The sequence below is a fragment of the Perognathus longimembris genome, chromosome 2 (genome assembly GCF_023159225.1).
Source record: "Perognathus longimembris pacificus isolate PPM17 chromosome 2, ASM2315922v1, whole genome shotgun sequence".
Taxonomy (NCBI): domain Eukaryota; kingdom Metazoa; phylum Chordata; class Mammalia; order Rodentia; family Heteromyidae; genus Perognathus; species Perognathus longimembris.
In genome coordinates, this window is record NC_063162.1 from 47,757,311 (window position 1) to 48,001,103 (window position 243,793).

General features: G+C 39.4%; 3 protein-coding genes and 1 long non-coding RNA gene across 8 annotated transcripts; 3 read left to right on the forward strand and 1 right to left on the reverse strand.

Moving 5' to 3' along the window:
• Window positions 1-14,830: 14,830 nt before the first annotated feature.
• On the forward strand, window positions 14,831-194,372 carry Mcu (mitochondrial calcium uniporter). 4 transcript variants are annotated; one of them, XM_048338992.1, is made up of 10 exons: window positions 15,235-15,372; window positions 32,876-32,978; window positions 33,583-33,631; window positions 157,243-157,312; window positions 172,937-173,107; window positions 174,190-174,294; window positions 183,269-183,429; window positions 185,831-186,034; window positions 191,113-191,229; window positions 192,526-194,372. In XM_048338992.1, exons 3-10 carry the CDS (start codon window positions 33,605-33,607, stop codon window positions 192,601-192,603), a joined length of 933 nt encoding a protein of 310 aa, XP_048194949.1. In that variant the 5' UTR covers window positions 15,235-15,372; window positions 32,876-32,978; window positions 33,583-33,604; the 3' UTR covers window positions 192,604-194,372. The 4 variants fall into 4 exon arrangements, with proteins under 4 accessions (XP_048194947.1, XP_048194949.1, XP_048194948.1 ...); XM_048338991.1 differs by lacking the exon at window positions 15,235-15,372 and having other exon boundaries at window positions 32,554-32,978; XM_048338990.1 differs by lacking the exons at window positions 32,876-32,978; window positions 33,583-33,631 and having other exon boundaries at window positions 14,831-15,372.
• Window positions 24,259-25,687, forward strand: LOC125346444. Its single transcript, XR_007209933.1, has 2 exons — window positions 24,259-24,360; window positions 24,576-25,687. It is a non-coding gene; the product is annotated as an uncharacterized LOC125346444 (long non-coding RNA).
• Window positions 194,373-206,315: 11,943 nt separating the features above from the next.
• On the forward strand, window positions 206,316-227,534 carry Oit3 (oncoprotein induced transcript 3). The gene is made up of 8 exons (XM_048336772.1): window positions 206,316-206,730; window positions 207,811-207,918; window positions 211,936-212,058; window positions 217,538-217,660; window positions 219,204-219,364; window positions 221,724-222,139; window positions 225,410-225,509; window positions 226,997-227,534. Exons 1-8 carry the CDS (start codon window positions 206,316-206,318, stop codon window positions 227,168-227,170), a joined length of 1,620 nt encoding a protein of 539 aa, XP_048192729.1. The 3' UTR covers window positions 227,171-227,534.
• Window positions 227,535-229,268: 1,734 nt separating this feature from the next.
• Pla2g12b (phospholipase A2 group XIIB) lies at window positions 229,269-243,436 on the reverse strand. Of its 2 annotated transcripts, none has more exons than XM_048338995.1 (4): window positions 243,111-243,436; window positions 236,231-236,319; window positions 234,540-234,705; window positions 229,269-229,714 (listed from the first exon to the last, which is right to left on the reverse strand). In XM_048338995.1, exons 1-4 carry the CDS (start codon window positions 243,322-243,324, stop codon window positions 229,596-229,598), a joined length of 588 nt encoding a protein of 195 aa, XP_048194952.1. In that variant the 5' UTR covers window positions 243,325-243,436; the 3' UTR covers window positions 229,269-229,595. The 2 variants fall into 2 exon arrangements, with proteins under 2 accessions (XP_048194952.1, XP_048194951.1); XM_048338994.1 differs by having other exon boundaries at window positions 229,269-229,717.
• Window positions 243,437-243,793: the final 357 nt, after the last annotated feature.

The following is a 243,793-nucleotide window of genomic DNA, read 5'->3' on the forward strand; positions in this document are numbered from 1 at the left end:
TATGATACAGTGGGAAGAGTTCTTGTTATACATGCTGGTTCTTGATACTCTTACCAGGCACACATACAAAAATAAAAACACCCACATTGACTACTCATGGAGAAATTCTCATATAACATTTCTGGTTTTTAATTCAATTGACTTTTTTAAGGATGACACATAATTTTATGTACATTATCACTTTTTTCTTTTCTTTACTCTTTTTTTTTTACTCTCACAACAATCTAGAGAGTTGAATATTCTCATTTTACATATGAGAAGGCAGAGCTTGATTGACTGGCCCAAGTTCTCAAAGATTGCATAGCAGTAGGTCTGGCTTTAGAATCTAAGTCAGAGGTAGGCAGGACAAGACAGCCTGGGCAGGGAAGTCCAAGAAACTTTATACTACAATTAAAAGCAAAAGGCTAGAAATGGAGGCATGGCTTAAGTGGTAGAATGCTAACTGTAAACAAAAAAGCTGAAAGAGAATGTACAGCTCTGATTTCAAGCCCAGATTTACACACACATCACACACACACACACACACACACACACACACACACACACACACACACTGTCAGCCTCCAAAACCACCTCCAGTATACCTTTTTATGTTCACAGAATATCACAGAAGGCTGTGATAGTATTTGGATTTTTATCTTTGGAACATTTTTTTAAGTAAACTTAAGGTTTCCTGGTAGCTTTTTAGGAAATGGATGTGGGGATATTTGTTTTGTGTCCCTATATTCTTCATTGTGTTGTTCTTCTGCAATGGAGAGGCATCAGACATTGGATTATGAGTCCTATTGTTGCTATATGGTAGAAATGTCTGGGCACCAATGCTTGTTTGTTTGGGATTTGTCATGGGTGCAATAATCAAGCATGAGACTTGTAAGTAGAATCCTGAAGTGACAAATGTGAGCTGACCTACTATAAATACAGGATTTCTTATTCTTTCTAAAACAAGGGAAGAGGACACACAAGAGAGCTACAAATTCTTCAGGTAAGTGCAACCTATAGCTTTCAGTAGAGAGAACCTTTAAAACTTTATGAAAAAGAAGAACCAAATAATTATTTTCAACTTACTCCTTCAAAAGCTTACAGTTACTGAACATTTACTTCATACCAACAGTTGACAAGTTGTGACACCAAACATACATTCTAACCTAGACCAAACCTAATGATAAAATCATCAAGTACATTAGCAATTAAGTTTTGTGGAACTTTCAGTAAAGCTTCTGCCCTCCCCAACTAACCATTCAATGAATGGCTCATGAATATTTCCATGTCCTTCATTCCACACCAAGCTTAGCAGTAGTCAGTGTTCTGCATTCTCCAATATCATCCATTCAGTATCATCTGTTCAATAACAATTGAGCAAGTGAAGGAAATGTAGTTGGTGATAAACTCCATGAATCCTTGTAACAAAAATAATTACCTTGAAATACCTCCAACTTGTTGCAGGATTTAGATTTGAATGCAGGACTTTTTACTTTCTTGGTTTGCTTGCTCACATCTGGCTCTCCACCACTTGGGCCATGCCTCTAGCCCTGCTTTTTGCTAGTTATTCTGGCAATGGAATCTAGTGTACTTTTCTGTCCTTCTTGTTTCAGGCCTTGAGCTTCCAGATCTCAGTCTTCTATAGACTTAAGCCATCAGCTTCCAGCTTTTTTATTTCTATATTTATCATGAAGCTATACTCCATAGGCTCATCATGGTTATATTTCAGCTAATGAAAGTAATTACTTGCAGGTTAGAGTTCTACAGGATTTATCTAAGATCTTTCTCATGTCCTGAAGAGTTCCATAGCAGGGAAAGTTTATGCAGGAGTGAGCAATTCACCATGTGGACTCTGATATCAGATAGCCTGTGTACATACATTTCCCCTACTACTTACTGGCTAAGAGATCTCTAACAAGTTGCTTTGCATTGTCACCTTTTCCTCATTTGACAAAGGAGAATAAGAATAAGTATATTACTATCTGTGTAGAGATATTGTGAGGACTAAACAAGATATTATAATGTAATGTCATATAATATCCATCATAAACTTTGCTAATCACTAGTGACACTAATTTTTTTTTCAGAGTTTAGAAAGATTATTTATTTAGCTGTGTTGGTGACCAAACCCAGGGCCTCCAGCATGCTGGGTAAGTGCTCTACCATGAGCTACATTCCTCAGTAGAGAGAATCCTTTGAAATCTAGACTTAATTAACTTTCTTATGACCTTGTCAAAAGGTTGTATTCCATATGCTGTCTGCCATATGGCCTGCTTACAAACGAGACGCCAACAGCTTACCTGTGATAAATTAGACCACAGAAGTCTATGTGTGTAAAAAAGAAAAAAAAGGTTGGCATAATGAAAATGTATTGGGGGAAAACAGGAGGAGAATATGCAAGCGTATGAACTCTAGGGAGAAGTTCTCTGTGAAGGGGTGTGGTGTCATGAAATAGAATAAGCATGAGTCAGAGCTTTCAGTTCAACTCAGCTTTGTACTCAGCCTTTTAAAACGATTTCTTAATTATGTGTTCAGGGAAATTATTTAAGATTTTGGCCCACTATTTTTCTCACCTGTAAAGTTGGGATGATTATATCTAATTCAATGAGTTTTGTGTGATGTCAATAATTGTCCTAAAGAGGTACTCACCAAGTTCAGGGAGTACTATAGCTGGTCCTGTGAATACTATTCATTTTCTTCTCTCTTTCTAGGACTGGATTGGGAAGACAGAAGCAATAGCCAGGGTAGTAACTGGGGCAGACCTTTCACAGCATGATGATGCTTGTGTTTGCTACATCTGTCACAACTGGTCTTTGGTTGTGGAGGGGATGAGTGGGGATAGAAATGTATTCTGTGTTCACGTTCCCAGAATAGAAGAAAAAGGGCTTTATTTTCAAATTTTCCCAAAGGTACATTTTTCCAGCTCTGTTTCTGTACCACTTTATTACCTCACTCACGTTCCTTTCTACTCTCTGACCACTGCTCTGGTCTCTCATTGCAGTTCCCACCCTACCAGGTGATCCTGCCACCAAAATCCCAATCTCTCCAGTTTTAACTTTTTTTTTTTTCTCCTGGTCCTAGGTTTTAAACTTAGGGCCTGGTGATATCCAATACCCTTTTTTTTCCTCACAAGGCTATCACTTGAGTCACAGCTCCACTACCAGCTTTTTGGTAGTTCATTGGAGATAAAGATTCTCACAGCCTTTCCTTCTCCAGACTAGCTTAGATCCAAGATCCTCAGATACCAGCTTCCTGAGTAGCTAGGATTACCGGTGTGAGCCTTTTGCCTCTGGCTGAGTTTCAACCCTTGGAGAACTCCTCTTACGAGACAGAATGGTGATTATATAAACGGATTCCAGCAAAGGTCTTGATAAGACCTTTCTTTAGATTGTCTATTGGCATTTTAACTGATTCCCAGTGTTCCAACCCAAAGGAGCAAATAGTGCTTGAGGGTTTGAGATCAAGGCAAAGTTCATGTAGAGAAGCAGCAGGAAAACAAAGGGACTTTTCAGGCCAGCACATTGTACTTCCTGTGTGAAGTTGGAGGTGGCCCTGAATACAGATGAGGAAGTCTAAGCTGTCTACATTTAGTGACCAGTCCTTGAGGTGCCCTATCAGCCTGTCCATTTACAGTCAACAAGAACTCTGAACCCCATACTAATGCACCCACCCTGGAATAGAATGTAGAGTAGGCAGATTTTGTGGTAGATGAAAAGAGAACCGCCTTGAGAACTAGGAAACTTGGCTTACAGTCCTGTCTCCACCACTAAGTAGCTTTGTGGCATTGGGAAAATTGGTTATATGCTCAGATCTTAATGAGTTCACTGTGGCCAGAGAGACTGAATGAGGGAAACTTTTTCAGCTTTAACTTTCTATGTTGGGTTTTTTTCTCCCTTCACTGCAAATTGAGTGGCCTGGGCAGGTAAACAAAACAAACAACAACAAAAATATTTGAAAAAAGAAAAAACAGAGGAAGATACCTCAGTGGTAGTATGTGTTACATATACACAATTCTCAGCAGCACCAAAAGCAAAAAAGTGCTGGTAGAAGTATTCAGCAAATGAGACTGGCCTTTCTATCAGGCACATGGCTTACATGTCTTAGCAAATACAAGGCCTGAAGTGCAAAGCTTAGCATCACCAAAGGAGCAGGGGGTGCGGTGGGAGAACGGACAGACATGATATTAGAGGAAAGGGAAGGGAGCAAAAGAGGGTAATGAGTTTGGGGAAGGGGGTGAATGGAATAGGGTCAAAGTATTATATTATTAGTAGTAATAAATATCATATATATGTATCTTTTTTTTTTTTTTGCCAGTCCTGGGGCTTGGACTCAGGGTCTGAGCACTGTCCCTGGCTTCTTTTTGCTCAAGGCTAGCACTCTGCCGCTTGAGCCACAGCGCCACTTCTGGCCGTTTCCTGTATATGTGGTGCTGGGGAATTGAACCCAGGGCCTCATGTATACAAGGCAAGCACTCTTGCCACTAGGTCATATCCCCAGCCCCCTATGTATCTTATATACTAATAAGTATCTTATACATGTATGAACATAAGACCCAATGTTTTGTACAGTTAAAGTATCACTAATTAAAGGAGAAGGATCTCTTCTCCTCTACCCTCCACAAAAGAATATGGCTTCCAAAGAGGCAGATTACATTAATGTAGGAGTTAGCATCTTTCATTCCTGATTTTTGGGGTATTGAATTTAGACAAATTTCTTTGATTTTTTTTTTAATCTGGAAAGAGTAGTACTGAAACCTATGTTGTGATGTTGGTGGGAAGATTAAATGAGCTAAGCCATATAAAAGCCATATAAGCACTCAGCACAGTGCCTGGTAGCTAGTAAGTTCTCAGTACTTGGTAATGCTGTTATTTATAGCAGTTCTGTTTTCCCTCTTTTCTTTGTCTCCTCCTTCTTTCTGTGATGGGATTTTACTACATAGCTAAGGGTCAAACTCCTGATTCTTCTGCCTCAACCTCACAAGTACTGGGAATACATATATGTACCACTATGCCTAGCTCATGTTTGTCTTCCAACCCAACTTTTTATGTTGTATTAGAAGCTTTTTAAATTTTCATTTTATTTTATTTTTTGCCAGTCCTGGGGCTTGAACTCCAGTCCGAGGCGCTATCCCTTAGCTTCTTTTGCTCAAAGCTAGCTAGCCTTCTCCTACTTGAGCCACAGTGCCACTTCTGGCCTTTTCTGTTTATGAGATACTGAGGAATGGAACCCAGGGCTTCATGCATGCTAGGCAAGCACCCTGCAACTAAGCTACATCCCCAGCCCAGAAACTTTTTTTTTAAAGAATGTTTTGACTGGGCACCAGTGGCTCATGACTGTAAACCCAACTACTCAGGAGGCAAAATGTGGGAGGATCACAGCTCAAGATCAGCTAGAGGAAAAGATAGCAAGACCCCATTTCAACAATGAAAAGCTTGGTCCTGTGGTATACTCTTGTCATTCCACTTAGGAGAGAAACGTAAATGGAAAGGATCGCCATCCTGGCCAGACAGGACAATAAGAGAGACCCTATTCAAAACATGACAAAAATATAGAGAGCTAAGAGGAGGAGCTCAAATGATAGAGTAATTGCCTGGCAAGCACAAGGCCCTGAATTCAAACCCTAGTACATAAGAATAAAAACAAAAAGGAATGTGGCCATTGCTGGCTATCAGGATATAAAAGTAAAACAGTTTTAATCTTAAAACCCAGGTTCCCCACTTGAGATCCTACATTTCTAGGTGTCTGGGTCCCAGGCTACTGAATAGTCTTAGAAGTCAACATGATTGTATATTAATAACAGTACAGCAGCTACTTGGGCCCCAGTAGGTAATTAGTCACGTTTACCCTCAGGTGATAATAAATTACATGTGCAGTGTACTACATGATATAGATGACTAGCATTGAGTTCCTTATTGCCAAGGAGCTCAGCACTTCCTTGAAGCCCAGATTGGATCACAACTGTCCTTAAACCCCATACTTGAAAGTCTATTTTCTGGAGAACTTGTGGAACTCATTCTGTATCAGTTAGGAGACTAAAATCTATACTGTTCTTTATTTCATTTGTTTCATTTTGTTGAGACAGGTTCTCACTAGTTAGTCTCAAATTGGAGAGCCTCCTGAGAGCTGGGATTATAGGAGTCTGCTATCATGCCCAGCTCATACTATTTGAACAGAGAAAAATTAACCCAAACAATTGTTAACAAGCTCAAAATGTTAACTAAATAATGTAAGTGTATAAACATAACTCTAATAAATCATGAAGTAACAACTGTTGGAAGCAGTTGTAACCTCTATGGCTGAGAAAACATGAGAAAAGAAAAGACTTAGAAACTGAGAGAAGAATGCTCTCATGAATAATTCTGTATGTTAAATTGTCTCTAGTCAAGTTATCTGTGTGATTTCTGTCTCCTGACTGTGCCAGTTTATAGTCCCATCAGCAACCTCAGTGAGCTATGATTATTCCCTATTTTTTTTTTATCAAAACATATTATTTTTCACCTGTCCATTTGAATCATTCTGGTGTATTTTGGTTTTAGTTTGTATTTCACTGATCAGTAATGCTGACAGGAACCTTTCCACTGAGTTGACTGTATACCATATTTTATAAAGTATCTGATTAAGACTGATTTTAGGAGTTCTTTGTACATTTTGGACATGAGCTCTTTGTTGAGTCTATCATGCCAGATCTTTGTCAATAATGCCTATTGCAAATGTATTTCCTTTGATTAAATGACCCTAGGGACTGAATTACTATGGTATATTTATTATAATACTTCAAGAAATGTAAGCATGATGTAGCAGAGATCTTGTAACTTTTCTTGTTGTGAGATGGAGTGTGTGTGTGTGTGTGTGTGTGTGTGTGTGTGTGTGTGTGTGTTGCGGTCCTACAGCTTGAACTCAATGCCTGGGCACTTTCCCTGAGCCTTTTTGCTCAGAGTTAGTACTCTACAACTTGTGCTCCACTTCAAGCTTTTTTGGTGGTTAATTTGAGATAAAAGTCTCATGGACTTTTCTGCCTGGGCTAGCTTTGAACTTCAATGCCAGAGAGCTAGTCAGCTTCCTGACTAGGTAGGACAATAGACATAAGCCACTAGTGCCTGACCAATTTGTGTTTTATTTATGAATGTATTTATCTATTCCACAAGTCTCTGAGCAAGTATTTACTCAGCATTAACTATTTGCAAGGTTGGGCTAGGTTTATCAGTTTGTTACTTCCTAAAGTATTAGAACTGAGCTTTAAGGCTTTACATATATTGTCATTGTAATAAAATAAGAATTTTGTAGATTCAGAACATTTTGAAAACTGAATAATACACAATAAACTATCTGAGACAAGTGAATATCTGTATCTGAGACACTCCTGTGTAAACATTAAAAATGTCTTGTAAATATGAAGACTCACGTTTTATTCATTTATGCATTATATATATTTGCTTGTTTATAGACAGGGTCTCCCTATGTAACCCACACTGGCCTTAAACTTGAAATCCTACTGTCTCGGCTTCCCAAGTGCTGGAATTACAAGTGATCATTACGATGCCTAGATACAAATCAAATATTTATTAAGTACATTATATGGAAATTAGAATCTTAGGATTTCTTCTGCCTATTCATGCTGAGTGATATTATTGGCTCTTATGGCTCTAATTACCAATAATATTTATGCTAATTACTCTTGTATTTATTTCTAGATCTCTGTTGTCCTTCAGAGTCTTAGACTCAAACTTCTACCTGTCTGATTGGACATTGTCGCTTGGATATCTTAGGACACTTGACATGCAATGTATGTTTCCAAACTTAACTCATCTTCTTTTTCCAACCTCCTCCACCACCCACCTTATTTCCTTTTTCAGTATTTGGCATTGACTTACATCCTGTTGCCCAAGAAAAACACCTTGAAATCTTCTCCATACCTTACTTTCTTCCATGTACTCCCCTGCCATATCCAAGTAATCACCTATACCTTTTATTAATCAACAGATAAAATGTGTGTTTATCATTATATTGTGATATGACTTTATTTAGCTAACTATCATGTGCATTACCTCAGTCATTTTGGAGGTAAGAACACTAATATCCACTCTCAGTATTTTTCAAAAGTGCACTATATTATCTGGTGGCATATATATATGTATATATATATACACACACACACGATTACAGGTATGAGCCACTGGTGCCTGGCAGTAAAAACCAGTTTTAAAGGGCCATCAACCTGAGTAAAGTGGTACACACATTTGGGAAGCTGATACAGAAGAAATCCTGAGTGGGCTGCAGAGTGAAACTGAGGCCCTGTCTCAAAAAAAAAATGTACAAGATATAAATGAGGTGAGATAAGGTGGGGAAAGAGAGTTTAGCAGAAGCTTTTGTTTGTATGTTTGAGACAGGAGTCTATGCTCTGTTGTCCACATTGGCCTCAAACTTCTGGACTCAAAAGATCTTGCCTCAGCCTCCTGAATAGCTGGGACTATAGACATATGCTACCATGTTCAGATTCGAATCTTTGTAATCATTTAAAAATCCTCTTGTTTGTTCTATATTATGGGAAGTAACAATAATGGTGTTTCCCAAATTAACTCCAAATCATAAATTAGAATAGTGTTGGGCTGGGAATATGGCCTAGTGGCAAGAGTGTTTGCTTTGTATACACAAAGCCCTGGGTTCGATTCCCCAGCACCACATATATAGAAAATGGCCAGAGGTGGCACTGTGGCTCAAGTGGCAGAGTGCTAGCCTTGAGCAAAAAAGAAGCCAGGGACAGTGCTCAGGCCCTGAGTTCAAGGCCCAGTACTGGCCAAAAAAAAAAAAAAAGAATAGTGTTATATTGATATCTTGGGTTAAGAATCTAGTGGTATAAAGACTGGGAAAGAGTCTCACAGACTGAGACAATTCTGCCTGGGCTGGCTTCAAACTATGATCCTCAGATCACAGCTTCCTTAGTCCCAAGAAGTACAGGTGTGAGCTGCTAGTGTCTGGCTCTACAATTAAAAAATAATAATTTTCTGATACTGAAATTTATTTTAGGTGGTGAAAAGAAGCTATTTAAATAGAGTTGCACTCTAGTTTGCATTGAAAGAAAAAAATCTCCAATTTCTTCATGTCTTCATAGTAATGCTGGAGGCAGGATAGTTAAATTGGTAGTGTGTTTTAAATTTATATTATGTGAACTCTCAGAGATTACTCAAGGGATCTTTCATTCTTTTGAATGGCATAAAAATATTGATCCATAAAATTATAGGAAAAATTGATTCCATGTCAAGGTTAGGGTTAACATGGTTAAATGCAGATTTCAGAAAAAGAAACAAGAAAAGGAGTATAAATTTCCGAAAGGTTCTCTTATTATGTATGGCCTCTTGTGTATTGCCTGTTTCTTCTATCATGTCTGTAGTTACTAGGTATTCAGTGTTTTCTTGACTGACTGAATGACTGAAGGAATAAATGAATGAGTTATACCCATCTAAGCCTTGTTCTGGTACTGGATATCGAACTCAGGGCCTCTTTACTTGCTAAGTAGGTACTCTACTAGTGGAGCCATGCCTTCAGCCCCCTTTCCACCAGTTATTTTGAGGCACAGGTTCACTTTATGTTTTTCTTAGCCTAGGCTGCAATCTTCCTATTTATGCTTCTCCGTGTTGCTGAAGATGACAGGCATGTGCCACTGAGTCCAGTTCTTGTGCTCCTCCAGTGATGGGATAACAGGAATGTGCCACCACACCCAGCCACTTTAATCTGGCAAGCCCTTTTGTCTAGGCTGGCCTTGAACTGAAATCCCCCAATCTCTACCTAACAAGTAGAGAGGATTCTGAATTCTGTCTGAATCCTGTTCTTCCTCAGTTTCTGAATTTATAGTAATTGCTTTTGGAGCCTCCAGCCCAATTTTAGATGATTTTGCTGCCATAATTTTGGCAGCTGGAATGGCTTTTAAAGTGCTTAATTAAGAGTGATTTGTTAATGATTATTATCTCTTTGAATAATTTCCTTCCCTTTTGATTCTTTTAAGTTGTCTTTACACATTCCAAGACTCATACTGCCTTTTCATTCCTTAGGACAGGTTTTATTTTTAAGAGAAGAAATTTTGTTCCCCCCCCTCCCCACCTTTTAATAAACATGACCCTAGCTGTCATCTTTTCCTTGATCATTTCTAAACCAGCAGTGGTTGCTGTAAGTGACGGCCGGGAGACAAGATGCCAAGTGCAATGGCTATATTTAAAGCACAGCATTTGCACCTGTTGTTAACTGGCAATGACCAATCTCCCGCCCACGGCTTCCTCCATTCCCTGCTGCCCACCAACTGCAATCCATAGTCCAGAAGCCTTATGTACTCTTGTGTAAATAAGTCTTGATAAAGATTGTACTCATTATGCCCAAACTAAGAAGTATAACATGTTCAGTGCCAATTAGTTTCTTCCTAGAGGAGTTAAAATTTGAGCCAAGTCCAACCTAATATAAAGATCTGACCTTGAAATAGGCAGACTCATATGGCTAGGTATGACTGTCCTGCTTTGTGAAATTCTTTTAAATATTATTAATTGAACTCTCCTTAAGTGTGTTGTGCAAAAGACACAATACAAGCAGTAATGGACATCTTCTATAGTTACCTTCAATTAATAATCCATATTGGCAACTGTAGCCTGGAAGAGCTTTGTGGGAGAAAGAAAATAATGAATGATTTTGATGCTGAAGCTTCCTGAAACTGAGAGCTAAGGGTTCTATGGCCCTCTCAGTCAAATCAGCCTGATGAAACAGGCCTAACAACTATGGCATATGGTAGACCACACAGTTAGACCAGCTCAAGTCCAGTACCGATCAACATAGTGGAAAGCTAAACAACAGATTAGGAGAGCATGCAAGAAGGAGTATTTAGTTTAATCTGGACATTTACAATTAGAGAAGACCAAGCTGGCATTCACAAGAAGAGTACATTAAGTGGCAACTCTTTTGTACAACTACTTAAAAGATAATTTAGGGGAAAAAAGTGAAAAAAGAGCACAGATAAAGTAGTATTCAAAAGAGTACATGGTTATAGGCATAACAAGAGCAAGAAGTTGGAGGCAGGTAGTTTTTTTTGTGGGGAGGGAGTGTTTAAGGTTGGGAAATAAATATCTCCTGACTGAGGGAGAGCAACTTTCCCATTTGGAAATCTGTTATAGATGGGAAAAGCCCAGTCAGGCAAGGTTCTCAGAATCTTTTGGCACTTTTGAATAATCTGGAATGGATAGTTTCTTAGGAGTGTAAACAGAACTATGCACTTTAGGTGGTAAGGCTTCTTTGAGCACAAAACTAGTATCTTCCCCTTTGAATCACTTCAGATAGAGGCAAAAGGATTCCTAGATCCCAAAGTCTGGTAAATAGCAAAGGCTAAAGGATACCACCAGCCGATTCAACAAAAAGGGCAGCTTTTAAAGTTTGCTGCCAACACCTCACATCCTGAGAAAGAGCAACAAAGATAATCCTATTTGAACAAGCCTTGCCCTTCTCAACTCAGTGTTTTAGGGTTTTGCTCTTGACAGTAAAATCCAACAGATTGGATGTTCTTGACCTAATATAAAAACATCAAGTTATAAAGTGTGGAGTCAGTTGTCTTGTGGAGACTATGACACAAATCTTCTGCCACACCAACAGTTAGAGAGAATATGTAATTATATCTCTGATGTATCTCTGGCTGGCTTTGTATTAGAGTACACTGAGTGAAAGTTGTTGGAGAAAGAAAGGAAGAGAAAAATGAGGAAGAAAAGTGAGTGCATGTTTATGTGTTTAATGAAGTGAGAATAGGAAGGAAAAGATGAGAGAGAGGGAGAGAGGGGAGGGGAGAAAGAGAGAAAGAGAGAGAGAGAGGAAGAGAGAGAGAGAGACCTTCTCAGCTGTCCTGACTATAAATATTTATAATCCAGTGAGGCTGGCAGAAAAAGGACAGAAACTAGGAAGTCATAGAAATGTGAGTGATGGGGGTTGGAGAGATGACTTCAAATGGGTAGCTGCAGAGAAGGAATCATGGCCTCTGGAAAGAGTGAAGCAAAAATAGCTAGCAAACAGGTCTAGGCTGTGGTTCAGGATAAAATATTTGAAAACTGCACTCTTTCTCTCTAACCTCATCTTCCATACACCTTTTCCCATTCTTTCAAAACTGTTAATCTCACTCGAATAATAATTCCCATTACCAGTGAACCAGACCTCTGAGTAGTTTCTTTGCATGTTTTCTTTCTCATGCTAGTGATCTGTGTGCATTACCTACCCACCTTAGCTGCTTTGGAATACTTAGGCAAATACTCCATTGAGCTGAGTCATACTTGGGAGGTGATTTCAGTTTAGTGGGGAAACTAGTTAGGATTTCATGCTCCAGGAAATCTGTTCTGATTAGTTTTAGCTTAAAAAAAAAAAAAACCCCAGCAGATTAACCTGTTTTTAAGGATTGGCACAGACATAATTTGGCAAACATGGAGTTGTTTCATTATTTTTGTTGATGTTTGTCAGTCATGGGGATTGAACTCTGAGCCTGGGCTCTGTCGGAGCTCTTCAGCTCAAGGCTAGCGCTCTACCACTTGAGCCACAGAATCACTTCTGGTTTTCTGGTGGTTAATTGGAGATAAGAGTCTCACGGCCTTTCCTGCTGGGGCTGGCTTTGAACCATGACCCTTAGATCTCAGCCTCCTGAGCAGCTAGGATTACAGGCGTGAGCCACCGGTGCCCAGCAACATGGAGGTTTTGGTAGCCATGTTTTTATAATTATAAAAATAATACATAAAGTGGGAACCATTCAAATCTCTGAAAAGAGTACTTATTCCTTACTAGCAGGGGTGAGGAAGCTTTTTTTTTTTTTAAATTCCATGGGCCATTTGGGTGTTTAGAACATTATTCATTTGCCACAAAATACTGTCTATTGGCAGACAGTCTTGGGCTGCTAACAAGAAGCATATGTGATATGACCAGTGATGTGTTGTTCCATTGTGTATCGAACAATTCCATATGCCTTATATGGCCCTCAAGCCAAAACACCTTTGCTCTCAGAAATAATACTTTCTTATTTATTCTTCCAGAAATTACATATTTTACTTTTAGAAGAATAATGTATGCTATACTATTTATATTCTTTTTCTTTATTTGTTTTTTTTTTCTTTTTGATACAGAGTCCAGTCAATGTGCATCATTCTGCTTCTACCTCCTAAGTGCTGGGATTACAGGTATGAGTCACATGTCTTAGGCCCTTTAAAATAATAATAATATAAAGACAATATGAAAGTAGAGCCACTTAAACCCTTCACAAAAGCAGCTGCCCTTTACTTTCAGGGTTTAAGAAAGGGATATTCATGGGCAATTCATTTTTTAAAATGATTGAGTAATATTCTGGTATACAGTTGATATAATGTGTAATCAATTTAACTGATTCTTTATTGGAAAATATTGAAGTTTTCTTTTACTTCTTATGAAACCTTCTTTTGAAGATTTTTTTCTTCTTTTTTTATCCTTTATAAATGTATTGTTTCCAGAATGATTAGCATGGTCCTTGTCACATAGGAGTTATTCAATGATGTTAATTTTTTAAGGCATTAAGATTAGTTTCTGTTGAGTTATTTATACTTTCTCCTTGTCAGACTTGGCCAACCAATTCATAAATGCTCTTTGCAGCTGTGCAAATTGTTTTCATTTTTTTCAAGTATTTGCTAAACTATCATTATTAGAACTTTGTATAGTTGGTAGATCCTCAAATTACTCAGCCTATTTTAAGTGTATTAGTGGTTCCATTTTGGTAGATAAATGGTGATATATTTTGGTTAATAGCGAGAAAGCTACAGTGTCAGATTTGTGCACTAAAAAAGATTTAGTGTAGTACTTTTGTGAATGCGCAGTTCTAAAGCTCAGTACTGCAGGACGCACATTTAACTTCCATACTTGGAAATATAGGGAAAAAGAATTCCAGGAAATTTTATTAAAGGGAAATTTTAGGGCTGAAGGGAAAAATCTTGGCGCATATGTAGATTTGGCAAAAGCTTAGAAACAAAAACAAATTAAAAATCCATGGTGATGTGAATTAGGAAATGTGAAGGGGTGAGAGTGAAGGGAGAAATGGCAAAGTGTCACTATGCATAAAATGCAGTTGGGATTAATATAGATGGGGTAGAAAGTGATTCAAAGTTGGAGTCATTCCAGCTATGTCATGGACTTCCAAGTTGAGGGATTGTTTTGTGCAGCTGTTGAATAGGGAGTTCATTCCTGAGTGCTCATGTTCCATTTATAAGGTAATAAAGCTTTTATTTTGGGGAAGTGGGGGGTGAGTGGCATGAGAGTCTTGCCTAGAGAAGCCAATTAATCATCTTACTGTTTGGGGCTGAAGTGTACCAATTAAACCCAAAGTTCTATTTCATTTAGCTTTTTATTTTTCCTTTTTTTCTAAGAAGAATATCATTAAAGCAAGAGGTAACAATTTCTGAGTGCTTTTTCTTTTTTAGCTTTACCTAAAGCTATACTATACCTGTCGCCTAAGGCTACACAGCAAAGTTATTTTCCAAAATTTAGGATAATTATTGTATTTGATTTCAAATTTTTACTCCAGATTTTAAAAAAGATATAAGAATTAACCAACTCATAATTTATAATAAACAGCATGGAAGTCCTCCTCTAAGGAAATTCAAAAACCCCCATATTCTTTCTTACACAGTATTTAATGAGCCCTAAAGTGAATATTTGAATATCTGAAATGGGCACAGTCCTGTTAATAATTCACTGTGACTGCATGCACTCGTTTTAGGACTTGAATATTGCAATTCTATAGTCCTATCACTTTATGATGTAGATTTACATTCAGCATATCCAAATACTATTGATTATGAATGCGAACTCTGGGCACGTCGTTTAGGAATATAGCATACCCAGTTAACGTGATCGATTTGGAACTCAACTTAGAATAAAGCTCTGCATACATAGCTATTTCTCTTATCACAGCTTTCTCCTTGGTGATGGTCTAATCGAACAAGTTATCTTTAGTTGCTCTATTAAGAGGGGCTCGGGTACCAATTACAGTTCCCTGGAATTTGCCCGTAATTGACTATGTCCCACCATAGGTAACTCCGCAAGTGACAGGAGGCTTCCAGTGGGGTTCTCCCGCCCGTCGATTGGGTTTTGCAGGAAGCCCCGCCTCAGCCACTCATTCCCGCACGGCTATTGGTTCTTCGCAGATGAGTGGCAGCTCTGTGCTCCTCCCCAGCCGTCCGCTGCGCTGCCTCGGTCGGCGCCGTTTCCAGTTGAGAGATGGCGGCCGCCGCTGGTAGATCGCTTCTGCTGCTTCTCTCCTCACGGGGCGGCGGCGGGGGCGTCGGCGGCTGCGGAGCGCTGACTGTCGGCTGCTTCCCGGGGCTGAGCGTCAGCCGACACCGACAGCAGCAGCAGCACCACCGAACGGTGAGCGAGCGGGCGGACGGGCGGGCGGGCAGGCGAGCCAGGCAGCGAGCGCGCCGGGCGGCTCCGAGGAGGGCGGGGCGGCGCTGGCGTGCGGGAGCCGCGGGCGGGCGGGCAGGCCGCCGGGCAGCGGGCGAGTTCCCTCAACTCCCCGCGGCGGCCGACGTGGCCCGGCAACGGGGAGCCGCCGTGCCCTTCAGGCGCCTGCGGCGGCGACCGAGAAGGGCGGGCGGGCGGGAGGGTGGAAGCCCGGCGGAGGAGGAGGGGCGATGGCCGGGATGTGCCCGCAGGACTGGGGACACCGGGGCGGGGAAGGGACGGGACTTGAACCCCTCCCGGACCCGCCTCCGCGCTCAGTCCCTCCCTTCTTCCCAAACAGCTCTGCTCCAAATGTTCCCCAACTGACCCCGTGCGAGTTGTCCCCTTACCTCCTCCTTCGCTGGGCGGGTTGGGGTGTCCCCGAGTTGCCGCGCTGCCTGGCTGTCTGTCTGGTGTGTGACAGGAGAGAGTGGCACTGCCACGCTGCCGGGCACGGTCCCCCTGAGAGCATGCCCGGACCCCCGGCGGGGCTGCTTACCCGCGCTCCCTCGGCCCCGAGGGGATGGACAAGAAGGAAAAATCAAACTTTATCCCTATAGTCTCTGACTTCCTGAGGTGTGTGTGTGTGTGTGTGTGTGTGTGGGTGTGAGTGTGTGTGTTGAGAATCAGCTCCCTCGAGATGGATGCTGCATTGCTTCAGGAGGCAAGCTCCAGCCCCTCGAGCCCTTCAAGGCTCACCGTGGTCTTTACGGAGGGCTAATGTATCGGCCTGAACCAGGAAGGGTGCGCAGCTGGCACAGGAGAAGCGAATATGACAAGTTGTGCACCGAGGCAGAGATTTGGTGGTTGTATTAACCAGTTGTTGCTGGGTTTCATTTGCTGGCAGTGAAGGGAGTTTCTATTTGAACAGCCTTGGAGTGGGTGCGGGGATGATGATGGTTGGGGCCGGAAGGAGGAGAGAGGACAGATTTTTCTTTTTTTCTTTTTCTCCAGTTGCAAGACACCAACTTGGCATGGAGTTCTTGACCTAACAAGTCAGCAGGTTCCCTTCCTTTGGACTTGTGAGACCCATATGTGTTGGTCTCTGGCCAACTCTTGAGGGAATGAGTGTAGGTTTTATGTCTTAGAGCCAAGTTGGGTGGTATGGTAATAAGTGGATCACTGCGGGCAGTCTGATAGGAGAAACTAGTGCTTTCAGTTCTCGGCACACACATCACCTATCTTGTTCGGATGACAGAGCTTTTAAGAGGAATGGAGGGTTTCAGAGAGGATACTGTGAAGCCTGTGATAACATGCAGGAGCTGTGAGATGAAGAGGATGCTTTGCAAATGCGAGATAGTATTGCTATTATTAGTCGTTGTTATGGACGCGTTGTTATATCCTCAGTTTTGTGAGAAAAATGGTACTTTTTCACATTTGACATACAGACATATTGCTTTGTGGAAGCTTTTGGGTGAGAGCCGAGCTTTTCTATAGTTCAATTCAGATCTGCATGTTTCATAGCCTCAGTTGATGTGTGTTGTTCTCTTAAAAATATAAGGCTACCCTAAAGTCTTATGGCATTCTTCTATTCCCCAACTATTTACAGACCTCACAAGTTGTCTCTCTTGAGTCGTCTTCTGACTTCACAGTTGTTGTTTTTTTAAAATAGTATCTGGGTGTGGTATTTATGTAGAATTGAAACATTTGTGTGCTCAATGTATTTCCACTCTGAATTTGTGTTTGTGAGTGTCTTCCTTGTGAGGATGCTTCATGCAAGTGTTTCTTCTGTGCTATTCTATGGTGGGTAAGAGTGCTGTGCTGAATTTGTAACTGAAAACAATTAAAATAAAATGTTATTTCTGAAGGACAGAAGTGTTGTCATGGGAATGGTGACTTGAAAATGAACTTAGCATTCTAAATTTTGGAAAAAGTTGAATTATTTAAAATATGCAGATTTAAAATTTTTTCTTTAATTTCTTTGAAGCTACCATGTATTATAGGTGTCTCCATCTGATATTCCATGATTCCTCTCATGATGCTTAGTTTGAAAGGTATCTTTTAGAGATTTAGCTTGATATTTCATTTGAGGCCCAGACAGGGGAGAGATGTGACCAATATTTCATAGCTATATGTAAGTTTAGAATTCCTATGCTCCTCAAATATTATTACCCCCACCTTTTTATTTTTTAATTGTAAACTGCAGCTGCTCCTTTACATCTGTCTTTTCCCTTATAAAACTAATTATCTGTTAGGAAATTATTTTTATTTCAAAACCCCTGGATGGGAATTCTGTAAATATGTGTGATTTGAGGCACATACATTAGGTGCATATGGAACAAATAACTTGCCAAAAAGAATAGCTGTTCTTCTAAAGGTCTAGGAAAGGCACTGGAGTTGCATCTTACATTGGGGACATCCTGTGTATGTGCAGCAGATGGCAGTCTGCTGTGGACTGGCTCACTAGTCAGACTTTTGTTCAGCTGTAGTAGATATGACAAATTAGAGTGCCGCTTTTTTTTTTTTTGCTTGAGTCATCTTTTATTTGTTGTTATTGTTATTTTTGTTTGTTTGTTTGTGGTGTAGCCCAGGCTGATCTGGAACTCAGGTCTTCTACCGCCCAGGTGTTTGGTTTTCAGGTGTGTGAGACCACCCTCGGCTAAGAGTTATCTTTTTGTTGAAATATATCATTTCCAAGTTTGGAGATTAAATTCAAAGTAGTACAGTAATTCAGACAACTGATAATTATGCAGTTGTACAGTTGCAGTTATAAACATAACTTCCCTCCTTAAACATTTTTCACATCTTTTTTTTTTTTTTTTGGCTGACCTCTAACTCCTGGGTTCAAGAGATCCTTCTGCTCTCCTGCTTCAGCCTCTCGAGTAGCTGAAACTACTGGTGTGCACCAATGCACCTGCTATAAAACAGCTGTCAACTGGATAGGAATAAATGTACAAGTGCTTTTTCAGTATTTTTAGCACCATATCATATAATGTTTCCTTCTCTGTGTAATGAGCCAGCTACTCTTTCTAGCTTGTGACTGTAATTAAAACTAATGTAAAATATTTGTGGCCTGACTTTCTGTATGTGTTGTACAGGTGGCTGCTATTATCAAGGATGTTTTAGGAGAAACTGGCTTTCCTTGTGTGCTGTGTAATTCCTTTGCTAAATCAAACTGCCTCATCTTGGTTATGACAGCCTAAGTGTTGGCCATTTCCTCATGGTCAACGGCTGTGCTGAATTACTAAATCTCACTTAAGTCTGTCATTGTACTGTTAAGTTTTGTGGCTGTTTTTCCTTATACGTTGCATTTCTTTGGTATGAGTGATAGTGTTTCAGTTTAGCTTAACCTGAAAAATTTAACACAAATTAACATTTTAAGCCCCCATTTTTTTTTAATGGACAGAGTCTCATTGTTTAGTCCAGACTGGACAGGAACTCACCATTCTCCTGCCTCTGTCTTCCTAATGGTTGAGATTACAGACTTGTGCTATAATGCTGGTCCTGGGCTGCTGCTGCCTCCTCCTCCTCCTTCTTCTTTCTTCTTTCTTCTTCTTTGCTTTTTGCCAGTCCTGGGGCTTGAACTCAGGTCCTGGGCACTGTTCCTGAGCTTCTTTAACTCAAGGTGAGCACTCTACCACTTGAACCACAGTGCCATTTCTGGCTTTATGTGGTACTGAGGAATTGAACCCAGGGCTTCATGCTTGCTAGGCAAGCTCTCTGCCACCAAGCCACATTCCCAGCCCTAGGCCTTGCTCTTTAATTCACCTTTGCATAGCTTGGCCTGTTTTTCCTCTACTAGATTTCCCCCAGCACACGTACTCTATTGTACTCGTCAGTCTTTATACTGTCCTGGAATGTCATACACATATGTATGTATTAAACTTCTGTACTGTTTTGTAGCTGAATTTCAGCTCTAATCATACCTAGTCACACCTCTGATGTCTAAGGTCTATCTCTAAGTGTAGAGATTTTGACCTATCAAAAGTCCTTACTTCATCGACCTTATGGAAACTGAGGGAAGTGACTTGTTATGTTTGTGGCAAATAATAGGCCTGGCATTAAAATTTCTTTAAATGGAGGTGGGTTCAAGAAGTCATGATTTGTATTTTCAGGACACAGAGCAATGACTGGTCTTATACTCTAAACCTTTCATTTGAGGGCACCTTATCTTACTGGGGAGATAAGGTAAAGAGATTTATATCTTATCATCCCTGTTCCCCTTCTTTAATTGCTTATTGCTTAGGTAGACAAATTTGAGTAATTATTTTAAGTTTAGTATCTACCAGTGATACCCTTTGTTTACAGTCTATCTCTTTATTGATACAAAGAGTTGTACACCATCTGTGTGGATTGATAAAAGGAATTGGCACCACTGGATTAGCTCTTATGGTTACTAGCTTTCTCTCCATAGTCATCAAGTATGTGATAATTACACAGATTACTATGAATATATGCTTGAATCAGAATCTGTTGTTTTATTCTAATAGGATTTTGAGGATCTTGGATAAATACGTTTAGAACCAAGCTCTCTTGTTTTTAAGGAAATAGTAATCCTTTTCTTCATAACAAAATCTTGCTGATTTTCAAATCTATAAAGTATTTTAGTGAATGAACTTGGATTTACCTAATGAATTCTGATTATTTGAACTTTCCTAAGTCCCCAGAGACACTGTGCTTTTTGCAAATTCTAAGTTCCAGTAGGAAATCTGAAGAGAAAATGCAGCACCAAGAATGGTATAGTCAAAGACAGTAGTATAACAGCCATACATGTTTTGTTTTGAGATGTCCCATCAGAAATCAAGATCTTCTGCAATAACTGCTGGAATGTTTCTACTTCTTTTTAGAGCCTGGCTTTGTACTCAAAAGACTTTATTAAAAATTACACCTTGCTTTTCTGTGATAACGATCAAAAATTCCTTTTAATATTGCAGGCTGTCTTCTCAACATAAAGTGTCAGCTTCATTTTTTTTTCTTAATTCAACTGATTAATGCCAAACCAAGGCTCATGGATATATTGGAATTACCATAATACCATGTTATTAGGAAAGCTAAGATATTAATATAGAAGACAGTCCTGACTTAAAGATCAAAAATACCTATTGATGAGGCAGGAGTGCTAAAGTGATGAAACAAATGGCTTTTTTTCATAGTGGCCTAGCAAGTTTATGCAGAGCTTGAAAATAGATTGTATATCTTCTGCTTTACTTGCCTAGTTCTTTTCCTACCAAACTAAGCAATTCTATGTTTCATTTTAAACAATGAGGGTTGGTTTAAAATTTATGGAAATAGGTTAAAATTCTTAAAGGAAGTAGCTAAACTCAACCTTGAAAAGGTATTCCCCAATATAGATCAAACTTGATGATGTGTTAAAAATCTGTCCTCTGAAAGTTGCAAACAAATGGGAAGTAATTCATTTATTTTATTGCATTTTGTTAAATGCTTGCAGAGGCAGTGTGAAAATGGACGCTAACATCAAGCAAAATAATTTTAATCTTTAGTGAATTATTGACCCATGAACAGTACATAGGTTTAAATACCTTATGTTGATAAAAATATAACTTGGTAAATTATGTCAGTAAATTACATCACCAACTGGAACTAATAGCATGCTCAAGCTAAACTTTTTCTAAAGCATCTGGAATGACTGGATACTGTAACATCACATTTTGTTTGGCCTCTCTTAAAAAATACAAGCCTTTTCCAAAGGTTTTAAAAATAACAATGATTATATAATAACCCCAAATGAGGTATTTACCTTTTCATGTGTTGTCACTAAAGTTTTGCTTTTATGTATTGTTTTCTTGCTTTCTATTTATTGTCCATTATATCATTTGGAGGGTACTTGTAATAATCACTAGAGAATTGTAGAGGAGCCCCTTAAGCATGAGACTACCCAGAGGACATATCAGAAATATACAGTTCTGTCTTATAGGTAATAAGAACCTCTAAAACTTATTTTCTTGTTTTATAAGTGGTGTTATAGAATGTTTAATAAGAATATTGATGTCTTTTTTTAAACTGTAGTTTGGAGAAAGTTAATATGACTGATAATTTGTCAGCTAACAAGAGAACAAGTAGATTAGCTTGAATTGCCTGCCCTCCAGAAGCAGAGAAGTAGATCTAGAAGAAAGCATCTAAAATCTGAGGGTATTTATTACTTTCATTCTCACCATTTACCATAGGAGAAGTATTATTATCCCAGTTTTATAGATGAGGAAATTGAGGGTGAGATAGATTCATTTGTTCCTAAGTGTCATGAACTATTTTAGTGCTAAGGATGCAAAGATGGGCAGGACAGATGTTTTGGATTTAAGCCTAGAACTAAAGCTATGCCGTGCTGAGCGTGTGTCAGTGAGTCCCCCTTCCTTCTGAGCCCTGTTCCTTTCTAAGCATCTACTTCAGTTTTCTTACAAGAGATTTCTAAGTTTTTCTGCTGACTACATTTCCTAAATCATCCCCTTCCCCTCCGGAATTACCTTAGGTCTAAAGTATTTACCTCCTGGGGATGTAGGTAATTCAATTTGACCATTAGACATTCCAGTAAAACTGATAATGAGTATTGCTTCTATATAGGATAGTTTGTATTATTTTTAGTGTGCTCCTTAACATATTTTTAGGCAAAGATAACTACCATTGTATAGATAGAAAATGAAGACCTAAAAAGTTTCACATAACCTGGAGCCATTCAGAAAAATTTATGGAACTCATTCTTTTGTGAGACACAGTGCTAGGCACTGGGTAGAGAGAGATGCCTTTGGTAGTCCTAAGAGCTCATGGTCTGGCTGGATATTTGACAAACTGTATAGTTGGTGGTTGCATTGCACGTCTTAAATTTTTTTTTTGTTTTTCTTAAGGAAGCTCAGTAGGACCACTTAGAACTCCTTGATAGTGCAGGAGGTCTCCCCTGAGCTAAAACATGAGACTGTACATTGCATGGGGACTAGAAGAGTCTGATTGGCATTTCAGGTAGAACCAAGATTTGCTATGATAACACGAGGGAGTAAAAAGTATTTTGAGAAGCAAATACATCCAGAGTACAGACAAGAATAGTTGGAGATAAATATTTATCAGGTATACCATGTGCCAAGCACTTTATGTTGGCTATTTAACTTTTGTGTTATAGTACATTGTGAATACTGCTATTCTCATTTTGCATATAATAGAACTGAGTTACCTCATCTTGGTTTAGTGATTTGCCTAAGATCCTAGATGTTAAGTGATGCGGTGTGTAAGGATCTCCCAGGAACACATAGCACAGTTGGCATATCAATCCAAACGATCTGCTTCCAGAGCCTGCCTCTTAACTCTTTTACTGTGTGGGAGGGCTAGACTGCAAGATGGTGAAGGGACTTTTGCAGGAATTTATTATCTTAAGCAATAGAAATACGCTTTATATTATTATCTATTATGTATGCACATTGTGCACAGGAAAAACTAAGGAAAAATTTTATGAAACAGTATTTATTTTTTCCTATGTATGACACATACATTGTTTCTATTCAGTTTTGTTTAAGAAATACTGGTGGGGACCCCCTCAAAATTTGTAATTTCAACTAAAAGTTTGAACAAATACTGTTCATAAGTAGATAAGCTGCTAAGAATTTGAATCACTTGATCAAATCTGTACTGTTTGGTAGCTTATACTGGCAGCAGTGTGTGGAGGATGAAGGGGTAGAGAAGACAGGAGAGGCCAGAGCAGAAGAGAAGGCTGAAGGAGGATATTAGCAGAGGTCATAGAGGAAAGGGACCAGGAAGAGGTCAGAAGTATAAATCATAGTCCACATCTACTCAACAAGCTCTTATCTCTTAGCTAGTGGCATATAGAAGGAAGGGCAGTTCAGCTCAAAGTCTAACTTCATTACTCAGATTCTGAAACTTTATTTCTTGACCTTCTTGGATGTGTTTTTTAAATAAAAATATAATTTCATTATTATTAAGGTGTTGACAGGGGTTACCACTTCCTAAGTCAGGTAATGAGTACGTTTCCTTTTTTGGACAGTGTCACCCTTCCTTTGCTTTCCTCTAGTGTCCCCTCCTTTCCCTGCCTACAACTTGTATAGTTCATTTTCCATATAGTGTATACTGAATAGCATGATTGCATTTGTTCACTCTTTCTCACTCCCTTTCTGTCCCATGTGTTCCTTTTTCATAGTCATGTTGAATATGCTTGTTTTGTTTTTCTGTGCCTGTAATTTTGTTTTAAAAATGTGCTGTTGCGCTTTATTTTTAAGTGATTTAAAATTTATATATAAAATCAAATGCCCACTTTATTCTTATGTACTCACCTCCTCCTCCCTTCCCCATAGAATCTGGGAGATTTGCACAGCAGTTTTGGAAGGTACACACAGTGTGAAAGGTATTCAGCACATATTGTGTTCTATATATGACACTTTTCCAAAGCTTTCTGCAGAAGCTTTTAGTATTACAGATCTTTTCCTTGGAGTCATTCTCTTTAACTTACCATTTTTGTAATAAAATTTTGTAAAGAGCTCTTAATGACCTTAACTTTTAAAAAATTTTCCTTAGGACAATTGAACATTATATGATAATGGTCTTATCTTTTTTTTTGAATTGACACATAAAAATGCTACCAATTTATAAGGTATCATGTGATGCTTTGATACATATATACATTGTGTAGTGTTCAAATCAGGGCAAACATACCTATCTAAAGCATTTGGTATTTTTATTTTTATTTTATTTTTTTCCAGTCCTGGGACTTGAACTCAGGGCCTGGGCACTGTTCCTGAGCTTCTTTTACTCAAGGCTAGGACTCTACCACTTGAGCCATAGCATCTCTTCTGGCTTTTCCTGGGTATGTGGTACTGAGGAACCCAGGGCTTCATGCATGCTAGGCAAGCACTCTACCACTAAGCCACATTCCCAGTCCACATTTATTATTTTTATGTGGCAAAAACATTCAAATATATTATGATTATCTACAATTACTGTACTATGTAATAGAACACTGTCTTTTTTTTTTTTTTTTTTGGCCAGTCCTGGGCCTTGGACTCAGGTCCTGAGCACTGTCCCTGGCTTCTTCCCGCTCAAGGCTAGCACTCTGCCACTTGAGCCACAGCGCCGCTTCTGGCCGTTTTCTGTGTATGTCGTGCTGAGGAATCGAACCTAGGGCCTCGTGTATCCGAGGCAGGCACTCTTGCCACTAGGCTATATCCCCAGCCCAGAACACTGTCTTTTTAAGTAGGGATTCCTAAGCATTTTCTTAGTAAAATTTTAGTAGCCTTCCTTTCCATATTAGAAATTTAAATATATGAGATTCCTACTGCTTCTGCTACTGTGGTTTCTGAAGAGGTATAAACATAAAATAATTATCTGGAATGACTTTCTAGCGTTGTAGTTGACTTAGGTACCTTGATGGATTCCTTTTTTAGAAAGCATACATTCTACATTCTTCTAGGTATTCAAACACACAGGTAGCTATCTGTGCTTTGCTACCTAATTTTTAGAGGCACTGCAAAATCTGCTCTACCAGATGAGGTTATATTTACAATCTTGTTTGTTAGCCTTTTAAAACTTGGTGAGCAAAGGATTGCCACAGAATATTTTTATTCATTTATGAGAGTTAAATTAATGAAGATGTTCTGAGTGGGATGTCTGTATGTGTATGTGTGTTTCCACCAAAATAAAGTAGGTAACTGAAGAGGATTAGGTGCCATGTGATATAATAGAGTCAAGAATCTGAGTTCTGTTCTCTCTTGCATTAACTTGCTACTTGATCTTGTCAAGCTACTTAGCTCTTTTGATGGCAAAATATTTATATGTTGAACATATTGAATATATGTTAAATAAAATTAAGGCACTTTAAATTTTAAGTCATGTTGGTTGTTTGTTTTTGGTTATGGGGTTTGAACTTGGCCCTGGCTTGCTTCCTCAACTGATGCCATTAATATTTGAGCCACCCCTCCAAGCCCTGTTTTTTGTTATTTTGGAGATGGCATCTAGCAGACTTTGATGTTCAGGCTGGCTTTGGATTGTTATCCTTCATATCTCAACCTCCTGAGCCAGGATTATGCACATGAATGACCAGCACCAGGCTTTAATTTTTATATACCATTCTACAAGTAACTTATTTGTGGATGGCTTGTATAAAATCATAAACCTGGTATCATATTATTCTCACAAGGGTCAAGAGCTTGAAGTGAAGATAACAGCCTTCAGTCCCTTTACAGGGCAGTTTTGAAAGTACTTTTTGGCATCATGAACCATTTGTCCTGTATTAATTCAATAGTTTATCACTTTAGTATGTCTGTCTCTTTCGTTTTTTGTTTGTTTTTTTTAAATCCAAAACAATTGAGGGAGTGATGGACAAGGTAGGGATGTGGGGAGCCCAGAGTTGAAAAGTTGGGAGAAGGGACAAACATTTAAGTGTTGAAATAAGATGGGATTGTATTGTAAGTTCATTCTAAATTGTGGCCTGCCAGGCTGAAACAGAGACTGCTTCCATTTGCCCTTATAGTTCCACTTTTGGATTCCTCAGTGTGATAACCTTAGTAAGTCATTAATCTCCCATGGTATTCATGTATTCATAGTACTTAGTGCCCATAAGTTCATCTACTTCTGTGATTGAAGCCCCGTAGGGTGTTAAAAACAGACATTCAGTCACTGTTGAATGGATGGGAGTCAGTGAATTAAACCATAAACCATTGTCTACATCCTTCAAAACCCAGGGAAATATAGCCATAGACATCTTTTTTTTTTTCTTCTTTATTGTCAAAGTGAAGTACAGAGGGGTTACAGCTTCATATGTATGGCAAGTACATTTCTTATCCAACTTGTTACCTCCTCCCTCAATCCCCCCCCCACCGTCTGCTCCCTCCCCAGTTCCCTCCCCCCCATGAGTTGTAGAGTTGGTTTACACCAGTTGGTTTCGCAAGCATCGCTATTACAGTGGTTTGTCTTTTTATCCTTTGTCTCTTGATTTTGGTATTCCCTTTCTCTTCCCTAGTTCCAATACACATATATACAGTATCTGGGGTACTAAGATCAGTTACAGTAATAGCAGAAGTAAAACCACAGGAAGGGAATACAAGAGAGAAAAAAAGGTACAGTTTCACATGGCGTGTTGGAACTACAACAATGATATACCACTTATTTCCATAACATGGAGTTCATTTCCCTTAGCATTATCTTATGTGTTCATATGGGCATAGCTATTGAGCTATTGTGATCTTCTGCTGTGTCTGCTCTAGAGATGTGTTAATTATTCCCTATGAGGGAAACCATAGAGTTCATGTTTCTTTGGGTCTGGCTCACTTCACTTAGTATGATTTTTTTTCCTTCCACTTCCTTACGAACAGGGCAGTATCATTCTTTCTGATAAAGGCATAGAATTCCATTGTGTATATGTACTACATTTTCTTGATCCAGTCATCTACTGAGGGGCATCTGGGTTGGTTCCATATTTTAGCGATGACAAATTGTGCTGCAACAAACATAGTTTGGCTGGTGGCTTTAGTGTGGTCTTGCTTGTAATCTTTTGGGTAGATGTCCAAAAGTGAGACTTCTGGGTCGTAGGGGAGCTCTATGTTTAGCCTTCTGAGGAACCTCCACACTGCTTTCTAGTGTGGTTGAACAAGTTTACATTCCCACCAACAATGTAGTAGGGTTCCCTTTTGGCCACATCCCCTCCAGCATTTGTTATCTATGCTGAGATACTACAGAGATGGAGATTACAGATAAGTGAGGGGAGGATGGCTTCTGATTTATGTAATGCTAACAATATTAAAGCACTCACACAATGCAGAAACAAACAGGACTGTGTGTGTGTATATATATATATATATGGCTAAGTGAGAATAGTAGTGGGAAAACATTGTAGAATTGTTATGTTAAAAAAACACCCTAAGGCTGGGGATATGGCCTAGTGGCAAGAGTGCCTGCCTCATATACATGAGGCCCTGGGTTCGATTCCCCAGCACCACATATACAGAAAATGGCCAGAAGTGGCGCTGTGGCTCAAGTGGAGAGTGCTAGCCTTGAGCAAAATGAAGCCAGGGACAGTGCTCAGGCCCTGAGTCCGAGCTCCAGGACTTGCCAAAAAAAACAAAACAAACAAACAAAAAAACACCCTAAGAAATAATTTAGTAGGTTTGGGGGCTGTAGCTCAGATGCGGAGCTCTTGCCCAGCCTGTATGAGGCTCTGGGTTCTATTACCAGCACTCCTGCCCCCATAAATTGGTACAGTGATACCTATTCAGTATGTGTTGGTGGGGATTGGGCAGTGTGTTGGTCACTGTGGAAGCGAGAAAGGAACTGTTTGAAGAAGTGCTGCCAACTCTAAATCATACACATTCCTAAAGATGACAGAATTTTGGAGATGTTTGTTTTGGAGCTGACCTGAATTTGCATTCTGCCCTACTGTATCCTGCATCTTTGCTCAGCCAGAATTCTGCTAGCTGCCATGAAGCAAGGCTGTGGCAAGTGGCCAAATGTGATATTAAAAAAACACCTATTTTTCATTTTGAAAAAGAATACAAGTATCAGAACATTTTAAAGGAAATATTTAAAGATAGATTGGAAGTAGGAAAAACATAATGAAAAGATTTGGGTGAAATTCTTGTTTTTGTTTGTGTATTTTTTTTTAAAGGAAGAATACTATGTCTTGATCTGTCCATTTTCTCTTGCTCTCTTTTCCCTGAAGCTACTGAATAGAGAACAGAAATTAATTTTCTGGTCACAAACTGCTATTGTTGCTTTTGTTTTTTTTTGAGACTCTAGTGATATACATTGACACACTTGTGTGTGTGCATACTTGTATGTATGTGTGTGTATATTTGTTGTTACTTTGGCTTCTTATCTCCATTTTAGTCTCCTTTTAACCCCAAAGAAAACAAAATCTGTAAAAAAAAAAAAAAAAGGTTCAGCTCCTACCTATCTATGAAAGCATAATTTTGTCTAAGTATATTAGTTGGTAGCAAAACAGAACTTCAGTATAATATGGTAAAAGATTTTGGAATATTGATCTATTTAATGGAGAGCTGAACTCTAGTCAGTGCTTTAATTTTATTTATTTATTTATTTTGGCCAGTCCTGGGCCTTGGACTCAGGGCCTGAGCACTGTCCCTGGCTTCTTTTTGTTCAAGGCTAGCACTCTACCACTTGAGCCACAGCACCACTTCTGGCCATTTTCTGTATATGTGGTGCTGAGGAATTGAACCCAGGGCTTCATGTATACCAGGCAAGCACTCTTGCCACAAGGCCATATTCCCAGCCCAGTGCTTTAATTTTAGTATCTCATTTTACATTGGTCTTTGATTCAAGACGAATTCAAGTTCTTAGCATGACTATGAACCACAGAGTTGGGTAAGCTTTAAATATAATGACTTTCTTTTTAATGATTGCTAGAGCTTTTAGCAGTAAGAATGAAAGAGAACTAGAATAGATTTCTTGTCAAAAATGAGTATTCTGGTAAGATTTAAAGTAGAGACAAGCTGAAGCCTTGAGTTATGGATCTGAAGGTCACATCACAGCCAGTGTTAGAAATTCACAGTACTGGTGAAAAGAAGACAGAAGAGACTACTGCTGAGCCTGTTCCCAAAGGAGCCCATTCAGAAGGCCACTCTTCTACCCTCTAGAGGGACTTTCAGGGACAGGAAATTACATTGTATTAGTCAAATATACCAGGGGAAAGCCTTTTCTTTTCTTTTCTTTTTTTTTTTTTTTTGACCAGTCCTGGGCCTTGAACTCAGGGCCTGAGCACTGTCCCTGGCTTCTTTTTTGCTCAAGGCTAACACTCTGCCACTTGAGCCACAGCGTCACTTCTGGCCATTTTCTGTATATGTGGTGCTGAGGAATCGAACCCAGGGCCTCATGTATATGAGGCAAGCACTCTTGCCACTAGGCCATATTCCCAGCCCAAGCCTTTTTTTTTTTTTTGGCCAGTCCTGGGCCTTGGACTCAGGGCCTGAGCACTGTCCCTGGCTTCTTCCCGCTCAAGGCTAGCACTCTGCCACTTGAGCCACAGCGCCTCTTCTGGCCGTTTTCTGTATATGTGGTGCTGGGGAATCGAACCTAGGGCCTCGTGTATCCGAGGCAGGCACTCTTGCCACTAGGCTATATCCCCAGCCCCCCAAGCCTTTTCTTTTTAAGTTACAAAGTATCTCATGTTCATAAAAAAACAAGTGGAGTAATATGATACATTTCTTTTAGCTTGAAAAATTAAGCACTATAATTGCTACCTCCAAGTGTCCTTCCTTAGTCCTACTTACTATTGTCTTTCCCCAAAGTAACATCATGTGAAATTTGGTGTTTAAACCTCCATATATGCATATATCCATATATGCATGTATGTGTTCATTTTTTTCCTGCATGACTATGTCTGTATCTGTGACTTTTTTTTTTCTGATCCTGGGGTGTGAACTCAGGAGTTGGGTACTGTCCCTGTGCATTTTTGCTCAAGGTTGGTGCTCTACCTCTTGAACCACCGCTCAACTTCTGGCTTTTTGATTGCTTATAGGAATTTGCTTGCCTGAGCTAGTTTTGAACCTCAACCCTTAGATCTCAACCTCTTGAGTAGCTCCTTTGTGACTCATATAATATTATAAGCATGTTTTAAATGCTTATTTACAATGTATTATACTGTATCCTTTGGCAGTTTATTCTTCTTATATAATGCTTTAAAATATTGATATATGTAGTTCTGGTTCATTTCTTTTTGGCTATATTGTGGCATTTATGACCATTCCATTTATTTAATTATTCTCCTGGTGACTGAATTTCTTTTAGCTGAGTATTTTGAAGGACAGCAAGAAGAATCTTAACTATTTTTAAAGTTAGACTAGGAATGTTGTTTTGACTTTCAAAAACCAATTTCCTTTTTTGGTGTGCAGTGGTCTCACTTATCATTCCTGGGAAAACCCTTTGTACTTCACTAAGGAAGGCAGAGAAGGGTAATGTTTCACTGTACAGATGAACATGTCTTGTGCAAATGCAGAACAACATCTGCTGTAATACGAGAGATTAAGGTGCTGCAGCAAAAGGGATTAAGCTGCTGCAACAAAGGCATGCTCAGTCTATTGAGAGGTTTGGATTTTTCTCGGTGGAAACTTGTTGGTATTAATTCATTGTGTTTTTTTTCTGTGTATATTGAATTAACTTTAATTTGGAGGCTGCTTTAATTTGTAAGAATATATGGTTCCTTTTATGGATAAAAAGAAAAAAAGACTGCCCTTGAATGGTCATGGTTGTATGGAGGAAGCCAAAGAAAAATAATGCCTATAAAACAAATGAAGATACTTCTTTTTGAAGTTGGTATGAAATGAATATTTGTTTTAATAATAAATTTTATGTGTTAGATCATGTATGTTCTCACTTTGTAATCATTGTTTATTCATTTTGTTGTATTGGGATTTGAACTCGAGTCTTTGTGCTTGTTAGGTTAGTGCTCTTCTACTTGAACCATACTCCCACACCTCTTTGTTTTTATTATTTTTTTCATAGGCTCTTGTACTTCTGGCTAGGGGCAGGCACATACTGTTATCCTCCATTGTATGCCTCCCAAGTGGCTCAGAGTGCAGATGTGTGCCCACTATGCCTAGCTTATTTCTGGAGATGAGATCTCACTTACTTTTTGCCTGGATGGCCTCAAAATGCAGTCCTCTCAATCTCCACCTATTGAATAGTATAGTCATTATTTTAAAAACCAAATGTCAAATTTTTTATCTTTTTACTTCTGTGCTTTTTTGTCTTTTATTTGCAGCAGCCTTGATAATGGTTTGAGTATTTTTACAGTAGACACAGTGCAGAACTTCATTCAAATTATCCCTCCAAATGACTTGGTATTTAGTGCGTTAACTAGAAATGCTGAGGCAGCAAGGGAAGCACTAATAAATGGGATGCTTACCAGGGATGATAGCTAAATCCAGGGAAGCCCAAGCCAAAACTGAGAAGAAAATGTTATAAGCATTCAAGATATAGTTGGCCAATATACTCAGATAAGATTACAGAGATAGTGTAGGTACAACCACAGGAGTATATTGGAAACCGTGTATACTGGTATTGGAAGTAGGAAATTGAAAGGGAATACCAAATTTGACAGACACAGGGTAAAAAAAGACAAACAACTACAAAAGCAATACTTGCAAAACTGTTTGGTGTAAGTGAACTGAACACCTCCGGTGGGGGGGGGAAGGAAGGGAAAGGGGGAGGTATGAGGGACAAGATAACAAACAGTACAAGAAATGTATCCAATGCCTAACGTATGAAACTGTAACCTCTCTGTACATCAGTTTGATAATAAAAAAAAAAAGATATAGTTGGCCAGATTTGCTATTAACAGTGAATATCTCAATCTAATTAAATTAATTGGGATTAGGGATTTTCTGTTAAAAAGTGACTAATTTTAAGCATATCAAAATTAAGGATTATACAATAATAGTCATTTGGCTAAAATTTATTATCTTTTTCTTTTTTTATTTTTATTTGATAGATTCCAGAGCCTCAAGAGTGATTAAACTCATTTGCCTGTTTGTTTCTTCCATGGTTCTAGGGAATGGGTGCTGAATGGACTTCCAGTAAAGGAAGAGGTTCCCCACCCAGCATTGATTAGATGGAAAGGACAAAATGAATAAGACAGTGAATAATGAGTTTCTCTCCTATTACTCTTTTTCTGCTAACAACAAAAATTTTTATTTGCTCATGTGCAGTACAGCTGTGGGAAGAAGAGGTGGAGGTATGTGAAAAACCTCTTTTACTCTTATTCGTGATTTCTAGTAACTCCCAGCCATAGTCAGATAGACCCCTAGTCCAGAGAATTGTGTGGCTAGGCAAATTAATTGGAATTTTTTTCCTTCAGTTCATCAAGATTTCTAAGCTACATAAATGAACCTGGGTAGCCTGAAATTTCTGTTGTCAGAATCCCCTTTAATTAAAAATAAGTTCATATTTTCTCAGCATTAAAAATAAATTCTGGAAATATAGAGATAGGGTGAAGGATTTTTCTCCCTTCTATAAAAATATTTTAGGGCTGGGAATATGGCTTAGCGGTAGAGTGCTTGCCTTGCATGCATGAAGCCCTGGGTTTGATCCCTCAGCACTCCATAAACAGAAAAAGCCAGAAGTAGAGCTGAGGCTTAAGTGGAAGAGTGCTAGCCTTGAGCAAAAAAGAAGTCAGGGACAGTGGTCAGGCTCTGAGTCCAAGCCCCAGGACTGGCATTTTTTTTTTTTAAAGTATTAAAATGTGTTGGTTTATGAGCTGTTGTTTTATACTCCCAGTTTGTACTTCTGTTTGAGTTTACCATCTTCAGAGACATAAATAAAATATTTCAAAGTTTTTCATTGTCAATCTGCATTTGTTTTCACTTAAACAGCTAATATTCTTTTTAAAAGTTTCTTCTTGTCCTAAGAGTCACTAGTAAATGGTAGCCAAGACTGTCTTGCTGAGGTCTTGTCAGCTTCGGCCAATACCTATATTAGGCTCGGGGGACTTTACCTTTGACATTGACTTTACTTTTTTCTGTTCCTTTAGGTCTTTCACTACCTTTCCTACAGTGCTTGTCAAGATATCGTTTCTACTTCCCCTCCATGCCAGTGACAGCTGCCAGAGTGTGGAGCTGGCCTGTGGGAGTCAAGTAAGTGCCTTTTTTACTATTTGGCATGGTTTTTGCTTACTTTGCAAAGCCATGTAGAAAAACTTCTTAAGGTTAGTTTTAAAAAGGCACTTGTTTGATTCTTGTGGGCCAGCTCTTTGCTCCAGCCTGCTGTTGAACACCTGGTAGCTAACCTGGGGCTGAATTCAATGAGGTGACCATTACAGAATGGCTCATTGGTGCTAAGTAGACCTGAAGGATGATAGGCTTGATCTTGGCCCGAGCATTCATATTGTCATACTGGTGCTGTCCATTGAAGATCAGTATGTTACCCTCATCTCCTGGAAATTAGCAGTATTAGCAGACCTAGGGTCTGCAAATCTAAACAACTGTGTTGTACTAAATTAGAATTGCTCTTCTGGGAACCAGTAACCTCAGCATTTGTCTTAACTGTTAGGTTTCAGTATGGAAGACATCATATCTGACATTAATCAGGTTTAGGTTTTTATGTTTTCTGCTAAAGTTGCTAAAACCTGATATTTTACTTTTGCAGGTCATCTTTTAAATGTTGCCTATGTAAATTAACACGTCCCCTGTTATGTCATAACAACCATGTAAGGGAGAGTGTTTTCCTGCTCTGTCTTAGGTATTGGTGATGTGACCTGTTCATGCAGGGGAAACTTGAACATTCACAGGTATGTGAAGATCATAATTCACAAACATCTTCTCCCTGAAAACAAAACAACTTATTTTAGTGTGAACTTGTGATATGGTTTTATAAAATTTATTTTCCAGTTATTTTTCTGTCCCCTATTCTAGTAGAACAGGATTGGCCATATGTAGCCTGGTCTGCTGCTTATTTATATAAATGAAGTTTTATTTAAATACAGAGCTCTTCATATGTTGTCTATAGCCACCCTTGTACTACATCAACAGGGTGGAGTTGTTGCCAATGAGACCATATGATCCATAAGGCCTAAAATATTTCTTATTTGTCTCTTGAAATGAAAATGTGAACTGCTCCTGTAAAGGAGCTATACTTCAAATTATATATAGATATAAACTTGCTGGAACCACAGTTGATTTTAAATAGGGTTCTGAGAAGAAAACTAGACCTGTGTCAAAATGCTGCAGACTAGCAAGCAAATATTTGCAACAGATGTAGTGTTATAATTACTAATACAGGCTTAATGAAATGGAAAGCTATGATAGCAATCCAGCTTTCTCTGTTCTTTCATTCATTGTATTTTCTAACTCTCTCTCTCTCGACATTTATTTAGTGGCAGGATGCTACATTTTAGATCCTCTAAAGGTTTTATTGGAAGAGATAAAGATAAAAAAAATCTCTTGATCCATGGAATAATTACCATAATTAACATGGACTTGAAATCATGAGTTGTGTGGACCAGAGATGTTTGTGGATTACAGAGCAGATTAGTGGTAGGGCTGAAACTACAGGCTAAGTCTCCTACCTCATCTCCCAGTGGTCCTTGTACTAGATCCCACATCTTATTAATGACTGCTTTTCTTTATCTGTGCTTTAAGGCAGTCTATTTTCTTTTATTCTCCCTGAAATATAAGCAAGGACTTGATGATTTAAATCACAAAGATAAGATTTTTGGAATGTTAGCCTTACTTGGAATTTGAGGGTTTTTTTCTTTTCTTTTTTTCATAGTTGGGAAATTTCTGAAAGATTGCTGCTTCTGATTTTTTTTTTTTTTTTGGTGCCTGTGCTGGGCTTGAACTCAGGACCTGGATTCTGTTACTTAACTTTGTTACTCAAGTCTGGCACTCTTCCATTTGAGCCACAGCTTTACTTTTGGCTTTCTGCCAGTTAATAAGAATCTCATGGGCTTTCCTGACTGGTTTAACTTTGAACCATGATCTTCAGATCTCAGCTTCTTGAGTACCTAGGATTACAGGCATGAGCCACTGTAACCAAGCAAAAGGACTGCTTCTTAATTCAGAAATATTAGATGGAATAAGAAAGGAAGTCTGAGCCTGGTTCATAATTTTATAGGCAAGTGTAAAACCAAAATTGGCATTAATATCTATGTATGTGGGGGGGAGAGAGAGAAAGAGAGAGGGGGGTATTTGTATCTAATAGTTTTTAAAGTGCACCTGGATTGCATTCTGAAAGAAGTTTGGCGTAAATCAGTTGATTTATAACCTGCAGATAATGTTGCGTAGTTTTTTTGTTTTGGTTTTGTCTTTTCTTTTTTGATATTGGGGATCGAACCCAGGACATTGGACTTGCTAGGCAAGCACTTTGCCACTGAGCTACATCCTAGCCCTGTTGCAAACTTCCAAGAGGATATTTAAAAGTTTTGGTTTAGCCTGGCACTGGTGGCACATGTCTGTAATCCTAGCTACCCAGGAGGCAGAGATCTGAGCCAACCCATGTAGGAAAGTCTGTGAGGCTTTTACCTCCAGTTAACCACCAGAAAACTGGAAGTGGTGCTATAGTTCAAAGTGGTAGAGCACTAGACTTGAGCAAAAAAGAGCTCAGGGACAGTGCCCAGGCCTAGAGTTCAAGAAGGCAAAAAAAAAAAAAAAAAAAAAAAGTTTTGTCTTAGCAAAGTTTTCAACTTGTGGATAAGTGGGGAAGGTTAGTATACTGAGTTTTCACATATCTCTCATCCTACTATCTCACCAATTATTAATATCTTATGTTACTATGACACATTTGTTGCAATTATAAGCAATCTTGATCTGTTGCTGTTAACCAAAGTCCATCTTTTATTTAAATTCCTTGTATTTCCCCTTTTTCCTGTCCTAGAGTGACTTTTTTTTTCTTTCTGGGGATTAATAAATGAATTTTTGTTAGCATGTTTATTGAAGTACAAGGCCTCAACTCTCTTGTGGTAGGTGGTATTACAGGTGTACCATATGTGCCCAGTTTTTCCCATGTTCTCGAGTACCTTGGCCAGTGTACTCCCTAGCTACTAAATGCCTTCCTACCTTATTTTTCACTTTGCAGATCAGTTGCCCACTAGGCCCTTACATGTTCCTTTCTTTCCTATACAATCATGCTCTTCTCCATCTCTCATAGGGACACAGTTCAAGTCCTATCTGGTCAATATTTTTTATTCTCTGATCTCTAGTTTACAGAATACTCATCAGTCCTACCAAATGTTTTTTACTTTTACTCTCTTGAATTTCTATTTTTTCTTTTTAATGCAGATGGTTTAGGTTAAATTGTAGATTGTCACCTTCTTTAGGACAGGGTTGAATTAATAGCTTTTTTGTATCCCCTGTAGCATTTTATGTAATAAGTACTCATAAACGTATATGTGAATCAGTTCATATGGTAATAGAACTATTAACTCAAGATACATGATATGCATCTGTGAGGGTTAATTCTTCACTGTCAACTCCATTGGACTGAGAGATGATTAGATTAATTATTAATTTTCTTTTGTTTTCTCTGTGTGTGTATATCTATATACATATATAGATATATATACATATATCTATATATGTATCTATCTATCTATCTATCTATATGACAGTTCTGGGGCTTTAACTCAGGGCCTGGGTGCTAGAGTTCTACCACTTGAGCCACAGCTCCACTTCTGGCTTTTTTTTTTTTTTTTTTTGGCCAGTCCTGGGCCTTGGACTCAGGGCCTGAGCACTGTCCCTGGCTTCTTCCCGCTCAAGGCTAGCACTCTGCCACTTGAGCCACAGCGCCGCTTCTGGCCGTTTTCTGTATATGTGGTGCTGGGGAATCGAACCTAGGGCCTCGTGTATATGAGGCAGGCACTCTTGCCACTAGGCTATATCCCCAGCCCCTGGCTTTTTTTGAGTAGTTTATTGGAGTCTCTGCTTGGGCTGGCTTTGAACTGTGATCCTCAGAACCCAGCCTCAGGAGTATCTAGGATTATAGGCATGAGCCACCAGGGCCTGGCAGATGATTAGATTAATACAGCACCTCTGAGTGTGTCTGTAAGGGCTTTTCTAGAGACTTTTGACATCTGAACAACAACCTGAGCAGAATGTAAGTGGCACTTGCCAATAGGGTGGAGTCCAGATGGAATAAGAGAGTAAAAAAAAGGAGGAAGACTGCTAGCACAGGCTTGCTTTCTACCCACCATAAGGAGAGCAGCTCCATCCTGTTCTCCCTTTTCCTCCCAGCCTTGCTGCCATGATGTTGTCCCTCACCAGGAGCCCATAGAAATGAAGTAGGTGAACCATGGACTGAAACCTCTAAACTGGAAGCCAAAATACAGTATTCCTCCTTTAAGCTTTATTCCTTGGGTATTGGTCATAGTCTCAAGGGGTCTGACTAACACATCATTTAAGACCCTTTGTTAGTTTTTTGAGCTTCTTGAAGTACTTTAAAAGACCAGTAGTCTTATTTTAGATTCAGGAATGAGATGTTGATATTAGAATCATATATTTTATCATTGTTATTTTAAGACAGGGTCTCTCTATGCTGTTCAAGTTGGCCTTAAACTTCTAGACTCAAGCAGTACCCCTTGATTTCTCTAGAAGCCTAGACTATGGGCTTATACCCACAGCTTGGGAACTGCTGCCACATACATATTCAAATCCGAACAGTCTTTATATCCAAAATGTTGTACTGCTCCCTGCCTCACCACTGGCACTTTGGTTCTGGCTGCCAATATATTTCACCTATATTATGTTAACAGTTTCCAAATTAGTCTCCCTGCATTTGTCCCTTCTTCCTGATAGTCAGGACTCAGCAGTAGGATTGATGACAAGAAGCAGGAGATTCTTCAGTGTTTTCTGATCTCGCTCGGAGTGAAAGACAAAGTTCTTCAGTGGCCACAGGTAGTGAAGATAAATTGGATCCCCAGAGGGGGAAGTCTCTGATTTGTAGCATTTTTCCTGGTATAATTACTTCCACACTGGCAAATTCAAAGTTCTAGAATATAACAACTTATATATATATATAAAACTCTATAACAACTTGCTCTTTAGCCATTATTGGCTTCAGCACACCACTGCTGAACATTTGGCTCTGCTGTTGACTCCCATCTGCTGCCATTCCCCCTCTTGCTCACCCTCTTCCTGAGATACTGACCTCATTGCTGTTCTTAAAACATGCACCTGCTTTCCAGGGCTTTTCATTTGCAGTTTTCTGTGATTAGGATGCCCTTCGCTTGAACACAGCTGATTATCTCCCTTAATTCTCTTCTGCTCAAATACTGAGTAAGGTCTTCCATAATCTTCCTGTCTAAAGTTCTTATTTTGTTGGATGTTCTGAGATGATTTCTATTAAATACTATAGTGTTTTTGTGCCTTCCCGTTGCCTTGCTATAGGGATGCATTACTATTTCTAAGCAGCATTGTCTGTGGTAGGGATAATGGGTATTTTTGCTGCTGAAAAAGAGCCATTCCATTTTTGTTCCGATGAAATTATCTGTGACACATATAAATGAATCAGTTTCAGAGCTTGTTATCATTACTTGCAATTTTAAACTTGTATTATTTTTAATTAAATACAAATCATGCTAGAGGTCCAACCCCGGGCTTTTGTTTAGGCTTGGCAAGTACTTTATCACTGAACTACATCTCCAGCCTACACTTCAAATTTCTGTTGACTTGAGTTCTTCATGAGCAACTCAACAATACTTGTAGTTAAATGTATATTTGGTAGTATATAGTAATGAAAAAAGGGAAATTTATGTTTTATCAAAATGAGTTTATGGGGGCTGGGAATATGGCCTAGTGGTAAAGTGCTTGCCTCTTATACATGAAGCCCTGGGTTCGATTCCTCAGCACCACATATATAGAAAAAAGCCGGAAGTGGCGCTGTGGCTCAAGAGGTAGAGTGCTAGCCTTGAGCAAAAAGAAGATAGGGACAGTGCTCAGGCCCTGAGTCCACACCCCAGGACTGGCAACAAAAACAAAACAAACAAAATGAGCTTATGTGGAAGTTTTTTCTATAAATAAAAAATATGTAGACTGATTTATTGTAATTAAAAAGGTATATGTTGTACCATGAACTAGTTGCTGCCTTTTTTTCCCCTTAACTTTAGTGGCTGCCGTATTGTTTTCCTTTTTGTTTTTTACATTATTAGGAATATTTAAACTTCTACCTGTTTTGTTCTAGGCCTAGCCCACATTACAACAAGGTAGCAAGATTCAGTATACTTACAGCCAGAGTGTTTTCTTTCTTCTCTCTCTTTTTTAATACTTGCTCTATTGGTAAATGCTAATCAAAGTTGAAAACATGCTAGTAAGCAAGAGGCCCTGTTTCAATTCTTAGTACCAATTCTCTGTGATTTGACATGCAGTTTTTAAAATTAAAATTTCTTTCTTTCCCTTTTCTTTTCCTCCCTCCCTCCCTCCCTCCCTCCTTTCCTTCCTTCCTTCCTTCCTTCCTTCCTTCCTTCCTTCCTTCCTTCCTTCCTCTACTCTCTTTCTCTCTGTTTCTTTCTTTCTCTCTCTCTCCCCCTCCCTCTCTCCCTTTCTTCCTTCCTTTCTTCTTCCCCTCCCCCCATCCCCTCATTCTTTCCTAATTTAAGTCCCTCAAGTCTGAATCTCCATTCAGTCTTTAGGTACATATAAGGTCTATGTCAGGTATGAAAGTGGTACTACCTGTAAGTGTTCTAAGTAAATACTATGATATTAGTTCTGAAAATATCTGGAGGCAACTACATGGATGAAGATTAGATTTGATTTATTCCTTCTCCTTAAGGAGAAGTAAATTTCAGTTAAACATATGGCAGAATTTTCTCTCATTAGATCACTTTTAGAGTATAATGGGCATAATTGGGAATCAGATGCTTTTGCTAGATCTGTTAGTGGAATGGAGATACCACCTCTTTTCCAAGCCCATTGAAAAATATAAGCTACTATTTAGTATTATTCTGAATAGATCTCTGGATTATCTATATAGCTAGATTACCTGTTTTCCAAGAACCTTCTTTTTTTATGGCTTGTCCATTCATCACCCCTCCCCATTTTACATTCAAATTTTACTTAAAAATATCTGTTTCTGCCTGGGCAATGGTAACTCATGCCTCTTAGCTACTCAGGAATAGAGATTAGGAAGATCCTGGTTTGAGGTAAGCCTGGGAAAAAGTTTTTGCAAGGCCCCATTTCAGCTAATAGCCATGCTTGCCATTCCAGCTGCGACAAGAAGTAAATAGGATTGTGGTCCTAGGCCAGTACAGCCCAAGTTAAAAACCTGAAATGGTAACTCCTCTGTATAACACCTTAATAATAACAATACAATTATATTTGGGAGGTCTCATCCCAATAGAAAAAGCTGAGTGTGGTGGAATGCCCCAGTCATTCCAGTTACAGTGGGAAGTATAAACAGGGGGATTATCCAGGCTGTCTAGGACAGAAAGCTAGATCCTATCTCAAGTGTGGCTCGAGTCCTAGAGCTCCTGCTTAGCAAGACTAAAGCCCAGACTTCAAACCGTGAAAAAAAGAGTCAATTTCTATATTAACAGTGACTTTTTAAAATTTGCTTTGGTGCCAGTCCTGGGGCTTGAGCTCTGTGCCTAGGCCTGGGCCCAAGGCAAGTGCTCTATCCCTTGAGCCACAGCTCTGCTTTGGGCTTTTTTTTTTAGTAGTTTCTTAAGAGATAGGAGTTTCATGGGCTGGGAATATGGCCTAGTGGCAAGAGTGCTTGCCTCCTACACATGAAGCTCTCGGTTCAATTCCCCAGCACCACATATATGGAAAACAGCCAGAAGGGGCGCTGTGGCTCAGGTGGCAGAGTGCTAGCCTTGAGCGGGAAGAAGCCAGGGATGGTGCTCAGGCCTTGAGTCCAAGGCCCAGGACTGGCAAAAAAAAAAAAAAAAAAAAAAAAAAAAAGAGGAGTTTCAGGACTTTCCTGCCCCTGCTGGCTTTGAACTGAGATCCTCAGATCTCAGCCTTCTGAGTAGCTAGGATTACAGGCATTAGCTACAAGTGCCCTGCTCAACTTCTAGCTTTTTTTCTTTAAGGGAAATTAATTGGAGACAAGAATCTCACAGATTTTTCTTGTTAAAGTGGGCTTTGGACCATGATCCTTAGAGCTCAGCCGCCTGAGTAGCTAGTGTTACAGGTGTAAGCCACTGGAGCCTAGTTACTGACTTTTAAAAAATTATAACTGAATTAATTTTTCTCCTTTCTGTCTTGTCCCTTTCCTCCTATTTTGCTTCCAGGTAACCAACCATATATTCTGCCATATTTTTCCTCATACTTGAGTAATCATCATCTTACCTATTTATTATAAATTTTATTGGCATACACTAGTTGTACAAAGAGGGATTCACTGTATTACCTTTAAGAAATCTGCCTATCAACATCTGTCTCTTCGGGCATAAGTTAAATAGTTGTGTAGATGTTTGAAATTGGATTATTGTACAAATTATTCTTTTCTCTGTCTTATTTATCTCAAGCAGTGATAAACTGTAGATAAATGGTATAGTTCTGAGTCATTATTCAGTGGTTGGTTTTACCTTTATTTAACTGGTCTGTAACTGATTCACTTTGTTTCCCATTTTGGTCACCATGATCATTGTAGTAAGCATCTTGTACATATTTTTTTCTTATAGGTACATTTTAAAAATCAGATAAGTAAGAATGGGATTGCTGTATGTTTTCAAAGGATAAAAGCATACTAATATTTAATATTATTTCTAGATTGATTTCCAAAGCCAACCTAAGAGTATTTCTAAGGTTCTCTTCTGGTTCATATTAAACTAGAACATATATTTCTAAAGCCTTTAAATAATTATTAGTTACAGGATTTTTTTTTATTTTTAAAAGAATTTTATCTGAAGAGTCCTGCTATAAAAAAAATTAACCATCTTTCTGTATCTGGAGTATCAGTGTTACTTTGGCACAGAGTAAAACAAATTTCATTTGCCTCAGCTCTGATTTACATACTTGAAACCAAGGTAATATTCTAATGGACTAGAAGGTAAATGGAGTTGATAGAAATTTTGAAATCTGACTTTGAGGATAGGGTTTGGGAAATAAAGACCATTTTGGTAGTAGATTTTTATTTTTAATTGGGTAGTCACTTGATTACAAGAGGATTAATTATAAGAATCTCTTCTCTAGTGGTGTCTCAGCTTGAACAGATAAATATAGAGCACCAATGTTCAGAGAGAGAATGCTGTAGAAAAATGTGTGGGTAGCTCTTGTAGTTTCACACAGCAGATAACATCTAGAATAAAGAACAGATGAAAATACTCATTGAGGATTAGTGAAACATCATCAAATACAACATTGCCCAAGCCTAGCACTCACAGCCATTCATAATCTTGCTCATCTTGCAGGTCCGATGATATTTCCCACTGAGCTCAACTCACTTTTCTTTAGTCTCATCTATCTGTGTGCTTCCACACTCATTTCAGTGCCATTCTTTTGTTCTAGTCCTTTAGTTGTTTTTTTTTTTTAATTTTTGGTTTTGTTTTGTTTTGTTTTTGCCAGTCCTGGGGCTTGAACTCAAGGCATAAGCACTGCCCCTGGCTTCTTTTTGCACAAGGCTAGCACTCTACCACTTGAGCTACAGCGCCACTTCTGGCTTTTTCTATATATGTGGTGCTGAGGAATCGAACCCAGGGCTTCATGTATATGAGGCAAGCACTTTACTACTAGCCCATATTCCCCACCCTGTTCTAATCCTTTGGAAGACATATCTTGCCCTTTCTACATTTGATTGTAGTCAGTCCATTTTTAGTATTCAATATGGGTGTTTTCTCTTCATAAGACTTCTGGCTTTTCTAGTTTACATGATCTTTTTAGTCCTTGACTCCTGTCAAGGCACTGATACCTTGAGTTTTCTCCAGTGGTTTCCTGAATGTATATTTACACAGCAATAAATAGCTGCCCGCCTCCCTTGAGTGGTACTTGTATGTGAAGTGCTATTCTAAATACTGGATTTACTAAGTGATAAAGATAAATAATGTTTCTGCCCTCATGGAGAGTATATTTTTATGAGGAGAGACAGTCAGTAAATAAAACAATTAACAAGGAAATACTACAAAGTAAGGATCTTATGAAAAAGCCATGAAGAATGAGTCAGAGCTCTTAGAGTGGGCGGACCAACTCTACTAGTTAGTGTAAGCAGAAAAAGAATGAAAAGATATTAGGTAGCTCATGAATCTTCAGAGAAGGCAGAGAATCAGTCTTGGTGTCTGCTTAGCCAGAAACAAGGCTCAAGCTCTATGGGTTTTTGCCATAGGAACAGGAATTAGAATTTGCCCTATCCTTGCTGATAGGAGATGCATTGGTGAGGATTACTTCTATCACTCTGAAATGTTCAGAACAGGTCCCACTTTGTGTCTCCATGATATACTTTCCAATTGAAATGGTGTGTGGATGTGTTTAATTGGCAGAACCTAGACCATATACCTACCTCTTGTTTGCAAAAGAGGCTGGTAAAATGAAATTTCGGTTTCTATCTTAGGAGACAGGTTTTATAAGATGAGAAATTCTCCTAAGCAAAAAAAGTACTACATATGAGAAACCATGGGAAATTTAATATGGTGGAAAGAGATTGGAAGATAATTTAGAGTTGAATAGTCAGAGATAGCCTCACTTGGGGCATGATAGGTTGACACATGACAAAGAAATCCATGGAAGAAGAGTTTGTCAGTAGACAAAATAAATGAAAAGCCCCTGGTTTGAGGATGGTGAGGTATGGGTGTTATTTGAGGCTGGCTTTTTGGTGGAACAGCAGATTGGCTAATGCTCATGGAGTATATAAGTAAGAGAAAGAATAGCAGAAGAAACACAGGTAGTGAAGGTTTTAATAGAAGTTTGAGGACACTCAGCTTCCTTCTTCTTTCCTTCTGTGAGGTACCCTGTGGAGAATAGGAAAACAGATAGAGATGTGGAGACAATAAAGACATTTCTGTGTTATTAAATCCCATGAACTGTTGGAGATCATGGAGTGACTGAAATTATTTATATATTGTTCAGAAAGAGAACAACATGAGGGAATCTAGCAAAGATCAGAAATGCTACAAAGACTATGTATCCAGTGAATAGAGGGATGAGCCTTTCTGTTTTTATTCTAGTGTCTTATCTTGGTGGGCCCTGAAAGAAATTGCTTCTTGTTTATTCTTACCTTGTTGGGCAGGAGCAGTATATTGTAGTTGCAATTACTTGTACTGTGATAACCTCTTCAGACTGCTGCTGAATAACAAAAGCTGTAGCCCCAAATGTAGGTTGGGAGTTCTTTCCCATTGAAGAATTGCTTTATAAGCTGAGTGTTGTGGTTTAAACCCGTAATCCCAGCACTTAGGAATTGGAGGAGGAAGGATTGTGAGTTTGAGGGCAGGCTGGGCTACATAAATGAGATGCTGTCTCAAAAAATTAATTAATTAAAAAATGTAGCTCAGTGGTAGCACACTTAGCTAACATGCTAACATATATAAGGCCTTGAGTTCACTTATCAGCACCACAACCACAAAAAAAGAATTATGTACTGAAATGATACATAACTGTTTTTATACTCTCTTTTCAAAAGAAATCAGTCCCAAAACAAGTGAGATAAAATTTCCCTTTCTCTGTCCTTTCGTTCCTCCCTCCCTCTCCCTCTCTTTTTCTCCTTTCCTCCCTCTTTCTCTTTCTCTCCCTCCACCCCTCTTTCTTTTCTCTTTCTCGGTCTCTCTCTCTCTTTCTTTGTTGTTCTTTTGTTTGTGTGGCAGGAACTCACTAGCCCAGGATGGCCTTGAAATCTTGAGCTCAAGTGATCCTCTAGCCTTGGCCTTCTGCATAGCTGAGTCTACAGGTGTAGATCACTATACTTGGCTCCAGAAAGTTTGAACATAGTCTTGAAGTGTCAAAACTCCATTTTTGTTGTGTTTATATCATTTAAGCTACTCCAACACTACTACTGTAAAATTAAGTAAGATAATACAAGCCTGAAACTGGGCTCTTGTGGCTCAGGCCTGTAACCCTAGCTACTTAGGAGGCTGAGACCTGGAGGTTTATGGTTTGAAGCCAGCTAGCTAGAAAAGTCTTTGAGATACTCATTTTTATTTCTCTCAAGTATTGTTTACCTAGGAGTGGAGTTGCTGAGTCACAGGGTAATTTGTTCTTGTAACTTTGTAATGTCTGAACTGTTTTCTCAAGTGTTTGTACCATTTTTGAATCCCACCAACAATGCATCAGAGTTCCAGTTTTCCCATGTCCTCATCAACACTTCTTGCCTTTTTATTATTGCCTTCTGGTAGATATGAGATGCTAGCTCATTTTTTTTCCTGTTTGCTAGAGACTGATCCTAGTTCTCCACAAGGCTAATCACCATGTTCTTTACCACTTAGCTACATTCCTAGATCCTTGCTGTGGTTTGATATTTTAGACATTCCCTAATATGTAATGAGGTTGAAAATGCTTCTTACTATGTGCTTATTAGCCATTTGTGGCTAATAAAAATACTTACTTAAAACATTAGCTCATTTTAAAATTGAGTTGTCTCTGTTGTTGAGTTATGAGAGTAAGGATAAAAAGCTTTTTTTTACTTCCGTATGATTCTAACATCTGTTCATTTATTTAAACCAACAACTTAAAATCATTTTTTGAAAGAAGGCAGTCATGTGTCCTTTTCATGTTATTCAGAGCTTTTGAATGTCATCACTAAGAAATGGTCAATATGTTTTAAAAATGAAATGAACATTATTGATGTACAAAGACAGATGTGAGAAAGCATTGCTAATGTAGATGAAACATGGTAGAATCTTTTGGACTGCATTAAATCCCTGGAATTCCTCAGGATTACATGACTACTGAATTAAACAACTATTGTTGGGTTCTGACTTAGTCCCTGAGCATATGCTTTCACCAGGAATATAAGAAGAAAAAACCTGGGAGATTTGTATATAATGCTTAGATTATTTGACTTACCCTTCTCATCAGGATTACATATATTTAAAGAATTTATAACTGGTTTAACTCACTCTTGGAAATGGCTCATAGAGCTTTCATATGCTCCACATTTTTGTAGATGCAAATCTAGGCTGTTGATTAACTTGATTAAATTATATGAGAGAGCATCCTGAAACCATAATGACCCTTTCAAGAATTGCTTTTTCTTCATTTAATGACATTAATATGGGTATAATCTTTCAGTAAGAGCATTTATGCCTGATTAGTATTAAATTGAAAAATATAACAAATACAATATCTGAAAAAAGTGCTGGAGGGAGGGTAGGGATGGTTGGAAAGAGCCCAGACTTTGGTCCTAGGCTGGATTTCAAATCCTACCTCTGGGAACCTTAGGCAACCATATCATCTCCCTAAGGTCCAAACTTCTCTTCTGTGAAATGAGGTTTTGTGAAATGATGAGCATAAAGCAATATGATGTGTGAACACTATTCAGGCTAGCACTTGGCACATAGCACTCACCACTTCATGCCACCTTCTACGTCAGGTGCTTCATTGTATATGTTTTGGGGAAGAAGTTACAAATTAAAAGAAATTTAAATTGGGCTCTCTACTCAAGGTATTTCCATTTCACAAAAGTATATAAAGCAAAGCTGGGCCTTCTTTTTTCTTAAAGATTTAAAAAAATCTTTAAGAAAATTTGGGGGGCTGGGAATATGGCCTAGTGGCAAGAGTGCTTGCCTCGTATACATGAAGCCCTGGGTTCGATTCCCAGCACCACATAATATAGAAAATGGCCAGAAGTGGCGCTGTGGCTCAAGTGGTAGAGTGCTAGCCTTGAGCAAAAAGAAGCCAGGGACAGTGCTCAGGCCCTGAGTTCAAGGCCCAGGACTGGCAAAAAAAAAAAAAAATTTGGAAAGCTCTTTTAAAAGTCACATTTTATAAAATCCAGAAGAAGTTTGTGAATGGAAGCTGTAAGTGGGAATGTGGTCAAGTAGGGAAGTAAAGAATCCCAGAAACAATTAATGGTAGAGCCATACATTAGTGACTCCCACCTGTAACCCTAACTACTCAGAAGGCTGATTTAAGGCCAGCCTGGACAGAAAAGCCCTTGAGAATTCTTCTCCAAAATAATCAGCAAGAAGCAGAACTGGAGATATGGCTCAAATGATAGAGTTGCCAGCCTAGTAAGCAAAGTTAAACAAGCCTAAGGTCATGAGTTCAAATACCAGTACTGATAACAAAGAAAATAATATTAGCATTAATTTGAAAGAGTTTATAAAGACTGATGAATAGTAGGCTGCAGATGTTAGCTCAAAAGTAGAGCACTTGGCTAACCTGAATGATACCCTGGGTTCACTTCCCAGTAAGGACGCTGGGGATAGTGGTAGGATGAGGCAGAGGAAAACTACAAAAGAGATGTCTTGCTTTACTCAGTTCTAAAATAGATTTTCAAAAGATTAATTGGGAGAATATACAATCAGGAGTTACTTTAGAGTATTAGAAAAGGTGCAAAATGAGGTGAGGTTCCTGAAGAATATTCTGACACAAAAACATTTTTGAGAGGCTGGGAATATGGCCTAGTGGCAAGAGTGCTTGCCTCGTATACATGAGGCCCTGGGTTCGATTCCCAGCACCACATATGTAGAAAATGCCCAGAAGTGGCACTGTGGCTCAAGTGGCAGAGTGCTAGCCTTGAACAAAAAGAAGCCAGGGACGGTGCTCAGGCCCTGAGTCCAAGGCCCAGGACTGGCCAAAAAAAAAAAAAATGAAAACTAGAGTATAGGAATAGGTAAGAATAAGCTTTTATTGATAGCCAATGATATTAACAAAGGTAACAATGAAAACATGTTTCCTTCTTATTCGCATTGCTGACAAAGATCTTTCTTTCTTCCTTTCTGTTTTTTGTCTGTCCTGGGGCTTGAACTCAGGGCCTATGTACTGTCCCTGAACTAAAGATCTTTCTACTTGAAAGTAAGGTAATGTGTGTTTTTAGTCCCAGCTATATGGGAACATGTAAAAGCAAAACTGTTGAGGCTGTGGTTCAAGTAGAGCACTTACTTAGCAAGCACAAGGCTCAGAGCTCAAACCTCAGTGCCACTTGTGCCTCAAAAATTAAAGAAAAAAAGTATTGGGTTGGAATTGTAGCTTGATAGTAGAACTCTTGCTTACCATAGTTATAGGCTTAATCTCTAGCACAATAAGTAAATAAATGGTAAGGGTATTTTTGAGGAAGTGATAGTTGCAGAATACCTTTCCCTTCTTTCTGAATATGATTGTGAAAATAGTAGTAAGGTCAAATGTTATAATTATTCCATCAATATGTCAGCAGCTAGCCATGAGTCCGGTTAGAATTGAGATGCCTTCTAAGTATAAAGTGAGCATTGCATTGTTTACATGATAACTTTCTTTTATTAAATAAAATATGCTGTTTTATCTTTTTTGGTAATGGGACTACTAGATTATGTATGTGCTTCCTATATTTCTGTTGGGTTGTGCATAGTAATACTTACTAAGTTACTTTAGAAAATTAGAAAAATTTAAAGTTACCAGGTACTGAACCATGGTGTCAGTATTTCCCCTATAAGCAAGTACTATGCATCCTTATACCTAAATGGTTAAAAAACACATAAAGAGGGCTGGGAATATGGCCTAGTGGCAAGAGTGCTTGCCTCGTATACATGAGGCCCTGGGTTCGATTCCCCAGCACCACATATACAGAAAACGGCCAGAAGTGGCGCTGTGGCTCAAGTGGCAGAGTGCTAGCCTTGAGCAAAAAAGAAGCCAGGGACAGTGCTCAGGCCCTGAGTCCAAGCCCCAGGACTGGCAAAAAAAAAAACAAAATAAACACATAAAGAACTCTAGTATAAAGGTGTCTAATGCTAGAATGTGATAGGTGAGTGTCCCTGGCCATCTGTTCACTATTTTAGAAAATACATATTAAAAAATAAATTTTTGAGAGATTTATAGATTCACATATAACTGCAAGAAATACTCTAGAGACATCCATTGTATCCTTAACAGTTTTTTTAATAGTGGCAACATTGTACCAAACTGTGGTATAATATTGTAACCAGATTAGTGACATTAATATAATCCATAGGTCTTTTGAATGTTTGCAGTTTTATCTGTATTCATTTGGATACGTGGATGTGTATTTAGATCTAAGCACGTGCATCTTGTCGTGTGTAGGTACTTGTATCCAGGTTCCAGTTATCATCCAGTTATCACCACTAAAAAAAAACAACAATCCCCACCCCCCTCAACTCCCAGATGGGTAACCAGTTTTTCACCAGAAGGATCTAACTTCATGTCCATACTGAATTTTCTTCCTCTACATCTAACCCTTGGCAACTGTTGTTCTAGTCTCCATTAAAGAAAAAAACAAAAAACCAATCCCAAGGCATTTATTGTCACCTGATGATAACACAAGGTCATCAGAACTGTGCACACTACATCTTAACAAAAGGGCTCATCAGGGCTGGGAATATGCCTTAGTGGCAAGAGTGCTTGCCTCATATACATGAAGCCCCGGGTTCGATTCCCCAGCACCACATATATATGGAAAACAGCCAGAAATGGCGCTGTGGTTCAAGTGGCAGAGTGCTAGCCTTGAGCAAAAAGAAGCCAGGGACAGTGCTCAGGCCCTGAGTTCAAGCCCCAGGACTGGAAAACCCCCCTAAAAAATCCCAAAAGGGCTCATCAAACAATATGAATGGATGTTTTCTTAGATTCCCAGAAAAGAACTCTAGTCTCCATTTTTATAGATTTGTCATTTCAGGAATGTCATATAAATAGAATCATGTACTATATAACTTTGTGTAATTAGCTTTTTCCATTCAGCATGGTAGCTTTGTGATTCATCCAAGTTGCCATTGTGTTTTTGTGTGTATATAATTATATTTAACTCTTTATAAGTATATAATTTATTGATGTTAAATGCAATGTTGAGTAACTATCACCACTATCTGTACCTAGCATTTTTTTATCCTTCCCAACAAAAAAATTATTTTAAGCAATAGCTCCCTTTTCTTATACCTCCTGAAAACCTCTGCTTTCTGTTTTTGTGAATTTGCCTATTCCATACGTCTGATGAAAGAAGAATCATGCAATATTTGTCTTTCTGTGTTTGACTTATTTCACTAAACATAATATTTTCTTTTTAAAACTATTTTCAAGGTACATACATGTTGTAGTATACATACACATACATAATTTGATTACTTATATAGGTCCTTTTGCTCCACACATGTTATCCTAACTACCTAGGAGGCTGAGATCTAGAAGAACTGCTGCTGCTTTGAATCTTATATGGCATTAAGGCTGTTAGTTCAGAAAGAAAGAGTGGAAAAAATGATTCTATTCTCTTAGGGAAGTATTTCCTTCTTACCCAGGCAACTTTTGTTTTCCTTCAGATGGTTCTATTATGTACCCCAGAGACTGAGGATTGGGTCTTCATGCATATTGAAAAAGCAGGACTTCAACCCACACTTGCCTTTTGGAGATATTTGCTAGAGAAACGTTGCTAAGCTGCTTTAGTAAATAGGTCAAAAAGAAACTGCAAACCATAACTCCTCTTTTCATTATTAACTTCATAGACATTAGTTTAAGATTTTGATTATTTAGTGGTGTAGTTCTGCCATACACTTTTTTTGGAGGTACATATTTACTTGACTTGGGATTTGGAAATGGAAATGATAAGGATGACAACAGTTGATTGGAGTGAGCATCCCCAGAATTCTACAGTCTGACCAAGATGCTTGAGAACAGATACTTTTTAAAAGTTATGAGATTTCCATGTTTATTAGATTCAGTGGTTAAGATTTTAGTCTAACTACACAAAATGGGTCAATAAGCTGATGAATTAGTAAAAAAAGAAAAGATAATTTAAAAATATAACTCTTCACTTGTTTTCTGTAAACTTCAGAAATGTCTCGGCTGATACTACAGTTGTTGTGTCATAGCAGTTCTATGGCCTAGACTGTTCCAACAATCACTTTGCATTCTCAGATAAGTGGGTTTTTGTTGTTGTTTTGTGGGTTTTATTTTTAAGTGCTCAGGATTGAACCCAGAGGTGTGTGCATTCTAAGAAACACTATGTTCTACCACTAAATTACATCCCAGTTGTTGTTAAAATCAGCTGGTTTTGAGCTTTAATTTATGTTTCATACCATTCACTCCTTTACATACTCTTTGGCCAAATGTTAACGGAACAGTTTATCCAGACAACTTTATGTTAACAATTAAACAACAGTGTTCAAGATCGTCTACTATATGCAGGTCACTCAAGTGTGTTCTTAGTATGATCATAGAGTTGTGATCACAATTAGGCTAAAAAACATTATCACATAAGGAAGAAACTTTATATTAATTAGTAATTATTACCCACTGCCTCTGACACCTGCCTCCTACTTTCTGTCTCAGTGCCTGGTCTGAACATATTAGAAAGATATTCCTCCAGTAATTATATAATTATATGATCTTAGTCTCACTGTTTGTATTATCCTCTCAAGTCTCTGGTATCCAGTATTCATCTTTCTACATCTATTTAGATCCACTTGTGACTGTGGTCATGCAGTATTGTCTTTCTGTGTCTGGGTTATTTTAACATATTGTCCAGATTCATCCATGTTGAAAGAAATGACAGAAATGACTGAATAGTATTCTATTGTGTATACACAGCACATTTTTAACTATTCATCTGTTGATAGGCATCTAGGTTAATTCTTTGTCTTAGCTATTAAGAATAATGCTGAAATAAACATGAGAGTGCAGATGTCTCAGGAATATATTGACTTCATTTCCTTTGGATGTGGCAGATATGTTAGTATCTAAAGTAAGAAAACAAATAAGGATAATCACTAATGTAATAGAAACTCTGATAGGAACTAAAGTTGTAATGTAGATGAGTAGGAGCCTTAAGTCAACAAGTACTTACTCTTAAGAGTTAATTTCAAATAACTATTCTGTGCCTTCTGTGTAAAAGGCTTATTTGTTCACTCTTGGTCCCAGACTTCAAACAATGTATAGTATAGTTGTTAGGGATTTATAATTTAAAAGTTAAGGGAGAAAATAGGGAAGCAACCTTTACCCATATAATATCCATTTAAGTTCCTCAGGAGGAAAGTTGGTAGTATTTCTCTATTTTCTGCTTCTTATCCTTTGACTTGAATGTCAACAGTAGGCTATCCTTAGAAATGGGCCCCCAGGCACCAAGCTATTTATGACATCTATAAATACTGTGTGCTATACTTGTCCTCTAACATGGCAGCAGGGGTTAGGACAGGTATACATTGGTGTTCTCTGTAGGTTCTGTTTCTGTGTTACTAGTTTATAGGAATTACAGGCATCTGGAGGTTAGTGTGGCTAAAGAAACATTTTGAAAGAATGAGAAAACAGACTAGAAATGGGGACAGAATTACAGTGTATTATAGATAAAAACTAGAAAAGCTCTGTTTATGGAATAAAGCTTATAATTACAATATTGAAAAGAATTTAATTGAGGAGAGTGGAAGGGGAACTGAAATAAAGTACATGAGTGAATGCCCTAGGGACATGGGAAATTTCTTCCACATTTTTTCCTTCTGTACATATACAACATATAAAAAATAGCCTTTATGGGGAAAAAAAAAACACAACAATGCCCCTGGGGGCTGAAGGATGTAGCTTAGTGGCAGAGGGGTTGCCTGGCATGCTTGATACTGGATTCAATCCCCAGACTGGGAAAGCAACAAAGACATAGCCTGAAGAGTAGAGACAGTTATTATGTTCAGGAGTGGCCAACCTGCTGGACTTAGAATTTAGACTGAGCAAATGTTAGAAATGTTGCTTTATACTACTTGTCTTAAGTAAAATGAGGCAGAAAAACAATCTTTCTAGAAAGTTCATGGTAAGCAAAAAAATGTGAGTGCTTTTTATTTGTTTTGAAAAAGGAAATGTGCGCAGATAGCCATCATTTTGACCTCTTATTTCAGCAGCTAAGGAATATAAATACCAGAACATAAGGAAATGCATATGAAATTTCTTCTGGTTTCTTATATGTAAAAATTCTTTTTGGCACAGTTCATAATGGCCATCTCTCTGCTTAATATCTTCTACCACTTGGAGAATAAGCTTAAAATCTACAAACTTGTGTATTACTGTTAGGAAAATAGAAAAGGAACAGGCCAGACTAGATCCTCAACAGGCAAGGACTGTTTATTGAGGAACAGCGAGGGCATAGACCTTCTTCACACAGGTTTGGAGACTGTGGTAGGGACTGGGTTTGGGGGTGGGCTTATCTAGGTCTTAACAAGGAAGCAGAAAATAGAAAATGGGTTATGGTCTCTTGGAGGCCCAGGTCGATGTCCTTGGCCAGGTCCACAGTGGAATACTCCACCTGGTTTGAGGGGCTATTGTCCCCTGGGGACCAGGCCCACATTGAAATAACCTGACTGTGGACAGGCATGTGGCCAAGCCTGTTTGCATGCACCTATTGTCTTGCTTGACCTGGGAGAATAAGGCAGGAATCCATCCTTCAATTAAGAGCCCTGGAGAATTGAACCTAGTTTAACCTTTCCTCCTGCCCATTTTCTGTAGATGTATCCTGCAAGTCTCCAATGCTTTGTTTGAACCACTGTTAGGGCTCACTTCTCATTATTATCTTGTTTGGCTATGGGCTGGAAGGCAAATACCAAGTATAAATATAATGGCTTAAGTGTCATTCCACAGGGATGAATATGGAGTAGATGTACAGTGAGTTATAACTAAATTACTGAAGTAGAAATTGTAGATTGAGGAATCTATGAATAATTTATCTTAATTATTTTTTTTGACTACTAGTGACTAGTTAGCTGGTTCTAAAAATACAAAAGGTTGAACGGCCATTATATATTGTCATGAAGTCCATAGGAAATTTAAGTAGACCATTTCTTCTTATACCCTCTATAATTAACATTTAGAATTATACTCAGCACAATTTGCATATTGCTAAACTATATTGCATAAACTCCTGTATTTGGAATTGTAAAGGCGGTCAAGTCAGACTATATGTCCATAGACACTTCAGTTCTTTGAATTATAACTTGAAAGTATTTCTTTCTGGTCTAGGTGAATTTAGCATTCTGATAGCCTTCTTTGGAGCCGTCTTCTTTATTTATGAAAGAGAAAAACATTTTCCATTTTAAAGAATGATACTTTTTACTCTCTCACAATCTGACCTTTTGCAAGAATCAAGTTTTGGTGGGGTCTATAGTCAATCATCCTCTCTTCTCTGAAAATAGGCTTGTATATGAAGTTGGCTGTAAAAGAAAATGCCGCTTATTCTGGTCCTCTGTTTTGATCCCACAAGAAAGTGAATCTTTCCCTTGATGGAGTAACTAATAGCTTTCTTGTTTGTCATTTTGGTCAGCTGGAAGAGTGTTGTCTTCCTCATCTTCTTTTGTGAAATTTTCTCTTCCCTTATCTTAAAATAGGATGCTCCATATTTTTGTGTGCAAGCAGAGCAGCAAAATGATAGAATACCTTGTGTGAAATGGGCTTCCCACAGCTCACTTATTTGCCAGTTTTGTTGGGATGTCTTCAGCAATAGCTTGAAATTTGTAATTTCCTATTCTGGGTTTCTTTCTATTCCCTGGTGTCATTTGCATGATGTGTGTTGTCTGGATTTCTACCTTCCATTTCAGCGATGTCATAAAAAACTAATGTAGTACAAGGGTTAGTTCAACCACAAGGTACTATGAGTCATTTGCTCCTCTGCTAGGGCAGCCAATGTGCTGCTATGAGGTGTGGTTGTGTCTCTTAATAAGCTCTCTGTCAGGACAGATCCTTTCCATCCAGTTGTGTCAGTGGGGAAATGAGAGCATGTTTCTGAGATAAAGGGTTTTAAGGTCTAATAGTAATATTCTTTTTTTTTTTTTTTGGTCAGTCCTGGGACTTGAACTCAGGACCTGAACACTCTCCCTGACTTCTTTTTGCTCAAGGCTGGCACTCTACCACTTGAGCCACAGTGCCACTTCCAGCTTTTTTCTGCCTGATATGTATATGTATCAGTAATTATTAATAAAATAGCAGTGTATATGTTCATACATTTAATTATAAACACAATTAACAATAGTTTTTCCCCTTTGGACACAGCATTTCATGACTTCAGTAACTGAGCTCCTGAGAGGGCAGAATTTAGATGCCCATGATTAAATACAGGTTTCAGTTTACATAACAAATTATATTTTAAAATGTTCCTGTGTTTTATAGGTGTTTGCCAGAAAGAGTAAACATACAGAAAGTTTTCTTTGAGAGTAGAAGGTATTTTCATGCCAGGTGGAACAAGAGGCATCTGTACTGTGAGAAGACTCCCTGTTCCCTGTGGTCAGTGGTCACCACTGTTGACATTTCCTGTTGTTTTTTTGCTTCCAATGTGACTGTGGCTTATGAATTATTTGTATCCAAAACTTTTATTTCATTCCTCTTACCCCAACCTCCTGACAAAAATGGGAGTATAGATGTGCACCACCATGCCTGACTACCATAGGCTTTTTTTTTTTATTTGTAATACCATTCAACCATTTTTATCTTTATCTTTGGACTTATAGGCTGTTGTTTAAGAATGTTCAGATGAATACATTTTTGTGTGTGTGTGCCAGTTCTGGGGATTGAACTCAGAGTGTGAGCACTATCCCTGAATTTCTTTTTGTTCAAGGCTAGTGCCCTACCACTTGAGCCACTTCTCCCTACTTCCAGCTTTCTTTTGTTAATTGGAAATAGAGTCACAGACTTTTTTGCATGGGATGTTTTCAAACTATGATTCTCAGATCTTAGCTTCATGAGTAGCTGGGAGTAGAGGCATGAGCCACTGGTGACTTGAAAACAATTCTTTTTTTCTTTTTTCCTTTTTTTCCAGTTGTGGGACTTGAACTCAGGGCCTGGGTACTGTCCCTGAGCTATTTTGCTCAAAGCTAGCATTCTACCACTTTAAGTCACAGCTCCATTTCCAGTTTTCTAGTGATTAATTGGAGATAAGAGTCTTACAGATTTTCCTGCCCAGGCTGACTTTGAACCAGGACCTTCAGATCTCAGCCTCCTGAGTAGCTAGGATTACAGGCATGAACCACCAGCATCCATCTTGGATACAGTTTTTATAGCTACAACCCCTGGTCACAACTGGTCAATCTCTTAATTTAAAAATTAATAGCTATAATGTATGATCATATAAAATGATGCTTATCGAAATGAACACCAAGGAATAGAAACAAGAGGTTTTTGTTTTTTTGTTGTTTTGTTTTTTTAAATTGATTTGGGGACAGTAAGAGAAAATGGTGGTACAAAGGGTGAACTATTCCAGCAGCAATACTCAGATACTATGTTGAAAATGAACTCTACAACTTGTAGGGGAGCCAGGTCAGGAGGGAAAAAAACTGGGAGTAAACAAGGGAAGAGGTGACACTATTCAAAAAGAAATGTACTCATACCTGACTTATGTAACTCGTAACCCCTCTGTACATCACCTTTACAATAAAAATAAACATTAAAAAATTTAATAGCTATAAATAACTTGTGTTCATTGAGGACTAAGTTAACTAAGTTAATTTTTTTGAAGAATTTTAGCAATAATAGAATGTTTCTTCTGACAGACTGAACATTCCTTGATCAATGGGCTGTTTTCATTTCTCCAGCTAAGTTTAAACATACAAGAGTTTAGAGGAGAGGAGAAAATGGTAGCATTTTTGGCTTACTGGTCATTTTTGGAACAGAACAGAACAGAACAGAATAGCACAGATGGACTGATTTCCTTTTGTCGGCTAGTTCCTTAAATTCAAAAGAGGTTGGTGAGAGGATAAATGCTATTATATCTAACTGATTATAGCTTTGGGATAGAACATAGAATGACAAATCTAATGATTATTTACAGATAAGCCTACCTTCTTTTCTTAAAAACAACTGGTCTATCAGCTTCATTTCAGCTACCATGCAGACAGACTTGTTACTCCAAGACCTGTTTGAGTTTTGTTGGAAAACATCTAGACCTCTCAGTGCACAGTCTCTAGAGCTTTCTTTTCTTAAAGTAATCTGCTATTCATCTTCTCTTTTGAGTTTGTATAATAAGATCTGTAGGTTAATATTTCATTTAACTGTATAAAATTGAAAGGCTTATGAACAACTTAGATTAAAAAAAGTTAGGTTTTTTAAGCAAGCAATTTTATTTCTTGAAACTTAAATTGTATGTATCTTTAGAAGTAAAGTTAGTTGCAAAACTACAGTTAGTTTTCTTTGGATGGAAAGCTATTCAGTGCTTCATGTATAGGAAGTTACTGTAGCATGGTGGTTTCATCCCACAAACATAACAAATGTGAATATTTTGTTAAACAGAGTATCCTCACAGTACAACTTCTTCAGGGGGAAGTCTTTCCTTTACCATGTGTCATATTTCATGGGTAGACCTTCTCACCACAACCTATGATCTTCCTACGAAAGTCTCTAGTCACAGTTGACCAAGTAGCTCTTTAAAAAATCATTTTATTGTGGTATAACATATGTAACACAAAATTTATTGTTTTAACATTTTAAAGTTTATATTTCAGTGATGTTAAGTACACTCATATGGAATGTAAACCACTATCTTTTATCTGTTTCTAGAATGATTTCATTACCTGACATTGATGGCTGTTTTAATGTTTCTTGGTGTAAGGACATCCTACCTGGTTCTACTAGTTTTTACTTCCTTAAATCCAGCTTTTTCTTGGTAGTCTGATGGTATTAGACATACTCCTCTAATCTGTTTACTCAATAAATGTATGTACATAGTAGAGTATAGAACTTAAGGTGATAAAATTATTTACTTACAGTCTTGAAATACAGGATTGTCTGTATCTAGCCATATTGGCCTTACTGTAGTATTTCAGAAAGCCAAAAAGGAAAAACCTTAATAAAATATTTGAAATATAGTCAGGATTATATCTTCTTCTGCTACCTTAAACCTTGGGTCAGATTTCCTGACCAATTTTTTGCACATAAGTAGGGCTCATCTGAAGAAGATAATCATCCTCCTTCAAGGTTGAGGCACCAGGAAAAGAGTAACAGATATTGGCTGAGCCATGATAATCAACAGGATGTCAGCCGTCTTGTTCCAGATCATAAGAATGGCATCTAGAAGTCGCCAGTCACACAGCACTGCCTTAACTCTAAAGGCCTGACTCCCATCTTTACTCTGAGTCATACTCTCCTGCAGTTGCCTTGGATTCCAAGAACAACAGTCTGAATCAATAAAGATCCTGTAACAGTAGTCAGAACTACACCCAGGCTGCATAAATTTAGGCCTTACCTCAAAAATAACCAATGCCAGAAGGGGCTAGAGTAGTAGATAGAGTGCCTGCCTAACAAGAAAGAGGTCCTGAGTTCTATCTCTGGATGGGCAAAAATTTAAAAATAATATTAATACAAAAATGAACACTTTTGAGTTTTTGCTTCAGTTTTCTTATTTTTTATCTGTTAAGGAGGTTGAGGCTGGAACTAAGTGATAGAGCACTTGTCTAGTGTTCATGTGGCCCCAGAGCTAGGAAAAAAAAGAAAAAAAAAGGAAGAGAAAAAATTTGTGAGGAATATAAGGTGATTGTTATTACAAGTACCAAAAATTGTTCTTTTTATAGATAATTTTGTTGTTGTGGAATTTTGATGAACTATGAAGGTCTATAAGTAACTCATTATGCCTGCTGTTGTTACAGAAATGATTATAGCAAAACATCAAAACATAATCTAGAGTGGGAGTGTTTAATAGAAATTTAATGTGACCAAAAACATAATTAAAACATATTTAAGTCTGGGGTTGTAGCTCATGGGCGAGTTGCCTGCCTAGCATACTGGGGGCCTTGTGTTCTTTCCAGCACTTCCCAAGAGAAAAAATAAGAGAGCAGTTAAATGAAATAGGTGAAATTAATTGGAATAATTTGTTTATCAAAGTTTGGCATGTATTTAGTATAAAATTACTAGTTATTATTTTTTGTACTAAATTTTCAAAAACATACCACATAGCTCAGTTAGGACAAAATATATTTCAAATGCTCCGATGGGTGGCTGACATGGTGTCCAATGTAGGCCTATTATTTTGTTTTATTTTTTTTCCCATCACATCTATCACCATTAACAAATAACAGGTATTAATTTTTCCTTGTCCAATGAATTATTGAAAGGATAAATGATAAAAAAGGAGACAGTTCCACTGGTTTAAAGGAGATAAACTATATGGGAAAGATCCTGGTCCTTGTTTCAGTCTCAAGAAAGAATTGTAATTGGAACTTGTTCTTTATTTGACAATGATAGCACATTAAGAACAGAGGTGAGCCTCCCATCTGGAGACCTAACTTGTTAGGATCATTTAGCTTCCTTAGAATTTGCTAAACAGCATCTTAAATTGAGATGAAATGCACAGAAGATTTCTCACCATTAACTAGCTTTCAAATGTGAGAATACAGATTTGTTTTTTGGATGATTTATTTTTCTTCAGCGTAACTGATAGGAACTTTTCTCCTGATAGTTTTGAATGGATTTCATAGAGTATGCATTTATTTATATGTAATTTCAAAATCCAAAGAAGAGAATTTTATACTTATAGTTTATATAATTTATAAAATTAATACAATATGTTAGGTTAAAGCCTAATGTGTTAAGACCTATAGGGTTTTCTCTTCTACTTTGGGTATTTTGGTGATAGCTTGTGATTGTGAATTCATTTCTAAAGGAGGATAACCATAGAATTCATCATCCAAACTGCAGCACCTTTTAAATCAGAGAATGCTGATAATAATTGTTTCAGTAGCAGGTGTTAAACCTGCCAGTCCTGGTCAGATTGAGACACATGGTTATCTGGTTATAGGGCACTATTGTATCACTGATACCTTTTCTTTTGGAAATTCCAGTTGTGAAAAATGAAGGCATAGAAAACTTCACTGTTCATTTCCTCATCTGTCAGTGGAGTCCCCTTCATCTGTCAATGTAGCTTAGATAACATGTTATTCATGGACCACAGACCTTTAACTCACTCAAGGTTGACTAAGCAGGAAAAGGTTAAAATCAATTAATTTAATATACTGAATATTTCCCTGGAAGAACATTTTACCTACATAAAGACAGTATGACAAAAGATTGCTTGGGGGGCTGGGGATATAGCCTAGTGGCAAGAGTGCCTGCCTCGGATACACGAGGCCCTAGGTTCGATTCCCCAGCACCACATATACGGAAAACGGCCAGAAGCGGCGCTGTGGCTCAAGTGGCAGAGTGCTAGCCTTGAGCGGTAAGAAGCCAGGGACAGTGCTCAGGCCCTGAGTCCAAGACCCAGGACTGGCCAAAAAAAAAAAAAAAAAAAGATTGCTTGGCTTTTTTGTTTTTTTTTTTGCCATTCCTGGGGCTTGAACTCAGGGACTGAGCACTGCTCCTGGCCTTTCTTTTTGCTCAGTGCCACTTGAGCCACAGCTCCACTTCTGGCCATTTTTCTATATATGTGGTGCCGGGGAATTGAACCTAGGGCTTCATATACACAAGGCAAGCACTCTTGCCACTAGGCCATATTCCCAGCCCAAGATTGCTTGTTTTTAATTATTCAACATTATTGATTTAAAAATAGGTATAAAAAACTGGAGCACTTTTTTCCCAAGAAAACTGTGTTATAAGACATTGAGACATTGATTACACATTTGAATTTTAAATAATTGTTTTGCTGAGTGCCAGTGCTCATTCCTGTAATCCTAGCTACTCAGAAGACTGAGCTCTGAGGATGGAGATTAAAAGCCAGCCCACCCAGGAAAGTCTGTGAGTCTTTTCATCTCCAGTCAAGTACTTAAAAAGCCAGAAGTGGAGCTATGGTCTAACTGGTAGAGTCATAGTATTTATGTGTATGGTCATCTGACTGTGTGATGTGGTAGGCGTTTATATTTTCACATCACAGGTAGATAAGTGGTGGATATGATGTCATACATCTTAGATAGACATCACTTTGAAGAAGATACTGGGTTTTTTTTTTTCAAGACTTAAGACATTTAAGCTGGGTGCTGGTGGCTCTTGCATATAACCCTGGTTACTTAGGAGGCTGAGATCTGATGATTGTGGTTGGAAGCCAGCCCAGGGAGAAAAGTTCATGCGATTCTTATCCAATAATCACAGAAAAAGCCAGAAGTGGCTCAAGTGGTAGTAGAGTGCTAGCCTTAAGCAAAAGGAACTCAAGAATAGCTCTTAGGCCTAGAGTTCAAGCCCCAGGGTCAGCAAAATGAAAAATAAAATAAATAAAATAAAAAATTTGCATAGGACTAGGGTAGAATGCTTGTCTAGCAAGTGTGAGATCCTGAAGTCAAACCTCAGGATAGAAAAAAACAAAACCCTCAAACCACTATATATAAATATTCTTCCAACGAATATTAATGTGAATCTTAACCTGTGTATAGATGTCTGTAATTAGCTACACAATCAGAACATAGAACAATTCTATCACTCTAAAGTTTCTATTGCCCAATATTTGTTTTTCCTTTTTTTCTTTGCTGTTATTAGTCAATATTCAGTATTAATCAATATTCAAACCTTTGGATCTGTTCTCTGTTACCAGAGTCCTAGACCAGACTGAGGCCTGATGTTAGGGAATTCCAACAAATTAGGTCCAGCCACTTGTCCAAAATCAGATAGAAAACTTACAAAAAGCAGGCAAGGTATTTACTTAATATGGCCCTACTGAGCAGATCAGGAGAACCACATGTCCACAGACCTGTCTATAGGGGTACTTCACAAGGGCAATATAGGTGAAGAATTGGGACCGGGTTAAGAGATAGGAATATGAAAGAGATATGAAAGTCATTACCACACTGTAGTCCCTGTTTGGTCTTGAAAAGCTTCTTCAGAGATAAGAAAGTTCTTACTGCTGCCTGGGTGCCTGGGTGTAATTTTGCCACTCGTTACAGGATCTTTATTGATTAGAACCATTGTTCCTGGAATCCAAGTCAGTTGCTGGTAAAGAGTAACTCAGAGAAAGGGCCATCAGAAAAGCAAGACCAGTCAGTTAGGCCTCAGGTATGCAGTGACTTGTGACTTCTACATGCTTTTCAGATGATCAGAAATAAAACTTTGTTTTTGTTTATTTTTTTTGTTTATTAATTGAACATAAATTTTTTTACAAGGTGTTGTGCAAAAAGGGTACAGTTACATAGTAGGGCAGTGTGTACAAGAAATAAAACTTTGTTAAAGCTGACAGTTGACATCCTGTTGATGATCACATTCAAGCAAATCTTCAGTTACCCCTTTTTTGGTGCTGCCAAGCTTTTAAGGAGGATTACCAGCTTTAGAGGAGCCCTCCTTAAATGATTAACATGTCTATGAGCAGGAATTTGACTCAACATTCAAAAAAGCAAAAGACATACAAAATGAAGACAGAGGTATGAAGCCTTTACCCTTGTTCAGCTGCATCTGCAGCCCCAAGTGAAGAGTTTGCTTTCCAGCATAAGCTATCCGCTTATGAGCCATTGCCTTGTAGATTGTCAAATAAATAGAATCAAGTGGAAGCTGGCTTTTTTTTTTTTTTCCCAGTCTCGGGGCTTGAACTCAGGGCCTGGACACTATCCCTGAGCCTCTCTGTGCTCAAGGCTAGCACTCTACCACTTGAGCCACAGCACCACTTCTGGCTTTCTGTTTATGTAGTGTTTATGTGAAATTGAACCCAGGGTTTCATGTGCATGCTAGGCAAGCACTCATTCCCATCCTGGAGGTTGACTTCTTTCACTCAGCACAGTGCCTTTGAGATTTGTTGATGTTCTTACCCGTAGTAATCATTTTTGTCCCTTTTAGTGATGCATAGTATTCCATTGTGTGTAATATGGTTTTTCACCAAATTTATTGTTTCCAGGCACTATTTTCTCAACCGTCACCTCTTTCTTTGTGTCATACATACACTTTTTCTCTCTGATGATGTTACACTTTTTGGTATTGTGGCATAGGTTTTTGAGGTCCTGGTCACCTCTAAGATATTGTTATCTAGCGTCAGTCACTAAGCAAACTATTTTGAATAGTTACCTTGTCGTGCAGCTCATTTCTGTAATAAAACATGCTGCTATGAACAGTCTTGTGCAGATCTTATGAGTCCAAGTGCCAGGCTTTCTTGTGGCATCTATGAGTAGGATTGTTATTACTGCACTGAGATTTGAACTCAGGTCCTCAACTCTTCTAGGCTGGTGTGAGACCACTGACCCATACTTCCAGCCCTTACACTAGGTTTTAAGAGGTTATACTGCTTGGTATCCTTCCCAGTACTTGGTGCAATCAGACTTTTTATTTTCCGTCTATGAGTACAGACTAGAAGCTTAGACTCTCTTACATCATTTTTTCAATTAAGGAGGTTGAACATTTATTAGCTCTTTATATTTCTCCATTGACATCCTTAACTCACTTTAAAAATTTTAAATCAGATTTTTATGGATAGTATTTTTTTTTTCTTTAATTGGACTGTTCTGAGGGTTGAACTCAGGGCCTTGAGCTTAGTGGCAAATGCTCCAGCCCTTGACCCACACACTCCCAGCCCTTTTCTGCTTTTGTTATTTTTAAGGTATGCTTTTAAATTTTTGCCTAAGACTGACCTCAGACCTTACTCATAACTATGCCTCTTGAGTAATTAGGGACAAAGTCACATGCCACCATGCCTGGCTTGTTAATTGAGCTGAAGGTCTCACTTTCTGCCCAGGATTGCCTCGAACCATTATCCTCCTGATTTCTGTTTCCCAAGTACCTGGAATTATAGATGTGAGCCATTGTGTCCTGCCTTATTTTATTTTAGAGATGGGGCTCTCTCTATGATGTCACACTGGTTTCAACTCCATAGGCTCAATCTTGTCTCAGCCTCCTTAATAACTGATATGTTTCGTGTACTGATTGTGTTTTCTGTGTAAATTCAAGTTGGTAATAAATTTTAGTAATGGAAACATTTAGAATTTTAAAAGCAAAAATGTTTCAGGAACAACCTGTAGATCTCAACTTATAGATGAGAAGCCAGTGCTTGATTTCTAATACTGAGATTTGAACAAAGAGCTTCATACTTTCTTAACTGGCACCCTACTACTTGAAATTTGCCTCCTGACTTTTTTGTTGGTTACTTAGGAATGGAGCCTCACAGACTTTTCTGCCTGGGCTGGCTTTGAACCTTCTGGATCTCAACCACTGATTGGCTTGGATTACAGGTGTAAGCCACCAGTGCCTGAATAGCCAGTTTTAACTTGGGTATACACTGACATGGTCAATGTACTCATGTCAACATGTTTGTCACTGAATGGTATAAAATTTAACTTGGGGGTTGTGATTCTTGAACTACTCTGTTTCTGTGCTTCTTTCTAGTTCTCTCTGAAAAACAGTTGGAGTTGTTTTCTTTGTGGCATGCCTTAGCCATGAAATGTGCTCTGGTAAATAAGAGATGATGTATGTTAGTAATAATGTATGTTGAACAAAATAATTTGTCTGCAGATATGGTAAGGGCACGTTAACTGTAGACATTCAGTGTTGGACTGGATGGATGCCCTGCTCATCCTCATGATTATGTAATAGGGAGCCTTGTCTAATATATTGCTTTGCTAAAGGCCCAATGCTTCCTTCCCAAAAGGAAGCTTGAGTCACAGTGTTAGGAAAATGGAGGAGAAAGGAAAATAGGCCAGACTCAATCTTCAGAAGGTGAAGACTGTTTATTTCCAGCAAGGTACACAGACCTTCCTGCAGGTTTGGAGGTTGTGTGAGGGACTAGATTTTGGGGTGGGCTTATATAGGGATTAACAAGGAAAGCAGAAAATAGAAAATGGGTTATGATTTCTTGGGGGTCCCAAGGCAATGTCCTTCACCAGGCCCACAGTGGAATGTTCTATCTGGCTAAGGGGTTATCGTCCCCCGGGGACCAAACCTGAAGACAGGCATGTGGTCAAGCCTGTTCTTTTTGCACCTGGTGTCTTGCTTGGCCTGGGGGACTAAGGCAGGAGTCAATCCTTCATATTCCATCTTCAGATACATAAAAGGATTGGGCCAAGAAGTGAAAGGAAGTCCTTCAACAAGAGTGTGGCCTGGAGCTCATCAAGGTTCATTTATATGTAGTTTGTGAAACTATCAAACAGAAACAAAAAAAATTATGAAGATAATTTCTTCTGGACAAACCTTTTACTTGTTGTGCATGTTCTCAGGCAGCTGAGAAACCCAGGAGGAAAGTTTGTTTCAGTTGGGTTTGTCCCATTCCCAAAAGACAAGGCATTCTAGAAGGAAAAGCAGTCGACTTAGGTAATAATTACTCCAGTTCTGGTTTCATTTGAAAATTCTGTATGTTTAGGCAATTGCCCAGGTTTTCCTCATTTATGAAATGCAGGTACGAGTGTCTCTTACACCTAGGAGACTTTAGAATAGATAGACTTGAGGCTCCACATATAGCCCTGATAAAAGTAGCATTTGCTATATAAAATGCTGCTCAACAAACCAAAGGAAAGCAAGCATCAAGTATTGCCAAACAGAGAATATTATTAAGAGGATTATCCCACTATCAATACTCAGGCTTACAGAAGTTTCCAAATGAAGATTACCTTTTGACTAGGCCATTTGTGTTTATTGCCTCTATAATATAATAATAGTGCCATAATAAGATTTTAAAGATTTTAAAGGTGATGCAACTCATAAGGCCTTGCATTTCTAAAATGTTTCTATTCTTGAGAGCCCTCTCAAAACTATTGAAAGGTAAAGCCAGATGTGGTAGTATGTGCTCATAATTCAGCTATTTGGGAGACTGAGATGGGAGGATCAAGAATTCAAGACTAGCTTGGAGGCTGGGGATATGGCCTAGTGGTAAGAGCGCTTGCCTCGTATACTTGAAGCCCTGGGTTCGATTCCCCAGCACCACATATACAGAAAATGGCCAGAAGTGGCGCTGTGACTCAAGTGGCAGAGTGCTAGCCTTGAGCAAAAAGAAGCCAGGGACAGTGCTCAGGCCCTGAGTCCAAGGCCCAGGACTGGCAAAAAATAAAAATAAAAAAAAATAAAAAGACTAGCTTGGGTAACACAGACTCCTGTTTCAAAAACTAAACATAAATTACATTTAGATAACTGAACGTGCCTATGCCTACATGCTAAGAAGATGGGGCATTGGTAAAATTGAGAGAACAATTTTCCCTTAGCACCAAAACTTGAGAGCACATTTGGAAGTCAGACATGAGGGAAATACAGATCTGATACTGGTCACAGGGAGCATCATTCATTTATTGAATCTGAGGCCTGTTAAATCTAGCTTGCAGGTCTGTGGTAAATGTGTGTTCCTTGTAACTGAATTATGGCTGCTATGGGATCATAAACCTGGAATTTATAGTAACAGAAATTTAAAATATCCCAAACCTTGTAGTATTGGTGGACAGAGGGAGTTGTATCAAATATCTATTTTGAGACTGAAATGAATGAACAGTCTGAAGAATGCCATTGTAAGTAGTTCACAAAAAGGAGACTAAGATCAGTAGATGTGAATCCAGTAATTTGTACATGCTGAAATGGGGAGGCTGGGTCTTGGCCCTGTGGTGGATAGGGAATTGGGTTTCATGGTGGAAGAAGGTGTTGGGTGTGCCTGAATTCCAGGAGGCAGGGGTGGGAACTTCCTGTTAGTCCCGTACCTTGAACATGGGTGACTCTTGAGTTTTCTGTGACCCTGCCCCCTGATCCTGACACTATTTAGGTGCAGACCAGCTCAGACACCAGCACACCATGCCTCATGTCTCCTGTATCTCCTGTTTCCTGACTCTCCTCTGGTCAACATGGCATCCCACTTCAGCTCTCCATTGGAGTTGATCTAGTTTGTTGGTATTGTTTTTCTGCTCATTCTTTCCTCTCCTGCTCTCATGGCTCAGTTTTCTAACAGTGTTAAGTGCATTCAAGGGACTGCAGGTCTTTGTGACAAAGAGTCCACCTGCATTCACTGGATTTCCAATAAAGATTTCTAATTCAACCTCGCAAATGTGGCTTTTCTCTGTTTCTCATGATCAAGTTACCTTACAACAATGTCATGTGTATATACTGCACAGTCTTTTCTATTAAAAGGCTCTGATTTTTAACAAGAAGATTAAATATCTGAGTTACTATTTTTTTAGTTAATCCAAACCTAACAAATTCCTACTCCTACACTCAGATGGAGCCTAGTTATAGACCCTTTAGATTTATAGTGTTTTCAGATCTCTGTAATGAAATTATTTTTCTCTCACAATTTAAATTCAACCAGGCAAAAGTTGGGTATGTGTAGCTCTGCAATGGAGCACTTGTTTAGAACATATGCTCTGGACTCTCCTTAGCATTGCCAAGGGACACTGAAATGATCATGAATATGATTATCTTCCTTAAAACAAGTTTACCCCAAATAAGAATGTAATAAAAATTTTAAAATATGTCAATCAATACTAATAACAGCACCATTATTTGTTTCCATTCACTATACATTTCTTAAGTGTTAAGTACTAAGATTTTTAAAATTTACTAATTGTTACACAGTGTACTATATATAGCTTGTGAGATTCTTGCCCCTTGCAATAATTCAGCATCCCCAGAAATGTCTTTTGTTTGTTTTTTATATAGAAATAAAAAAACAAGCCAATATAAGCTGGACAAGTACTCTACCATGGAGCTGCGTTATTAGCCCCCAGAAATGTCTTGGGTTTTTTTTTTGTTGTTGTTTTGTTTTGGTCATGGTACTTGAACTCAGGACCTGGGCACTATCCCTGAGCTCTTTTTGCTCAACGCTAGAGCTCTACCACTTTGAGCCACAAGCACCACTTCACAGAAATGTCTTGTGAAGTAGGTAGTATTCCCTTTAAGCAGAGTCAGCTCAGAGATTTGGTCCTAATGGTTACAGTTTATTGTGCATGTACGTGTGCTTAGCACTGTAGTAAACCCTGAAGTTGCATCATTTTGTGTTAACCCTCAAAACCACACTATGAGGCAAGTGCTACTTATAAATATATTTTTCAGATGAGGAAACTGAGGTTTAGAATGGTTTAGTTACTTTAGATTACAAAGCAAGTAGTAAGTAGTAGAATAAGCAGGCCACAACAAGCTGACACTTTTTTTTCTTTTTGAAGTAGAAAAAGATGCCCACTGTGGTGAACCATTTAGGAAGCTGAACTTCGCCTGGCCTGGCCTCCCTGGGCAGTGACTGGGAGCTTGTGGCTAGCTGCCACTTCTAGCATGTATCACCCCTGTCCCAAGGATGCCTGTCTTAGTGAGTTCATTATGAGCTAAATCGTAGCCCCAGTTTACTTCCTTGATGCCTTTGTAGCATGTGCAAACTGACCCACCCTACCCAGAGGTGTTAAAAAGCAGGATTTCAGACCAGGTCTGACTCTAGAGCTTGCACTCTTACTTAATAGTATACTAAAAATTCCTGGGAATTCAATCCAAGTTTTTATAACCCTAATCATTTTCCTCTTTTTCTTTGGCACTTTATATGACAATAGAGTCCCACCTGCCCATTTCCAGAGCTTGGATCTGTCATAGTAATTTTGAAGGTAATACTAATTTTTAGGATTTAAAAGGGCTGAGCTATAGAGTTTATAACCTCCCATGTCTCATTACTATGTTCCTGGATAAATGTGGCTCAAGACTGTATTGAGTTCTTAGCCTTACTGTTTTAAGTCAAGGTCACACAACCACAAGTCAAGGAATATAGAATGGTGCTTAAGAAAATAGATTCTGCTCCCTGAGGCCAAACTCTACCTGTTATTAGCTGTGTGAATGCAGCCAATTTAGTATTTTGAAAGCATAGTGAGCAGTATTAAGGAGGCATAGTAGTTTCTACTCTAATGAGCTATAAGTACTAAACAAGTCAACTATATAAAGCACAGTTAAGAGAAAGCACTGAAGAACTTGATTGGACCCTAGAATAGTGTCTGTCATATAAATACAGTATTTTGGTGCTAGTTGCTATTGTTATTAATAATGCACCATGAACTCGAACCTGTAGCCTATAATCCTAACACATTTGAATTGCTGAAAGAGAAATAACAATCTAAACTTAAATACGGTACCTCTTGAGACATACATGTATGAATGCATGCACCAAATAAGAGTTTTCACAATTTTAAATAAAGTATTTGGTTAAGTAAAAAGAATTGAAACAAGTTCTTTTTATTATTTTATTTATTTATTTTTGCAAGTGCTGGGGAAAAAACGCAGGCTAGGCAACATTGTGCCACTGAACCACATCCCAGGCCCTCTTGTTATTTGTTTTTGTTATTTTTCATATAGGGTCTCATGGTTTTGCTTGAGACCACTGTCCTACCTTTGCCTCCTAAGATGAGCCACCATGCCTGGCTTGTTTTTATAAATATGGTCTTGCCAACTTTTTACATCGGATGGCTTCAAACTGCACTTCTCCTAACTTTGTCTCACAAGTAGCTGGAATTAGAAGAGAACCACCATGCCCAGTTCTCCATTTAAAGAAATACTTTTAAAAATAATGTTTACACAGTAGACCCTTGGTATCCATAGATGTGTGGTTACAAGAAGATCACTGCTGAGATAAAATCACAAGTGCTCAGGGTGCTTAGTTCAACTGTGCAGCAGATGCTTGACTCATTTTTTCCAATATTGCTGTACAACTTGTGTTAAATCCAAAATTTTCACTTTATCACTTAAATTAGGCATATTAACTTCTACCTGGTTTGGGGGGCACATTTTGCTTTGAGGGAAGCATATTTCCCCAAAAGTAAGGATAGAGAAGCACTTAGCAGATCACACAATGTTTTATACACCACCAACAATAGTGTGGGACTGACTGCAACTTCTCCATATCAACCAAGCTGTGTAGTGTACATGTGCAAATTTAAATTTTTGTTTTGGAAATTTCTTTTGACTTTGGAGAATTTACTCTTTGGCCATACATGGTCAAAAACACATGTAATAGATCTGTAAGTAAGATGAACTTTCTGTGTGTGGATGTCAATATATGTTTGGATTGTTAACTTTTAAGAACTGCATTTATAGCAGGTTGCTCTAGATTATAGCCACCAACCATTATTGACAGAAATTTTCTTTTAGGTCATTCGCCATTTCAAAAGTCTCTAAAGAGAAACTGTGATTTGCTGGATGAATGAGAGTCTCTTAGCTTTGGAGACTATAATGTTATTGCTCTCATATTAATAGTCAGTACACCATCTGAACTGTTTGTGATAGGACTTCCGCTGTATTCAAAGAGAAGCTGCCTTCCCTATCTGCCCTCATTTTAGCATGTGTCCTCAGCTTTTGTTTTTTTACTTACAAAACAACCATATAAAAGTAGGTATGCATATGAAAAATCTTAACATTTCAGAAAACAGTAAATTATTCATTGACAAGTAAGTGATTTATATTAGAGTCTAACTAGAATAATAGAATCCACTGGGCATCAGTGGCTCACACCTGTAGTCCTCACTCCTTCCTTGGGAAGCTGAGATTGGGAAGACTGCAGTTCAGGCCAGCCTGAATAGAAAGTTCTCTTCTTCACTGAGAGCTGACCCTAATGGTACATGCCTGTTATACTAGCTACTATGGAAAGCCTAATAAAGGTGGATAGGATCTTGTCTAGGAGGCAAAAAAGAACCTATTTCATACATACAGAGCTGCATACACAGCATACAGAGCTGGAGATGTGGCTCAGTGGTAAGAAAGCTTGCATAGCAAGTTCAAGACCTTGAGTTTAAACCCAATTGCAGCCTCCCCCACCCTTAAAAAAATAAAAAAAGGAAAAAAAATAGACTTTATATATATTTCAGAGATTTACGACAGAAGGAATTTGCTGCAGGAAAATTATAACAGGTAAAGGAGCTGAGAGCCAGATAGGAGATGGTGAATAATCTTGAGATGAGCAACAGGAAGTCATTACCACCTCTTCCACCTGAGGAAACACAGTAAGGTACAACATTATTGCACAGGGAAACAACCAAGATTGTTTCAGGGGGAAAAATGTACTTTGGTTAAGGGCAAGTGCAAAAGTGCACCATCTTCCTTACCCTCCAAAAAAGAAATACAGAAAGCTCTGTAACAGTTGCTATTTTTGAATATAAGCTTTTTCAGTTTTTCACAGAGGTGCCAGCCTGCATGTCAGTGCTAAAGGATAAAAATAGTCCCTCAAAAGCCATTAAAAATTAGAATAACATCAGGTAGTTTTTTTTTACATTTTCAATCTCTGAAGAGAGGAAAAGAATTTATGCCCTGTTAACAAAAGTTGTCTGAAGTATCATTTGAAGAGGTTTTTGGTAATACCTACCAAACATAAGCCTTTGTTCTTCTCAGTAAGAAACTGCCCCTTCTCTTTGAAACACCACTTAGGGGTATAATGTCCACAAATAAGGTTGCTTACTAATACATAAAGAGATGGCATTTGAAGTCTTTGTTACCCAGAGCAAGTAAAATATAATTATTAAAGCAATCTGTTTCTCTTTTCTGAAAGTGTCAATAGGCAAATTTCAAGCACGCTCTCTCTCTCTTTCTCTCTTCCTCTCTCTCTCTCTCTCTCTTTCTCTCTCTCAATAAAAAGAGAACTGCAATGTTTTTAAGTTGGGACCTTGTGCTTGCTAGAAAGATGCTCTGTCACTTGAGCCATACAACCCTTCTATTTTATTTTTTGCATTTTTTTTTTGGCCAGTCCTGGGCTTGAACTCAGGGCCTGAGCACTGTCCCTGGCTTCTTTTTGCTCAAGGCCTAGCACTCTGCCACTTGAGCCACAGCGCCACTTCTGGCCATTTTCTGTATATGTGGTGCTGGGGAATTGAACCCAGGGCCTCATGTATACGAGGCAAGCACTCTTGCCACTAGGCCATATCCCCAGCCCTTTTTTGCATTTTTGCGGTAAGCATTGTTTTAGATGCATTTAATTTTTTTAAATTTTATTTTAGATGCATCTTTTTTTTCTTTTCTTTCTTTTTTTTTTTTTTGCCAGTCCTGGGCCTTGGACTCAGGGCCTGAGCACTGTCCCTGGCTTCTTTTTGCTCAAGGCCTAGCACTCTGCCACTTGAGCCACAGCGCCACTTCTGGCCATTTTCCTTATATGCTGGGGAATTGAACCCAGGACCTCGTGTATACAAAGCAAGCGCTCTTGCCACTAGGCTATATCCCCAGTCCCTAGATGCATCTTTAATTGCTTGGGGTTTTTTCTGTGGCCTCACTTGTACTGAGCACATGCTCTATCACTGTCTTATATGCCTTGCCCAAATGCATTTAAAAATGCATTTTATAATTTAGTCACCAAAATCATTCTAGATAATAGATGTTTTTGTTCCTCTTTTATTGACAAGGCAACTAGGAACTATGCTAGGTCTTAAAGTTAGTAAACAGTGGGAGCTGAGATTAAACAGCTTCTTAGAAACTTGTAAGTTATATCCCAATTCCAACTATATTTCTATTATTTGTATAGGGCTCAGGAGATGCCAGGCAAAGATTAATGCCATTTGAGCATATTTGAATTAGGAAAAGATTTTAGATATCGTTTAGTCCAGCTTTCTTCTTTTATAGATGAGAAAGCCAAGGTCCGAAGAGTTCATGAGCTGACCAAAGATTACAGAGCTAATTAGTAAAGTGTGAATATCAATACTGCTAATGTTTTGCAGTTCAAATTTAAGTCTGTTTAAATGTTAGCCATTAATAATGGAAGTATTAGAAGATGTTGAACAATAGGATTGAGTTGGAGGAGTGAAGGAAATGTCTCCTCTATTCATTGAAGGTTTGCAGACAGGTTAATGGGAGGAAAACACATACATTTTTTTTTAAATGCATGGGGTTTATCACAAGACAGCATTGCCCAATTCAGTAAGATTTAGACATTTTTGTAGACCTTGCATAAAGAAAAAAGAGTTAGAAGAATGTAGGTTATCTGAAGTGCAAATGAATTTCGGGGGACTTGAATGGGGTGAAGGAGGAGACAGTTGGTAAATGATAGTTAATGAAAATTGAATGAATTGAAGAGACAGTGGTTTGTATCAAAGTCTGTCTTAGTATGGTGACATTCCTTAATCTTTTTTCTATGATCTGAGTTTAGTCTTCCTTGCTTAATGGCCTTTTAGGAAAGGAGTTGAAGGCAGTTTTGTTCCTTCTTAGTGAATTCAGTCTTTAGGTAGATGTGAGACTTTCAGAGAAATGTCTCTTCCAGCATCTGATCTCAAGTGTTTTTAATTTGAAATAGTAAGCATAGTAGGGTATTATGTCTGAAGGTGACATTTCTTGAATGTGGAACCAATCTTTTGATGAGAAAGATACCCTTGGTCTAGGAAATTATTTATACACCTATCTTGTTAGAAAATAGATTTTAAAATATAAAATTAAGTTGTTTTATACGTAGAATACCTTTATTCACTGCCACATAATAGTACTTTTAGGCTTGTTTTTGTCTTCTTCAGTACTGGGGATTGAACCCAGGGCTCTATTACTAGCTCATCCTCAGACTGCCCCCCCCCTTTGGAATGTTATGGTAACTGCTGTCTGCATTCAGGGGATGCCACCCCTGAAGTTCTGTGCCTGTTGTGAGGCTGAAAGTTCCCCAATTCCACTTTTGACTAATAGAATAAGCTATTTAACTGTTGACCTGAGAGATTTACTTCTTTTTACCAGTTAAATTTCTTTGGATTTGAATTCCCAATACCATTATTTTTAAGCTGTTTAAATTAATCTTGAACAAGGTAATACCTCTAAATTTCCCCTCTCTCCAATGGGGATAGTATACAGAGTCAACTTCATATGGTCATTATAAAGATTAAAGTGTTTTCAAGCACTGAATTAGCACAGAGATGAATATATATTACACCTTTCCAAAAATCCTTTTAGCTGAAATAATTGGGAACACAATAGACAGTATTTACTCTGTCTCTAAAGAAAGGAAAAACATCAGTTTTTAGGTTATAAACTGGCACATTGAGAGTATTCCTAAACCCTTCATTTAAGAAATGAACTTTCAGTATGATTTATTTAGTCAGATACATAGGAGAAAGAAGTTTAAAGGCTGTGCACAAATAATTCATGACTAAAATTTGTTCCTAATGACAAATTTATGGTATTCATATATAATATGAAATAAGAACATAGATTCAAAAAATCATTGATAGACAAGTTCCATGGAAAGAGTATGCCATAGTAGCATGTCATGATAGCAAAAAGAGGCAAATTTGAAGAAATAAACTAATATTAATGGGTCTGTGTAATTGGAATGATGATAAATAAAAGAAATTAATATTATCAATTAAAATTTGGTTGTTTGTTTGTTTGTTTTTTTGGCCAGTCCTGGGCCTTGGACTCAGGGCCTGAGCACTGTCCCTGGCTTCTTCCCGCTCAAGGCTAGCACTCTGCCACTTGAGCCACAGCGCCGCTTCTGGCTGTTTTCTGTATATGTGGTGCTGGGGAATCGAACCTAGAGCCTCGTGTATCCGAGGCAGGCACTCTTGCCACTAGGCTATATCCCCAGCCCTATCAGTTAAAATTTGGGATTGAGGAAAAATGTTTCAATTATAGCAATAAGATCTCTGGAAATAGCAATAAGATTTTTAGAATGAAACTATGAACTCGGCTCTAAAATACTACAGACCAGTTCAGTAGATAGGAACTGAGCTAGATACAAAGAAAGAGTACAAAGTAAGTCTAAAATAAAGTTCCTATTGTTACTTATTATGTTTTAGTCAGGGAACAAACATGGTGATAGAATAATGTTACAGCACTATTCTCGAATTTTAAGACACCCCCCCCTCCCCGAACAAATTATCACAAGCTTAGTGACTTAAAATAACATCTATGTACTATTTTGCAGTTCTATAGATCAGAAGTCTTATGGGGCAAAGGGAAGGTGTCATTTGGGCTGTGTCTCCTGAAGCCTTTAGGATAGAATATGTTACTTGCCTAAAGCCAGAAAGGTTTTAGAGGCCACCCATATTCTCCTCATTATCTCTTCTCTGTTCTTAACATTCTCAACAATAGGTTCAGTTCCTCTCAGACTGCCATTTCTTGTTCTCTGCATCTAGGAAAGGTTTTTCTAATTTAAAATGACTAGACTGAGGTCACCTAGATAGGTCTGAGTGAGGATTTTAAATCTTCAGCTCAAGGTTTTCAACCTTAACTACATTTGTAAAGTCCCTGTTGCCATGTAAGATAGCACGTTCACAGATTTTGAGAATTAAGATGTGGATGTATTTTGAGGCCAAACGAAGAAAATGAGAGAAATTCTGGCATCCAACCTGATTTAGATCTCTGGAAGAACTTCTAGGAAGGTATCGAGTGAGTGTTAAATTGGGAAGGAGTATAAAGTGGAGGCTGCTGGATGCCTATCACATGCGGAAATACATTTGAGTTAAAAGTAATCAAATGGTAGAGATATGTGAAATTGAATGACTTTCTAACTCCTCTCCTTCCTCCCTCCCTCTCTCTCTTTCTGTTTTCCTGTATGGGGGTAGTACAGATGTGTGCTGCTGTGCCTGACTGAAGAAAAAAATATTTAGGGTTTTTTTTTTTTGGGGGGGGGGGAAGAGAGTGTCTTTTCTTTGTTGGTACTAAGCATCAAATCCAGGACATTGCACTTGCTAGGCATACACCTTGCCACTGAGTTGTATCCCAGTTCTACCAAAAAAAAAAGTGTTTTTTAAAAGAAGAACTGAAAATTAGCTTAAAATGTAATATGAAGACATAGAATGGGGAGAGACAGAGAAGCAGTAAAAGGTTTGATTTCAGTGGGACTTTGCATACTCTGCTTCAGAGTTTACATATTATGTACTGGTTGTATGACATGTGAAGGATTTAAAGTTGGAGAGCAACATGATCAGGTTTTTCTTTAAACAGATCATTTTCACTGTTGGGTGGAAGAATAAGGCTGGAGGCAAAGACACAGTGAAAATGCTTTTATTATAGCTGAGGTTCTTTATGCATTATTCACTTGATCAGGTTTTTGGCTTAAGTTATTGGGTCATACCATCTGAAAGAATACAGAAATAAAAGTTGAAAAGATGTAAAGTAATAATAATAATAATCTTCATCACATATTCCTCCTTCCAAAAGAAGAAAAGGAACTTCAGAGAGTTATTATAACTTAAATTCCTGATTTTCTCCTTAAAAGGTAGCTGTTTACCATCAATAAATAAGCAGAATAGTTTAGGTTGAGCTGTTAAATTTTCTGTTCTGAAGAACAAGCTCTTCTCCCCCTTGGCACACATCCTACATTTATGTACTATTGGCGGGCCACATATTTTGCCTTTCCCTGCCTATGGCTTTCACTTCTATTCAATGATTTAAGACATCAGGGCATTATAGAACTCTATTTCAGTTTACTTTCTCTTCCTTTGTTGTGCTGTAGTGATTGAGCCAGTTTCTGGCTTGCCAAATAGTCCATTATTCGATTTAATGGTTGGCTGCAGAAGGAACTTGTTACTTGATGGTATTAAAAAAAAAAGTAAAAATAATATGCAGGGAAAATGGTTGCTGATTGAGAGTAGAATTTACATGTAGACTTAGCTTCTTTTTTAAAAACATTGTGGTTATGCATCATTTTAATGTATTTCCTATTTTGTATTTCAGCTTCTTTGAAAGGTAAGTCTGGGTTGGTCCCATAGTCTGCTGCAGTTCATGTGCCAAAATATATTTGGCTTACCAGCCAGACTAAAGGTCCTTACATTCCCTGCTTAAACTATAAAATATTTAAATGATTATGCTTTTTCATTAGGAATATTATACAGCAGGGAATAGTTATCATTACAGTTATATTCCCCTAAACAGATTTGAGGTTATGGTTTTTAATATTTCTAACTCAGATATAGGCCACAATCTACTCACTATAACTATTAAACATAATTTCCATGAATTTCTAAGTAGGTTTATATGACTATATAAAGACAAAAACATTTATTAGGAATGGTCTGAGTTTCTATAGCATAAAATCATTGTTCATAAATTGACAAATTATCCAGATTTATTAATATGACATATGCATAAAATTGTTTGCCTTTAGAAAGAATGAGATATAAGGGCATGAAGAACAAAGGTCTTAATTAAAACATAGTGCTTTGCTCTGTGACCTGTAGTCTGTAAGAACTGAATTTTGAAGTGGGGAGCTAGTCATTGGAGCTTGAGCTTAGAGCCTGGGTACTGACCCTGAGCTTTCTTGCTCAAGGCTAGGACTCTTAACACTTGGAGACACAGCTCCACTTCCCATTTTTTTGGTGGTTAGTTGGAGATAAAAGTCTTGTGGACTTTCCTGCCCCAGTTGGCTTTGAATCACAATCTTCAGATCTCAACATCTAAGTAGCTAGCCTATGGAGCCACCAGTGCCTGGCTGCTAGATTGCTTTTGTTTTTATTTTTCAGTGCTACTGTGGTTTAAACAGGTAGTAGGGTCTTGTGTTTTTGCTGTTCTCCCTTGGATGATGATTCTCCCCTTTAGATTTCCCAGATAGCTGAGATAACAGATATATGCCACCATTCCCAGCTTATTGGTTGAGATAGGGTCTTGGTAATTTTTTGCTGAAGCTGGCTTCAAACTATAACCTTCCTAACCACCAGCTCTATAGTACCTGGGATAATAAGTATGTGCTACCACATCTGATAATAAATATTCAGTTGGTGAGACCATACTATAGATAATTTAATAACTCTATGATTGCTTAGAAATGTATGTGTTAAAACAATTTCGTTGTTGAAATGTTGAAAAATCTACATATCTGTTTAATTAGAGGTACTATGGAAGATAAGAGATGATAGAAGAATCTAATAAGTTGGAGGGAAAGGTTCATTAGTTTTTTTGTTCTGACTCCTCCCATAAACTTTATTTCTGGGAAATGTCTTATATTTCAAAGGTTATTATTTTAATAACTTGTAGGGTTTTCTATTGCAGATATTATTATGGCCAATGCCTAAAACCCTTTCTTTATTGACAAGTTATAGTAGCCCTAAACTTTCCAGAATAAAAACAATTCAAGCTATTACTTTTTATCTCTTGCAGTTTATATGCAATGCAATAGAATTAAGAGGTTAGGAGTTTTAAGTGCCTTTCACATAATTGTTTTGATTTATCTTTCCTTTTATATTTAATAGGGAAAGCATGACAAGACTAACTTTTCTTGAATCTCAGATAGATTAAATCTAGCCCCAGCCATTTAATTTTCCTAACTAATTTACAGTGAAGTCAAGTCTTGCACTATTCTTTGCAGTTCAAATATGAACTTTTTATGATACCTTCTTATAAGTTGCTAAGTACAGAATGTGCAAAACCCATTCACTACATTTAGGTCACTAAAGTTAAAAATTAGCAATCTGTACTATAGGACGGCTTGGACTCTTGGTATTGAGGGAATATTTGGATGTTTTTCTGTTGTTTTCTTAACTTTGTGGGTGGTGGTGGTGGTGGTGGTGGTAGTGGTAGTATGTGCACACATGCCAGTCCTTCTGCTGAACTAAGGGGTCCAGGTACTGTACTGAGCTTTCTTGCTCAAGGCTAGCTTTTTGGTGGTTACTTGGAGATCAGAGTCTTATGGACTTGCTTGCTTGGGCTGGTTTCAAACCATAATCTTCAGATCTCAGCCTCTTATGTAGCTAGGATTACAGGTGTGAGTCACCATCACCTGGCCCAATTATTTAAATAATTAAAAAATGATTTTTATAAAAGATTGTCAAACCTTGTAGATATTTAAAATGAACACTCAAGGTTTTAGTCTATTTTCTTTTCTTTCTTTCTTTCTTTTTTTTTTTTTTTTTGCCAGTCCTGGACCTTGGACTCAGGGCCTGAGCACTGTCCCTGCCTTCTTTTTTTTTTTGCTCAAGGCTAGCACTCTGGCACTTGAGTCACACCGCCACTTCTGGCCATTTTCTATATATGTGGTGCTGGGGAATCGAACCCAGGGCTTCATGTATACGAGACAAGCGCTCTTGCCACTAGGCCATATTCCCAGCCCCTAGTCTATTTTCTTATCTTTTTTATTTCTTTGTAAAATTGGCCCTTCACAGCCACTGCTGCCACCGCAGCCTTTTCCTTACCCTCTTCCTTCTCCTTCTTTGGGAGCAGGAGCCAGTACTGGGAGGAGAGTTGTATAGATCAGGCCTCAACTTCATCGAGATATAACTTACTATATAATGATACAATGGTATGTTTGACATGTACAGATTTGACAGGTTCACGTACTATGATATCAGCCATAGAATGAGATAAGCATTCCCATCTCCTCAGAGGTTCCCTTGTGCCCCTTTGCAGTCAAAGCTACCATTGACACATTTCTATCATTATAGCGTCTCTTTTATATTCTGTATTTAAAGAGGCTTATTTCATAGAGAATTCTTTTATAGATTTACATTATTTTAATGAACTATGTTGGTAAGACTTGAAGGGTTTCTGGACTAAAATGAGTTTCCTCTGCTGCCTGTAATGATCCTCTTATCTGTGAGGTTGACTCAGCGAGATACTACCTGGAATTGACAGAAGAAAACTGAGACTTAGGTATTATGATGATCGGAAATTACATAGGGCCATGAGAATCTTTGCTTTTGGAAAAAAAGAAGTTTTGGAAAAGGAGCTTTTTGGGAAGGAGCTCAGAAAATCTTATGAGGAGAAAAAACTTTAACTTTTTTATTTGATTCTATCTGTGAGTTAGTCAGATTGGTTAACTTTAGTCTGTCTCTGATATGTTGGGCTCTGATTAATCTTTTCTAGGGGGCTCTGGTACTGGGGTATGAATTCAAGGTAGGTGCTCTATTGTTGAGCCATATATCTAGCCTGACACAGTTTTCATTTTTAAAAATTTTCGTATTTTCAGCCAGGTACCAGTGGCACATGCCTGTAATCCTAGCTATTCAAGAGTCTGACATCTGAGGATCAAGGTCCAAAGTTAGCCCTGGCTGGAAAGCGAGTAAGATTCTTATCTCCAGTCAACTTAAAAAAAAAAAAAAAAGGAAGTGGAGCTGTGGCTCATGTGGTAGAGTGTTAGACTTGAGCAGAAAAAGCTCAAAAGCTCAAGGACAGTGACCCAGGCCTGAATTGAGTCCTTGGGACCAGAAAAGGAAAAAAAAAATCTGTATCTTGATATTCTCTAATAAGAGGTTATTGTCATAGCTTCCTTTCTCTTTTCATTTTTTGATGCTGGGTATTGAACAAGGGCCTGATGCATGCTAATGGTTTGCTCTATCACTGAGATACTCTACCGGCTCCTTCTTTACTTTCTAAAGCATTGTTTCCCTTGTTTATCACAGTTGTTTTGAAGTGTTTACTTGTTAAACCATATGTCTAATTCTCAAAGGCCATTTCTGTTGCTTGCTTTTCAACTGTGAATGGATCATACTCTTCTGTTTGTGTTTTTTGTACAAAATTTTAGACACTTTAGATCACATTGTAGTAAATGATAGTATTAATTTAATGCCTACCTTCCTATCTCAGCTGGATCTTGTTACTTGTTTGAGTGTCTCTGCTAGACCATTTTCATGAGCTTTGTTTTCCCTACGGTATGTAAACTCTGATGTCCCTTTGGACACATGCCTTTGGCATGTCAAGGCTCCCCTTAGGATGACAGTTTAGACAGGGTTTTCTTTGGCTTTTTCCTTCTCTTTCTTAAGCTGTCCACTTCTGTGAGTATCACACTAATCTGTTTGTCTCTACTGATTGCTCTGTTGTTATTGGTAATGCCAGTGGCATTAATTTTTACATATTCTGATGCCATGCAATTTGAGCCTCATAGCAGTAATTTTCAGACTAGACTTTGAGGGTTGTTCTGCATTCAGAAGTACTCTTGTTAGTTTTCTCTTAGTTTCCTATTTTCCATCTACTCAAAATACTATCACTTTTGTTGTTTACATCATTTTGAGAATACCAGTCTCCTCTTAATTGCTTACCACCAAAACCTCCAGAATAAAGCTTGTATCACCCTGAACTTAAGACAAGGGAAGGAGAGAGCTATGGCTTAAATGCCATATTTTTTACTGTTCTTAGATTTAGTTGTTTTCTTAAATAAGTGATTCTTTGTTGCATATTTTAGGATAATTTCCAAACTTCTTTTGTATGTATGTGTGTGACAGGGTCGTAGTAAGGTTTGAACTCAGTGCCCTGTGCTTGCTAAGCACTTGCTGTATTATGTGAGCCACACCCTCAGCCCAAATTTCTTTCCTTTTTAAGGCTGAATATAACTGGAAGTATGTGTACAATGTTTGTTTATCCACTCATCTGTAATGCACACTTACAACATAGTAATGCTACTGTGAACATCAGTACACAAATAATATGAGTCCCTGTTTTAAAACTAAAGCCTGAACTTCATTAAAACGAAGGGGATTTACCCCTATAGGTTATCATATTCCATTTTCAACTTACTCCTAGGCCCATGAGAATTTTTCTGATTCTTAAAGGACATTTGTTATATTTTTATTTGCCTTTTTTTTTTTTTTTTGCAGTTGTGGGGCTTGAACTCGGGGCCTGGGCACTGTCTCTGAGCCTCTGTGTGCTCAAGGCTAGCATTCTACCACTTGAGCCACAGGGTCACTTCCAGTTTTTGAGTGATTTATTGGAGGTAAGAATCTCACAGAGACTTTCCTGCCTGGGCTGGCTTTGAACAGCAATCCTCAGATCTCTGCCTCCTGAGTAGTTAGGATTACAGGCATGAGCCACTGGTGCACAGCTAGCATTTCTTTATATTTTCTCACAAAGGGGATTTTAGTTTGTCCATTCTCAGGAGTTAGTTTTGTTTTTTGTTTTTTGTTTTAGGGTTTGTTTTTTGTTTTTTGTTTTTTTTGGCCAGTCCTGGGGCTTGAACTCTAGGCCTGAGCACTGTCCCTGACTTCTTTTTTGCTCAAGCACTCTACCACTTGAGCCAGAGCTCCACTTCTGGCTTTTTCCATATATGTGGTGCTGAGGAATCGAACCCAGGGCTTCATACATGCAAGGCAAGCACTCTTGCCACTAAGCCATATTCCCAGCCCCTCAGTTTGTCCATTCTCCAACATTGATGAGAACAGAAGTTCTTCCTGATCTAATTTTGGTATTTTGCATTGAAATTGAGAGTTAATTCATACAAAAGGTATAATGATATGTTTTTAAATTCTAGGATCAAATCTCAAGTCACACCATTCCCCTCTGTGAATAGCATGTAGTTACCACAGGGCCAGAAACAGGGCTCAAATTAATTTAAACCTTGTAGTTAGTACTACTGTAGCTTTGGCCTGAAGCAAAATAGAGTGATGCTATATGCAGTTTCTTACAACCTACTTATAAATTTCAGTAACATAATCATTTATAGGCTATATAGTGATGTTCTATTATTTTCTTTTTCTCCTTTGTAAACATATAGAAATAACAGGATAGTACAAAATGAGAAAAATCTCAATAAAGGAATTGCTTTTTCTTAATAGTATAAAGAGAGGTTATAGGTTATGGTGGTCATGGTTTCCCAATATGTCTATTGCTGAAAACATTGGAAGTATGTAACCATTTATCCTTGAACCTTATTGTGTATGGAATAAATGGTATAGTTTTTGGATTCTGGTTATCTGTGATTAGTTCATGAGATTCTCATCTAACACTATTTTCATTAAATAGAAAAAACCATTTCGGTGTGAGCTAGCAAAAGGTGAAATACTTAGCTTCATTACTTCCAGCGAATTGATAGTGTAGATCTGCACATCTAACTACTGAGTCATAAATCTTTGCTACTCTTGAACTCTTAGCATTGGCCAACTAAGACCAGAAAGGATGTGGTACTTTCTTTACAAATAGATTATCTTCTTTCTTTGGATATTCTTATTCCTATTGAAGGAAATGAAAGACAAAACTTTGTAATCGAATACCTAAAACCTTTTGAGTAATGATTACTAAAACCACTCTGTCAGCTGCAACCGGCTGAATAGTAGTCCCCCAAGAAACACATTCTGTAATCCCAATGATTTATGAATGTTACTTAGTATGGCACAGAGCCTTGATCTCTCTGGCAATCAGCCCCCATCCTGAAACTTTCTAGGTATTACAGCTATAGTCATCTCATTAGCACAAAAAAGACACTTTGCCACCCTGGAGATCAGGGATTTTAGGAGCTGGTGCCAAGAATCAAACATGTATTTCTTACTATGGAGCAAGTATGTGAGAAAAACATTCTTCTATGTAATTCCCCAATTTACAGGGGACATAAGGTGCTCTGTTAATATGATGTAGTGAGACAGTTTTTTTACTTTGAAAAGAACTGGGATTTCACTTGCATTTTTAACCTACTTTACAAGAAGAAAATCAGTTGGGCCTATTTGTTCTCTCAGTTAGTGGTTATAGTCTAGAATAGGATTTGTTATCTGACAAACTCTGAAGTGTGGAACCAAAGTATAAGGGAGTTCTCTAGTCTCCCATTAATTTTCTTACCTAGTTATCCTCTATTGCCTTAAGGATTTTCAATTTTTGACTTGTTTTGGTGGTGGAAGCCCCAGATGGAGGAAAAATATTCACATGTTTTCTTTGTTTTACGTACCCCTGAGTTTGCCTAATTTGGAAAGAATACTGTTCCACCATGCACATGTACATGCATGGTGAGAGGTTAGTTTAGAATAGATATTAAGAAACTTTTAAAAGTGGTATTATTAAGGTTTCATTTATCCAACAAATTAGGTTACCTTTTCCTTCTGTGCATTGAATTTATATTTCACAAATGCTAAATAAGGTTCTTACTACTGAGTTACATTCTCATCCCCTAGATTTTCTTTATATAAGCTAAAGAGAATAAGAAAATGATTCTGAGTGGAGGTGATTTGCTTTTCCCTGCATCTTTTTCTGTCTTCCTACCTCTGTTACTCCTACTTAAAAACAACAGCAACAAGAAACTGGGTCCAGTGGCTCACACCTATAATCCTAGTTACTCAGAAGGCTGAACTTAGAGATCAGTTCAAGGCAAAAAAGTCCTCAAGATGCCTCAACTAGACACAACCTAAGCTAGAAGCATGGTTCAAGTGATAGAGTACCACCTGTATGCTTTGATATAGAAAGCCAAGCGAGAATGCAAGGCCCCGAATTTAAGCAAAAGCAAAACGGCACAACAAGAAAACAAACAAAAACCTTGAAGTTCATCTTCCTACCTGCTCTTGGCCATCAGCCCTAATGACTCTTAGAATTCTACATCTTTTCCCTCAATATTCGTCAGAGGCAAAAAGGGAAATGAATTCATCTGAAACTGAATAGGACACACTGACAAGGCTCATACAGCAAAGAAGAGATCTTAGAAATTTAAAATATGATAATAAAATACTCAGTAGAAAATTTGAAGTGAACAAGAACTTACAAGTAAAGAAAGAAATAAAATTTAGGAGAGAAAAATAGGAAAATTAGAAGACCAATCCAAGAGATTTAATAATCAAAAGAAGTTTAAAATAAAAAATCGAGAAGAAATTATGAATGAAACTATTCAACCAAAATTTCCCTAACTGAAAGACATTTCCAAATTGAGATGTTCCACCAATTGCCAAGCATAGTGAGACCCAGATGAATAACAGCTTTGCAACATTTCATAACAGTGATGACAAAAAGAAAATCATTCAAAAATTGATAGAACAAGTAAGTTTTATACAAAGAAACAGAAACTGGAGGGTTTTTTCTTTTCTTTTTAAAGTAGAAACCCATTGTACATATTCTTTAAAGTATATCATGTTTAAGTTGAATGATAGTTTATTTTTCTATTTCTACATGTGGTTCTTTTTTATTGTTATTGTAAAGGTTATGTACAGAGGGGTAATTGGTGGTTCTTAACAGAGATAGTTACTCTAGGTAGTGGAGAACTGAACTCTTAATTTTGAAGAAAAACTCATTTTTAAATCCAGAGTCTTGTTGGGTCTAGTTGGTAGACCGCTATAGCGCCCCTCCCCAAACCTTTAATCTAGGATTCTTTGCTTAGTCAGTCTTTGAGGTAAGGAGGAGGCTTATTAAGAACATTTTTCCACTTGTGAGGTCTTCAGGTTTTCCTCTCAAACAGTTTATTGAAGCTACTAGAATATAGGCTCTACCAACATGAGGAAGTACATATAGAAGGAGATGATAGCCAGTAAATGGGATCTTAGTGATGAAGAAGACCTTCTGAATGGTGGCAAATGCACATTTTGAGATCAAAAGCCACTTATCAGGCCAGGAGAGTGATCCTTAGAGTGGAGTGATGAAGAAAGCTTCAGGAAAGATTTCTTTAAGCAGGATTGGTAAAAAAATACTTAAATATTTGCATTTGTTGAGAAAATGGCAAGTACAAGAGGATTTGGGTAAAATTGGTGAAAATAGAAATACAGAAATCCAAGCCAAAATAGATAAATTAGAGAAACTAAAGTTGTACAGGAAAGAAAAGGCATTGGTAGCATGCTATGTGGCTGAGGTATATATATCATATTACATATTCAACATACATACTCAAAGTTATTGCATAATTATTTGAGATAACTAGAGCGGACAAGTTGAATGGACTCAGTGGGCATGTTTACCTGTGAAAGACAACCGGCAACCAGACTTTACTTCCTACAGTAAGAAGTCAATAGATGATGCTCAAAGCCAAAATGTCAATTAATGATGCCGTAAATGTATTATTTAGAGATAGGAAAAAGGCATAAACATAAACTCAAAGTGATTCCTTAGTACGAAAACAACAACAAAAATAGGGTGGGGATTAGGGGTTGGTATGGTGATGATAGATTTCTAGTTTTACAAGTTTGCAGATTACATGAGATTTGAAGTTATGTGAACATATAAATGCTGATAAAAATAAGTTAAAGAGAATAAAGTTGTGTATCAACCCCATACGTGCTTGGGAATGTGGATCCATGGATCAGTTTGTTTAGCATGTATATGGCCCAGAGTTTGAACCCAGCACAACAAAAACAAACGAACATACCAAGTCATAAATGACCATCAATTCTATTGTATCTCTGTGACCAAAATAACTATGAAGTTAATATGTCTATTATTTTCACAATGAAAACTAAAACTTTTTTTGTGCATGTGTGCCAGCACTAGGTGTGAACTCAGGACCTTGGCACTGTCCTTTAATGTTTTTGCTCAGTTTGTTGCTATGCCACTTGAGCCACAGCTCTACTTACAGCTGTTTGGTAGTTAATTTGAGATGAGTGTCTCAAAACACTTCCCTGCAATCCTCATATCTCAGCCTCCTGAGTAGCTAGGTTTACAGTTGTGAACTACAGTACCCAGCTTGAGCACTAAAACACTGAAAGAATGCTTTGAAAGTTGAAATCATCCCATGTTTATGAAGCAGAAAACTTAATATTGCTAAGATGACAATGCCCTCAAATCATTTCTACATATTCAACATGATTGTTAATAACATTCCTGCTCTTTTTTGCATAACTTGATAAGCTGATATTAAAATTGTATGATAATTCAAGGCATCCAAAATAGCTGAAAGAACCTTGATAAAGATTCTGAAGATGGAGTATTCATACTTCACAATTTCAAAACTTACTGCAAAGCAAAAGTAATGGGAACAATGTGGGAACTGATATAAAGACTCAGAAATCATTACATTTTGGCTAGTTGCTTTTCTCCCCATTTTGGTGCTAAAAATTGAGCCCAGGATTTGTACATGCTAAACATACACTCTGTCACTGAACTACAGTGATTATAATTAACAGATTTTTAATAAGGGTGCCAAGATAATTCAGTTATAGAAGGAAGAATCTTCCACAAATTATAGTAGAATAATTGGGTATATACCATAAAAGATTAAAGTTGGATCTCCTACTCAGACCATTGAGAAAAATTTGTCTTGAAGTAGTTCAGAAACCTGAATGTAAGGCAATAAGCTCTTTAGAAAAAATGCAAGTCATGATGTTCTTTCTTTCTTTTATCTTCTTTTCATTGTCTTGAATTAGTCAAATGACCTATTACATTTAGTACAAGACATATAAGTAACAATGGAGAAAATAGGAAATTGGGCTTCATCACAATGTAAACGTCTGTGCTGTAAGTTGAGGTGTTTTTTTTTTGGGGGGGGGGGTGTTTGTGGGTGTTTTTTTGCCAGTCCTGGGGCTTGAGATTCAGGGCCTGAGCACTGTCCCTGGCTTCCTTTTGATCAAGGCTAGCACTCTACCTCTTGAGCCACAGCGCCACTTCCAGCTTTTTCTGTGTTTGTGGTACTGAAGAATGGAACCCAGGGCTTCATGCATGCTAGACAAGCACTCTACCCAGCCTTGAGGTGTTTTTTGTTTTTTAAAGACCAACAAAATGTGAGAAAATATTTATAAATCTTGTATTTAATAAAAGACTGGAATTTTTCAATGACTGGAATTTAAAATATTAAAACCTCTTACAATTCAGTAAGAAAATTACGAAAGCTCCATTAAAATGAGGAAAGAGTTGAAATGACCTTCCTACAGAGAAAATATATAAATTGGTCAGTATGCACATAAAATGATGCTCTACATGATTTGGAGAATTCAGACAAAACTCACAGTAAGCTAATTGAAACCACACAAAAATGGCAGCAGTAATAATTAAAGAAAGAAAATAACAAGTGTTGGTAAGAAAATTAGAACTCTTCCACATTGCTCTTGGGATTGTAAAATGGCCAGTTGTATATGTTTTCCATATGACTTGGCAGTGTTACTTCTAGATATGTATCCAAAAGAAATAAAAGCAGTGTATACACAAAATGTGTACATATATTGACAACTCACAAACTAATGAAAATGGCTATTAATTCATGAATGGATAATATAAATATGGAATGTGGTTTTATTTACCCATAGAAAGATATAAAGTAGTGACATTTAGTATAGTATGAATGGACCTTGAAGATAAGTTAAGTGAAAGAAGCCAGTCAGAAAAGATCATATGTTATGTTATTGTATTTATATGACATGCCCAGAATAGCCAAACACATAGAGAAAGAAAGCAGATTGGCAATTCTGGGAATTCAGAGAAAGGAATTGCCAGTGTCTACTAATGAGTATGAGATTTCTTTTGTAATCAGGGAAGTCTTCTGAAATTAGATATCAGTGATAGTTATGTAATCCTATCAATGTAATGAAACCACTGAACTCTACACTTTAGAAATATGGATTTTATGAGATGGAAATTATATATAAAACTTGTTTAAAAAATAACTGTGGAATGGGACTGCATCAAATTGCAGAGCTTCTGCACGGCAAAGGATATAGCTTGCAAGATAAACAGAAATCCCACAGACTGGGAGAAGATCTTTACCAGACATTCAACAGACAAAGGCCTCATATCTAAAATATATGCAGAACTAAAAAAATTACCTTCTTCCCAAACAAAACCGCAAAGAACTAATAGCCCAGTCATCAAGTGGGCTAAAGACCTACAAAGAGACTTCTCTGATGAGGAAATGAGAATGGCCAAGAGACATATGAAAAAGTGCTCTACATCACTGGCCATAAAAGAAATGCGAATCAAAACAACATTGAGATTCCATCTCACCCCAGTAAGAATGTCATATATCAAGAAAACTAACAATAACAGTTGTTGGAGGGGATGTGGCCAAAAGGGAACCCTACTTCATTGTTGGTGGGAATGTAAACTGGTTTAGCCACTCTGGCAAGCAGTATGGAGAGTCCTCAGAAGGCTAAATGTAGAACTCCCCTATGACCCAGCAACCCCACTTTTGGGTATTTATCCAAAAAACCACAAACAAAATCACAGTAAAGCCACCAGCACAACAATGTTAATTGCAGCGCAATTTGTCATAGCGAGAATCTGGAACCAACCCAGATGCCCCTCAGTAGACGAATGGATCAGGAAAATGTGGTACATATACACAATGGAATTTTATGCCTCTATCAGAAAGAATGACATTGTCCCATTTGTAAGGAAATGGAAGGACTTGGAAAAAATTATACTAAGTGAAGTGAGCCAGACCCAAAGAAACATGGACTCTATAGTCTCCCTTATTGGGAATAATTAGCAAAGGATTAGGCAAGCCACAGCAGAGGATCACAAGAGCCCAATAGCAATACCCTTAGGATCACATAAGATGATGCTAAGTGAAATGAACTCCATTTTATGGAAATGATTGTTATATCACAGCTGTAACTACTTTCAGCATCCCATGTGTATCTGTAGTTTATACTGTTGATGATGTTCTTGTATCACCTTCTTGGATTGTATCTACACTATCTCTGTAATCTTATCTGAGTATATTGGAAACCGTGTATACTGGTATTAGAATTAGGAAATTGAGAGGGAATACCAAAATTGAGAGACAAAGGGTAAATTAAGAGAAACAACAACAAAAGCAATACTTGCAAAACTGTATGGTGTAAGGGAACTGAACACCTCAGGGGGGGAAGGGGAGGGGGGAGGGGGGTATGAGGGACAAGGTAACAAACAGTACAAGAAATGTATCCAATGCCTAACGCATGAAACTGTAACTTCTCTGTACATCAGTTTTATAATAAAAACTTAAATAAAATAACTGTGGTTTAGCACTCATGACTGTAATCTAGCTACTCAGAAGGCTGAGATATGAAGATAGCAGTTCAAAGTGAGCCTGGGCAGAAAAGTCCCTGAGACTCTTATTCCAAGTGGCTCAAGTGGCAGAGCACTAGCCATGAAGGAACAAAAGCTAAGGGACCTGTGCTCAGGCGCTGAGTTCAAGCCAAAACAAACTAACAAACAAGAAAATAGTGGCCAAAGGAAATGAAAATTTCAGTCTTGCCAGTTTTTTTAAAGTAATATTCTAAAATATTGTTTGATTAATAGTGTGTATGTCTGTCTGTGTTTTAGATGAGTTTGGAAGAGAAAAAAAAAAGATGCCTTTTTTCATCACTTAAATTTACTATGGTCTTATTAAAGGTAAAGGTCAAAGTCTAAGGACCAAACTGGAAACAAAGAACAATGAATAAAACATGTCGCTCCTCTTTGGAGGAAAAAAGGGAATGTTACATCAAACAAAAAATTTACCATGGTCTCTTCACTGTAGCAGGACAATAGGGCTACTTGATTTAAATGAAACCACAAAGAGCTGCTCTTCTGCTCTGTCTACTAGGCCTTCTGAAAGGTGAAGATTTATATGACCTGAAGAGCAACCAGAGTAGCTACTAGCCTTCAAATCATCTGGAAAAGTCTAGCAAAGACTTGCAAACAGCAGTGTCTAGATTTTTCCATGTCATCTGCATCACTGGTTTTCTCCAGTATTAATATCTTCCTCACACTGGCTTATTGTGAGAGTCAAGTGAAGTTTTAGATTAAAAAGGACACTTAATTAAGAACAATCTACTGATGTAACACAAATGCAATGAAACACAGAATGGTGTTTTAATTTAGTGACAATGTGATGCCACTTAATTGGCCTGATTGATGTATAGAGACAGCAATTCAATGAATATCTTACTAATTTAGGAGTATATAATTTAAGAATTGAAATATAGAGTGGGAAGAATAGAGGTGAAACTTTGGAGAAGTTTCTATCGGGAAATTTTTGCTGTGGGATCTGGTCTTTTGTCATTGGTAATCAGGAGAAATGAGACTTGAGTTTGTCAGGCAGGGAGCTTGGGGATAAGAAGTTGTTGAGGCAGAGGCTGCTTGGGGCCAGTAGGGAACTCTTTGTTCAGCTGTATAAACTAATCATATGCTTAGTCTGGGCTGCAAGCTTCATAATATCCCCCATGGCTTATTTTGTCTCTCCCAGTACCTTTTCGTATAGCTTCCTTTACTCCTTAGATTTATTAATATTAAATGAATCATGTGGTGTTATTAGGTAGTGAGGATTTCCCAAAACAAAATTGCATGAAATATATTGTGTAAGACATCATCCATTTATCCCATTCTTGGGTAAAACAGCCTTTGGGGACTTGGTGGTTGTTGGAATGCTCAGAAACAGATGGTCATATGATTGTACATAGGCAGAGGATTTGTTTTATTAGGAATCAGTTGAGACTCAGGCAGACAAACTTAACCTGAAATAATTTTCTATTTTAAAAAAATGAGAATGACAAGCAGCAATTTCTAAATATTTTTAGAAGATTAGGAATCTACTTTTATGTCCCCTCCATACTCATGTGCCTTCAATTGCTGGGATACATTAAGTTCTTTCCAACTTGGCTGAAGTGATAATGATCCTGGAATTTGTTTTAGTGTCAGAATCTTTTAGAAGATCCAAATAGTCAATTTCAACAGAACAAAGATACTCTGGTTTGTGGTGATACATAGGCTCTGAAAGAGGAAACTCCCGTCATCCTTGTCAGACATCTGGGATCTCTTCCATGAGAGAAACCGCGAGTGCTGCCAGGACTCTGCAGATGCCTCTCTCCAGTTCCTGCACTGTGATTTTCTGCATTCTCTACTAGACCTCCATTACCATTGCTGCTTCCACAAAAATAGCCTGGCCACACATTCAGGAGGGAGGAACAAAGAACTGACACTATATAAGGACGCTATATACCTTCTCAGTCCATCTAAAAACTCCCTTTGTGGAGTACTTGTTGAGGTATAGCAGTACTTCAGCTTGGTCATTTCTACTTGTAGAGTACCTGCTACATTCTTACCTTCACAGCATATGAATTCCCTCACTTAGTCTCTGCTTAATCCTCTTTTGACATTTCCATAAAATCCTACCTGTTCTGGCACTTGGGAGGCTGAGTGAGCAAAGCGGATGGTGAGTTCCAGGTCAGTGTGAGCTACTGATGAGATACTGTGTCTCAACACACAGCAGCATCCCCATTTTTCTGTCTCTTCTGTGGAACTCATTTAAAACTTTTGTTTTTATTTAACTTTATAGAGATATATGTCTAGTTTCTCTTACTAGATTGTAAGTTCTATGCATTTAGGCCCCATGGATTAATTTCATGCTAGTTGGTAGTTATCAAAGGCCAAGAATAGCAGAGTATTGTGAGTAGCCGGGGTGCCTATCTATGAACAGGTATTCTTCAGAACTATCCAAGGATTTAGGAATGTATGTGGTTGGTGGTATCCTTCACAGAGCAAATCTGGGCAGTTTGTAAGCCTACAGTTCTACAGGAAAGTGTGGAGGGTGCTCCCAGCCATTAAAAAGGAAACAATAATTCAATTGATTTGAAGTTTGTGCAAAATGCACTTTAAGCATAATCAATATCCACTGTAAGTACTTTATTAAATAGTTTGATTGAAACCACTATATTGCACATGCTTAATGTTGGCCAGAAATGCCATTGTGTAGACTATTTTAAAATCAAATCTAATTACTTGGTATAGATACAGATCTATTTAGTGACACAGTATTAGGATTTCTATCCCATTTCCTTCTGGAGGAAAAGCATGTCTAGTTAAGCTTTACAGGATAAAGAGATGGCAGGTGGGGGGGTGGAGTTGTTGTGTTGAAATTGTTAATATAGAATTTATTTTCTCAAAAGAAAGAAGAGTAGTGCCAAATGAAATATATTTGATGGGGTGACAAATCCCTGAAAGAACATGCATGTAGGTAGGATCTTTCCTGTGATTAGCTGTGTGTATGTATTTGGTCTTCCCTTTCTCTCTTGCTTCCTTTCTCCTTTTCTTCTTCTTAAAAATGTTTTGTTTGTTTATTTATTTATTTATGCCAGTCCTCAGGGCCTGAGTACTGTCCCTGGCTTCTTTTTGCTCAGGGCTAGCACTCTACCATTCGAGCCACAGTGTCACTTCTGGCTTTTTCTGTTTATGTGGTGCTGAGGAATGGAACCCAGAGTTTCATGTATGCGAGGCAAGCAGTCTACCACTAGGCCATATTCCCAGCCCAAAAATGTTTTTTTTTTCTTTCAACTTTGTCCTCAGATCTTTAGTTTTGAAAGGAGGTTAAGGGAAAGCTTATTAGAAAGTCAGGAGCCATAGGCATTACAGAAATTACCAGCCCCCAAAAGTCAATATCCAATTACTGTACCTCTTTTGGCTGTTCCACATAATTAACCCTGCTGCTTGCTTCAGGGGAAGCCAGGGGGAAGACTGGGTACTGTTGGATGGTGTTACTTCTTTAACCCTTCCTGTTGTGTTGCAAGGTTGAGTAGATTATTTACCTGGATCTATGAGTGGCTGGCATTTTCCAAAAGATTTCCCTCCATTCCCTCTTAATAACCAATGCAATTAATATAACAGGGTGGGGGGAGCACTTTGAATTTGACTAAAAGGGAATTACAGAGACTTATTTCCTTAATTAATACTGTCACATTTAGAAAATGTTGCCTAGTTTTCTTAATAGATCTCTTTGACGCATGTCTCTTATGCAGATACTAATTGTAGTTTTTAAAGCTTGTTAATATAAATGTGTTTTATTCCTGTAAAATCGAGCCACCTTTTAGCTATGCATAGTTTTCCAAGCATTTTATTGAACAGAAGTGCAGTTTTTAATCATGTAGTGGTAGAAGAGATGAAAAAGTTTAAGTAAGCCTTGCTTGCTGGAAAGTCCCGTAAAGAATTGTGGGCAGGGATTAAATCTCTGAATGTCCTTGTCTGTCAGGAAAGGCCCTTTGTGTTCCCCATAGTTCCTGTTGACATAGGGCTGTGCAGGGAGTGGAGGGAGCAATTTCATTTCCCTGCAAGATGCCAGGGAAGCCTGCTCTAGGGTCTGCGTGGGCGGATGAGCTGGCGGGCTGTGCACTCTGCCTCTCTGGCTGAAGTGTATTGCAGAGCAGCCTTGCCTTTTCCCGGGATCCCTCCTACCCAGAACAATTCCGGTAATTCCTAAATGCCAATGCATTTTCACCTCTAAAATGATAATGCCCTTGTCAGGTTGAGGAACAGAAGGCACAAAGGGAATGATTTTAAAACATTAATCCATCAGTTCTTGCTTATATGTCTTTTACTTGCTTGTTAGAACTGTTTAAGCAGAACCTTACTATTGTCACATGACCTGGGATTCCATATGGTACAAGAGCTTCATCAGGGTTCCTCCTGTCTCCATTATGTTTGATATGCAGATAAAAATTCAGCAGGGGAATCTCCCCCAATTTCCACATATATCACCTAGTCAGCTAAAAAAAAAAAAAAAAAAAGGTAGAGGTGGCTGCTCCAAGAAAAGCTTGGCAGTGCTACTCCCAGCACTTTTCTAATAACCTTGGTGCCTCTGCAGCAAGGTTAGGGGTGGCGTTTATTGGAGCTACAATTCCCTTATTCTTTTTCTCCCCTGCCTTCATCCATTCCCCCTCTCCCCAGCTGCCCCCCTACCACTTAGATTAGTAAACTTGCCAGTAGTCTGCAAAGATGAGACATAACATTTTAGTACATTTCAGGGTTTTAAAAATGTGCATAATATAATATATCTTAATGTTTGCAGACAATTTGTGATTGTCACAGTTAGTGACATGTTAAGTAAACAGAATATAAAATAAGAAGATGTGTTCTAGGAAGTCATGCTTGTTGAGTAAGCATTTTATCTGTAATTGAAATGAGTTTCTTTTGTACATGTACAAATTTGAGATTTTACTGTTTTAGTGCCTGTAAAATGTGCCTAGTGGCTCATCTCATGAAAATAAAGACTAACTGTACATACCTCTGGTCATCTCTGACTCTATCTGTTGTGAGACTCTGCAAGGGCAGCATTTTTCAGTTTGGTTTAACTAGTAAGAAAAACATGATAGTATATGTGTAACCACTTACTTTAGTATCTGTTGTCAAGTAATAATAGAAATGAGTAAAAAGAATTCTTTGGAAAAGATTTTTACAGAAATCAAAAGAGTGTTGCTCAGCCACTCTTCATGGTTTTTACTAAACATAGACTATGAGAATATGTTGGGCACTTTAGAGATTCCAAAGAATAATAGCACCCTTAGCTCCAAACTGGCTTGTTTTTGTTTTTACTTGTTTAAATGAAAATTGTAAAACAGCAAGTAGACAAGATCGTATTAAATAAAATACTGTGCTATGCAATGAAAGTTCAAGATGATGATATGTGATAGAGTGATTTGCTAAAGAGATTATTTCATTAGCTATGAGACTAATGTTTTGAGATGTCACCCTGTTACTGTGGTTCTTGTAGTTCTACAATTTTTAGAATTCTAGCTGGGCTTGTTTGTTATCTGTCCTCTCTTGGTATTATATATGAATACATTAACAGAGAGTACTCAGTTTTTGACATCTGAAAGTGAACCATACCATAGAAAGAGATGTGTTTAGAATCAGATATATCTGATTTCTAATTCTAGCTAGCTGATTTTAGCTCTTACCCCTCTAAGCCTCAGTTTTCTCATTGGAAGCATGGGGATGATAGTTACTAATTCCAAATTTGTTGAGATTAAGTTATTTTGAAGCTCAAAAAAGGTTTTCCTACTTTTCTCACTACACTCAGTCCTCCTAAAACCATGCCATTACTAATAAAGTCTGAAGTTCTTGTGCAAATCTTTAAACTTACGTTTTCCTCCTTTTTTTAAAAAAATATACCACCATTCAGATAACCAGAAGTAAAGAAAATTTACATAAATGGATAGTGTGGAATTTTTCCAAGACTCCATTTTAGTCTTAAGCTTAAAACAAATTTCCTACAAGTTTAACAAAATAAAATTATCTTTATATTAAGCTGAAAGAAACAGTTTGGAAGACAGGCCTGCTGTCTGTCCCCCATATAAAATAACATGTTCTGGACCTAGCTGGAGGATCCTACCTCTAAAATCCTTACCTGGCCTCCCAGCCTGCAGTAATCTTTCCTCGTTGAAAACTTAGTTTATCTTGGTTATATAAATGTAATTGAATTAATATCTCATTTGATTGTTATAAACTAATGTCCATTGTTATGACTGCATCATGCTTTGCTAATTAGATTGCAATCCCTTAGTAATCATAGACCTTGTTTTTCAATTCTTTATTTTCTTCAAAGTTCTTCAGTGGTGCTTTGTATATAACAGACAGTTGAGTTGATACCTTGCACTTAAGGATCTGATAATAATTATCAGGAAACAAGAACAGATTCTATTTTTTATTCCAGTCTGTGAGAGAGAGCTCCAGCTTAGTCATTCAGTAGATACCCATCCTTTACCCAAATGATTGTCAACTTTGAGTGTTTACCTCCAGTTGGCCAAACAATTCAATGGCTACTTTCTGCTGTAGCATTGAAATGATGGGGTTGCAGTGGAAACATAGGCAGTAGGCTAGTGTAAGTGGTTGTATATACTAACTAATGATGAATAAACTTAATCTACTGCATTCTGTTTGGTAAATTTGCACCATGCTTTACTTTGCTAAAACATGGGCATTTAAGAATATCTTTAAGAAAATCTTTTTTTTTTTTTTTTTTTTTCCCTGCTGCTAGACATAGTGGTATCAAACCTGTATTCCCAGTACAGGGAAGGCTAAGGCAGGATGATCACAAGTTCAAAAACAACCATGGACAATATAGTAAGATCCTGTAATAAATAAAGTAAGTAAATTTAAAATAAATTTGCCTTGACACAAATAATAATATATTAGGAATAGTTGGCTTATGGTAGGGGGGTTGGTAGTTTATAACATGTCTTATTTTTAGAAGATATTGCAGTAAACCTGGTGATTTATTAGAATAAACCTCACACTTGCTAAGTAAAGACTAATAACATGTTTTGCAGAAAAGAATGTCTGAATCTCTTTATATAAAAACAGTCTGGTATAGGTTATGATGTCTTGGGATCAGTTATGCTGTTTTTAAGAAACTCTTGTGTTGTATCTTTTTTTTTTTAATTTCAAGTGAAAAAATAAACTAAAGAGTCATGGGTAATGTTGCTCATTTGTGCTTTCCAGAATGATTGTTCTTTCAATTCCTGGAGATTTGGAAGTGGTTAAAAAACAGGTTTGTAAATTCTTACTCCTTTTCTTGGTGACTTGACCAGATTTTAAAAGAGATTAGATGATTGGAAACTTTGGAGACAGCTAAGTTTATTTAAGACTGGAATTTTAACACAAAGGTGGCAAATTGTTTTAGATCTAAGTATTATATAATTCAAGCTTTCTTGTTGGTCATATGTTATCTGCTTATAAAATCAAATGACTAGAATTTGAGTGGCTGCTGTTTCATATTTACCATAATGTAGCATTCTCAAAGTATCTATAGCTTTCCATCTCCCCTAATGTGAATTATGTTATGTTTAGCTTCAAGTCAAGTAAGTACAAAAGTTTATAAGCATTTATATTCTAGATTCACATTTTATAGTCTAATCGTCTTGTTCAGAACTCTCAAATTTTCTTTTATGGAGAACTGTTCCATTTGCATATTATATCCACATAAAATAAGATTAAATCATATCTGACACAGAGTATCAACTCTTCTTTTTCACCTTTTTCCCTGAAATGTAAGATTGGTGAGCTTTATCTGCAGGGCTCCTATCTTTCCCTTTTTATTCCATCAATCTCTATTAAGACTTCTTCCCTCTTTATTCTCCATTGAATTTGCACCCAAGTATAAGATTATCAGTACATTAGCATCTGTACAACTGACTCCTGCGCTTCTGAGATTAGATTTGTATTTTGGGTCAAGGCATAAACATAGTCATCCTTTTTTAAAGTGATTTCTATTTGTCCAAGCTGTGTATACCACACTGTGTAATACTGAGTACTTGAAAAGAAATTTGGAAACCACCTCACATGAACAGAAATCTTGAAAGGATGCAGCTTTCTCTTCTCACTCATGACATGACCCAACACTATTTCTGCTTTGGCTCTGATTTGAAGTATAGTTCCATTCAGCAAACTTTGTTGAACCTGATTTCTGATTTGCATATCATTGAGCACTTAAAATGTGAGCCGGGTTCATAATTCGGAACTCTGGATCTTTCTTCAGCCTTGACACTACTAGCATTTTGGTCTACCGTTTATCTTTTTTTGTTGCAAAGTTCAGCAACAAAGATACAGGAAAAAGATAACCCCTGGTATGTAGACACTAAATGTAAGCCTTTCAATAGAAAGGGAGAGGGAATATTTTTGAGTAATTCCAGAGATTCTGTTCTCCTTCCATCTTCTGTTGAGAGTGGGGGAAAAAGTTATGTGTTTTATGTTCCTCCCAGAAGCCTAATCAGATATGTAAAGATTGTTAGCTGAATGAGATCCTATGTGAATCATGTGCTCTCTTCTTAGAAATTGTGTTGTTAAGGAAAGTCTGCAAGATAATTGATATGATTTACTTTTGAATTCTGTTATTTTACAGATGAGGGAAGATAAAAGTATAGAAGTGAAATATACATCCCCTATTAAATTGGATCTCTATTTGGTGAAGTAAAGTAACTAAGTATTCCTGGGATTCCCTGGTGCTTATTTATTTTTAGGTCTGTATCCAGGGAAGGCTGCAGCTACATAAGAAAAGCTATGAGGCATGCTGTATGCTACTGTGCTCAAAATACTTTGATTGCAGAAGTACTTTGTGAATAATAGCACTCCAGCTGAAATGTAATCTCCCAGGATCTCAAAGCCAATGTATATTTTAGATCATAATAGTGCTTTTCATTTTGATTACAGAGAAATAAGAAACAAAGAAATATATTGTGGTTTGACAAAGCTAGACAGGCCAGATATTTTGGAGGCTTTTCAAAATCTTGAAAGCCTTGCTCAATATAGTAGATATACTTCAGAGTAATTGATTCTTCCAGAAAGTATAGACTTCTTTTGATCCATTCTTGATAATCTTAGTAGCTAAAAGGGAAGAGATGTCAAGCCCATTTTAAATTTTAGATTATTTTACTTCTTTCTGAGATTTTAACCTTTGTAGCATCCCTATCTATACCTTCAGTTCAGGAAAATGAAGTCAGTTTTTTTTTTTTATTTATACTAGCCCTCAATGAATTTTCTATAGTTGATGTTTCTTTCTTTAAAAATAATATTGCAAAGACAACATTCTCTTTTTCTTTCTTTAATGTTTGTTCTTCATTATATTGCCTATTTAGACATAAGTTATATTTTTATTTTTTAATTATTATAAATCTTTTAACACAGTTATTGAAATGGCATAACTCATCAGTTAAAATTAATGTGAATAATTGCTGTTCGAGTGCAGGCACAGTAGTTGTGCAGTTATCTCCGCACATTTATGCAAAATATGAAATTACATAAACTTTTGAATTTTTTTCCTTTCTGAAATGCTTACATTTATTTAGGAATTTTTTTAATGCCAAAGAAAAATCTAGAGATTTAAAAATGACTACCTTGGGGCTGGGAATGTGGCCTAGTGGTAGAGTGCTTGTCTAACATGCATGAAGCACTGGGTTTGATTCCTCAGCACCAAATAAACAGAAAAAGCCGGAAATGGCAATGTGGCTCAAGTGGTAGAGTGTTGGCCTTGAGCAAAAGGAAGCCAGGAATAGTGCTCACACCCTGAGTCCCAAGCCCCAGGACTGACAAAAAAAAAAAGACTACCTTGAAGAGACTGTCATCTAAATTTATCAAAAGGAGCCATATGTGTAGTAATTACACAGCTGGGCTTTTGAAATCAACTTGGAATCCTGGCTCTACTACTTCCCAGCTATTCAACCTTGAGTAAAGTCACTCAGTTTCCCTGTGTGAATGTGAAAATAATGATAATACCTCCTCAGGAGTTGATTTCATAGACTAAATGACATAATTGTGTGTCAATTGTGCTTTCCATGTCAAGTGTTCAGTAGATGTTGCTGGCAGGAATGATTATGCTGCTTTTCAAGGCTTACTGTAATAATATAGTTGGATAAAAATAAGCATTGTCACAAAGGTAAGGCAAAATGTGCCCTGAAACTTCACTTAGGCAAATTAAAGCAACAGATAGGAAATCAGGTGTTGAAATCACTTAGAAAGAAGAGATAGGAGAACTGTTTAGGACCATGTAGTATCCTATCTATTTTTGTGGACATGAAGATACACTTGGTTAAACAGGATTTATTGAGATCTAGTTATCTATAGGTTTGTAAGAAAAAAAATGAATAATTTACAACAATTGTTTTATTACTTAGTCTCTTGGTATTTTTTTGATACATTGGGCCCAGCAAGGTGGGCCTTCTTTTCCTGTTTGCTTGATTTTTTTTTCTTCTTTGTTTGGGGGTGGAGGGTGTTAGAGGGTGGTATCATGGGATGAAAGGCTTGAACTCAGGCCCTGGGTGCTATCCCTGAGCTTTTTTACTCAAGGCTGGTGTTTTACCACTTGAGCCACAGCTCCCTCTCCAACTTTTTGGTGGTTAATTGGAAATAATAGTCTCACTGAACCAGTGCCAAACCTAAGGTCCTAGGCCTAAGGTAGCCACATGGGAACCTTTCTCTCCCACATGAAGGATAGAGGGAGAACTGCTTCTTGGAAATCCTGATTTACCTCCTGAGACATTGTGAAACCAACCAGAATATTTAAATGTGAACAAAGCATTAGATAATCTTGCTTTAAAATTTTTAGGTCTACAATTAGGCAAGAAGAGAATATAAAGGGGATCCAAATAGGAAAAGATGAAGTTAAACTTTCTCTCTTCGCAGATGACATGATCCTATACCTAAAGAATCCCATAGACTCTACCCCCAAGCTACTAGAGCTGATCCAAAACTTTGGCAAAGTTGCAGGATATAAAATAAACCTTCAAAAATCAATGGCCTTTCTCTATGCTAACAACCCGAAGACCGAGGCTGAAATCAGGAAAGCAACTCCTTTTGCAATAGCCCCCAAAAACATAAAATACCTAGGAATAAAAGAAGTGAAAGACCTCTTTGATGAGAACTTTAAAAGCTTGAAAAATGAAATTAAGTCAGAACTAAGAAAATGGAAAAACCTCCCATGCTCCTGGATTGGGAGGATTAATATAATCAAAATGGCAATATTGCCAAAGGCTATCTACAAATTCAATGCAATACCCATTAATATCCCAACACCATTCTTTAATGAAATAGAGGAAGCAATCCAGAAATTCATATGGAACAATAAAAGACCTAGAATAGCAAAAACACTCCTAAGCAGAAAGAACAGTGCTGGAGGAATTACAATACCCAACTTCAAGCTGTATTATAAAGCTATAGTAATAAAAACAGCTTGGTATTGGCACCGGAACAGGCCTGAAGACCAATGGAACAGAATTGAAGACCCAGAATTGAACCCACAGAACTACGCCTACTTAATCTTTGATAAAGGAGCTAAAACAATAGTATGGAAGAAAGATAGCCTCTTTAACAAGTGGTGCTGGCAAAACTGGCTCAACACATGCAACAAACTAAAACTAGATCCTTATATATCACCCTGCACCAAAATCAATTCCAAATGGATTAAAGACCTTGAAATCAAAACAGGCACCCTGAAAACACTAAAGGAAGGAGTAGGAGAAACACTTGGGCTCCTTGGCACAGGACAGAACTTCCTTAACAAAGACCCTGAAAGGCTACAAATCAAAGAAAGGTTGGACAAATGGGACTGCATCAAACTGCAGAGCTTCTGCACGGCAAAGGACATAGCTCTCAAGATAAACAGAAAGCCCACAGACTGGGAGAAGATCTTTACTGGACATTCAACAGACAAAGGCCTCATCTCTAAAATATATGCAGAACTAAAAAAATTACCTTCTTCCAAAACAAAACGGCAAAGAACCAATAGCCCCCTCATCAAGTGGGCTAAAGACTTACAAAGAGACTTCTCTGATGAGGAAATGAGAATGGCCAATAGACATATGAAAAAATGCTCTACATCACTGGCCATAAAGGAAATGCAAATCAAAACAACATTGAGATTCCATCTCACCCCAGCAAGAATGTCATATATCAAGAAAACTAATAATAACAATTGTTGGAGGGGATGTGGCCAAAAGGGAACCCTACTTCATTGTTGGTGGGAATGTAAACTGGTTCAGCCACTCTGGCAAGCAGTATGGAGATTCCTCAGAAGGCTCAATATAGAACTCCCCTATGACCCAGCAGCCCCACTGTTGGGTATCTATCCAAAAGCCCACAAACAAAATCACAGTAATGCCACCAGCACAACAATGTTCATCACAGCACAATTTGTCATAGCGAGAATCTGGAACCAACCCAGATGCCCCTCCATAGATGAATGGATCAGGAAAATGTGGTACATATACACAATGGAATTTTATGCCTCTATCAGAAAGAATGACATTGTTCCATTTGTAAGGAAATGGAAGGACTTGGAAAAAATTATACTAAGTGAAGTGAGCCAGACCCAAAGAAACATGGACTCTATGGCCTCCCTTATTGGGAATAATTAGTACAGGTTTAGGCAAGCCATAGCAGAGCATCACAAGGCCCAATAGCTATACCCTTATGAACACATAAGATGATGCTAAGTGAAATGAACTCCATGTTATGGAAACAATTGTTATATCACAGTTGTAACTACTTTCAATGTCCTATGTGTATGTGTAGTTTCTATTATTGATGATGTTCTTGTATCACCTTCCTATCTCTGTAATCTTATCTAAGTATATTGGAAACCGTGTTTACTGGTATTGGAAGTAGGAAATTCAAAGGGAATACCAAATTTGAGAGACACAGGGTAAAAAAAGAGAAATAACTACAAAAGCAATACTTGCAAAACTGTTTGGTGTAAGTGAACTGAACACCTGGGGGGGGAGGGAAAGAGGGGAGGGAGGGGGGCATGAGGGACAAGGTAACAAACAGTACAAGAAATGTATCCAATGCCTAACGTATGAAACTGTAACCTCTCTGTACATCAGTTTGATAATAAAAATTTGAAAAAAAAATTTTAGGTCTAATAAGTTAATTGAGACTATCTGCCTACATTTTTTCTTTTTTGTATTTTCTTTTTTGTTACTGGGGAGCAAACCCAGGACGTTGCACTTGCTAGGCAAGCACTTTGCCACTGAGCTATATCCCAGCTCTCTGTCCACATGTTTTTTTGTGTTTTTTTTTTATGGAATAGGAAATTTATTTAACAGAATACTAGCAGAGAACTTTCCAAATATTCAGGATAGTTCCATCCAGATAAAAGAAGCTTTTAACCTCTCTATAATTCAGTTTGATAATAAAATTTTTTTTAAAAAAAGAAGCTTTTAGAATCCCAAACAGATCAGACCAGAATAGGATATCACACAACCTTTTTTGTTTTTGTTTTTGACAGACACATTTTGAAGCATGAAATTTATGTCCCTGTTTGGCCCTAAAATAACTCACCTCTCACTTTTAAATAAAAGGGCTGTATGGCAGGTACAAAATTAAAAATGACCTCTCGTGGACTTCCCTGCTTGGATTGGCTGCCATCTGTGATTCTCAGATCTCAGCCTCCTGAGTAGCTAGGATTTAAGGAGTGAGCCACTACTGCCGGACTTCTTCTTTTTTCTTTTGTTAAGACAAGGTTTTGCTTATATAGTCTAGTGTAGCCTCAAACATGCACTCTTCCTGCCTCAGTTTCCTAAGTGGGGGTGTTATAGCTGTGCCTTGTTATTGCCCAACTCACCACAATGGGTTTGAGGGGGGGAGAGTTCGAGTATCTTGATGGCTTGGACTTCCTTACCTATGTTTGACTGTGGCTGGATGATATATAGGAGCTCTGCATGTGATGTAAACTAGAATATATCTACATGTAGTCTTTTTGGCCTAGATTTCTGACTCCTAACCCTATAGTAGTTTTCAAGAATGAACATCCAAAAAAAAAAAAAAAGATCAGTAGAACTGTTGCTACCTTTTTTTTTTTTTTTTTTTTTTTTTGGCCAGTACTGGGCCTTGGACTCAGGGCCTGAGCACTGTCCCTGGCTTCTTCCCGCTCAAGGCTAGCACTCTGCCACTTGAGCCACAGCGCCGCTTCTGGCCGTTTTCTGTATATGTGGTGCTGGGGAATCGAACCTAGGGCCTCGTGTATCCGAGGCAGGCACTCTTGCCACTAGGCTATATCCCCAGCCCTGTTGCTACCTTTTAAGACCTAACCTTAATAGTCAAAGAACCACTTGTTGGTAAGAAGACTATCAGTTTTGTCATACTGTAAGAAGAACCTAATTGATATATATTATTGAGACCAGCTGCCACAGTTTGCTGTCTGGCCATAGGAATTCATATCTTTTCCACATGCTGAACACATTTGTCTTAATCCACATTCCAGGATCTTGTCATCTACATCAAGTCTGTGGATTATTAAGACCCTTCAGGTATAATTTCTTGCATCTAGCTCCTAGAAAGTTAAACCTCTTGATTTGAAAACCCATAACTAAACAGCTAAGTTATTTGCCCCACATACACACAATGTACAATGGTAGGACAAGCATAAGATAACCAGCAGTTACTGAATGTAAGCAAATTTGGAAATCTAGTGGGACTTGTATGGACAGTTCTTTGAGGCTTAATTCTTTCTGCCTTTGGGGTTGTTTGCTCAGTTTCTTTTTTTAAAATTTTATTTATTTATTAAACAAAATTTTTTTGACAAGGTGTTGTGCAAAAGGGGTACAGTTACATAGTAGGGCAGTATGTACATTTCTTGTGCTATCTTACACCGTGTTTTTCTTTCCCTTCCCTAGGTCAGGTAGACATATATACAATACACAGTGTACCAAGAACATATACAGTAGCCACGTGGCCTACGCCAAAGAAAATTCGCCTAGGTCTTTAAATGTAATGTCTACAATAGACAGTATGTCGACAATAGTCTTATATGAATGTACATATATAGCTTTTGAGCTATTGTGATCCACTGAGAGGTCAAATTTTGACCTTTATATGTTGAGTAGTTGTTTGGTTTTAGTTACATAATGTAGGGTCGCTGACCCAAACCTGTGGGAAATACCATTAGACAAGAGGTTTTTGGTTTCACAGACCTGGTCTCTACTGTTTCCCTGTCACCCCATCTTAACAGTCATATATCAGGGAGATCATGCCCCTTTGTTTTCTGTATTCTAGGCTTGTCTCGCTCAACATTATTTGTTCAAGTTCTGACCATTTCCCTGTGAATAACAGTATTTCACCATTCCTAATCGCTATGTAGTATTCCATTGTGTATAGGTACCATATTTTTGGGATCCATTCATCTGTGGAGGGGCATCTGGGTTGTTTCCATATTTTGGCTATTGTGAATTGTGCAGTGATAAACATGGAAGTACAAATGTCTTTTTGATATCTTGGGACCTGCTGTTCAGGATAGATGCCTAGAAGTGGAATGGCTGGGTCATAGGGTAGATCTATATTGAGCTTTTTGAGAAACCTCCATACTGTTCTCCAAAGTGGTTGTACTAATTTGCACTCCCACCAACAATGGAGGAGGGTTCCTCTTTCCGCGCACCCCCTCCAGCATTTGTTGTTGCCTGAGTTCAGAGTATAGGCCATTCTAACTGGAGTAAAGTGGTATCTCAGAGTTGTTTTTATTTGCATTTCCTTTACTACCAGGGATGTTGAACATTTCCTCATATGTTTCTTTGCCATTTTTATCTCTTCTCTTGTGAAGTCTCTCTTTAGCTCCTTTGCCCATTTCCTAATTGGTTTATTGGGCTTGGAGGGGCTTAGTTTTTTGAGTTCTCTGTAGATGACAGATATCAGGCCTTTGTCTGTTGCTGTGCTGGTAAAGATCCTTTCCCATATGGTTGGCTGTCTTTTTATTTTGGTGGCTATGTCCTTAGCTGTGCAGAAACTTTTTATTTTGTAGTAGTCGAGTCTCTCCCCTATTTGTTGGGCCCCTGGGACTATATTCAGGAAGTTCCTTCCTGTGCCTATAAGTGCTAGCGTCTTTCCTACTCTGTCCTTCAGTAGTTTCAAGGATTCAGGTCTGATATTGAGGTCCTTGATCCATTTTGAGTTGATCTTGGTGCATGGTGATAGGCTTGGGTCTACTTTGAGTTTTCTGCATATGGCTGCCCAGTTCTCCCAGCACCAGTAGTTGAAGAGGCTATGTTTATTCCATAGTATGTCTTTAGCTCCTTTGTCTAATATCAGCTGACTGTAAGAGTGCGGTTTTATTTCTGGGTCTTGAATTCTAATCCATTGGTCTTCCGGTCTGTTTTTATACCAATACCAGGCTGTTTTTGTTATGATGGCACTATAGTAGAGCTTGAAGTCTGGTATTGTGATACCTCCTGCACTGCTTTTTTTGCCTAGAATTGCTTTGGCTATTCTAGGTCTTTTGCTGTTCCATATGAATCTATGGATTGCTTTCTCTATTTTGGTGAAGAATGTAACTGGGATTTTGATAGGGATTGCATTGAATTTGTATAACAATTTGGGTAATATGGCCATTTTCACTATATTGATTCTGCCTACCCATGTTGCTCAGGTTCTTGACTCTACCCTTTTGGTCTTTTTGTTATGCTGCATCATTCTTGTTTTTGCATGAGTTATTTTGCATTCTTGTTTTTATTTTTGCAGCTGAATAACTTTCTTGGCCTATTTTTTTTCTTTCCTATAGAACTTTGGGAGGTTGAAAGTCCTCCCTTCATTTTACTCTTTTCTATCACTTTTACCCCATGCAGAAAGAGTTTCTTTTCAACGTTTGTGGGTTTCTTATGAATCAGTTTGTAAACAAAGAACCAGCCAGTAAACAAACTACACCAAGAATAAACAAGAAGCCTCTTTATGCTTGAGCTTCCTATGAGATGCTGTTGAATAATACCTAAGTTGCCATAATTGCTTAGATAGGCATTTTCTTCTGTTTGAAAAGATCTATAAAGTAACACTACAGATCTCTCAAAGATCATAAAAGGTCCATTTTGGATCTGGTATTTGCCTAAAATCTAATTATTCATTTGAAAATGATTTGCCTTCTATGGAGATTGGGAATAAGAAAAAGGTTACCTTGAGTTGTTTGGATTTACTTCTATTTTCTCCAACCCAGTACATCATAGGGCCTTTATACTTCTTATAAAATGTCCTTACTAAAGAAAAATTGAATATTTGGTAGCTTATGTCTTCTACTAAAGACAGAAGAAAGCAGCACCTTCAAAACTCTGCCCCAAATCTCCTCATATAGATTGTTGACTTCTTTAGATCCATTTCTGTTTCCATGTTACCAAATTTTTTACCATGCTTAACTTCCAGTAAAATTGCCCTCATTTTCCTATAAGCCCTCACCAGCACCTACCCCAGACCTACCCTGTTTCTACCTGTTACCCCTTCCCAGCATCAGTGCTACATGTTAAGTTTTCCAGACTTCCAGGAATACTGACTCTGGATTACCAAATAAAAGTCGCTTCATCCTCAATAATTTCCTTCTTAAAAACATGAGTAAATTACAGAAATTTTCACACAATGAATACCAGGACGTGAAAACAAGTTTTGTCAGGAGACTAGGGGTGGCTTAAGGGGTGGGAGGGCAGAAGAATGGAGAGAAAAATGATGAGTGAATACAGTTAACATTACTCAGTGTACATATGTGAAAATGGAACCAGGCAACCAAGAGAAAGAGTGGCATAGATGAGTAAAGAACAATAGAAAGGGTAACATTGTGTTAGATCAAGATGCATTATACTCATAAACTAACAAGTTGAATTGAAACCTTCTAGTGTAATTAAAGATAATTTTAAAACAACTAAAAATTAAATATGTATGTGTCCAATATTGAGATTGTTTTTAGAGTCATATATTAGATATATGAGACTATCAATGTATAACATGATATAATTTCTAAGAATTGCTTAAAAATTATGTTAGCAAGGTAATTGGGTTGTCCTTCACCTGAAAAAAAATCAACTATAAATTAGTAACTGTTGAATTTATGTGATGGGTATATTTAAATAGTTTGTGAATTCTTCAGAAGAAAAATAAAATTTAGAAAAGTCTAATACTAATGATAATAGGCTTTATTTTCACTGAAACTCAGCTTATATGGAGCGCTCAGCTTTATGACAGTGTGCTCAGTGAAACATCATGCCATACTTTTAGTCACATGTGTGCCCCAAAGAACTGTCTCTTAGTCTACTGGATTTACTTGATATTACAGAAAATATCACTCTAGTAGGTAATTTTCAGGTATTCTAAAGTACCCCTGAGAGTAGGAACTTTTCCTCAAGATCCTAATGTCATAATTGCTGAGAGTGAATTTTTTTTAAAATCCTTTGTTTTACATTTGAACCTGGCAGAAAATTTCATTTCCCCTATATTATAAATATATTTGTGTTGTAGTATTAAAATAGTTTCTACCATAACTCCAAGACACTCTAGGGATTTGTGTCAAATTTTTCATCAAACACCAAGTAAATAGCATACAAATATTCATTCCCCAATTTGATCACAGTGCCTACTGACTGGAAATGCTTACTTCTGATGAGGTCACCACCTACGATGTGTTCTTGCCTTGACACAAATGTACAGCTGTATTAATGCTTGTTGATCCATTATGAGTTTCTCATAAAACACCAGAAAGCCCTGGTCTGTGCCCTAAGAACCATTGCCTTAACTACATACATACTAACAGAAGGCAAAGCTTTTTTTTTTTTTTTTTTTTTTTTGGCCAGTCCTGGGCTTTGGACTCAGGGCCTAAGCACTGTCCCTGGCTTCTTCCCGCTCAAGGCTAGCACTCTGCCACTTGAGCCACAGCGCCGCTTCTGGCCGTTTTCTGTATATGTGGTGCTGGGGAATCGAACCTAGGGCCTCGTGTATCCGAGGCAGGCACTCTTGCCACTAGGCTATATCCCCAGCCCCCGAAGGCAAAGCTTTAATGAGGAAAGTTTAATGTTTAATAATAATGTTTAAATAAAGCTTAAATAATGTCCTCTCTGACACAAAATGTCCAAGTAGAATGACAGCTGAGGCTGACTTGGAACTTGCAATGTATCCCATACTGGCTTCTAACTCAATCCTCCTGCCTTTAGCCTCCCTAGTGCTCAAATTATAGGGGCGAGCCACCATGCTAAGTGTAGAATTATTTATTTACTTTCTGGATTTGTGTTGAATTCCTATTTTTATTGCACTAGGACTAAAGGAGGTGTTTTGTTTTAGAATGTGTTGAGATTTTATTTGTGGCTTAATATGGTCAATTCTTTTGATTGTTCCATTTGATAAAAGTTTTTTTTGTCTTCAGGGTACAGAATGTACTCTCATATTCTCTAATATAGCTTATATTATTACATTATTGCATGGTATTTAAAATATAGCCCATCAACTACATTAAGTGGTCTCTTCTCTATTATTTTTGTTTACTTGGACTGTGACAGTCCAAGAAGTAAAAGTTCCCTGTTGTTTCAATATGTTTCTCCTTCTACTTCCTGCTGTTTTTACTTTATGCTAACTAGCAGGTGTGCTATTTTTGCACAGATATGCTTCCCTGGTACCTCTGAGGGACTACTTAGATATCGCCTGAATAATTATATGAACTTGCATGCTGTCTAACCTTTATGGTTTCAATTTGATAATAAAACAATATTGTTACATACTTCAGTATAGTTAGGTTTGGGGAGTTTTATTGATAATTGGCCCAAATTATAAAAATATTAATGACATATTAATTTGGATAGTACACAAATGAATAAAGGGAAAACATGTACCTAGCATGCATAAAAATGAGAAGAAAACTACTCAGCCTGGTATTTTTTTATGCATGAAGAGAGGAAATAACTATTCACAATCCCAGAACCCAAAGGTAATCACTGTGTTTTTATGCATTCTCTCAGAACACTTTTCTATGTGTCTTTGTTTTTAATTTTTAAAGTCTTTTCTTATTAGAATAATATGTGATATTAAAATCAGGTAATAGGGCAGTATTACAGAATACAAGGAAAAAGCTTCTTTCCTTAGCGATAATGCCATTTACAGTTTTATGTAGATTCTACCAGACCTTTCTCTTATGTATAAACAATATGTAGAGTTAATTTACCCATATGTATAAGCTTGTAACTATATTTTACACAAATACCAAATCAAACCACATTCTACAACTTATGAAATTGTAACTATATTTTCATTTTTAATTTTAGTACTCAAGACCTTCATAAACTTTCATAGATGCGTGCCTGGATCCAATTTAGTCTTTTTAACAGCTAGAGTTTTGTTATAGTGATGTTTAATAATTTATTTAGATGACTTACAAATATTCAATACAATTAGTAGTGTAAACATTTATTCAATAAATATTCAGTGAGCACTCACTGCATACTAAGCATTGTTTTGATGTTGCAAACACTACAATAAACAAAATTTAACTTTCATTCTTCATGAAGGTGAACTTTGCAAAATTGGAACATTGTTAGAACAAGCATTGTTGAATAAAGAGATTTCACTAGGTATTAATCAAGTCTAATCTGATAGGAAAGAAACCTAACTTATCATTATAATGAACATTGAAAAATTTCAGGCTATTTGTAGTTCTTTTTTGAATTACATGTTTACATCAACAGCATTACAAAAAATTGGTTAAGAGTGCAAAGTGCTATTTTTGAGACATTGTGCATCTAACATGTGTCTGAGTGATTATAGTTTGTATTATTATTAATGATTTTAATAATCAGTCTCACTGATAATGCAAGAAAAGATAGAAGGTCCTCTTGTTCATGTATAAATCAAGACCTGTTTACTGACTGATTTAGTAAGTCCATATATCTTTAAAACTCAGTAAATTATTTTCTTTATTTGAAAGACTAATAATTACTGATAAAAATAGGCATCCTCTAAACAGAAAACCTTATGAAAGAGCAAGTTGTACTATCCTAGAGAAATCTTTGAAATGAATTATGTTTAGATGGTTTTGTTAGCTTTACTGACATGTATTTTACAAAGTTTGAGGTAGAATTTATATATAATTAAGTATGCAAATTTTAGGTATTAATTTTTTAAGTAGTTTCACTGAAAGGAGGAGCCAAAAAAATAGTTATATTACCCCTTATTTGGGGTATGGAGTTCAAAACTCAAGAGTACCCTCTCCTTAGTATTTTGAGTAGTTTCTCTAGAAAATATTTAGTGCCTTCAAATGCTGTGATATAATATTACATATTAAATTATGCAGTAAAAATTCAAAATGCTTTAGAAATAGAGGTGTTGAGGGATTCTAATTCATTAGACCATTTTAGATAATTATTAATTCATAACTTTCAGTCGTTTTTGTTGAAACCTCCCTAGAGATAATAATCAATTCTGTTTATTTTTATACATACAATGTCATGAAGACTTATTTTTTCTTGAATGATATTATCAGCTGCTTTAGAAACAGTATGAATTTAAATCTACTTTGAATTATAGAATAGTGTAACTATATTGCTATAATATAGTAAAAGTGTAAGAACAGTGTAATACTGTAATTAGTAATGAGTACATACCAAAATAATAGTATAATAATAGTATAGTAATAGTGTTAACTATATTCTGTAGTTACAAATTCTATAATTTATAATTATTGAATAGAAGCTGTAGGATCAAAATGCTTGTTAGTTTGTTGTCTGAAAAATTGCTACTTTATTCTAAAAGTAGAACATAAAGAACATTCTGTTTCATGAAGGTAATGGGTAATTGTAGGTCACTTAAATATGCTTCCCATGTTGATGAGAGATTTTCTTTTTGGCCTTGAAGATATTGTGATAGCAAATGTTCATGTCAAAAATGAAAAGTGCCACTGGGTGGGAAGGAATGAAACAAGACAGAGGCTAGGCCTTGTTCTCAAGTACAGAAAAACCATCAAAAATGCTGGGAGGTGGTTTTCTATTGTTCTTCTTGCAGTCAAGGCCATTACCAAATTCAACTGGGCATTCTTTTTTCGTAATGGTCTTAAATTGGTTTGGTAAGTCTCCTGATGTCATACCTTTCATTTTTAACAGTGAAGCTCTGATAAGAGACTTATAAATCAAAAGAGCAGTCCCACAGAGACCCACTGATTATGGCCAAATCATGGACAGTATCCAAACTCTCCAGGAAGCCCTGGGCATGAAGCAGATTGTGTGTGTGTGTGTGTGTGTGTGTGTGTGTGTGTGTGTGTGTGTGTGAGAGAGAGAGAGAGAGAGAGAGAGACAGAGACAGAGAGACAGAGAAAGACAGAAAGAGAGAGAGACAGAGACAGTGACAGAGAGTATGGGGGAAAGGGGTTCTTTAAAATTTCTGTAGTTTGGGGCTGGAAGTGTGGCTTAGTGGTAGAGTGCTTGCCTAGCCATGCATGAAGCCCTGGGTTGGATTCCTCAGCACCACATAAACAGAAATGGTGCTGTGGTTCAGGTGGTGCCTTGAGCACAAAGAAGCCAGGGACAGTGCTCAGGCCCTGAGTCCTAAGCCCCAGAGCAGGCAAAAAAATAAATAAATAAAATTCTGTGGTTTGTAGCTTTTTGTTTGTTTTTAACAAATCACATTAGTTTCCACTACCATGTGCCCAGGGGCCACTGCCCAGCAGTATCACATGCTGGGATCATTGGGGGAGGGTAGTATGAAACTACCACTGTCCTTTGCTTTGAAGATTCTTAGTTTTGCATAAATAACCCATCCTATAGGGATAGCTGATTAACTCTGTGTGTTTCCTTGCCCCTATGGCTGCTGGTGTAAATAGAATGCATCCCCCCATTGCTAAACAGTAATAATAAGCTTTAAAAGAATTTTTTTTAAGAAAGCAACTACTGCACTTGCCAATGGCTCAAGAGGCAGGCTCTCAATTTATCTTTCTCCCCAATTTTGAGGCCTGGAGTTTCCCCTACTTGCATATCTCATATACTTAGAGCAAACTAGCAGAGCTACACTCCTGCCTCTCTGCATATTTTCTTTGCCAATATCATCTGTCATTGCTTCATCAGCCTCAACAGACTCAGCATTCTAATTACTACAGTACATAGACAAGGCATAAAGAATAACTAGACAACTTGTTGGTCTCATGTTTCAGTCTCTTAAAATAATCTTGTTTGAAATATAATCTTAATTGAAATATAAATCAACCCTGTTTGTGTTTCTTTAAAAGAAATATAAACGGCTTTGGGCTAGGCTTTTTCATTGTGTGTTAAAAGTTCTCCTATGAAGTCTTGTGGGGAATGGCTCATGCCTGTAATTCTAGCTACTCAGAAAGCTGAGATATGAAGATCGAGGCTCTAAGCCAGCCACAGAAGGAAAGCTTGTGCAAATCTTATCTTTGACTAAACACTGAAAAGCTGAAAGTGGAACTGTGGCTTAAGTGGTAGAGCCCTGAGCATAAAAGCTCATAGATAGCATTCATGCCCAGGTTCAAGCCCTAAAGCGTGTATGCATACACGTGTGCACAGACACATACATGCATACACAGACACACACACACACACACACCTACTTCTTCAGTGAAACTGGTGAGAACCTTAAAAAGGCCTAATGATTTGTGTTTAAATTGAAATAGAGTAAAAGGGAAGTTAGGGTGAGGCAAATGCATAAACACCCTAGGTGATTAGATCATCACAGTGCTCAGAGTCAAATACAAAGTGTCTGTAACTTCAGAATGTTTAGCCTTTGCTTTAAATAGCAAATGGAACATAGTGTTGTATAATTCTTAAAGCTTTGCTTTCTACTTTGTTTTGTGCCTGTATTTGAACATTAAAACAATTTTGTTCATCTATTTCCTCTTACTTTATATAAGCGCCTATGAAAATTGATCTGGAAAATATGTTAAATCCTTTACAAAAACATCACTACTCAAATTTACTTTATGAAATATTTAAAACTCGTTGCCACTTTTCAGTCTAGCTTAACTAACAGTGATTTCTGTCCCGGCACAGCTTTCAAGTTATATTCCAAGAGAATTTTATCTATTTCATTTGTTTTATTGATGATTTATTGTTTTTGTTATTTGTCTTAGAGTAATACTCTTTTTCCCCCATCTCTTTTGTGGGTTTGATTGCAAGAGAAGAGATAGGCTTACAACAATTTTTAGGACCAGAATTAAGTGGGGTTTGCTATCTGAATAATCTATCTTAGCTTATACTGTAGTGAAAACAAATTTAGCTAATAGAGTAGTTCAGTGTTTTCCTACTTTGCATGTTTGTTTTAGAAACCATTTCTTCACAAAGTCTGACAATTCTCCTCTAATATTTTCCATTTTTCTTTATCTAGTTTACTTTTATTCCCCCACCTTCTGCTTGTCTATCATAATAAAACTCAATGAGCCTCTGCAAGCTGTAGAACTTTCAGTTAATAATGCAGTGGTGAAAAGAACTGACAGATTCTTGCCACCAAAAAAAAGATAAAACAACTCCAAATTCATAAATCTGGCCTGTTTAATTTGTTCTTCAGTAGTATACTGTGTTCTGAATTTATCTCTATAAGCTGGAAAGTTGCAACGAAAGAGAGGCTACTACTAAGGGTTCTTCAGTTCCCACCCTTTAAGTTTTCTTGGTTTTGGCAACAAATAATGTTCAACTTCCATTTTATATTTTCCTTTACATTTCATTATGAAAATTGAAAGTCTGTGTGAGAATTGAAGGAATAGTTTAATGAATCTCATACCTTACTTCATTAATTATCAATGCAATCTTAGTTCATTTTTACCCTCTCACACACAAAAAATAGGTCATTTTATGCAAATCCTCTATCCTGTAAATGCTTCTGTAAATTCAGTACGTTTCTCTGACATATAAAGATAGCCATTATACCATTGTAAAATCTAAAAATGCTAACACTGCCTTCGCAGTTTTAAATATCTAGTTATTGTTTAAATTTCTCTGATTGACTCATAGATGTTTTCACTTAGTTCACTAGGGCAGATTTCAAAACAAGGACCTGCAGGGGCTTTCCAGACAATATATGGAGGTCTTTGATTCATTAATTCATTCACTTAAACGTTGATTGTCTGAATGGATGTTTTATGTGTGACAGGTACTGCTCTTGATGCCAGAAATATAGAATGGAGTCAGTTGTGACCATTACATTTTGGTGGTAATGTAGGCAGAAGGGAAAAGAGTATAAACAATAAACAAATCAGTAAGAAAGAATGAATCATTTGGCAAGAAGTACAGAGAATAAAGCTGAGCTTTGCATTCAAATGGAAAGGATCATTCAGAGGAGACAATATTTAGTGAAACCTAAGTAATAAGACAACAGCCATATGAAAAAATCTCTGGGAAGGATATTCTGGTGGAGAAAAACCATAGGTTTCAGAACAAGGAAGGCATTGTGTTGGAAAGTAAAGAGGACGGCAGTACATAATGAAGTTGATGAAGCACATAGCTTAATTTTATTTGATAATGTTTTGCTAAAATGACATGACCCCCTCGAGATATGAATACTTGCTGATTAGCACAGTTCAAACCCTTAATTTCAGCATACACATATTACTATGATGCAATGATTTGATTTCCTGACATTTTTGAACTTATACACAACTTTTGTTCACACCTGGCTGCATGGAACTTCTTTGTCACTAACACAATGTAAGATACAAACATGGAGGTGAAAGTTTTTTGCAGCATTGCTTCAGTTGCTTTAGGTTGTGTTGTATTCTTGTTTCTTTTTTTGGCAGTACTGGAGTTTGAACTCAGGGAGTCATACTTGCTAGCCACATACTCTACAACTTGAGCCACAACCTCAGATCTGTTTTTGCTTTATTTTTCAGATAGGGTCTTGTGTTTTTTACTAGGCCAGCTTCAGGTCTTAATCTTTCTACCTGTGGCTCCCATAGAGCTGGGATCATAGGCAACTGCCAGCACACCCAGCTTTTATATTGAGATGGGGGTCTTGCTAATTTTTTGCCAAGGTAAGTCTCAAACCATGATCTTCCCTAGTAGCTGGGATCATAACTGATCCCACCAGTAAGGCCCGAGTTTGCTTTTTAGTCTGGCTAGGGTAGCTTTAAAGGCTGTCTTGGTAGCTGTATTATCTGACTTTTTAAAACTATGACAAAAACCTGAGAGAAGCCACTTAAAGGAAGAAACATTTATTTTGCCCACCGTTCCCAAGGTTTCTGTCTGCAGTTGGCTGGCTCCATTGCCTTTAGGCCTATGGCAAGGCAGAAACATAATGGAAGGAAGAGCACAGTAGAGGAAAGCATCTCATATCGTGGCCACTAGTGTTATGCCAGATTTCCGGTCCCCAAAGACCACCAAGGAGCCGATACCGATGCAAACGCACAAGAGTCTCTATTGCAAGCTCGAGCCTGGACTCCCAACCATCACTGATGCAGCGGATCTGGATTGAGAGCCCCGACCCTCAGATAGGCAGGGTTTTTATTATGATTACAACAGGGGCAGGGTATTTCCAACTTGGCAGATACTTGATTGGATGGCATTTAGCAAGCAAGTCTTGTCCTATTTCTATTGGCTATCTACCCTTTCAGTTATCTATTTTGGCTTCGATATCGGGAACTTGCTTCAATATCAGGAATTGACAACAGGTGGTCACATAGCACTGATGCAGGGGGTTAGTACAGGGGGTAGAGCAAGTCTCAAATGGGTTAAGCAAGCCATTTACAGAAGCAGAATATGTGTTCAGGCTGACCTAGTACCAACTTTATTTTAACAATTGCAACCATGTTTTCCCATTACCACTAAGCAAGCTTGAGCGGGCTAAAACAATCCAGTACTCAATCATAAGTAAACCAATCTGACGTTACGATGGCATTTCTACTACTATTATGTTATTTCTATAGTCTATGACTATGATCATTTTTACTGTCCATTACCATGGTTGCTACGCAGGTACAGAGGTGAACAAGTGCTCCCTACATTTTTAAATGTCAAACTATAAGAAATTAGTCTCACGGGCGGGGGTGCAGCCCTCTATCATGGAGTCAATACCAGGATTTAGAAGCTGTTATAATTTTAACACTAAAACTTACATTTAGTTACTCCAGTTTTCAGGTCAGCCCTAACACTAGGAAGTGAAAAGGAGATAGGAAGGGACTGGGAAACGACTGGGGCATTCCCCCTAGTAACCTGCCCCCTATAAGAAGTCTTCCTTTCTTCTACCACCTCTCAATCATGCCATCATTTTATGAGTCTATCAAGGAACGAATCAGTTGATTAGATCAGAGTTCTCAGGCTCTCATGACTTCTCAAAAGCCCATTAACTGACAACCAAGACCCCAACACATGAGCCTTCAGGAGGCATCTCAGATTCAAACTGTAACATTAGTTAAGTCACTGAGAAGGAATAATTACTATATTGCTATCACACAGAGAAATAGCATTTTTCATTTATTATTTTGAGGTCTAGATAAATGGCATATAAATACCATTATAAAGTGATATATCTGTAAAGTCAGTAATTTACTTTAGTACAGATTGAGTATCCCTAATCTGAAACTTCTAAATGTTCTAAGATTCAAAACTTTTTTTTTTTTTTTGGTGCTAGTACAGGGGCTTGAAGTAAGGGTCTCACACTCTCCCTTAACTTTTTCTGCTCAAGACTGGGGCTCTGTCACTTGAGCCACACTTCTACTTCTGGCTTTTTTGCTAGTTAATTGAAGAGAAAAATCTCTTGGGGTTTTTTTCCCCAGGCTGGATTTGAACCTTGATCCTCAGATCTCAGCTTTCTGAGCAGCTAAGATTACAGGTGTGAGCCACATGTACCTGGCATGACTCAAAACTTTTTGAGTGCTGACATAACATTAAGTGGGAATTCCACAAGTGATGTCATGTATGTCATAGTCAAATCACAGGAATAATAAGAATGTATAAAATTGTCCTCAAGCCATGTGGATAAAGTATACATGAAACATAAATGAATTTCCTGTTTAGATTTGATCCTGTTCCAAAAATACAGGTATGCAAATATACCAACAACTCCCCCCCACCAACAAACCAAAATCTGAAACACTGAACGAGCAGTTGGCTCACTGTGGTCCTAAGCATTTCTTAAAGAAGACTCAAATTGTTTGAGTTGAACTAAAACTATAGTAAGAATTTTGAAGAATTTATTATTTAAAGCTAATGAAAACATTTTAATGACTTTCAGTGTACCAAATGTACTTATTCTGAAATCTTTTTTAAAAATTCTCAAGATGCTTATCTTTGGAAGTCGTGACTTCAATATGTTCTATTCTAAGAAAACTAATGAAATTTGCTTAAGTTCAGTGAGTTATTTTTTATTTGTCCTTTTTATTAAAGTTAACATCATGATAAAATAAAAATCTGCATTTCAGCTTGGAATTTTGAATTTTTTTTTTTTTTTTTTTTTGGCCAGTCCTGGGCCTTGGACTCAGGGCCTGAGCACTGTCCCTGGCTTCTTCCCGCTCAAGGCTAGCACTCTGCCACTTGAGCCACAGCGCCGCTTCTGGCCGTTTTCTGTATATGTGGTGCTGGGGAATCGAACCTAGGGCCTCGTGTATCCGAGGCAGGCACTCTTGCCACTAGGCTATATCCCCAGCCCGGAATTTTGAATTTTTTAATGGAATAGTCAATCTAATGCTTTCTTTCATCTCTTTCTACTCCAGACATTCTGCCCTCTCATTCTCTCCCCTAAACACATAGGCTTTGCTTAGAAAATACACCTGATTTTCCTTTCCTTTCCTTCCCTTCCCCTTCCCCTTCCCCTTCCCCTTCCCCTTCCCCTTCCCCTTCCCCTTCCCCTTCCCCTTCCCCTTCCCTTTCCTTTCTTCCCTCCCTCTCTTTTTCTCTCTCTCTCATTTTTGGCTGGTCCTGGGGTTTGAACTCAGGGCCTGAGTACTGTCCCTGGCTTCTTTTTGCTCAAGGCTAGCATTCTACCTCTTGAGCCACAGCGCCACTTGCGGCTTTTTCTGTTTATGTGGGGCTAAGGAATAAAACCCAGAGCTTCCTGTATGCTAGGCAGCACTCTACGGCTAAGCCACATTCCCAGCCCACTCACGCCCCCCCCCCCCCTTTATGTAAAGGTGGTGTACAGAGGGGTACATCAGTCAGGTAATGAGTACCTTCCTTTTTTTTTTTTTTTTTTTTTTTTGGCCAGTCCTGGGCCTTGGACTCAGGGCCTGAGCACTGTCCCTGGCTTCCTTTTGCTCAAGGCTAGCACTCTGCCACTTGAGCCACAGCGCCACTTCTGGCCGTTTTCTGTATATGTGGTGCTGGGGAATCGAACCCAGGGCCTCATGTATACGAGGCAAGCTCTCTTGCCACTAGGCCATATCTCCAGCCCGAGTACCTTCCTTTTGAACAGTGTTAGCCCTCCCTATTTTCCCCCAGTTTTCCCCCTCCTAACACCCCTCTCCTTAAAGTTGTATAGTTCATTTCTAACATAGTGTCCACTGCTGAATTGATTCACCCTTTGCCCCATCATTTCTGTGTTTCCCCATTCCCCTCCCCAAATCAGATAAAATTATGTACATGACAAAGGGTGCAGAAATAAAAAATTGCAACAAAAGGGAATAACACAAAGGGAGGAAAAAAGAACTGTAAACAGTACAATAAAAATAAACTTGTTTCCATTTCTTGGAGTTCATTTCGATAAGCATCATTTTATATGATCATATACATATAGCTTTTGAGCCCTTGTGTTCCTCTCCTAAGAATATACTTCTTTGTTCTCACTGTGTGAATGTTTAAAGTGCTGTCCAAGTGTAGTTATTTGTCTTTTACTATCCATTGGGTTTACTTGTAGATTTATATTCATCTTCTAATTACTTCAAATGAAAGAAACCAGGCAGCCTATGTTTCTTGGGGTCTGGCTTACTTTGCTTAATATTTTTTTTCCAAGTCTTTCCATTGCCTAACAAATGGGGCCATTTCGTTTTTCCTGTTGGAAGCATAGAATTCCATTGTATATATACCACATTTTCTTAAACCATTCGTCCACTGAGGTGCATTTTCTTTTTAAACTAACGTTTTGACTTGCTGTTGGATGGCCAACAAAAGATAAGGCACTGAGAATCTTTTCTTTTTTCTTACTCAGAAATATGTATTATTCATAAAATAACATTGTTAACATACGTTTGCACATTATTAGCATTATAAAGAAATAGCAAAAAAAAGTGTCTGTTTACTTGCTTTAAACATTTACTTCTCCAAATAGAATAGTCACTTAAATGCAATCTAGTCCATAAGGAATGGGAAACTTTTTAACAGTTAAATGTAATGACAAGTTCATATTATTCAGTGGGAGATAGATGATTTCTTTAAGGAATACTTAGGAGAAGAATAGCCTGAATTTAAAAAATAGTGATGTTCCAATGCTATCATCACTGGGATGGATCATTAGTGTCTTTGGTCACTGTATCCAGCACTTGGCTCACCTTTCCTTCTACCTGCTATCTTTGACACCTGGCCAGATTTTCTTGTCTTTGGCTTCTCATGCAGAGATCATTACCAGCAAAATGAGAAGGATTTAAATAAATGTTTACTCTGAAATTAGATGAGTCTTCTATAGAATTGTTTATGGTCATGGTCATCTAAATCACTCACCTCAGAGACTTGTAGAGTCCTAAGAAATACTTGATAATTTTGAATAAAGTTCACCCCAAAAAAGTAATTGAATGTTTAGGTTAATTCTATACATTCACAGGGCAGATAGCTGTTAAATAGAAAAGTAAGTCTCTCTCTCTCTCTCTCTCTCTCTTTTTTTATTTATTTTTTTTTTTTTGGCCAATCCTGGGGCTGAACTCAGGACCTGAGCACTATCCCTGGCTTTTTGCTCAAGGCTAGCACTCTGCCAACTTGAGCCACAATGCCACTTCTGGCCTTTTCTATATATGTGGTGCTGAAGAATCGAACCTACGGCTTCATGTATACGAAGCAAGCACTCTTGCTACTAGGCCATATTCCCAGCCCCAAAAAGTAAGTCTCTTATAATAAATTTTTTGTGTATGCTGGTCCTGGGGCTTACACTCAGCCTGGAAGCTGTCTCTAAACTTTTTCACTCAAGTCTGGCACTCTACCACTTGAGCCACACCTCCATATTCAGCCTTTTGCTGATTAATTGGAGGTTGGAGTCAACACACTTTTCTGCCCAGTCTGGTTTCGAACCATGATCCTCAGATGTCAGCTTCCTGAGTAGCTAACCCAATCGTATGTGAGTCACCAGCTAGTAATACATTTTTGAGGTGTTTCAAAAGGAAATAACTTGAGTACCTTGAAGAAGAGTTTTGGTTTTATACTTTAAACAATCAGGAGCCAATGAAAGTGTTTTAAAGAAAGAATAAGATCATCCAATCTTAATGGAAAGGGATTGGTGTACCCTGATAGATGTATAAAAATACATAAGATGAACCTAGAATCACAGTTCAGCCTGCAGATCTGAGGCTGTGAGTTCACATCTCAGTCAGTACCTTGAAAAGAAAGACAAAGGATTAAAGACTACTATAGTAATAGTAACAACAGGAATTTCTTCCCTCCCTCCCTCCCTCCCTTCTTTCCTTCCTTCCTTCCTTCCTTCCTTCCTTCCTTCCTTCCTTCCTTCCTTCCTTCCTTCCTTCCTTCCTTCCTTCCTTCTTTCCTTCCTGCCTGTTTGCTTGCTTTCTCCCTTTCTTTCCTCCTTTCTTTCTTTCTTTCTTTCTTTCTTTCTTTCTTTCTTTCTTTCTTTCTTTCTTCTTCCTTCCTTCCTTCCTTCCTTCCTTTCTTTCTGTCTGTCTTTTGTGCTACCTACTCTGCTCAGTGTTTTAACATCTGGATTTATAGGCTTAAACAATAAAGCTTGAACAATTACAAAAACAAACTCAATCACAAAGCTAACAGTGGGAGAACTGGGATTCAAAATTTACTTGAAGAGAGAGAGAGAGAGAGAGAGAGAGAGAGAGAGAGAGAGAGAGAGAGAGAGATCCTTCTCATGGATACATAGAGTACCAGAGTTTTTTTCCAGTAATTGTGGCTATTCTTGTCTGATACAGCACTAAAACCTGGTATAATATATTCTTGAGTTGGGGAGAGGCACTTAAACAGTAGTTAATTTTCTCATGCTTCTTGGTGGCTGAATTCCCAAGCAAGAATCAAGGTGCCAGCCCTGCTGTTTTCTGATGAAGTCTCTTTCTGGTTTGTGGATGGGTGCCTTTCCTCTGTGCAAGCCAGAGAGTAAAAGAGGGACAATTGATATATTCTGAAAAGTTAGTTTTGTTATTTGGATATGAAACCAAATCATCTTTTCATATTTGTTACTATGGTAACCAGCTTTCCATTACTATAACAAAATACCTGAGATAATCAATGTTTGATGTTTACTTTGGCTTTCAGTTAGGAGGTTTCAGTCCATGATCAGGTGCATGGCAAGGCAGCACAACCATGGCAGGAGTGCAGGGTGAAGGAAGCTGCTTACCATGTGGCAGCCTGTATTACAGGTTTTGATGGAGCATAATAAGGCATACAAACAAGCTGGAATTGCTGAGAGTAGGAAATGAAAACTCCAAGATGTCTATGAGGCTTAAATCTGAGAGTCTGAAGAAGAATGCAGTTGTAACTCCTCAAAATATGAAATACAGAAGTGGACCAGGTTTGAGAATGTATTTTAGTTCAAAGAACTAGAGAAATGCTAGATAACAACATAATTTGGATTGGAAAATCAGTAAGAAATGACATGAAGCTATTTTCATTGAGGTACTAATTTGAAAGGTTGACTACTCAACCTGAATAAAGTATGAAAAGACAATCAAAGAATAAGCCTGGCAAGGGTTATTTTGAAGAGACCTAGAAAATCATGAGTTAATAAAAGGAGGTATATAAGAAAAACACAATAGAACAAGAAGTAAATTCAGGAATTTATGAAATAGAGCTCCTATAAGGCAAGTTGAAGGTCCTGAGATCAATCCTCAGTAAAATGATTAAACTAGCAAAGGTGTGAGTGGCACTTTTCCTGGCATAGAATAAAAAGAGAAATGGATGAGGTAAAAGTTGTAGGGATGATTTCCAAGGAATATTTTTTCTTTAACTACCCTCAAATACTTTACTCCCAAATAAGAGGGTAGTAAGAGATAAGATATAGCCAAAATAAGAGATGAGAATAGCCAAGTTATGGAGTAGCCCAGATGCCCTATGATAGATGAGTGGATCAAAAAATATGGTACTTACACACAGTGGAATTTGACACACCCATTAGAAAGGATACTATTGTCATTTACAGAGAATGGATAGACATAGAACAAATCATGTTAAGTGATGTAAGTCACTCAGAGAGACAAATGGTACATGTTTTCTCTCATATACAGAAGCTAGATCTAAAATACACCAGGGCATGATAAATTATACAAGACTCTAGGCATTCACACACAGTGAGACCAAAGGAAGATATTCTTAGGGGAGAAACCCAAAGGTGCAATGCCTCTGTGCTTCTGGTTATGTAAAATAATATTTATTGAAACAAATTCTAGGAAATGAAAACAAAAGGTTTTTATGTCTTGTTAATTCATTTATCTGTCTTTGGGAGGGTAAGGGACACAGACATGAAGGGACAAAGGATGAACAAATGCAGCTGTGGTACTTACTAAACACTATGTTGAAAATGAACTATACAATTTGTGGGCAGGGATGGGAGGGAAAAAGTGGGGAGAGAGTAAGGGAAGGTGTGACATTGTCCAAAAAGAAATATATTAATTACCTGGCTTATGAAATGGTAACCCCTCTGTACATCACGAACTTTTAAGAAAAAAAAAAAGAGGTGAGGTCATCTACTGAGAGGCAAAGGCAAGAAGCAATTCTGAGTGGCTTCTGTGGAGATGTCTGGGAGTATCTACAAATATGTATAAACATTTAGTGAGCAAACCATATCTAGCAGAAGTTAGATGACATGACTTTGTGCTGACAGCAGTTGTAACTATTACATCACCTTTTTTCATAGCCATTGCCTCATCTCATGGCTAGAGTTGATGAAATGGAGGTTTGCCAGGAACAAAGTGTTGGCAAGGGGACTTGGAAGCTGAGATGCCAGAAAACACACTTAACATTAGGCATATACTGTGTAGAGGATATTCAAGCAGGTGGAGAGGCCTGGATATGTTGAAGAAGAATATTGACAAGACTTAGTAACTTCTTTGGGTTACATCCAAGCAGAAACCTCAGAGTTGTTCAGCAGATGCTTAGGAAAAACTGTTCCATATGTACTGTAGAACTTGGACTTGAGGTCACAATTTGATCCAAGATAATTAAAACTCAGATCTTTCACTGCTAGTTTCTGAGTAAAAAATGCATAATTTATAAATGTAAGATAGGCTATCAAAGTTGCCATTTAGATTTCAATCTAGATTAACTTTTCAGTTTTGTATGGTTATTACTTTTAGAAAAAGCTTTTGATGTTAAAAGATACTCATATTCTAGACTCAATGAGCCAAAATAAAATTGATTGGGATCGTGTGTGTGTATGTGTGTGTGTGTGTGTGTGTGTGTGTGTGTGTGTGTGTGTATTTTCTGAAGTTGATGCTTTTATGAAAAAAGCATTTCCTGGTTGCAATTATTAAGTTTGAAGAGATGCAATGTAACCAATAGATGTGCTTCTCAAGATTTGTAAGATCAGTGGGGCTCTTTCAGGGTTTTCTTACTATAAGAATATCTTTGCTTAACTAAGTAGTCACTCAATTCCTCTTTGTTTTTCTTTTAACACATTGTAATTCCAGAACAAGAGGGGAAAAATCCTTTTGTTGGTGGTGGTGGTCATGGGACTTGAACTCTGGGCTTAGGTTCTGTCCCTGAACTCTTCAGCTCAAGGCTAGCACTCTACCACTTTGCACCACAGTGCCACTTCCAGTTTTCTGGTGGTTAATTGGAGATAAGGCTCTCACGGACTTTCCTGCCCACGCTGGCTTTGAACAGTGATCCTCAGATCTCAGCCTCCTGAGTAGCTAGGATTATAGGCAGAAAAAAAATCTTTGATTCAACTTAGTTTGATAGAAAAGGCCCACAGTTTCATAGTTGGCATTGGGTTGAACTTACTGTTTAATGATATCTTTCTTTCTGTATTTATACTTAGAAAATTCTAAGTAATGATGATGCTTGGATTTTTTTTTTTTTTTTTTTTTTTTGCCAGTCCTGGGCCTTGGACTCAGGGCCTGAACCTTCCCTGGCTTCTTCCCGCTCAAGGCTAGCATTCTGCCACCTGAGCCACAGCGCCCCTTCTGGCCATTTTCCATATATGTGGTGCTGGGAAATCGAACCTAGAGCTTCATGTGTAGGAAGCAAGCACTCTTGCCACTAGGCCATATTCCCAGCCCGATGCTTGGAATTTTTGAAAAACAAATTTTCAAGTTTTTGAAAACAAATGGCAATCTCTCAAGATAATTGTTATTTAAAAGGAGAAAAAATCCTTCTGGCCTTTTTTTCAATCTTATTGTTACCTGTAGAGTTCTAAATAGAGTTCATTATAAATGGAATCTTTTCTTTCATCATAGATACAACCTAAACCATTCCTCAGTAGCATCCTTCCTTTTCAAGGGAAACATTTCACTCAATGGAGCCAGTTTTGGGGAGGTTGGGGGTTTTGTTGTTGGGTTTTTTTGTGGGTTTTTTTTTGGTCATTTATGTACTTGATACACTTGAAAGCCACTTCCTATATAGGACATATTTTAGAAAGTAGTTTATTCACTTTGGGTGTTTGTAAGTGCTTCTTTCAAACAAATTGTTTTAGTTGTAATCTCAAGCTCTGTGTGTGTGTGTGTGTGTGTGTGTGTGTGTGTGTGTGTGTGTTGCTGAGAATCAAACCTAGGACCTCTCAAATGCTAAGCAAAGACTTTCCACACTGAGCTGCAACCCTAGCCCTTCAGAGTTTGTTATATTTCATTACTAAGTTGAGGTGGACACAGAAGACAGAGATAGAACAAAAGGAAGAAAAGGGGACTCTGGCCCAGTGACCATAGAGAACAGAATCTAGAGAGTTTTAGAGGTTTGGATATAAATATGAAGAGGCACAGCAACTTGAGAGATGGTCTCTAAAGATTAAATTTTATTATTGTGATATGCTTTAAAATAGCATTGGTAATGAGGGTCTTTTGACAAAACATAACTTTCTGTTGTTGCAGTTTGAATCAGATTATTTCAAGACAATATTTTTAAAGCAGCAGAACTTTCTTCTCATTACTGCTCTGTACAGTGTTTTATCAAGTGCTTAGATTTTGTGTTGTTTCTTGTTGCTGTCCTATAGAAAGTTGGAGGAGAGGGACAACCAGCCTTGAGAAACCTCAAAACATGCAGTTTGACACACTAGTCATCTCCATGCTGTAGAGATTCCAGATATGCTTTAACTGTCTCATCTGAGTCCTGAATCACTTCATTCCTGTCATTTCTATGCTACACTGAACATTAAATAGTGTAATGGCACTCTACTGCCAGCATTTGGAACAATGTAATTCCTAGCTCAGTGTCTGTACCCAGCATTCTGGATTTTTTTTTTATACATTGAATGATTCATGGCAGCATGAGTCCATGTAGATTCCCCCTAGGAAGCTGAAATAAGACAGCTTCCAGCAAGGCAGGTAGAATCCAGGAGAACACAAATTCAAATGATCAAGCCAGGTGTGGTCTGCTAGTGAATGGCAGCTGACCAACTTGGAAAAGAACATTTAGGGATGAAGTGCCTTTTTATGAGCAAAGGCATCATTTAGCAATGTGATATCAAATCCAGAAGTGTAAACTCCACAGACTGCAGAAACCTAAACCTTTAATGATGATGAACAATCATGCAAAACTTGGAAAGTAGTGTGAGAGCATCTGCGAACTTGATGCTATCTCTCTTCACATCTGTGTTATAAGGAGCATCTTTCTTTTCTGGTTGTGAAAAATGAATAATTACTATAAACAATTTGGAAACTGAAAATTTATCTATATATATATGTTCTTCGTGGATATTTTGAAAAAATAATTTATTTTCATATTGTACAATGTATATTACAATAGCATGTTTTAAACCTAGACCCAAAGATTTTTTTTAAGTTTCATAACAACCTTTATTCTGTTTTAAGACCTAATACAGTGCATTAAAGCAACTTAAAACAAGACATAGTTCCACTGAATATGTTACTTGAACAAAATGTCAAAGAGGTACACTCCACCCCCCCTACCCCACCCCAGGTGCCTTGTAAAGGCAAGATTACAACCGACCATGACATACTCCCGCTCATCAAAAGACAAACTTTATCAATGTCATATAAACAGATTTGTAAAAACATTCAACAGATTGTAGCTTTAAAAATACACACATATAAATGAGTTGTTGGGGTTTTGTTTGTTTGTTTTGCACTTCCCCCCAGTAGCAGCATCCTGGAGATCTAATGCTATCTCATGGTGACAAGCTCAATGTTAAGCCAGATAGTCTTTTCATTGAACCCAATTCCATTTCTTCCCCACCCACGATCCTAGCATCTTATTTAGATTTTTTTCTTTAATTTTTATTATCAAACTGATGTACAGAGAGGTTACAGTTTCATACGTTAGGCATTGGATACATTTCTTGTACTGTTTGTTTCCTTGTCCTTCATACCTCCCACCCTCCTCCCCTTTTCCCTCCCTCCCTTTCCCTCCCCCCCCCCAGGTGTTCAGTTCACTTACACCAAACAGTTTTGCAAGTATTGCTTTTGTAGTTGTTTGTCTTTTTTTACCCTGTGTCTCTCAAATTTGGTATTCCCTTTCAGTTTCCTGCATCCAATACCAGTATACACGGTTTCCAATATACTCAGATAAGATTACAGAGATAGTGTAGGTACAACCACAGGAAGGTGATACAAGAACATCATCAATAATAGAAGCTACAGATACACATGGGACGTTGAAAGTAGTTACAACTGTGATATAACAATTGTTTCCATAACATAGAGTTCATTTCACTTAGCATCATCTTATGTGTTCTTAAGGGTATAGCTATTGGGCCTTGTGATGCTCTGCTATGACCTGTACTAATTATTCCCAATAAGGGAGACCATAGAGTCCATGTTTCTTTGGGTCTGGCTCACTTCACTTAGTATAACTTTTTCCAAGTCCTTCCATTTCCTTACAAATGGGACAATGTCATTCTTTCTGATAGAGGCATAAAATTCCATTGTGTATATGTACCATATTTTCCTGATCCATTCGTCTACTGAGGGGCATCTGGGTTGGTTCCAGATTCTCTCTATGACAAATTGTGCTGCGATGAACATTGTGCTGGTGGCATTACTGTGATTTTGTTTGTGGTCTTTTGGATAGATACCCAAAAGTGGGGCTGCTGAGACCCAAAGATTTTAAAGCTTAAAAAATGACTTAATCGAACCTCCTGAAATTAACTGGAGGAGACGTTTGAGTCCAGATGGCAGGAGATGGAAGAAAAATGGTCATGTCAACGAATGAGAGCCAAATCAGATGAGAGTACAGCAAGGTGCTTAAGTAAACTGGTAAGACCTACCTGCAAACTTAGGTTTCAGTACAGCACTCTGCAACTCTTTTAACCCAAGTGTTACAAATGATCTGGCATGGCTGATTGAACAGATCTTCAAACAAATGTTGGTCCTGGCATAGCATTCCTCTAAACAGTTCTTACATGCTGCTGATGTTAGTTTTTATCTATTATTACCTAATGCATTCAAACCTATCAAGTCTGTAATTTATTTCTTGTTTAAATTAAATTTTATTGACATGGTGATGTACAGAGTGGGTACAGTTACATAATAAAGTAGTGAGTACATTTCTTGTCTTGTTACACCCTCCCTCATTTTTATTTCCCTTCCTTAGTTCAGATAAGCATATATACAATATCCAGTGTACCAAAATCATATATAGTGACCACAGGGGGTACACCAAAAGAAATTCACTTAGTACATTAAACAACAACAATAATAAAATAGTCCTCTTTCCATCTCTTGGAATTCATTTTGCTTAGCTTCATCTTATATAATCATATGTACATAGCTATTGAGCTATTGTGATCCTCTGATAGGTCTGTCCTAGACCTTTTTATGTTTATTTAGCAATTGTTTGGTTTTAGAGACATGCTGTAAAGTCGCTGACTAAAACATGAGGAAATACCATTTGAAAAGAAGTTTGTTATTTTACAGACATGATCTCTATTGTTCCTGCCCTCTCCGAACAATCACATATCAGGGAGACTATGCGCCTTTGTTCTCTGTGTTCTAGGTTTGTCTCGCTCAACATTATTTGTTCAAGATCTGACCATTTCCTTGCAAATGCCATTATTTTATCATTTCTAATCGTTATGTAGTATTCCATTGTGTACAGGTACCACATTTTTTGGATCCATTCATCTGTAGTGGGGCATCTGGGTTGTTTCCATATTTTGGCTATTGTGAATTGTGCAGCGATAAACATGGATGTGCAGGTGTCTTTGTGGTATCCTGGATCCTGTTGTTCAGGATAGATGCCTGGGAGTGGTATGGCTGGGTCATAGGGTATGTCTATGCTGAGTTTTTTGAGGAACCTCCATACTGTTCTCCAGAGTGGTTGTACTAGTTTGCACTTCCCACCAACAATGGAGAAGGGTTCCTCTTTCTCTACATCCCTTCCAGGATTTGTTGTTGCCTGAGTTCAGAGTATATGCCATTCTAACTGGAGTGAGGTGGTATCTTAGGGTTGTTTTTATTTGCATTTCCTTTACTGCCAGGGATGTTGAACATTTCCTCATATGTTTCTTTGCCATTTTTATTTCTCCTGTGAAGTCTCTCTTTAGCTCCTTTGCCCATTTAATAATTGGCTTACTGGGTTTGGAGGGGGTTAGTTTCTTGATTTCTATTAGGCCTTTGTCTGTTGCTGTGCTGGTGAAGATCTTTTCCCATATGGTTGGCTGTCTTTCTAGTTTAGTGGCTATGTCTTTAGCTGTGCAGAAACTTTTTAATTTGTAGTAGTCCCATTTGTCGAGTCTCTCCCCTATCTGTTGTGCCTTGGGACTCTATTCAGGAAGTTCTTGCCTGTGCCTCTAAGTGCTAGTGTCCCTCGTACTCTGTTCTTCAGTAGTTTCAGGGTTTCATGTCTGATGTTGAGGTCTTTAATCCATTTTGAGTTGATCTTGGTGCATGATGATAGGCTAGGGTCCACTTTGAGTTTTCTATATGTAGCTGCCCAGTTTTCCCAGCACCAGTAGTTGAAGAGGCTCTGTTTTTTCCATTATATGTCTTTAGTTCCTTTGTCAAATATCAGCTGACTGTAAGTATGCAGATTTATTTCCAGGTCTTTTATCCTATTCCAAGTGATTTATTTCTTTAAAGGTAAGCTCATCTTAAAAATGTAATGTCATGTCAGGTGCCGGTGGCTCATGATGTAATCATAGCTACTCAGAGGCTGAGATCTCAGGATCATGGTCAAAGCCAGCCCAGGCAGAAAAGTCCCAGTGAAACTCTTATCTCCAATTAACCACTTAAAAACAGGAAGTAGACGGGCTGGGGATATAGCCTAGTGGCAAGAGTGCCTGCCTCGGATACACGAGGCCCTAGGTTCGATTCCCCAGCACCACATATACCGGAAGCGGCGCTGTGGCTCAAGGGGCAGAGTGCTAGCCTTGAGCGGGAAGAAGCCAGGGACAGTGCTCAGGCCCTGAGTCCAAGGCCCAAGACTGGCCAAAAAAAAAAAAAAAAAAAAAAACAGGAAGTAGAGCTGTGGTTCAAAGTGGTAGAGCACTAGCCTTGAGCAAAAAAGCTCAGGGACTGTGCCCAGGTCCCGAGTTCAAACCCTAGAGCTGACAGAAAAAAAAAAAGTGCTATGTGAGGAGAGACTTCAAGTAAAGGTAGCAAATTAATTTTTTTTTACTCTTCTCCTAACATTTGAACCTAACTAAAACCAAGAAGATAGGAAAATTGATCTATCACTAGTGAAACTAAGTACAGGAACAAGCCCTTATATCACATAGTGAAGCATAACTTGCTAAATTCTGTGAAGTCTAAACCATATTCAGAAGCAGGCTGAACTTATTCATGGAATCTCAAACAACGTTACTTTAAAAACTCCAACCAATCCTGCACCAAAATCAATTCCAAATGTATTAAAGACCTCGAAATCAAAACAGACACCCTGAAAACACTAAAGGAAGGAGTAGGAGAAACACTTGGGCTCCTTGGCGCAGGACGGAACTTCCTTAACAAAGACCCAGAAATACTACAAATCAAAGAAAGGTTGGACAAATGGGACTGCATCAAACTGCAGAGCTTCTGCACGGCAAAGGACATACCTCGTAAGATAAACAGAAAGCCCACAGACTGGGAGAAGATATTTACCGGACATTCAACAGACAAAGGCCTCATCTCTAAAATATATGCAGAACTAAAAAAATTACCTTCTTCCAAAACAAAACCGCAAAGAACCAATAGCCCCCTCATCAAGTGGGCTAAAGACTTACAAAGAGACTTCTCTGATGAGGAAATGAGAATGGCCAAGAGACATGAAAAAATGCTCTACATCACTGGCCATAAAAGAAATGCAAATCAAAACAACATTGAGATTCCATCTCACCCCAGTAAGAATGTCATATATCAAGAAAACTAACAATAACAGTTGTTAGAGGGGATGTGGCCAAAAGGGAACCCTACTTCATTGTTGGTGGGAATGTAAACTGGTTCAGCCAATCTGGCAAGCAGTATGGAGATTCCTCAGAAGGCTCAATATAGAACTCCCCTATGACTCAGCAGCCCCACTTTTGGGTATCTATCCAAAAGACCACAAACAAAATCACAGTAATGCCACCAGCACAACAATGTTCATCGCAGCACAATTTGTCATAGAGAGAATCTGGAACCAACCCAGATGCCCCTCAGTAGACGAATGGATCAGGAAAATGTGGTACATATACACAATGGAATTTTATGCCTCTATCAGAAAGAATGACATTGTCCCATTTGTAAGGAAATGGAAGGACTTGGAAAAAGTTATACTAAGTGAAGTGAGCCAGACCCAAAGAAACATGGACTCTATGGTCTCCCTTATTGGGAATAATTAGTACAGGTTTAGGCAAGCCATAGCAGAGCATCACAAGGCCCAATAGCTATACCCTTAAGAACACATAAGATGATGCTAAGTGAAATGAACTCTATGTTATGGAAACAATTGTTATATCACAGTTGTAACTACTTTCAACGTCCCATGTGTATCTGTAGCTTCTATTATTGATGATGTTCTTGTATCACCTTCCTGTGGTTGTACCTACACTATCTCTGTAATCTTATCTGAGTATATTGGAAACCGTGTATACTGGTATTGGATTCAGGAAATTGAAAGGGAATACCAAGTTTGAGAGACACAGGGTAAAAAAGGACAAACAACTACAAAAGCAATACTTGCAAAACTGTTTGGTGTAAGTGAACTGAACACCTGGGGGGGGGGGGGAAAGGGGGAGGAAGGAGGGGTGATGAGGGACAAGGTAACAAACAGTACAAGAAATGTATCCAATGCCTAACGTATGAAACTGTAACCTCTCTGTACATCAGTTTGATAATAAAAATTTGAAAAAAATAAAAAAATTAAAACTCCAACCAGTGAACCTTTATTGGAGGTCTAACAATTAGTTTTTCATAGACTCAAAGAAATTTTTAATCATGATATAGTGCAAAAAATACAGCAGCAGATGGGCAATGATGGCTCACACCTGTAATCCTGGCTAGCAAGAGGTTGAGATTTGGAAGACTGCAGTTTGATACCAGCCTGGACAGAAAAGTTCCTAGCACTCCATCTCAAAAAAATAAAAATTAAAAAAACAGCAAAAATTCAGCTAGGGATATGGTTTAACTGATAGAGTACCAGCTAAACAAGTGTGAGGCCTTGAGTTCAAACCTCACTGATAACCAGCAAAAAACATAAACAGACATGCATATGTTTGTTGTTCTTATTTGCTTTGTATGTAGAGTTTTGCTTATGAGACAGGGTCTTACTATGTACCTCAAGCTAGAAATAGAACCCAAGGTCCTCCTATCTTACTGTCCCTTGAGTGCTGGGATTATAGGCATGTACTAGCATGCCTGACCCATGACAATATTTTTTGTGAGTGTGCTGATGCTGTGGCTTAAACGCAAGGCCTCGGTACTGTCTCTGAACTTTTTTGCTCAAGGCTTAGTGCTCTTCCACTTAAGCCACAGCTCTACTTTCAGCTTGTTGGTGATTAATTGGAGATAAGAGTTGCACAGACTTTTCTGCCTAGGCTGGCTTCGAACTTAGATCCTCAGATCTCAGCATTTGAGTAATTAGGATTATAGGCATGAGCCACCAGTGCCCAGCTTGTAACACTATTTTTTTAAAGAACTTCTTCAACACAAGAGTTATGAGGAGATAACAGGACAATAGAAATCCATTAGTTAAAGTCAAGAGCAAAGTAGAAAAGACACTGGCATGGTGGTGTACACTTCTAATTCTAGCTCTTATGAGGCTAAAGCAAGAGGATTGATTTTGAGGCTACCCTGTGCTACATAGTGAGATCTTGACTCCAAAATAAAATCAAGTATCAAAAAATAAAAACACTGTAAAAAAGTTTAAGTCATGAAAATAAAAGCCTGGCATGGAGGCTACACCTATAATTGTAATTACTTAGGAGACAGAATCAGAAGAACCAAGTTCAAGGCCAGCAGGGCAAAATCAGCAATATTCTGTCTTGAAAACAATTTTTTAAAAGTACTGAATGTGTGTCTTTAGTGCTTGTCTAGCCCTTGGTTTAGTCACCAGAACCATAGAACAAAACAAAAATAGTAAGTGTAATCAGAGAAAACAAAGAAGAGCTATCATGTGGATGAGGTCAGGAAACTTTTTCTGTCAAAGGCTACCTAGTACATATTTTAGGGTTTACAACCATATAGTTTCAGCTATTAATTCTACCTCTTCTAGTGTTGAAAAAGCTACATACACTTTGTATCATTTTGTACTAGCATGTGATCCTACTTGGGAGGCAGAGATTTGGGGTTTTCAGTTCAAGGACAGTCTGAGCATTAACGCTAACTAGACTCCATCTCAACCAATGACTCTTATCTCAGCTTGGGGGAAGCACAATGGCTGGTTGTGGTGGCAAGCACCTGTCATCCTCAGTGACATGGAGAAGCACAAATAGGAGGATCACAGCTCAGTCTAGTTAAATACAATCCATTCAAAAAGGGGCTGAGGTATGGCTTAAATGATAACATGCTTACCCCAAGCTCAATCCTCAGTAACACCAAAATATTAAAATTAGAGAAAAAAACTTTACTTACAAAATAAGTGTTGGGTTAGAATTTGTGTGCTCTTCATTACCAACTTTTTTTTTTTTTTTTTTTGCCAGTCCTGGGCCTTGGACTCAGGGCCTGAGCACTGTCCTTGGCTTCTTTTTGCTCAAGGCTAGCACTCTGCCACTTGAGCCACAGCGCCACTTCTGGCCGTTTTCTGTATATGTGGTGCTGGGGAATCGAACCTAGGGCCTCGTGTATCCGAGGCAGACACTCTTGCCACTAGGCTATATCCCCAGCCCCTCATTACCAACTTTTATCACTTCAACTGAAAGTGAAATAATATTTAAAACTGTAATAGGAGAAGAATTTTTTTCTAAAGTAATTAAAGCCTTCACCCAGGAATAACTACTATAAAACAATGATACCAAGGAATATCTTGGTGAAGTTACAGAAAGATGAAGGGTAAAATATAAGACGGAATTCTGTGAATATCTAGGTGAATAAAGGGTAGAACTTGGCTTACCTTAGCTTTCTCTTCAGCAGAAACAAAGTGTTGGGCTGGGAATATGGCCTAGTGGCAAGAGTGCTTGCCTCGTATACATGAAGCCCTGGGTTCAATTCCCCAGCACCACATATACAGAAAATGGCCAGAAGTGGTGCTGTGGCTCAAGTGGTAGAGTGCTAGCCTTGAGCAAAAATAAGCCAGGGACAGTGCTCAGGCCCTGAGTCCAAGGCCCAGGACTAGCAAAAAATTTATACATAATAATACTAATAATAAAGTGTTGGGGGCAGAGGACAGATAGAAACAATTCTTCCATATCTTGAGGTTAACTCAAGGTTTTTTTAAACCAATGAGACACTTCAAACATAAATACAAACACCTGGGTGTCCAATAGCATGGGAAATGTCAATAAATACATCATCCATAAGATCTTAGCAAATTTCATCATGATATAAATCCACCAATGTCAAAACAAAAAGTTAAAAAATAGACCATGTAAACATAGTGTAATAAGAAATAAATTTGTTCTGCTACAGAGCTAATAGGCCTCAATGAAAAATTTTTCAGAAACAGGAATTTTTAGAATAGGTTGTAAGAGGATAAAGGGGAGTGTAAATGTTTTTCATTCTTCACTCTTCATAAAAAGAGATCAAACCAGGTGCTGGTGGCTCACACCTGAATCCTAGCTAGTCAGGAAGCTGAGATCTGAAGAACACAGCTCAACGCCAGCTTGGGCAGAAAAGTCCATGAGACTCTTACCTCTAGTTAAGGAGGAATAATCCAGAGGTTGAGATGTGGTTCAAGTGGTAGAACTCCAGCCTTGAGTGAAAAAGCCAAGTGACAGCCCAAGGCCTTGAGTTCAAGTCCCAATGCAGGCACTAAAAAATATGAGAGGGAGAATAAAGAATTCACTTCAATTTCAACATAGCTAAAAATTATGCCCAGCTCTTAATATTTATAATAATCATTTAAATTGTTTCAGGAAAAACTTAAGGAATCTTTTAGGAATTGTTATATCATGATTCAGTTCTCATTAGCACATTTTTCGTTTTGCATTATACTTTTCTTCAGATAATTTAAGGAAAACTTTAAAATATGTTAAAAATAACATGTAGAAATAAACAGTAAAATAGAGCATTAGTAATAATTTAAGCAAAGTGGAACTTTTGCTGGCTTCCTGAACTTTAGTAACTGAAAACGATTCCATTCCAACCAGTTGGTATGTTTTAAGTAGTAATCCCATATGATGGGAAGGAAGACTTCCACTTCAATACATACCCTTTCTCTGCAATGTACCAGTTTGGCATTATTGACCTTGCTCTTCTCATTAGAGCCTGCAAAATGCTGGCTTGCTATTCTGTGTAAGGAAACCTAGAGTTTCACCTGCTTTGGATAAACCTTTGGATAAACCTGTTCTTTAGACTGTGAATGTCCTTAAGTATTAGGATTACTATTGTTTTAATAGGACAGTTACTAAGTGATTATTGTGAATGATCATTAAAAGAAGTATATGATGCTGTTCCTATTTTCATAGGCCTGTCTAGTTCAACAAGTACCTTATGCATTAGTAAAGTTAGAAGTCTCCTAGTTTTGTAAAGTGATAAGGAGGCAGTAGTAGATGCTTTAATGGGGCTTCAGTAACCCAGAGGGCTCTGAGATTTTGTCTCTAAGAAATTTAACATTATTGAGCATTATTGCATGTTCAAAGTCCCTTAGCAAAATCTAATCAACTACTAACTCTAACCTCTAAATGTAAGTAATATTTTGACTTGCATTATCCACTTAGAATTTGTAAGGCAGAAAACAGCTATTTGAAAATAGGGGAAATCCACAGTGGTATTTCCCTTTTGGAAAAGAATTAGATGACAGGAGAATAATAGAGATCTCAAAAGGCATAAACCACTTGGTAATTAAGCAACTGTTTGACCTACACTGGCTTTTTTAAATGTAATTTGGAATGAAAAGTTCCTTTAAGTTATTGTTCTCTTCTGGCTTTTCAGATTCTCATGGGCCTCAAAGGCAGGATTAGTTGAAGTGGATAGACAAGTGTCAGCAGGCCTATTGCTCTGCTCTAATAATGGCATTCACAATGTTTTGCTAACTCATGTTATGACAATAAAGTAGAGAGTACTGTTCTGAGAAGGCGCTGAAGTTCTCTGGTCTTTCTGACTTCTATGATTTCCATTTTAGAACCTTGACCTCCCTTAACGCAACCTGATTGTAAACTTGGCCAGCTTCTACTTACTGCAGTTGTTACCAAAAATCAATTATTGAATTATTTAGTAGTGTTGAATCTAAAGAGAGAGAAGATGATATTCTAGCTATCTTCAAAGATTTTGCACTATCAAGACATTAAAAAACAACAACAATAACAACAGTACTATCTCAGTGTTTTCCTCCTGGCTCTGGATATTATTTTGTTTTTGAGATAGGTCTTGTTAACTTGCAGCTGTCAAACTCTGATCTTGTGATGTTAACCTCCAAATAGGAGGTATCTCACTGGGGCTAATCTCAAACTTTTGATCTTCTGACCCTCTACCTCTGAGTTACTGGGATTACAGGCATGTGCCTGTGTCTGGCCCCAGAGTGTTATCTTAATGATACTATGCAGTGATACTAAATATACTGACATTCTGTGTTCTAAGTACTAATGCTCTCAATCTTCCTTTTATAGGTACATAAATTCACTTTGTAAACAAATGATGTCTTAATTTCACCTATAATATTTTCTTCTCCTGGACAAGCAAAAAAAGAAAAGTCTTAAAATGTTGAATTTTGGGCTGAGGATATGGCCTAGTGGCAAGAGCGCTTGCCTCGTATACAAGAAGCCCTCGGTTCGATTCCCTAGCACCACATATACAGAAAATGGCCAGAAGTGGCGCTGCGGCTCAAGTGGCAGAGTGCTAGCTTTGAGCAAAAAGAAGCCAGGGACAGTGCTCAGGCCCTGAGTCCAAGGCCCAGGACCGGCAAAAAAAAAAAAAAAAAAAAAAAAAAAAGTTGAATTTTAGGGCTGGGGATATGGCCTAGTGGCAAGAGTGCTTGCCTTGTATACATGAGGCCCTGGGTTCAATTCCCCAGCACCACATATACAGAAAATGGCCAGAAGTGGCGCTGTGGCTCAAGTGGCAGAGGGCTAGCCTTGAGCAAATTCAAGAAGCCAGAGACAGTGCTCAGGCCCTGAGTCCAAGCCCCAGGACTGGCCAAAAAAAAAAAAAAAAATGTTGAATTTTAAATGACATTTGAAAATTTGGGGGGAGACATCCATGGATGTGCCTAGATTAGCTAGCATCTCTAAGATTCAGAGAGAGAGGAAGTTAGGTCACTTTTCATCTGCAAATTTGAGATAAATTAGGAAAGTCTTTTGTAATTAACTGCAGAATGACTAGCTTTTATTTTGCCAAGTTGTGCATTTTAATGAGAAAGGAAAGTAGCAATGGAGAAAGAACAGAGAGGAAACTTCATTATGGGTACACACAAACCTCTATGTCTTTCATGCATTTGAAACTTTGTTGTAGGTTTACATTTTTATGTATAAAAAGATAGGCTTTAATGGAAGTACAGCTGTGGCTCAAGTTATATAGCACCAGCCTTGAGCAAAAGTGCTCAGGGACAGCACCCAGGCCATGAGTTCAAGCCCCAGGACTGGCATAAAAAGAAAAAAGAAAAGATAGATAAGCTTTAAGGAATCACTGCTGTGTTCCACGTAAAAGCCATAAAGGACATATTAGGAGTCTTTCTCCCACCTTCGAGGGAGGTGGGGAGCCTAAGTAAACCTCCTGAACCAGCGCTACTTAGGCCTCCATTTAGGTATTACAAAACATTTTTATTAAAACAAACAAACAGCAGCTCCCTTCCTGAAGCATTTTATTATAATTTAAAATATGTATTTCTTTCCTCTCCTCTGTTTAGGGTACTTCCCTGAGCATGTCCCCAGATTAAGAACTTGAGCTCTTAGGCAAAGGTTTTAGGTAAGAATGAAGTCCCACACCCCACCCACTCATGCACAACTAACACAAAACTTAGTGGTCCTTCTATTGAGCCTTCTTAGCATGCTGTTCCCTCTGTTCCATCATGCTAAGTACTCAGAGCAGCATACTCTAACTGAAAAATGAGTATCACAGGATTTTACCTTCAAGTTTTTAATGTGTAAGTATCTAGTACTTTCATTGCTTAGTCTATAGTCCATAATATTCCTGCTGGAGGCTTGGTTTAACAGTAGAACACCTTCCCAGCGAGCTCAAGACCCTGGGTTCAAGTCCCAGTATCAACCAAGAGAAGAAAGAAGGAGGGGGAAAGGGGGAGGGGAAGGAAGAGAAGGGAAAAGAAGGGAAGGGAAGAAAGAGAGAGGAAGGAAGGAATGAAGGAGAAGGAAAGGGAAGGGAAAGTAGGAAAAAGAGAAGGAAGGAAGGAGAAGGGAAGGAAAGAGGGGGGAGGGAGGGAGGAAAAGAGATAAAAAAGAAAGGCTTTGTTTCCCAGCTTTTTATTTTGAAAAAGTTTAAATCCACAGAAAAATTGAAAATATAATGCAGAAATCTCCCAAATTTCATTTGCCTAGATTCACAAAAGGTTAACATTTTCTAATGTGTTTGATTTTTTTTTTGCACTGAGCCTTTTGAAACATTGACATTTCATCCATAAAACGTTATTATGTCTCTTAAGAACAGGACTTTCTTCTGTATAACCATGGTTCAATTATTGTACTTAAGAAATTGAACATTGACACAGTATTATTAACTAATATATAGTCTACTGAATAAAAATACATTAAAATAGCATTGCTAACCTTTGGAAATTGTTTTGTTTTTCCTGCTCACCTAAATGAAGGACACAGTTTCCCCCTTGAAAACACATCTGAGGGAAAGTATGTACTTTATACTCTATGAAATGGAGTGGTGTATGTCTGTTATAAGGAAGGAAGTAGTTGCTTGGTGGATATCTTTTATCAATGGAATGTGTCAAAAAGATATGACCCATTTACAGTGTGCTTCAAAGAATACTTCATCAGTGGTATGCATGAGTACAAGATGTATTTACATGCTTTATGTTATTTTGTGTAGTAAAATTTATAGAGTATTGTTAGCAAGAAAAAAGATTTTATAAATCATGTGCCATAGGAACTATCAAATTTTATTCTTTTTTATTCTCCTATCAAATGTACTGTACTCATGGACTGCTTACCTTAATTACTGGAAGAAAATTAATTTTAGCTATTTCATACGTTTTGTTTAGGATCATTCTTTTAGCCAGAGAGTAAATGTTTAAGTGGTTATTTTCCACAATTCCTCCATCTTTAATTTGAGAGAGGCCCAAGAGTTGCTAGTTTGGAAAGTGAAAGTGTGGCTTAAGTGATAGAGGACCAACCTGGAGAAGCAAAAGCCAAGCAAGAGAATGAGTCCCTGAGTTCAAGTCACATTATCAATACAAAAAATAAAATAAAATGAGCAGAAGAAAGAATTGCTAATTTACTGGCCTAAGGTCAAATAAATAGCCTATGGGATTTCTTCATTCATTTAGTTAGAATTTCTTAGTGGGGCAATAGCATTAAGTTAACAACAAAGTTTTGGTTTCCCTACCATGTTCCCCCATTCTCTGTTACCTAGAGGTAACATAATACTAGATTCCACACAATAATGTGCCCTTCTTTTTTTTTTTTTTTTTACCATTTAACTGTTTTATTTTTTTTTTCTCAAATTTTTATTATCAAACTGATGTACAGAGAGGTTACAGTTTCAAACGTTAGGCATTGGATACATTTCTTGTACTGTTTGTTACCTTGTCCCTCATGCCCCCCTCCCTCCCCCCTTTTCCTCCCCCCCCAGGTGTTCAGTTCACTTACACCAAACAGTTTTGCAAGTATTGCTTTTGTAGTTATTTCTCTTTTTTTACCCTGTGTCTCTCAGTCCTAGGCCGTGAACTCAGGGCCTGAGCACTGTCCCTGGCTTCTTTTTTGCTCAAGGCTAGCACTCTGCCACTTGAGCCACAGCGCCACTTCTGGCCATTTTCTCTATATGTGGTGCTGAGGAATCGAACCCAGGGCCTCATGTACATGAGGCAAGCACTCTTGCCACTAGGCCATATTCCCAGCCCAATAATGTGCCCTTCTAACAACTCAGTACTGAGATGTGAACTTGGACTGTGTACATCAGACACTTTAGTACTGGTTCTGACAACTGAAATTGATTTCTGCTTTATACAAAACATTATCCATGTTTACTTTCTCTCTCATGGTCATTACTCCTGTCTATGAGAAACAGAGCTCCTATTCTGTAGGAAACAGGCTAGAAAGAGAGAATAAAGATCTCTGATGAAAATCAAACTTTTTAGAATTTCATTTTTCACACTAAAACATTTGGTTCCCAAAGCCTGCATGAACTGCAGAGATTGACACTTTCCTAATGAATTGTTCCCTTTCTGTGAAATGTAGTGAAATAGTCAGCTAATTTTAAATTTTATCTAGTGTTTAAATATTTTGAGTTATATGAGCAACTTTTTGGAGAATATATACTCCTTCTAAAAAGCTAGTTTAAGGCAGGCATGGTGGTACATGCCTGTAATTCTAGCACTGAGGAGGCAGAGGCAGGATGTCCTGGAGATTCAAGGCCAGCCTTGGCTATATATAATGCGACCCTGTTTCAAAACAAACTGGTTTTACAACCACGTAAGTTATATAACTAAAAAGATTAAAACAACCCACTCACATCTTTTTTCTAGTCTTAATATGATTAATATATATCTGGATTGTTTTGTTTTGACAGACTCTCACTACATAGCACAGGCTGGTTTAGAACTTGTGATTCTTCTTCCCCAACCTCAAAAGTGCTGAGACACCTGTTGCATGTTCAAATTTTTAATAAGAAATTGGTCTTGTCATGCAAAGAAAATGAATGTGTTTCTCTACAGAGTGTCAGTCTGTTATGTTTGAAATGTTCTTCACATCAGTTTGTTAAAGAAGATCTTCGCTTCTTGTCAGGGGTAGAATTTTGTAGTCCATCAAGAAACAAAGATAAGTTCCTTTTTTTTTTTTTTTTTTTTTTTTTGCCAGTCCTGGGGCTTGGACTGGGGCCTGAGTACTGTCCTTGGCTTCTTTTTGCTCAAGGCTAGCACTCTGCCACTTGAGCCACAGCGCCACTTCTGGCCATTTTCTGTATATGTGGTGCTGGGGAATTGAACCCAGGGCTTCATGTATACGAGGCAAGCACTCTTTGCCACTAGGCCATATCCCCAGTCCCAAAGATAAGTTCCTTAACTGTTATCTGCATACCTATACATGTTATACACATAGTATATACTGTAACTCAGATGACAGTAAAAGCCCCTGGTAATATCCCATCTAACTGTAGAATACTTGCTTATTTTCAATTGCACATGGAACATTTTTTTTCAAAATTGACTACAAGCAAATCCTAATAAATCTCAAAAGTTTGAAATCATTCAGTATTTTCCATAGCCCCAGTAGAAGTAAACTATAAATCATCAGTAACTGCAGTAGTGAATCATTTTTACTAGAAAATCTTCCAATATTTGAAATGTGTATTAAAGAAGAAATAGTAACCAACAGTAACAAATTAAGAAAAAAAGAGACATAGCTTATCAAGATTAAGAACAAAAAAGGGGACCATGACTATAAATCCTACAGCTATTAGAAAGTTAAGAAAATGCCCTGTGATGTAGCCAAGTGGTAAAGCATAAGGCTCTAGTAGAGTTTAATATCCAACACTTGCAAACAAACAAATAAAAGTAGTTATTTACAACAATTTTATGCCAATAAACTTAAAAGTTCACATGAATTGGACAAGGTCTAGAATAACATGACTGACCAAAGCCAGCATTAACTTTAAAAAGACAGCACAGTTTAAAATTGGGCAAAGGATCTGAACAGTTATTTCTCCAATAAGGTTATAAAGGTGACCATAAATGCTTACAAAGATGCTAAGCATCGTTAGTCATCAGGAAAATCAAAGCCACAGTGAGATAGCTACCAAGATAGCTATAGTAAAAAACACAAATAGTAACAAGTGTGGGTAAAGATGTCGGGAAAGTGGAGCTCTCACATTACTGGTTAGAATGCAACAATAGGACAGCACAGAAACTTGAACTGAATGTTCCAAGTAGCAAGAAAGTGGAAATGTTCCAAATGTCCATTGATTCATGAATGGAGTTTAAAAACTGTTGTAATCGTTGGGCACTGGTGTCTCACGCCTATAATCCTAACTACTCAGGAGGATTGTAGTTTTGAAGCCAGCCTAGGCAGGACAGTCCATGAGATTTTTATCTCTAATTAACCATCATAAAGCTAGAAGTAGAGCTGTGACTCAAGTGGTAGAGTACTAGCCTTGAGCAAAAAAGCTCAGGGACAGTACCTAAGCCCTGAGTTCAAGCCCAGGACCAACACACACACACACACACACACACACACACACACACACACGTGTAAAGGTAAAATAATAAATCCTATTAGAAAAAAAAAACCAAAATGCTTACAACCTTCAAGAAGTAAAATATTTCAGTAGAATACAAAAAAAAATCACTAACCATAATAAAAAAAAAAGATTGCTAATTGAACTAAAAACAATGTATTCCTGAGATGTCTTTAAGAGAGGAAGCTGGAAAAGTTATTCATATATGTATGGAATCTCTGACAAAGGGCTCATATCCTTAGTCTATTAAATTTTTTTGAAGATCTACAGGGAACAAAAGACAATCTAACAGAAAAGTGAATAAGAAACTTGAATAGGTATTCATGGAGAGACAATCAATATGAACAATAGACATATGAAAAGAATCTCAACCTCATCATCATCTGGGAATATGGCTTAGTGGTAGAGTACTTGCCCTACCATATGTGAAGCCCTGTGTTAGACTTCTCAGTACCACATAAACAGGAAAGCCAGAGGTGGCAATGGCACTGTGGCTCAAGTGATAGAGTGCTTGCCTTGAGCAAAAGAAGCTCGGGGACAGTGCCCAGGCCCTGAGTTCAAGCCCTAGATCTGGCAGAAAGAAAGGGGCTGGGAATGTGGCTTAGCAGTAGATTGCTTGCCTAGCATGCACAAAGCCCTGGGTTCGATTCCTCAGTACCACATAAACAGAAAAAACTGGAAGTGGTGCTGTGGCTTAAGAGGCAGAGTGCTAGCTTTGAGCAAAAACAAGCCAGGGACAGTGCTCAGGCCCTGAGTCCAAGCCCCAGGACTGACAAAGAGAGGGGAGGGGAGGGGGGAGAGAGAGAGAGAGAGAGGATTGAGTGTGAGTGTTTGGTCTAAGAGTTAGAGTACTTAATTAGCAAGCACAAGGCTCTTAGTTCAAACCCTAGTATTTCTTTAAAAAAAAAAAAAAACAACAACACACACACACACACACACAATACTGGTATTAGAACTAGGAAAGTGAAAGAGAATACCAAAATCGAGAGACACAGGATAAAAAGACAAACGACTACAAAAGCAATACTTGCAAAACTGTTTGGTGTAAACCAACTGAACAGCTCATGGGGGGAGAGGGCAAGGGGGAGGGGGGAGGGGGGAATGAGGGAGGAGGTAACAAACAGTACAAGAAATGTATCCAATGCCTAATGTATGAAACTGTAACCTCTCTGTACATCAGTTTGACAATTTAATTTTTTTTAATTTATTAATTAAACAAATTTTTTGACAAGGTGTTGTACAAAGGGGTACAGTTACATAATAGGGCAGTGTGTACATTTCTTGTGCTATCTTACACCCTGTTTTTCTTTCCCTTCCCTAAATCAGGTAGACATATATACATTACACAGTGTACCAAAAACATATACAGTAGCCACATGGCCTACGCCAAAGGAAATTCACCTAGGACTTTAAATGTAACGTCAACAATAGAGTTTGCTTATCCTTGTCTTATATGAACATACATACATAGCTTTTGAGCTGTTGTGATCCACTGAGAGGTCGATTTTTGGCCTTTATATGTTGAGTAGTTGTTTGGTTTTAGTTACATAATGTAGGGTCGCTGACCCAAACCTGTGGGGAATACCATTTGACAAGAAATTTTTGGTTTCGCAGACCTGGTCTCTACTGTCTCCCCCTCCCCCCACCTTAACAGTCCTATATCAAGGAGATCATGCCCCTTTGTTTTCTGTGTTCTAGGCTTATCTCGCTCAACATTATTTGTTCAAGTTCTGACCATTTCCCTGCGAATACCAATATTTCACGATTTCTCATCGCTATGTAGTATTCCATTGTGTATAGGTACCATATTTTGTCTCGGTCGGTCTGCGCTCCATCTGGGGTCCGTGGAGCTCCTGCTGTCTGGACTCTGCACTCCTGGCGTGACTTTTCGGCTGTTGCTTCTCTGGTCGCTGATGGTCTGTGGTCCCGTTTACCAGCGCTGGGTCCCCTTTCCCAGCCTGGCCCTTTTCGGGCCGGGGGGGGGGGGAGGGGGACACCCCGGAGATTTTCTGGCTCCGTGCAGGTTATAGGCTCTTCTTTTTTTGTTCTTTTTCGTTTCCTGTGTTTCTCTGTTGCTTCTGGTTGTTGGGTTTGCTGGACTCTTGATGGGGTGTTGGGTGCTGGAGTTCCCAGCTCACTATTGGGTTGGAGCAAGTTGGGGTGCCTCCCTATTGTGACGGCGCCATCTTCCTCTCGACAGTTTAATTTTTAAAAATAAAACTAAAAGAAAAAATAAAAGGAAGTATACCCCCTCCCCAAAAAAGAAAGTACATTGGTCATTATTACCGCTCTCTTACTCTTATCATTAGTTCCTTCCACCTGTTTTTCTCCTACTTCTAGCGGTTTCCTTCCCCCTTAGGCTTCATATATGAAAAAGAAACATGCATTCCTTAAAAAAATACACACAAAACAAAAACAAACAAAAACTGGAAGACCTATCAAAAATAAACTACAGCAAAGGGGTTTGAGGCATAGCTTGGTAGGTAGTGCATCTGCCTGGCAAATGCAAAGCCTTGAGTTCAAACTCCAGAGCCACCAAAAAAATAAATAATAATAGTTGAAGAAATTGGGCCATATGTGTGCTTATGAAATGATAGTATTAGTGGGAATCTTTACACGTAAATAAGGATGTGGGAGTCTTTCCGATTATATGAAATTGTGACTGTAATTGCTTGCTAAGAGATTGGTCTCCATATGATTTCTAATTAGTCAGGAGAGATCAGCTGGAGTCAGGCAGACTAGACTGAAGACCATTTTAAGTTTTAAATTGTAGTAAAACCATCCTAACTTTAATTTTATCTTCTCCTTTCCATAGCACTTTAATGACTTTTAAGTCTTAATGACTTACTCTTTTGTAATTTTAAGTAATGTGTTAATTATCTGAAGTAACACTTTGGCTTTTTAAGGGATTTTTAAAAAAATACCCTTAGCTAAAGGTAGAGAAAGGGCACAGAAGTTATCAAAATCTGAGCTAGGTGCTGGTGGCCTATAATCCTGGCTATGCAGAAAGCTGAGATCTCAGGATAACAGTGTTAAACCACCCTGAGCAGGAAAGTCCAAGAGACTCTTATCTCCAATTAACCACCAAAAAGCTGCAAGTGAAGCTATGGCTCAAGTGGTAGAGTGCCAGCCCTTAGCCAAAAAGCTGAGGTATAGCACTTGGTCCCTAAGTTCAAGCCTCAGTACCAACACACATGCGTGCGCACACACACACATACACACACACATTATCAAAATCTGTATTTCAGGGGCTGGGGATATGGCCTAGTGGCAAGAGTGCCTGCCTCATATACATGAGGCCCTGGGTTCGATTCCCCAGCACCACATATACAGAAAATGGCCAGAAGTGGAGCTGTGGCTCAAGTGGCAGAGTGCTAGCCTTGAGCAAAAAGAAGCCAGGGACAGTGCTCAGGCCCTGAGTCACCAAGCCCCAGGACTGGCCAAAAAAAAAAAAAGAAAGAAAGAAACAAAACAAAACAAAATCTGTATTTCATAAAGCCAGAGTGTTAATAACAAATGATCTTAAACTTCCAATTATTTGAAGGTGAATTTGCTGTTTTTATGGTATTCCTATCAGGTAATCTATCTTGGGACTGAAGGAACATTATTAGTCACTATTTTATTGTCAGTTTTATACTAAAACCTTATATAAAGTTATACTGAAATATTATCCATTTGAGATTTCCAACTAACCAAGACAGTTAGGTTGGAAGTGCAAACAGCATGCCCATTTTGTTTTTAATTCAGTCAGATAACTTCCAATAAAGGGGAAAGGAGTTCTGACATGAAACCAACCACTTACCTATAACTCTCTCTTCATCTCCTTCCCCTTCTCCTTCCTCCTCTTCCTCCTCCTCTTTCCTCTTTTTCTCCTCCTCCTCCTCCTCCTCCTCCTTCTTCTTCTTGTTATTATTATTATTTTGGCAGGTCCTAGGGCTTGAGCTCAAGGCTTAGGCACTGTCCCTGAGCCTCTTTGTACTCAAGGCTAGCTTTCTACCACTTGAGCCACAGGGCCACTTCCAGTTTTCTGAGTTTTCTGATAATTGGAGATAAGTCTCACGGACTTTTCTGCCTGGGCTGGCTTCAACCTGATATCCTCAGATAGATCTCAGCCTCCTGAGTAGCTGAGCCACTAGTGCCAGCTTATAACTCTCTTTTATGTTTTATTCTTATGAGTCAATTGCATGTGCATACGGGGGAGAGCAGACAGTGATTTTATAGCAGCTGCTGTGTCCCTCTCATTGCAAAGGAATGAGAAAAGCTTGTCGTTATTTATATTTCTGAGTGGTAATTGCATTCTTTTTCAATATTAGCTAAAGCCAGAGCAAAAATGGAACATACTCAGAGCTTACTTCTTAGCTGGAAATTGGTGGATGAATATACATATGGAAAATGTGAAATGACCTAACTCTACCATTTCTTTCCCTTTTTATTGCACCCTTACCTAGGGGCCAAGAAAATCTAAGTAAAGATCAAAATAAAGAAGCACAATGGACTTATATTTTGCTACAATCTCCCATTGTCTGATTTTTTTATACTCTAGCTTTTCAAATGCTTTTTAAAGTCTAAAATGAATTTAAGCATTTTATTTCTTCTTGGAGGATTTCTTGCTTTGTTTTTCTAAATGTTTATATTTAAGTAGCTGTACAGAGAGGTTTCAATTCAACATGTCAATTTGTAAGTACAATGCAGCATCACCCTTTAGTGTGAAGTTTGAATTCAGGGCCTCTCACTGTCCAGGGAAGTGCTCCACCACTTAAACCGTACCTCTAAGACTTTCTTTTGCTTATTTGTTTTTCAGATAGGATCTCCAGGTTTTGCCTTGGGTTAGCTTCAGACCACCATCCTCCTACCTATAACCTTCTGCACAGCTGGGGTTTTAGTCATGGGGCTAGTCATGAACTGTGATCCTCCAAATCCCTGCCACTTAGGTTAACTGGAATTACAGGCATGTGCCACACTATACTGTTAGTTTACTTTTTACTATCATATTTTACTTTTTTTTTTTTTGCCAGTCCTGGGCCTTGGACTCAGGGCCTGAGCACTGTCCCTGGCTTCTTTTTGCTCAAGGCTAGCACTCTGCCACTTGAGCCACAGCGCCACTTCTGGCCATTTTCTGTATATGTGGTGCTGGGGAATTGAACCCAGGGCTTCATGTATATGAGGCAAGCACTCTTGCCACTAGGCCATATTCCCAGTCCCCTCATATTTTACTTTTAAAAAGAAAATATATGAGAGGCATATTGAGGCCAGTCAATATTTAAATTAATTTTTCCTACCTTAATTTTTTTATTTTGAACATTTTTCAAACCTATAGAAAAATTGCAGAAGTATTACAAAGTACAATCTCCCACCTTCCACTTAGATCCGTCAACAAAACAATAACTTTTATTTATTTCTTCTCTATATAAACACATGGCAAATATGTGCACATGCATGTCATTGTAATTTTTTCCTAATGTATTGAAAGTAATTTCTAGACATCCTCATTTTCTACTCTAGATAGTCCAGCCATGTTTTCCCTAAGAACAATAACATTCTTTCACTCTTGTGCATAGTACAAAATCTGTTATTAATGTTCTGGAATCCTTTCTATTACCTATGTTTTTGCCAGTCTTCAAGAACAAAGGAGCAGTGGGGGAATTATTAATAGCAGCCACCCACTTCCTAAGTTATTCACCACTGTGCGAGTGTGAAAAAGAAGAGAGACTGAGTTTCCAACCTGAATAAATATGAAGCACTTGCCAGACAAGGCAGTACAGTGTTAAATAGGCCTACTTTCCTGAGCCATTTCCCTTACCTACTTTGCTGTGTATGATATGTGTCAGGAAAGAATGCATTGCTATTTATTTTCATATTTACAAGCTTGCAGAGTTGGAAGGATCTTACAATGTCTGTGAATAATTCATTCATTTTATAAGTGGGAAGAACCATGCGACTAGAGATAGGTGACTGGGACCTAGCTTTCAATCTCTCAATACAGTGTCATTTCTGTTAAGTCACATTGCCTCTCCAATAGCCTAGGTCTTTATACAAGCATCTGGGTAAGCAAGAGAAATACAGGGTCTGAGAGCCCAGCAGGTAGTTAACTACTATATGAATCTCATTTGGGGGAATTATAGCAGGGTTTCTCAGACTTTAATGTACATGTGAATTTCCTCCTGTCCTAGTTAAAATGCTATTGGTGGTTCAAGTAGTCTGAGGTGAGACCTGAGAATTAACATTTGTGACAGGCTTCCGGGTGGTGCTTGATCCTGTGCACAAGCACAGGATTCTCACAGCCCCCAAGTATCATCAGAGTAAGAAAAATACTTGCAAAAAGCTACAGAATAGCCCAGTGCCGGTAGCTCATGCCTATAATCCTAGCTACTCAGGAGCTAGAGATCTGAGAATTGAGGTTAAAAGCCAGCCTGGGCAAGAAAGTCCATGAGACTTTTATCTCCAATTAACTCTCAAGAGTGGAGCTGTGGCTCTAGTGGTAAAGCAATTGAGCAAAATCAAAAACTCAGGGACAGTGCTAAGGCCTTGAGTTCGCATGAGGACTGGCACATGCATGCACACACACGCACACACACTCACACACATGCACACGCATCCAAATACTTACTTAGATAAAGTAGAGAGAATAATATAGCTAACACTTGTTTACCCATTATCAAGCTACTATATTGAAAAGTTCTTCGTATTATTCTAACTTTTATAACACTTCAAAGAAGTCTTTATTAGCATGTTAACTTAGATGCAACTATTTTGCCAAAACTGTTGTTACATTAACAAATGGTAAGATTGCATAGACTTTAATAGGAAGGAAATATGAATTCAGGTCATAAAAGAATAATTGTTAAACAGCACTGCAAAAAGAACAGCCCCTGAACTCACATGTTGGTACTCGCAATACAAACATTATTTAAGCCAACTGTATTCATTCATCTGAATAATACTGTTCCTATTTTCATGTTACATTCTGATTTCATTTCCTTAAATCTAAATATATATTTTGCTTTGAAATTTGTAAGATGGTTATTGAAAGGTACACATGGTAGTTTTTATGTAACCATTAGGCTCTTTAAAAATTGTGTATTTTTATATTTAAGCTGGGCAACAGTGGCTCACATCTATAATCCTAGCTGCTCAGGAGGCTGAAATCTGAGTATCACAATTCAAAACCAGCTCAGAGAGGAAGTCTGTGATACTCTTTATCTCCTATTAACTAGCACCAAGTGGAGCCAGAAGTAGAGCTATAGCTCAAGTGGTAGAGTATTAACCTGGAGCAAAAAAAGCTCAGGAATAGTGTCAGGCCCTAAGTTCAAGCCCCAGGACCCACACTAAAAACAAAAAAAAAGGGGAGGGGGCGGAATTTTGAGTATGGCTTACCTCACTTAACATTGGAGGCTCAGAAAGGCAAGTGATGCATGTTCTCTCTGATATGAGGAAATGAGATCTAAAATACACTGGGATATAATAAATTATACAGGATTCTAGATACTCACACACAGTGAAACCAAAAGATACTCTTAGGAAAGAAGCACAAAAGCAATGCCTATGCTTCTTCATATTGCTATAAAATTATACACACACACACACACACACACACACACACACACACACACACACATAATTCCAAGATATGGAAACAAATCTCTATTTTTTAAAGAAAATTTAGTTTTTTGATGATTCTGTCTTCTTTATGTATGATATATTTAAGTGTATATTTTCAGGAGGGTCGGGGAGGAGGTACAGAACTCAAAGGAAAAATGTGGAAAAGTGCAGCCGTAGAGCTCACTGGACACTGGTGAAAGTGCACTATACAGCTTGTAGGTAGAGATGGGAGGGAAGGACTGAGAAGAGAACAGAAGACACTGTATGAAAGGAAATATACTCAGTACCTGACTCATGTAATTGTAATCCCTCTGTACATCACTTTTATAATAACATTAAATTAAATTAATTTTAAAGAATTTTGTATTGGATTTTTTTGTTATTTAAAAATAATAACAAGTGCTTGTTTCTGCAGCACATATACTAAACTTAGGATGTTACAGAGAAGATTGGGATAAGGACTAGGTGATATGTTTTCTCTTACATGTGAAATCTAGGCCTAAAAGATACATCTATATCTACTGTGTCTTTGTCTTTATCTGTTTTGGGTATCTGCCTTTTTTGTGCCAGTACTAGGTCTCGAACTCAGAGTCTTGAACTCTTGTTTGTTTTTTAATCACAGTTAGTACTCTACTATTTGAACCACACCTCCACTTCTGGCTTGTTGCTGGTTAACTGGAGATTAGAGTCTTGCAAATTTGTCTGCCTAAACTGGCTGTGAACTCCAGATATTCAGATCTCAGTTCCCTGTGTAGCTAGGATTATAGGCATGAGCCCCCCTTTCCCCTGTACCCAGCTAGCAGCATTAATTTAAGCCTAATATCTTTTAAGTCATAGGATTCAAGCCAATAAAAAAATCTCACTTTAATTTGATTTGTCTCCAAAGGACATTTCATACCTTCAGACCAAATTATTAAATTCAAGTCAAAACTTTTAAGTTCTTTACTAATACTATAAATTATGCAATTTCCCTACATCCACCTTTCACAGTTGAGAAGAGCAAACTCAGCAGGATATTCCTGCCAGCAATTTGAGAAGACTGTCAGGTCTAAATAACCTGTCAATATTCCCAAAATATTCATAGCTAATTAGACATGCATGAAAGGAAGGAAGAGGAGGGACGGAAGACATATCCTTTATTTAAGAAAATACTGTGGTCCTAATTTCGTTAGGAAACAAATATATACTGACTGTATCAAACTATAGCGAAATTATTGTCAATTCTTCCTCCTCCTCCTCCTTTTCTGTCTCTGTCTTTTTCTGTGTCTCTGTCTCTGTGTGTATCTCTGTCTCTCTGTGTTCCCTCTCTGATTTTTTGCTGTTTTTGTGCACAGCCTTGTGCGTGCTAAGCACACTCTACCACTTAGCTAACACTCCATATTTTTAAAACTTCCAGCAGCAATCTTTTTTTTTTTTTTTTTGGTCAGTTGTGGGACTTGAACTCTGAGCCTGGGTACTATCTGTGAGCTCTTCAGCTCAAGTCTAACGTTCTGCCACTTGAGCCACAGAGCCACTTCTGGTTTTCTGGTGATTAACTAGAGATAAGAGTCTCATGGGCTTTCCTGCCCAGGCTGGCTTTGAACCATGATCCTCAGATCTCAGCCTCCTGAGTAGCTAAGATTACAGGCGTGGGCCAGCAGCGATCATTTATTACATGCTTGCTGTTAAAAAATTTTTAACTAGAAAGCATACTATTTTCTTATACTATATTAAAAATTAAAGTAGTATAGCACAAAACATAATTAATTTATAGACTTGTGGAATCCATCTTAGATTGGCAATGCTTCCTTGATCTTGAGCTTTTATACCCTCTTCCTGGCATTTTGTTTTTTCATTTGTCATTACTGTGTGTTTGTTGGTTGTTACCATATTTGAAGGAGAAAAGGCAAATCACTTATTTCTGTTGACCTTATTAGTCTACAGACTACAAGGAAATTTAAAGAAAGAGAAAGACTTTTCTGTATGTGTGAACATGTAATAAATAAGCTGGGCAAGATAGGTTTAAGTCCTAGCTACTCAAGAGGCTGAAGCAGTGGATGGCTTAAGACTAGGAATTCTAGGCCAGCCTGGGCTTATAACAAAATGAGACTCTGTCTCTAACTAACTAAAAATATTTTCTAATTTCCAGTGGCATTATAGAACTAAGCTGGGAAGGTTTTAGGAAAGCGAATCATCTCAAACCTACAGAAACTTTGTTCTACAGCAAGGATCAGCAGACATGTTCTTTAGGAGCCAGATTGTATTTTTAGGCTTTTTGAGACATGTGGTCTCTGCTGTAGCTACTCAACTATCTTCCAACTACCCAGCTACTGAATTCTGCTGTTGTAGAGGAAAAGTAGATTAACTAGCTGTAGATATGAGTGAGCTTGGTTATGCTTCAATAAAGATTTATTGACAAAAACAGATGACTCACTTGCCAACTCGTGCTGGCATCTAATCAAAGTTTTTCATAAACAACCATATATTGACACAGCTCTTTATCTCTCATTATTGTTAAGGAAAATTTGTAAAATCATAGAGAATTGAGAACTGCCAGTTTTACAATGTCCCGTTAGGGGCTGGGGATATGGCCTAGTGGCAAGAGTGCCTGCCTCGTATACAATGTCCCGTTAGACATATTCTGGATTACTGTTAGGTGCGATAAAGTGATTATTGGAATTTCCTTTAAAATACTGTAGGAGGATATAAAAAGAAAAACTGGATGGGACTAGATAAACAGAGTTTGACAAAATGTTGAGAAACATTGAAGCAACTGACAGATATCTAAGACTTTTCACACTTAGCTCTCTATTGTGTATGTTTGGAAATATCAGTATTAAACGTTACTTCATAGCTAGGTGCCAGGGACTCATGCTTGTAATCCTAACTGTTCAGGAGGCTGAAATCTGAAAGGTGGAGTTTCAAAGCCAACCAGGGAAGAAAGTTCCTGAGATTTAATCTCCCATTAACTAGCAAAAAGCCAAGCTTGAGGGATGGCTCAAATAGTAGAGTGCCAGCCTAAAAGAATCAAACCAAATGATAATACAAGCCCCTAAGTTCAAGCCCTGGAACCAACAAAACAAAACAAAATTGTTACATAATGGCCTACCAAAGGCAGCAGTTTTTCCCCCTTCTCATGCCTTAGAACAGGAAAGAGAATAAGAAACAGAAGTAGAAGTTCCATCTTCAGCACAACTAGGAAGATTTCTACAACTTGGGAGCATAGTATATAAGAAAGGCTGCCAGACCCAATGAAGGTCAAGTAGGTCCTATGAGATGACACCTAGGGTTTCAGATTCCCAGCCGGGGTCACAGTTCTCCAAAGGAAGTAGCTGGCCTCAAACTACTCCATAGCAATATTTAACACTTTATCAAGTCCTCTATCAAGACCTTTATTAGTCCTCAAGACTAATTTAGGAAGTAACATGTCAGTCTTCAGGTAATTTAGCTCTCGTGAGCCCTACTCTAGGAAGAAGTTCAACCAACCAAGAAATGAAAACAAAAACTACTACTAAAGAATTGGCAGTGACTTCTGATTTTTTTCCGCCATCAAGGTATGTGCACTTGATCTGGCTTTTTACCACAGACTTTCAGAATCAAGTGATTCCTTGCCAAGAAACAAAAACAAATTCATCATGACCCCCAATGGATTTAGATTAAAAGGAAAAAAACAACAACAACTGGTAACAAAATCAGGCGCACGTCCAAGAGTAGATACTGGAGAAGACCCCAACTGGGTATGTGAGGAATTGCATGAGACGGCACACATACTTATGTCAGTCTCAACCTATCAAGCCAAGATGTTAACACTGCCTATGCAGCTGAGCATGTTAAATTGGGAATCTGATTTCTCTTGATTGCCCCAATAATGGGCTCAGCAATAGACATGGGAAACCTTTTGGAAAAACAAACAATTAGAAAGTCAGGTGCTGGTACTTCATGCTTGAATCTTAGTTACCTAGGAGACTAAGACCTGAGGATTGTGATTCAAAGCCAGCCTTGACAGGAAAGTCAGTGAGACTCTTATCTCCAAATAGCCACCAAACACCAGAAGTGGAGCTGTGGCTAAAGTGGTAGAGTGCTGACCTTGAGCAAAAAGCTAAGCACCGGACTTCAAGCCCCAGAGCCAGCATACACATGCACCACCACCAACAACAACAATAATAACAACAACAATTAGCCAAGAGCACAGAGCCCATTTGATCTCTAGAATGAAAACTTAAACATGTAGAAGTTAGCTTTATAAAACAGAATATACATCCTTAAAGCCTTGACAATGTAGTAATGTTATAAATAGCAAGAAAATGAGAGATAAAATGATATTGTTGTTTTTTATATATTCAGTTACCAAAGGTTGTTATTTAAGCAAATCTAAAGCTAAGGAAATGGCTCACATGGCATAGCCCTACGTAACAAGTGTGAAACCCTGAGTTCAAATCCTAGAACTGCCTACATGACAGATTGACTGATATTAGGATAGAGAGGAGTAGGTAGAAGTAAGTAGTTGATGCATAGATGAATAAAAGACAAATTCTAAGAGGAATAATAAACTACAGTGAAAGAGAGGAAGAAAAAAGCATAACCATAATTAGCTCATTATTGCTCATAAAGATAGGATTTTTGTATTTTAAAATAAAGTAATATGCAGTTGTAAAGCTTACTTATCATGTATGTTATTTGTCAGGCACTATCACTGACAAACTAAAAAAATTAGGGCAAGATAATGCAATATTGGACAAGACAACATAAAAATCTTTATCAGGAAAGAAGATGCAGGATCTGTATGAAGAAATCTTTAAATGTGTAACAATATAGACAGATTGAAAAGGAAAGCACGTTAGATTTCTTTACATTAACCCATGCAGTTAATGTGCTAACACTTATTGAGCACTTGTTCTATGCCGGGCAGTGCTCTAAATGCTCTCTATACATTACCCAGTCCTCAAAATTTTTCTGTAGTAGGTGTCAGTATTACACCTGGTCCATTTTCCAATGGAAAAATCAAGGCACAGAAATGCTAATAAATCTCCCTAAGGGTGCAGTTGGAGTAATTTGCTAAACCACTACCTGAATGCAAGCGGGATGGTTTTAGATTCTGTATGTTTAACCACTACACTGTGCTTTTTTAAAACTGTTATGATTGTATGTGGTATGTGTAAAAAAAAATAACTTAAAGGTCATGACCTTAAAGGTCATGTGGATTCCAGGTGGGGTGGCCCATGGCATAATACCAGTAACTTAAAAGGTGAGGCAAGGATGGCAAGTTGGAGGCCAGCCTGGGCCAAGTTAACAAGACCCTATCTTATAAACCAAATATAAAACTAATGGCTAGGGGGTGGGAATGTGGCTTAGTGGTAGAGTGCTTGCCTAGCATGCATGAAGCCCTGGGTTTGATTCCTCAGTACCACATACACAGAGAAGGCTAGGAGTGGTAGAGCGCTAGCCTTCAGCAAAAGAAGCTCAGGGACAGTGCTCAAGCCCTGAGTTCAAGCCCCAGGACTGGCTAAACAAAAACCAGTGGCTAGGGATGTACCTCAAGTGGTAGAGTGCTTACCCAACATGCACAGGGAACTAAGTTCAGTCCTCAGTACTACCAAATGAATGAACATCATGTGGAGAAATGAATAAGCAGGAATAGGAAAATTTCTTTTTCTTCTTTCAGTCCTGCCTGGGCTTGAACTCAGGGCCTGGGTGCTGTTCCTGAGCCTCTCTGTGCATAAGCTAGGGCTCTACCACTTGATCTACAACACCACTTCCAGCTTTTTATGGGTAGTTTTTATTGGAGATAAGAGTCTTACGGACTTTTCTGCCCAAGCTGGCTTTGAACCACTCTCCTCAGATCTCAGCCTCCTCAATAGCTAGGATTATAGGTGTGAGCCATCAGCACCTGACTGAAAATTTCTTAAACTGTGAGGGGAAACTAGCTATTGCAGATATTCAGATATATCATAAAACTAGAAGGTTGAAACAATGTGGTTACTAATAGAGGTGCAAACAGATTATTAGACAGGAATTCAGAATAGGTCCTATTTAATAGGATTTGGAGAAATTATAAAGATAACATTTCACTTAAAGTGAGGAAAAAAGTAATTATTCACCATATGGAGTAGCTGTGTTGGTACTGGAAGGAAATCAGTTATATTGCTACTTCTTTTTTTTTTTTTTTTTTTTTTTTTTGGCCAGTCCTGGGCCTTGGACTCAGGGCCTGAGCACTGTCCCTGGCTTCTTCCCGCTCAAGGCTAGCACTCTGCCACTTGAGCCACAGCGCGGCTTCTGGCCGTTTTTCTGTATATGTGGTGCTGGGGAATCGAACCTAGGGCCTCGTGTATCCGAGGCAGGCACTCTTGCCACTAGGCTATATCCCCAGCCCCATATTGCTACTTCTTAAAGATAAATTAAATCCTGGTGAATCAAAACCTAGTTTGGTAACTAGCTAAGGACTTTGTCTCAAGTCATTATAGGTAACGTATTTACATGTTTTGTAAGAGTTTGTTTCCCATCTGCACACGGTTCAGTTGGAAGAAGAGAGGGTACTAGTGATGTTCATTCACATAAATGGTGCTGTAGCTGTTAAGGTATGTGTCATCATAGTCAGTCCTAAATTACTATCTTTGGAATGATGCCCTGGAATATAATAGGCCTGGGGATAATGCATCTGTTTTTAGTCACTTCCTTTCTTTCTTTCCTTATTTCCTTCCTTTGTTCTTCTTTCTTTCTCTTTTTCTTTCTTTCTTTTTTCCTTCCTTCACTTTTCTTTTTTTGTTTTGTTTTGTTTCTCCTTGTACTTTTTTGGGCTAGCAAAAGGAAACTAAAAAAATAAGCATGTGGTAAATTAGGAATGTCTTCATTTTTTTCCCTGAAGTGTAGTTCAATTATGAGAACCTAAATTCTAGATCCACACCCACTTAGATGAAGTGGTAAATGATTATATATGATCTTCTAACAGTGAAGATGGAGATTAAGGATTCAAGGACTGAGATTGTCTTCCAGGTTTAAAGGAGGAGAGTGAACAGAAAGACCCAGTGCCCATTCAAATAACGTAAATTCATACTGGGTCTACTTGATAGCTGTCTTATAGTTGGCAAAATATTTTTTAAAAAGAAAGTACAGATCTAAAAGCTAACAGGAAGAAGCCCCCTCAATTGATATGATAGCACTTCAAACCAGTGTTTTTTAAGCAAGTAAAAATGATGGTCCATGTGTAAGTCTAATCATTTAGTGTAATATTTGTGCTAGTGTGTGTATGTAAATGTGTCTATATCAAAGCATTAGAATGTTCACTGTTAATCTTAGGATGTTATGAACTTAAAAGACTTATTTTCTTTGTATTTAATTTTTTTCTACAAGGAATACATATGATGTCTGTACTCAAAAGCTGTTTCTGTTTGTGGCATACACGTGCATGGCATTTGCCCTTTCCTGACAGTCGGTTTGATTCTTTTGTAGGTGCACCCGAGGCTCCCATCCTGGCAGAACCCAGGAGCTGTTTACTGCAGTACAGTTGTGCCCTCTGATGGTGAGTTTTGGCAAATCCATTTTAGTTGCCTCCTTAGCTCAAGTGTTTCCCTGACAACACATTTATAAACCACACTACCTTACTTAAAGTAGTCTTGGAGGTCAGAGGGAAAATGGGGAGGATTAAAAATAGGGAGTACACTACGTGTGTAAAGAGCTAGTGAATTTAGAGGAGAAACCAAGAAAAAGAACAAATAAACCATCAACTCTGGCAAGAGGATCTTAGCTCTGGTTGCAAAATATTAGTAGAGAAAGATGTATTGACAGCTTTACTGTCATTCTTCTTATCCAACATTGTACATTTACCATGTACGTTGTATGGCTTAGAGATTGCTGTTAAATGTTGCTACTGGGTAAAATTTAGTTTCATAGAGCTCTAAATTCAACCTTATACTCACTAATTCATAGACCGAAGCACTGAAAGAGCATCCTGCAAGGAAGGACACACCTGAAACTGAACCTGCCCAGAAGGTGAATCATGAAAATCTAGAATCCTCTTTATTTAGTGGAGAGTTTGTGATGTTATCAGACCCCCTTTCTGAAAGTCATTGTTATCTGACTTCGTAGACAGTGTGTTCGTATTTGCTAAGCCCTCTAAACTTGGAGGAATATCCTTTGTGGTTACTCATTTGTAGCATGGAAAGGCTGACAGAGAAAATAGACCAGGACCAAAACAAACCTTCTGTTTTTCCAGGGTCTTAAAAACATAAAAAACTAACAAAATATCACCAATTAACAGACGTTACAAAACAGCACTCCACTTCATTGTTGCCAGAGGACAGAGAGATGTGTTGCCCCAGTTAAGGCTCAGTACTAGTATATACCCAGATACCAGAACTCTCTACATGATTAAGAACTAAGGGTCTGTCCATAGTGCCACCTACTTCCTTCATTCCCCAAGTCCCTCCAAAGCAGTAGGTGGGTATATTGCTTCCTCCCAACACTGTTGCCATCCATTACATTGCTAAATGGGGCTGCTGTTCACATCTGTGCCTGTGTCCCTCCCAGCACCCATTACTTTCCTCCAATACTACTGCAGAGTGACATCATGAGCTAGTGCCAGCAAAGAGAGAATTCCTCTCACTGAGAAAAAATAATTGTTTATAGTACAAGCCCTCTTGCTTTTTCTGAGCTGATAGAATTTCACACTTCTAGCCTTTATAGTATTATATGAAAATGTTATAAATTCAATGTCAGTATATATCAGAATATATTTACTAGCTATATATTTACTACCAACCAAGTGACATTACCATTCAAGTACCATTGATGGTTATGATATTCCTGGTAATTTAATTTGAACTGATGAAGTCATGTTGGAATTGATGTTAATTTATAACCTAATTGTATTTCTTATAGATTGGTATATAATTGTATGAAAATATTTCAGTAATTTAACAATGGTACTGTTGTGATGGCTATGTGTTATTCCAGGACAGTAATGCTAATAAATATCCCCACATGGTCAGGGAACATTTTACTTCTGAGCCACACTCCATCTTAGGATACTAACTTTAATTTAAAAAAAAAAAAAGCTACTCTAACAATTTTTTGCTAGAATTTTCCCTTCTTAAAAAAACTAACTCATGGGGGCTGGGGATATGGCCTAGTGGCAAGAGTGCCTGCCTCATATACATGAGGCCCTGGGTTCGATTCCCCAGCACCACATATACAGAAAATGGCCAGAAGTGGCGCTGTGGCTCAAGTGGCAGAGTGCTAGCCTTGAGCAAAAAGAAGCCAGGGACAGTGCTCAGGCCCTGAGTCCAAGCCCCAGGACTGCCCCCCCCAAAAAAAACTAACTCATATTCATATGTAAAAAAATAAGAGCACAAAATTGTTTGGTTTAGTACAGCTCAGTAGCCTTACTTCCTTCAAATTATACTTCTCATTTTATGCTTTTAAGTAAGGTTGCTTTAGTATATGAGAAACTGATGAAGAGTTACTGCAGCAAATAGAGTTTAGTCATCAAAAGCAGACATTTCTACCATCATTCACTGCTCTTGTCATTACTGCTAGGTCACTTTCAGTATTGAATGATGGTTTGACCTTCATGTTTAATTATATTGATACTAAAATGCCACAGTATCTAATTATAATATTTATATATCTAGTGTGTATGTGTATGTATATTTTTATATACTGCCTCTCAGTAACTGTTTAATTGTATTTTTAGATACATCTTCAAGTTTAACCTCCCTGCCAAAGCAATCTAAGAAGTTTTTCACTTTTCCTATGTCTCAAAAACTTTTGAGGATCTAGATTCTTTCTCTAGAAAAGTTTCTACATATACATACAAATTTTTACATATAAATTCATACTAGAACTTATAACCACAGACAAGTAATTTCTCAAATGCTTTTTCCTCATCTCTGAAATGTTGACAGTAATAGTTACCACCTCCAATAGAAAAATGATTTCAACCTATAGAAATGGTGGGGGTTTTTTCTGTAAGTAATAGTTATGGTAGTATCAAGGACTCCATAACCTAAAACACAAGGACTTCAACCTCTTATTTTGATTTCCCTGTGCACTAAATCCTCAGCTGTAAATTTCTAAAAGTGAAATTTTATTGTGTATGATTTATGTTATGGTATAGGCCTTCAGAATTTCCCCTTGGTGTCAATAAAGGTGAGAATAACTTCACTATCAGTAGGTTGACTTACAGTTTATCATCCTGCCAAAGACACTTTTAAGAGTGAAAGAGGTGCTACTACAATTTTTCAGGACAAAAGCTGGCCTACCTGCTTAAACCAGGACATATCTTCCTCCTTGCTGTGGGGAAAATGCAAAAGATGAGCTAGAAAAAGATCAAAGAAAATCACCTTATGTAACTGCCTTCAATTTATTTATCTAGAAATGTTATTCTGCTTAACTAGTCCTGTCTTAAGAATTATAGTAGAGTTGTTCTGGTTATTTTACACTTAACGAATTATGATTGTGATATAAAACTAAGGGCAAATAGTTTTAATACTGAAAGAACCTGGAAGTTCCGGTTTAATGATACATGGTATCTATTTAGTCAACCCACTGGTTTCAAAAAAAAACACAAAAAAAACAGTTATATGTACCCCAGCTGTTTCTTTCTGTGCTCTCCTGCTATTGAGGTTCACAGCCAACTTAGGCAGAAAAGTCCATGAGACTCTTACTCCACTAACTGACCAAAAGCCAAATTAGAGACGTGGCCCAAGTAGAAGAACACCAGCTGTGAACAAGCAAGTCGACAGGGCAAACAGCCCTGAGTTGCCCAGTACCAATACATGCATACACACACACACACACACACACACACACAGAGTCACCTACTGTTGTGTAACCATCATAACAATACAACTTAGACCATTTCCTTTGCTCCTGAACCTTCTTTTGTTCCCAGTCCTTGCACTCAACCTTAGTTTAGTACCGGAGGGTTTTAGTCTCCTTAATGAAACCACTTACAAAAGTGTCATCTACACTGGGTTTCTACAATATGTACTCTTCTGCCTCTAGAGTCTTCTCTATCATGCTTGCAAGGTTTACCCATGTTGTAACATGACTTACAGTTACTTCTTTTTCTTGCTTGGTAATATTCCAGTATTTAGAAAAGCCATTCTTTGTTCATTTACCAAAGTAGGGACATTTGGATTGTTTTCTATTTGAATCATTAAAAATAATGCTACTGCCAAACATTTGTCCATAGTTATGTGAGAACATATTTTGACTCCTCTTTGATAGATTCAAGACTGAAATAGTCACATAGTAAGTACTTAACTATGCTAGTTAAGTATGATAGTATTGGTGATTGAACTCAGATCTTCACACTCTTCTCTTGGCTTTTTGCTCAAGGCTGGTGCTCTACCACCTGAGCCACAGCTCTACTTCCAGCTTTTTGGTGGTTAATTAGAAAAAAGACTGGACTTGCTTGCCCAGGCTGGCTTCAAACTACAGTCCTCAGATCTCAGCACCCTGAGTAGCTAGGATTATAGGTATGAGTGTCTGGTGCCAGGCCTGGTTTATTTGGGTTTTTTTTTTAGAAAAAATAAATAAATATTTGGGTGCTGGTGGCACCTACTCAGGAAGCTGATGCTGGCTATTCAGGAGACTGAGTTCTGAGGAATAAGATTTGAAACCAGCCCAGGTAGAGTAATTGGAGAGACTTCTATCTCCAGTGAACCAGGAAAAAGCCAGAAATGGAGTCATGGCTTAAGTGTCTATCACCAATCAAGAGCAAAAAAGGGAGAATGTGAGGCCCTGGTTCAAGATGTGAAAGATGTGTGGTAACAGACTTAATCAGCATCCCACAGCTCACAGCCAGATGATACTGGCTTGTTTGTACAAGAAACCTAAGGGTTCTCTGCAGCTCACAGAACTGGGTTTTTCACTGCTTAGATGCAATATCACAAGTGAAAAGATCACAGATCCAAGTTTTAATTTTGAGGCTTCCTGAGTAGAGGTAATCTTCAAGAGCTGTACATTTTTTCTAAATGCCTGCAGAGAAAATTGGCAGAATTTTTCATTTATGACTATCCTACAGATATTTCCTTTGGCAGTGGAAAATTCATATAGCTATTCATTTCTAATTTCCTAACTCAGAGAGACAGCTTAGCTGAAAGGAGTTATGATCTTTCTACCAAACCCATAATCATGACTGTGAAGTCTTGAATTAGACATTACACTTATTCATAAAGCCTCAAATATCCCCAATTAAATCAAGCTACAAGTAAACTACCCTGTACTAACTTCTCTTTATAAGGAAAGGAGCACAAGTCTTGAGGACAGCTTTCAGGCCCTCAGTTTAAGCACAGATAGATAGATCAGAAAATATCCATTGCTTTGGTTTAGGTTTTATAAGCATTTATTTTAAACTACAATAATATGAACAAAATCACTTTCCAATACAATAAAATAAATTATGTCTAAATTATATATAAAAATTACTTTGATTTTTTTCAGGAAATAGGACTATTGGAGGAGTTCTGTCCATAGCTTGTTCAAATTCTCAGGTCAGTTAACCAAAAACACTAAGATATACCAAGTTAGTTTGTTTAATCTGTATCTTTTAAGAAAGACTCTATTTTCAGAGCAGTTTTAGGTCTTAAAACTTAGAAGGGTACAGAAACATTTCATTTGCTGGTGTCCATCCCTGTGCTCCCTCTCATTATCATCCCACATCAGAGTGTACATGTCACAATTCACGAGCCTCCACTGGCACATCGCTATCATCCAGAGGCTATCCTTTACATTAGGGTTCCGTTTTGGTGTTCTATACCAAATGTGAAATGACAGATATTCACCATTATAATGACATTCAGAGTAGTTTTGCTTCTCTCCTTTTCACCTTTCTCTCTCCCAACCCCTGGCAACCACTGATCTTGTTTTACAGTCTCATAGTTTTGCCTTTAGCAGCATGTCATATAGGTGGGATGTACAGGCAGCCTTTCAGACAGACTTCCTTCACTTGGTAACACACACTGAAATTTTCTCCATTAGCCAAGGTCCAGTGGCACATGCCTGAATTCCCAGCTACATGAGAGGCTGAGATGGGAAGATCACTTGAACCCATGAATTCAAGTCTAGCCTGAGTGAAATAATGAAACCCTATCTCTCCATCTCAAAAAAGAAAAAGAATGAAATATTTGTTCATATCTTTTCGTGGCTATGCAGCTTATTTCTTTTTAGCACTGCATAGTAATCCAGTGTCTGGAGGTACCACCGTTTATTTATCCCTTCATCTACTGGAAGACATCTTTATTGCTTCCAAGTTTGGGGCAGTTACGAGTAAAGCTACTGAAAACATCGTTGTGTGGGTCTTTGTGTGGCTATAAATCTTCAACTACTTTGGGTAAATACCAAGGAGCATGATTAAAAGAGTATATTTAGTTTACTAAACTGTCTATGGCTATACTGTTTTGCATTCTGACCAGCAGTGAATGAAAGTTCTTTGTGCTCTGCAGCCTGCCCAGCATTTCTGTTTAACTTAGACTCTTATTCATCAGTGCAATACATCATTTTTGTTCTCTTGACATAAAGGAGTAACTAAAAAATTTCTCAAACATGTGCTGTATCAAGCAAGAGAAACCTCTACACCAGGTTTGTTTTTAATTCTCACTGAATAGTCTCAGCAACCTTGAGCGATATTAACATGCCTACATTATAGGTGAGGAAGCTGAGGGTCAATTGAATTCAACAGTGTGAATTGAATTCCAGGCAGCTCCTTCTGATAGAAGTAAATATTGCTGAGTCTGAGATCCTAATACCCATAATTTTTCCCATTTCTGTTCTCTCTACTCTAGAATTGTTTTCAACTTTTGTCTACTACAAAATTAAAATAGACAAAAAATGAAGTATAAAGTTCATTTATAGTAGCAACATAAAAGACATTATTTTGGGCTAGCAGAATGGTTCAAGTGGTAGATTACCTGACCAGCAAGCTCAAGACCCTGAGTTCAAGCCTCAATACTGCACCCCCCCAAAAAAAATCCAAAACCATTATTTTAAAAGAAATTAAATCACTATATTAAGACAAAATATCATTTTTACAAAGCCATAATAGAATATTTAATTCTCAGTTCAATACAGATAGAAGAATCGAATGGAAAGGATAGCTTTGTATTCCAAAAGACTTTTAGCCTCTGACTTGTGCTAAGACTTCACTTACTAGCATTAGCAAAAGATACGTAGGTGCCACAACTACTTAACAGAAGAATCACAGTATGTATTAAAAGCTGATTTTTAAACTATTATTTAAGCCTCACAATCACTTCATGAAAATATCTTTTATAATTCTGCGAAGATTCAGTATTGTGCAAATTACTAATTCACTTATTTCATGACTTATGCAAGTAACCCTTCTTTCTTTTTGTTTTTGTTTTTGTTTTTGTTGATCAGGGGCTTAACCTCTGGGCCTGGGCGCTCTCCCTGAGCTCTTCAGCTCTTCCACTTGAGCCACAGCGCCACTTCTGGTTTTCTGGTGGTTAATTGGAAATAAGAGTCTCATGGACTTTCTGCAATCCTCACGTCTCAACCTCCTGAGTAGCTAGGATTACAGGCTTGAAACACCAGTGCCCAGCATAAGTAACCCTCTGTACATCACCTTTATAATAACAATTAAAAAGTTAAAGAGGGGCTGGGGATATGGCCTAGTGGCAAGAGCACTTGCCTCGTATACATGAAGCCCTCAGTTCGATTCCCCAGCACCACATATACAGAAAATGGCCAGAAGTGGCGCTGCGGCTCAAGTGGCAGAGTGCTAGCCTTGAGCAAAAAGAAGCCAGGGACAGTGCTCAGGCCCTGAGTCCAAGGCCCAGGACTGGCAAAATAAATAAATAAAAATAGTAATAATAATAATAATAATAAGTTAAAGAAAACACTAACTCACAAGGTACACAATGAAATATATATAGTTGATTTGGTTCATATATATATATACATACACATATATATTACTAGTTTGAGAGACTCAAAGAACTAGGATTATTAAATTATTGAAGTTAGGTTTTCACATATTAATATAGAAGTATACTTTTTACATAATGATTTACATGTATTGCTGTGGTCTGAATGTGGGTTATTCCTATCAAAACTCATGTTGAGGTTTAACTCTTCACTCTAGCACTGTTAGGCCTCTAGAAGATTATTAGGTAATTGAGTCACCATCCTCATGAATGGATTAATTAATACTTTACTCAAGAGACTAGGGTAAGTGTAAAGGACCTGGGTTAGGTGTCTCAAGATAGGAGTTGTTCCTATAGGAGTATGGTGGGTCTTGAGGAACTGGATTACCATAAAGTAGGTTGTTGTAAACAAAGTTACTCTCTTGTTTTAGCTTATTCCAAATGTCCCCATTTGCTGCTTTTACACATGCCCCACCATGTGATGCCATCACCATGCTGAATCCTTAACTTCTGTGAGCTCTTTCTTCTATTACCCAACCTTAGGCATCTTGTTACAACAACACAAAATGGACTAAAATATATTTGTCTCTCAAAATTATTAGTCTCCAAATAAAATTATGTGATAGATTTAGTGTTTTAAATGTATCCGTATATTATGAATAATTTTTTAAAAATTAACTACTTTACATAACTCAGTAATTTTTCTCTGTTTTTTGTGCTGTTTGTTTTACTTGTCCTGGGGCTTGAACTTAGAGCCTCTCTTGCTTAACTTTTTTGTTCAAGGATGCTATTTTACCGCTTGAGCCACAGCTCCACGTCCAGCTTTTTGCAGTTAATTGAAGATAAGAGTATTTTCTTAAAGTAGTTTCTTAAGTAGTTAGACATCATTAGATGATGCTAAAATAAGAGTTAAAAATGTTCACTGAGCCAGGCACCAGTGGCTCAAAACTATAACCCTAGCTACCCAAGAAGCTGAGATCTAAGGATCGCGATTCAAAGCCAGCCCAGGCAGAAAACTTGGTGAGACTCTTATCTCCAATAAACTACTCAAAAAAGCCAGAAGTGGTAGAGCATTTGCCTTGAGCAAAAGAAGCTCAGGGATAGTGCCCGGGCCCAAAATTCAAGCCCCAAGTGCAGGAAAAATATATACATACATGCATACATACATACATATATACACATGTAAAAAACGATATATATATATACACATATTGAATTCAGCACCCTAATATCATATATAATGTGAAAGAAATAATTTTTTAGTCAAATGATGTGATTCAAATTACATTCAAGTGAACTATGTGGCTTTAGGGATATTATCCAACCTTGTTGAACTTTTTTTTAGCTATTAAAAAGCAGGGAGTTTTGGCCAGGTACTGGTGGCTCACACCTGTATTCCTATCTACTCAGAAAGGTGAGATCTGGGAATCGTGGTTTAAGCCATCATGGGCAGGAAAGTCAGTGAGACTCTTATCTCCAAATAACCAGAGCTGTGGCTCAAAGAGCACTAGTCTTGAGCACAAAAGCCCAGGGACAGTGCACAGGCCCTGAGTTGAAGCCTCACAACCGACAAAAGAAAAGTGTTGTTGCATGATTTCTCTAGCCTCCCACCTCTAAAATCATATGATTATATCTCACATTTGTGATACAGAATATTATTGAAGGGTATGTATGTGTAGAAACAGATAATAAGCCAGATCCTCTAAAGACCAGCTCCCTACAGCTTGCCAGGTAACTTCCTCCACGTACTTTCTTATTTACCGAGTCCTGTTCCTAAGTCCTCAGGGTGTATCCTTTTGTGTTCATGATACAATATATTGTACTGGACACCTTACCGGTTATTTTGAACACTAAATAAACTACATATTTTATACATTCTTAATACCACTTGAGCCACAACTCCACTTCTAGCTTTTTGCTGGTTAATCGATCCTAGATCTCAGCTTCCTGAGTACCCAACTTTCTTTAGTGTTTCACTTTGAACTCTTAGGCTCAAGTGACCCTCCTGCTTCAGCCTTCTGAGTATTGGGAGTCATTGATACATTCTACCAAGCCTGGCTTTTTCTTTTCTTTTCTTTTTGCTGGTCCTGGGGCTTGAGTTCTGGGCTTAGGTGCTGTCCCTGAGCTCCTTTTGCTCAAGGCAAGTGCTCTACCACTTGGGCCACAGTGCCACTTGTGGCTTTTTTCTCTGATTAATTGGATATAAGAGTCCCACAGGCTGGCTTCAAACTACGATCCTCAGATCTCAGCCTCCCGAGTAGTTAGGATTACAGGCATCAGACACTGGTGCCCAGCTTTGCCTGCTTTTATGACTGTTTTATGATTGTTTTTCCATGTCTGACTCCTCAAAGGTATTTTTTTCAAATGATCCCTTCTTCAGTCTCTAGTATCTGTGGTCCTTTACTGCTACTCTTACCTCCACAGTTCCATGGCTCCTATTTTTCTACTTAAATCTGTTCTCATGCTCTGGCACTCTGTGTTCACAGCAGATATCCTATAATTTCTAACTTCCTTTGAAGCTCACTAGTGATGAGCAGACTTAGATTCTTATTTTATTGCTATGAAAATCAAAGCAGAAGATTTAAAACTCCAACTAGAGAGCCACTTGATACAATTTATACTTTAAAAGAATATCTACGAAGAGTGCTGAAAAGGGTCATTGTCAATGGCCATGTGACTGTTCTCTTCTGTAACTTCTTGTTTTATGTATTACTAAACTTGAGGAACCTTGGTAATTGTTCCTCTTTGGTTGAAAACCAAGAAGTCTAACATTCACATTACAATCTAGTGTGTGGGAAAATCTGTATTTTTTCAAAAACAGCATTATAATATTTGTCAGCTCCTGAATGTATTATTCCATACAGAGTTGCCCAAAGCTTTCTTATTTAATTCCTTTGAAAAGCTTCACGTCTTTTGAAGAAAAAAGTTCCACTAGGTACAAAGACCTACGTTTTCTTTGTTGACTTTGTCTCAGTTATTATAAAACAGTAACCTATGGACATTTATGATGTTCCAATGAAATCATTAGTGAAATATTATTATTTAATGGTCACTATTTCCTATCTCTTATTTAAATTCAACTCTACTTGAGATCTATGGTTTGTTGGTCTTTTTCATATAAGAATATAATTAGGGTTAAAATGCCAGGTAACTAAATTAATCACCTAATTTTATGATCTCATCAACATTCCTGTCCATAGAAACCTTTGCACAGAGAAGCTCTCAGTTGCTAATGATTTTTTCAGGAAAATGGTAGATTTTTAATTATTTTCAGATGTTACACATTTTAGATAGTGCATGATATATGTTAGGTTTATATTATGATTTTTTATGTGCTCTTTCTTAAAAAGCACCAGTCACTCACACTTATAATGCTAGCTACTCAAAAGGCTAACATCTGGAGGATGTTTGAGGCCATTCTAAGCAATAAAGATCATGAGGCTCTATCTCCAAAATAACTAGCAAAAAACAAGGTTGGAAAAATGGTTCAAGTCAGAGTACCAGGTGAGCAAGCAGGTCGCACAAATGTGAGACCCTGAGTTTAAACCCTGGTTTCAGAGAGAGAAAGAACATGAGAGAGAAAGAATTGTGTGTGTGTGTGTGTGTGTGTGTGTGTGTGAGAGAGAGAGAGAGAGAGAATGTGAGAGAGAATGTGAGAGAGAATGTGAGAGAGAACAAGTAAGCAAGCATAGATCAGCCAATGGCTCATACCTGTAATTGCAGCTACTTGGGAGGCTGAGAACAGGGGGAGGATAATTCAGGGTCTCTTGTGCAGAAAAGTTTTCAAGACTCCCTTTCTCAACTAACTCATAGCTGGGCACAGTGGTATGAACCTGTTATCTTAAGATACGTGGGTGGGAAAGATAGGGAAGATTTTAGTTCCAGGCCAACCCAGGCAGAAAAGTCCTCAAAATTCCATTTCCACAGAGTAAAGTTGGATGAGGTAGCACACACTTTATATCCCAGCAACCACTGGAAGGGCAGGAAGTGAGTAACTTGCAAAAATCAGGCTGAAGGCATGGCTCTGGGGTAGAGTACTAGCTTAGCAATCACAAAGCTCTGTACTATCAAAAGATAAATTTAAAAAGGAAAGAGAGGAAGGGAGTGTGAGGGAGGAAGGGCAGGGGAGAGTAGGAGAGAGATCACAAGCATAGCATATATATATACACACACATATATATATATATACACACTATATACACACCTTTGCAAGGAACAAGGCAATCAAGATTTCGACTTTGATTCCTTTAGTTTTTATGTAAAAATTCAAGTCATGTGTCCATGAAGTACCAACTGCTCTGGGAATTTCTGTTCTGCTGTAAACAACATAGAGCACAGATAAAACATCTGAAACAATTTTCAGCACAATCCTGTGATGCCAGAGAAAAAGGAAACAACCCTTCGCTTAACCTAGCTTGTAGCCTGAGACAGTTTCCAAAGCTCAAGGAAAGAAAAGCCCAGTATTAAAAAAAAAAATGCTAATTGAAATGAAGGAATAGGGATCAAAGTTTGTGAAGCAAGGAAGCTAGAATATGTGGGACAATGGCCCAGAGAGGCAGGCACCATGAAGAGATTTGCAGAAATTTGCATAGGCATTCCATGAGGCTTTAGCTAATTCTAAAACACAACACCAGGCTAGAAACTTAATTCCTTGGAACTATAAAGTGAATAAATCTAGGTGTTCACACAGGGACAGACATCATTTTCCTTCTTGCTGCCAGTGAAGAGACATTGGAAGATCTGGACATTGGGTAGAGATGCCTAGAACTAACTGTACCACAGAAGTAGGGCCAAGCTTGTCCTAGAACAAAGGATTCTTTACCTCTGCCTTGAAAGAATAAATAAATAAATTTGCAAGTAATTTATACAACAAAATATAGCGCTCAGAAATACAAATCAAAATGTATAGCAATCAAAAGCAACTAGGCACAAGAAAAGGCAAGAAAAACCCTGCTAAGATCAACTAGCCTAGAAATGACAGAGGAGATGAAATTAACCTCCAAGAATGTTTAAATAGCTCTTATTACTTTGACCTTTATAGTCTGCCAAGAAACCACACATGGTATGAAGAGAATAGAAGTTATAAAAAAAAAACCAAATAAATGGAACTTACAGAGCTGTACTTTTTTATTGGGGGTGCAGTACTAGTGCCATACTAAGGGCCTCACACTTGCTAACAGCTACTCTACTTCTTAAACCCCACCCTTAGCCTTTTTCCTTTAGTTATTTTCAGTCAGAATCTTTTTTTTTTTTTTTTTTTTTTTTTTTTTTTGGCCAGTCCTGGGCCTTGGACTCAGGGCCTGAGCACTGTCCCTGGCTTCTTCCCGCTCAAGGCTAGCACTCTGCCACTTGAGCCACAGCGCCGCTTCTGGCCGTTTTCTGTATATGTGGTGCTGGGGAATCGAACCTAGGGCCTCGTGTATCCGAGGCAGGCACTCTTGCCACTAGGCTATATCCCCAGCCCAGAATCTTTTATTTTTAATCCCAGGGCTACTAGCCTCAGGCCCATACTCCTGTCTATGACCTCTCTGTCCCCTCTCCCACATACATAGCTAGGGTAACAGACACATTGCACCATGTCTACTTTATTGATTAAGAGAAGGTCTCCATTACTTTTGTCTTATGTGGCCTCAAAATGCAATCCTCCAGGGCTGGGGATATAGTCTAGTGGCAAGAGTGCCTGCCTCGGATACACGAGGCCCTAGGTTCGATTCCCCAGCACCACATATACAGAAAACGGCCAGAAGCGGCGCTGTGGCTCACGTGGCAGAGTGCTAGCCTTGAGCAAAAAGAAGCCAGGGACAGTGCTCAGGCCCTGAGTCCAAGGCCCAGGACTGGCCAAAAAAAAAAAAAAATGCAATCCTCCAATTCCCAGTTCCTGAGTACTTGAGATCATAGGTGTGAGCCACCATACTACACTTTGTTGGGGTTGTTTTTGTTTTTTTGTGGTACTAGAGTTTGAACTCAGAATTCTTTTTTTTTTTTTTTTTTTGCCAGTCCTAGGGCTTGAACTCAGGGCCTGAACACTGTACCCGTCCCTGGCTCCTTTTCTTTTCTTTTTTTGGCTCAAGGCTAGCACTCCAGTTAAGCCACAGTACCACTTCTGGCTTTTTTTCTATATATATGTAGTGCTGAGGATTTGAACACAGGGCTTCATGTATACAAGGCAAACACTCTACCACTAGGCCATATTCCCAGCCCCAAACGAATTGTTTTTTTTTTAATTACTGTAAGTTGATATACAGAGGGGTTACAGGCAGATAATGAGTGCATTTCTTTTTGAACAATGTCACCCCTTCCCTCACTTTCTCCCAGTTTTTCTCTCCCATCCTATCCACATGTTATATAGTTTGTTTTCAACATAGTGTCCAGCTAGTACTACTGCTGCATTTGTTCACCCTTTGTCCCTCCATTTCTGTGTCTCCCCATATACTCCCAAAGACATATAAACAAACATATAGAACCAAAAGGAAAGAAAACAAAAACAGCAAAAAAGAAAAAATCTCTTGTTTTCATTTCTTGGAGTTCAATAAATATTATTCTGTGTGATCACATGCACATCGGTATTGTGCCTTTCTGTTTCTCTCCTACAAGTAACTTCCTTTGTTCTCTCTGTCTGTGAATGCCTAGAGATCTGTATAATTTATCATGTCCCAGTATTTTAGATCTAGCTTCCACATATGAGAGAAACATGTGCCATTTGCCTCTCTGAGTTTGGCTTACCTCACTTAACATGATTTGTTCAGAACTAATTCCTAAAAGAAAGTATTACCACTTATTTCTCAGTGTGCCTAGTATTTTTAAAGTTTGTTTCATTCACAACAGCACTGTGAATTCAGGACTAGACCCACTTTCTATATTTAAAAAATAAAGAGGCTTAGAGAAAATACATAAATGCACAAACATCAGGAGCCAGAATTCAATCCCAGACTTGACCCTAAAGCTTGTTCTCCTCTTTCCCCATGCACAATTTTGCTTATATGAAAATTTCTGGTTTAAAATGTCATTTAAAAATTATTATGAGGGGCTGGGAATATGGCCTAGTGGTAGAGTGCTTGCTTGCTTCACATACATGAAGCACCACATAAAGAGAAAAAGCCAGAAGTGGTGCTGCAGCTCAAATGGTAGAGCACTAGCCTTGAGGAAAAAGAACCCAGGGACAGGGCTGGGGATATGGCCTAGTGGCAAGAGTGCCTGCCTCATATACATGAGGCCCTGGGTTCAATTCCCCAGCACCACATATACAGAAAATGGCCAGAAGTGGCGCTGTGGCTCAAGTGGCAGAGTGAAAAGAAGCCAGGGACAGTGCTCAGGCCCTGAGTCCAAGCCCCAGGACTGGCCAAAAAAAAAAGAACCCAGGGACAGTACTCAGGCCCTGAGTTCAAGCCCTACAACTGGCAAAAAAAAAAAAAAAAAAATTATTATGAGGGGCTGAGAATGTGGCTTAGTGGGAGTGTGCTTGCCTAGCATGCCTAGCATGCATGAAGCCCTGGGTTCAATTCCTCAGTACCACATAAACAGAAAAAGTCAGACATGGCACTGTGACTCAAGTGGTCGAGTGTAAGCCTTGAGCAAAAGAAGCTCACAGATAATGCCCAGAACCTGAGTTCAAGCCCCAGGACTGGCAAAAAACAAACAAAAAACAAATATGAAAGAGGTTCTTGTAACATGCTAAGAAAGGCTCTATGAATCAAACCTACTAAGTAAGAAAATATGGAATTCTGTACTAGATTGTGTAGATCTCTTCAACTAAGTAGCTTATAAAATTCCCTTCATAGCTTTTTGTTGTAAAATCCAAAATAGTTTATTTAGCTTTGCCTTTTTTTAGCTAAGCTCCAGAAGGTATTCAAAGGGACACAAAAGGAATTGGTTTGGCTTGTGTCATGACACGAGTAATGTGTAGTCATAGAATGATTATACTTCATGAACATAATACTTCATGATTAATATGAGTTGATTGTTCTTGAGTATGAGTCTCAGCTACAAATATATTCTAGGAAGCTGTCTCTCCCTGGGGATTCTCTAAAGCTTGATCCCAAAAGCCACATCCTACAGATCTGTGGCATCTGTCCTAGCAGTCTTTGGCTGCATAATATAGTCTTGACAAATGAAACTGGGTTTGTATTATCAATTCCAAGAAATATTTAACCCACACTAATAGTAATGATAGGTCTCCGTGTAAGAATAGTAGTAAAAATTCATCTTTAATATAATAAAATCTAACAGTCATATATCTGTGGGTCTTTTTCATGCAGATGTGACAGTGGTTTATCAAAATGGGTTACCGGTGATATCTGTACGGCTACCATCTCGGCGTGAACGTTGCCAGTTCACTCTCAAACCTATCTCTGACTCTGTTGGTGTATTTTTACGACAACTACAGGAAGAGGATCGGGGAATTGACAGAGTGGCAATCTATTCTCCAGGTATAGTCAATCACCTTCATTTTTAATTCTCACTTCTCATTTCCCCCCAAACCATTTCTAGACATATGAAATGTTCATTGCAAAAAGCTGTCATCCTGTTAAGTTGGAACACTTCTTTTTTGGCCTAGCAAATACAAGAGAGTAGTACAAGAGGGAGTGTGATTCTCCACCCAACCCTCCTGTGAGGCTCAGGATTTAACTGCTCAGTTTTAGCAAATGTCTATGTGCAGAGTCTCATTCCCCAGCAACTCACAGATCGTGCCACAATCAGAGCTGAGCAGGCAATCATATTTTATGTTACTGAGACCTTTTATCATTACCTTAGTGTGGAATAAACTTTCCAGTAGTTGAGCCCTTGTCTCCAGAGATATAAAATACTAGAGCTTCTCTTTCAATCTTGTGTTTATCACATAATTGTGTACCAAAATAGAACATTTCATTTGAAACACAGCACTAAAAAAATCCTATTTGATAGAACATCTGTTTACTTTTAAGTGCCATAATTTTTTTCACTTTTACTTGGAAAATTTTCCTACTTACATAGAAGTGAAAGACTGCTACAGCAAGCACTCATTTACCCTTCACTTGGATTTACCTGTTATTAACAGTTGCCACATTTCTCTGTTACTTTTTGTTTCTAAACCTTAAGTACCCTGAAACTCTTCAAGAAGTACCATTAATAGACTAGTTTGGTATCCTTTGCTCATCCTAGCATCTGTCCTTGCTGAGTTAATAATAGGCAACTATGCTGTAAGGCTCTGGGAGAACACTGGGGTTCCATCATAAATGAATGTAAGAAGTCCACATGGTTCTACAAGCCCCAGTCTGTAGCTCTATGGACAAGGGTAGAGTAATTATTTCACCTGCTCATGCAGTTTTAGGAAAAGCATCTGGTTAAATCTTCAGGTTTGACCTAAACACAAAGGTATCAGGTGTAAACTTTGTTTAGCACAGAAAGAGGATGAGGAAAAGAGTAGAATATAAAAAGGAAGAGGTAATTTTTTAATGTGTGTTGACAGTTCACTTTTCCTGCCCATTCATGAGTATAAATTTGTGACCAGTTTCATTTAAAATGTTCACAGATGGTGTTCGAGTAGCTGCCTCCACGGGGATAGATCTCCTCCTCCTCGATGACTTTAAGCTGGTCATTAATGATGTAACGTATCATGTACGGCCCCCAAAAAGAGGTAAAAAAAAAAAAAAAAAAAAAAAGTAGCCTTGATAAAAATCACAGAATGTGAGAAGGGCTTCAGGAAAGAGCTTTTTTGTCCCTGAGTAACACAGTTTTTGAAGAACACCAAAAGCTTTGTGTACAATTAGACTGTCAGTTGAAGAGTTCACTGGGTATTTGGTACTGGGCTGATAACATCCACACCACTTAGATTCTACCTGGCTATCTACCTGGATACTGCAGTGCTTGTTTATCCAGCACTGTCTCTGTTGAAAGTAGGAGCATCTTGCCTAACTAAAGTTTCTTCCCTTCATACAGTCTTTTCATTAACATTAAAATAGCACAAGGACATCTTTTTAAAATAAATTATATGCTTTTCTGTTCTCTTAAACACTGTACCAGGTAGTTACCTTTTAGGGGCCAGAGGGGTGATGACATAAATTCAAACTCCTGAAAGTCAGTTATTGTATAGATATTATTTGGCTTGCAGTGGTGTTCATAGACCATTATAAACAGAAAATATTGTGACCAGAAAACCATTATATACACTTAACCTATTGAAGAGCACAGCTTAGTCTAGTCTACTTTCATGTGCCCAGAATGTAGGTACATTATATGATTTGGCAAAATTACCTCAACAAAGCCCCCTTTATAATGAAATGTTGACTGTTTCATATACACACATACGGGCATGTGTTGGCTTGAGGGAATGCAGAAATACAAAACACAATGCCTCAGAACTTCTGACAGTACTGTGTGCTGCAGAATATTGGTTCTTTATTCTTATGATTGTAGGGTTGTCTGGGAGCTGTGGCTCACTGCCACCGCCAATGGTGCAAGAGGATTGTGCTGTGAATTCCTGGCCTAGAAACAGATCACACTCAAGATTAGAATTTTTATTGTTTTCTCACCACTGTAAAATCACAATCTGAACCTGGGGACCATCTGTACAGTAATCCCGAGGAACTGCTGATGCTTATATATATATATTTTTTTTTTTTTAAATGAGTGCTCACCTCAGGTACAAATTTTAAGAGGTTGCCAAAAAATTCAGTAACTAAGATGAATAATATTTTAACATACTGTTGATTAAAAAACAAGGTTAAGGCCAAAATCCACAATGAGAAAAATATTTAACTTTTTAAATAGACAATATTGCTGATTTTTTCTTTTCATCCCATGTCCAGTTTGGCTCTGCCCAGTATTGATACTCAACAGCCCTCTAAAAGAGCTTGAGCTGTGTCTCAATGATTTTTTTCTCTCTTTGCCTTTGTTATTTATTGTCACTTACTGCTACTGTGAATGACCCTCTACCAGTACTAATCCCTCCATCAGCCTCCTAGGAGATCTCTGCAATCCTCCTTTTAGGAATTAGATCTAGCTGGGTACTGATGGCTCACACCCACAACACTAGCTACTTAGGAGGCTGAGATTTGAGGATTGTGGTTTGAAGCCAGCCCCAAGCAGAAAAGTCATACAGAGTCTTATTTCCAATTAACTACCAAAAGCCAGAAGTGAAAGTGTGGCTCAAGTGGTAGAGCACCTGCCTTGAGCAAAAAAGCCAAGCAAGAGTCAAGGCTCTGAGTTCAACCCCCAGTTACCAGCATACACATATACAAAACAGTTCAATTTTTTGAAGAACTTCCATGCTGATTATTGTAATGCTGGACTAATCTACTTTTTCCTCCATGATGTTGAAGGGGTCCTTTACCCCTGCATCCTTGTTTCCTTGGTGATAACCATTCTGTCTTCTTTGACATTTAAAATGTAGTAGGGAAAATCTTTTTTATATAAAGTGTAAAATAGGTCCGCCTACTGTTTGCACCAGATTATCTTCCTGACCATGGTTTAGAAAGGTAATGCTAGCATCTAAGGCACTACCTGTCTTTTCTGCCAAGTACAGTAAAAGAGTAGTGTGGGTTTCTGCATTTACAAGTGATGCGGTCTCTGCCCATGAGTAAGCAGGTTCCTCCTTCCAGCACTGTAACTCTTTGTTGCAAAGCTAAATGGAGGAAAGGAATAGAAGGCAGCACAGAATGCTCTGGGCATAAGATAATGAGGAATGACACTAGGGCTTTATATGCACATGAAACAGCTGGGACAAATCTGCTTTTTGTCTAATGAAAAGGAGAGGGAAGGAAAGGATTGGGATGTAGCTCAGTAGTAGAGTGCTTGTCTAGTAAGTGCAACATCCTGGGTTCAATCCCCAGTACCAAAAAAGAAAAAAATACAGTTAAAAAAATTAAAAAGATGGGGCTGGGAATATGGCCTAGTGGCAAGAGTGCTTGCCTCGTATACATGAAACCCTGGGTTTGATTCCTCAGCACCACACATATACAAAAAGGCCAGAAGTGGCACTATGGCTCAAGTGGTAGAGTGCTAGCCTTGAGCAAGAAGAAGCCAGGAACAGTGCTCAGGCCCTGAGTCCAAGCCCCAGAGCAGGTATAGATAGATAGATAGATAGATAGATAGATAGATAGATAGATAGATAGATAGATAGATAGATAGATAGATAGAAAAATAAGCCAGGCTCCAGTGGCTCACGCCTGTAATCCTAGCTACCCAGGAAGGTGAGATGTGAGCATTGGGGTGCAAAGCCAGCCCGGACAGAAAAGTCATCATGAAACTCTTATCTCCAATAAACTACTCAAAAACTGGAAGTGGCACTGTGGCTCAAGTGGTAGAACACTAGCCCTGAGCACAAAGAGGCTCAGAGACAGTGCCAGTCCCTGAGTTCAAGCCCCACAACCGACAAAAAAGTAAAAAAAAAAAAAAAGTAAAATAAGTAGTTCATGAAAGACAACGTTCCCAGGATAGCTTTAAGTTTTTTGACACAAAATGTTCTATTCATTCCTTAACCACATTGACTTTTGTTTCTTTTTTGTGTTCTTTTCCGTGTTTGTGGAAACTTTGGAACTAAAAATACTCCACAAATGTTGTGTCCATTGTAATTTTGCACACACACACACGCACACACACACCAGGCACTGAGGATAGAAGGGTCATTCATGTCAGGTTTATTATAGCCACATTCCATGTTTATGTGGGATTAGCAGCCTGTAGGTACTGTGGAACATTAAGTGTTTGCAGCCCTGTACCTAACTCCAAAGTTGACACAGGAAGATAGGTATCCAATATTGGAAGAAGGGGATGTGTTGTAAAAGTAAGACTAGTTGCAACCTGCATCACATTCTTCCAGTAGTCATAGGTGCATATAGCTGGGTTCCTCTCTAACTGCTATGAGGTGAGAGGAGTGACTATTTTCTCAATTAGGTGATTTTGTAATTTAGCCTAAATATGTAATGGAGGGAGGAGTAGAGAAAGAAGCACAAAAAACCTTTTATCCCAGTTTGTGTTACAATAAACATTAACTATATAGATACTCTATTATCGCTGAAGGATACTTTTTTTTTAATGCCAGTCCTGGAGCTTGAACTCAGGGCCTGTATGCTGTCCCCGAGCTTTTTTGCTCAAGGTTGGCACTCTTACCACTTAAAGCCACAGCTTTTTGGTGGTTAAGTGGAGATAAGAAAGAGTTTCAGCCATGAGTAAGTAGCTCACACCTGTACTCCTAGTTAGTCAGGAGGCTAAGATCTGAGAATCACAGTTCGAAGCCAGCCCAGGCAGGAAAGTTCATGAGACGCTTACCTCCAAATAACTACTAAAAAGCCAAAAATGGCACTGTGGTTCAAAGTGATAGACGTTAGCCTCGAGCCCAAAAGCTCAGGGACTGTGTGCTCAGGCTCCTGAGTTCAAGCCCCAGGACTGACACACACAAAATAAAAAGTCTCTTGGACTTTCCTGCCCTGGCTGTCTTTGAACCATGATCCTCAGATTCAGCCTCCTAAATGAGCTAGGATTACAGGAGTGAGCCACCAGCACCCAGCTGGAGGATACTGTTGTGTGTTTACTGAAGAGAACTGTTTTTACTGGTATCATGAAAGCCCTGTTTCCTATTTATGCTTCCAGAGGTAATTAGAGATGTTGACTCTTTTAATGAAATGATTTAAAAACAAATAAAATCGGCAAACCAAACACCAACAATAATGATTGCACTATTAGGGATGCAAATAGTCTAAATTCCCCAAACCATGTTTGTGGTTATAAAAGTTTCACCACCCAGTATGTTAGTATGTCTTAGGATACTGAGATTTAAACTGAAGGCTTTGTGCTTACCAGGCATGTACTCTATCACTTGAACTATGCCCCATTCCTTTTGCTTTTCATTTGTTTTTCAGATAGGCTCTCATGCTAACTTTGCCCAGATGGCCTCAAACCCCATTCCTTTCAGTCTCTTCCCAAGTAGCCGGGATTATACGAGAAGCTACTGCACCTGGATTTCCCCTCCTTTTTATACCTTAATAATCCTGCAGCTGATGGCATCTATAAAGACATTAGTAAACATCGAATTGTTTTTTAATGGCATACACTAATCATCAGATTTATTTTCCTTCTTCCTTTAATTTCATCTCCACATATGTGGTCAGGTTTCTTTAGGGTCAGTCAGTGGCTCAAGATTATTGTTCTTCACCCTGATGATACTTTAGAACTATATTCTCCTGTGAAGAAAATTTGGCAAAATAAAATATAAAATCTACCAGGGCTCTTTTCAAATATAATCAGAAAGAAAACTATTACCCAGCAAGGTCTAGAATTACAGTCTATGAGATCTCCTGTGATTTGTTTCTTTCAAATTTTTTTTTTATTTAAGAATTGGTTTTATCGGCATACATTACGGTAGCAAGAAACAAATTACTTATGCTGTACTTTGAGCAACCTGGCTAATTAAAAAGCACAAAACTGTACATAAAGTATAACATTATTTTATAAAATAAAACAGCCAAGTGAAATCTTTTCTTTCCACATTTAATTTGTTAGGTTGCTTCCAAGTCCCTCCCCACCCCCGGCGTCCGGCTGAGACTCAATGAAGTCTTTCATTCAAACCTCTGTTTTCAGTTCTAAAATGTCGACCCCAGACCGGTGTCCCCGCACGCGTGTTCCCAAGGAGACACAGACTGAGAACCACTCACTCACTGTCACACCCGGGAGAGGAGCAGCTCGCCTGTGAACGCTGCCAACGCCTTCACCCGGCGGCCCAGGCCTCAGCGGGCAGCAGGGCCAGGGACCGCGAGTCCCTCTCCTCTCCTCTACTTTCTATTTTTTTTTTATTTCTGTTAGAAGATATTGTGGTGCACAGTATTTTGTTGTTACTTAGAATAGATAATACATTCATAAGGTTCAATTCCAAAAATCTAAAGGAATTCTGCATAAAAATTATCTTCTTGGGCTGGGCTGTAGCTCAGTGGTAAAGAGCTTGCCTAGCAAGTGCAGAGTTCTGGGTTTGCTCACCAGTACCAAAAAAGAAAAGACAAAAAAAAAAATTATCTTCTTATCCCGATTCCCCAGTTACCTTTTTCTCTTCTGTATCAGCAAGCTGTTCTTAGTTTCTTATGTCTCCACCAGGATAGTCTGTGCATTCACAAGCAAATGTGAATACATCCATTTCCTTTTTATGCAAATAGTTCATGCCATAAATACTGTTTGTATCCGTCAGGGTTTGTTTTGGGAAAACCAACCACATAAATATTATAGAATGAGAGATTGCTTGTAGGAGGAAGACCACATACAAATAGTAGATGAAGCAGAAAGGAATGCTGGGGGCTGGGAATATGGCCTAGTGGTAGAGTGCTCACCTCATATACATGAAGCACTGGGTTCAATTCCTCAGCACCACATATATAGAAAAAGCCAGAAGTGGCACTGTGGCTCAAGTGGTAGAATGCCAGCCTTGAGGAAAAAGAATCCAGGGACAGTGCTCAGGCCCTGAGTCCAAGCCCCAGGACTGGTAAAGAAAGAAGGAAGGAAGGAAGGAAGAAAGGAAGGAAGGAAGGAAGGAAGGAAGGAAGGAAGGAAGGAAGGAAGGAAGGCTGGCTGGGATTACCAGAAGAGAAATAATTTTGAAGCAGTCACACAAGTGCACAAGTCAGAGTTCACCAGGGAGTCAGGAAGGCCTGCACACCATTGTTTATGCTAGAACTGTGCACCTCACTCATAGATAAATTCTTTAATCTTGTTATATAGAACTTTCTGGTTCAAAATGATGGGTTCAGGGCTGGGGATATAGCCTAGTGGCAAGAGTGCCTGCCTCGGATACACGAGGCCCTAGGTTCGATTCCCCAGCACCACATATACAGAAAACGGCCAGAAGCGGCGCTGTGGCTCAAGTGGCAGAGTGCTAGCCTTGAGCGGGAAGAAGCCAGGGACAGTGCTCAGGCCCTGAGTCCAAGGCCCAGGACTGGCCAAAAAAAAAAAAATGATGGGTTCAACACCAGCACCAAAGAAAAAGAAACATTTTAGGATCCTAAACATGTTCTATTTCTGCACTGTCTATGGTGCAGTAACCACCTCCTGCACCATGGACATTGAGCACTGAAATAGGACTGGCATAACTGAAGAAGTGAGTTTTTAATTCTGTCTTTATTTTACATTTCAATGCCACATGGGAGGTTGTAGAAATATTAAGCCAAAGGACATAAAATCTCAGTTAGGAAAGGAATCCTAAGTGCTCTCTTCTACAGAATGGTAACTTTAATAACAATGTATGGTAGTCTGGTATGGTAGTCAGACAATAGATTTGTGTTCTCATCACAGAAACTTGGGTGTATGAGGTTTTACATAGCTCCATTTAGCTAGTCCACATACTGTGTACTTCAACACAACATGTTTATGATAAATATATACAATTTTTATATTTTTTCAATATAAGATAATAGTAAAAAAATAAATACTAAACGTCCATAGTAGACAGGAGATCTTCACGAGGCTCTTATCAACAGAAGTAACAGTCAGAGAGAGAGCTGGACCCAATGCACAGGAAGGCAGGCGAGGCTGGTAACTGCAGGCACCTCCATATCCGCCACACTACCAGCCTGCAGAGTAAGCCTCTGGCTCACATCTGCCTTCCACAGTCTCATCTCAGTTTCTCTTTTGGCCATCCCTAACTCAAAACAATAGAGGGAAGGATAATCTGGGAAAGCTGATGACAGTTACACGGATTGAAAAGGCATAGAAATTACTAAATGTGTAGTGATTTTTCTTACCTGATAGTTGATCTTGAGGTTCTTGACACATAGTATCCAATAAAGGAGTGTGTGTGTGTGTGTGCGTGCGTGCACACATGCGTGCACCAGTACTAAGGCTTCAACTCAGGATCTAGATAACGTTCCTGGGCTTTTTGGCTCAAGGCTGGCACTCTACCACTTGAGCCATAGCTCTTCTGGGTTTTTAGTAATTAATTGGAAATAAAAGTCTCACACACTTTCCTGCCTGGCTGGCTTCAAACTCTGTCTTTTGAGTAGTTAGAAATACAGGCCAGAGCCACCAGTCCTTAGCAGAATGCTGATTCTTCATCTGGTAACTGAAGAGTCAGCAGCTCTCTGCAGGTGTGAACTGTAGCTCTGTTACCAGGAACACCCTGCTGATGTAACAGACTTCTATCACTCAGTTCTTTTACCTGTTCCTATTAATTCAACACCTGACTTGAAGTGTATGTGTTTTGTGCTAGGTGCTGGGTCTCATTTAAAACATCAGCTCTTCTCCAATCCAGTTTGCTAGCCTTATGCACAACTTTGCATTGATTGAATCTCTGTGGTAAATAAACTAAAGGACATCCTTGAAGTATATACTCAAATATGCTTATTCTCACTGTGGCTTGTTTTTATTTAAAAGACAGCTGACCTACACCATATGAAACAAAGGTCACATTTAAAATTAGTAAGATTATACAACAAAAGCTCTATATCTGGTGCTTTTTTTCTTCTTAATTCAACAGCCAAGATCAGTAAGTTTTTTTATTAGATTCTAAAAACATAATTTTTAGACTTCTGGAAACATATACTACTTACAGTAAAGGATATTGAATCAAAGAACTTAATCTTTTAACGTTTTCCTGTCGAGCATGATACTGAGACCCCACAGCTGGACTCTGCCTTTCCTCAGCAGGAATTTAAAGTTGTTGTGCTGGAAAAGGGATGCATGGAGATTAAGATTATCACACTGATGTTATTTTTATTTATGCCTTCGTATTTGGAAACTTAAAATTCTGCTTTTTTTTTTCCTTCTGGAGTTTCTAAAGGTGAAAAACTAAAATGGCAAGACATAGGTTATAGACCAACATTTTAATAAGCATCATAATCAGATTGATTTTAAACCTCTTTTACTAATACTTTTTAGATTTTTACATCTTATTTTTATTGATACCAGGGCTTGAACTCAGGACCTGGCGCTCTTGTTTTTGTTTTTGTTTTTTTATTTTATTTATTTATTTATTTTTTTGGCCAGTCCTGGGCCTTGGACTCAGGGCCTGAGCACCGTCCCTGGCTTCTTCCCGCTCAAGGCTAGCACTCTGCCACCTGAGCCACAGTGCCCCTTCTGGCCGTTTTCCATATATGTGGTGCTGGGGAATCGAACCCAGGGCCTCATGTATACGAGGCAAGCACTCTTGCCACTAGGCCATATTCTCAGCCCCTTGTTTTTGTTTTTTAACCTACATTTTTATTACCTTTAAGTAGTTATCCAACAGGGTTACCATTATGACCCCTTTCTATAGCCACCCTAAATGCGCCCAAGTTTCTACTACTTTTTAACATTTCCTTTAACTTTTTATCTTGGTCTAATGGTTTTTGTTCTTCAGTTCTGACAATCAAAGCTAGGACCTGAATTGCCAAACTGCACCCCCAACTCTGGAGATTATTTACAATCATTTTTCCTAATGTTTCCCTTAAACAGCCACATTTTAGCAACTATACCTCCAATAATACAGCAGTAACAATTGTTTCAAATTCTGAGTTTCCATAATGTGAATTTACTTTCTAGATTTACTTTTAGTTTTACTCTGTAGGTGGGGGTAATCCAGTGGATGGGCCTACCTGGTCATCAGTAGTTTTCAAATCTTCTAGGAAGTTTCTAAACAGTGTTACCCTTTCTTTCAGACCTTTTAAGCCATGAAAATGCAGCAACACTGAATGACGTGAAGACACTGGTCCAGCAGCTCTATACCACACTATGCATCGAGCAGCACCAGTTAAACAAGGAAAGGGAGCTTATCGAGAGACTAGAGGTCCTCAAAGAGCAGCTTGCTCCCCTGGAGAAGGTGAAAGTCCTCAGACTTTTCTCACCTGTTTTTTCCAGAGCACATGTGTTCTTTTGTTGTTATTACTCATGGGGCTTGAACTTAGGGCCTAAGTGCTGTCCCTGAGCTCTTTTTTGCGCAAGGTTAGCACTCTACCATTTTGAGCCATGGAGCCACTTCCAGTTTTTTCCAGTTAAATGGGGATAAGAGTTTCACGAACTTTCCTGCCTGGGCTGGCTTCAAACCATGATCCTCAGATCTCAGCCTCCTGAGTAACTAGGATTATAGGTGTGAGTCACCAGCACCCAGCCACATGTCTTATTAGTTTTATATAAGTCAATCGCTTCAATCAGATTGCCCCACCAGTTTATAAGACTTAACAGGAAAATGTTCCAATTAAAAGGAATGGCTCACACTTGTAATCCTAGCTACTTGGGAGGCTGAGAATTGGAGAATCACAATTCAAGGCCAGCACAAATAAAACAGTTTATGAGACCCCTCTTCTCTACCCGTAAACTGGCCGTGGATGGTGGTGCACACTCCTTTCATCCTAGCTTCATAGAGACTAAGATTGGGAAGGTCACAACTCTATGCCAGCCCCAGACAGAAAAGGCCACAAGACTCTGAGGCTCCTTCTCGACAGAAGCAGCTAGTGAAAGTGGCTCAGAATGGTAGAGCACTAGCCTTGAGCTTGGGACAGTGAGTTAAGCCCCATGACCCACAGAAGAAGGAGGAGGAGGAGGAGGCGACGACCACCACCAAAAATGACAGATCATAGTCCAGGCACATATCTGAATATAACCAATTCAAAGAAGGGCTGTGGCTTTAGAATACAATACCTGCTTATTAAGTGTGAAAGCCGGACTTAAAACCCCTATACCAAAAACAAAAACCAAAAAAGTCTGGAACCTTGTCTGGAGGTTTGATCTTAAACTGAAAGCTCTTTGAGGTATAAATCTGCCACTCTTAACCAATTTTATCACCTTAGAGACAAAACTTGGAGCTGGGTGCCAGTGACTCACACCTAGATACTCAGGAGACTAAAACCAAAGCCTCCCAGCCCACTCTGGAAAGTCCATGAGATTCCAATTAACCAGCAAAAAGCCAAAACTGAGCTGTGACTCAAGTAGTAAAGTACCATCCCTGAACAAGAAAAGCTAAGGGACAGTGCCCAAGCCCTGAATTCAAATGTCAGTAACACCAAACACACAGACACACACACACAGACACACACACACACACACACACACACACACATTGGAATTACCGCTGGTCAGAAAAGGTTTTCTTTGTAGTAGATAATGACTTTAGCCAAGCACATATTGCTTGGAATACAATAAGGCTATTAAGAATTATGATTTAATCTAATTTGCCATAGATTTATAATACATTATAGAAAATAAATTCTAAAACAGTATATATACTATGATCCAGCTTTCAATGCATACTTCATATAATACATATTCATGTGTATGTGCACATAAAATACACACACACAAAAATCAGAAGGAACATATTCTCAAATGCTAATGAGCAGTGTAGTTGTGATTGATTTTCCTTTTTTACACTTTTTGGATTGTAGTGTAGTGAGCATATGTTTCCCTTAATTTTTTTATGATGATGCAAATTACAGTCATGGGTCACTTAATGATGGATATATTCTGAGAAATGTGTCTCAGGATTGCATTGTGAGAACACCATAGAATACATTTATACAAACTTAGTGGTGCAGGTCAGTCCCTGGGCATCTATCTCACTTGGTGCAGTCAGGAGATTTAGCAAACCTAAATTTTAAAAGGTGCTGGGCTGGAAATATGGCCTAGTGGCAAGAGTGCTTGCCTCATATGCATGAAGCCCTGGGTTCAATTCCTCAGCACCACATATATAGAAAAGGCCAGATGTGGCAATGTGGTTCACGTGGCAGAGTTCTAGCCTTGAGCAAAAATAAGCCAGGGACAGTGCTCAGGCCCTGAGTCCAAGCCCCAGGACTGGCAAAAAAAAAAAAAAGGTACTCACACGGTGGCAGTAAACTTTCACCAGTAGGAATACACTCCAAAACAGTGATGAAAAGTATAGTGTAGTAAATACATAAACAGTATAAGTATTGTGTAGTTAAAACTGACAGGAGATGAAATTTGCCACACACAAAGATGGTAATGTTGTGGCTAGATGATGACCTGTTGAAACTCACTTCCATATTTCCTAGTGTAAAACTTTAAAATACAAAAAAACCTCTCATTATCCCTTTAAGATATTTCTTTCAATGAAAACAACAGTTACTATTTAAGAAAGCAAGTTATGTTCACAAGGACTGAGTCTAACTTGTGTCTTGATTGTAAGCTCTGTTTCTTTAATGGACATACAGTAGTCTGAATGAGACTGTTCATGTCAGATGTCTCACCATTGCACATATGCCCAATAGGTACGAATTGAGATTAGCAGAAAAGCTGAAAAGAGAACTACTTTGGTGCTATGGGGTGGTCTTGCCTACATGGCCACACAGTTTGGCATCTTGGCCCGGCTGACCTGGTGGGAATATTCCTGGGACATCATGGAACCAGTCACCTACTTCATCACCTATGGAAGTGCCATGGCAATGTATGCATATTTTGTAATGACTCGCCAGGTAAGAATCCCTCTCAGGTTAGTTTTTATGGGACATTAATGAGGTTTGGGTTGTCAAATTCACTCTCTTTTCTCTCATACCTTTTCCAAGGCCAGTTCTTTAAGTGTATATTGTTTATACACAGACATATATGTGCAGGTGCACAAGAGTGTGAGTCATGTGTTTGCCACTTGTGAGAGGTAGTGCTAAGACTTGGCTTCTGTCCTTATGAAGTCCATAGACCACCAAGAGCCACATAAGCCCCTACATGCAGAAAAGCAGCCTGGAACAAGAACGGAGTGAGAAAAGACAAGAAGTAAGTGTAGCTAGTAGGGCTGGGGATATGGCCTAGTAGCAAGAGTGCTTGCCTCGTATACATGAAGCCCTGGGTTCGATTCCCCAGCACCACATATACAGAAAATGGCCAGAAGTGGCACTGTGGCTCAAGTGGCAGAGTGCTAGCCTTGAGCAAGAAGAAGCCAGGGACAGTGCTCAGGCCCTGAGTTGGAGGCCCAGGACTGGCAAAAAAAAAAAAAAAAATGTAGCTCGTATAGGGAAACTTATTTACTTGTGTTGGTTTGATTTTATTGTTATTTTGGGGGGTACTGGGGGTGAAACCAAGAGCCTTGCATATGTGCTAGCAAGTGTTCTACCAATGAGCTACATCCCCAGCCCTACTGACTGGATTTTTTTATGAGTCATGTTAACAGTTGAATAAGGAATGTTGCCTACTTTTTATTGCGTTCTCCCAATGGTGATAATTAGTCAAGCACTTAAACTTAACTCTAAACTACTACATATGTTAAATGGTGTTTCATTGTTATTTACTGCAGGAGAGGCAATGTACCTAATCTTTACTTTATATTCTTAGTCTGTTCTGTATCAATCATGTCTTGTTTACTGAAAACATAGAATTATATTTTTGTTGCCAGTTCCAGTTTTAAGTATTTTGGAAATCATAGTCACTTTGGGAAGTATGAGGGATTTATCACTTCTTTTTAATATGGTGATTGAGCCCAGGGCCCCTCCCACTGAGCTGGACTGCCCAACTCCCGGTGGTATTCTTGAAGTCTGTGATCCCATCACACATCCAACCTGGAAGTCCCTGAAAAATAAACACATGATAGCTGAGACACTACTTTCCTGATTTTTCAGAGGAAAGCTGACATTTGCTCCACACATTTTTATGCAGTACTTTGAACACAGACTTTTTCTCTGGGTGTTCTTTTGTTGTATATTCATAACTGCTTTCTTTGTCCTTTTCAAATACCCACCCAAATCTCTGTTCCAAACAAACCAAGTTATCTTCTGTATTGCCTCTGTTTCCCTCACCTCATTCACATCTTTCTTTGAACTGGACACTTTCACCTGTTGATCTCTACATATCATCTTTACTTAAGTGCTTTTCTTTCCCACCAGTACTGGATCTTGAAGTCAGGCCTTGCACTCTCATTCAACATTTTCTTCTCACACATGACACTCCAGCACTTGAGCCATACCTCTAATTCTTATTTTTTTTTGCTAGTTAATTAGACAAGAGTCTTTCAGATTTGTCTCCCCAGGCTGGCTTGAAACTGTGATCCTCAGATCCTTCCTGACGGCTGGGATTACAGGAGTGAACCACCAGTACCCATCTTTCACGAACCTTTGACCATTTCCTCCCTGACTTCAATCTCTGTTTTCTCATTTACTATATACATTGTACCTCTCATTTTGTTCATCTCCTTTTAGTCTGTAGTCTGTGTCACAATAATTTGTTCACTGTGTTTTCCCTTCTACTAGACTATAAAATCTTTTAAGGCAGAATATTTGGTCTATTCAGTTTTGCTCAACTTTATCTTTAAAAAGTACCTTATAGGGGCTGGGAATATGAGTGCTTGCCTTCATATATATGAAGCCCTGGGTTCAATTCCTCAGCACCACATATACAGAAAATGGCCAGAAGTAGCGCTGTGGCACAAGTGGCAGAGTGCTAGCCTTAAGCAAAAATAAGCCAGGGACAGTGCTCAGGCCCTGACCAAAAAAAAAAAAAAGTACCTTATATATACAAGAGAAAGTGAACTGAACTGAACATATAAATGACAGCCTACAGCCACACACTGGAGATTTCCAGATATACCATAACTCTAGACACATTTTGATGGATCTCTTGCCAATCAATGAAGTAAGTATAAGTCGTATTTCCTTGTGGACTCTGCCTTTCTTTACTTATTAAAAAGATCAAGCCTGGATCTGGGAATCTGGCCTGGTGGTAGAATGCTTGCCTTGCATGCATGAAGCCCTGAGTTTGATTCCTCCGTACCACATAAACAGAAAAGGCCAGAAGTGGTGCTGTGGCTCAAGTGGCAGAGTGCTAGCCTTGAGCAAAAAATAAGCCAGGGACAGTAATCAGGCCCTGAGTTCAAGCCCCAAAATGGGGGGGGGGGGGAATCAAACCTTCCTCCCACTTTGGTGAATGCCCAGGTCATTTACTTGGTCATTACTATTAAGTGCCCTTTTCTAAGGGGGACTATGTGGCAGGAATTTCACATCTAGTAGGATAAATATATATTTATATATTTGCTCTCAACCATTGCAGTATAGAGCTCATAGATACTAGGGTATGTATGAAAGAGGAAGTGAGACCGCACGTGGCTGAGTAACCTGGCACATGTTAAACCACAAAACCAGTTGTGAAACCCACTGTGTCTTGCTCCATGGCTGCTCTTTCCACTCCTTTGATTGACCTCATTTAGAAAAGTGTAATTAATATGATTCTACACTAGAAATAAAAATATGGTACAGGGAAATAATTAGTGCTTACAAAAAGCACTGTTTCATAACTGTTTTCTGGAACTAGAGGTTAACACAAGTATTACACTTGAACACAATATCAGCACTTCTTTGCTTCTTATGATGTGGTTGGATCTACCATACTTTTATCTGCCCAGCTTGTTAAATGTTCTACCTCTGCGTTTCCCAGAACATTAGTGCTGCCCCCAAGTGACAAGTTGCAAGATTGCAGTAGTAAACAGTTCAGTCACTCTTCCCTTATGGACAGGAAAACATCAACCAAATAAAATGTAATCTCTTGCATTTAATATTTTTTCCCTTACCAATATTGGTAATGAACCCCATGAGACAAAGTGCCTGTTCAACCTCATTTAAACTTTTCTAAATTTTTACAATAGCATCCTACATCTTTTGTTCTCATCCAGCACTTTAACCCACTGACATCTTTCTCTTCACTTTGCCATTTCATATCTCCTTTACTGTTTCCTATCTAACTTAGACCTGTAGCCATTCTCTCCTTCCTATTCTACAACCTCTGTCCCCTTGGTTTTCTACCAGAACTGTTCCACAGACTTTCCAGCCTACAGGACAGAAGAAAACCATGTCAGAGTATAAAAGGGCCCCTGCTGTGTTTCTAATTTTATTTCCTTCTCTCCTAACCTCACAGCTGTTATTTGAAGAATTCACATGATGCTCTCCAGCTTATCCTTAACCTTCCCTCCTACATATAGAAAATTGAAGTTAACACACAGATGGGAGCTTTCTAATTCCAAACCTTGGTAGCTTAGCTCTATCTGGATCTACTTTAACACTAATGGTTTCGAGCTCAGAGAAAGAGGTGCAGCCTCCTGATAGGAGCAGCGCCATGTGCTCTGTTCCTTGTGTTTATTGCAGTTTAAGTTTTGTATTCCCTGTGTTTTTTTCCTCCCCCCCCTCTGAGTCTCATAATTGAGATCTCTGTATGTCTCCTAATAGTCAAATCATGACAGTTTTACTTCCCCAAAGAGAGAACATGGAATAGGTTTGCATAAGTTTAATTTATATATACACCTTAGGCAAAGAGAGGTAAGTTACCTGGTTGCAATGAAAATGACAGTAGAGGGCTTTAACTCAAGTTCTTATTGTTTCTTCACTTATTGTTTCTTCAGCCCAGTGTCACTGGTTCAGACCTCAATTTTTTAAAAGTCTTCCACAGTGTCCAGGTACCTGTGACTCACACCTGTATCCCTAGCTACTCAGGAGGCTGCGATCTGAGGATCATGGTTCAAAGCCAGCCCTGGCAGAAAAGTCCATGAGATTCATATCTCCAATTGAAAACTGGAAGTGATACTGTGGTAGAGCACTAGCCTTAAGTGAAAAACTCAGGGATAGTCCCATGGATGCTTCAACCTACCACTTTGTATTTTTAATCATTGGTGACTAAATATTTACTTCTGCTTCCCATTGTGGCATATTAGATAATCAGATCAGTCCTACTAGGGTAAGTTGGAGGTATTATACAAAACAGCACATATGAGCCACGTGCCAGTGGCTCACATCTGTAATCCTAGAAACTCAGGAGGCTAAGAGCTGAGCATCACAGTTCAAAGATAGCCCTAGCAGAAAGTAGATGAGACTCTTATCTCCAGTTACCAAAAACCAGAAGTGGAGCTGTGGCTTAAGTGGTAGAGCACTAGCTTTGAGCAAAAAAAAATTCTCAGACAATACCCAGACCTTGAGCTGAAGCCCCAGGACCAGCTTCTCAGAAGACTAAGGCGAGAGGATCTCTTGAGCCCAGAAGTTTAAGGCCAGCTAGGCCACATAGCAAGAAATTGTCTCAAAATACAAAAATAATTTAAGAAGTGATTAAATATTTAATACGACACATGACAGGGTACCTTTTATTTGTTTCTTATTTTCAGTATTAGGGCTTAAACTCAGGACCTGGCATTTGCCAGGCAGAGGTTCTGCCACCCTCCCAGCCCTTCTTCCTTGCTGTTTTTCATAGGGTCTGTGTGTGCTCAGGGCCTGCCTTGAACTGCAGTCCTCCTACCTATTTCCTCTTTCATATCTGGAGCCACAGCCATGCACCCTTTATACCCAGCATAGCAGTTGAGATATTGAGATGGAGTCTTGCTAACTCTTAGCCTGTGCTGGCCTACATCTGCAGTCCTCCCTATCTCTGCTTTCCTAAGTATTTGGGATTACAGGCATGAGCCGCCACCATGCCCATCCCAGTAGGTTTTTGTGTGTGCATGTGTGGCAGCTAAACAACAGATACTAAAACCTTATTTTGTGAGGATAGTATGCAAAAGACTAACAAGGAAATTTCCTCTTTACTTGTGTAGGAATATGTTTATCCAGAAGCCAGAGACAGACAGTACTTACTATTTTTCCATAAAGGAGCCAAAAAATCACGTTTTGACCTAGAGAAATACAACCAACTCAAGGATGCAATTGCTCAGGTAAGTTTTGTAAAAAATTAAAGCCAATCCAGCCCTATTGTGAATAATGTCACTGTTGTCCATATCCACAGTACTTTGTATGGGTAAATAATGATCCACCCTCCTTTTTCCTACATAAATTTTCCTTTAGTTATTAAAAATGCCAATTTTAGCAGCCCTTTCTGGAAGGCTTTATAATATAAAAAGATAAAGAGATGCAGGGCCCTCTCTGTCCTGTTACCATTAGCACATTGAAGGTTTTAGACTTACTTTGTCCTTCTTTTCATTACATTTCTTTGGAATTGTCTTCTTTTCTCTCTTCTTTTTAATCTTTTTACAATAACTGCCCAAAAACCTTTCACCTGAAATGTGTGATAGCAATGAAGTAGAAGTAAAATGCAGGTGTCAGAAAGAAGTGTGTGTGTATACATACATATATGTATGTATGTATGTCTATACATGAGTATATATATACACACACACACACACACACACACACACACACACACACTCTACCTTTCTTGAGCTTCTGGGTGAGCCTTCCCAGTATGGTTGTTTTGGAGAATAAATCCTCAATCCTTTCCTGCAGTCCTTTGTGACTTCAAGGTCTTTAGAAGTGCAAGAAGCCTTTCTGTCCTCATTAATACCTACTTGCTGTCTCTACACCTTCTTTGCCTCTTTTGTCCCTTATTGATGAGTGTAGGCTTTTAATAGGCTCAGTCCCTCTGTTCATGTGACCTGCATGTACTGTACTTTGTCTTCTACTGTGAGTGTGATTCTCAGATGGTCAGAATCATCTCTGAAGCTGTAAAGTGCAGCTACTTCAGCTCCTCCCTAGCTACAAACCCAGGGCAAGGCCCAAGCACATGGGAGAGTCTAAACTACACAACCTTTTCTTAAAACCCATTGGCTAAGTGGAAAACTTAAACAGATATCGGATACACAGTCTTAAATAGCATGAATTAAATGTGTGATTCCCTCAAAGGCTGTGACAGAGCTTCTCACTGAAGAAGTGTATGAGACTCAGAGGATCCCCACATCCTCTTACCTTGGAGTCCTTCTCTTGGGAGAGCAGCTAGCATAGTGGATAGCAACTAGTAGATAGCATGGCAAATTGTGCATAGTGGATAGCACTGCTTTTCTAGAGGCTTTGTTGTATCTGGCCATGGCTACAGCCTTTACTGACCTGATTTTCAGAGTACCTGAGATTATCTGTTTGAGTCAGTAAAGGAGGACAGACAACTTATTTTCTCCGCAGGCAGTAGTGTCATTGAAAGCTTCATTGGCCACTTTCCTAACCTTCTGTTTCTATTTTAGGCAGAAATGGACCTTAAGAGACTGAGAGACCCATTACAAGTTCATCTGCCCCTCCGACAGATTGGTGAGAAAGACTGATCTACAAAGAGCCTGTGGATCCCGGTGGAAAGAACGCCTGTTTATAACTCTCGCCTTTTTAATTAAAGCATTGCAGGTGGACGCTGGGAGCCATGTGGGGGTAGAGGGTTTTTACCTTTAATTATAAAACAAACACAAAGGGATCTTAGGAAAGAGAGCATCAAGCATTGTAGAATGTAAGCTCCAAGGGCTTAGTGAATCCTGTCTTAATCAAGCACCCCAGTGTCTGGATAAAATGATGCAGTTACATAGCTGACACTAAAGAGAAAAGCTGCTGGGCTGTTCACCTGCATCTCCTTCATGGAGTCAGTAAAACAGTCACACACCAGCACCCTACTCAGCTCTATTGTTTTTAATTTACCATTTCTTATTTTTGACATAGGAGTAAATGAATATATCAGAAAAGGAAATCCTCATAAATGTAGATGGCAAACAGAGTCTATGCCCATGTAATTCACATTTGTTTTTTAGTTGGACCCAGTCTCTGAAAAGTTGCCAGGAATGTCTTCCTCCCCTCTACCCCACAATCCCTTTTCTGACCTCTGTCCTGTCTGTCTCACTAACTTTATCCAAATGATTACTGAAACCAATTTATGACTGTTTGATTATTGATACTTAGATTGTCCCCAATACCTTCCTAGATGTCTGCATATCCCAATGCTCTAAATCAGTTTCTAGAAATCATTGGCAATAATGAATTAATCTTTCAGAAGAGGAGAGACTTCCCCTTTCTGCGCCTATCCCATTGATACTCCCCTCTCCCTGCACAACTCAGACCAGAGGGTGTGTGTTCAGCTGTATTACCAAATCAGGAAGATGTAAGGTTTACAAACCAGCTAAAAATCATGACTCAGTAGCCACTTCAGAACGAGAATGATCTCATTGCTGTTTATCTGCTGGTGACAGCATTGCAGGCTCCCAGATGGCACTGCCATGTCTGGAAGCTTAGCCAATGCAGGGATACACTTCCCCACCGCAGCTCCCTCAGGAGCCTCCCCACCCCACTGCAGGCCATAAACAGGGTGTGGATTTCCAAGGGTGCCACTTATCTTTACACAGGAATACGTTTCTATGGCTTCCTCTAGCCTGCCTTCTTCATCCTGGCTTTTTCTTATCTTCAGAGAAAGAAGAATTAATCTTGTATTCTATCAAAACGTTTTCTAGCAGATTTCCAGATGGCATCTGCACTTGGAGAATCAAAGGAATCTGTGTGTCACATCCTGTTTTTAAGAGTTCTGGGGGCAGGATGAAGACATCACAGGGCCTGCTACCAGGCGGATTGGCCCTTTTCTTTCACATGATTCATCCCTCCTCATGGGGAAAGGCTTTCCTTTTCTTCATTTGGGGTCAGTGTGTGTGACAGAAACTTGAAGTGACAAGCCCAGACTCCAGGTGCCTTGAAGAGTTGAAGGCCAGCCAGGACTGCGCCGCTCCCGCACCCCTTCACTGGCATGACAGAATGAAAGGATGCATGTCCCCACTCCCGCCCACCTCCCACTTCCTTCCTGTCCTCCAGCCCCCTCCTCGGTATTTCTGTCGTGCCGATTATTTTTAAACCATTATCCTGTTTGTGCACAGGAATTTGAAGAAACAGCACAGTGCAATGAGCAAATCCTTCGGGGGGTGTGGGAGGAAGGGAGGGAGGACGTGGAGAAAAGTCCTTACAAATAGCAAAATATTGAACATGTGTACAATCCTGTATCATTTATGAAATATGTATAAAAAGCAATGTACCTTCTGGAACAATAAATACCTATTCAATTTTTGAATTATAGAATCGCATTATTTAAAACCAGACTAGAAAGGAACTTACTTTTTTTCCTATGATTCTGGGTGGGAGGATTTTTACTTCAGTTTTATAAAAATATCATAATCAAAATAAGCATCCTTCCCACATCCTATATTTCAAAAACAGACACTTCATTAATTCCTTCTGAGTTTAAGAGGGTCAATAGATCCTTAATTTTCCAGAGGCATCAAGAGGTCAGGTGACCAATAATCATTAAGATGGTTATCAGCAGCATTGAAACTGGTATCTTCATCTGACCCTCAGGAAAATCTCTGTCATACTAAACCTTCCCTGTTACCCTCCAGAAAGATGTTCAAGGATAAACCAACATAAAATATTTACTGTTTTTAGAGATTGTATGAATCTTCAGTGACCATTAAACAGGAAAAGTATCACACATTGCCTCATTTCTGGAAGGCATGGCAGAAAGCACGTGTAAGGTTGTGTGATTGCATGAATGCCCCAGGAGGGAATCTCAGAGAGCCTCCATAGCTCAGGTCCTGCTTCCCAGCGGCTTACGTCAGCCTCACAGACTACCTGAGACAGGTATAAAAAGGGAAGATTGAAAATGTTCACCATCGTTTGTACTCAACAAGTAATATCTTCTGTTAAACTTTGCAGGGAATTTTTTTTTAAGGAAAACATCCAGATGTGATAGTGCCTACCTGTAATTTAGCATTTGGGGGCTGAGGTTGGAAGAGCAAGAGTTCAAGAAAAGAGCCAGGTGCTGGTAGTTCACACCTGTAATCCTAGCTACTCGGGAGGCTGAGATCTGAGGATCACAGTTCAAAGCCAATCCCAGGCATGAAAGTCCATACACTCTCTTATCTCCAATTAACCACCAGAAAACCAGAAGTAGCACTGTGGCTCAAGTAGTAACATGCTAGCTTTGAGCTGAAGAGCTCAAAGACAATGCCCAGGGCCCAGAGTTCAAGCCCCAAGACCAACCAAAAGAAAAGTAAAAGAAAAGAAAAAATATATGACTTCTGCCTACCAGAACTTAAAATTTAAAGTATATTTCAAAATAGTGAACTTAAAAAAACTGGTTTTTAAAAGGAACCAGGCATTGGTGGCTCACATCTATAATTCTAGCTACTCAGAAGGCTGAGATCTGAGGATTGAGGTTCAAAGCATGGAAAGACAAGTCTAAGAGACTTTTATCTACAGTTAACCAGCAAAATTTTGGAAGTGGAAGTATGGTAGAGCCTTGAGCAACAAAACTAAGCAAGAGTAAGAGTCCTGAGTTCAAGCCCCAGTACTGGCACACATACCAAAAGGAAAAAAAAAAAAAGGAAAAGTTTTAAGCAGAAGAAGATATACAAATGGCCAAAAACATGAAAAGATGTCTCAGCATCACTAATCATTAGAAAAAGACAAATCAGAAATGTTACCATGAAATACCACTTCACAGCCATAAAGATGGTTCTTACTTAAAGATCAGAAAATAAGGGGTTGGGGATTTAGCTCAGTGGAAGAGCACTTGCCTGGTAAGTGTAAGGCCCTAAGTTCAGTCCTCAGCTCTGGAAAAGAAAAAAGAAAAATCCCGGAAATAAAACAAGTTTGGTGAAGAAGTGGAGATACCAGAAGCTTACACTTCTGGGGAACATGTGAAATGGGATGTTTAATATGGAAAACAATATGATGGCTCCTTAGGAAGTTAAACAACAACTTCTGTGTATATGCCCAAAAGAATTGCAAGTTGGGACTCAACCAGGCATTTGTACACTCAAGTTCATAACAAAATTATTCATCATAGGGGCTGGGAATATGGCCTAGTAGTAAAGTGCTTGCCTCATATACATGAAGCCCTGGGTTCAATTCCTCAGCACCACATATATGGAAAAAACTGGAAGTGGCACTGTGGCTCAAGTGGTAGAGTGCTAGCCTTGAGCAAAAAGAAGTCAGGGGCATTGCTCAGGCCCTGAGTTCAAGCCCCAGGACTGGCAAAAAAAATAATAAATTATTCATCATGGCCAAAATACAGGAGCAAACCAGGTATCCATCAGCAGCCCCTATGTATCCATCACCAAGTCATATGTATTGGTGAGTCAACACAGAGGCAGTCCAAGTGCCCAACAATGTATCAATAGAAGGACAGATGTGGTCTGTAAACACAGTGGGATATAATTCAACCATAAAATAATGAGATTCTGACAGACTGTTTCATGGATGACCCTTGAAGATGTGCTAGATGAAATAAGCCAACACAAAAGAGCAAATACTTTATAATTCCACTTGTATCAACCAAGTAGATTAGGGAGACTGGGAATGACTGTGTAATGGAAGTAGAGTGTTGGTTTGAGAAGATGGAAAGGTTATGGAGGTGGGTGGTGTTGGTGGGTCTACAGTGTGATTGTACTTAATGCTATCTGACCAAACAAATTATTCCAGTTGGAAACTTTCTGTAACATGCATACATTTACCACAATAAAGCATAGTGAATTTTCAGTAGTGATCATGGTGAGCATGAAATCTGTTCTGGAGTATGGTAATACAGTTTTGCTGAGGGAGTAGACTTTTAAAGCTATAGTGAAAAGGAAGCCTTCTGAGTGTGGTCCTCAGGCATCTTGGGAATCACTAGAAAATCAGGTTCTCGGACTCTGTTGGGATAGAATCTAGATATGGAGGGACAATCTAAGTCTAGTGCAGTGATTCTGATAAGAACCATTGATCTAGACAGACTTTCTCTAAACAGTGAGAAACTGAGGCACAGAGAAGACATTTGCATCGCTTCTCACCAGTGAATCCTGAAATCACATACCTGACTGAGGGACTGGAGGATTGGTGAGTATGTGATTAAGGTAAATAGGAAAGATATAACCAGAACTGCTCTTATCTGCCAATGCATTGTTGATCAGAGTGCCCTGGTAAGTATGTATATGCTTTTATTTTTTTTTTTTTTTTTTTTTTTTTTTTTTTTTTTTGGCCAGTCCTGGGCCTTGGACTCAGGGCCTGAGCACTGTCCCTGGCTTCTTCCCGCTCAAGGCTAGCACTCTGCCACTTGAGCCACAGCGCCACTTCTGGCCGTTTTCTGTATATGTGGTGCTGGGGAATCGAACCTAGGGCCTCATGTATCCGAGGCAGGCACTCTTGCCACTAGGCTATATCCCCAGCCCTGTATATGCTTTTAAAAACATAGGAGTTGAAGGCACAGCTCAGTTGGTAGAATGTTAGCCAATGAGCAAAAGCAGCAGGAACCAAGTTTGAGTTCCATTTCAGACCTAAAAATAAAAAGGAAAACATGAAACCTGGGTATTGGGGCTCAGCTAGAACTATGTGATTACTCAGGAGTCTAAGATCTGAGCATCACAGTTCAAAGCCAGCCTAGGCAGCAAAGTCCATAAGACTGATCACCAATTAACCACCAAAAAAAGATCGAAGTAGAGCTGTGGCTCAAGTGATGGAGCTCTAACCTTTAGCATAAAAGCTCAGAGACAGTGTCCAGGCCCTTAGTTCAAGCACTAAGACTAGCACCAAAAATGAAAAAAAAAAAAATTAGTTCAGGCACATGGCTCATGCTGGTAATCCCAGCTCCTTAGGATGTGAAGATCTAGAGAAACCCACATACTACAAAGAGACAAAAAAATAGGAAAGGAAACAACTAAAATGTTAGGCATTCTGTAGGAGAGATGATTGAGTTTCTTGAAGAAATGACATGGGGGTGAGAGTCTGTTAGAGATGAAAGGAAACAAGGAAACGTGGCGTGACCAAATGCAATGTGCAGAATAGAACTTGTTTGAATCCTGACTCAAACCAGCCACAACAGAAACAATTGAAACTACTGAAGAAACTTAAATATGGAGAGTGCTAGGCATTAGAGGATTATTATTTATTTTCATAGTTATAATAATGACATGGTTACATAAAAAAGACTCTTAGAACTGCATATTAGAGACACTGTGGAAATGAACTACACATCTTGTGGGTCTACAGGAGGGAAAACCTGGGAGAGAGCAAGGGAAAGGGGGACATGGTTCAAAAATCATTACCTGATTCATGTCACTGTAACCCATATATGTACATCACCTTTACAATAACAATAAAATACAATAAATAAATAAAAAATTTAAAAAGAAATGCATACCGGTATGTAAATGAAATAAGAACAACAAATGTTAATTATTGCAACTTGATGTTCCTTATTACTCTTTCTATTTTTTGTATATACTTAAGATTTTTCACCATTAAAAAAAAAAAGACAAGTCAACCCAAAAGGAAAAAATAGAAAGCAGAGGAAAAGAAACCCTGTCATCCTGGGACTTGTGTTTGCAGGGGCGAAGGGCTATCTGGTGACAGTCCTTGACTCCCAACAGCAAGTCTGGGTTTATCTCCCACACATCCTCTGCTTCCCTGACACACATACAAAGCACTCAGATGGCTTCTCAGGGACAGGAAGTTGTGTGCATTTGTGTTTTCTGTTAAAAGCACTGACACTTTAGCAGCTCTACCCTGCCATGAGATGGTCCCAGAGTCACCCATGGCTGCCATCAAAAAGCAATTTAATAAACCAATGACTGGATTGCCTGTAGTCTGCTAACATGGGGAGAAAGCAACTGACTGCACAGATTAATGGAGAGAAGCCCCTTACTGGACTGAAGCAGCTGGGGGCGAGGGAGGGTGGGGAGGAGGTACTTCCCACACTCACTGTCAATGTGTCCTAACTAGCCTGGTACCTGGCTGCTAGTAAGCAACAGTGTGCTGCCAAACTCAAGGCCCTAGAAGAAGAGGCAACAGCAAGTTGCTTCATAAAGACAGTGTTCCTGTCCCAGCCACAAGAAAGTCTAGTTACTAGGAAAAGAAACACAAATGACAGAATGTAGAAACCAAAGAAGCTTTGTGGTGGGAAACTGGATTGGGAGAGAAAAAGGTTAATTCCCCCAGATCTTGGTTTACAATAGTATTAAACAGTTGAGCACCAGTGGCCCACACCTGTAATCCTAACTAGTCAGGACCCTGAGATCTGAGAATGGAGGTTCAAAACCAGCCCTAGGTAGAAAGGTTTATGAGACTCTTATCTCTAATTAACCAGCAGAAAGCCAAAAGTAGAGGTATGGCTTAAGTGAAAGAGTGCTAGCCTTGAGGGGAAAAAAAAAAGGCCAAGTGGGAGTATAAGGCCCTGAATTCAAGCCCCATAGATAGATAGATAGATAGATAGATAGATAGATAGATAGATAGATAGATAGATAGATAGATAGATAGATAGATAGTATTTTAAAAGCCATGTGTTTCCTTGCACTCCTTTTTACCCTTCCTTTTCACTCTTATCTTCAGCCTTATTGCTTGCTCATTTTTCAGGTAAGTGAGCTAGTTACCTTATACCTGACAGGTCCTTATAGTTTCCTTCCTTGGCAAAAAAGCAAAACCCCAGTAAATATTGAACTTTCTGGAGTCTTAGTAATGTAATGAGTAGTTCTGAATTTTAAGTTCCTGTTCCCCATTTGAGTGTGGTAGTGAAACTAATAAGACAGAAGCATCACTGGTCATGTTGGAGAGGAAAGCGCTGTGAATACACAGACTGAACTAGCAAAAGCATGACAGGGTTAGTTTCTATAAGAAGTTTTGAGGGGCTGGGAATATGGCCTAGTGTCAGAGTGCTTGCCTCGTATACATGAAGCCCTGGGTTCGATTCCTCAGCACGACAGATATAGAAAGGCCAGAAGTGGTGCTGTGGCTCAAGTGGCCAAGTGCTAGCCTTGAGCAAAAAGAAGCCAGGGACAGTGCACTGGCAAAAAAAAAAATAGTTTTGAGACTAGAGACCATAATAAAATAGAGAATCTTGGCCTTAGCTTAAGTGATAGAGCACCTGCCTAGCAAGCACAAGATCTTGGGTTCACACCTCAATTTCGCCAAAAGAATAGAACTTAAAAAGAGGATATTGGCCCTGTCCCAGACATCACTACTTTTTTGTGGCTATTATCAGCTCCTTGACCTTCTCCCCAAGTCATTTCTGGTGGCTTGTCCCAGGCCCACTGGGCACCACTTCAGTTCAGAATCCTGAGACCAACTCCTAGAAATCACAGAATATTCCAGCATGAGAGACCTTTTCCCACTTAGAGTTCCCGTCTGGATAGGTTTCATTGCAAGGAATTTTTGTGGGGTTTTTTGGTGGTTTTTTTTGCCAGTCCAGGGGCTTGGACTCAGGGCCTGAGCACTGTCCCTGCCTTCTTTTTGCTCAAGGCTAGCACTCTGCCACTTGAGCCACAGCACCACTTCTGGCCATTTTCTGTATATGTGGTGCTGGGGAATTGAACCCAGGGCCTCATGTATACGAGGCAAGCACTCTTGCCACTAGGCCATATCCCCAGCCCCCTGCAAGGAATTCTTGAGAGAAAACAATCAGAGGATGAGGGATTGTGAGGGCTCCCCCCACAAAAGAAAAATATCAATAAAATAACCCTGTTGACAGTGGACAGTGACCTTTTCTGGGGTCAAGGCCAGAGCAAAGGACTCCTTATCCCACTCATCCTCTTCCTCCGATAAGGACCCAGCCTGTACTGACAAAGTCATTCTTTATAAGCGCGTAGAAGTTTCTTTCTTTCTTTCTTTCTTTTAAGCACTGGAAAAGAAGAGAAGGGAAAACATAGTGAGAGGATTTCCATTTGGTTTCTGGTGGCTGATCCAGCAAGATGCCTAGGATACTGCTGCTTGCCTTTCTCATCACCTCTGTCACCTTGGTGTCGCCCATGGGTGAGTCTCCCACCAAAAACTTGTCACAGTAGACGTGTGGTTGCAATTGGCTATGTGAATCTAGAATTGAATAAGGAAAATCCATTTTCTATGGAAATGTGTTTTCAGAGAATTTCTCTTCCATGTGCCATTTAAACTCTTTTCTGAGCTTCCACACTTTGCAGGGCTCCTAGCAACACCTTTCCATGAGCTAAATATTTCTTTTAGATACTTTTATGGTTCCAACATAGAGAGTCAAAAATAATTTTTGTAACTCAGAATTGAGTATTTGCTTTTGTGAATGCAAAGCTAAAAGCTCTTTCCTCATGAAGGGACGGAGCTGGATAAAACAGACTTTGTTGTTTTGACCTTAAAAATATGTATGACTTTTTGTACTGTCCAAGAAATTCTGAAATTGTCTCAGACTTGGCACAAATCTGGCCAGCGAGGCAAAGGGAAGTTTAAGTTCCAGTTACTAATTTTTCTCTCCCTTTTATTTTCTCCAATAGAGCATAAGCTCTTATTAGAAGAGTGGGTGTGGGCCAGATAATAGAACCATACCACACTTTTCTGTGTAACTCTGACTTGTCCCTGACTTATTTTTTTACAGTAACCTAGGCCTTGCACTGGCACCTTTAAGATGCACTATTTTTTCTTTGTTGTTGTTGTTGTTTTAATTTAATTTATTTATTAATTGAACACAAATTTTTTGACAAGTTGTTGTGCAAAAAGGGTACAGTTACCTAGTAGGGCAGTGTGTACATTTCTTGTGATATCTTACACCCTGTTTTTCTTTCCCTTCCCTAGGTCAGGTAGACATATATACAATACACAATGTACCAAGAACATATACAGTATCCATGTGGCCAAGCCCAAGAAAATTTGCCTAGGGCTTTAAATGTAATGTTGGTATTAGACAATATGTCAACAGTAGTCTTATATGAACGTACATACATAGCTTTTGGGCTATTGTATTCCACTGAGAGGTCAATTTTTTTGTTTTGTTTTGTTTTGTTTTTTGCCAGTGCTGGGCCTTGCACTCAGGGCCTGAGCACTGTCCCTGGCTTCTTTTTGCTCAAGGCTAGCACTCGGCCACTTGAGCCACAGCACCACTTCTGGCCGTTTTCTATATATGTGGTGCTAGGGAATCGAACCCAGGGCTTCATGTATACAAGTCAAACACTCTTGCCACTAGGCCATATCCCCAGCCCCAAGAGGTCAATTTTTGACCTTTATATGTTGAGTAGTTGTTTGGTTATAGTTACATACTGTTGGGTCACTGCCCCAATCCTGTGGGAAATACCATTTGACAAGCAGTTTTTGGTTTCACAGACCTGGCCTCTACTGTCTCTTCGTCACCCTTTCTTAACAGTCGTATATCAGGGAGATCATGCCCCTTTGTTTACTGTGTTCTAGGCTTGTCTCGCTCAACATTATTTGTTCAAGTTCTGACCATTTCCCTGCGAATAACAATATTTCACCATTCCTAATCGCTATGTAGTATTCCATTGTGTATAGGTACCATATTTTTTGGATCCATTCGTCTGTGGGGGGGCATCTGGATTGTTTCCATATTTTGGCTATTGTGAATTGTGCCACGATAAACATGGAAGTACAAATGTCTTTTTGATATCTTGGGACCTGCTGTTCAGGATAGATGCCTAGGAGTGGAATGGCTGGGTCATAGGGTAGGTCTATGTTGAGCTTTTTGAGGAACCTCCATACTGTTCTCCAAAGTGGTTGTACTAATTTGCACTCCCACCAACAATGGAGAAGGGTTCCACTTTCCCCGCACCCCCTCCAGCATTTGTTGTTGCCTGAGTTCAGCGTATAGGCCATTCTAACTGGGGTGAGGTGGTATCTCAGGGTTGTTTTTATTTGCATTTCCTTTACTACCAGGGATGTTGAACATTTCCTCATATGTTTCTTTGCCATTTTTATTTCTTCTCTTGTGAAGTCTCTCTTTAGCTCCTTTGCCCATTTCCTAATTGGTTTATTGGGCTTGGAGGGGCTTAGTTTTTTGAGTTCTCTGTAGATGACAGATATCAGGCCTTTGTCTGTTGCTGTGCTGGTAAATATCCTTTCCCATATGGTTGGCTGTCTTTCTATTTTGGTGGCTATGTCCTTAGCTGTGCAGAAACTTTTTAATTTGTAGTAGTCCCATTTGTCGAGTCTCTCCCCTATTTGTTGTGCCCCTGGGACTCTATTCAGGAAGTTCCTTCCTGTGCCTATAAGTTCTAGCGTTTTAAGATGCACTTTAAAAATAGATTTGAATGCTTGGAGGTAGTGGCTCATGCCTGTAATCCTAGCTACTCAGGAGGCTGAGATCTGGTGACCACAGTTCAAGACCAGCCCAGGCAGGAAATTTGTTGAGGCTCTTATCTCCAGTTAACCACCAGAAAAGTGGAAATGGAACTGTGGCAAAAGTGGTAGAGTGCTAGCCGTAAGCAGAAAAGCTTGGGTCAGCACCCAAGCCCTGAGTTCAAGCCCCATGATGAAGAAAAAAAAAGTTTTGGACCCCAAAAGACATGAAAGCTAAATGCATGTAGTTTCCTGAATGGGATCCTAGGGGAAGTGGGGGGAAACTAAGGAAATCTAAATAAATCTCAGTCAGACAAGTCAAAAGTAATGTATGGACAATAATAGTTCATTGATTGTGGCCCAGATGCCATGCTAATGAAGATTAACCTGTGTGTCTACAGTGGGAATGAGAGAAGAAACTGGAACAGAACACACAGGAACTCTTCCTACTGTCTTTTCAACTCATCTCCAAGTCAAAACTGTCTGGTAAAATAGGCTTGATCTACATGTTAATCACTCTGAAGCTACTGCAGTAACTAACCAAGAGTGCTCAGGCTTCAAGTCTACTGTTGATCTACCATTAATCACCCTAAATCTGCTGAAGTAACTAAGAGTGCTCAGGCATCAAATCATGCTCAGGCTTCTCCCACTTCCCTTTTCACACACCTCATAACCTCCAGATCCTCCTGTGTCTCCCCACAATGCACCCAGCACTTGACTCAGTGCCAGAAGTGAGATCTAGAGGTAGCTTGCAGGCTGACATTTGCTGACCTGGGAGGAGAAGAGGGAGTGAGAAAGGAAGAGGGTGAGGAGGCTGGGGAAGGAGAGGAACAGGACACTAAGGGGGATGAGCAGGGGAGAAAAGGAAAGGGAAGGGGCATTAAATCCAGTGGGACACAGAGCCAATGAAGGAGACGATCTTGAGATGACTAGTGGTTAGAGCATCCCTGAAACTAAAGGGTAGAGACACAAGCAGTGCAGGAGCCCAGGGGAACAAGTGAGCCACTGAGGCTAGGAGAAACCCACAGGGCTATCCTTTTTGAACACTTTAGATTGAAGAGAGTGTATCCTAATATAGGGTTAATATGCATAATACTAAATCCTGGGCTCACATTGCAGCTGAAAACATGAATGTGTGTGTGTGTGTGTGTGTGTGTGTGTGTGTGTGTGTGTGTGTGTGTGTGTTTGAACTCAGGGCCTAGGCTCTGTCCCTGAGCTCACAACTCCACTTTTAGTTTTCTGGTGGCTAATTGGAAATAAGAGTCTCACATAATTTTTCTGCCTAGGATGGCTTTGAACTGTGATCCTCAGATCTCAGACTCCTGTGTAGGTAAGGCATTACACCAGCACCCAACTTGAAAAGAGGATCTAATACCAAGATCAGATTATTAAAGGACTGTAGGTCTTAAAAAGAAATGTAAGGCCAGAAGCTGATGGGTCATGCCCAGAGGAAGTGAATGTTTTAACAGCATAAGAAATGACAGTTAACTTGAAGAGAAACTTTATAAATCATGGAATATTCATTATTGGAATGTCTGCAGAAATCATTAAAGGTTGAATATCTAACCATTCCTTATAAAATTATAGAGCCAAGGAAATAAGAGGCATATTTCTGTGGATTAATAATCACCTGTGAAATTGCTCTGGAGTCCCTGCTTAGCAAAAGAGTGACAGCCAAGAGAACAAGGAGGGCATCTTTTCCCCTGAGATGAGAGGCAGGGGACATTTCTTCCCTCCATGGACATCACACTGTTCCATTGAAGCACCTTAGGGACATTTTAAAAGGAAGCTTGTTCATGCCATCCCCAGCTCTTTCCAGAAAATTCAATATCCTACTTACTTCTTGTCCCAAAGTGTCATACTATCTCTGGGAACCATTTGCCAGTAGACTGTGTATTGCTTGCAAAGCAGTTAACAGTGGAAAGAGCTTTAGAGACTGTTTATCATGTGGAATTTGCCACTGATATGGAAGTTTTCTTTACAGAATGTCATCTAAACGTGAGGAGCCAACTACATTGTGATCCCCACAGCTTCTCCTGTGGCTGGATGGCTGGATAGCTGAACTGAAATGTGCTTTGTCCAGTAGTCTGACTTAGTTCTCATAATGGAATCCCTAACTCCTATTCCGAGGCCTGTTCCAGGATCAAACATGGGGCCTTGTGCATGCTCAACTCAGGCTCTCCCACTCCCAGCCCCCATCCCAAAGTTTTGAAAACTAACATGTGTATTCTTCCATCTTTTTTCCAAGCTCTAATTCTCGGCCTCATCTCTAGTAACCAGTGCTTAGGACCCTTCAAAGGCTGGCTAACTTCCTCTAGACAAACAGTCCATCTTCTCATAAGATGCAGCCTCCAGGTATGAACACATTACTCAAAATATGGTCTGCTTAACTAAAGGATACTTAGGAGAGAAACACAAAGGTATAACTCCTCTGAACATTTACAGTGCTATCTATTGAAATGAAAAAAAGTATGGTCTGCTCAGTTGCAGACCATAATTTAATATAAATGACAATACTTGCACTGAAAGATTACTCTGGATACAAAGTTTAGTCCAATGCCAACACTAAGCCTTAAGTCGGTTGCAAACAATGTTGTGAGGGCATTTATGAAAGATGTTTAAATCAAGTTGAGAGATCTTAGACAGCTCCTTTTTGGGACTGTAGATTATTTCTTTTTTAAAATATTTATTGTTATTGTAAAGATGATACACAGAAGGGTTACAGTTCCATAGTCAGATAAAGAGGTGTATTTCTTTTTGGATAGTGTCATCACTTCCTTTGCTCTCTCCAGGTTTTTTCCTCCTGTCCTTTCCACAAGTTGTATAGTTCATTTTCCACATAGGATCCATAGGTGATTTCCTTCTTGAACTAAAAAAAAGAAAGAAAGAAAAAAGATCCAAATGTAAGCTAAGGAGATAGGCTCAGGCTCTCAGGCTACTGGCCCCACCATCTACAATGTCATCGAGTACCTCTGAGCTGCTCTCTTCCCCCCTAGCCCTAGATCCCTGCTCTGCCTACATCAGCCTGAATGAGCCCTGGAGGAACACTGACTACCAGCTGGACGAGGCTCAAGGCCCCCCTGCATGCGACAGTCATGTGGACGGAGAGTGGTACCGCTTCACAGGCATGGCAGGCGATGCCATGCCCACCTTCTGCGTGTCAGAAAACCACTGTGGAACCCATGCCCCTGTTTGGCTCAATGGCAGCCACCCAACAGAAAAGAATGGCATTGTGCAGCGCCAGGCCTGTGCCAGCTTCAAAGGGAACTGCTGCCTGTGGAATACCACAGTGGAGGTCAAGGCTTGCTCTGGAGGTTACTATGTGTATCGGCTGGCTAAGCCCAGTGTCTGCTTCCACGTCTACTGTGGCCGTGAGTACTTTCCTGGGTACTGAAACCCAGTTATGATGACAGTAGCATCTCCACCTAAGCAACATTCCTTTGGGACCCATGATACCTCCATATCATGATTCTGAGATCTGTTCTTAGAATTTCTGAAAACTTCCTACAGAAATAGAAAGGGGAAGAAACCACCAGTTTTATCAGTTCTATTTTATCTCTCTGTGTGTGTGTGTGTGTATGTGTGTGTGTGTGTGTGTGTGTGTACGTACTGGTATTTGCACTCAAGGCCTAGATGCTGTTCCTTAGCTTTTTCCACTTAAAGCTGTTGTTCTACCACTTGAGCCTCATCTCTACTTTCCAGCTTTCTGGTGGTTAATTGGAGATTAATAGTCTCACAAACCTTCCTACCAGGATGCCTTTGAACCAAAGTTCTCAGATCTCAGCATCCTGAGTGGCTAGGATTATAGACATATACTTCCAATGCCCACCTTAATTCTTTTTATCTTTTATCTTATTCCATTCAAACAAAACAGAAATGAAATGTTCATTTACATTATCTAAGTAGTATTTCCAACCTCTTTTGAATTTGAAGAACCCCTTTTTATAGCGTCTATGTTAATCAATTGGTAGGTATTTAGACATCCATCTGATTATTGTGCTTACTATCCATTACTTTGTTAAAATGAAATATAATGGGAAGGAGCTTCAGGAGGTCAGTTACACCTTTAAGCAAATTTCCATCAAAATCTACATACATTTATGTTTTAACTTGCAGTACTGGGGATTGAACCTATACCTCTCCCATGCTAGGCAAGTGTTCTACCCCTGAGCTATTCTGACATCCTCAGATCCTCAGTCCCTGTAAGCATGTTTAAGTCCATAGAAGGAGAGGACACACATCTGGTGACTCTCCAGATTTATAGGAACCATATGCCCAGTTACTGGCCTGTGGACCTGAAACTGAGAGTCACTGATCTGAATGACATAAGATGTCCCTGAGCAGTTTGTCTCTTTCACACAAGGCTTGAACCTTGAGACTTTCCATGCTGATGGCTGGGAACTGGTACCCCACGACTAGACTCACAAAAGGGGATCATTATCCTTGTGCAGATTTTTATGACGTCTGTGAGGAAGACTGCCAGGACAACTGCTTGGATACCGACGAGTGCACGTGCCCGCCAGGGAGCGTGATAGGCCTCGATGGGCAGACATGCTTTGGTAAGAAACAAGTCTTGAGGCAGAACTAGGAACTTGTGATCATGGAAACAAATAGAAATCTCTGCCTGTCTCAGGGCTCCATTGTTGACCCAGTTTGTCTCTCAACACTTGCACTAGTGTTTGTCTTTTTAGTTCACAGCTGCAGTTTAAGCCAAGGTTTCATTGTGATAGCCCCTGGAGAGTCTGGAGTTGTGCTGTCTGCTGTGGTGACCATTCGGCCTCTGTGGTGAGGAGGAGTTGAAATGTGGCTAGTGGTTCTTGGAGATCTGAGGATATGAGTTATTTTCCCAACTTCTAAGTTAAAAATGGATTCTTGATTCAGTCATTGGAAAACCAAAAAGTGTTTGGAACAACTTAGGTGACTAAATTATGTCTGCATTTCCTCAATGAAAATGTAGATTAAAAGTTTCTGATGAGGGCTGGGGATATAGCCTAGTGGCAAGAGTGCCTGCCTCGGATACACGAGGCCCTAGGTTCGATTCCCCAGCACCACATATACAGAAAACGGCCAGAAGTGGCGCTGTGGCTCAAGTGGCAGAGTGCTAGCCTTGAGCGGGAAGAAGCCAGGGACAGTGCTCAGGCCCTGAGTCCAAGGCCCAGGACTGGCCAAAAAAAAGTTTCTGATGAAAATTGGCATCCCAATTGAGCTATGTGATGGATTCATTTCACAGTATTCCCAAAACTTGTATTGTTTTCTTATGTATGCTTCCAGGGCTTCTTCAAGCAGATATAAACAGATATAAAAATTCAAAGCTATGTTTATTTATTGGACTTTTCTTTTTATATCAAAGGCAACCTACATATACCTCCTTGTTGATATTTCTTAGATGTCCTTGCCTAGCAAATCCCCATGCACCTACCCAGGGCTTATAAACTTCACAGACATCATGAATCTCTGAAGTTCTAGGCAGATTTTTATGTTTAAAATTGACTTTGTCAGTTTTACCTTTTATTTAGTTTTCATTTAAATGAAACAATTATCATAATTTGTTTTGTTATATGTATTTTTTCATGCAGAGAGGAGAGTATAATAATAAAACAGATGTGCATGCCTCCAGATTTAAGAACAGTTACATTTTTCTTCCTGTTTTGTGTTTGTTTTTTTTTGTTTTGTTTTTGGCCAGTCCTGGGGCTTGGACTCAGGGCCTGAGCACTGTCCCTGGCTTCTTTTTGCTCAAGGCTAGCACTCTACCACTTGAGCCACAGTGCCACTTCTGGCCATTTTCTGTATATGTGGAGCTGGGGAATTGAACCCAGGGCCTCATGTATATGAGGCAGGCACTCTTGCCACTAGGCCATATCCCCAGCCCTTTCTTCCTGTTTTAAACAGGTACTTTTACAGATACAAATCTAGTGGTCCCACTCCATCCTCATGTCCCCTCACCCACCAAGTGATCAGTTCGCAAGTTCATTCTGCTCTTTGTTTCTATGATTTTATTATTTATATTTGTGTCCACAATACTACCTGATATGGTATTGGTTTTGGTTTTCTTTTTGTTTGTTTTTGTTTTTATTTTTAAGACCAGATCTCACTAAGTAGCTCAGGCTTTGAACTCATGATCCTCCTGCCACCGTCTCCAGAATGCTGGAATACAAGTGTGTGCTACCAGGCCCAGCTTATAGTATTGTTCAATGGATTCTTGAAATTAACATAAAACTGACACCTTACTCCATGTGTAAGATGTCCAAATTATCAGTTGCAATCCCAAATAACCATAGCCTGAATAAGTAGAGGTTTCGTTTTCCACATTAAAAACAATTCATTCCCCAGATTAGCAGTCCAAGCTTGAAATGCCCTTGAAGGGAACCAACCCCAGGTATAACCTTGTCTCTCTACAGCCTCACACCATCCCCTTTGCAGGCAGCTCAGTGAAGGAGGGCATGGAGGAGTCCTCATCTTAGTGACCATAGTTTCCACATCTACAGCTTCTATACATTTACTGATTTGCAGTTCTACATTTTTTTCCTTTTTCTTTCTCTCTCTCTGTTTGTCTGTCTGTCTGTCTGTCTCTCTCTCTCTCTCTCTCTCTCTCTCTCTCTCTCTCTCTTTTGTTTTTCCAATCGTAGGGCTTGAACTCAGGGCCTGAGTACTGTCCCTGGCTTCCTTTTGTTCAAGGCTAGCACTTTACCCCTGGGCCACAGTCCCACTTCCAGCTTTTTCTATATATGTGGTGCTGAGGAATAGAACCCAGGGCTTCATGTATTCAAGGCACACACTCTACCACTAGGCCATATTCCCAGCCACATCTTCCATGTTTCTTTTTTCTTTTAATAATAACTACTTTTTTATTGTCAAAGTGATGTACAGAGGGGTTACAGTTTCATACATTAGGTAATTGGTACATTTCTTGTACTGTTACCTCATCCCCTTCCCTCACATCCCCCTCCCCCTCCCCTTTTCCCTCTTCCCCCATGAGATGTTCAGTTGGTTTACACCAAATAGTTTTGCAAGTATTGCTTTACCATGTTTCTTTTTTTTTTTTTTTGCCAGTCCTGGGGCTTGAACTCAGGGCCTGAGCACTGTCACTAGCTTCTTTTTGCTCAAGGCTAGCACTCTGCCACTTGAGCCACAGTGCCACTTCTGGCCTTTTCTATATATGTGGTGCTGAGGAATCAAACCCAGGGCTTCATGTATGCAAGGTGAGCACTCTTGCCACTAGGCCATATTCCCAGCCCTTTATCATGTTTCTTTACACCCCTGTTTTAGTTGCTTTTCTTCCTCTTTATCTTTCTGGTATTAGTATATATATTTGAGTTTCCTGGATTTTTGTGTTATCTCTGCTTCAAAGATGCTGTTACCTGGTCTGGCCTCTCCCTGGGGTCCTTGTTTATGGCAGACCATCTTCTGTTGCCATTGTTTTCTGTAGCTCTTCACTCTTATCATGGGTTAGAGGCAGTTTTTCTACAAAGAAGGTTTGCAGATGTTTCTGTCAGACATTACAGCCATGTGCCCAGCCCAGGCCAGATTATCAGTTTATCATCTTACAATGCCCTCACCAAGTGGGAAGTTTAAACCTATGTCAGCCATGGCAGGGCCCTGGTGTGGGCTTTCCAGTGTTTGTGATGGCCGACTTCTCTCCCCTAAACTTCAGGCAGATAGCCTCCTTATTGCTTCCCTGGACAACCTAGCAAAGGTCTACTTTTCAGTTTAATTGAGAAATACATTAGTCAAGCTTGGTAGCTTATAAAGAAGAGGTTTCTTAAGTATAAATTTCTGGAGGCTCAAGAGCATGGCACAAGCATTGGCTCCACTCTAGGGAATGCCTCATGGCTGATGGTTTATGCCACAACAACACAGAAGAGGAAGAGATCACATAATAGACAAGAATCCAGAGAGCAACTGGAATCCCACAAGAACCTCTTCATCCACCTTCAACGTCCCTGATGACCTTACTACCCCAGCTGCTGTACTAGGCTCCACCTCTTAAAGGCCTTGCTACTCTCATAGCATTGCCACACTGGGGTCTGAGCTCCCATCACACAAGTGCTCAGGTTCACTTAATCCACATCCAAGTCACAGCAAAGGGAGCCTGAACTTAAGCAGGGTCTCTGTTCTAGTTCATCTCCTTTCTTGGGTCCAAGGCCACGCCCAGACCATGATCCTTCTATTTTAGGCTTCCTATCATAGCTAGAAAAAGAGGTGTACATTGCTATATCAAGCTCTCAGATGAGAAGGGAATCCCACAAACTCTTGACCTGGAACTGAGATCCTCTCAATCTCAGCCTCCCAAGTTGCTAGGGTTACAGACATGAGCCACCTGTGCCTGACCAGTTTTGCTCTTAAGAAGAGGGAATTGGCAAGTGAAGAGGGAAGTGCCAAGTCTTCCAGGCACAGAGGCATATGAACAACTAGCTTGGGGAGACCAGGTTGGTAGAAATGATGGTGCCATATCACAGTGGGGTGATTGGAGTGTACAGAGTTACTAGCAGGATCTGAGAAGAGGTGGGGAATCTACTCAGGAGCTTGAGACAAGATGAGTCTCTTGATGATAGAACTGTATGGTTTCTCTTCTACAGATGAAAATGAATGTGAACAGAACAATGGGGGCTGCAGTGAGATGTGTGTAAACCTCAAAGGCTCCCACCGCTGTCAGTGTGGAGTTGGCCGTGTGCTAAGGAGCGATGGCAGGACTTGTGAAGGTGAGACCATGAGGAAGGACTTAAGTCCAGAGTCCTAAGAAAGCTACTGGTTTGGGACTGGGAATGTGGCGTGCGGTAAAGTGCTTGCCTTGCATGCATGAAGCCCTGGGTTCGATTCCTCTGCACCACATAAACAGAAAAGGCCGGAAGTGGCACTGTGGCTCAAGAGGTAGAGTGATAGCCTTGAGCAAAAAGAAGCCAGGGACAGTGCTCAGGCCCTGAGTCCAAGGCCCAGGACTGGCAGAAGAAAGAAAGAAAGAAAGGAAAGGAAAGGGAAGGGAAGGGAAAGGGAAAGGGAAAGGGAAAGGGAAAGGGAAAAGGAAAGGGAAAGGAAAAGGGAAAGGGAAAGGGAAAGGGAAAAGGAAAAGGGGAAAGGGAAAGGGAAAGGGAAAGGGAAAGGGAAAGGGAAAGGGAAGCCACTGGCTCATTGTCCAACATTTGGGAGTGTGCCTTAGAGTTAGAGGAGTGACCCTTTGCACCAAGAAATGACAGGAAGGATTCATGATCAGTGGGGGTATTTATGCTGTGGACAGAAGTCAGTGTTAATTTTGTCTCCCAGTTATCAGGGGGGAATTTTTCAGGAGGCCACAAGCCACATTTTTATTGGAGAAATTAAATTGAGGTGTCACATGATTTGCAAGCTTAAATATGGTCTTGGATCACATAAGATTTTGTTAAAAGTGCAAATTCTGGTTCAGGGGGCCTGGATGCAGGTCAAGGCAAGTAATTTGTAAATGACAAGTGTGCTACTGGCCAGGAAGCAGAACGGGGAGCAAGGTGAAGCTGAGGATCACCGGTCTTCCATGAAGCCCCCAGAGAGGGCTAGGGCCTCACAGTTCATGAGGTTTTGTTTTATTTTGTTGTTGTGCCAGTACGGTGCTTGAACTTAGGCCCTGAGCTCTGTCACTTAGTTTTTTTGCTCACAAATGGCACTCTACCACTTGAGCCACAGCTCTACTTCTAGCTTTTTGCTAGTTAATTGAGAATACAAGTCTCACATACTTTCCTGCCTAGACTGGCATCAAAGCATGATCCTGAGATCTCAGCCTCTTGAGTAGCTAGGATTACAGGTGTGAGCCAAGGACACCTGGCTAACAGTTCATATTTCTAACAAGTTCCATAGGTGATTCTCCCTGTCTTAGGAGTTTGGGAAACTGGTTTTACATGAGGTTATTTTCCCTACAAATGCATTGTATTTATTGAAGATTAACATGTTTTGGGAGATAAATAAAATTGTCTACCTTTAATAGCAAAGGTGTTATGTACATTATATATGACAAAAAAGAGTTCCTGATGTATATCAAATAATTGAAATGTAAATTGCCTACTATTTCTGTTTTTTATTTTCACTTTTTTGCTTATTTTTGATGTTGGTTCTAGAGCTCGAACTCAGGGCCTGGGCACTGTCCCTGAGGTTCTTCATCTCAAGTCTAACACTCTACAGTTTGAGCCACAGCTCCATTTCCGGCCTTTTCTGAGTAGCTTATTGGACATAAGAGTCTCATAAACTTTTCTGCCCGGGCTGGCTTTGAACCACCATCCTCAGATCTCAGCCTCCTGAGTAGCTAGGATTCTAGGCATAAGCCACCAGTACCCAGCCCTATTTTTACTTGTTAAGTTGATATTATTGTACAGATTTATAGAGCACCACATGATGTTTCATGATCTACTGTTATTGCATGAAACTGAGACAATGTCCCCACTCTAAGGCACATTTATTTACCTTTGCAAATCATTACAGCTAAGACTTCACACTTCTACTCTCATTTTCCTCATTCTTGGTAGAGAGTGACATGAAGAGATCAGTAGCTTGACTGCCATTATTTATAGAAGACATATGCTTTTTGGTACTGATTTGGATAACTGATTTGTGATTTAATTGAACTATACTACTGCTTGTAAGAATCTACTTTATTGGGCCTAGAAATATGGCTTAGTGGTAAAGTGCTTACCTCACATACATGAAGCCCTGGGCCCTATTCCTCAGCACCACATATATAGACAAAGCCAAAAGTGGAGCTGTGGCTCAAGAGGTAGCGTGCTAGCCTTGAGCAAAAAGAAGCCAGGAACAGAGCTCAGGCCCTGAGTCCATGGCCCAGTACCGGTCAAAAAAAAAAAAAAAAAAGAATCTACTTTATTCTTCTTATGTTCAAAATAATGTTACCACAACAAAATTATGGCTAGGATCACAATTTTCCTATGCAACAAAGTTTACATTACTATATACTATCCCTTTATAGCAAGGCTATGTGTATTTTTTTAATATTTACTTATTTATTGTCAAAGTGATATACAGAGGGGTTACACTTTCATATGTAAGGCAGTGAGAACATTTCTTGTTCAACTTGTTTACCTTCTCTGCTACGTGTGTTTTAAATTTTATTGACTAAGGATAAATTCTTGAATCCTCCTTTGAATATTAATAAAACATTTATGAGGATTATTTGTAATTATGAATACTTTATTGGAACTGTTATAGTTAATCCTTATAACTATGTTATTATTTATGAATTATGTATGACTTTAGGAGTGATAGTGACATTTGAAATTCAGATTTTATTGATAGTCTGGACATGCTTCCTCTTTTTTTTTTTTTTTGGCAGTCTTGGTGCTTGAACTCAGGGTCTGGGCACTGTCCCTGAGCTTCTTTTGTTCAAGGCTAGCGCACTGCCACATGAGCCATAGCACCACTTCTGGCTTTTTCTGCGTATGTGGGAATTGAACCCAGGACCTCATGCATGCTAGGCAAGCACTCTACCACATTCCCAGCCCTTAACATTCTTCTTTAGTAGGGCTAGTTAAAATAATTTTTAAAAAATGTATTTTGTATATATTTTATGGTTTTGAAGTTTGCACTCATAGGTCACACTTGCTAGGCAGGTGCCTTGTTAATTAAACCATTCTCCCAGCCCTTTTTTCTCTGATTACTTTTGAGATAGAATCTGTTTTTTTGACTAGGCCAGCCTGGACCTCAATCCCCAACTTAAGTTTCTCTCATAGTTGAGTAGACATATGCTACCATTCCCAACTTTTTCCATTGGCATAGGGTCTCACAAACTCATTTATTCCAGGCTGGCCTGGAACTGAGCCTCTCCCAACCCCATCTTCCCTTGTAGCCGGGATGACAAGTGTGTGTCATTGTGCCCAACTATTGGTTGAAAGGTGTGGAGAGTAATCTGGGAAACTTTTTGCCCAGCCTAGAGTTGAACCTTGGTCCTCTCTGTCTCTATCTCCTGATTAGTTTGGATTATAGGCACGAGTTACCAGAACTTGGTTTAATTATATCTTTTTAAAAATAATAAATGAGGGCTGGGAATATGGCCTAGTGACAAGAGTGCTTGCCTCCTATACATGAAGCTCAGGGTTCTATTCCCCAGCACCACATATATGGAAAACGGCCAGAAGGGGCGCTGTGGCTCAGGTGGCAGAGTGCTAGCCTTGAGCGGGAAGAAGCCAGGGACAGTGCTCAGGCCCTGAGTCCAAGGCCCAGGACTGGCCAAAAATAAATAAATAAAATAATAATAATAATAAATGATCCTTTTAAATTTTAAATATTTTTATCGTTTTATTTTGTTACAGAGAAGTAACAGGAAGATAACAAAATGGCTCACAGTCCCTTTTGCCAGATAATTACATTTTAAACATTTTTTGCTCTATCCTCTTGAGAGACTTAAATCCTTTAAAGCAATTTAGATTTTCAGTGAATTTTGTGCTTTGGAATTTGAGGCCTGAAAATATCTTGTGTCATCATTCAATGTGACCCTTTTGTTTTACAAATAATGAAATTACAACTCAGAGAAATAAAATGACTTTAAAAAGGTAATTCAGGGGGCTGGGAATGTGGCTAAGTGGTAGAGTGCTTGCCTAGCATGCATGAAACCCTGGGTTCAATTCCTCAGTACCACATAAACAGAAAAGGTTGGAGTGGTACTATGGCTCAAGTGGTAAAGAGCTAGCCTTAAACAAATAGAATCCCAGTGCCCAGACTTTGAGTTAAAGCCCTAGGACTGGAAAAATAAAAATAAAAATAAAATAAATAAAAAGGTCATCTAGGGTTAGGGTGTAGCTCAGTAGTATAGTCCTTCCATGTGTGAGACCCTGGGTTCCATCTCCAATGCTGCAAAAAAATGCTATTATTATTGATTTTAATATCTTATAGCATGTGTTTTACTTTCTTCCACATTTTATATATGATTTTAGCTATTTTAAAAGTTTATAAACTGGGGTTGGGGATATGGCCTAGTGGCAAGAGTGCTTGACTCTTATACATGAAGCCCTGGGTTCAATTCTCCAGCACCACATATACAGAAAATGGCCAGAAGTGGCGTTGTGGCTCAAGTTGGCAGAGTGCTAGCCTTGAGCAAAAAGAAGCCAGGGACAGTGCTCAGGCCCTGAGTTCAAGCCCCAGGACTGGCCAAAAAAAAAAAGTTTATAAACTATGCTTATATCCTTTTGAAATATATAGATTTATAAACAGGTAAAATATAATGTCTTCTAAGTTTTGCAAAAAACAATTCATTGAGAATTTATTCTTTGTAAAAGAATAACTTTACAAAAGTTGAAGCATTCCTTTACATTATTTTCACCTAGAAGAAAGATAAGCGAACTTCTCCTGTAAAGGCTAGGTGATAAATATTTTAGACATCGTGCACCATACAGAATCAGTCAAAACTACCCAACTCTGCCTTAAAGTGAGAAAACTGTCACAGACAATAGGTAGACAAATGGTCATAGCTGTGTGCCAATGAAAATTTATTTATAACAATGTGTAACAGGTTAGACTGACAACCCCTGACCTGGAAGATGATATCCTGGTCCCACAAGGTTGTTATTGCGTTTTATTATTATTGTTTGTTGTTGTTGTTGTTATTACAGGGCTGGGGATCGACCCCAAGGCCTTCCATATTCTAGGCAAGCACTCTATTCCTAAGCTGCATGCCCAGCCCCCATGTTTCATTTATATAGTGTGCTGTCAGCCAAGATGATTTATCCCCAGCATTCTGGTTCCTAGAAATTCTAAAAGGGGACCAGTGATCCTGCCAGTTAGCACTCTATCCACCAGCTCATCCAGTTGATTTTAACCCAGTCCCTTTTCATCAGTAATACTCTATGAAATTCAAACCAGCTATAGCAAATGTTATAGCAACTAGGAAATAGCTTTTGGGTCTTATTCCTAAATGCCTACGATCCCAGTGCAACCATGAGAAAGACAGCAGACGAAATCAAATACCCAAAATGAAATGTCTGAGCAGCTTACATTGGGAACTGGGTGTTTGATGATGGCTGCTTATAGCTTGTACATTTAACTATTTAAATATAGCTTATACATTTAACTAACATTTTTATGGAGTTGCCTACAAGTCTCCCATCACCAAGCCAGGTCCTAGGGATACGACCGTAAATAAGGAACGACTCCTGCTGTAAGTGTGGGAGCTTGTGAGGAAGAGGACTGATTCTTTTGTGTTGGTCTCCATTGCAGACATTGAAGGATGCCACAGCAACAATGGTGGCTGCAGCCACTCTTGCATTGAATCAGAGAAAGGCTACCACTGCGAGTGTCCCCGGGGCTTGGTGCTGTCCAACGATAACCACACTTGCCAAGGTAGAACATGGATGGGCCCCATATGCTCCATTTATGTTTCTCCTCCCTGAACCTCTTAACCTCCATCTCCCAAGTGCATCAGACTCGTCTTTCCCAATACCATTTCTTTGAGCAGCCACCTCTAAGGAAATATTCAAAAGAGAAGATGTCTGCAGAATTCCAAAATGCGAATCTTCCTTTGCTACTTTCACCTGATTTTTCTCTAAATTTCTATGACTAGTAGTATAGCTAATATCAATTTGGAAGAATAAGACAAATAAGAAGAGTTTCATAAAGCTTAGTTGAAGTGCTGGGGAAAAGGCTTATCTCAACAATCCTCCCAAAACTGTCCTCTTGGAATTTTTCTTGAAGTCCACAATACTAATTCACTCCTCCAGCAAATGTTTAATGTACCTTCTGGGTTTTTTTTTTTTGTTTTGGCCAGTCCTGGGCCTTGGACTCAAGGCCTGAGCACCGTCCCTGGCTTCTTCCCGCTCAAGGCTAGCACTCTGCCACCTGAGCCACAGCGCCCCTTCTGGCCGTTTTCCATATATGTGGTGCTGGGGAATCGAACCGAGAGCTTCATGTGTAGGAGGCAAGCACTCTTGCCACTAGGCCATATTCCCAGCCCCCTTCTGTTTGACTTTTTAATATATTGTGTTGTTATCATGTGTCCTCAGATACTGACTGTAATAGGCCTTTCGGGGTGTGGAGAAGCATGCATCCACGGGAAAGCAATCTCTTTTATGTTAAGTTGAAGTGGAATTTACAGTCCGAGTTTACAACCTTACCAAGCAGCGCAAGAATAATTTGGAACCCTTCCCTGAGAGCACTAACACTGCTTATTACCTCTGTTTTATGGGGCAATAATTAACAGTGAAATGAAAGCAGGACTGTGTATCATTTAAGCTTATGACAGAGCAATGCTTTTCCTGTATTGCCAATCTATTGTGTTGGTATTAAATGTTAATTTTTTAGGAGTTTCACTTGTGGAGTTATGCTTACCACACTTTGGACCAAGTGTTTGTTGAATTGACACTTGAATACAATACTTCTGTTTTAAAGAACAATATATTAAGCTCATGGCTCATGCATGTAATCTTAGCTACTTAGGAGGTTGAGATCTGAATGTCTTGGTTTGAAGCCAGCTGGGGAAGGAAAGTCCATGAGACTCCTATCTCCATTTAACCACCAAAAAGCTGGAAGTAGAGCTGTGTGTCAAGTAGTAGATCACCAGCCTTGAGCAAAAATGCTAAAAAACAACACTCTTGAGTTCAAGCCCCAGTACCACCATAGACACACACACACACACACACACACACATACACACACACACACACACACACACACACACACACACACCAATATACTTGAAAGGTAGCAAATAGTTGTAATTCTGGGAGTTAGGAACTCCAGTTTTCTTCACCAGTTTCTTCAACCATTGGTTTCCTGGGGGAGAGAACAAAAAATGCAGATGTATGAGAAACTATTCCCCCCAGAAACCCCACTTCCCCTTTCTCCAAACCCAAGTCCCCCTTTCTGACATCAGTTTCCTCTCTCACAGTCCCTGTGTTGTGCAAGTCAAGCACCATTGAAGTGAGCGTCCCCAGGGAGCTGGTCGGTGGCCTGGAGCTCTTCCTGACTAACACCTCCTGCCGAGGAGTGTCCAATGGCACCCATGTCAACATCATCTTCTCCCTCAAGACCTGCGGCACTGTGGTGGAAGTAGGTCTCCCTTGTGGACACTCCGTGAAGGACAGGAATGCAGCATAGCTTGTGTTACACATGAAATGCTTTCACGTAATAGAATTGATTCACACCTGTAATCCTAGCTACTCAGGAAGCTGAGAGCTGAGGATCAAGGTTTGAAGCCAGCACAAGCAGACAAATCCAAAAGACTTTTATCTCTAATTATCCAGCAAAAAGCTGGAAGTGTGGCTCAAGTGGTGGAGTGTCATTCTTAAGTGAAAAAGCCAAGTGAGAGTACCAGGCCTTGAGCTCAAGCCCCACTATTGGTGAGAGAGAAAAAAAAAGAGAGAAAGAGAAATCTGAGCCGAAAACATGTTATTCATTTAACAAGTATGCTATTTAGCCCCTGTTGGGGGCTGGGCAATGTAAGAAAAAGAATTAGGAAGAATACTATTAATCCCGCTCTCTAATAGCCGAGTCTCCCGGGTACACAGATACTTTTCTGCTGTAGTATGGAGAGGCTGGCTACGTCCCCTCTGATCAGCTTATTTGACTGGAAGGAAAGGGTTATTTAGAGTTTGTGGTTTATTTGTAAAGAAGTAAATGGGTTCAGATATTTTTTTGTTTGTTTGCCAGTCCTGGGCCTTGGACTCGGGGCCTGAGCACTGTCCCTGGCTTCTTTTTGCTCAAGGCTAGCACTCTACCACTTGAGTCACAGCACCACTTCTGGCCTTTTCTATATATGTGGTGCTGGGGAATCGAACCCAGGGCTTCATGTAAATGAGGCAAGCACTCTTTGCCACTACGCCATATTCCCAGCCTCTGGGTTCAGATATTGAGCTAGCTTAAGGGGGAAAGTTTATTCCTTTACCCTAAATCTGCATGGAGCCCTGTGCTGGAGAGCATTGGAGGGGATTCCTGCCAGGAGAAATTCACATAGCAATACCAAAATGACCACACATAGAATGTCAGTAAGGGATGAATTGTGAAACTGCTGGGCTGCTTGGAGTCCAGGAAGCTTCCCCAAGAGAAGCAAGGGACTTAGACTGGGGCCAAAGTGGGAGGCTTACACAAACAGAGAGGAAAAGAAAGAAAGAACCTTTCAGATGGGGAATAAGTGAGCAAAGTCTCTGAGAGGAGTGTGGGTGGGCCTCGCTGAGATGAATGTGGAGTGTGGGAATTCCTGCCTGACAAGGAATATACACTTGGAAATGAAACTAGAAAGAACATGGGACAGAGAACAGGTCAAATACCTGCCCTGCATGCAAAGGCTTCCAGTTTTGACCTTGCAGAGATGGGAATAACCAGGGACAGAGGACATGGAACCTGTGGTCTGATTGGGTGTAAGGTGAACAGATGATGCAGATGCAGGCCAGTGCAGAAGCCTTAGCCATCATCTGTGTGAATGAGTGTTTATGTACACATCTTACTAAGTGAAAACTTGAAGGCTAACCATACCTAGGATAAGAGATAGGAGAGAGGTGAAGGGGTAGCTCCCCCTCCACCTTAGGCCAACTGTATGGATTCTTGCCATGGATGAGCCAATGTGAACGCCCATCACAGGCTGGAAGCACGCTGGTGCACAAGAAAGCATGGGGACTGGTGTGGAGAGCTGGAAAGCATCCCCAGTGATGGAGCGCTGAGGGCCCAGTGTGGGAGAGTGCAGCGCAAGCTTGTGCTGTAGCAGGATCCCTAGTTCAGGCCTCTGAAAAAATACCACATGGATGCTGGACTCTCCTAAAATACCAGAGCTTGGAATGTGCTGAGTCTGCATGGCTCTGTTTTTATGCTCCAAAGGAATGTGTGGGCTGACCAAGAAGTAGTAAGTAAAATTTCTAACAGTTGGGATCTTATCCTAGGGAGAGAGAGCAACAATAACAACAAAAATCCAATAAAATAAACTATTTTAAACAGAGAACTGGTGGCTCATGCCTACAATCCAGCTACTCAGGAGGCTGAGATCCAAGGGTTGAGGTTCAAAGCCAGCCCAGGCAGGAAAGTCTATGAGACTCTTATCCCCAATTAACCACCTGAAGACTGGAAGTGAGGCTGTGGCTCTAAGTGGGAGGGAGCTGTCCTTGAGCACAAAGCTCAGAGATAGTACCCAGGCCCTGAGTTCAAGCCCAGAACAGGCACCAAAAATAAATAAGCAATTTTACCTGAAAAGCTTTGGTGCCAGTAGTCTCAGCTACTCAACAGGCAGAGATGGCAGAAGAATCTCTTGAGCCCAAGAGTTCAGAGTCAGACTTGGGCAACACTGGGACAACAACTCAGAAACAACAAACAAAACAAAAATTAAAACCCTACAGTGTGTTTTGATGCATCAGATGTTTCTACAAAGGGAGGGAATTCTAGAAATAAACCTAAGCTCCTTCCTTGTCCTGGCCTGGCACAGGTGGTAGAGGATAAAATTGTGGCCAGCAACCTGGTGACGGGTGTCCCCAAGCAGACCCCGGGGAGCAGCGGGGATGTCATCATCCGGACCAGCAAGCTTCTGATCCCGGTGACCTGCGAGTACCCAAGGCTCTACAGCATCTCTGAGGGCTACGTCCCCAACCTCCGGAACGCGCCCCTGGAAATCATGGGCCGCAACCACGGCACCTTCCCCTTCACGCTGGAGATCTTCAAGGACAACGAGTTTGAGGAGCCCTACCGGGAAGCTTTGCCCAAGCTCAAGCTCCGGGACTCCCTGTACTTCGGCATCGAGCCCCTAGTGCACGTGAGCGGCCTGGAGAGCTTGGTGGAGAACTGCTTTGCCACCCCCACCTCCAAGATGGACGAGATGCCCAAGTACTACCTTATCCGCGATGGGTAATTGCGCTGCTCCACTGTCTCCTTAGTTCTGGGGCCCAGGCATCCTAGACCCAAGGGACAGGCGCCTCCTTGGTCCCCTACAGAGGTAGAGGTGAAAGCTAGTGAGAGAAGGAAGTCAAAAATCACCTCGGAGACTAGTTCAGGTGACTCCTAGATGCCACTGAGAAAAGACATTAGATAAAAGAAGTCGGTCTGAGATTTTAAAGAAGATTGAATTTGATCCTACAAAATAATATACTGAAGAAGTGTGTGTGTGCGTGTGTGTGTGTCAGTACTGAGGCTTGAACTTAGTAGCTAGATGCTGTCTCAGCTTTTTATTCAAGGCTGGTGCTCTACCACTTGAGCCACAGCTCCACTTCCAGCTTTTTGCTGGTTAATTGATGCTAAGAGTCTCTTGGCTTTGTCTCCCCAGGCTGGCTTCAAACCTTGATCCTCAGATCTCAGCCTCCTGATATATTGAGTAACTTTAAACTTGAAACACCTGTAAGTGGGCGGTTGGAAATGCTATCAGACTCAAAAACTAGGTCAAGACTAGAGGTAGAGGACAGCAAATGGCCCTGTTACTGAAATTAAAGGGTCTGCTAGCCTTCTCAGAGAGGGCAGGGGTGTGTGAGAAACTCCCTGAGCCCTTTGTTCTGGAAAGAGCAGAAGAAAACAAGTATAGATCCCTTTTTCAAGAAATTTGGAAGTAGGCATGGTGGCTCAAATGTGTCATTCTAACTACTTAGGAGGTGGATGTGGGGGGATTGTGGTTCAAGGCCAGTGCAGGCAAAATGTTCACACGACTCCATCTCAACCAATGGCTGAGCACCATAGTAGCCCATGGTGTTAGAATGCTAACTACATCTGGAAGCTGAAATAGGGAGACTGCAGTCCAGGCTAGCCAGACTTTATCTTAAAAAGTAACCAATGCAAAAAAAGGACTAGTAGAGTGACTCAAGTGGTTGAGCCCCTGCCTAGCAAAGGCTCTGAGTTCAAACACCAATATAGCCAAAAAAAAAAAAAAAAAAAGGGAAATTTGGTAGTGAGATAGTGAAGCAGCAAGACAAAATACTTGGTAGACTCTAGGAGAAGCAGCATAGATGTTTAGGTTATTTAAGGACACTTTGGAGCCCATGCAGATCCACTGGCTGGCTTCAATCCCTGATCTTTCAGGGTCAGCCTCCTGAGTGATTAGGGTTACTTGCTTATATTACTCATTCTTACCACCCATGGGTTTATTATGCTGTTTTCATTCATATATATAATATACTTTGTAAAGTGCACAATGCGTAGGTTCTGGAGTATGGTCTGTGGAACCATTTCTGTAATTAAGATAATGAACATTTCTCTTACCCCAAATGTGAGAAAAATGCTGTTTACTTTAAGAAAAAGAAGTATATAATCACAACTCATTTAGTGGGGAGTAGTAACCTACGATCTAAAAACTTATCAAATTTGCTTACACATTTGTTATTCAGACTCTCAGTGAAGAACTGTTCTTTTGTTGAGGCAGCTCTAAGGAACTGCACTATTTATTTTTCTAGTCCTTAATCATTTCAAAAGAGAAATGTGCATGCATGTGTGTGTATGAGGGAGAGATAAAGAGAGAGACAGAGAGATAGAGACAGACTTAGAGCGCTGCAAAAGAAAAAAAAGCAGAAACCCTAGCAGAGGGCCTGCTTTGTAAGCAGCAGGCAGACGAGCATTGTACAGGAGATAACGGATTCAGCACAGCTCTCTGCCTCACTCTCTGACCGACCTTGGCCTCCTCCAGTTTCTTCTCCTGCCAGAGAGAATTACAAGCAGTTCCCAAACTGGTGTTCCTTACAGTATCCTGACACCCTTTGTGGAATTTTCTTCCCCACCTTTTGTCCTTGTGTGATTCTTTCTGGTCCTTCCAGATTCTGTAGTTTTCTTCCTCTATGAAGCCTTCTCCGAGTCCATCTCATGGCAAAGTAGGAATTCCTTTCTTTTTCCTTCCTTCTCAAGCTTTTGTAGAGTGGAGATCGTTAAAATACTAGCCAAGCAATTTACTGAATGAGTACTTAATAGTAGTAATTTGGGGCTAGTCCTAAAACAAACACAAATGTATGTACATATTTATAAGTATGCATACCTATATGTTTATACATGTGCACAAATGGGGATATGCATGCATGTATGTATATGAGTTCATGTACACATGGGCAGGCATATACATGTATAAATATGTACATACATATATGTGTGTATATGTATGCCAGTACTGGGACTTGAACTCAGGGCCTCGCGAGCTCTTGCTTAGCTTTTTTCCCAAGGCTGGAGCTCTGCCACTTGAGACACAGCTCCAATTCTTGCTTTTTGCTGGTTAATTGGAGATAAGAATCTCACAGACTGAGTCTGAGGATCATGGTTCATTCCAGCCTTTACTCCTTGAGTCAAGATGCCTTAAGAAAAAGTTTATTGGATTTTTAATGTCATTGAAACAGCAATGAACAGTTAGCATGTGGAGTAAGAACCTTGTTTCAGAACATCTGATGCTTAAACACACTTCCTCTTGGCTCAGTAGAAAAACTATTACCTACCTTAAAAAGCAACTATGTCTTGGGAAGAAGAAAAGTTCTTTTAGAACTTAGAATGGAACAAATAATATGAGGGTAATCCCTGGCCTTTCAGGAGAAAAATGCTAAACAATATCTAAACTCTCAGCCTCTGGTTTCAGCCCTGAGATGAACTCAGAAATCACACTGTAAGCAGTAGGCCTAAGCTAAAACTTTTATCACATTGTAACTTACCATTATATGTGAAAAATGGGGAATTAGAATAACTGTGGTAAGTGCCACCCAATAGAAGTACAAATTCCCTTCCAGGTGTGCAGAGCTCTTTGACTACAAATTGCCATTTGTTTACTTTGTACCTTTCAGTGTTCGTGTCTATCAAGTATCTAGTAAATATTTATTAAGTTTAAGAAAGTCCTCCTCAAGCCAATCACAAACGTCATAAAGTCAGAATTCCTGCACCACCTTGTAGGTGAAAGACAGCCTCAGTGGACATGGGGCACTGAAGCCAATGTTGATGTTGACCCAGCAGGAGGCGCTGGCTGGCCTAAGGCATCCTATGGGAAGGGCTGTGTCTGAAGATGCCTTCACGTCTTCAGGAATTTCATTTTTCCTTCATCCTCAGAAAGCTGGGGGACCCCTGGCTGCTCCACCTCTCCTCCGCTCTCTTAGGCCAGATGTGAGGCTCAAGCTTGGTTTTCCACCTCTGTGGAAATGATCAGTCTCACCTGTGGTCTCTTGCTTTCAGCTGTGTTTCAGATGACTCCGTGAAGCAGTACTCATCCCGAGATCACCTAGTAAAGCATTTCCAGGTCCCTGTCTTCAAGTTTGTGGGCAAAGACCACAAGGTGAGCTAGATACCTTTACCTCATAAACCCTGGGCCTAAGCCTTCCTCTTGGTGTCCCAGAACACTGACATTCTAAGAGCCTGTACTTAGGATGTGCAGGACCCCTGGGAGAACACAGTGAAACTGGTGAAGAGGTTCCCCACCTTCACGCATGTCACAGTTAACCCACCTCACACATGCACACATCACATGTGTGCACTTGCGCACACGTGCACACACACATACACACACAATAGCAATGCTGTTCAAAGGAAACACCATAGGATAATTTCAAATCTTCGTTAGCAGATATTGTAAGTCAGTGTGGAGGCAGGTGTGGTGATTCACACCTGTAATCCCAACATGCAGAGGCAGAGAGGAGGATCTTGAGTTTGAGGGTGGCCTGGGGCAAGAACCTGGAGAGAGGAGAGGGGAAGGAGGGAAAGAAGGAGAGAAAAGAGGAAGGAAAAGGCAAAGGGGGGGGAGGGAGGGAGGAAGGGGGAGGGTACGAGGGAGTGGAAGGGAAGGAGAAAAGCCAGTAGGGCAGTCAGTTACATAGACATGAAATTCACAGAAAACACAAATAATGGAGTGGGATGAGAAAATAGTACTCTAAAATGCCAATTGTAACATACCACTTTATGCATAGTAAATTGAGAAAAATTATAAATTGCAATGTTTTCAAGATTCGAAATAGAAGTTTACAATGTCAGTGTAAATCAGCACACTTTCTAGGAAGCTACCTGACAATATCCCTAATAGTTATTAAGTCCTGAATTCTCTCATCTATTAATTTCAATTCTACAAGTTTCTCAAAAGCAAAATTAAGAAGGTGGATATGTATGTTGTGTTGTCTTAAGGAAGCCATGAAAAAGAGCCCCCAAACAAACAGAACTAAGGGGTCTATATAATTCATTAGTCAAATGCACTATCAAGCAGTCATTAAAATGATAAATGTGAGGAACACAGAAAAAAAGCCTGTTACATCAGTTAAAACTGCCACCACAATGTATGTACATATAGAACATGCTGCATTAAAATCCACCACTATCTCCTTGGATAGCGGCCATGAGGCTGTGCAGAGGGCTGCAGTGGCAAGGTGCAAGTTTGCTTGTCCTTGTCACAGTCCTGAATCACCTGAACAAAGGAAGTGCAAGAGGCCAACATCTTCCTCACCTGCCATTGAGTTCATGTCCCCTGCAGACCCGCTGCCGACAACCAGGGCTCTGACACCAGCCTCTCTAGAAGAAGCCTGCAGCCGCTCCTTCTAGAAAGGACTTGTCTTACAGGAACCCATGTTATTCCCAGCCCTTGTGCCAGCCCAATCCACAAGTTGCCTAACCTATGCTGTGTGTCTCAGTTTCCCCATCTGTAAGGTGGGGAGGAAGTACCTGCCTCAGGATTGCCCTTTGGAGTGAGGGAGAGAACGTGGAACAGCACCGTGTGCCTGCCGTCATAGCAGCACAGCAGGTCCCATGATTGTACTAAGGATGGTACCCTCTTTCCAGGAGGTGTTTCTGCACTGCCAGGTCCTGGTCTGCAGGATGCTGGACGAGCAATCCCGCTGTGCCCAGGGCTGCCACCGGCGCTTGCGACGTGAGGCAGGATCTTCTGAGGACGGGGCCAGGCTACAAAGTCAGACACTGAGTGGAGGCCCCATCATCATCGACTGGGAGGACTAGGCCCCACTGCAGGCTGGTCCTTCTCCCCAGGCTCTCTAGAGCACCAGAGAACTTTCTAGAACCCCTGACTTCCTTAAACCATGCAGTGTAAGGTTAAACAAACCCCTAGAACCCACTGACTGCTGCCGGTCCCTGGCTGGCTAAACCCTGGCAACCTAGCCTGGATAGGGCATCAGCTTCCTCTAGGGCACAGTCAAGGGGTCGCCACGGGCTCCCTCTACTCCTCCATTTCTTCTCACATTAAAGACTCTGTGAATGGTTCAAGAGGACTTTCAAAATTAGAAGCTGGGTATGAGGTTTCAAGTTAGAAACTGAAAAAACAAAAATTAAATACCTTCTTAAACTAGAATTCAAATACCCAATGGCTCCTGAATCATGTAAATGATAATTATACCCTGAAATTTCAATTCAAATTCAACATAGTTATAGGAGACTTGGAAGTTTATTAATAAAACAATGTATAATAATCAACTGCTATTGGCTTTCATCTTGTGTAATACTTTCTTTGGAGGTTTCCTTATTGCTTTAAGTGAAATATTTCACTTAATAAATATTAATGAGGTCATCAGGAAACATTTAAGTGGTTCAGTGATTTAACTATAAGCAAAGTGTGCTCCTAGATGTCCTGTGAACCAGTATTCAATGCCAGTGGGTCAGCAAGACAATAGAAAAAGGCATAAGATTATACTGTACTCTATTTCACAGGTGCTTAGTAAATTTTATTAAAGTAAACATAAACCACAAGAATCAATGTTATTTGAAGTTGAATCCAATTGTGTGTGTGTATAACTTGGTCTTTGGGTCCCCGAGCTTTCATGCTCAAGGCTTCTGCTTTACCACTTGAGCCACAGCTCCACTTCCTGCTTTTTGATGGTTAATTGGAGATAAGAATCTCACAGACTTTCTTGTCCAGATAGGCTTTGAAACATCATCCTCAGATCACAGCATCCTGAGTAGCTAGGAGTACAGGCATGAGCCACCCACTCCTGGCTCCAATTTCTTGATGTACCAATTCATGCCATGGCTTTACAAAAGATCAGGAAAAAAAATTCTTTTTAAAAGTGTCTGAAGTGATCAGTTGTGAATGGAAGTAGTGAAATTAATAAGGACTAAGTGACCGAGGCCAGAAGTTAGCAGCCTGTTTCTAAACTGGGGCCAAGTGATGGGAGGTTCAGGCTCTCTGGGCCATGTAGTCTTTCTTTTAAAAAAAATTTTTTGTTATTATAAAGGTGATATACAGAGGGATTATAGTTACATAGGTCAGGTAAGGAATACATTCCTTTCTGGACAATGTCACCTCTTCCCTCATTCTCTCCCTGTTTTTTCCTCCCAGCCCCACCCATAAGTTATATAGTTCATTTTCCACCTAGTGTCTAGTGAGTACCACTGCTGCACTTGTTCATGCCTGGTCCCTCCATTTCTGTGCCCTCTTTCCATGCATTCTTTGTGCCATGATTTGACCCAAATGTCACAGAGCAAGAGCAGCTACAGACAAGTACGGCACATGGCCGCACTCTGAAAAGCTGTACAAAAACTGGCTTCAGACTGGAATTGGTCCCAGGGACATAGCTGGCCAATCCCTCATCCAGGTGGTGGCCTTCCACTCTCGCTGGCCTCAGGATGACCTGGGGAGCACTTATCAAATAGGCGCGCATAGGCTTGAGCCCACGAATCCCCCACTGGCTTGCTTTAAATAGCTCTCGGGTGATCCTAATCTACAGTGGGCTAAGAGCCACCACTCAGGTGAAAGGTGTCAGTCTCTCCCTCCCACAGGTTGCAGGGAGCTTTTCTCAGATCCCAGCGTGACCCTAACACCATTGAGTATCTGGACCTCCAGAGGAAGAAATGGTAGCTGAGAGACCTGATTCTACCTCACCTCCACTCCACTAAGCAGGTGAGCCTCTATCCATACCCACCTGCCTTTACCTCCCCAGCCCCAGTGGGAATGGGTGGAACTTACCAGTTTGGGTTCTGCTCTTACAAGTGAATAATAGAATTCATTCATCTCTTCCCAAATTTTCTAAAAAGTATACTTTATTCAATGTGAAGTGTTTACTGGCAACTGAAACATGGGCTAGAGGAAAGTCATTATCATCCAAATGATTGGACTCACTTGAGTTTTGCTTATGAATATAATAATCCATTCCTGGGATTGCAGGGTTTGTTGGTCATTAGTCTTTAAGCTGAAAACAGGATTGCCAGGCAAAAGTGTCTTGGTCAGGAAGTCCAGTGTTGAAATGAAGAACAGCCTTCCATCTTTCCATGTCTTTAGCTCAACTTCTCTCCAAGGATAGGATTTGCTGTTTCCTTTCTCTTGCTTTGTGGGATCCAAACTTTTGGAAGGAAGGATGACACACATATGCCTGGCTGCTGCCTCTCAGACCACAGCTGTGGCTCACTCAAACCAGGAAAGGCCACTTGGGCCTCATAACTCTTCTTTCTCCTCTTCTGCGCAAATGCAAGCTGCCCGTTGACTGTTCATGAAGGGCCGGCAGCCCAAGGTCCATACTGTATTGAACACAGTGTCAGCCAGAGAATCACAGGCTGCTTGAGAACGACAAAGAGAAGCAGGAAGGTTAGCAGGGAGGGCCATGCCAGGGTAGAATGGGGATAAGGTCATGTATTTCCAAGGACAACATGATACTCAGGGAAGGGTAGGACTGTCATCAGAATACAGATTTAAAAGAAAAAGCCTATTTTTATTTTTTGGTGCTGATACTGAGGCTTGAACTCAGGAACTGAGTGCTCCTTAGCTTTTTTGCTCAAGGCTGGCACTCTACCACTTTGAGCCACAGGCTCCATTTCTTTTTTCTTTTCTTTTCTTTTTTTTTTTTTTAGTGGTTAATTTAATTGAAGTTAAGATTCTCATGGACTTTCCTGCCCAGGCTGGCTTTTTTTAAGTTTGTGCCCATCCTGCGCATTATTCCTGAGCTTTTGTGCTCAAGGCCAGTGCTCTACCACTTGAACCACAGCTCTACTTCCAGCTATATTTTGGTACTTAAGTGAAGATTAAGAGTCTCATGGACTTTCCTACTCTAGCTGGCTTTGAACCATGATCCTCAAATCTCAGCCTCCTGAGTAGCTAGATTACAGGTATGAGCCAGCAGTGCCCAACTGAATAATAAGGGTTTTCAGATAAGTTCCCATCCAAAGTAATAAAGTATACTTTTAGATACCCTTCTTTTCCTGGACCTCTTTTCAAAATAATCAGAATCTCCTATACCATTATACAGAATTCTCTTTAGACAACACTGTTGTGTTTCTTAGATCTTTCCCTGTGTGAGATGTAAATAATTTATTGGTTGAAAAATATTTGTGTTAGATTTGGTCATTATTCTCTTAAATCCAGAGATACAGAGAGAAAAGACATCACCTCCAAGTCAGGGATCTCAGAGTTTGGACTAAGAGGGGGTCAGCATGGACAGGTCAACTGATCGTTGTATCACACCATGATGTAAGAGACCCGAGGTGCTGTGAATACCCACAGAAAAGATCCCTGTCCCTGGAGGCTTAGAGGAACTACTAAATGGGCTCAGCTGGGATAGATGATTGATTATATAATAAACCAAATGTATCAGCAGTGTTTAATCAGTTGTCAACAAATGAAATGACCATAAAAATAAAGAAAACAATTCCGGGGCTGGGTATATGGCCTAGTGGTAAAGTGCTTGCCTTGTATACCTGAAGGCCTGGGTTTGATTCCTCAGCACCACATATATGGAACAAGCCAGAAATGGTGCTGTGGCTCAAGTGGTTGAGTGCTAACCTTGAGCAAAAATAAGCCAGGGACAGTGCTCAGACCCTGAGTCCAAGCCCCAGGACTGGCACAAAAAAAAAAATTCCATTTACAATATCATTAAAAAGAATAAAATAGAATAAATTTACAAGTGTAAGATTGGGGCCTAGTGATAGAGTGCTTGCCTCATATATATGAAGCCCTGGGTTCAATTCCTCAGCACCACATATATAGAAAAAGCCAGAAGTGTCACTATGGTTCAAGTGGTAGAGTGCTAGCCTTGAGCAAAAAGAAGCCAGGGACAGTGCTCAGGCCCTGAGTTCAAGCCCCACGACTGGCAAAAAAACAAAAAGTGTACGGTTTATGCTATAAAACATTGCAGAAAGAAGTTAAGGATGACAAAAAAGATGAAAACATCCATGTTCAACGGTCAGAAAAGATAATTTTGTTCACTGGTCACAAAGAGGCAATATTCTTCAAATTGGTCTGCAGCATTAAGAAAAGCCCTGTCAAAAAAAAAAAAAAACCCCTTTCCTTTGAAATCAACAATGTATGCCAAATTTAATAGAAATGCATTCAAAACAGTCTTGACAAAGAACAAGGGTCTCATTCCTTGATTTCAAATTTTACTACAGAATTATAAGTAATAAAGATTGTGTGGTACTGGCATAGATCAGTGGAATAAAATTTAATGTCTAGAAATAAGTGCTTACATTTACGGTCAACTGATTTTTAACAGTACAAAAGAAGAATAGTCTCTTCATCAAATCTAAACACCTGGGAATCAATATGGAAAAGAATGAAGGTGGATCCCTTTCTTATACACAAATGTTAACCCAAAGTGGATCATAGACCTAATTGTAATAGTGACACCAATAAAACTCTTAGAAGAAAACATGCATAAATCTTTTGACTATTGGTACGCAAAACCTTATTATTACACATGACAGCACAAGTACAAGTTACAAAAGAAAGATAAATTGAACTTAATAAAAATTCAAAACACTAATAATGCCATCTGAAAGTGGGATAAAGAACAAGAATAGAGTTATGTGTCAGTGGCTCATGTCTGTAATCCTAGCTACTCAGGAAGCTGAGCTCTGAGGATAATGGTTCAAAGCTAGCCAGGGAAAAAAGTCTATGAGACTTTCATTTCCAGCTAACCACCAAAAAGCCAGAAGTGGAGGTGTAGCTCAAGTAGTAGAGTACTTGCCTTGAGTAAAAAAGCTAAGGGATAGTATGCCAGGCCCTGAGTTTAAGCCTCAGTACTGGCACATACACTCATTTGCCTCAGACTAGCTCATACACTGTATGTGTGTACATACACAGACACATATATACATACACACATATACATACACACACACTGAAAACAAAAGATGTGAAGAGATATCTCTCCCAAGCGTATATACAGTGAAATAATGACCCATAAGGACATGAAAGGCATCACTGATTGTCAGGGAGATGCAAACGAAGCCACAATGAGATACTACTTTGCATGCTCTAAGTCTATAATAAAAATGTCTGGTGAATGCTAGTATGTAAATAAGCTGGAAGCTTTATTCAATATAAAATGATGCAGCTGTGTGGGAAAGCAGTTTGGCAGTTCCTCAGATAATTAAATATAGAATTATGGTATCAAGGCCAGCAATTTCTGTCTCAGAGTGTAATATACTCAAGAGATATGAAAACAGTTTCCCATAAAAACTTACACATAAATGTCCATGACAGCAGAATTAATAATCAAAAATGGAAACAGCTGGTGGTTCATGCCTGTAATCCTAGCTTCTCAGGAGGCTGAGATCTGAGGATCGAGGTTCAATGCCAGCTTGGGCAGAAAAGTCCGTGAGAGTCTTATCTCCAATGAACCACCAGAAAACCGGAAATGGTACTGTGGCTCAAGTGGTAGAGTGCTAACCTTGAACTGAAGAGCTCAAGGACAGTGCCCAGGCCTAGAGTTCAAGCCCACAACTGACAAAAAAAAAAAAAAAAAGGAAACAACCTAAGTATCCATCAACTGATGACTGGATAAAGAAGTTTTGCTAAAGCTACAAAATAGAATATTATTCAGCAACAACAACAAAAAAAAGTGAAACACTGATACCTTCTACAGCATAGACAAACCTTGCTAAGTGAAAGAAATTGGTCACAGGAAAACACATAATAGGACTCCACTTGTATGCATGTTTACACAGGTAGAAAGCACATTTATGGTTGCCTTGAGCTGAGCAGGGGAGTTAGGAGGGGTTCCCATCGGGGGAGGATGGATATTTCCTGAAATTGATTGTGGGGTTGATTGCATAATGTCTGTGAACAAATCCAACAAGCATTTAAATGGGTGAATTGTAGTTTAAACAACTTGTTTCAACAACACTAGCAAATGAGTGAGCCAGGGGTCCCAATCAGAGGGACCTGAAGGGATAGAAAGGAATGAGCCACCCATCCACATAGTGTGTAGGGAGTCAGAAGAGAATCCCAGCAGATCCAAAATGATGCTGGGGGGGTGGGGGTTGCAGCTTGCAACCGAACAGGAAAAGCATGTGTGCCAAACTAAAGGAAAATGATTGAATGACTTTGGTTGGAAGTGGAGGCTACCAGATTCCTGTGGTAAGAACACATAGCTGGGCTGAATGGAGAGAATGGATTGGAGGAGCCCAGAGACTTGGTTAGTGTACTACAATAATCAGACAAAGCCAGGTGCCAGTGGTTCACACCTATAATCCTAGCTACTCAGGAGGCTGGTTTGAAGCTAGCCCAGGCAGGAAAGTTTGTGAGATACTTAGCTCCAGTTAGCCACCAAAATGCAGTAAGTGGAAATGTTACTTAAATAGGAGAGCACCAGGAGAAAGAATTAGTAGGCTGTTGCATGGGAGAAATAACTTGATCTTGCCCCCTCTGTAGATGAAGAGTTCTCACATTAATCATCATATTCCCAAGGCCTCGCTCCGCCTCAGGGCTATCCCCCAGACACTGATCTACCAACCAGATCCATGATGCCCCCCTTCCCCTAGTGTTCTTGTGACATAGAGCTAGCTCTTTATCAGCCTGAAGTTCAGCCTTTACACTTCAAAATTAAATGCTAATATCGCCCTGTCATGTTTTGGCTTCAGAAGCTGAGAGATGAAAACTTTCCCTAAAGGACATTAAGAAAAAGAGAATACAGAGTCAGTACTGGAGGCTGAGCAGCTAAGCAGTGTTTAAAAGTAATTATTCTGAAGTTTGAAGAAACCTTCACAGAAGGACAAAGAGCTATTTAACTGAAGGCTTCCCAGACTGAGAATAAAATAAAAGGGTTTCGGCCAACTCAGAGAGACACTGTGTATGGAAAATAATTTCACAGAATGGCTAACCCAAGCCAGTTGGGCAACCTTCTCCAGTTTAAAATGATGGATCTTAGTTCTCTGGAAAGGCACTGGTGTGGTCCTTTTCATCGAGATCTGTGCCAGCAGCCCCTGGGCAAGACAGCAAGAACTTTCACGAAGGAGTGCCTGCCTTCACCTAACCTGCTTGGAGCTCAGCTTTCCAGAAGGCCAGCTCACCGAGAGCTGCCCTCTCTCTGAGTGAATGGCTCTGGCCTTCTCTCTCAGAAACAGAAGAACTCCCCATCCCAGCCTGTGTCCTTAGGAAACCTACCTTCCACGTTGGAGACGAAGCCCAGGCTCCGCTTCAGGTCAGAGCAGATGGAGTGGAGACACCATCGGAATTTTGCATCGCAGCGGTATTTGTTGGCCCCACACGTATCATAGCAGACATCCAGCTGGTTACAGCACTTGGTCATTGCTGGGATGCCCAGGTCCATCTGCAAAAGGGAAGGAGGAAAGCAGGGGGGAAATGCCACGTTGAGACTAAGGATGGACACCATCAGCAACCTCGCCCACCTCAGTAGACAACAGACAGTTCTCACTGCCTGTCACACAGGGAGATGGCTTTATAAACACCTAGCACTTAGGACAGCCTGGGAATCCCAGAGTGCTGTTTTGATTATTTAGTGGCAGTTTAATAAGTGACTCCAGACCATTTTCATCCTTTTCTTTGAGATGTTGGTAATTTTCAAATCCAAGGCAGCAATAGCAATGGAAACAGAGAACAGAAGATGAGTCAACAATAGAGCCTTGGGACATCCAGATTCAATTAAAATTAATAATTCCATCTGGGACTCTGAGACTACAAAGTATTTTTTTTAAATGGAGCCTCCATATATTAGTAGGTCACTGGTATTTTTTTAGGGAGCCTTTCATTTTCTAGAGCACTATTTTAAGGGTGTGTATGTGTGCGTGTGTGCGTGCATGTGTGTGTGTGTGTGTGTGTGTAAAGTAGGGTTCAGAATACTGGGTTCCTTACCACAAGCAGACTGTGGTCAAACTACAACACTAACAGAGCACACAGTGAGTGTATTTACCAAGCATTCTGTAGGGCAAGTGTAAATGCCATTGCATAAGCTCCTCCCCCACTCAAAAAAAAAGAAAGAAAAAGCAAAGTAAAAATCACAGATCCTTGGATCAACATAAAAATGAAGTTGAATCTTATTATTATGCAATTCCAAATCATAGTTTACATAGGAACCCCCAGCTACGTTTTACATGTGTCCTCTTTTCTAAAAATAAGGTCAAAGGGCTTCCAAAAACAGTTTGAAAAGGACATGAATCATGGCTTGTTTACAGAGTAGGCCCCCAAGTTTGAGAGAAAGCCAAGCTCTGATGTTAAATGTCCCAGGCAGCAGGATGCAGGCCTGAAGGTTTCTGTGCTTTGCTCTCCCAAGGACAGTGGAGCCCATGCTCCCAAGACTTCACATTGAACAGGCTCCTCCTCCAGCCCCTCACTGGAGAAGCTCACTAACAAGACCACATGTCAGGTCTATTTTCAATTGTGTTCTGATGTGTTCTCACACAGTGGAGATCACAGACAGCCTCTAGCAAAGGGTTATCTGAGGGACAGTTGCCTCAGAGAAAAAGAAACCAGAGAGCTTTGCAAATTCTCTTTTCCCAAGCTGGGAATATGGCCTAGTGGTACAGTGCTTGCCTTGCATGCATGAAGCCCTGGGTTTGATTCCTCAGCACCACATATACAGAAAAAGCCAGAAGCTGTGCTGTAGCTCAAGTGGTAGAGTGCTAGCCTTGAGCAAAAAGAAGCCAGGGACAGTGCTCAGGCCCTAGGTTCAAGCTCCAGGACTGGCAAAAGAAAAAAAAAATTCTCTTTCCCCAGATCCAGTTTAAAACACCCCATCACACAGTATTCTGTCAGAGTTCATCAATAATCATTTCCATCAGTGATAACTCATGGATGACTCTTAGTTATGGCCCATGAACCAGGAATGGAATACATACACTTCCTGGAACCTTGAGACCCAGGAAATAGGAGCTGCAGCCATTGGGCTCCTGAGGTTTGTAGCCAGGTCTGGGCATCGGTGCTTTTCCTAGCACAAGCAGGAAAGAACAGGAAGAAATATTTAGAAATCAATCATTTGAGAACATTCCTCAGATAAAAAGTTTGAAAGTCATTTTCCATTCTTTAAAAATCACTGCTTGGCATCAGAGAGCGGTACCAGGTAAATTTGGCATTTTCCTCCAAATCTCAAGGAATTTAAGCACTTATTTCCTAACAGTCCTACTGATTCCCAGACGCTGGTGGCTCATGCCTGTAATCCTACCTACTCAGGAGGCTGAGCTCTAAGGATCACAGCTCAAAGCCAGCCCAGGCAGGAAAGTCTATGAGACTCTTATCTCCAATTAACCCCCAGAAAACCAGAAGTGGCTTTGTGGTTCAAAGTGGTATCCTTGAGCCCAAAAACTCAGGGACAGCACCCAGGCCTCGAGTTCAACCTTCATGACCAAAAAAAAAAAAAAAAAAAAAAAAAAAATCATCTACTCTTAACTGACTTATGTAACTGTAACCCCTTTGTACATCACCATTATAATAACAATACAAAATATTACAAAAAAGTTTAAGCTAACCTGGATGCAATATTTTAGGCATTTGGATCAAGGAACTCAGGAATAGTCAAAACAATAACTTTCTTAGCTTCCTTCTACATGGTGTTTTGTTTCCGTTGTTGTAAATATATACACCACAAGAAAAATGTGTCATCCCAAGAAAAAATTGCCCTGACCTGAGGAGTCCTCAGGACAATCATCTGCAAGGAGCCTTTATCTCATTATCCAGATAAGGATGCTGGGGACTAAGAAGCTGCATGACTTGACACAGTGAAACTGGATAGAGTTCCTTGTAATTTCAGAGTTCCTTGTTTCTTTCCTTCCTTTCTTCCTGCCTCCTTTCCTTCCTCCTTTTTTCCTCTCTTCCTCCACCCTCCCAATCTTCCTCTCTCCCTAACTTCCTTCTCTTTAATCTTCCCCCAACCAGATATTTTATTTTTACTTTATATTATTATTTCAAAACGGAAGAAAAGTCAGAGAAATAAACACGTAGGTAGCCATGCAATGCAAACATAATAAATGTTAACATTTGCCAAGCTTGCTATAAATATTTCTTCTATTTAATTAAATGATAGAGTTCAGGTATAGTGGAAGCCTCTTTGCACTCCATCTTCATATTTTAATTTTTAGACACTGAGTCTGTGTTTTTATATCTGCCTTCCTTTTCCTCAAAAGTATCTGGACTATTCTTATACTTTTATGGTTGAATTTTAGATTCAGCTTAGCAAATTCCGCAAGAAATCTTGTCAGGCCTTGGATGAAAAGGCCATTGAATTTACAGATTAATTTGGAGACAATTGCCTTTTTAGGCTGCATTGTCCTCTTGAACATGAGCCCAGTACTTCCTCTGTTTGCTTAGTTCTTCCTTTAATTCTGCAACAGTGTGGTAATTTCCCCCATATGTTTATTATACCTACTGTGTGTTTATATTACCTAGCTTTTCTAATGCAATAGACAATTCCCACCCGTAAGGAAGGACCACAAGGCTAGGGGAAATCTGTACTTCTCTAGACCCCACATTGCTTCTAGATTTCTGCTCCAGCAGCCCCAGCCTGCCACCTTGATCATGGTCCAAGATGGTGCTCAGCTAATGCATCATATTACCAGCAGATGAGAGGTGTTAGAAGACTCTAGTCATTCTCTTTAATCAGCACACACTAGAATGTCACACCTAGCACCTCTCCTTTTTGCCACACTTTAATTTCAATAGTTACTTGCAAAGGTGGGCTAGGAAAGGGAGTCTTTATCCAACACAAGCTGCCATGAGCCCAGCTAAAAATTAAGAGGAGGTCCTTATAGAAAAGGGAAAAATTGGGATAGTGAGGCTTGACTCAGAGCCTTATGCTTGCTAGATAGGTGCTCTACCACTTGAGCCTCACCCCCAGACCCTAATCCTCATTTTTAAGACAGGGTCTCGTTGTGAGCCCAGACTGGCCCCAAACTCTCCGTCTTTAGCCTGAGTCTCTGGAATGCAGAGGTTACAAGCCTGCACCACCACACCTGGGTAATTCTTACATTTTAAATCTCTGCTAAATCATGGTGGATTATTTGTTCATAGGATGTGAATTTTTAAATAAGAGCTCATCTTCATTAGGATTGTTTTTCAGAGAAATTCCTATGCCCTGATCACATAACTACAGAGTAGGCCCTCGTTGTTATCTTCTTGAATTGCTGTAGTTGTTGTTATGGGAGGGATGTAATATGAATCCAGGGCATTCTGTGCATGCTCTACCATCTAGTCACACCCTAGCCCTCCTCAACCGCTTTTGCTCTCCTCCTCAGAGTGTTCTTTTACAAGTATACTATATTAACTACCTTTCTAGACATCCAGAACCAATTTGAAGAAACAAATGCCTACATTTAATGATGAGACACTGTCTTCTTGGCTTTTCTGGACCAGGCATTTGAAGCAGACATGGGTGGCATCCTATAGCATCCTCTATATTTCATTTTGGCAGTCATGAGGCTTGAACTCAGGACCTGGGAGCTATCCCTGAGCTTTTCTTCTCAAGGCAGACACTCTACCACTTTGAGCCATAACTGCACTTCTGGTTTTCTGCTGTTAATTAGAGATAAGAATCTCACAGACTTTCCTGCCTGGGCTGGTAGGTGTTCACAACCAGCACCTGGCTCCTCTGTTTTGTACTTAAAGAACTTGAAGCCTGACTAATCAGGAGGCTGAGATCTAGGGATTGCAGTTCAGAGTCAGCATATGCAGAAAAAAATCTTTGAGACTCTGATAAGCTAATGTGAAAAAGCCAGAAGTGGTACTGTGGCTCAGGTGGTAGAGCACTACCCTTGAGTACCAAGAGGCTCAAGAACCACACCCGGGCCCTGAGTTCAAGCCCCAGGGCTAGCAAAGAAGAAGAAGAAGGAGCAGGAGAAGAAAGAAGAAGAACTTGCAAGCTAGTGCTGGTGGCTCATGCCTGTAATCCTACCTACTCACGAGGCTGAGATCTAAGGATTGAGGTTGGATGCCAATTCTGGCAGAACAAGAGTCAGTGAAACTCTTTTCTACAAAAAGCAGAAGTGGAGCTGTGGTTCAAATGGTAAGAGCACAGCTGAGCAGAAAAAGTCAAGCAAGAGCATGAGGTTCAAGCCCCAGGACTGGCATTAAGGGAAAGAGGAGACAGAGAGAGAGACAGAGAGACAGAGACAGAGAGAACAGAGAGGCAGAGAGAGAGACAGAGAGAGAAAAGAAAAGCCAATCCTCATGAGAAGTACAACTCTGATACCACAGTTTGAAAGATAACAGAATGGAATTATTCTCTGGCCTGCTGGTAATGAAGGTTATTTCTGTTATATAAAATATAGTATGTTAACTGGAAAAATCTCCTTAGGAATGAAGCCTAAAGTTTAAGTTCCTACCAAAAAAAAAAAGGGAGGGGGGTGCTGGTTAACATCCAGGCATGTCAAATTGCAGTGGTTGTTTTCCAGCTGATGCTTTGAACCAGGCATCAGTAATGTGCTGGAAGCACAAATTGCTTGGATGTTCTGGCTTGGGCTGATAACTTGAAACTCCAGTAAGAGAAGGCCAAGAATGGCTCCGCCCAGCCCACCGCCTGCTTTGGGTAACCTGCCAACTCAAAGTGGGTTTTATATTGCCTTAATGGTTTGGGGGAAAGTCAAAACAAGGATAATGTTTTATGACATGTGAAAATTATCTGAAATTCAAATTTTAGTGCTGATAAAGAAGTTTAATTGGAACACAGCCATATTCATTTATTATATTTATTATGGTTGTTTTCACGGAAGAAAATCACAGAATATTGTTATAATCTTAAAGTGAGGATGGCTTTCTAATCAAGATCTAAAATGCAGAGGCCATAAAAAGACAAACTTGATCTCATAAAACTTAAAAACCTTCTCAATAAAGTGAAATGCCATAAAACACTTTCAAGACAAGCAGGAGGGAATTGAGAGCAGAATGAGCCATGACACCCAAACATTCCACTTCCAGCCAGTCCCCTGTGTGCGCCCTGAGCAGGGCGCGCCCCCGACATTTCATCACACAGAACAGTCAAAGCCTAGGCTGCTGAGTAGCTGAGATTACAATTGTATGCTACCCTGTTTGACTGTTAAAGACACCTTGAAGATATTTTCTCCCTTAGGAACTAAATCCAGGAAAGGACTTCTTTTTTAAATCCTTTTAGTAAATTCTGTGGCCCCAGGAACTTCTAAAGTGGCCCTCCTCCAGAGACTTTCCTCCAGGAGAGAACCATCACATTGCTTCCAGACATTCCTTCCAAAAGCTGAGAGGTTGTTGCCAAAGCTACTGGGATTTATAAACATTCTTTATATATGCATATGAGAAAACTAAGTTGCAGGAGTTAAATAACTTCCCCAAGCTCACCAGCAATGAGAATTCCTCCCCCCTCCCCATTTCAAACCTATGAGTTTTCCATTATCAGAAATTCTTCAAGTTTGAAGGAACACCCATTGAAAGCTCAGTTTCAGGGTTGGGGGTGCAGCTTAGTGGTAGCATATGCCTGGCACACATGCAGCTCTGGGTCTTCTCTCCAGCACTTGCCACCCCCCCAAAGTGCAGCTACAGGTTCCTACCACAGACCTACCAATTCGGACTCCAGAGTGAGAAAGGAAATCTGAATTTTACAAAGGAATCCTGTCCTCACTGGGTGTAGACCCTTCCATTCCAGCCCAAACTCGGGGTGAGCCTTGGTTTCCAGCCCAGTCCATTGACAAGTACTGGTATGCTGATATGAAAACAAATGGTTTTAAAGCATGAAGCGACGTAGACATGCAAACCCACCTTTACCTGTTTGAATAGTTTAACCCATGGGCCATAGTTTAACCTCTTTAATATGCCTTTGCCTTGACTGTGCTTTGCAACCACCTGGCAACCCTAAAACTCCTGATGTTTAGGGCCCAATCCACAGCTGTTGTGACTTAACTACCTTGGCATTTGCCAAGTTTGGACGTCTAACATCTCCCCAGGTGTTTCTGATGTAGAGAGAGAAACAAGATAGGCCACCATTGCTATAAACAGCGATAAATGTCTATCAATAGAACATATTTTTCTTGTAGGCTGTTTGCTAAACCGTTTCTTCTGGCAGTTAAGGGAAAAACTACAGTGTTTTTCTCAGTGTAGCCCCAGGACCCCTGGTAGCATCATGACCACCTGAGATACAGTCAATATGCAAATTACTGGCCCGCCGGATCTGCCAATCATAATGTGAGGGGGTGGGGCCAGCAGGGTCAATGAAGTTTGAGAACCACTACTGTGATGCAAGGCCTGTGCACCAGAGGTAAGTCACAAAACAAACTGAAAAGGAGCAGAGAAGCAGTTAAGGATTAGGTGTTCTTTGTTGGAAATATTAAAGCACATTATTGTTTGTCCTCTTTGGACAGAGCTCTGGCTTTGCTCTCTGGGGGTTCCAAAGATAACCCCTTACTTTCCTAATGTTTGCTCGGCCCCTTCTTACAGGTTCTGTTTTGTCCAGAGAGGGAGCAGTTATTTGCCTTCCGGTTCCCTCTGTTGACTATTCCCCTCCCCCACCAGTGCTGGGAACATCTGCCCTGACCGCCCCCCCCCCACTCCCGCCACCCCCCCACCAACCACAAGGTGCTGAAATTTGTCATTCCATTATCTTAGAGAAGAAATAAGGCTTGGTTCTTGATATCCTAAGAATAAAATCTTCCTGCTGCTTGTACTAACTAGTGAGTGTGAGTGAAAACACCTGTTCTGATTTTGCCACCTGAAGTGAATTAACCCTTTCCTAGGGGCCCAGTGCAGACTGTGCTCCTAACGCAGTAGCAAGGCCTCTGCGGGTAGCCAGGCCTCTTTGGGCAAGCGTGGCTTAGGGGCCCAGGTTTGGACTGAGTGAGTTCTTTGTTTGCCACACCCTTCTGTGGTTAAACCTGAGCCATGTTTGCCATCGCATCCTGGCCCCAGTGGGTAAGGAGGCCGTTCCCTTGGCTCTCGCCCGACAAGGAGGTAGCGGATCTAGGTCTCTCTGGAAAGCTGAGTTTTATCTGTTGGTTGGACACATTCTCAAGTGGATCTTCCTACTCAGGCCAAATGACCTGCTATTTTCAACTCTAGTCGCGTGAGGGAACACTGGATAAATGAAACTATCAGACTTTTGAGACTATTTGCTTTCAAAAACATAGGCTGAGGCTGAGGCTGAGGCTGTGGCTGTGGCTGTGGCTGTGGCTTGGTGGTAGAAGGTCTCAAGGCCTGGGTTCATTCCCCAGCAACGCATTTTAAAGCTTTCCATCTGCCTCTGAACTGCCCCGGCCCTTCTAAGCCTAGGATTCCCGCACCCCACTCCCCTTACCAGGAGGAGAAGGAGGAAGGCGGTAGGAGCGGGTACCCCCACCGAGCTCCCCAATGGTGCCTTTAGCTCTGGCGGAGGGGGCTGCACCTGAACCCCACTGGGCAGCCTGGGCCCTGGGCAGATGGCTCCCTAGTAAGGGCCGGGCGGGCAGAGACCATGGGGGTAAAGGGAGGACTTCCGGGGCTGCGCGGTGGGGGCAAACTTCCTCTGAGTGATCAGGGTTGGGTGGTCCCCCTTGGGGACCCCATACATTTTTCCTCCCCCAAGTACCTGCCTCCCACCAAGCTCTGGGCCGTTCCCCTGCCCGCGGGGGAGGGGAGGCGTCCCAGCCAGGCGCAGGGGGCTGGGGTCGGGGTGATAAGCTTGCCTCTATCCCACGGGACCCCCTCCCCTGCAGGTTAACCACGGAGAGGGGCCTGTGTGGGGTATAGCCCGCGGGGGGCTCGCGGACACCTGCCCTGGGAAGGCTCACCCACCGTATCGGCACCGGTACTGGCAGATGCCGTCCTTGCCGCCCAGCAGCTCCAGGAAGGAATCGAAGTAGCTGTTGACCGACTCGAAGCTGCCGCGGAGGTGCCGGAGGCCCCAGTCCGAGTAGGACTCCTCCGCCTTGGGGCTGGGGTCGCTCTGAGCCGAGCCGCCCCCCAGGCTCAGCCACACCACCACCCAGACGCCGGGCGCCAGCTTCATCCTGCCCACAGGTGGGTTGGTAATCGCGGCTTCTGGCCTCAGACCACCACCACCAACACCCCTACCCCTAGCCAGGGGCCCAGCGAGTCCCGGGGCGCAGCTCGGCCCCACCGACAGGAGCACAGTGTGTGCGCCCCACGGGTGGACTTTAAACAGCGCTGCAGGCCGGGCTGAGATCAGAGCAATTAGAAAGGGGGCAAAGGTGAGGCAGTGGGAGGGCCTGTCGGAGGGCCTGACGGCACAGGGAGCCTCCTCGTGGAGGGGACCCCCACGCCTGCCTCGTGGAGATGATTGCCCCCCCCCACCGAGCAGGGACCCCTCCCCTGAATGCTGCGCCCACAGCTTGAGGGGCAGCTGTTGCCATCTTGGCTCGTGGGGCCAGCCTCTCTACCCAAGAGCTTGTCCCAAAGTCCTAGCCACACCCCTGAGCCCGTCCCTGCACCTGCTCACCTTTACCACAGGGATCTCC

Coding starts and splice junctions, on each gene's coding strand:
- Mcu (XM_048338990.1), top strand. CDS start 15,223: ATGGCGGCCGCCGCTGGTAGATCGCTTCTGCTGCTTCTCTCCTCACGG. Junction 174,295..183,268: donor TGTACGGCCCCCAAAAAGAG/GTAAAAAAAAAA, acceptor CCTTTCTTTCAG/ACCTTTTAAGCCATGAAAAT. Junction 186,035..191,112: donor ATTTTGTAATGACTCGCCAG/GTAAGAATCCCT, acceptor TTACTTGTGTAG/GAATATGTTTATCCAGAAGC.
- Pla2g12b (XM_048338994.1), bottom strand. CDS start 243,324: ATGAAGCTGGCGCCCGGCGTCTGGGTGGTGGTGTGGCTGAGCCTGGGG. Junction 234,706..236,230: donor GTCTCAAGGTTCCAGGAAGT/GTATGTATTCCA, acceptor TCCCTTTTGCAG/ATGGACCTGGGCATCCCAGC. Junction 229,718..234,539: donor CTTCGTCTCCAACGTGGAAG/GTAGGTTTCCTA, acceptor GTCGTTCTCAAG/CAGCCTGTGATTCTCTGGCT.
- Oit3 (XM_048336772.1), top strand. CDS start 206,316: ATGTCATCGAGTACCTCTGAGCTGCTCTCTTCCCCCCTAGCCCTAGAT. Junction 206,731..207,810: donor CTTCCACGTCTACTGTGGCC/GTGAGTACTTTC, acceptor ATCCTTGTGCAG/ATTTTTATGACGTCTGTGAG. Junction 212,059..217,537: donor CGATGGCAGGACTTGTGAAG/GTGAGACCATGA, acceptor TCTCCATTGCAG/ACATTGAAGGATGCCACAGC.